General features: G+C 40.2%; 7 protein-coding genes and 1 long non-coding RNA gene across 20 annotated transcripts; 3 read left to right on the forward strand and 5 right to left on the reverse strand.

Annotated features, from left to right (window-relative positions):
• The first annotated feature begins 11,534 nt into the window (after positions 1–11,534).
• Positions 11,535–229,008, forward strand: LOC306854330 (NACHT, LRR and PYD domains-containing protein 12-like). 5 transcript variants are annotated; one of them, XM_079392250.1, is made up of 14 exons: positions 11,535–11,847; positions 11,942–11,998; positions 12,631–12,717; positions 12,825–12,926; positions 13,214–13,306; positions 13,493–15,262; positions 33,180–33,350; positions 42,234–42,404; positions 56,291–56,461; positions 74,714–74,884; positions 85,170–85,348; positions 85,657–85,759; positions 86,176–86,261; positions 228,892–229,008. In XM_079392250.1, exons 2-11 carry the CDS (start codon positions 11,949–11,951, stop codon positions 85,345–85,347), a joined length of 2,964 nt encoding a protein of 987 aa, XP_079248376.1. In that variant the 5' UTR covers positions 11,535–11,847; positions 11,942–11,948; the 3' UTR covers position 85,348; positions 85,657–85,759; positions 86,176–86,261; positions 228,892–229,008. The 5 variants fall into 5 exon arrangements, with proteins under 5 accessions (XP_079248376.1, XP_079248378.1, XP_079248379.1 ...); XM_079392252.1 differs by lacking the exons at positions 56,291–56,461; positions 74,714–74,884; positions 86,176–86,261; positions 228,892–229,008 and adding exons at positions 26,179–26,349; positions 37,455–37,625 and having other exon boundaries at positions 11,547–11,839; positions 13,493–15,087; positions 15,190–15,262; positions 85,657–85,854; XM_079392251.1 differs by lacking the exons at positions 56,291–56,461; positions 74,714–74,884; positions 86,176–86,261; positions 228,892–229,008 and adding exons at positions 26,179–26,349; positions 37,455–37,625 and having other exon boundaries at positions 11,562–11,847; positions 13,493–15,087; positions 15,190–15,262; positions 85,657–85,854.
• Positions 96,516–142,538, reverse strand: LOC306858149 (muscle M-line assembly protein unc-89-like; the record flags this gene model as incomplete). Its single annotated transcript, XM_079398548.1, has 11 exons — positions 142,414–142,538; positions 135,349–135,663; positions 123,834–124,148; positions 123,197–123,511; positions 122,560–122,874; positions 108,849–109,163; positions 108,387–108,528; positions 100,963–101,052; positions 97,416–97,559; positions 96,822–97,301; positions 96,516–96,669 (listed from the first exon to the last, which is right to left on the reverse strand). Exons 1-11 carry the CDS (start codon positions 142,478–142,480, stop codon positions 96,516–96,518), a joined length of 2,652 nt encoding a protein of 883 aa, XP_079254674.1. The 5' UTR covers positions 142,481–142,538.
• Positions 158,267–165,954, reverse strand: LOC306854949. Its single transcript, XR_013782880.1, has 6 exons — positions 165,884–165,954; positions 160,732–160,792; positions 160,300–160,661; positions 159,883–160,215; positions 159,715–159,815; positions 158,267–159,549 (listed from the first exon to the last, which is right to left on the reverse strand). It is a non-coding gene; the product is annotated as an uncharacterized lncRNA (long non-coding RNA).
• LOC306849923 (CD48 antigen-like) lies at positions 167,447–171,230 on the reverse strand (the record flags this gene model as incomplete). Its single annotated transcript, XM_079385306.1, has 5 exons — positions 171,107–171,230; positions 168,502–168,810; positions 167,817–168,083; positions 167,564–167,689; positions 167,447–167,451 (listed from the first exon to the last, which is right to left on the reverse strand). The coding sequence occupies exons 1-5, from the start codon at positions 171,159–171,161 to the stop codon at positions 167,447–167,449; spliced, it is 762 nt and encodes a 253-aa protein (XP_079241432.1). The 5' UTR covers positions 171,162–171,230.
• On the forward strand, positions 195,255–199,117 carry LOC306854598 (uncharacterized protein). 5 transcript variants are annotated; one of them, XR_013782855.1, is made up of 4 exons: positions 195,255–195,289; positions 195,810–195,955; positions 197,066–198,609; positions 198,702–199,117. XR_013782855.1 is itself a non-coding variant. In XM_079392751.1 (3 exons), the coding sequence occupies exons 2-3, from the start codon at positions 195,871–195,873 to the stop codon at positions 198,256–198,258; spliced, it is 1,278 nt and encodes a 425-aa protein (XP_079248877.1). In that variant the 5' UTR covers positions 195,255–195,289; positions 195,810–195,870; the 3' UTR covers positions 198,259–199,117. The 5 variants fall into 5 exon arrangements, 4 of the variants coding, with proteins under 4 accessions (XP_079248877.1, XP_079248880.1, XP_079248878.1 ...); XM_079392751.1 differs by having other exon boundaries at positions 197,066–199,117; XM_079392754.1 differs by having other exon boundaries at positions 195,257–195,289; positions 195,825–195,955; positions 197,066–199,117.
• Positions 229,009–244,673: 15,665 nt separating the features above from the next.
• On the forward strand, positions 244,674–253,463 carry LOC306854479 (uncharacterized protein). 4 transcript variants are annotated; one of them, XM_079392540.1, is made up of 3 exons: positions 244,674–244,717; positions 245,189–245,313; positions 247,947–249,633. In XM_079392540.1, exons 2-3 carry the CDS (start codon positions 245,229–245,231, stop codon positions 248,840–248,842), a joined length of 981 nt encoding a protein of 326 aa, XP_079248666.1. In that variant the 5' UTR covers positions 244,674–244,717; positions 245,189–245,228; the 3' UTR covers positions 248,843–249,633. The 4 variants fall into 4 exon arrangements, with proteins under 4 accessions (XP_079248666.1, XP_079248665.1, XP_079248664.1 ...); XM_079392539.1 differs by having other exon boundaries at positions 244,710–245,058; XM_079392538.1 differs by lacking the exons at positions 244,674–244,717; positions 247,947–249,633 and adding exons at positions 244,914–245,049; positions 251,282–253,463.
• Positions 253,464–263,010: 9,547 nt separating this feature from the next.
• On the reverse strand, positions 263,011–264,530 carry LOC306849933 (uncharacterized protein; the record flags this gene model as incomplete). The annotated part of the gene is made up of 4 exons (XM_079385319.1): positions 263,011–263,725; positions 263,809–264,057; positions 264,162–264,406; positions 264,501–264,530. 4 exons carry the CDS (start codon positions 264,528–264,530, stop codon positions 263,350–263,352), a joined length of 900 nt encoding a protein of 299 aa, XP_079241445.1. The 3' UTR covers positions 263,011–263,349.
• Positions 264,531–267,644: 3,114 nt separating this feature from the next.
• LOC306854839 (uncharacterized protein) lies at positions 267,645–270,344 on the reverse strand. 2 transcript variants are annotated; one of them, XM_079393087.1, is made up of 6 exons: positions 269,894–270,344; positions 269,602–269,811; positions 269,225–269,510; positions 268,807–269,139; positions 268,450–268,698; positions 267,645–268,360 (listed from the first exon to the last, which is right to left on the reverse strand). In XM_079393087.1, exons 1-3 carry the CDS (start codon positions 269,961–269,963, stop codon positions 269,251–269,253), a joined length of 540 nt encoding a protein of 179 aa, XP_079249213.1. In that variant the 5' UTR covers positions 269,964–270,344; the 3' UTR covers positions 267,645–268,360; positions 268,450–268,698; positions 268,807–269,139; positions 269,225–269,250. The 2 variants fall into 2 exon arrangements, with proteins under 2 accessions (XP_079249213.1, XP_079249212.1); XM_079393086.1 differs by lacking the exons at positions 269,602–269,811; positions 269,894–270,344 and having other exon boundaries at positions 269,225–269,488.
• Between the last annotated feature and the right edge of the window lie 18,014 nt (positions 270,345–288,358).

The following is a 288,358-nucleotide window of genomic DNA, read 5'->3' on the forward strand; positions in this document are numbered from 1 at the left end:
AGATGTTGATATGTGTGGCTTTTTATCTCTTTTTTTTCTCTCATCACAAGATCTAAATGTTATCGCATTGAGTTCCTGCAACGTCAGCACTTCTTTTATATCAGCGGTTCTTCATTCCGCTCCATGTGCCTCACAGCTCTGCAAATTTAGCTTTTTCTCATCTAACAAATCTAATCATCAGCTCTGCATGAGCTGAACTGAGTGCATCAGATAAAAGAAATATGGCAAATGTGTAGAGCCTGGACAGGAATTGTAAAAGTTATATAAATGCAAAATATTTAAATTTCCTTGAGATATTATAGCTGTAGAGGCAAGTCACCTGGTCACTTCATGCATTTTCTCTGATTGGATAGCTATCTGATCATGAAAAGACCAGGTGTAAACGCCCTCCGAAATGCTTTCGAGACTGATATAAATCCGATCGCTCAAACCACTTCAGGAGGTGGTCTGGGCCGCATTCCAGATGAAACTGGACAAGTGTTTATGTATATCTGGAAACCACATATGCAAATTTCACTCCTCCCAAAATATTAAACTAATAAACGTGTGAGAGCATTTTATAGGCTATATGGCATGTTATAGTCAGACATGACAGCGCTAATGCAACACGCATCGCCGCGGATGAGTAGCTAAGTATCTCTTCAGCAAGCCGACACACAAACCGCCACAAATTTAACTGAAAGTAAGACGCAGACGGTCAACACACAGTCATCTTCATTAAAAGTAGTGAGACTAACCTAGTGCTGATGCCGCGCTTCCTTCTGTTGCAGCACTTATCTGTTGCTTTCGTTTACGTGAACTCTGTTAAATTTGCATATAGCGCAGGAGTTGAAGACTGGATTTATATCCATTTTGCAAAGACACATTTATTTGGCAATGAAACATTATAGTGTAAATGGAAACGTTTTAACAAATCAGATAGAAAACGCATGAAGTGACCAGGTGTAAACAGGCCCATGGACAACAATCACGGTGATTGCATTCGCCACGTGATCTGCCAAAATCAAAGGGAATTGGTGTTTGCTTAACAGCCAGCAGGGGATTCTGCTTGGTCTTAAAGGCTTCCTCAAATATAGAGTGTATCCGGTTATACATTCATATTTTTAAAGTGATTTGAATTAAATGGCACCCTCAAAATTCTTCCAAATCAAGAAATGATTAAAGAACAAATGAGACCTTAAAAATGATCTACTATAAATTCAGAGCGTCTCCCACAACTCTGCGTTATTGTGGGGCAGCAGGAGGTACTATATTTGTGCTGTGAATTTTAGGTTAAATGTTGGAAATGTTGAAAATTATATCTAAGCAACCCCATGAATCTGAAACAAAAATTACAATACTGAGAAATGCCACATTTCTGCAATTTGTCGTAAAGAGTCTTTAAATATGGAAACATAACTAGGTTTTCTGGGCCCCCTGTACTGCACTGGTCCCTCAGTAGAAATTGTGGGGGCCCTGGAGGAGATCATTATGGCCCCCTGTACTAATGACACGATTGTATAGGATCTTACATGTGGGCGAGATGTAAGCTTTGTCATAGAGAATGCCCCTAGAACTGATGACCAGGTGTCATGTCAGACTGTGCTGAATATACAAATAAGAAATGTTGGGGGGGAAATACATACTTTTAAACATACTGACCCCACCAGTAGGTGGCGGTAAGTCCCTTAAAGAGTGAGTCATTGAGTTAAATTCAACCAATTTGTTCCAAACGCTTGAATCACTCGGTAACAAAACAACTGTGTGTTGCTTGGAGATTGCACAATTCTTCTGCTGTGATCTTTGTTTGGAACTATTTTAGTTGGTGAAACAGAACATGAGTGATTTGTTGAAATACCAAGGACAAGAGAATAAGGGAAAAAACTCATTAGAAACTGTGTCAGAGAAGAAAGTAAACATAGGGTCAAGTAATGTTTCACATATCATAATTTCCTAAAAATCTTAAATTAATTCCCAATATGTGCACTTACATTAACAATCTTATGCCTAATATGTTAATGTTTCTTCCATCCTCACATTGATAGAACTAATTATTACATTATACATCACAAAAATATAGGCCTACATTAAATTTAAAAATGGAAAAAGTAGAATGTGTTAAATTAGAATTTAGAATTTATTAGTTTGCAAACCTGATGTTTAACATCTGTATTGTAAATTGCTTTCAAATATTAAATATTTAGTTAAAATTTTGAACAACAAATTGTTCAGCAGTAAACTACTAACCGACCTACAGGATCTGATGGATCACTGAGTTTTTTTTAGATAGTGTTAAATATGGGCTTAAGCTAATTAATAAATGTTATTAGATAAGATAACATGCCTAACATTAGCCATGATGGGGAACAGCAGGTGAACGTTATCTGGCAGTTACTAATTATTTTTATGGGTATTAAATAATAATGTGGAAGACAAAACTAATGATAGCAAACTCTAATAAATTACAGAGTAATGTCTACAGCAATTGATCTCCTGTAACGTTAGGTGAACTTGATTTAAAATCCCAAAGGGGTCAAATTGTTACGGTTAATGGTTGTAGCAATGAGCGCACAACGAGGACTGACGAAAAGGAAAATTTATTCAGCATCAACACATAAACCATTGATAAACTTATTTACAGACAAAAACCAAGGGAAAACTCAGGACTTATAAAGGGGCTGGAACAAACGAGAAAACAAGATAATTGAATCAAACACAGGTGACGGGGATGATAGATAATTAACTAATGACAGGTGGAACCAAAAATGGGCAAAAGGAAAACTCAACAGAAACAGATATGTTACAGTATCTCCCCCTCCCGGAAGGTGCGTCCCGCACCGTAACAGTAACATCGGGGGGGGGGGGGCGTCTTGGAGGCTGGAGCAGGGCCAGGACAGGACAGGGAAGCCTCCAGGGCGGATCAGGAGACATGGGAGACCATGGCGGGACTGGAGACCCGGGACGCCATGGCGGGACTGGAGACTCGGGAGGCCTTGGCGGGACTGGAGACTCGGAAGACCATGGCGGGATTGGAGACTCGGGAGGCCTTGGCGGGACTGGAGACTCGGGAGGCCATGGTGGATCAGGAGACTCGGCATGCCATGGCGGATCAGGAGACTCGGCATGCCATGGCGGATCAGGAAACACAGGAGGCCATGGCGGATCGGGGTCCTTGGACGGCCATAGCGGGACTGGAGGTTTGGAAGGCCATGGCAGATCGGGGTCCTTGGGCGGCCATGGCGGATCAGGGTCCTTGGACGACCATGGCGGATCGGGGTCCTTGGACGACCATGGCGGATCGGGGTCCTTGGTGGCCTTGGCCTTTGGCCTGGCCACACAGACTGAGGCTATATGGCCCCCCCCCAAAATTTCTTTGGGAACGTTCCCCTCTGGCGGCCATACTGGAGGAGCAGGTTCAGTGAAGTGAAAAAGTGAAGTGACATTCAGCCAAGTATGGTGACCCATACTCGGATTTCGTGCTCTGAATTTAACCCATCCAACGTGCACACACACAGCAGTGAACACACACACCGTGAACATACACCCGGAGCAGTGGGCAGCCATTTTATGCTGCAGCGCCCGGGAGCAGTTGGGGGTTCGGTGCCTTGCTCAAGGGCACCTCAGCCGTGGTATTGAGGGTGTAGAGAGCGCTGGACATTCACTCCCCCCACCTACAATTCCTGCCGGCCGGAGACTCGAACCCGCAACCTTCGGATTACAAGTCCGACTCTCTAACCATTAGGCCACGACCTCCCCATGGGAACGCTCTGGAGGAACGGGCACATGAGGGCACTCTGGAGGAGCAGGCACTTGAGGGCGCTCTTGCAGTGCGGACACTTGAGGGTGCTCTTGCAGCGTGGACACTTGAGGATCGGGAACGGCACTTCTGGCCATGGTTTGAGAACTGGATTCTCGGGATTCGGGATCAGCACTCCTGGCCGTGGCTTGAGAACTGTATTCTCGGGATCGGCACTCCTGGCCGTGGTTTGAGAATTGGATTCTCGGGGATCGGCACTCCTGGCCGTGGCTTGAGAATTGGATTCTCGGGATTCGGGATCGGCTCTCCTGGCTGTGACTTGAGAACTGGATTCTCGGGGATCGGGATCGGCACTCCTGGCCGTGACTTGAGAACTGGATTCTCGGGGATCAGCACTCCTGGCCGTGGTCTGAGAACTGGATTCTCGGGGTTCGGGATCGGCACTCCTGGCCGTTGCTTGAGAACTGGATTCTCGGGGGCACTCTTGCAGCGCGGAGCTGGACGGAACCAGCGGAGACGAAGGAGAGCTGGGTGGAACCAGCGGGGACTCAGGAGGGTACTTGCGAGGAGCAGACACAGGAGGGCACTTGCGACGAGAAGGCACTGGAGGGCACGTGCGAGGAGCAGACATTTGAGGGAACTCAGGTGGGCTGGACGGGACCAGCGGGAACTCAGGTGGGCTGGACGGGACCATCATCGCCGTCCTGGGCGGCGGGACCATCATCGCCGTGAACGGCGCAACGTTCATCGCGGGCTGCGGCGGTTTCCTAATCACCACAGGCGGAACATTCTTCGCCGTCTTGGGCAGCGGGACCATCATCGCCGTGAACGGCATAACGTTCATCGCCTGTTGCGCCGGTATCCTCATCGCCGCCGGCGGAACATTCATCGCCATGGGTAGGGCTCCGACTCGGGGTCGGAGGCTCTCCAGACACCGGATGATGGCTTCTCTCCAGTCGAGGTCGGAGGTGTCTGGGAGCTCTCGCTGTTGGTGGTAAGTGAGCCCGAGCCGGAGCAGCATCTTGAGGGTTCCCTCATCGAGTGAGCTGGCGAGGGCGAGAGGCGCAAAAGCCACCACAAAACTTATTGGGTCCTGGATGGCGTGAGCCAAATCAAAAAACTTTGCGAGCTCACCCATCTTCTGTTGTGGTCTGTAAATTTGTTACGGTTAATGGTTGTAGCAATGAGCGCACAACGAGGACTGACGAAAAGGAGAATTTATTCAGCATCAACACAAACATTGATAAACTTATTTACAGACAAAAACCAAGGGAAAACTTAGGACTTATAAAGAGGCTGGAACAAACGAGAAAACAAGATAATTGAATCAAACACAGGTGACGGGGATGATAGATAATTAACTAATGACAGGTGGAACCAAAAATGGGCAAAAGGAAAACTCAACAGAAACAGATATGTTACACAAATGAACTCAATCATGCAAAAAATTGGCCAGTATCTCTACGCTTTATCTGGCGATGATGTACAATGCCTCCACCAATTGACAAAACAAAGGAAGCCATTGCACTGTTTAAAAGGCGCCGGGCTTTATCCATTTTTTGGGGGGTGCGCAGACCTCCACTGGCATCACACACACACACATATATATATATATATATATATATATATATATATATATATATATAAGATTAATCGCAATTAATCCCACTGTAACGGTTGTGCTTGTAGAGGTAGGCGCACGACAAGGAGTGGACGAAAAAGGAGTTTTTAATCCAAGACAAAGACTGAGGGAGAACTGAGGACTTATAAAGGGACCAAGGAAACAAGATAATGAATTACACACGGGTGATGAAAATGAACGATGATTAACTAATGACAGGAAACTAGAACAGGAAAAACCAAATAAGGGCAAAAGGGAAACTAAACAGAAACCAAACTGTGACAGATATCGCCCCCCTCCCGGAAGGCGCCCTGGGGGCTGGAACAGGGTCAGGACAGGGAGGAGACAAGGGAAGCCTCCAGGGCGGATCATGGGCCTTGGGAGGCCATGGCGAGATAGGATACTCGGGAGGCCATGGCGGATCAGGAGACACGGGAGGCCATGGCGGATCTGGGGACACGGGAGGCCCTGGAGGGACTATTTTTTGGGTTGGCCGAGATAGCACAGGGAGCTCCGTGGCCTTTGCCTTCGGCCCGGCCACGCAAGCCAGGGGTATATAGCCCCCCCAAAAAAAAATTATTGGAGAAGTTCTCTCCAGGGAACAATTGAGGAAAAGCGGGCTCTGTGGAGCGCTCAGGAGGAGCGGACACTCTTGCAGCACGGATACTTGAGGGCGCTCTTGCAGCGCGGACATTTGGGGGCGCTCTGGAAGCGCTGAGCTGGGCGGGACCAGCGGAGACGCAGGAGAGCTGGACGGGACCCGCGGAGACGCAAGAGAGCTGGACGGGACCCGCAGAGATGCAGGAGAGCTGGACGGGACCAGCGGAGGCGCAGGAGAGCTGGACGGGACCAGCGGAGACGCAGGAGGGCGCTCTTGCAGCGCGGACTCTCGGGGGCGCTCTGTCAGTGCGACTTCTCAGGGGTACTCTGTGAGCGCGGATCCGTACGGGACCAGCGGGGACGCAGGAGAGCTGGGCGGAACCAGCGGAGAAGCAGGAGAGCTGGGAGGAACCAGCGGAGACGCAGGAGGGTACTTGCGAGGAGCAAGCACTGGAGGGCACTTGCGAGGAGCAGGCACTGGAGGGCACTTGCGAGGCGTAGGCACTGGAGGGCACTGGCGAGGAGCAGGCACTCGAGAGAGTACGGGAGCCGAGAACTCCGGGGGCAGAGCCTCATCTAATAGCCCCCCGTTTTGTGTCGGCGGAATCTTCATCGCCGCAGGCGGAACCATCATCGCCGCAGGCGGAACCATCATCGCCACGGACGGCGGCACAATCATCGCCGTGGACGGCGGAAACATCATCGCCGCGGGTGGAATTCTCATCATCTTGGGCGGCGGCATCATCGTGGCCGCGAGCGGAAGAAGCTCGCGGAACATCCCCGAATCTCCCTTGTGGGGAACTAACCTCAGACGCCTCCCCATCTTCGGTTTTGGTCTTGGATTCTGTAACGGTTGTGGTTGTAGAGGTAGGCGCACGACGAGGCGTGGACGAAAATGAATTTTTAATACACATCAACACACTATAACCATTGTAAACATTAATCCAAGACAAAGACTGAGGGAGAACTGAGGACTTATAAAGGGACCAGCCAAACAAGGAAACAAGATAATTTAACACATGTGATGAAAATGAACAATGATTAACTAATGACAGGAAACTAGAACAGGAAAAACCAAATAAGGGCAAAAGGGAAACTAAACAGAAACCAAACTGTGACACCCACTTAACGTTAAAGTTTTTAAATATACTTTTATATTGCAATAATTTCACATTCAATCTTCAAATGTACAATGTACAAACAACATAAAGACAGTACATTTTTTATATTTATTTTTCTTTTTTTATTATAGAAGGCCAGCTTCACTGATATCAATACTACTGATGTCTCCATAAAACAGTTTTTTCCCCTAAATATTTAACCATGGACTGTAGCCATTCAGCATTACAGTATAATTGAGAGCTATCAATTTTAAACATTTATTAGACTTAACTTCTAGTTTAAGTGAACTTAAAACAATCATCACATGAACTCATTATAATAAATGACATATTTTGCTATGTGTGCCCTTCAGCAGAAATATACAGAGAATGAATAGTTACCAAACACTAAATTCTAAATTAAATATAGATGAACCCCTTAAAGCTATAAAAGTTATTGATTTCCTCTTTTTTCTTTTGTTCTTGGATTAATAGACATCACAGCAGCTGTTTATTAGTTTATTTGCCTGCTATTGCTATAAAAGATGCTGCTGCTGAACGTGACGCGGATCTGACATGCATCTTATTTTCTCACAAATCTCTTTACCTTTTCTGACCCACTTCAGGTCTTAAAGTCTCTACTAATGAGTGGACGAGTTGAATCGGGTATTTTAGATGTGGGAGACAGTGCTGGGGTGCCTCCCCTGATAGCACACATACATCTTGGAGACGTCTATTTGATGTCTGCATTTACATCTACAAGACATATTTTTTAGGGTGTTTGTTCACCTGCAATACGTCTATAGGACGTTTCCTTTTAGATGTCAAATAGATGTCTTTAAGATGTTTATGATTTAGCATGTATGTAAAACTGACATCTGAAAGACGTCTGACAGAGGTTTGTAGACAGCAGATGCTTTCCAGATCAAAAGATCTTTAACAGACATCTTGCAGACGTACGTGTGCTATCTGGGTTAGGACAGTTTGTAAAACCATTTCAGAGACATGCATGCACACAATTTTAAGGCAGCTTTAATCGCCTTTTTGGTAACTTCATGCCTACATACAAAGAGTTTTCCGACCTGTCCAACACATGTTCATACTCTTCACAATCTTTATAGTCTCTATCCACAAACAACTGCAATGGCTCCATGTTCTTTATAAGATGAGAGTAAAACACATAGAAAGCAGCAATAAACTCCTGAAAGCTCAGATGTATAAAGCAGTAGACCTTTCTCTGATGAATTATAGATTCCTCATTAAAGATCTCAGTGCAAATCCCAGAATACACAGAGGCGTCAGTGACGTCTATGCCGCTCTCAATCAGGTCCTCCTCATAGAACATCACATTGCCCTTCATCAGCTGTTTGAAAGCCACTTCAGCAAGTTTCACAATCACTTCTCTGTTGGACTGCAGGAGTTTCTCTGGATCTCTCTCTTCATACTTCTGGTTCCTCATGTTGATCTGAATCAACAGGAAGTGGATGTACATTTCAGTCAGAGTTTGAGGGATTTCTGCACTCAGATCTTCTTCCAGGAGCTTCTGAAGCACAGTGGATGAGATCCAGCAGAAGACGGGGATGTGGCACATGATGTGGAGGCTTCTTGCTCTTCTGATGTGTGAGATGATTCTGCTGGCTTGATGCTGGTCACTGATTCTCTTCCTGAAATATTCCTCCTTCTGAGGCTCACTGAATCCCTGAATTTCTGTCAGACGGTTGATGTATTTGGAGGGGATCTGATTGGCTGCTGCTGGTCTGGAGGTGATCCAGATGAGAGCAGAGGGAAGCAGCTCTCCTTTCATGAGCTGAGCGTCTGAAAACATCAGTGTGATTCTGCTTTCATCCAGACCATCAAAGATGAACACAACTTTACACTCCTCATAAATCTTTGAGTCCAGATCTTGAAGTTCAGGATGAAAGTCCAGCAGAAGTCTATGAAGACTGTATTGGTGATCTTTAATCAAGTTAATTTCTCGAAATGGAAGCACAAACAAGAAGTCAACATCCTGATTGGCTTTTCCCTCGGCCCAGTCCAGAATGAACTTCTGAACAGAGACCGTTTTTCCAATTCCTTTAGTAATAGCAGTCTTGATTTTGTCTTCCTCATCACATCCTGGTTCAGGTGAGGGTTTAAAAATGTCATTGCAGTTGATTGGAGTGTCTTGTGAGTGTTGTGTTCTGGGTGTTTTCTCCATCTGCAAAACCTCATGTTCTTCATTCAACCCTCCACTCTCTCCCTCTATGATGTAAAGCTGTGTATAGATCCTGTTTAGAAGGCTTTGATTCTTCTGTAGGTTGATTCCCTCAAATAAACTCTGAAACTTGATCTTGCATCCTGGAAATGATCCAGTGCCATGAATGAGACGCTCCATCACTCCACCTGACCTTACTGCCTCATCTGGACCGGATGCTGCTGTGGTCTCTTCATCCTCAGTGACCCCAGAGCTAGCGAGAGCATCTAGAGAAAGACCAAAAGACACTGAGGATGTGATTTTATTCAAGTTTGTCCTGCTGGTTTCTGTTCATACAACATCAGTCAATGGCGCACGAGTTTCAGAAGCTTCAAAAGCGTCGTCAAATAATGTCACGAAGAATCTGAAAGTTAGGCTCCATTGACTGATATTGTATGAACAGAAACCAGAGGACAAACACACACACACAAGGATTGAACAGTGTGGATGTGTGTAAATAACGACTGAATGTATATGTTTGGCTGAACTAACCCTTTAAAGCCCCAAATAGAAACTTTGGAGAATAGAAAATAGCATTTACATTTTAATTTTTTTTTTTTTTTTTTTTTTTTTTACATTTAATGTTTTGTAAATGTACAATTATGCATTTGGCAGCTAGATTTTCCCACATGCGTTTTCCTGCTCTTGCTTCAAGATTGTGTGTGGTACGGGGGTGTCATCATGGTCTTCCTGATCCTCTCTGTGCACTCAGGCAACGATAGCCTCGATGTTCCTTTCTCATCCATGATCAGATTCAGTCTGACTGCAGCAGTGAGGGACGTGATGGACAGCAGAGACAGGTGAAGGTGGACATGGTGGTCTTCATCAGAAAAAGTTGCAGAACTGGCTCAGCTGTGTTGAGATGCTGTAGGATGTGGGTTCACTGACTGTAAATACATGATTGTTAGAACAATTATGTTTGAATAAAGCTTTTTCATGTGTTGTTGACTTGTTTATTTATTGTCATGATTACTTTTATTTACATTTTACTCATTTGTTCATGTTTCCTGTTGTCAGTAAATATAATATAATTGTTTCATTAACATATGCATTAATTAATTCATGACTTGACTGAAAATTGAGATGTATTCACCTTGGCTGCGTTTGTCTAGAGTACAGTCATGCATAGCTATGGCATATGACAAAATAAATTACATTTAGCTTGTTTCACCAAAAAATATAATGAATTATTGGTCAGCATTTATCATTATTATTGTTCATAAGTGTTGGGCAACCAATGTGTTCTGAAGGAATCTTTTAAGTAGCAATACTTACATTTTTGGAGTCAAATCCTCTCCAAAGTTAAGATCTTTGAGCAGCCGATCGACGTCTCCTTTGTGCAGAAATTACAAACATGGAGGAAACATACTCGGTAGGGTTGTGGATTTATTGATGCTTTGAGATGTTTGTGCGCCTGTCGCTCCTATTTTATTATTATTATTTATTATTACTGCAGAATATACAAGCTCGGGGAAAGATGGTAGTAGCTTTAACAATGAACAATCATAATGACACAAAAAAAGAAAACATAACTATAATTGGTTTGCATACATCATAGTATGAGATTATATACACAGGGACAAAAAGATTAAATATCTTTGAATAATCATAAAATTAATATAATCATATGCATTAAAATTGCATTTGTTTTTGTTATTTATAAGCCTCAGGGATGAGATTTAAGACAGTTTTGGAGACAGTTTAAGGAGATTTAAGACAGTTTTGCATGTGGATGAACGATTTTGTTTTTTCGTAATAAAAAATAATTTCTTTAAGGATGAAACTGTAGGGTTATATTATAGTAAGTATTATATAGGGTTTTTGCGCTTGTTATAAAGTCATAGATCACATGATAACGTAAACATGGCGGATCTCATTCATACTCAACGAAATTTGGCTGTAAAGTACATTCTCTTTTAGCGCTCGTTAAGTACTTCTTGAAAATTAGTACGTACTCATTGAGTAGGCGGTTTCGGACGCAGCCAGTGTCTGCTTGCATATTTTAATCACATTTGGTAATTCTCTTGAATGTATTTGCCCTGATTTGATCCATGGGAAATTTACCTAACGTTATATTTATATTATTTCGCCGTCATTATTTAGTTTTAAGGAGTTAAAAAGGCTCTTATCAACCTTGATTGACACATTCTATCATATTATTTTGACAGTTAATGTTTTGGGTGGTTGTTTGTTGCAGTGGGCGTGTTTTTGTGAGGTTTTGGGCTGGAAATCGTCCAATCTGGCAACCCTTCAGGTGAGTCTCTGCAGGTGACTTCCTCTTTCATTTTCTCCTGAAGGACGTGTGTTCTTTGATATGCTTGTTTTTGATCAGATGTTGTTGTCTGTGGTTGATTTCATCATTTGTGTTCACATGAGACTAAGATTGTGTATTTGAGTGAACTCTCAGGATGTGTTCAGCTGAATGATTAGTTTGAGTAAGTGTTGGAGATCTCTCTCTTCCGTCTTCAGCTTCCTTAACTACACTTTCTGAGTATCTCTACTTTACTTTACTCATCCCCAGCTGTGTTCAGCTGAACAAAACAGCTTAAGTACTTTAGTAAACATCTGTGTTTCCATCTTTGGCTTGTAATGGAGTAATATTTGAGCAGCAGTCTCTGTTCTTTCACTAATGGAGTTGTGTCTGTGTTCAGCTTCATCATGAATCTCACACAAACACCCCGAGATCAAGAGCTTTCTCCAGGATCCAGGTACTTTACAGACTTACTATATTAACACTAATAAACAGACATCAGGAAATTCATTTATTGATGTCTTTGGATCTTATTAGAACACAAATAATACAAATTTGTGATTTAAAAACAAACAAACATTGTTTTATTTTTTATATGGTTTGTATCCCAATAAATTGATTGAAAATAGCTGTGTGTTACATTTTAGCTACATTTCTTAAAAACATTTGTTGTAATATTGTTAAATAATAATGTCTATTTATGAATATATTAGCCTACTGTATCATATTTAATACACAAATTTCTAGGGCCTATAAATTATGAACATGATCAGAGCTTTTCTGATAAACCTGTTGTATTTACTTCATGCTCTCTGATTGAGATTTCATGCTTTTATCAAGTAAAGTATTTTTTATTAAAATGAATGTCATCATTAAATCTGTTCAGCAGAAGAGATCAGAGCTGTGTGTCATATTTATATTGTGTTTTTGTTTTATATTCATGTTAATATGGTATTCATATTACTTATTATACCAGATAGTCTATGAAAACAAATGATGGTTTCTGTATCAACATAGTAAAAATGAAAACATATTTTTTTAAATCAAAAGTTAATATTAATAATTAATTGAAAGGGTTCTTTGTTATAGTTCAGTTGATCAGAAGAGATCAGAAGCAGAGCCCAGCTGTGTGTTTATGAAGAGTGACGAGTCTATAGATCATCCACAACATTTCAGGTACAATATTTCATTAACAGACAGAGTTTAAATATTTGTTATGGTGTTTTATCATGTGATTATTTGATCTGATGTTTTATCATTTGCTCACACACTCTCTGTTATAGTTCAGTTGATCAGAAGAAATCAGAAGCAGAGCCCAGCTGTGTGTCTATGAGGAGTCATGCTTCTATGCATCGTCCACTTGATTTTAAGAGTGATGACACAAGGTTTAACCTCAAGTATTACATTGTTTTGTAAAATATATGATTATAGTATGGCATTTTAAATTAAACTGTCATAATTATACAGCACTATAATAAATAAATAAATATGAGCAGAAGTCTGGCTAGAAAATGCAGTAAATGTATTGACAACGAACAGATATAGAGCACAGAATATAATTATTTATTTACATTTATTTAAATGGCAGGTGCATTTATAATAAAGTCACAACTGTTATTAAGGTAATGAGAAAAATGTCACCAATGTCAGAGTTTTTGATTCTTGATTCAAGGTCAATCCTGCAACGCAGATCAGAAACAAAACCCGTCTGTAAGAAATATGACCAGCCTATGAATCAACAACAAGACACGTATCCTGGTGTGAGGTAAACTGTGGGATTTATTAATGCAGTGCATCATCACACATTACTCAAATACATCATTAATAACTGACACATTTCATAAACCCTATGATATGTTCAGTGTCTCATAACACAGAAAACAAAAAGACGTTTTACTCTGTACATTTACCTCTGTAGCTCATGTAATAATGCGGTATTTTAATTTTCCAGCCATGAAGTCCTCAACACGTTCAGATCAAATCTGCTGAAGAAGTTTGGTCGTCTGTATGAGGGAACAGCGACGCAGGGAAACCCAACACTCCTGAATGAGATCTACACAGAGCTCTACATCACAGAGAGTGAGAGTGGAGAGATCAGTAATGAGCATGAGGTGAGACAGATTGAGACACAATCCAGGAGAGCAGCAACAGAGGACACAGCCATCAAATGCAATCACATCTTTACACCTTTACCTGGACAAGACAAAGCCATCAGAACTGTGCTGACAAAGGGAGTCGCTGGCATTGGAAAAACAGTCTCTGTGCAGAAGTTCATCCTGGACTGGGCTGAAGGGAAAGAGAATCAGGACGTCCAGCTCATATTTCCACTTCCTTTCAGAGAAATCAATCTGATGAAGGACAAAACACTCAGTCTTTCAGATCTTCTTCATGTCTTTTTCCCTGAAACTAAAGAAATGGAAATATCCAGTGATGAATATAAAGTGTTGTTCATCTTTGATGGTCTGGATGAGTGTCGTCTGTCTCTGGACTTTAAGACTAAAGTGAAACTGTGTAATATATCTGAGTCAGCCTTAGTGGATGTGCTGCTGATGAACCTGATTGAGGGGAATCTGCTTCCCTCTTCGCACATCTGGATCACCTCCAGACCAGCAGCAGCTGATCTCGTCCCCTCTGAGTGTGTCCATCGAGTGACCGAGGTACGAGGCTTCAATGATCCACAGAAGCAGGAATACTTCAGGAAGAGAATCAGTGATCAGAGTCTGGCCGACAGGATCATCTCACACCTGAAGTCATCAAGGAGCCTCTACATCATGTGCCACATCCCAGTGTTCTGCTGGATCTCAGCCGCTGTTCTGGAGAAGATGTTGAGTCCAGCAGAGAGTGGAGAGATTCCCAAGACTCTCACTCAAATGTACACACACTTCCTGATCCTTCAGACCAACATCAAACATGAGAAGGACTATGAGAAGAAGGTGACAGATGAAGACATGATCCTCAAACTGGGGAAAGTGGCTTTTGAGCAGCTTGTGAAAGGAAACATGATCTTCTATGAGGAAGACCTGAGAGAGTGTGGCATTGATGTGAGAGAAGCATCAGTGTACTCAGGATTGTGCACTCAGATCTTCAGAGAGGAGTTGGGCTTGTATCAGGGGAAAGTCTTCTGCTTTGTTCATCTGAGCATTCAGGAACATCTAGCAGCTCTATATGCACACCTCTCCTGGACAAACCACAACAGAGATGTGATGCGGTCTAAAGCGAAGGTCTTCTTTCAACATGTTTCATTATCTGAGCTGCATCAGAGAGCTGTGGATGAGGCTCTACGGAGTAAAAATGGACATCTGGATCTTTTCCTGCGGTTCCTTCTGGGTTTGTCAGTGGAGTCTCATCAGATTCTCCTACAACGAATAATGATGCTGAAAAAAAGCAGCTCTGGCATCAATGAGAAAACAGTTGAGTACATCAAGAAGAAGATCAGGACCGTTGACTCTCCAGAGAAATCCATCAATCTGTTCCACTGTCTGAATGAACTGGGTGATCGTTCACTAGTGGAGCAAATACAACAGTATCTGAAATCTGGAAGAATAAGTGAAGCCAAACTCTCTTCATCTCAGTGGTCAGCTGTAGTTTTTGTGTTGTTGACATCAGAAGAGGAACTGAATGAGTTTCGTCTTGATAAATTTGTTAAAGGAAAGAATAATCCTGAAAATATGAAAGTTCTTCAGAAGCTGCTGCCTGTGATTACAGAATCCAGATCAGTTCAGTAAGTATCAATGAGAACAATCACTTCACTGTTAAAACATTAAGAAAATCAGAGTCAAAAGCTCATAAATCTTCAGTGATGTGGCTGTTATTTTAGTGGTCTGCATTTTGATGTGTTTTCAATACAGAGACACTGTAAAAGATTTCTTCAGGCAAACAAAGTCAGAGAAGTTGCATATAAATAATTCAGGGTTTCCAGTAAAAAATGTTAAAATTAAAATAAAGGAGGAATTTAAATATTTCTCATCTGGCATAAAAGACCAAAGAAGTGGAGAAGCAGCTCAAAATTCCTAAAATCTGATGAATCAGCTAATGGAGCAAAACAGCAGCATACTTGAACACTTTTGAACACAACAATTGAAACATATTATTATTGTTTGTTAGTTTTATATTTTGTTAGTTTTGACATTTTACAGAAGGGCATCTGGAACGACGAGCTAGACTCAAACTTATGAACACATGAACTATCTGCCAGTTCACAGTCCAGCATGTGGATGATTTTTAAACGTTAAACCAGTTAGAAGTTGAATTATATTAAGTTACTTTTTATTCCATTACGATACAATATATAATTACAATTTTATTCTATTAATAGATAAATGTTGATTAAATCCAGTCTTAACATTCTTTTAAATTTACCCATGAAACTTGGATAATTTGACAATGCATGTGCAGTTTTTCTTTTCTTATAATATTAATTAATTAAATTAAATTGGTATTACAAGTTGTTGTTCATTGCAGCAAGTTGTTTGATTGCTTTTTTGATAGCTGTTTGATAATGTTTCACATGATTTTCATGACGTACATTAAAACCTTGAGAATCTCTATTGAGTTCAACACATTTCTATTCAGTTTTAAGCTGCCAGATGAGACCAAACATGACACAATGATCAAGTGTTTGATCACAAGAGTTAATAAATGAGATGTAATGGGGAACACGTGGCTCCTGTGAAGCAGATGTCCTCCTGTAGGTGTTTATTAGAGGAGCAAGTGACTGTTTCTCCAGACAGATCCGTCCTTATATCACTATGAAACAATATCTCACATTCAGCTCTGTGTGTCTGTTCAGTCCTGAAGCACATAACAGTTTCAAACAGCAGCATTGAGCATCAACATGCATAAATCTCATTCTATCAGCAGCAGTATGTGGCAATGCTTGTCATTATATCTCCTCTCCTGCTCTGAGACCAGAGTCAATAACAAACTACACACACTTCAACTACAATTCACATTCTGTCATTGTTCTCTACAGGTTGAGTAAGTGTGGCGTCACAGATGAAGGTTGTGCTGCTCTGGCTTCAGCTCTGAGATCAAACCCCTCACACCTGAGAGAACTGAATCTGTTTGGGAATAAACTAGGAGATTCAGTGAAGCTGCTTTCTGATGTACTACAGGATCCTCACTGTAAACTGGAGACACTGAGGTAAGATCATATATGACACACTGTAAAGTATACTTATGTGAAGTGCAGAATAAATTACAATTTTGAAAACAAAATTAAAAAGTTCATTTCAACCCTTTTTTTGCAATAGTAAAAACCTTTTAAATTATTACTTGTTTACACGTAGTGCATATAGACCATCGGACAAAATGACAAAAGAAACCAGTCTCATACTGTAAGTTTAAAGCTGCAGTCTGTAACTTTTACCTCTTTGTCGCCCTCTATGTTTGAAAACCTGGAATTGCAGTTTCTTGTGGATTATCTTCCGTGCGTGGGGTTGTGATCTGACACGGCTGAATCTAATGTTTTGAGGTGAATGTGTGGCTGTCAGTCACCGCACCGGTGTGGATATTTAGTGTACTTCACAATCACAGATTCTAGCCTATGTCTTGGAATATATGACCGAAATCAGAATTTTCACCGTATATTGCCATCTGAACAAGTAACAAGTCTGCCCCGTTTGTTCTGCCCAACTGAGGAAAAAAGCATTACAATAAATTGCGCTACCAATGATGATTAAATCTAAAGATCAGTTAGCTCATATCACATCTAACTGTGCAAAGCATTATCATTGTTATACTTTGTTCCCTATCGATACTCCACTCGTACTGCGTCTTGCTAAAGACGCTATGGGAAAAAGCCTTTTATCTCCTTTACTGAAGCCTTATTCAATCACGCAGTGAAACTACACGATCATTGGTTCGTGCAGTGTGTTAAAAACGAACCAATGTGTCGGCAGCGGAGCTGCACGAGCCTATGGCGACAGAGCCCGCCAGATCCCGCCAGAATGGGCGGGGTTATCTGGCTATATAATCGGCCGTCTGGCCATAGGATCCTCAGATTTCTTCTCCTTCAGCGACGACATCTCGCCTTCGCTGATCCCAAGAAGCCGCCTCACCGTTGACACGCCTTGCAGCTGAGCCAGAGACCTCCTGCCAGCTGAGACGCCGCTTTCACCGCACTCCAGCCCCGCAGAAGCCCCGGTCTGTTCACTGCCGCCATCCGGTGAGTGCTATAAAAATTCATATTTATCGGCGTTGTTGCAAATGCCGCAACAGCGAGTGTGGCTCGTGCAGGGAATCCTGCACGATGCAAAAGAGCAGTGAGCGCGCGCCGCCTGTCTGGGTCTCGCCCACGCACTGACTGCGCGCTTACTGAGACAGCTCGTTCGAGTATGAGTCTCGCTCTTCCCGCTCGCTGTCCGTCTCTGTGGAGGCAGCTCCGCTCTCCCGTTTCCCCTCTCTCAGCAAAGCTCGGAGAATGAAACATCAGAGCCACGGAGCTTCCTGCAGCGCTCTGATCCGCCGGTGTTCAAACGTGAGAATCAGAGCTCCTCCTTCATTGGGCGGCTCTATTCTCTTTGGCGGACCGGAGTGGAAAGCTATGTGTGTGCGTCACTGAGACTGCGCTCACACAGGCAGCCTGCTTTCACCGAAAGCCAGGCTTTGCCCTGATTTGCTCGCGGTCCTCTATGTAGCAGGCCCCGCCTCCCCCCTTCTCTTCTCCCAGTCACCTTGGAGACAGGAACAGCGAGTGAGGCTGAGCAATCAGGTTTGAGTGATTTTTCGCACCGGCATAGCCCCGTGTGTTTCACTCTGAATACAGCGCTTTGATCTGCCAGCGCGTGTGGATTAGCACGCCTCATTACATTGAGTGGCTCAATCCTTCTGTGCACATTGTAACATGCTGCACTGGGCGGCCCCACCTCTCGCGGTTCTCTTCTCCCAGTCACCTCGGAGAAGGAGACAGATATAAAAAATAAAAAAAAGGCTTGAGTGATTTTTCGCGCCGGCATAGCCCCGCGTTTTTCACTCTGCATACAGTCTTTGATCTGCCAGTGTGTTTACACTAAGGATTAGTGCCTCTTGCAGCTCTTTGATCTGCCAGCGCTACTTTCATTATGAAAGCGTCAGTCTGTCCCTGCTGCGCTCACGGTCCCTTTCTTCAATGAAGGTGGCCACACCTCCCCTGCTCTAGTGTTTCTACTCTTCTAGTTATCTCGGGGAAGAAACTGCAAGCTCCAGGGTTCGAGCGATCAAGCTTGAGTGAATTTACGCCAGCGCAGCCCCGCGTTTCACTCTTTGATCTCGGCTCGCCTTCTTCAGTGAAGATGGCCCCTCCCCTCGTCCGCTACGAGCGGATCTGAGAGAATGCGCGTGGCACTTTTGATCTGCTGGTGTGTTTACACAATGGTAATTAATACCCCTCTTCTAAGAGTGGTTGATCCTTTTAGGCAGATCGAAAGCAAGTTGTCACTATGATTATAACTGACAGCTTCAGACTCCTGACGCTTCTGGGCTGTGCCCACGGCCCAAATGGCCTCTGTCACTCCTCCAAACACCCCGTTTAGCTCTGGGTGCCGATGGCAATGAGTTTGTGGTAAATACTGTTGTGAACACTGGGCCCTTTCAAAAAGCGCCCACACAACTGATCGCTGTTATAGCAAGGAAATAAAACACAAACATTCAAAAGGGAGCACATTCCTCTCCCTCTTGTCACGAGCTTCAGGTCCCCGCTAGGCGGCCTGCCACTCGGGTTTATCCAGCCCCTTGCCACGCGGCAAGGAAGGCCTGGAGGGCCATCCCCGGAGTGTCAGAATGGGTTATACAGATAATAGAACGAGGTTACTCACTCCACTTCACTCGCAGACCCCCGCGCTTCAGCGGCGTGGTCTCCTCTTCTGTAGATGGCTAGAACGCTCACGTTCTACGTTCAGAAATGATGATGCTGTTGGAAAAAGGAGCCATAGAAATGGTTCCTCCAGCTCAGAGCGAATCAGGCTTTTACAGCCGTTACTTCCTCGTTCCCAAGAAGGATGGCGGCCTCCGGCCCATCCTCGATCTCAGACGCCTGAATCGCGCCCTCGTGAGGAGGTCGTTCAGGATGATCACACTGAAGCAGATCCTCTCGCAAATTCGCTCAGAGGACTGGTTCTGTTCCCTGGACCTGAAAGACGCATACTTTCACGTCCAGATAGCCCCCCATCACAGACGATTCTTGAGATTTGCCTTCGGGGGAGTGGCTTATCAGTGGGAGTGGCTTATCAGTACACGGTCCTTCCCTTTGGACTGTCCCTGGCCCCACGCACTTTTCCCCTCTCAGGCAGATGGGAATCCGCATTCTCAATTACCTCAACGACTGGCTCATTCTGGCCCAGTCAGAGATACAACTACTCTCACACAGAGCCCTCCTCCTCAGCCACCTAGAATGCCTGGGGCTCAGGGTCAATTTTGCCAAGAGCACGCTGTTTCCCAGCCGACGGGTGTCGTTTCTGGGAACAGTTTTGGACTCAGCTCAGATGAGAGCTGTGCTAGCGCCGGAACGCGCACTGGCCATTTAAAAGCTCGCAGCCTCTTTCCAGAGCGGCACCGCTCGCCCCGTCAAAGCGTTTCAGAGGATGCTGGGCCTCATGGCCACAGCATCGCCGGGGCTACAGTTGGGCCTGCTTCGCATGCGGCCCCTTCAGCGCTGGTTGAAACCACGGGTTCCGCCCCACGGATGGCGACATGATCGCAGCCAGGCCTGTGTAACAGCCCTGGTCCCCTGGAAGAACCCACGATGGTTCAGAAAGGGTGTGACCATACGGATGGTCTGCAGCAGGAAAGTTGTCACAACAGACGCCTCCAACATGGGTTGGGGGCGCTGTGCGAAGGCAAACCGACCTTTGGTCGAAGGCGGAGCAGAACCTCCACATCAACTGCTTAGAAATGCTAGCAGTGTGTCGAGCCTGCCAGTTTTTCCTGCCAGAGCTAAAGGGACGACATTTGCTGATCCGCTCAGACAACATGTCAGTGGTGTCCTACGTAAATCACCAGGGAGGTCTCTCCTCGAAGCGCCTCTTCCTTATGGTAGAGCGACTTCTGGAGTGGGCTCAGCTCAACTTGCGCTCGCTGAGAGCAGCAAATTTGCCGGGCAGATTGAACCGAGGAGCGGATATGCTATCACGGAGCAACGTCCCCTCAGAAGAGTGGATGCTCCATCCGCAGACGGTTCGAATGATCTGGAGAATCTTTGGCAAGGCCGAAGTAGACCTTTTCGCCTCCAAAGACAACTCTCACTGCCCAGCCTATTATTCGAAGGTCAAGGACGCGTTGGCTCACGACTGGCCCAACCTCCTCCTTTATGCATTCCCTCCGATCGCTCTGATTCCTCAGGTCATCAGGCGAATCAGGGAACAACGACACAAGGTCTTGTTGGTGGCCCCCCTGTGGGAGAACCAGCCTTGGATGTCAGGGCTGACCCAGCTGCTAACCGCAGCCCCCTGGCCCGTGCCCCTGAGACGAGATCTCCTCTCTCAGGCGAACGGTTTGTGGCACCCTCGTCCCAAACTGTGGGCGCTTCACCTCTGGCCGCTCAACGGGAGCCTACCAGCCTCCCAGAGCGAGTGCTAAAAACCATTTCTGAGGCTAGAGCACCGTCTACGAGACGCCTCTATGCCCTTAAATGGGCGGTTTTCTCCGAATGGTGTCTAAACCGCGGTGAGGACCCCCCTACATCTGAGTTGGCGGTGATTCTGTCCTTCCTGCAGGAACTGCCGGATAAAGGACGCTCTCCCTCCACACTCAGGGTGTTCGTATCGGCTATAGCGGCCTTCCACGCCCCTATTGCGGGCCAATCAGTGGGCAGGGACAATGCTATCGTCTGCTTTCTAAGGGGTGCCAAGAGGCTGAATCCGCTTCGGCCCCTTACTGTCCCTACATGGGACTTACCCACTGTGCTGAGGGCCCTGAGGTGCCCTCCTTTTGAGCCGCTTCAGTCCACGAACCTTTGGTCACTGTCGCTGAAGACTGCTCTGCTACTAGCACTAGCGTCAGTCAAGCGAGTAGGAGACCTGCAGGCGCTATCTGTGAGCCCCGCCTGCCTGGAATTTGGGCCAAACGACTCCAAGGTCGTCTTAAAACCAAGGCATGGATACGTACCTAAGGTACTTTCCACTCCGTTCAGAGCTCAGGTCATCAAACTCTCCGCGCTTCCTCCCTCCGAGGAGGACCGGGAGTTAATTTTGTGATGCCATGTTAGAGCCCTACGGATCTACTTTGAGTGTTCCGCCTCCTTCAGGCGCACGGAACAGCTCTTTGTTAGCTTCGGTAACCGCGCCAAAGGGCTTCCGGTCACGAAGCAGAGACTCTCTAAGTGGATAGTGGATGCCGTTACGCTGGCTTACTCTTCCTTGGGCCTTCAATGCCCAAGGAAGGAGTACGAGCCCATTCGGAGTACGAATGGGCTCGTATTGGAGAACGAGCCCATTCGACTAGAGGCATTGCCTCGTCACGGGCCTGGTCTAGCGGTGTGTCTATTACAGACATTTGTGCGGCGGCTGGCTGGGCCTCGCCATCCACATTTGCAAGGTTTTATAAGCTGGATGTACCGGCCTTGCAGGCCAGGGTCCTATCTGCTTAGATGAGTATGACTTACGTTGTGGGAACAACCCTAACGGAGAACTCTTGACTGCACGGGCACTCAAGCTCTCTGATGGTTTCCTTACATATCTCAGCCCTGAAAGTGCTGAGTATGCGAGGAATACATGGAATGACCCGGGCCGAGCGTGACCCCTACGAGCTCACATCCGAGTATACTATTATACTTCCCTCTGAGCATGGAATGCTTATGGAGGTATTTTACACAGTCGTTCCTCTACCATAGCACGGCGTGATTGAATTGTGTTCCCATAGCGTCTTTAGCAAGACGCAGTACGAGTGGAGTATCGATAGGGAACGTACTCGGTTACTATCGTAACCTCGGTTCCCTGAGATACGGAACGAGTACTGCGTACTTTGCCGTGCCAGGTAGCTGCACGACTCAGTCGTCGCTTCAGTCGAAGTAAACCTGAGGATCCTATGGCCAGACGGCCGATTATATAGCCAGATAACCCCGCCCATTCTGGCGGGATCTGGCGGGCTCCGTCGCCATAGGCTCGTGCAGCTCCGCTGCCGACACATTGGTTCGTTTTTAACACACTGCATGAACCAATGATCGTGCAGTTTCACTGCGTGATTGAATAAGGCTTCAGTAAAGGAGAAAAAAAGGCTTTTACCCATAGCTTCTTTAGCAAGACGCAGTACTCGTTCCGTATCTCAGGGAACCGAGGTTACGATAGTAACAGAGTAAGTTCTCAAATTATTAATGTTAACAACATCAGCATTGCGTGACTATGAGTATAGTATATGCGTGTAGATTTCAATTTTTGTACAGTCTAATATCTAATTGGGTTACACTTTATTTCGATAGTCCACTTTAGACATGCTACTAACTATAAATAACTTTTTAACTACATGTCAACTAATTCTCATTAAATTGCAACTACATATCTACTAACTCTCAGAGTAGACTGTTAGTGTAGGTTTAGGGTTAGTAGAATAAATTGACGTATACTTGCAAAGTTTCTAATAGTTAGTATATTGTATGTTGTGGACCCATAAAAATAAAGTGTTAGAAGATATTAAGCAGACAGTCTACTAATACTCTAATGACTGCTAGTTGACATGTAGTTGCAAAGTTACTGTTAGTAGAATGTCTAAAGTGGACTATCGAAATAAAGTGTTACCTCTAATTGTCATACCATTCAAATTTCATATTAAGAAATTATTTTAATCCCAAATTAATCTTCCTTCAAACTGGTTCTATTTAAAGGGGTCCTATTATGCTTTTTCACTTTTTGAATTGTAGTCAGTGTGTAGTGTGTATGTTTGGGCATAAAACGATCTACAAAGTTACAAATCTCAAAGTCCACTCCAAAGGGAGATATTTCGTTTTTTAAAAATCCCTTTTCAAGAATTACAGCGAACGGCTCGTTTGGACTACAAAGTTCTTTTCCTGTATTTATGACATCATAAATTGTAAATCCCGCCTACAGAAATTGGAATGGTCGGAGGGTGGGGTTGAGCGCTTGATTGAGCACTGCATGTTTCAAAATCGAAACCCAGTGCGGGTTTCACTGTATTTCTGATGGAAACCAAATATTGTCATTTTCATTTCATCTTGCATGTTATGTCTGATAAAGCAGTGTTTGTGAGCGGAGCTCTGTTTTGTGTATAGAGTTACTGGGGAAACCTCGCTATCTCCCGCTCCAACAGCGCCTCCTGCTGGCAGAGAATTAATGTGTTTATATGCGGCCACAAATAGTGTAAGTCTGTGGGACTATGGTATAAATAAATTCAACTGTATAACAGTTTCAGTGCAATTCATGTTATAATGTTAGAATTAAAGAACAATAAACATAATACATATTACCATTGCACTTATCTGTAGATAGTCAATGCAATTATTTTTAAGCTTTTGTTGACATCCCATATAAAACGGGATTTACAACAACAGCAACAATAACATTACCCCTTTAATATTGCAATATCCCTGCGTGCAAAGGTTTGTTTAGCTTGATCCTCTTGTTCAATATTCTCAGGGTCTGAACTGATATAGCAATATTGATGAACTTGCTGTTCTGGCAAGGGGCGGGGCAATACTGAAACACCGTCTAAGCTGTTTACCAATCACAACGCACTGAGACAGCTAACCAATCACAACACAGTTTGTTTTTCGGAAGGCCTTCATCAAACCCGGAACTAATCGAGCTGTTTGTGTCAGGCTGGGGAGAAAGGTATTGTAAAGATGTAAATTATGTGAAAAATAATGCGATTTTCGAACCACCAAGCATGAGAGCATGTTCTAGTACACCCCAAAACAAAATCAAGACTCTGTAAAAAAAGCATAATAGGACCCCTTTAAAATACAAAAACTTGTGTAATCCCACGTTGGCTATCTGTAATCAGAAATAGATTTAAAACTGGAATATAATTAAATTTCATTCACATGTGTTTCATAAACACATAATCCTTTCTGGATTACAATCCGATCAAAATGATACGTTTAATTATTCCAGCTGCTGTGAGAAAAGGCTATAAACGATCTGCAGTAGTGATGCTCGGTTCGCTAACGAATCGTTCAATTTAACCGGATCTTCTTAGTGAACCAGTTCACCAAATCGGACCGAATCGTTTGAAACGGTTCGCGTCTCCAGTAAGCACTAATCCACAAATGACTTAATTTATTCACTTTTTTAACGTGCCTGACACTCCCTCTGTCTTGAAATAAACCAATATCCCGGAGTTAATAATTTACTGAAACAGTAGACTGAGTGAACTGCTGTGAAGAGAGAACTGATGAACACGAGCAGAGCAGCATGTGTGCAGCGAGCCGGTAACGAACGAACACGCCACTGCTAGAACGGTTCTCGTTCTCGAGTCAAGAACCGGTTGCAGTGGTTTTCGGATCAACAGTACACTGAACCCAGAACCGTTTCTTTCGGACACGTCCGATTTGAGAACCGTTGAGCTGATGTTACTGCGCATGCGTGATTCAGTGAACAGTGATTGCCTCCCTGACTGACACACGTCTGAACCAAACTAGTTCTTTTGGACTGATTCTGTGCTGATGCTGTATGGCGCGGGTAAACCGAGGACCTGAATGAGAGCAAAACCTAAGTTTATTTAATAACAAATAAATGGATTATGTATAGTAAGTGAATTATGGTTTATGTGCTGATGACAACTAATTTATTCACTTTTATATCTTTAGACTTAAATCCTCATATGCACATCACTGCCTGTATCTGTATTTGGGTGCTTGCAAAACTTAACTGTAAACTTTAAAGAGCATGATTATGATGTTTTAACTGACTGAAGTTATGATTACTGACTTTATATATTTGACTTTATGTATTTTCATCCCGGGACGATAGATTATATCATTACGTCATCGCAAATGACGTCACTACGTTAGGGCGTAAAAGAACCGATGATCTGTTTTTTTGAAGCGGTTCATTGAAACGAACTGTCCGAAAGAACCGGTTCGTGGAAAAGAACCAGACTTCCCATCACTAATCTGCAGGATCCTCACATGCGATACTAAGCCTACTAGCCGGGAAAACTGCTTCATGTTTACAGACGTGATGTAATGACGCAGTGCCGTGCTCGAATTTCCCACGGAAACCTACCCGTATCTATCAAATTATAAAACATTATTATAAGCTAACCGTTGTGAATCAGGCTAAAATAAGGAGATAGTTTTGAACACTGGCTGGTTATGTACTTTCTCAAATTTTGATTTTGGATCATTTTTAACCAAAAAAATTCACGGACTGTAGAAACTACGGTTGAGAACCCTGTAAACACACACACACACACACACAATCATTGCTCCATACATATTAGTACAGATACATATAGTGAATATTGTCATTAATAAAACAGATTTAGCATAAAAACCTAGACATAGTGCAGTAAAGAAACATTTCTCTTTCTTGAAGGAGACTTTGGATGTTTTATGATCATGTTTTGTGTTCTGTGACGTTTTAGACCTCAGTACAATGATCCATCAAACACTGATTTGTGCTTTAAGTTTGTACTTTCTCTTTAATAATGGATTCACAGCTAAACTGATCTGATCTGAGAGAGTGAAGAGTGTGTCATTGTTCTCTACAGGTTGAGTAAGTGTGGCGTCACAGATGAAGGTTGTGCTGCTCTGGCTTCAGCTCTGAGATCAAACCCCTCACACCTGAGAGAACTGGATCTGTCTGAGAATAAACTAAGAGATTCAGTGAAGCTGCTTTCTGATGTACTACAGGATCCTCACTGTAAACTGGAGAAACTGAGGTAAGATCATATATGACTCTCATATGAAGCACATTTAAAGTAAATATGAAGTGTTCAGCCTCAGGTTTTTAGTATGAAATAAACAGCATAGTAAAAGTCATTGGTTCTGATGTTCACTGTAGTTTATATGTAGATGATATCTGCATTTGATACAGAAGCAAGTACATGAATACCATCAAGTGAAAAATCCAACTGAAGATAAACAAAATACAATCTTGGTCACAAAGTTCTCACAAACAGAAACTGTCTGTATGCATTAGGGATGTGCAACAGTGATCGAGTACTCGGCCGTGACAGCGATGATCGATCATGAAAACGATGATCAAATAATTCTGATTGGTTATAGCATCACTTTGGGCGGCACCCTGAGCTCTGATTGTTTAGCTTGCAACAGCATGCGGTTCAAAGTATAGACGTGAGAAGAGAGAGAAGCTTGGCTTTGAAGTCACGTAGTGATGTCTGGGTTAGCTACATACATATCTGATTAATCTAATATAGGATGCGTTGGGATATTGACATTTATTTACATGCTGAATGCGCTGCATATTACCAGTGTTTAGTTTCATGCTCAAATGCAATGCCCGAAATTGACTGAGTTATTTGAGACGGTCATATTGCTTTTAGATGTTTCTTTTTTTTTTAATACTGATCCTATAATAATGTAGCAGTGATTTTTTTTTTTCGTCATATTTGCTCAACAGTAGGCATACTTCAATTAAAATAGTTTTCGTAATGGCTTCAGAAACACGCAGACTATTTTAAGAATCACTTGATAATGTAGATCAAAATATTGCACAAATCTGCCAAAAACATTAATGACATAAGCATTATAATGAGAACTTTATGTAAAATGTGAAATCTATAGTAAATCCTGTCCTTGCCCATGTTTCAGCGCGCTGTTGAAAGCTCTCTCTCTCTCTCTCTCTCTCACTATAGCACATACCTTAAAGTTCAAGCATATGCATCCTTTTGTGCAGATACAAGTTGTAATGTTACGTTTATGTTATGTATCTAGGTTATCTGATTAATATCATAGGAAGTGTCATAGAACGGATTTCAGTTTATTGGCATAAAGTCAGCTTCACCTCAGGCAGCTATTCGTTTTTAGATGCTTCTTTTTTAATAACATTGCTGCATCATAATCATAATCTAACAGTGTTCTAATCATGTTGGCACAGAGGCAGCCGGACACAAGGGTAAGTGAAAACACAGTGACTTTTATTCAAAGGTAGTGCTGATATCGTGAGTCAGGTAGCTGTTCTGATAATATCCTTTTGCTTCACAGGTTAGAGGAGTGAGACTGATGAAGAGAACCGGAGCCCAGGAATGTCGACCACAACACAGGCGAGTCTGAGGACAGAGGAGACAGCGGGACGGAGAACAAGAGGTGAGTACAAGAGGTAGGTAATCAGAGGGTATACTCATCAACTTGATGATCACTGGCGTAGAGTCCATGTAGTAGCAACGAGATCGGACAGTTTCTGTGACTGGGGTGAGTGTTTATGTAGTGTCCATGATGAGGGTGATGACGAGGTGCAGGTGCGCGTGATTAATGACTGAGGGAGACCAGGTGAGGGCGTGCATCCGGATTGGAGAGAGGGAAGGACAGGCAGACTCGTGACATTACCTCCCCATCCCGGAAGGTGCGTCCCGCACCGTAACAGTGACATTGGGGAGGGGGGGCGGGCGCCCTGGAGGCCGGAACAGGGCCAGGACACCCAGGAGACTCGGGAAGCCTCCAGGGTGGATCAGGAGACTCAGGGAGCCATGGCGGGTCAGGAGACTCAGGGAGCCATGGCGGGACTGGAGACTTGGAAGGCCACGGCGGATCAGGGAGCTTGGACGGCCACGGCGGATCAGGAGACACGGGAGGCCATGTCGGATCGGGGTCCTCGGGAGGCCATGATGGATCGGGGTCCTCGGGCGGCCTAGGCGGATCGGGGTCCTCGGACGGCCATGGCGGATCGGGGTCCTCGGGAGGCCATGATGGATCTGGGTCCTTTGTGGCCTTGGCCTTTGGCCTGGCCACACAAACTGCGGCTATATGGCCCCCCCCCCCCCCAAAATTTATTTGGGAAAGTTCCCCTCTGGGGCCCACATTGGAGGAGTGGGTTCTTGGGGGATCTCTGGAGGAGCGGGCGCTGGAGGGCGCTCTGGAGGAGCGGGCTCTTGGGGGGCGCTCTGGAGGAGCGGGCTCTTGGGGGCGCTCTTGCAGCGCGGACACTTGGGGGGCGCTCTTGCAGCGCGGACACTTGGGGGCGCTCTTGCAGCGCGGACACTTGGGGGCGCACGGGAGGCGCGAAGCTGGATAGAACCAGCGGAGACGAAGGAGAGCTGGACGGGACCAGCGGAGACGCAGGAGGGCGCTCTTGCGGCGCGGACACTTGAGGGCGCTCTTGCGGCGCGGACATTAGAGGGCGCACGGGAGGCGCGGGGCTGGACGGGACCAGCGGGAACTCAGGTGGGCTGGACGGGACCAGCGGGAACTCAGGTGGGCTGGACGGGACCAGCGGGAACTCAGGTGGGCTGGACGGGACCAGCGGGAACTCAGGAGGGCTGGACGGGACCAGCGGGAACTCAGGAGGGTTATCGCACTTCTCTGGTGGGTTTGCCTTGGCTGCGATCGGCGGCGGGTTTGAGAGACGTGGGGCTGATTTCAGCGCTGACCGGACAGATGTTAAGCCTGGGTCTGAAACTTTAGCCCCCAGGTCAGCGCTGTTGGACACCCATTTTCGGGCATGCGGGAATGCCGCGGACCGCGGCGGCTGTACCCTCTTGGTCACGTAGATCTGATCGTAATCTTGTAAATGCTAATGAGTCATTCACACAATCATGGGGTTTTCCTTCAAAAGCCAAAGGAATTAATTCAGCTGGATTAACTGTTTGACATCGTTTAATAGTAACATCGGAATATGTGAGTAGGGATGAATAGGCCAGAATTCGAGCTTGAGTCAGAACAAATTTCCCTTGTTCTATTAACTCCACAATTTTGTGATGAGTATAAATAGTTCCTGGTTACCCCATGGTTATTGTGGATGCTTTGTAATAAGCATAATATACTTCTGCCAGACCTTGCTGGTAACATGGTGGGTAACCCTGTGCTACATTATCCAACTTTGTGCTGTAATAAGCTATTGGCTGTTTTTCCTCCCACTACAGGTCTCTTGCATCAGTATAGCTGCTGCATAACCATCAGCTCTATTTGCCACATACAAATGAAAATTTCTAGAGTAGTCAGCCATTCCCAATGTAGGGGCTTGTTGTAGTTCTTTTTTATAGTCTCAAATGCTATTAAGGCATCTGTATTCCATTGTAATGGATTACTTAAATGTTGCAATCCTGCTTGTTTCGTGATTTCTCTCAATGGCCCTATCTTCACTGCATAGTCTTCTATCCAGTTGGCACTAAAGCCAGTCATTCCTAGGAAAGTCATCATTTGTCCTATTGTTTGAGGCAATGGTGTTTTACTTATGCCTTCTAATTGAGCTGGCGCTATAGCTCGCATGCCAAATGCAATCAATCTTCCCAAGTATTCAATTTGAGGCTGGCAATATTGTATTTTGTTTTTGGACACTTTATGACCACCTTGCGCTAATTTCTTCAAGACCTTAATAGAATATTGATGACATTGTTCTAGTGATGTAGAACAAATAATCAAATCATCCATATATTGTAATAGTGTATCATAAGACCTTCCAAATCTGCTTTTAGAATTTGATTAAATAAATGTGCCGAATGTTTAAACCCTTGTGGGATTCTGGTATAAGTATACTATTTACCAGCATATGTAAATGCAAATAAATATCTACTCTCTTCTGCTAGTGGAACACTGAAGTAGGCCGAACAGAGATCAATTACTGTAAAGTACTTTGCTTCAGGAGGGACATTCGTCAGTAGCGTGTGCGGGTTTGGTACCTCAGCTGGCATATCTTCTACGATTTCATTGATTGCTCGTAAGTCATGCACAAGATGCCACCTGTTTTTGTCTGCTTTTATCACAGGTATAATTGGAGTGTTACAGTAACTAGTTGTTTCTATTAATACTCCTGCCTTCACTAACCCTTCAGTAGTGTTTTTTATACCTGCTTCAGCATCAGGACGCAAAGGGTATTGCGGTTTTCTGGGCAGACGTGCATCTGGCTTAAGTTGTACTCTCACTGGGTTTGCTGATTTTATTAATCCTATATCAGAGTCATGTTGAGACCATAGTTCAGTTGGTACCTGTCGTTCTACTTCTTTAAATAATTCAGTGTCAGGAGTGTCTATCAATTCAGATGTTGCAGACATCTGCGTCAGTTTCTTGTGACTAATAACTACTTCCTGAGGAATTCCCATCAAACTAGTTGCACACAAAATTTTGATGTGATTTTTATCAGCTGAGTGAATTATCAACAGATGTTCTATTTGCTTTGTTCTGCTTTTTTCATCATTGGTCCTAAATCTTTTGCTTCCCAATTTTTCCCTACATATACTGCAATATGTGGGACAGAATCAGTTACATTTGAACCATTTTTTCACAAATTCACAATCTGGCATATTTAAAGCTACTCCCTGTTTACCTATTATTATGTACTGTAAGACTATTTCAATTTGTTGTCCTTTTGTTTCTTCCTGCCATTTTTGTTCTACTTTTTCATCTCTTTTGGGATCAAACATCATTGTGCAATGAAATTCTGATTTTGGTATCTGTGCTTCTGGTAACTGAGCTTCAATAAACTTTCTCCATTTATTGACTGTCTGTCTCACATCTTGTTCTATTTGTCCTATCCAATAAACATTTGCTTTTGGCTCTACAACCATCATCTGAGTTTCTACTCCAATTTTGTCTATATAGACTCCTTCTGGAGAACACCAAATTTGTAGCCCCAATTTACATAATGCATCTCTCCCTAACAAATTAACAGGAGTCTGATTTGACACAAGAATCGGCATTGTTATGCTTTTATTTTTTGTTTGTAGACACACTGGAGCTGTCATCGGAAATAGCTGTATTTGTCCCGAGAATCCTATTGTCTTTGCGAATTTTCCAGACAAGGGGAGATGTGAAGCATAATTTGTATTTACACGTGTAAACAGCTCCTGTGTCCAACATAACTGGTGTGTCTTTTCCCTCTATCTTAATTTGCAGAATAGGCTCTTGATCAGCTTTAGTTGTTAAAATTGGAAGCTGACTCTCCCCTGTAGGATTTCTAATAGCCTTGATTGGGACCTCCCCAAGGGTTTACTGGGCCCTGTAATGGACCACAGGTGAGCTGCTGCCAACCACCCCCCCCCCCCCCCCCCCCCCCTTTTCCACCCCGAGGTGGCTGTTGCCATGGATTGGTAGGACAATCAATTCTGTTATGTCCGAATTGTTCACATCCCCAGCACACTCCTGGAGGACCAGTATATGGCCTGCCTCTTCCTCTCTGTCCTCTTTGTACTGGTTTTCTTTTCCATCCCATTGTCTCTGGTTGTTGAGTATAGACATTAATGATGGGTAGAGGAATGTGGTGTGCATTTGGAGGGACCGCTGCAGGTGGGCTCGGCTGAATAGCTGCTTGAGGAGTATTTTTCTTTATTGGAGCTTGAATCTTTTTCTTGTTCTTTTTTGTCAGTTCTTCAAGTTGTAACTGAGTTAATTTTCTCTGTAGCTCTTTCTCTTGGGTCTTGAGCCTTGAGCCTCTGTTAATTTTTTCTATGCTGCTCTACTGCAAGGGACACATGGTCACAGAACTCTTTGTGTGTTTTAGAGTTTAAGCCAACCACGTCCTCTAGCCTGCTCTTTACAGCTTGTGGCATGGCATCATTCACAGCATTTCTTAACAGTGTAGCCATTAATGGGTATCCTTCTGGATTCCCTTCAGTCTCTTGTTTCCATCTTTTTAGCTGTCTCTGAACATATGTGGTTGGATTTTCTGCTTCCCCCAGCTGTTCTCCCTTTAATGATTTAGGGCCTAGACTGATCGGGTACTCTGCTCGCAGTGCTTGCCACACTGCTGTACTGAATGCATCAAAAACAGTTCCATCCAAATAGTGTGAGTCCACAGCTCTGTTTAGATTGGATGCTTGAAGAATTTCTTCCATCTTTTCCCCTCCCATTATCTTTGCCAGAAGTGCTTTAAAGAAACTTCTTTAAAAAAAATTACTGATCCCAAACTTTTGAATGGCAGTGTATTGTACTGTAATAATGTTTTCTCATGTAACCTAAAATATACATCATTTAGTTACATCAAGGGTCAAATCAAATATAAATAGCACATTAAAGTGACATATTTACAGACTTGAATATGTTTGCATTATGAGAGAGTTTCTAGAATTATGAACAGGCCATTACAAATCCCATCCATTTATTCCATATTCTTGAATCAAAGTCATTTAAATAGTTTTAAAAGTTATCGAAAAAACACATTTTGCACACTTTTAAAGCCGAGTACACAACTAATTAATAAATCTAAAACCAAAGATTGGTTTCATGGAAACATAAACAGTTTCAAACCGTATTTTTGAGACTATCTTTGGTACTCTGCAGTTTTAAGGAGAAAATACTGAGCAATCGTGTTGATTGATGAATTTCTCTCATGATTTGTTCTTAAGCATATTTAAAACACCAGATAGACCTGGACACAATATTAAAAATGTTAAAAAGATTTTCACCATAAGGGTCTTAATATACTGTATGTTAAATGTTTTATGATCATGTTTTGTGTTCTGTGACGTTTTAGACCTCAGTCCAATGATCCATCAAACACTGATTTGTGCTTTAAGTTTGTACTTTATCTTTAATAATGGACTCACAGCTAAACTGATCTGATCTGAGAGAGTGAAGAGTGTGTCATTGTTCTCTACAGCTTGAGTAAGTGTGGCGTCACAGATGAAGGTTGTGCTGCTCTGGCTTCAGCTCTGAGATCAAACCCCTCACACCTGAGAGAACTGTATCTGTCTGGGAATAAACTAGGAGATTCAGTGAAGCTGCTTTCTGATGTACTACAGGATCCTCACTGTAAACTGGAGAAACTGAGGTAAGATCATATATGACACACTGTAAAGTATACTGTATGTGAAGTGCAGAATAAATTAAAATTTTGAAAACAAAATTAAAAATCCAAAAATTAAACACAATGCCAAATCTAAACCCAAAACAAGTCAGAAAACACAATGACAAGCAGAGGCGTCATGCCCATTCAAATTAAGGGGGCACGTGCCCCCTCAAATTTTTGAGCCAAGTCGATTTTGAATGCAGCTTCCAAAAGACAAAAAATAGGCGAATCATATTTTTATATTTGATACAGTCACACTGGCGTGATTAGATCGTTCAGTGCGTCAAATCACCAGCCAGCCAGAGACAGATGTGTTTTTACAGCGCTGCTTTATAACCAATCACACACGATTCTGTTGAGCTTATGAATGCAGTGACCAATCAGAGGCGTTCAGATGAGTCATCGCTGACACGCGGTGTTTCGTTCAGGTGAATTCTCTTATCAGAAACAACAAAGTGCAGAAGTGCGTACGATGTAAGTAAGAGATCCATTTGACAGTGCAAACAGCTTCAGTGATTATAATGGGAGTTTCTGAGACTGAAGTCTTGATAATGAAATGATAATGTTCTTTGATAATGTAAGTTTCCTTTGCTGTGTTCTGTACAATGAACGTGATATAATTAGTAACTTACAACATTTATTAAATTCATGTTAAATACAAAGTCATAAAATATTTTATGTGGTACTTAAGTAAAAAGTCAGATTTTATGAGAAGTTATTCATTCTACAGAAATGTCCACTTTTGGTACAGCAAGATGTCTTAAAATATATTTATTTTTCTAACATTTAAACTTAGACCACATTATTAGATTACCTTTTGACTTCATGAATATACAAATGACAGGTTTTTTTTTTATCTTTTGTGCATTTATTTACCCATAAGGAAGCTGACACCAGTGACAGTAACACAATTTTCATGAAAAATGCATTTTACAAAATGGCTTTTGCAAGATATCAAACCACATGTTGTCAATCATTGTAAACTCACTAAATTAAGTAGTTTAATCCATTTGTATTCTTGTTTTCTTACAATTCCCTAGCAATAAAGCAACTTTCAACTAAAAGCAAAGTTCAACCGAAAGCTTTATGTGAAATCAAGAGATAAATAAGAAAATGTCTGATAACTGAAAAGAGACAGTGGGTTTATCATGGGCCTTTCTTCATAGGTCTTCAGGAAATAGGACGAAGGAAGTCAAGTGATGTCATCAGTGTGATTTTTATTTCAAAATAAACTATTTTTGTTAAACGGTAACACCAGTGACAACTCCAGGGGACCACTACTTTCATTATTGTAAGGGTATTACATATAATATTAATACGTAATTTAAATAAATAGTTTAATTTAGCTCAAAGGGAATAATTTATGATTTTATAGGGATTTGAACAGAATCGGTATTGCGGCGATTCACTGAACGAGCCGTATGACAAACTCTGTACTGGATATTAAAATCCCAAATATAGTGAAAAAACTATTAAAAAGCACAGTAACGAAATCGACAGATTAAGGCATTAACTTGTGAGCAGAAAACACAAGATACTTCTCTTTTCAATATAAATCAGATTTTATTTATATAAACCTAAGACATAAACTAATCTAACACATGAACACAAGCATTCACACGTTGCAGAAAGAGAGAAAGTGAGGGAAGGATGAGTTTAAGAGAATGGAAATGTGAAATCCCAAGTTTACAGCAATATGTTCAATTGCATAGACCTGAACAACCATCAATCACTTATTTAACCCTCGCTTTGAGTTTCTCAATGAGGTTAAAATTTATATTAAATACACCAATTAGAACCTGGAGGTGTGTTGCTTGCTTTGCCTGTGTAACGGGGTTGTGTCCTCGTTGCAGACAGGGGGTTCCCCGAAGTGTCTGATTGGCTGGAAGTTCAGTAGTCTTTGAAGTGATGTCTCTTGGGTGTTGGCTGAAGATGTGGAGTTGGGTCTGCTGGAAGTTTTGAGTGCAGTCGGAGCTGGACTTTGTAGCAAACTTACATTAACACACGAAACTCCACGGAAAGAAAATAAACTAAAGTAAAAGAATAAAAATAAAAGGATGTAACGAGACTAAGTTGTTTTCCTTCTCATTATGGCACGTGGGCCAGAGAACGCTCAAAGAGCAGCACGCGGTGAGAGGGACGAGAGATAGAGAGAACAAAAGAGAGAGGGAGGAGAAAGCGGACAAGAGTTTTAAACTCAGCTTTCAGACCGTCCCATCTGGATGTCTTGACCAATTAGATAGGCTATTATCTTAGCTAGGGATGTTCTTTACATCATAAATCAACTTGTTATCAGTCACATGGTCCGAATTTTACAGGCTCTGGCAAAGTACACCTTTTTGAACATGATTTCATAATAACAAGACTGATGCATTGGACAAAGAATTGATTGGAAGAAACACTTAAAGCATGGATTTTCAAGCTCATACATACTAAATATTAAATATTTATCTTTAAGGCTCGAGCTATTCAATAATGATTAAAAAGACATACATATTATTTGATTAAAACATGATATGTGGGTACAACATAAAAATGTCCTTTTAGGATGATTTTATGTGCATATGGAGAAGAAAGTCTTTGTCTAAAGAACATGCCTTCGTTCTCCTTAGAACTGCACAAAGGAATGTTGGTTTGGACTGTCTTCTATGTGTGGAGACACTCCCCAGAGAGAGTCTGTAGTTCGTGATTTTCTATCACAGGTTTAGATGTGACCATCAGTCTTGATTACTTGCAACAAATTTGACAGTCTCCTTCTTGAATTGGAATTATCAATAAGTGTTTCTTTTTCCTCAGTGTTGCAAGTTGTTTGGTGAAAGAGGCTTGCTAGTTGGGATTGCTTGCTTCAAACTAGATTTATGACGTCCTGTTCCTTAAGGCCTCTCTGCATTCCAGCTCCTCAGGTTTCAATGTTCTGATGCATCTTAAAATTGTCTGATTCAGTCTCTGATATCCTACATTATTTTATAATATTTATTCATCATTTAGTTTGTCATTTACATCATATATTTGATAGTTATGAATACATTATTGTATTTTAAATGGTAGAGAAACCTGTTTTTGACCTCAAAATAAAGCACTTTTTCTCTGTACATGGCTGTGGGGACGAGCAGTTTTGTGGTGCTTGCAATTCTATATAATTAATTAAAAAACAAACATTGCCACATTGATGGCTCAAAGTGTAATTGTTCAAATAACACATTGTTTTATTTTAAATCGTAACCCTAAAGTGTTTTTCAAGTGTAATATTTCTGTAAAGGCTAGGGACAGAAAAATGGACATTTCTATAGAATGACCCCAATAGAACATTAGGCTAATTTGCCCGTTATAGATTAACTAACGTGATATATAAACGTGCAAAATGCATTTACTTGCAGTTTAAATACTGCGCATATTTCGAAGAGCCTAAAAATGGAAAAATTAAGTAAAACATAAGCCTACTGCTGTGTCAACCCCCATCCCCCACCCACCCACCTGTGCCCCCTCAAAAATAATAAGTGCATGGCGCCCCTGATGACAAGCCAGACAAAATGGAAAAGGTAGGTATAACACTATAAATTAACCGCAGGTGTGAATGTTTGTGTGTGTGTTTGTGACCCGAGACTCTGAGATAGACTCCAGCCCCCACAAACCTGCAGAGGATAAAGCAGATTGAAAAATGGATGAATGTTATTACATAATGTTTTGTAATGGACTGCAATATACAAATAATATCGCACAGCACAGGTGATCTCAGATTTTACTATCTTCAGTGATGGATGAGAAACATGTAAACACAGAAAAAATCATTCCTCCATACATATGAGTACAGATATATATATATATATATATATATATATATAGTGAATATTGTAATTAATAAAACAGATTTATCATAAAGACATAGTGCAGCAAAGAAGTCTTTCTTGAAGGAGACTTTGGATGTTTTATGATCATGTTTTGTGTTCTGTGATATTTTAGACCTCAGTCCAATGATCCATCAAACACTGATTTGTGCTTTAAGTTTGTACTTTATCTTTAATAATGGACTCACAGCTAAACTGATCTGATCTGAGAGAGTGAAGAGTGTGTCATTGTTCTCTACAGGTTGAGTGATTGTGGGGTCACAGATGAAGGTTGTGCTGCTCTGGCTTCAGCTCTGAGATCAAACCCCTCAAACCTGAGAGAACTGTATCTGTCGAAGAATAAACTAGGAGATTCAGTGAAGCTGCTTTCTGATGTACTACAGGATCCTCACCGTAAACTGGAGACACTGAGGTAAGATCATATATGACACACTGTAAAGTATACTGTATGTGAAGTGCACAATAAATTACAATTTTGAAAACAAAATTAAAAATCCAAAAACAAAACAACTAATTTTTAACACAATAGCAAATCTAAACACAAAGCAAGTAAGAAAACACAATGATAAGCCAGACAAAATGGAAAAGTAGGTATTGTTTGCAAATTGAATACTTATCACTGATTGGACGAGACATCTGTCAATCAAGATGTACAGAAAGTAAAAAAAAAAGTGACCAACTTTGTTTCTTGTACATGTGTGTGTTCATTTGAACCCTTTTTTTGCAATAGTAAAAACATTTTGATTACTTGTTTACGCGTAGTGCATATAGACCATCAGACAAAATGACAAAAGAAAGCAGTCTCATACTGTAAGTGGAGAGTAAAGACAGTGAACGAAGCTTTTGACACCAACCCGAGTACAAGCTCAGAGATGTTTATTTTAAACAAAAATTAAACATTCAAAATATGTAAATAAAGTGTCTGACAGGTATGTTACGAACCCCGTTATTAAAGTGCTCGTTTGGAGTACCTCCAAAAACAACAAACTAACATAAAAAAGAAAAACAATAAACAGTAAACCGTAGCCAGAACTGGCGCTAAGCACAGCCCTGTTGGCTTACTCTAACTAACCGGAAAATGCGTAGGATAAACTTGATCCACACAAAGCAAATCAAGTTAATTACTCACAGCTCAATTCTCAAAACAAAGTACTTACCATCAACGATCCCGGACGAGCCCCCATTCATGTTACGAACCCCGTTATTAAAGTGCTCGTTATAAGGTGTAAGCAACATAAAGACACGCGATGACAAGACGGCAATTTGAAATAGTTTATTATGGGATCAAAACTCACGTATCAGCAGGCTACTGATAAAGGACAGAGATAGACAGACATAGACCAACGCAACATAGAAACAAACCACATTCAAACACACCTGAACAGCGGCTGGCGGAAACATCATGACGTGCACAAGACTCCTCGTCAATCCTCTCAAGCCCTTCTCCCTCAGTGAACGTCAAACTCTTCACAGAGCTAAGACAGTGATCACAACGATCACGCCGCTGTGGAAAACAAACGTATCCCTCAAGTTCCGTGCTCTTCTCTCTTCACTCCGGTGTTATATAGTCTATCCAGCCTAGATACTAAACCGGCTGCAGGTGCGCAGGGGCGGAGCCTATTAGGAAAGAGAGAACCGGATCAATGAAAGATATACACAAATAAACATAACTCTGGCCGTAACACTTCCCCCCTGAAAACAGATTTCGTCCTCCCCTTTTTTCATACTTGAGGAAAAAAAAGGGTGAAAAACTGATTCTGAAAATCAGAGAAAAGTATATAGACCTAAACCCTCGATAACGCATCGGCCACTACATTCTCAGATCCTTTCTTGTAACGGATCTCTAAGTTATATGGTTGCACAATTAGTGCCCAAACTTCAGTTGGCCACTTTAAAGCACTCGCGATTCGTTCAAATGCTTGAAAATATGCCTCTACTTCTCTTTCACGAAAAGGTGGAACTATAGCAATATTTTTAGCCACGTCAAAATGTATAGATGACGACACAGCTACAGACTCGGATTCGGCACCAGGTGAACCAGGACGAGCAGACATAATACTCAAATTTAACAACCCAGGAGCTGTCTGAGAACCATCATCCGAACTAATTGCTGTTTGAACAATCGTTCGTGAGTCTGAAGCGGCCTGCAACTCCAACTCCCGTAGTCGTACTTTTGTATCAGCATCGATTCGATACATTTCTAAATCATGTTTTAAATCATTCTGTCTTGCCTGAGCACGATCTTGAGTCTCCAACTGTAAACGAGCAAGCCAAAATATACAACCTCAGAACTGTGCCATCATCTTCACTCTTCAGACGACTTGGGAACCCGTTTCAGTCACAGTAGAAGACCAACACCTGTCCGAGAAATGCCGGGCGATGCGCGCTTATCCCACGGCTGAGCTTCCACTGAAACTGAAAGAAACCCCATGTTTTATACCTAAAAATTAGGTGCGGGTTAAGAACAACCCTCCAAGTGAGAGAGAAAGCAAGTTGGCCAGACTCGACCCCCCTCCCAGTTGGGTGCACTTTGTGTCAATTTACAAAAGATGAACCATTACTCAGCAATATTTCTGAGGTTTCGCAATAAGTACATTGTGTCAGAATTCTGCACCTAGTGCTTATCAACGTCAAGATGGAGGTCAGTGAAACAAACTCGTTATTCTTTCCCAGGACAATAATGATGTTGTTTTGCATCAGTTGCTTCACCAGTCTGCAACCTTGAATGTATCCTCCTTAGACTTTCAGTCTCTAAATGTTCATCCGTTGAGCGTACCACAAAAAACAACCCATCTCTTACAAGCCTAGTGCGGTTGTATTTTTCTCGGGCGGCTCGCAGCGTGCGTCCCTACATCTCTCCCTCACACTGACAGAATTTCATGTGAAATATTCACGCGATATTACCGTAATTTTACATTCCGACTTGTAAAAACCATTCACGTCCTCGTCCTTTTTATGAACCGTCTTCCGAAGCTTTCTCGCTTCTCAAGACAACCACTGACAATCACTATAAGCACAGCTGTTTAATTGCGCTCTAGTCTCTGGTCAAACGAGCTCAAACAAGCCTAATGTATCTATTAACTACACACACATCATAACGTTTTAGGCAAGTAGGTTACCATATTATGACATCAAATATTTTAATAAGACAGAATTTGTATTTAACCTGATCACGTTTAACAAAAACACATTTTAAGTTTAATTAACGCCGCATGTCTACGATTATTCAAACAACAAACAAATTATACAGCGAGCAAAGAACATATTATCAAAGAATATAACTGAATTCAGTCTAGCGTGAAAGCACACTAAACAAAGCTATAATCAGTGATGTTGTCTGCAGTGTATGATGACTTAATCTCTTATTTACATCGCATGCACATCTGGACTTTGTTGTTTCCATTGAGAGAATTCGCCGAAGTGCACTGATCAGAACTTTTGAGTATCAGGGATGTTATTTAGCAAAATCCCCTTAAATAATAGAAATATTAAAGAAAAAATGATTGAACTAAAGTCACAAAAGCACAAATATACATTGGTTCTCATATAACTGTCTTCATTTGTACGTTAATAATCTATAAGAGTTTTGGGCTGTTTAATATTAGGATTTTGTCAAAAATCCCCCAACATGGCCCGCACTTTAACATCAAGCCCCGCCCCCAGCACCCCCCAGATAAAATTTCTTCCCGCGGTTATGTGAAGTAGTGATGTCCTGTTCGTGAACGAATCGTTCGATTTAACCGGATCTTCTTAGTGAACCAGTTCACCAAATCGGACCGAATCGTTTGAAACGGTTCGCGTCTCCAGTAAGCACTAATCCACAAATTACTTAATTTATTCACTTTTTTAACGTGTCTGACAATCCCTCTGTCTCAAAATAAACCAATATCCCGGAGTTAATAATTTACTGAAACAGTACACTGAGTGAACTGCTGTGAAGAGTGAACTGATGAACACGAGCAGAGCAGCATGTGTGCAGCGAGCCGGTAACAAACGAACACGCCACTGCTAGAGTGGTTCTCGTTCTCGAGTCAAGAACCGGTTGCAGTGGTTTTCGGATCACCAGTACACTGAACCCAGAACCGTTTCTTTCGGACACGTCCGATTTGAGAACCGTTGCGCTGATGTTACTGCGCATGTGTGATTCAGTGAACAGTGATTGCCTCCCTGACTGACACACGTCTGAACCAAACTAGTTCTTTTGGACTGATTCTGTGCTGATGCTGTATGGCGCGGGTAAACCGAGGACCTGAATGAGAGCGAAACGTAAGTTTATTTAATAACAAATAAATGGATTATGCATAGTAAGTGGATTATGGTTTATGTGCTGATGACAACTAATTTATTCACTTTATATCTTTAGACTTAAATCCTCATATGCACATCACTGCCTGTTCCTGTATTTGGGTGCTTGCAAAACTTAACTGTAAACTTTAAAGATCATGATTATGATGTTTTAACTGACTGAAGTTATGATTACTGACTTTATATATTTGAATGTGTATTTTCATCCTGGGATGATCGATTATATCATTACGTCATCGCGAATGACGTCACTACGTTAGGGCGTAAAAGAACCGATGGTCTGTTTTTTTTGAAGCGGTTCATTGAAACGAACTGTCCGAAAGAACCGGTTTGTGGAAAAGAACCGGACTTCCCATCACTAATCTGCAGGATCCTCACATGCGATACTAAGCCTACTAGCCGGGAAAACTGCTTCATGTTTACAGACGTGATGTAATGACGCAGTGCCATGCTCGAATTTCCCGCGGAAACCTACCCGTATCTATCAAATTATAAAACATTATTATAAGCTAACCGTTGTGAATCAGGCTAAAGTAAGGAGATCGTTTTGAACACTGGCTGGTTATATACTTTCTCAAATTTCGATTTCGGATAATTTTTAACCAAAAAAATTCACGGACTGCAGCTTTAAGTTTGTACTTTACCTTTAATAATGGATTCACAGCTAAACTGATCTGATCTGAGAGAGTGAAGAGTGTGTCATTGTTCTCTACAGGTTGTATGATTGTGGCGTCACAGATGAAGGTTGTGCTGCTCTGGCTTCAGCTCTGAGATCAAACCCCTCACACCTGAGACAACTGAGTCTGTCTGAGAATAAACTAGGAGATTCAGTGAAGCTGCTTTCTGATGTACTACAGGATCCTCACTGTAAACTGGAGAAACTGTGGTAAGATCATATATGACACACTGTAAAGTATACTGTATGTGAAGTGCACAATAAATTACAATTTTGAAAACAAAATTACAAATCCAAAAATGAAAAAAATAAATAAATTAAACACATTGCCAAATCTAAACCCAAAACAAGTCAGAAAACACAATGACAAAATGGAAAAGGTAGGTATAATCAAGGTTATTTTCATAAACTAAAACTAAGACCAAAACGATTGATGAAAAAACAATCTGGTAAACTGAAATAAAATAAAAATGACAAAACATTTGAAAAACTAAAACGAAACTAACAACAGTTATTGAAAAACTAACTGAAATAAAATAGTAATTAACAAAAATAAATAATCGTTTTCTGGCTTCAGCTCTGAGACCAAACCCCTCACACCTTTAGTTTTCGTAATTATTACGTTCTCTCCCCTTGGTGGAAAAATATACAGAGCTGTGTGGTGGTTTAGGGAAACACCTGTAAATGGCGCATCACGCACATGAGATTATCTGACGGAGAAACGCAAAGCAGTTTAAAGCACGGGTCCTGTTTGGTAAACGTGCACCAGCAGTACTTACCAGAACACCCGACCCGTTATCCCACAGCAGCACTCATTTAATGCTGTACCAGACCAGGGGTGCATTTCCCAAAAGCATCGTTAGGAAACTATGGTGGTAAGTCCCATTGAACTCTATTGGTAACGACGTAACTTGTGACCATAGTTGCTTTTGGGAAATGAACCCCAGAACCGCAACCGTATTAATATACAACATCAGGTGGGCAACATTATTTTCTCATGTAACAAGCAATCAAACCAACATTAGGCAATCTAAGATGGTGCTTTGAAGAAAAACAGACACGCAGCGCAACATGATAGTTAACAAAAAAAAAGATGAGAACGTGCATCCTTTCTGTAAATAATACAAAACTAGCATCTTGTGATCACTCTGCCAGGCTTTCGAACAAATATGCATAGCATAAATCACATCATGCACACAGTAATAATTCTTCATAAGTAAAGAAAAGAACATATTCAAATATGAGCCTTTACTGTTAAATACGATTGCCGATATTATTGAATTTCATTAGACCCAGTTATGATCTATGCGCGGCTGTTGTTGTGGCACACCGGGGTTATTCTTTGTCTGGATCTCAGTCAGTGAAGTTAGAAAGGCTCAAAACAGCAGAGTTTCAGGTGTCAAAGGAAGACTTTATTACAAAGTAACAAAGCCGAAGAGTCAGCCGCCACATCCACTGTCTCTCTGGTCTTTGTTTGTTCAGATGCTCCATTTTATACACTCTGACAATGTATTGACCTTGGTTCTTTCTATTTTTTACTTGCCATATCTTTTTTGGCTCGCCACCAATATTTTGCTGTCTCCTCCATCCTTTATCTAATGGTGGAATATTGCGGAAACTCCCTTTTTATATATAGGGCCTCCCCCTGTCTGGAGGCCAGTTTATCCTCTTTGATGTCTGGTGGCCTTCCCTGCACCTGGCATCATGTAAACTCACAATGAACTACCATGTGAACTCAAGATGACCCACAGTCTATGCTACTTTAACATATTATTCAATACATTGATATTACATTCTCTTTTCAGTAATATTAATAAGATAATAACATTTCTGTATTTTACTACTGAATTACACAATATATTCCCCCCTTTGAGACTTTACTAAGTCTCACCATCAAATCCTTCACCTGGAGTGCGGTTCCACAAGTCCACCCATCCTTCTATTCTTTCTATGAACCAATAATGGTCCTTCATTCCCTCTTACCAATTGGTTTCTTTATGATACTGCACTCCAGAGGAAGCCAGACCCAAACATCTCTCCTCACCCTTGACTAGAGAAGAGTAAAAGAATCTGTCTTCCTATCTATGCACTCTTTGGGGGTCAATAATGCAATCATCATTGTGTATGTAAGCGTGTGCACAAAATGTTCTGGCCTTGCCCATGGGTATCATGGTTATGTAGAATATATGAATGATTAATTAACACATCTAATTAAAAAGAATTAAAAACACTGGTTTGTCCCACGTAGCCAGAGGAACTCTAGGCATATCCGGTAGCCTAGAGCGCTATCTGGTGATGTTATCCTTCGTTGCCAGAGGAGCGTTCTTTAGCCCTGTCTGGTGTTGGAGTAGATGATGGGTTTTTAAACCTCCAGTTGAATCTACTCATGTTGCTAAGCACTGAGGTGCTCGTCGATCCTTCTCTTTTCTTCTTTCTTTCTGATGACATTTCCCAGTGTATCATCGTTATAGTAATAAATGAAATGTTAGTATATAATGAACTAAATATAGAGAAAAATACATAATCTTTCTTTATCATGCCCTTTTTCCGGTTGCAGTGTCTCATAACATGGACAATGACCTGCTTAAGACCCTTATCGTCCCCTTTTCTTTCATTAATCACACATTACATACTTAAGGTTAGTAAATTAATAATTTCAAGATAAATGATATAAATGATTATAAATACATAATACCCCTACCTGTCTCCCTACACTATCCAAATTCTCTAATATTTCTACGAAAGGTTAAAACAAAAAATTATAAAAAATTAAATGGCACCCCTTCCCTACCACTCCATTGTTATTCAGGAAGGGTTTACACAACGTCGTCCAGGTCAAAGTCATCCAATTCGTCCAGTCCAGGTCCCACAGTGTATCCGTGGGCATATCCAATGTCAACTCCAGTTGGTTTTATCGATATGTTAAGCATCTGTTTGGCTGCAGCACTGGCCAGCATGGATCTGATGAAAGGCACAACACAACAGAATAGTCGTGACGTATGGTGACGTATGGTGACCAATAGTCGTTCAAGTATGGTGACCCATACTCGAAATTGGTGCTCTGCGTTTAACCCATCCAAGTGCACACACACAGCAGTGAGTAGTGAACAAATGCACACACACACACACACACACTCACACCGTCAACACACACCCGGAGCAGTGGGCAGCCATGCTGCGGCGCCCGGGGAGCAGTTGGGGGTTCGGTGCCTTGCTCAAGGGCACCTCAGTCGTGGTATTGAGGGTGGAGAGAGCGTTGGAATTCCTACAATTCCTGCTGGCCGGGGGCTCGAACTCGCAACCTTTCGATTACGAGTCCGACTCTCTAACCATTAGGCCACGACTTCCCCTTACATAGTACAAAGAACACAACAATAGCAATGGCTATTATGATACCCACTCTAATCAACCACTCCCTCCAAGACCCAAAAATTGAATTGAACCAGTTTCCAATCTGCTTATCTGCTCCATTCTTGGTCACTTCCTCTCTCAGATTTTTCAGTTTCTCCATTGCTTGGGTGAAAGATCCATCCGGTGCTGTATTATTTGGGATATAGGTACAACAGTCAGAACCAAACATTACACAAACTCCTCCTTTCTCGGCTAATAGCCAATTCAAAGCTTGTCTGTTTTGCCAAGCCATTTTACTTGTGGGACCTAATTGTTCTCCTAGAGCTCTTAAAGCATCATCAGTGTAATTGATGAATCTCTGTTGATTGTAGTAAATATAATTAATCCATTCTGCGTTCTTATTTGGGGTTATCCATACAAATATAGACTCAAACCCAGACTTTATCTAATTTCTTGCTTTACATTTTTCTGGTATCCCTCTAGGTTGGCCAATTGCATCCAAATACACACAGTTCTTTTTACCCTGTCTCTTTTTGGTTGGGAGTCCTTCACCCCATCTATGTCTTCTTCTTCAATTATTGTTATTCCTTGCATCAATCTTACTCTAGTACAGATACCCTTCCATTCTTTAGGGAGTGCGGGGTACAACTTATTCCCTCCACACACCCAATAGTAATCTGCCACTGTCTCGGTTTGGTTGTACATTAAATTGCTAATGGGAAAGTGAATGGTTGTCTCTGAACAATTATCTTTCAGCCTTATGATTGTCATGCTTATCTTTATAGTGGCAGTATCATACATTATGTCATCGTTTGTGATTACATTTGGATCTCGAAACATTGCTTTGTCTAGATGCCATATAACTGCACAGTTTCCCTTGAATTTTCCCATATCCTGTTTCCCTTGTGTCTTGTTGAAACATTCAAAGTCTAATGTGTAATCAATGTCATAGGCTACTGGAGTCTCTCTCTTTCTTTCAGCAATTCTGATGTTCATTTGTTTGCATTCTTTTCCCCATCTTGTTTGTTTGTAGTAACTGTGGAACCCTCTATTTCCCAGCATAGTCAAACATTCTGCTGGGCAATACAGGGGCTCATTATCGTCACCTTTGCAATATTGGGTGTAAAATCTACCACAGTGCATGTAATCATAGGGACTTGGTACAACTGTTAGCTTTTTGAGAGGGGATGAGGAGCAAAGAACACAGCTGGACATTCCTGCTCCTTTTGCAGTATATTCTGCCCACCTAAACCATTCATTATGATGAGCTGCTTCCCACAATCCATCTTTTCGTAGATTTGATTCTATTTCATACATTAGGGTGTCATTCTCATTATGGTAAGTCCACCTTGCTAACCTTTTTCTAGCGTGTTTGTTTGCATAAATACCTGGCTTCTGATCAGTCACTTTAAGAGAATAGTTCTGCAATGGTGTCGGGACCGAGTGTGAGGAATTCATCAGGCTGATATCTGGATTGGGCACTAGTTGATGGCTGTGGTTCGAATGGTCCTGCAGATTGCCCTGAGTCTTGGGCAATCTCTGCATCAGATATATCAGCACCAAGATCAGGATCAGTTTCACCCTGACCTTCACTTCCCACTTCTGGAGGCCGCACCCCATCTTCAGTCAGTGCTGCCGCCTCAGCGTGCTCTGTTTCCCTGAAATGAGGTTCATCAATATTACTTCTTCTCCCTCCCCAGAATTATACCCTTCTGGACTCTGCTCTCTTGCAAGAGGTTCTACTTGCTCATTTCCTTCCCCTGCTTGCTCATTTCCTTCTTCTACTTGTTAATTTCCTTCTTCTTCATCACTTTCTATTTGCCCTTCTATCTGTTCTTCTCGTCTTCTAGGTCTTAGTCTTGGTACTCTGGTGCAGTGATTTAAATGATACCAAGTAGTACTACCTTCTACCTGTACTGCTGTTGGGGTTGCTCTTTCAACTGTATATGGACCTTTCCTTCTTGGTTCATTCCATTTTCGCCTAAAGACCCTCAAATATACTTGATCTCCAGGTTGAATAGCACCAGGAGTTTCGTCTTCCTCTCTTGGACCTCTATTTTGCTCTTGTGAATGAATGGCTTCATGAATTTTCGTTAGTTGTTTCATATATGCTTTTAATTCCATTTGTAACTGTTCGAGAGGCGGTCCTTCATATGGACCCCTCAAATATGGGACTGGCATTGGTCTGCCTGTTAACATTTCATGTGGTGTCAGGTTTGTTATCCTATTAGTTTGCATACGGTAGCTCGTTAATGCAAGAGGCAAGGCATCTACCCAATTCAACTTTGTATCAGCACAAATTTTGCTCAATTTTGCTTTAAGAGTCCCGTTAAGTCGTTCAACCATCCCCTGAGCCTGTGGATGGTAGATGCAACCTAGCCTTTGTTTTATCCTTAACTGTTGTATTACTGTTTTTACTGTTCTTTGAATGAACGCTGATCCATTGTCTGAACTAATTTGGGATGGTATACCAAATCTGGGAATTACTTCTCTTGTCAAAAATGTTATCACTGTTTGGGCTCCTTGGTCAGCTGATGGAACTGCTTCCACCCATCTACTGAATCTGTCAATTATTACCAGCAAGTATCTTTTTCCTCTGACAGTTCTTATCATATCTGCGTAATCCATGACTAGATGTTTAAATGGACCTTCTGGGACTGGTATATGGCCCACTGGAGCTGATGTTCCTTTTCTTACATTATTTCGGGCACAAACATCACATTCAGACAGATACTCGTCCACCATTGCCTGTAAATAAGGAGACCAAAAACCTTGGCGCTTTACCTTTCTAATCACTTCCCCCCTCGCGCAATGGTCAAAACCATGCGCGTCAGAGATCAGGATTGTAAGCAATGGTGTAGGAGCTATCATCTGTCCCTCATGTGAACGCCAAAGCCCATTCGCATCTCTTGTTGCTCCTCTTTGTTGCCATACACTAAGTTCATATGGAGTAGCTTGTTGTTGCATTCGTGCTATATCTGCTAATTGGGGTTGAGGCTGAATTAGAACAGAAGGAGCCATTATTGCTGTAGTGCACCCAGACGCTTGTCTAGCATATTTATCTGCTTCATTATTGCCCTTAATCACAAAATCATTGCCCTTTTTGTGTGCTTGACATTTAATGATGGCTAATTTCTTGGGATACATCATGGCTGATATTAAGTCAATTATTTGGTCACCATGTTGGATTGGTGTGCCATCACTTTTCTTGAATCCTCTCTGTTTCCAAACTGCTCCAAAAAGATGGCATACACCATGTGCATAAGCAGAATCTGTGTAAATATTCACAGTGAGATCTTTAGCTAATTTACAGGCTTCAGTGAGAGCTTTTAACTCTGCCAGTTGTGCTGAGCATGGTTGGCCGCAAAGCTGCACCACCACTGGAATAAATTCATTTTTGTTACGCCTGAAAATTGCAAATCCAGCATGATTACCCAGATGGTCTCTGAAACATGATCCATCTACAAAGTAATCAGCCTGTGCCTCAATGAGTGGTGTTGACTCTAAGTCTGGTCTTAGTCTAGTAAATGCTAAAGAGTCAGCTACACATTCATGAGGTATGCCCTCATCTTGTAAGGGAATGAGGTTAGCTGGATTGACTGTTGTGCATCTCTTTATTGTCACATCTGGGAAGGTCAATAATGTTGAATATGCCATACATCTGGAAGGAGTAAGAACAAATTTGGCTTGTTCCAGCAGTTCTACTATTTTATGGTGTGTATAGACTAAGACTGGATATCCCATAGTTATTGTAGAGGCTTTTTCGTACGCAAAGTATACTGCCACTAATCCTTGCTGGTAACAGGGTGGATATCCTTCAGCCACATTGTCTAATTGTGTGCTATAATAGGCAATTGGTTGTTTTTTCCTTCCACTACAAGTTTCTTGCATCAGTACTGCAGATGCATATCCATCTTTTCTGTTTGCAACATACAAATGAAATGGCTTGTCATAGGTGGGTGTTGCTAATGGAGGTGCAGTCTGTAATTCTCTTTTCAATGATTCAAATGCTATTAATGCATGCGTAGTCCATGTCAATGGTGCCCTAAGATTTTGATGACCCATCTGTTTCATTAAGGCTCTTAATGGAGCTGTTTTAATGGCATAATCTTCAATCCAATCTGCACTAAAACCTGTCATCCCCAAAAAAGTCATCATTTGCCCTACTGTTTGAGGTTGGGGCACTTTGCTAATGCCCTCTAATTGACTAGGTGATATAGCTTTCATCCCATGTGATATTGTGCGTCCTAAGTACTCAACCTGTGGCAGGCAATATTGGAGTTTTTCTTTTGAGACCGTATGCCCCCCTTCAGCTAATTTAGTAAGGACCTTAATTGAATCAGTATGGCACTGTTCCAAAGTCATAGAAGAGATCAATAAATCATCCACGTATTGTATCAATGTACTATCAAGTCTGAGGTCTTCTAAATCTGTTTTCAACACTTGATTGAATATGTGGGGCGAATGCTTAAAGCCTTGGGGCATTCTTGTGTACGTTAATTTTTTACCTTGGTAGGTGAATGCAAATAATGGTCTGCTTTCGTCTGATAAGGGAACACTGAAAAAGGCAGAACAGAGATCAATCACAGTATAATAATTGGCAGTAGTTGGAACATTGGTGAGCAGCGTATGTGGATTTGGAACTTCAACAGGCCAGTCCTCCACAATCTCATTCACTGCTCTCAGGTCATGCACCAGACGCCATTTTGATTTATCTGTTTTAGCTACTGGGAATATTGGAGTGTTGCTATGGCTATTAGTTTCAATTAGCACTCCTGCGGTCATTAATCCCTCAACTGTCTTTTTTTATTCCCTCTATTGCTTCTGGTTTCAAAGGATACTGTATTTTTCTGGGTATTTTAGCTCCAGGTCTAAGTGTTATTCTTATTGGATTAGCTGATTTTACTAGCCCTACATCTGTATCATGTTGTGACCATAATTCTAATGGCACTCGTTTCTCCATTTCTTTTATTAATTCAGTCTGTTTTGTTTGATGTTCCTCAACTTTTGGTTTATTTTTTGTATTTACGACCATTCTAGGAATTCCCATCATTGGAGTTGCACATAAAATCTTAAGATACATGTTATCTGCTGATTGAAATATTAGAGGATTTTCTGTAGCTTCCCATTCACTTTTTTCTGCTTCTTGCATCATGGGGCCTAAGTCTTTGGAAACACAGTCTTTATTTACATACAGAGTAACATGGGGAACTGAATTGGATACCCCAAACCATTCATCAATAAATTTTCCTCTATCTATCTGCAGAGCTGCGCCTTTTGGTGCTATCACTATATATTGTGTCATCATAGGGATTGTTAGTCCTTTTGTGTCTTTTAACCATCTTTTTTCAAAATCAGGGTCTTTGCTTTCATCATACTTTATAGTACAATGAAATTCAGTTTTTGGTAGACTTGGTTCACAAAGTTGTTCTCTTATATATCTTCCCCATTTGCTAAGTGTTTTTTCTACATCTTCATTCAACTCACCTAACCAATATATGTTAGCACATGGCTCTTGTGTTTGTTGTAATTCTGTAAGATTCATTTGTCTCACTGCCCTATCATTTATATAAATTCCATCTGGAGTACACCATATTTGCATTTTCAATTTACATATAGCATCCCTACCTAGCAAATTGACAGGAGTATGTTCTGAAACTAAAATTGGTAATCTTATTTCAGTGTCTTCTAAGCTTATGCTCACAGGGGCCGTCATAGGAAGTAGCTGAGTTACCCCCGAGAATCCTACTGTCTTTATATATTTTCCAGACATGGGGAGGTGCGAGGCATATCTTGGATTCAAACAGGAATACGAGGCCCCCGTGTCTAGCATGAGAGTTATTGGCTTTCCTTCGATATTAACTCGCAACATTGGTTCTTGATCGGCATCAGAAGATATCATTGGCAGCTGATTCCTCCCCTCAGGATTCTCTGGGCAGCCCTAGTAACCTTGATCAGGACCACGCCACGGGTTGACAGGGCCCTGAGCTTGGGTCTGCACTGGTTGTTGTCCATAATTGACTCCTGGTGTCATTGGCAGGTTCTGTGGCCAAGGATTGATGTGACACTCGCTTCTGAGGTGCCCAGGCTGATTGCACCCCCAAAATATTCCTGGTTTCTGTTGGTTGTTGTTGAACTTGCCTCTGCCACGTCCTCCTTGTTGTTGTTTGTTCCAGTTCCTGTTGTTTGCTTGCTCTGGTTTGAGATATATGGCCACTGGTGGTTGTCCTTGTGGTACATTGCTTGGTCCAGCAGGTGGCGCCTGTGCTGTCACAATCTGATTTGCTGGTGCAGCCACATTCATTGGTGCTGGTGGATTGACTGGCACTGAAGTATTGACAGGTGCCATAACAGCTGAGGCATCTTCCTTTTGTACTGCTTGGATCTTTTTCTTCTTGTTGAGCAGTTCTTCAAGTTGCATCTGAGTCAATTTTCTTTGTAACTCTTTTTCTTGGTTTCTCATCTTCAGTTCTTGCTTTCTGTATTGTTCCACAGCATGAACCACATGGTCTCTGAATTCTTTGTGTGACTTTGAATTCAGACCTACCACATCTTCCAGTTTCAGCTTTACTGATGCAGGCATGGCTTCCACAATGGCAGTTCTGAAGAGTGCTGTCAGTACTCTATCTTGCTCTGGATCTCTTTGCAGTTCTTCTTTCCATCGTCTCAGTTGTTTCTGGATGTAAGTGGTAGGGTTCTCAGCTTCCCCCATCGGCTCCCCCTTCAGGCAGCTTGGGTCAGTTTGCATCGGGTATTCAGCTCTCAGTACCCTCCAGATGTCATGTCGATGTTTGTCAAAAGAGATTCCATCTGCTCCAGGCTTATCCACTGCATGAAGAAGGCCTGACTGCTTGAGGATGTCATTCATCTTGGAGGCTCCTAGGCACTTTGCAAGCAAGGCTTTGATGTCACCTAGGGCCAAAAGCTTTCCTGTTGTTTCTTCTTCCACTGTTTTGATCAATTTCCAGCTCCTTCATGGATATCTGGGAGGCGGGAGACTAAAGAGTCCAAGTCTTGTCCGGCCCAAGGTATGTATTGAGCATGTCCTTGTTTGATGAGGATAGGACACTCGTACCTTGCTTCAGCATTTTCAGCTTCTCTTGCTGATCTCGTTGTTCTGTGTTCTTCTTCTTCTCTTTGTCTTTGTTCTTGAAGTCGGTTACCTGGAGGCTCCATATCTTGCATGATCAATGTCCCAGCTACTTGCTTGTACTGCTTCCGCTGGACAGGGTAATGTAGACTTGAGTGATGTTGCATTGATTGATGTTGCAGCCATTCATCCAGGTCTTGTTGTAGTGATTTCTCTACTTGATCATATTCTTCTTTTGTCATGTTGATAGCTTGCTTGATCTTTTCTCTTGTCCTGTTGCATCTTTCCTCCATCTGTGCCAGTTCTTCCTGGATTGAGTCAGCAGAGGGCGCGCCTCCTTCAGATGATTCATCACACTCTCCTTCTTCACAGCTCTCCCTGCGTCTACCCGCTGATGTCACTTGCCTGTGGCATTCTTCCAAATCTTCTAGCATTGCTGTAAGATGACGATGTGTGAGAGGCTCACCTGATTTCTTTTTTTCTTTGTAGTTCTTGATCCCCCTTCTTTCAATCCTTGGCTCCTCCCTGTAGGTTGTTTTCTCTCTTCTCGTCTGGATTGTGGCAATGGTGTGGATGTCCACACCCCCCCTCCTCCTGTGGCTCCAGCCCCTCCTTCACCGCTCTGTCAGCATATTTTTCCTCCCTATTTTCTACTGGCAATTGTTCTGTGCAGCTCTGCTCATCTACTTCTTCATTTACGTACCCCTCAAATTCTATAGGTCCCTTTATATCTATTTTTCCCTGTACTAAAGGCATCTGGTTAACAACCTGGTCACAGCAAGGTGCATATGGAGGTGGTCTTTGTTCTTTTGATTCATTCTTGTTCTTTTCCCTCTCCAATTTGATTAATTTGATCCCATGTTGTTTAAATAAAGTCAACACCCCTAATTCTTGTTCCCTTTTATCATTTCTCTTTTTAGATTTATCATTGGTTTTGTGATTTTTAATCAAAACCTCCATGTCTCTACACACAGCCATATCAAATGTTCCCTCCATCGGCCACTTAGTAGCCAATTTTTTTGTTCTCTCAGCCCATCTCTTTGAGAGCTCCCTTATTGTTTCTTTACATACTGGATTCTCAGAGGCCAATGCCTCTACTGGAGTAGACATTGTAAAATTTCTTATTTGCTTGACGAATTATCTTATTTGCTTGACGAATTGTATTAATTTAATTACTTCTCTTTTTTTTTATTATTATTATTAGGTGATTTACCTCTCTAATCCCACTGATTTAACTTTAATAGCTAGTTTTCACCAAGCTCATCAGATGAGGACCACTAAAAGTATCCGACCCCTGATTACACATGGACTTTTACTGGGCTGAGGACTTATCACCTTATTTATAGAATCTGATTGGTTTGTCTCAAATATTTCAAAATAATCACAATGTGTTTTCTGGTTAATAACTTAAAAGGTAACCCAAGGCCTTTTGGTTCTTTTATCTGAAGATTGGTTTTTGTCCAAATGATGTGTTCCCCCAAGCTGAAAGCTTCAAAACTCCACAGTCTCCTCTCATGAAATTTGCGACCTGTAGCCGTCAGTCCTCCTGCCCAAATTGAGTAAGTGAGAGATGGCATTAATTCTATGCAAAACTCTTTTATCTTGCATATACTGATACTCAATTCGTCTCTTGTACACCACATTGGGTGTAAGGGTTCCATATAATTAATCAATAAACTTTTTTCCTGCATTGTTAGAAGTTTTCTACCCCTTTTTCCCCTTTTCTTTTTCCTTTTTACTTCAACTTCTGTCATTTTACCCCCCCCCCCCTTTTTTTATCTTTCTCTAAATTAATTCTAAATTAAATCTTTTTCAACAGTTCAAACTGTGATGACTCTGTTCTTTCCCGATCCTTATGAATCTCCACCCACACATGCTGTGTATACTGTGGCTGACATTTTTGCTCAATTGTCACCAGTAAACATCTCAAGGTTCTGCCAGTCACACAGAGTGGCTGTACACTTCCTGTCTCTTGTGATGTGAACAGAACCCTGGATGTCCAGTTTACATTCCTTGTGTCGACCGACACTCGGAGATGGATATCACCCAGAATTGTTGCACCCCTTTCTAGTACTGCCCACTGGTTTGTATAGTTGGTTTTAAGATAGGGGGCCACAACTGGTCTGACTGGGATTTCAATTACACAATGTATTTTCCAGTTGGGAAAGTGTTGGATCACAGAGCCTAAACAAATTATTTGTCAATTGTCGAATTGTTATATGTTTGTACACCACATCTTCCCAACATATTCCTGGCCATTCAATTGATTTTTCTCTCAAATTTGTAATTTTGATCAATTTTCAATTTTTCAATTTTATTTTATGCTAAACATTCTTGAACTGGTCGATTGGTGAGGCCCACCCTAGAGTACCATCACAGGCGCTACCCTAGTCAACCACGCAAACATTCTTATATCCAATATATATAAGCAAAAATTGCTCACCTGAGGCTCCTTTAATTTCGGAATATTTGCGTGTTGACCCGGACCCTCGCCCGCAACGGCCCTCCAGGACACCAGGCCCCAGTCCAATCCTGTTCGTGACGCCAAGTTTATGTTGTGGCACACCGGGGTTATTCTTCGTCTGGATCTCAGTCAGTGAAGTTAGAAAGGCTCAAAACAGCAGAGTTTCAGGTGTCAAAGGAAGACTTTATTACAAAGTAACAAAGCCGAAGAGTCAGCCGCCACATCCACTGTTTCTCTGGTCTTTGTTTGTTCAGATGCTCCATTTTATACACTCTGACAATGTATTGACCTTGGTTCTTTCTATTTTTTACTTGCCATATCTTTTTTGGCTCGCCACCAATATTTTGCTGTCTCCTCCATCCTTCATCTAATGGTGGAATATTGCGGAAACTCCCTTTTTATATATAGGGCCTCCCCTTGTCTGGAGGCCAGTTTATCCTCTTTGATGTCTGGTGGCCTTCCCTGCACCTGGCATCATGTAAACTCACAATGAACTACCATGTGAACTCAAGATGACCCACAGTCTATGCTACTTTAACATATTATTCAATACTTTGATATTACATTCTCTTTTCAGTAATATTAATAAGATAATAACATTTCTGTATTTTACTACTGAATTACACAATACTGTTCACGGAAAAGTGAGCAAGACACGACAGTTACAATATCATGATTATGATTAAATAAGAAAAAATACATCTAATATAACCAAATTAGGCTACATTTATTTTCATATTAAATATTTCAACACACCATTAGATATGACATTAAGCACAGCTTGAAACTGAAACTAAAACTAAACTATATAAAAACTAAATAAAAATCTGTTCACAAAATAAAAACTAAACTAAAACTAACAAAAATATGAATAAAAACTAAACTGAATTTTATAGCAAATTTGAAAATGATATTAAAATAAAACGAATTTAAAAATTCTAAACTATAATAACCTTGGGTTTAACACTATAAATTAACCACAGGTGTGAATGTTTGTGACCCGAGACTTTACTTTACTTGACTTTGGATGTTTTATGATCATGATTGTGTTCTGTGACATTTTAGACCTCAGTCCAATGATCCATCAAACACTGATTTGTGCTTTAAGTTTGTACTTTATCTTTAATAATGGATTCACAGCTAAACTGATCTGATCTGAGAGAGTGAAGAGTGTGTCATTGTTCTCTACAGGTTGAGTAAGTGTGGTGTCACAGATGAAGGTTGTGCTGCTCTGGCTTCAGCTCTGAGATCAAACCCCTCACACCTGAGAGAACTGTATCTGTCTGAGAATAAACTAGGAGATTCAGTGAAGCTGCTTTCTGATGTACTACAGGATCCTCACTGTAAACTGGAGAAACTGAGGTAAGATCATATATGACTCTCGCATGAAGCACATTTAAAGTAAATATGAAGTGTTCAGCCTCAGGTTTTTAGTATTAAATAAACAGCATAGTAAAAGTCATTGGTTCTGATGTTCACTGTAGTTTATATGTAGATGATATCTGCATTTGATACAGAAGCAAGTACATGAATACCATCAAGTGAAAAATACAACTGAAGATAAACAAAATACAATCTTGGTCACAAAGTTCTCACAAACAGAAACTGTCTGTATGCATTAGGGATGTGCAACAGCAATCGAGTACTCGGCCGTGACAGCTATGATCGATCATGAAAACGATGATCGTGGAAAAAAAAAACTAATTCTGATTGGTTATAGCATCACTTTGGGCGGCACCCTGAGCTCTGATTGTTTAGCTTGCAACAGCATGTGGTTCAAAGTATAGACGTGAGAAGAGAGAGAAGCTTGGCTTTGAAGTCACGTAGTGATGTCTGGGTTAGCTACATACATATCTGATTAATCTAATATAGGATGCGTTGGGATATTGACATTTATTTACATACTGAATGCGCTGCATATTACCAATGTTTAGTTTCATGCTCAAATGCAATGCCCGAAATTGACTGTTATCTAAAACGGTCATATTGCTTTTAGATGTTTCTTTTTTTTTTAAATACTGATCCTATAATAATGTAGCAGTGATTTTTTCGTCATATTTGCTCAACAGTAGGCATACTTCAATTAAAATAGTTTCCGTAATGGCTTCAGAAACACGCAGGCTATTTTAAGAATCACTTGATAATGTAGATCAAAATATTGCACAAATCTGCCAAAAACATTAATGACATAAGCATTATAATGAGAAATTTATGTAAAATGTGAAATCTATAGTAAATCCTGTCCTTGCCCGTGTTTCAGCGCGCTGTTGAAAGCTCTCTCTCGCTCTCTCTTTTTCGAGGTGCATGCTGGGAGGTGGGATGAGAGTGGTGTTGGGTGAGATCTGAGCTGTGTGAATTCACCTAGTCTTAATCACGTTTTTTTTCTCTTTCTTTTTCCTTTTCTTTTTTGTATGGTTTAAGGTTGATTTAGTCTTAGGTGATTTTGTTGTAGAGATTGTACAGGGAGGGATGGCGTCTCATGAGGAGACGCCGTCTTTGTCCTTGCGCAATGGTTTCAGGTGTGTGCCGGAGGAGGGCGTCACAGTGGAGAACGTGCTCATTTCGACAGGCGGGGAAGTAGGACATGAGAATATTGTATCCGCTTCTCGTATGAATAGAGCTGTAGTCGTGTTCTTGAAAGAACAACATTTTGTTAACCAACTAATTCAGAACGGCCTTGTTATAAATGATAACTTTGTTCAAGTTACTCCGTTACAAGCTCCAACAGCGAAAATTACGGTATCGAATGTTCCACCTTTCATTCCTGATGATGCGTTGGAGCGGGAGTTAGTTCGGTTTGGCAAATTTGCCAGTGGTTTCAAAATAATTACGCTAGGCTGTAAACATCTGTCTTTCAGGCACGTTAAATCTTTTAGAAGACAGGCCTTTATGTTTCTGGACTCTGCTGAAAATACGCTAGATGTTTCATTTCGAGTACGATATGAAGAGAGAACATATATGGTCTATGCAACAACTGGTAGTTTAAGGTGTTTCAAATGCGGTGGATTGGGCCATAAAAAGTTTGCTTGTCCACATAATCGAGAGCGTGAACCAGGGAATAACATTAGTCCTTCTGTTTCGGGAGAAGGAGAAGTGGCGGAGCATACTGCTCAAGTGGAACAAGCAGGTTCATCAGAGGTAAGCGATTTTGTAGAAGCAAATGAGCATGTTGGTAATGATATAGATACTAATGTGAATGAACGTCAACAGAATGAAAATACTGCAAATACTGTAACTGTACATAATATAAAGGCAGATGAGCAGCAAGATAATATTGTGGTAGTTGCAGGGCCCAGTTCAAGTAGATGTGAGGAGCCTATTTGTTTGGGTTCAAGAAAGAGAGAGTTGTGCCTAAGCAATGATGTTAGTGCAATGGAAGATGTTGTATCAGACGAGAATGGTTCTATTGATTATGAATGTGATTCACAAGGAGGTTCTGTTTGTGAACCTGGAAGTGATTCTCAGGATGTATCCATTGAAGATTCCTCTTTGTATACATTAGAGGAAATTAATGGGTTTCTTGATGAGACATTTGGGAAACAAGTTAATATGAAGGATTTTTTTCCTGGTGTTGTTAAATTTGAGAGGTCAGTGGCATTTCTGCAAAAGACTGTGAATCTTGATCAGTTGAGTAAAAAGAAACGTTTTCGTTTAAAAAAAACATGTTACAGTCATTCAAAAAGGTAAAAGAGTGGATAAAAAGAAGAGGCTAAAGGCTTTCTTGTAAGTGGTTATCCATGCATCACGTGGTGATCTTGTCTTTTTTTCTGCTGGTTTCTTTTTCTGTTGTTTTTAATCTATCCTTCCTAAATACATATATGGATCTTTTGAGGGTGGGTTCATTAAATATTAATGGAGGGAGGGATAGACATAAATTAGCTTTAGTGTCTGAAGTTATGTTGAATAAAAAGTTACATGTCATTTTATTGCAGGAAACTCATAGTGATATTGAGAATGAAATAGAGTGGGGGATGTGGTGGAAAGGTCAGCATATACTTAGTCACGGTACAAATCTGAGCGCGGGAGTTGCTCTCCTTTTTTCTCCAGAAAGAAAAGTTAGTATTGAAAAGACAGAAGAATTTATAAAAGGTCGTCTTGTTCTTGTTAAAACTATTATTGAAGGGATGACAATTTATTTTATAATTGTTTATGCACCAAATGTGGGACATGAGCAATTACAGTTTTTTAGTATATTAACTAATGTCTTAAGACAAGATTTTAGTGATGGGACAAGATTTTAGTGATGGAGACATCATTATTGGTGGAGACTGGAATTGTACAGAGTGTTTTAATGTTGACCGTAACAATGTAGAGCCTCATATGCTTTCCTCCACCTATTTGTCAAGATTAGTGAAAGATGCTGAACTTTTAGATATGTGGAGAATTAAGCATCCATTTGACAAACAATATACATGGGTAAAAATTTTAGATAATAGAGTGAGTGCTGCTCGGTTAGATAGAATTTATGTTTCAAAAAAATTTAATAATAGGGTTGTGGATTGTTGCATTTCTCCTATAGGTTTTTCTGATCACCATTTGATTTTTATTTCAGTAAATATGGAACAGTTTCCAAGAAATTCCTCTTCTTGGCATTTTAATGCTAAATTGTTGCAGGATGCTGCATTTTCTGAATATTTTGTGGTTTTCTGGAACTATTGAAGAGAGAAAAAAAATTATTTTGAAAATTTAAAACAATGGTGGGAGGTTGGTAAAACGCAAATAAAACTTTGCTGTCAATAGTACACTGCATATTGTACTACCACTCAAAGAGAAACTATTAAAGCTTTGGAAAGAGATATTGAGTCTATAGAGACAGAAATATTAAGAAGGAATGATCCAGCTTTTATTGATAACTTACAATAGAAAAAGAAACAGTTAAGTTACCATTTGAATGAGAGGGTGAAGGCAGCTTTGGTGAGGTCACGATTTACATCAGTGACTGATATGGATGCATCAAGTGCTTATTTTTTTCAATTAGAACGCTCAGTGGCACAATATAAGCAGATGACATGTTTACGTCTTCCAGATGGGAAGATTACAAATGACATTACAGAAATGCGTTGTCATGCTGTTGATTTTTATTCTTCTCTCTATAAAGCTGATCACTGCAATTCTGTTTGTGAAGCACAGCTTTTTCATGAACTTCCTCAAATGGACTCTACATCTTGGACTGCTTTGGATATGCAAATTACTTTTCAAGAACTTACTATTGCTGTTGGACAGTTAAAGCCTGGTCGCTCTCCTGGTATTGATGGTTTGACTTCTGATTTTTACAAGCATTTTGGAAATCTATTGGAACGGACCTCTATGAAGTTTTTTGTGAAAGTTACAAAGATGGCATTTTACCTGTTACATGTCATGTCAGCGTGCTGTATTGACTTTACTACCAAAAATGGGAGACTTTAATTTGTTAAAGAACTGGAGGCCTGTTGCTTTATTAACAACAGATTATAAAATTTTATCCAAATGTCTCTCTAATAGACTTAAGAAGTTTTTACATTTGATAATCCATCAAGACCAAACCTATTGCATTCCAAGGAGATCTATAATGGATAACCTTTTTTTGGTGAGATATACTTTGGATATCTGCAAATTGTTTGATGCAGAGGTTGGATTGATTGCTTTAGACCAAGAAAAGGCGTTTGATCGTGTTGATCATAATTTGATCAAAATGATCATAACAACACAGCTTGTTGTTTTTGGGTTTGGTCAAGGTTTTATCAAATGGATACAATTGTTATATACTGGAGCTTCTTGTATGGTTAAAGTGGGAGGTGATCTAAGTCGGCCCATTGTGGTTTCAAGGGGCATTAGACAAGGATGCCCTCTATCAGGTCAATTGTACAGTATTGCCATTGAACCATTACTTTTTAATATAAGGAAAACTCTAACTGGTTTGTCAATACCCACAATGCCTCAATATTTAAGAACTGTAATCACTGCTTATGCCGATGATGTTACAGTCTTTGTTAATGACAATAATGATATAAAAGCTCTGTCTAAAGTCATTGATATATATGAAGGGGCATCGTCGGCAAAAGTAAATTGGAATAAGACTGAGGCTTTTTGGTCAGGTCAAAGGAATTTGGAAAATCTCCCACATCTACCAGGTAATCTAAAATGGAACAGAACAGGGATAAAAATACTTGGTGTGTTTTTGAGTTCTGCTGAGTTTCAAAAGAAAAACTGGGAGGGAATTTTGGAGAGACTGTGCACCCGTTTGTCTAGATGGAACTGGTTGCTACCCCAGTTATCCTACAGGGGGAGAGTTTTAGTTGTCAACAATTTGGTCGCTTCTGTTATGTGGCATAAATTTACTGTATTACAGCCTCCCGCTGGATTACTTCAAGATATTCAAAGGATGCTGGTGAATTTGTTTTGGTCAGGACAGCATTGGGTTCGATCAGCTGTCCTATTTTTGTCTGTGCAAGAAGGTGGGCAAGGTCTTGTAGATATTAGATCTAGACTTATGGCTTTTCGTCTGCAAGCTGCTCAGAGACTGCTGTATAACAGTGATATTGCATGGCTTAACACTGCGGTTGCACTCGAGGAAAGCAGGCAACATGGGACTTGATAAACATCTTTTCTTAATGGAATTGAATGAAACCGTTTTAACAGATTTGACACCTTTTTATAGATCTATGATGGAAGCCTGGAAAGTCGTTTCTGTATCGAGACCTGCTGGAATATGTGCAGGTTTTTGGCTGATGGAAGAGCCATTGTTCCAGAATCTTTTTCTACCTTCTAGACATTTAAGATCTGCCAATCTGCCATTGCGGCTAATAGCTGCTGGATGCGTAAAACTTGGTCACATTTTAAGCATCAGTTTGGAGACTCTGGGTGAGAGAACTGGGATAAAATCTATCCGGTTCCTGAAACAGGTTATTGATGAATTGCTTGGAGAGCTGGATTTTGATCAACGACTTTTCATCAATAATTCTAATAAAAGAATGGATGATTGGGTGCGATTATGATTTTCCATCCTTGATGATAAATGCTGACTCAAGGGATTGGCATGAAGAGGAAAATCTTATATTGTCTTTTAAAACACCTCGGCTGGATAATTTTGAGTCTGCTAGTAAAAAGGCTCTGTATGTGACTTGTGTGAAAGTGACCAATGCACAATTTCTATCTGGAGTAATGTCATCAAAATGGATTGATTTTTTTAGAATGGACATCTCCCCCAAAGGAAGCTGGCGGTCACTTTACAAACGTCTAATCGACAAACGGACTGGTGACTTACAGTGGAGGATTGTACATGGTGCGATAGCCACGAACAGACATGTGGTGCACCTCAATCCAAATGTAGGGGTGGGTTGTCTTTTTTGTACTGAAAATTAAAAAAAAATTCATCTTTTTGTACAATGTGTACGTTTGAGTAATTTGTTTTCTTTTTTATCACATTGGGTATCACTTTTAGGTGAAGATTTTTCTTATCAATTGTTTATTTTGGGGCCAAAATATTTAGTTGGTCAAAAACATTTTTTGGTTTTATTACATTTTCTGTTTGGAACTGCTAAACTTGCCATCTGGAAAACAAGGAAAAATAAGATGCTTGGTAAAGATACACTAGATCCCTTGTTGATGTTCTTTGGTTTAGTAGCATCAAGACTCAGGATAGAACATGGATATTATAAACTTGTTGGGTGTTTACCAATTTTTGTGAATACTTGGGCCATAAATGGAGTGTTATGCGAAGTCAAGGAAAATGATGATTTGGTGTTAGCTTTTTAAAGTTATTTTGTTATTATTTTGGTTTTGGTCATTGTTTATTGTATTTTTTTTAAATAGTTGTTGTTGGTATTATTATTATTATTCATAGGGGTTTTGTAATATAGACTGAAGATTTGTGAAATGTACATTGCAGTAGTAACACAGTATGGCATTACCTATATGTTGTAAATAAAGGTGATTTCAATCTCTCTCTCTCTCGCTCTCTCTCTCTCGCTCTCTCTCTCTCTCTCTCTCTCTCTCTCACTATAGCACATACCTTAAAGTTCAAGCATATGCATCCTTTTGTGCAGATACAAGTTGTATTGTTACGTTTATGTTATGTTTTTAGATGCTTCTTTTTTAATAACATTGCTGCATCATAATCATAATCTAACAGTGTTCTAATCATGTGTTCATGTTTTCATAGACATGTTTTTATTTTTAACATTCCTTTTCATAACAGTCTTCAGATAATTTTATCTCCATTACAGCCATGCCCCGCCCCGAGTACTCGATTAATCGTTTTTGAAACCTATCGATGATCAAAATAAGAAATTGCCAAAAATTCCCATCCCTAGTATGCATTTCTGTCAACTTCATTCCTTGCACTATAAACTAGCGACGCTCCAATCGGTCTTTTTTTGCCTCCAATACTGATTCTGACACCTGGGGTTCAGTATTGACCGATACAGATAAGCTTAGTGTGGGTCTAAGCTGCGCGCGGCCGCAGATAAATAATGTGCCGTGCACACTCAAAAATGAGTTGAGAGAGCCATTTGATTGTATTGTAGTAAAAATGAAAGAATTGCAATGCTCAGGTAAAGCGCTATAGAGCTGCTGCTGCTACAGAGTTAGAACCGGTGAATGCGGTTTACAGGTTTCTTAGAAAGAGAATGATGTGCGCCAAACCCAATACTTCAATGGTTGCGGATGAAATAAGTTAGCTCAACACGAGAGCAAACGCAGTGACATGTGAAATAAAAGCTCCTCATGTATTAAAGAAGAGTGGCTTGATGAAGTGCTGGAAATAGCGGAGGATGGGCACAGAACGGGAACAAAACTCTTGAGACATTTCCAGTCACACACAGGTGTATTGTGCAAACTGTGCTTCATAGCCACGTTTAGATAGCTATAGAAGAATTCATGTTTTTCTATTATATTTAACTTACAGATCTGAGTTTAAATGCTTCAGTTTGTTTTCTATTCTCTTCTATCAGTTTAAATGCTTCATTGTGTTGATATTATATTATATTATATTAGCTCTATATTATAAACCTAATAAATAATTGACCTTGTTTTTAATGGAGTCACTTATGCTCATCAAGGGATCAAAATACAGAAGAAAAAAAAAACAGTAATATTGTGAACTCTTAGGCTATTGCAATTTCTAATATTGGTTTTCTATTTTAATATATTTTAAAATATAGTGTATTCCTGTAAAGCAAAGCTGAATTTTCAGCATCATTACTCCAGTCTTCAGTGTCACATGATCCTTCAGAAATCATTCTAATATTCTGATTTATTATCAGTGTTGAAACTGTTGTGCTGCTTAATATTTTTGGAACCTTTTTTCTTTTTTTCTTTGATTAGGCTAATAAAAAGTTAAAAAGAACTGCATTAATTACAAATATAAATATTTTCTAACAATATAAGTCTTTACTATCACTTTTGATCCATTTAACACATCCTTGCTGAATAAAATTATTAATGTAAAAAAATAATAAATAAGAAAGAAACAATTTACTGACCCCAACCTTTTCACTAGTAGTGTACAGGTCCTTCTCAAAAAATTAGCATATTGTGATAAAGTTCATTATTTTCTGTAATGTACTGATAAACATTAGACTTTCATATATTTTAGATTCATTACACACAACTGAAGTAGTTCAAGCCTTTTATTGTTTTAATATTGATGATTTTGGCATACAGCTCATGAAAACCCAAAATTCATCTAAACAAATTTGCATATTTCATCCGACCAATAAAAGAAAAGTGTTTTTAAATACAAAAAAAGTCAACCTTCAAATAATTATGTTCAGTTATACACTCAATACTTGGTCGGGAATCCTTTTGCAGAAATGACTGCTTCAATGCGGCGTGGCATGGAGGCAATCAGCCTGTGGCACTGCTGAGGTGTTATGGAGGCCCAGGATGCTTCGATAGCGGCCTTAAGCTCATCCAGAGTGTTGGGTCTTGCGTCTCTCAACTTTCTCTTCACAATATCCCACAGATTCTCTATGGGGTTCAGGTCAGGAGAGTTGGCAGGCCAATTGAGCACAGTAATACCATGGTCAGTAAACCATTTACCAGTGGTTTTGGCACTGTGAGCAGGTGCCAGGTCGTGCTGAAAAATGAAATCTTCATCTCCATAAAGCTTTTCAGCAGATGGAAGCATGAAGTGCTCCAAAATCTCCTGATAGCTAGCTGCATTGACCCTGCCCTTGATAAAACACAGTGGACCAACACCAGCATCACTGACTGTGGGTACTTGACACTGGACTTCAGGCATTTTGGCATTTCCCTCTCCCCAGTCTTCCTCCAGACTCTGGCACCTTGATTTCCGAATGACATGCAAAATTTGCTTTCATCCGAAAAAAGTACTTTGGACCACTGAGCAACAGTCCAGTGCTGCTTCTCTGTAGCCCAGGTCAGGCGCTTCTGCCGCTGTTTCTGGTTCAAAAGTGGCTTGACCTGGGGAATGCGCACCTGTAGCCCATTTCCTGCACACGCCTGTACACGGTGCCTCTGGATGTTTCTACTCCAGACTCAGTCCACTGCTTCCGCAGGTCCCCCAAGGTCTGGAATCGGTCCTTCTCCACAATCTTCCTCAGGGTCCGGTCACCTCTTCTCGTTGTGCTGCGTTTTCTGCCACACTTTTTCCTTCCCACAGACTTCCCACTGAGGTGCCTTGATACAGCACTCTGGGAACAGCCTATTCGTTCAGAAATTTCTTTCTGTGTCTTACCCTCTTGCTTGAGGGTGTCAATGATGGCCTTCTGGACAGCAGTCAGGTCGGCAGTCTTACCCATGATTGCGGTTTTGAGTAATGAACCAGGCTGGGAGTTTTTAAAAGCCTCAGGAATCTTTTGCAGGTGTTTAGAGTTAATTAGTTGATTCAGATGATTAGGTTAATAGCTCGTTTAGAGAACCTTTTCATGATATGCTAATTTTTTGAGATAGGAATTTTGGGTTTTCATGAGCTGTATGCCAAAATCATCAATATTAAAACAATAAAAGGCTTGAACTACTTCAGTTGTGTTGTAATGAATCTAAAATATATGAAAGTCTAATGTTTATCAGTACATTACAGAAAATAATGAACTTTATCACAATATGCTAATTTTTTGAGAAGGACCTGTATATATAGCCTACTGCATGCATCCAATCAGTCATCACAACATTACTAAACACACACAGACACACTGCAAAGAGACTGGTGCTGATGTTGAAGTCGTGGCCACACTTTTAGCCAATCACTAGGGATCAGCAGACAGACATGATGATTCATGAGCGATAGGTTTTTAGCGTGATAACAGATTTGATTTTGAATGTATAACTGTAAGTGACTATATATAAGTTCAATGGTAAAGAGTGTAGAGTGTTTTAACTCTTAAAAGGTGAATTACACCTGTTGAGGGAGATGACATGAAGGCTATATCACTGTAACTCCGAGATCAGAGCACAGTTAAATTATTTAATCAATCTATTTATATCTATACGATCCTGTCTTTTATCTTTTAAACGGTCCAGATTGGTAGCCTATATCCTTTAAAGATGCTGGACTTGTTAGTTTTGACTGTGCATAATTCTATATTATGTTCAATATGAACTTCACGAAAGACTTAGTTCTGTGTGAAATTATAGAGCGACACGAAGGTAAGAGCATTATTGTTGTTATTAAATTTGATTATTGTCAGATTATCATACAGAATGACAGTTTTGACTGTCAGGATGTGTGCATGAACGAGTGTGAAATACCTATAATAATGTTGCTTATTCTGATCACTTATTGAGCATTTTTTTGCTTTTAAATTCTGACTGTTTACACTGAAAATGATGCATGTGTTTTTCGAGGGTATCAGTTAATTTCTTGATTGCTGTTTTGACAGTGTCTGCTTGCATATTTTAATTACATTTGGTAGTTCTCTTGTATTTGCCCCGATTTGATCCATGGGAAATTTACCTAGCATTATATTTATATTATTTGGTCATCGTTATTTTGTTATAAGGAGTTAAAAAGGACTCTTATCAACCTTTATTTACATCACATTATTTTGACAGTTAAAATTTTGGGTGGGTTTTTGTGAGTTTTTGGGCTGGAAATCATCCATCCAATCTGGCAACACTGATCCTGCTATCGCTGTAGCTAAGCTGAATAACAAGCAAAACACTTAACAGATGAAACGTGAAGACGATATGGTTTATGTGTGTGTTTTCAAGTCTTCTTCAGGTAATAAATATGAATGATACAGTAGTAATTTACAGCATTAATTACAGTACAGAAGCTATAAAATATATGTTCTGCCTTATTCTTTGATAAAAATGGAAAGTGTTTGTAGTGTATATATAAATATATACACTCACCTAAAGGATTATTAGGAACACCATACTAATACTGTGTTTGACCCCCTTTCGCCTTCAGAACTGCCTTAATTCTACGTGGCATTGATTCAACAAGGTGCTGAAAGCATTCTTTAGAAATGTTGGCCCATATTGATAGGATAGCATCTTGCAGTTGATGGAGATTTGTGGGATGCACATCCAGGGCACGAAGCTCCCGTTCCACCACATCCCAAAGATGCTCTATTGGGTTGAGATCTGGTGACTGTGGGGGCCATTTTAGTACAGTGAACTCATTGTAATGTTCAAGAAACCAATTTGAAATGATTCGAGCTTTGTGACATGGTGCATTATCCTGCTGGAAGTAGCCATCAGAGGATGGGTACATGGTGGTCATAAAGGGATGGACATGGCCAGAAACAATGCTCAGGTAGGCCGTGGCATTTAAACGATGCCCAATTGGCACTAAGGGGCCTAAAGTGTGCCAAGAAAACATCCCCCACACCATTACACCACCACCACCAGCCTGCACAGTGATAACAAGGCATGATGGATCCATGTTCTCATTCTGTTTACGCCAAATTCTGACTCTACCATCTGAATGTCTCAACAGAAATTGAGACTCATCAGACCAGGCAACATTTTTCCAGTCTTCAACCGTCCAATTTTGGTGAGCTCGTGCAAATCGTAGCCTCTTTTTCCTATTTGTAGTGGAGATGAGTGGTACCCGGTGGGGTCTTCTGCTGTTGTAGCCCATCTGCCTCAAGGTTGTGCGTGTTGTGGCTTCACAAATGCTTTGCTGCATACCTCGGTTGTAACGAGTGGTTATTTCAGTCAAAGTTGCTCTTCTATCAGCTTGAATCAGTCGGCCCATTCTCCTCTGACCTCGAGCATCAACAAGGCATTTTTTGCCCACAGGACTGCCGCATACTGGATGTTTTTCCCTTTTCACACCATTCTTTGTAAACCCTAGAAATGGTTGTGCATGAAAATCCCAGTAACTGAGCAGATTGTGAAATACTCAGACCGGCCCGTCTGGCACCAACAACCATGCCACGCTCAAAATTGCTTAAATCACCTTTCTTTCCCATTCTGACATTCAGTTTGGAGTTCAGGAGATTGTCTTGACCAGGACCACACCCCTAAATGCATTGAAGCAACTGCCATGTGATTGGTTGATTAGATAATTGCATTAATGAGAAATTGAACAGGTGTTCCTAATAATCCTTAAGGTGAGTGTATATATACTGATTATACGACCATAACCGTAAAATTGTCATTAGTAAAATAGTTATCAAAAATGTTATAGAAGACAAATTATTGGTTATTGTCCAGCAGTGTATTTAACTTCATAGACAATTAAAAGTAAGAGATAATTTTGGCAATTATACATAAATAAATAAATATTATAATTATTATTGTTATTACTACATTTGACATTTCCGTCCTCCTCACTTCTGAAATGATTTCTACTCCCCTGCCCTGTAACATAACTGAATATAAAACTTTAGCTATATGCCTTGTTATCTTTATTTGGGCATGAAATATTTAGTGGCTCCACGTGAATTTTATTCGGTGGGAAAGGGGCCAAAATGGCTCTTTTGATGTTGAAGGTTGCAGACCACTGTTCTAGACATATTTACTTGTCTTGAATATGTTTGCATTATGAGAGAGTTTCTAGAATTATGAACAGGCCGTTACAAATCCCATCCATTTATTCCATATTCTTGAATCAAAGTCATTTAAATTGTTTTAAAAGTTATCGAAAAAAACACATTGTAACGCGGGTTACGGGGGGGGAAAGGAAGAAGACAGGATCGGAGTGAACTGGGACTCGTGTTTTTATTTAAATGTGCTCCTGCACAAACCAAACAAAACATAAACGTGAAGCGCTCCTGGCACCTCCAATCACTTCGTAACAATTTCCAAAAATAAATCAATATCCTCTCGGCTCCAGCCACAGTCTCCTCGAGTCCCGAGCTCCCAGTCTCTCTGCCCAGCTCCCCGTTTCCTGGTGGCTTTTATCCGGTCCCTCCACGCCAATTACTGAAACGAGACACAGGTGTTTGTCGTTTGCACTTGACCTACTTACGCACCGCTCGTCTCCTTTCTCTCTCTCCCGCTGCAGACTTCGCTAAACCACGCCCCCCTCGCCACATACCCCCACCGCCCGACTCAGGCCGGGGAGCCCTCCGGCCCGCAGCCCCCCCCCCCCCCATTCCTGGAGAGGAAGTCCGCTACTGCCATCCGCGCCCCCGGCCTGTGGACCACCTTGAATTTAAAGGGTTGTAATGCTAGATACCACCGGGTGATCCACGCGTTGGTATCCTTCATGCGGTGGAGCCACTGCAGGGGCGCGTGGTCCGAACCGAGAGTGAATTCCCGCCCCAGGAGATAATATCGGAGAGTGAGGACTGCCCACCTTATCGCCAAACATTCCTTTTCTATGGTGCTGTACATTGTCTCTCTCTTCGAGAGCTTACGACTGATGTACAGCACCGGCCGTTCCTCACCCTCTATCTCCTGGGACAGGACCGCTCCAAGCCCCCTGCCCGACGCGTCGGTCTGCAACAAAAAGGGAAGAGAAAAGTCAGGAGAGTGCAGGAGCGGCCCGCCACACAGAGCAGCCTTTATCCGGGTGAAAGCCTGCTGGCACTGCTCCGTCCACTGGACCGGATCTGGGGCTTCCTTTTTAGTGAGGTCAGTCAGCGGGCTGGTGAGGTCCGAATACTTAGGTACAAACCTTCTATAATATCCCGCCAGCCCCAGGAACTGCCTCACCTCCTTTTTGGTCTTGGGCCTCGGACAGGTTGCAACTGCTGCGGTCTTATCAATTTGGGGACGCACCTGCCCGTGACCCAAGTGGAAACCCAGATACCGGACTTCCACATGCCCAACCGCACACTTTTTTGGATTGGCCGTGAGTCCGGCTCCTCTCAACGATCTCAGAACCGCCCGTAGATGCTGCATATGACGCTGCCAGTCATTACTATAGATGATAATGTCATCCAAGTAAGCAGCGGCATACGCAGCGTGCGGTCGGAGTATTCGGTCCATGAGTCGCTGAAAGGTAGCCGGAGCCCCGAACAAGCCGAAAGGAAGCGTAACAAATTGGTGTAATCCAAACGGCGTTGTGAAAGCTGTCTTTTCTTTGGATATAGGTGTTAAGGGGATCTGCCAATATCCTTTCGTTAAATCCAGTGTCGAATAAAATCGAGCAGCACCTAGCCGATCAAGCAATTCGTCAACCCGTGGCATTGGATAGGCGTCGAATTTCGACACAGCATTCACCTAGCGATAATCCACGCAGAACCGGACCGAGCCGTCCGCCTTAGGCACTAAAACTATCGGGCTCGCCCAGTCACTGTTGGATTCCTCTATTACTCCCATATCCAGCATCGCCTCTAATTCAGTCTGAACTACCTTTTTTTTGTGTTCAGGTAAACGATACGGCCGGCTGCGCACCACCACACCCGGCTCGGTCTCAATGTGGTGCTGAATGAGGTCTGTGCGACCAGGCAGGGGCGAGAACACATCCGCAAATTCCGCGTGTAACTTGGCCACGTCAGTGAGCTGGGAGGGCGAGAGGTGATCTCCTGCCGGGGCCAGAGCGAGAGATGGGTTTTTCGTGTTCACTTCCGGCCCGAGATCTTCCTCTCCACTCACCACCCTTGCCAACATCACTGACTCCGCCTCACTCCATTTTTTAAGGAGATTGAGGTGGTAAACTTGACGTGCCCCACTCCTGTCTGTTCGCACCACTTCATAATTGAGATCCCCAACTCGCCGTGTGACCTCAAAGGGTCCTTGCCACTTGGCGAGTAATTTGGAACTAGAAGTTGGGAGCAATACCAGTACTTTCTCTCCCGGTGCAAATTCGCGTAATCTGGTTCCCCTGTTATATAACCGGCTTTGCTTGTCCTGCGCCTGCAACAAATTCTCCATAGAGAGCCGCCCCAAAGTGTGGAGTTTTGTTCTCAGGTCCAGTACATGCTGAATTTCGTTCTTACTGCTCGACGGTCCGTCCTCCCAAGTTTCCCTCAGAACATCAAGCACCCCACGGGGCTGACGTCCGTAGAGAAGCTCGAAAGGGGAAAACCCCGTGGAGGCTTGGGGGACCTCTCGCACGGCAAATAAAAGGGGTTCCAGCCATTTGTCCCAATTTTTGGCGTCTTCGTGTACGAACTTTCGAATCATGGTTTTCAAGGTGCGATTAAATCGTTCGACCAGACCATCCGTTTGTGGGTGGTAGACGCTGGTGCGGACCGATTTAATGCCCAATAATTCGTAAAGTTCGCGGAGAGTCCGTGACATAAACGCCGTGCCTTGATCAGTGAGAATCTCTTTCGGGATTCCCACCCGGGAGATTAGATGAAACAGGGCGTCCGCCACACTTTTCGCGGAAATGCTGCGGAGCGCCACGGCCTCTGGGTACCGTGTTGCATAATCTACTAAGACTAATGCAAAGCGATGCCCACGTGCAGATCGTTCTAATGGCCCGATGAGGTCCATCCCAATTCGTTCGAAGGGGACCTCCATAAGAGGAAGCGGGCACAATGGTGCTTTTGGGGTGGCCGGTGGATTTACCAGTTGACATTCACGACACGACGCACACCACCTGCGCACGTTCTCGTGAATGCCCGGCCAAAAAAACCGGGTCATTAGACGATTAAGTGTTGCCGTTTGTCCCAAATGTCCTGCCATCGGATTACAATGAGCCGCCTGGAAAAGCATTTCCCGACGGCTTTTTGGTACTAACAACTGCGTTGTATCCTGTTTTGACTGAGTGTCTTGGGTCACTCGATACAACCTGTCTTTTAAAATCGCAAAATAAGGATAAGAGAGCGGTCGAGCCGGTTGGAGAGGCTGCCCGTCGATGGAACGGACCTGATCAAAGGCATTTTTGAGCGTTTCATCCTGAGACTGTTCCAGGGGAAAATCATCGCACCCTGTGAGGTTTTTCCTCACAGCAGCACTCCGTTCCCCTGTCTCAGTTCCCATTGGTCCCGGCTCAGCCTCTCCTACATGCGCGACCGCCCCCCTTCCCCGCTCTTCAGTTCTCCAAGAGACATCCGCACATAAGTGCCCCACTAATGCCCAAAACCCTGGCCAATTGGTTCCCAAAATCAGCGGATGTCTGAGGTGCGGGCTAACGGCCACCTCCACTCTATGCTTTTGTCCCTGAAATTGGATAGACACCGACACTAAGGGGTAGGTTACCACATCCCCGTGCACGCACCGTACCCTAACCACGCGGCTCTTATCCAATGCCCCGGGCTGAATCAGGCTTTGATGTATTGAGGTTTGGTTACATCCTGAATCCACCAAAGCCGGATACGTACCCCCCCTCATACTCACAGGTATTTGGTACAGGCCAGCTTGATCGGGGGCAGCCTGTGGGGCGTCCGGGACCCGGATCAGTGTCCCTACTTCCATCACTGGACACCGATTAATAAAATGCCCTGGGTCCCCGCAACGCCAACAGACCGGCCCAGGCCTCCCCGCCGCTCCAGTGGCAGGAAGCGGGTCAAGGAATTGACGGGGGGGGAACGGAGGAACGGGAGCTGTGGACGCGCTGATGCCAGTCGGCCCCGCCCCCTTGGGCGGGGCCCTCGGGGCCGCCACCGGCTCCGTCCCCAGGCCACCCCTCTCGCGGGGTGGGGCTCGTGGAGGGAGATTCCCCCTGGACCTGGGAAGGGGGACAGGTTTAGAGGGAGAAAACACAGGGGAAGGGAGACAGAGAGAGACCGACGGCAAGGGTTCGCCGACCCCAGGGCACGCCACCATCTGATCTTCCGCCAGTTGGATGGCCTGTTTCAGCGACGCCGGGCGGTGGCACTGGACCCACCGAGCAGTCTTCTTTGGCAGCCGCGCCACGAACTGCTCCAGCACCACCTTGTCGACGACTTCCTCGACGCTGCTGTCATCGGCCATCAGCCATCTGCGGCAGGCGTCCCGGAGCTGTTGCGCCATCACGAAGGGTCGGCCACTCTCCCCGAGGTCCAGTGATCTGAAGCGCTGGCGGTGCTGCTCGGGGCTCCGGCCGACCCGCTGGAGGATGGCGTGCTTAAGGTCTTCGTAGACCAGGAGGTTCAGGACTGGCAGTTGTTGTGCGGCCACCTGCGCTTCTCCAGACAGCAGGGGGATAAGCCGCACTGGCCAGTCCTCCGGAGGCCACCCACACGCCTCGGCCAATCTCTCGAACAGGTCCAGGAAAGCCTCCGTGTCGTCCTGGGGACCCATTTTGTGGAGAGGTACGTGAGGGGGCGGGGCTGGGGCAGATGGGGGCCGCGTAGCCCGAACCTCCCGGTCAATCCAGCTCCGGAACAACTCGCGGTCTTCCTGCTGGGCTTGGAGGAGGGCTCGGAAACTCCGTTCCTGATCATCCCTCATACCCAGCAGGGCCTGATGGTGTTCCTGGTGAAGTCCCGCGAGGGACTGGATTACCTCCGCAAATGGCGATCCTGGCGGGGACTGCATGGCGGCGGCGGCGGCGTTCTTCTTCCTAATCCCGGGTTTCGGCACCAGTGTAACGCGGGTTACAGGGGGGGAAAGGAAGAAGACAGGATCGGAGTGAACTGGGACTCGTGTTTTTATTTAAATGTGCTCCTGCACAAACCAAACAAAACATAAACGTGAAGCGCTCCTGGCACCTCCAATCACTTCGTAACAATTTCCAAAAATAAATCAATATCCTCTCGGCTCCAGCCACAGTCTCCTCGAGTCCCGAGCTCCCAGTCTCTCTGCCCAGCTCCCCGTTTCCTGGTGGCTTTTATCCGGTCCCTCCACGCCAATTACTGAAACGAGACACAGGTGTTTGTCGTTTGCACTTGACCTACTTACGCACCGCTCGTCTCCTTTCTCTCTCTCCCGCTGCAGACTTCGCTAAACCACGCCCCCCTCGCCACACACATTTTGCATACTTTTAAAGCCGAGTAACAACTAATTAATAAATCTAAAACCAAAGATTGGTTTCATGGAAACGGCAACAGTTTTAAACCGTATTTTTGAGACTGTCTTTGGTACTCTGCAGTTTTAAGGAGAAAATACTCAGCAATGGCGTTTAATTTCTCTCATGGTTTGTTCTTAAGCATATTTAAAACACCAGATAGACCTGTACACAATATTAAAAATGTTAAAAGATTTTCACCATAAGGGTCTTAATATACTGTATGTTAAATGTTTTATGATCATGATTGTGTTCTGTGACGTTTTAGACCTCAGTCCAATGATCCATCAAACACTGATTTGTGCTTTAAGTTTGTGCTTCATCTTTAATAATGGATTCACAGCTAAACTGATCTGATCTGAGACTGAAGAGTGTGTCATTGTTCTCTACAGGTTGAGTAAGTGTGGCGTCACAGATGAAGGTTGTGATGCTCTGGCTTCAGCTCTGAGATCAAACCCCTCACACCTGAGAGAACTGGATCTGTCGTGGAATAAACTAGGAGATTCAGTGAAGCTGCTTTCTGATGTACTACAGGATCCTCACTGTAAACTGGAGAAACTGAGGTAAGATCATATATGACTCTCATATGAAGCACATTTAAAGTAAATATGAAGTGTTCAGCCTCAGGTTTTTAGTATTAAATAAACAGCATAGTAAAAGTCATTGGTTCTGATGTTCACTGTAGTTTATATGTAGACGATATCTGCATTTGATACAGAAGCAAGTACATGAATACTGTAGTATTTTTATACCGGTATGGGGGGTTAAAACCTACTATTCATATCCATATTTCCCAAAACAATTCATAATAGTTTCAATTCAATCCGTAGTTACCTTTCAGTCGAGTGGATGTTAAATGAAGTTTCAGATCTCTCCTCCCGGTGTCCGTGCTAGTTCAGCCGAGTTCAGACCACTTGAAGCTCGAAATAAGGATTTATTCAGGTTCTGATAACTGATTTAATAATTAATTACTCAGAGACTGGATTTAAAAGTTTAACGAATCACCAATACAATGGTTTCGTTTTATTTAAAAACAATAATTCATAAGCAAATAACAAAATAACAAGCGAGAAGTCTTCACCACGGAAATGTCGGCCTCGTCCATCTCTTCTTCCAGCATTTTATAGCCTTGCATATCATCTGTGTCAATCTCATACACAACTTCTTTCCTCTCCCCCGGTCTGTGTCTGCTCCTGCCTCTCGTGTAGAAAGGAAATGTAACCTTTACAATAGAGGCTTCTCAAGGCAGAGTTAAAAGTTCAAATAAAAAATTACATCTCTAGACAGCAAGCCTGCCTATTGCTATTTTAAACTATAGGACAATTGCAACACATCACATATCATATGCGTATGATGTATGTGTCTAAACCACACACCCCATACGCCTAGCAGGTGCAGACAACACCTTATGCTTTGGTTTTTATCTAAGTTCCATTTTGCATCCGTAATGCTAAATGCATCCTCTGGTCAGTAACCGTTCTTTTACAAAGCAAGCAAAATAACCACATAGCAATAATAACTACAAAGCAATTAATATCTGTGCTCTCTAAATACAGCACATACTCATAACATAACATTGTGACATTTACACTTCTGTGATATAAGTTTGGAGTTCCATTGTTCCTAAACCATTTGTTAATCAACTGAAAAATCATACAAATTAATCATCTGTCTCATTAATTTCATTATTATTTTGTTCGTCGACTCTTGCGTTCTCATTAACTTCAGAATCTCTTTTAGTTTGAAACAGATCTTTTGATCTTCCACCATATTCTTGTGACGCTCCGTCTTCTGCTTCCTCTTGTCCGTCTTATTCTGGTAGCGTTGAAATCCCTGGTCTAAAAGATCGTGAAAATCCATTTCTATTTTGTCTGGCCGTTTTGTTTGGTTAGTAGAGGATTGATCAGGAAATTGCACATCATTAAAGTCAGAAAATCCTTCAATACCATCAAGCAACAAATCCAACTGAAGATAAACTAAATACAATCTTGGTCAAAACAGAACGGTTTAAAGTTCTCACAAACAGAAACTGTCTGTATGCATTTCTGTCAACTTCATTCCTTCAACTATGAACTAGTGATGCTCCAATCTGTCTTTTCTGCCTCCAAACTGATTCTGACACCTGGGGTTCAGTATTATCTGATACAGATCCTGATCTGATACCACTGCGGTTTTTCTTTCTTTTAAATCATTGTATAATTTCTATATCTCTGTGTGGAACTGATAATCAATCTTTCACAATCAACTAAATACAGACTAATGCATTATATATAAAAAAGTTAATTAAAAATATATATGTATATATATTCATAATCTGTGACACAAATATATAGTATAAACTAAGTTAGTGTATAATTCAGCAGCAAAAGATGTTCTAGATATATTCACAGACTTAAATATGTTTGCATTATGAGTGAGTTTCTAGAATTATGACCATTACAAATCCCATCCATGTATTCCATATTCTTAAATCAAAGTCACATAAACAGTTTAAAAAGTTATCACAAAAACACATTTTTCACACTTAAAGCACACAACATATTCACAATCTCTATTGAGTTCAACACATTTCTATTCAGTTTTAAGCTGCCAGATGAGACCAAACATGACACAATGATCAAGTGTTTGATCACAAGAGTTAATAAATGAGATGTAATGGGGAACACGTGGCTCCTGTGAAGCAGATGTCCTCCTGTAGGTGTTTATTAGAGGAGCAAGTGACTTTTTCTCCAGACAGATCCGTCCTTATATCACTATGAAACAATATCTCACATTCAGCTCTGTGTGTCTGTTCAGTCCTGAAGCACATGACAGTTTCAAACAGCAGCATTGAGCATCAACATGTGTGACCCTAGGGAACTTTGACCAGATCTAGGTTTAAAGGTTCTTGACTACGCCACCTGGTGCCTCTCACACCAGGATATACTTTGTGCCTTAACTGCTAAATACCCAATCTAAGGCAAGCAGGTTCGCAGAAATACACCAAAGATGAACTAGACAGAGACGTGCTTTCAGTAGAAAAACAATAACAAAACTTTATTGTACAATGGTATAATTAAAAGAGCCACACCGTCATACTAGAGGCACAGTACTAAAGCGAGGGACCAGACCTGGTATTGGCGGTTACAAGAGACAATACGATTAACAATTTAACTGGAAAATACTGATTCACAATCAAAGCAGTCCGGGATTACCTGTCCGGGATAAGCGTGACATTCACCGCTCGTGCTCTGGAATCCGGTGCCCACGATCACATGCAGTCACACACACACACGCAGGCACAACCACTACAAACCAACGATTCAATCAATATTGTGAAGTGCAGTTTACCAGTACAATAAGTGATACAGCGCGCGGGGACGGAACCAGGAACCTCTCTTTTGAGCAGCTACTCTAGTACTCTAGAAAAAGGACAAAAAGGACAAGAAAGCTATCACTAGCAAAGTGGATAGAGAATGTAAAACTATACACTACTAGAACAGCCAATACCACATCAGTCAGACAGAACATTAGACGGAGGCTACGGCAAAATAACCACAATAAAAAAGAAAAGATATATATAAAACTTAATTTAGGCAAGGCAAAGCAGCAGGAGCAATCTGCCTGCAGACGCAAAATCATTAAAATTAGTGCTTGATATACACACATGCACAAATAGTCATGTAGCATCGCAAACATTTCATAAAACATTATTTTCTTTTATCTCAATGTTAACATACGAACTGACACAGTGGAAAAACAGCCCTTTGCGCCAGTCTTCACAATCCTACATAACAATTGTTACATCCAGCATATTCATTAAATACATTTATATTAAGAGTTGACAAAACCCAGCCATGCATTACGTCAGGGCAACACAATCAGACTCATTTTACGTGTTCAAAGCTTTTAGTCCTAACACACTGGATCTACTCGTAACACAATAAACATTTACCTTCTTGATGCTGCTGCTTCAATGCGGTGCAGCTACCCGGCGAGTGCTTTGCCCCAGACCTGCGCGCAACTGTGCTCATTAACATGCATATGTCCCAACAATGACACCCACATTATAATTGACAGTAAAATGCACAAATAATACCTTCAGTAATACACAGCACGATTACCCGGAAGCGTCTGGCAATCAGTCAAACACCTATTTTCCAATAGCCCAATATTAGATTCACTATAAGTGCTCAGCTTGCTATCATATGAACATTTACCATACCTTCGTTGCACAGGAAAACCGCATACCCCAGCAGTAACAAGGCTGAAAATGTATCTGGACACCAGAGAATCTCTCTAAGCCCAACAGTGCAGACTGTTTTATAGAAACTGGCCTAGACGCAAATGAGTTGTTTAGCCACTCACGGCTAGCTGGGTGACGTCAGAGGGGTACCGTAGCTGCAGAGGGACAAACTTCAACCAGACAGACTACTCTGCCGGTTACACTCTACCCCCCCGATTTGTTATCGCCGTCCCGCCGATAAACTCAAGTCATAACTCCCCCTTTCTCTAATGAAAAGAATAAAAGATAAACAGAAAACAAGGGGGGTGACCTAATACCAAGGACGGAAAACCGTTGTCACTTTACTGCTAGACCCAAGTACTTGAGAGTTAGTAGCCCCGTCTGCCCTACTCACCACTGGCACTGGGAGGTGGTGTAGGTTGGCGTGTCTTCCTGAAGTAATCCGAGCTGTTCTCCGCCACTGGGCCAGCTGGTGTCTCGTCCGTGATGGAGGCGACATGCGGGGAATCGGGTAAGGCTAGCATGGGGGCATCCACTGGAAGAGTTGTGGCAAGCTGGATAGGTGGAACCTCCTTCCAAGAGCGGACAAGAACCCATTGGCCAGGGGTGTCACCATCTGCTGACTGGCTTGTTTTCCCCTGCAGTTCCACAGGCCTGTTGGGTGTTTGTGGGTCCTGGTCCAAGTGGGCAGGCTTTAGCATGGTTCGATGCACTTGTCGTACTTTGCTCAGGTCCTGTGCTGGAGCCACAGAGTATACCACCCCGCCAAGTGGGGGTGCACGGATGACCTGATGTATTGTGGCGCACCAGGCATCTTGGATCTTCGAACGGCCCCTCGTTGTATGGTCTCTGATGTAGACGTGCTGTCCTTCTGCCAGTGGCTCACTTCGGATTTTCTGGTCATGCCGTTCTTTTCTCTTGGAGGCAGCAGCTTGCATACGCTCCTTGGCATTCTGGAAGGCCACCTTAAGGCGCCGCTGGTGTTCTCGGACCCATTCACACATATGCCCGTGTCCAGGCTCTTGTACCCTGCCAAGCAGGAAGTCCACCGGTAACTGGGGGTCTTGCCCGAACATCAGGTAATACGGTGAGTCGCCAGTTGTCTGATGAACAGCAGTGTTGTAACTAAACACTAATTGGGGTAGGTGCTCCGGCCAGCGGCGCTTCAAATCCATGGGCAGAGTACGGAGCAGATTGTGCATCGTGCGGTTGAAACGCTCGCACTGGCCGTTGCCCTGAGGGTCGTATGGGGTGGTCCGAGTCTTCTGGATCCCGTACTGGGCACACAACTGGTATATGATGGCATTCTCGAAGCTGCGTCCTTGATCAGAGTGCAGGCGAGCTGGGACCCCAAAACGAAAGAACCACTCCCGGATGAGCACATTGGCCACAGTTGTTGCCTTCTGGTCCCTGGTGAGCACGGCCTGTGTGAATTTAGTAAAAACATCAGTCATGATCAACACTTGCGCTCTACCATCCATTGCAGGCTCCAGGAAGGTGAAATCTACAGCCAATATCTGGATTGGACGAGATGCCAGGAGGTGCCCCATAGGTGCATGGGGTCGAAGTTGCGAAGTCTTCGCGAGGGTACACCTCTCGCAGTTCTGACACCACTGCTTTATATCTTCCCCCATTCCTGGCCAATAGCACCGCAATCTTATCAGCTCTGTGGTACGTTCAACCCCCTGGTGGCCATGGTCGTTGTGGAGCTGCTGTAGGACTTCCTCCTTTAGGCATGCAGGCAACAAGAGCTGACGCACCTCTTCACCCCCATTTGGACGGAATATTCGGCGGTAGAGCAGTCCATCGGCTCCCACAACACGGTCCTATTGTTGCAACAGCACACGGGTAGAGCCTGGCAATTTCCTACGCACTGTTGGGAGGGGAAGGCCGAGACAGCCATCTGGATTGCCAGTGGTGGATCTTGACATCTGGTCGTTTGTTGTACAAAAACTGGAATGGCTGTCCCTAGTGTGGAGGACTCTGTGGTCTGTCCCAGTGATCCTGCAGGTTGTCGGGAGAGGGCATCTGCATTCCTGTTAGTACGACCAGGCATATAACGGATGGTATAATTGAAAGCAGCAAGCTCGGCCTCCCACCGCTGTTCAGTCGCTCCCAGCTTGGCAGTCCCCAGATGGCTCAGGGGATAATTGTCCATCCAAACAGTGCATTGTTGGCCCCACAGGTACTCCCGAAACTTGTCAGTCATGGCCCACTTCATTCCAAGGAACTCCAGCTTCATCCTACTGTAGTTCTTTTCTGCTGAACTGAGACTACGACTAGCATAGGCAATTGGCCGGATCTTTCCTTGCTGCTCCTGCGAGAGCACTGCTCTAAGACAAATGTGGCTGGCATCCACCTCCAGAATGAATGGTAAGTTAAAATCAGCGAACGCCAAAGTGGGGGCACACACCAACCTCTGCTTCAAGGCCTGGAAGCTGTTCTCACAGACATCTGTCCACACTCCATCAAGCCGTGGCCCTTGGCCCTTCCGGGTCCTAGTACCGCCAAGCTCTGCCCCCAGGCGGTTTAAAGGAGCTGCCAGCTTGGAGAAGCCCTCCACAAACCGCCTGTAATAACCCGCAAAACCAAGGAAAGACCTCAATTCGGACACGGTGGTGGGACAGGGCCACTTAGCCACTGCGGACACCTTGGCTGGGTCAGTGGATACACCTTCGCGGGAGACAAGGTGGCCCAGATACTGGACTTCCTTCTGGAAAAAACAGCATTTCTCCAGCTTTGCTTTCAGACCTTCTTTCTGCAGACGGCTCAACACCAGCTCCAGACGGTGTATATGATCTTCAACACTAGAAGAAAAGACAATTATATCGTCCAGATATAGTAAAAGGGACTGGCAATGCTGCGCTCCAAACATTCTCTCCATCAGTCGTTGAAAAGTGCTTGGAGCGTTACACAGTCCAAAGGCCATGCGGTTAAATTCAAATAACCCAAAAGGCGTGCAAAAGGCGTGCAAAAGGCAGTCTTTGGACGGTCTTGTTCGGTCACAGGTACCTGGTTATACCCGCTAGCCAGGTCCAGCTTGGAGAACCACTGAGCCCCCGATAGTGCATCCAAAGACTCCTCAATGCGGGGGAGAGGGAAGGCATCCTTTCTGGTCCTGTTGTTGAGCTGTCTGTAATCAACACACATACGTAGGCCGCCACATTTCTTCTGCACAATCACAATGGGAGAGGCATAGGGGCTACTACTTTCCCGTATGACCTGGCTGTCTAGTAATTGTCGCAAATGGGCCTTAACAGCATCATAATCAGAAGGTGGGAGACGCCTGTAACGTTGCCTAACTGGTTGGTCGTCTAGCAGAGGTATATCATGAGAGATAAGATTAGTACAGCCAAGGTCACCCTCAAACACTGAGAACACGGACTCATGTTTTAACAAGAATGCCCTTATCTGTTCTTGCTCAGCCTCCACTAGCACTGACAAATCAAGGGCCTGTATCTGCTCCCTCACTGACTTAGGCCTGACGTCCCCATTAGGAACCTGCATGCTAGCCACAACAGCCTCTATTTCTGGTTGGTCTTCAGAAATGCCCACAGGAAGGCCCTCAACAGTAGCGTGAACAAGCAACCCTAACGACTGGCGGGGGTATAATGTAGCACGTGTAAACCCCACATTGACTACAGGGATAAAAGCTGTACCTTGTTCTACGCGCACTAACGCAGGCGAAACTAGGAGACCACTAGGTAAAGAGCCGCTAACCGGTTCCAACAGGACAGCAGGAGCATCACAAAAGTGAGTGGAGCAGGTGGCTGCCACCAACTTTACGGTGCCTCCTGGTATATAAATGGGCCTTCTCCCTCTAACTTTAGCTACACCCGTTTTGGGTGGAAGAGAGCTGAGCTGGACCCGATGACAATGCTGCAAGGCGTGCCGCCTTGGGAGTGAAGCATGAACTACCAGTGGGAGATCAAACAAAGAAGAACCATGTTGGCCAAACAGTTAAGCATAGCATTCTCGAATAACATTCATCCCAAGCACAACCGGCACGAGTGGAGGGGCGAGCTGACCTGGGGGATCTTTCACCACTAGCCAACCTCTTTGGGGGATTACCTTCCCTAATACTTCAACCGTTAGCTCAACATACCCTATATAGGGTATATCTAACCCATTTGCAGCCCGAAGCTGCAACCAATTACACTGTTGAAGTTTATCCTTGAAATGTTGCACAAAGAAACTCTCTACCAAGTTAGATACCATAGACCATGTGTCTAAAAGACAACTGACAACTACTCCCCCTACTCTCACAGCTACCTTCGGGCACTGAGCGACAAGGGGGGTTACAGGGTGACTAAAAGTGTCCTGATTCTGAGAGCCACTACCATCCCCTCTCAGCGTGTGGCTCTGCACGCTGAAGGGAGCTAGTTTCCCGACTGAGCAACTGAGGCAACATTAGCCTGAGCTTGGGCCTGGGGGATATGATTAGGAGCTACTACTCTCTCATTGTTACACTCTCGAGCGTAGTGACCAGGCTTTAAGCATCGCCTACAAATGACAGTTGACGGCCGACTAACTAGAGAGGGACGACTGGAGTAGGCTGGGCGAGCTACGCCTTGTAAAGTAGTTAAGGCACTAGTTAAGTGGTGATCTGTTCTTGTTGCTTCAGCAACATAGACCGCAACTCTGCCATTTCTGAACTTGCCATACTAACGGGCGATGAAGCTCTGCCTGGCTGAGTTTTGGAGTACTGCATAGCGCAAAGAGAGGGAACTGAATGACTCCTACCCCTATTGAAGTCACTGGGCCTGCTCTCACACTCCCACCGGATGGCAGCAGCACGCACTTCCAACATAGACATCCCTGGGGTCTGACGGACAAGTCTCTTCAATTCCCTGCGGAGGTCCGAGTCAATAATGTGCTCTGCAAACTGGTCACGGAGCAGCATGTCAAACTGGGGTACTGAGTCGGGGGAGACCTGTTTAACTTTATCCATCAGAGAAAAGAGAGCATGTGAATATTCTTGTAAAGATTCACCGTCTAATTGTTTTCTAGAAAATAAACTTTCTTGTAAGGCAACATAAGACTGGGAACACCCATAAAGTTCTTTGAGAATATTTACAATCCTTTCCGGGTTTTCCCGATCTGCCCTTGGCCTATAACGAATCTCATCTTTAGCCTCCCCATCCAGATGATAAAACATAAGGTAAGCTTTGTCAAGTGCACCCAAATGTCTAGTACGTGCACAAACCTCCACCTCTTCCACCCACTCAACAATGTCAATACCCACCCTACCCCAAAATACGGGACACTTCAGTTCCCTAGGGAGATAAATCAACCGTTCATGGGAAACAGGGTTAGCAGGGTTGGCAGAATTGTCCGGCTGGGACGGCGGTGGTTGCTGCTGCTGCAGGCGGCCATTGTCTGTTCTCTCAGCTGTTCAACTTCATCCATTGCTGCAGCAGAATAATGCCCACGTTACGGGAGAGGTGGTGGGGTAGTCAGTGGCCTTCCCACTGCTCCTTTAAGTCCCATGCCGTGCCCACTGCTGCTTTGCCCTTAACGTATTACTATACCTTAAAAATCAAAGTATACATAAACAGACAAAACAAAAAAGAAAGAGAAAAGAAAAAAAAGACACGTCTCTGTGTGCATACTAGAGGCACAGTACTAAAGCGAGGGACCAGACCTGGTATTGGCTGTTACAAGAGACAATACGATTAACAATTTAACTGGAAAACACTGATTCACAATCAAGGCAGGTTACCTGTCCGGGATAAGCGTGGCATTCACCGCCCGTGCTCTGGAATCTGGTGCCCACGATCACATGCAGTCACACACGCATGCACACACACACACACACACGCAGGCACAACCACTACAAACCAACGATTCAATCAATATTGTGAAGTGCAGTTTACCACTACAATACGTGATACAGTGCGCGGGGACGGAACCAGGAACCTCTCTTGTGAGCAGCTACTCTAGTACTCTAGAAAAAGGACAAAAAGGACAAGAAAGTTATCACTAGCAAAGTGGATAGAGAATGTAAAACTATACACTACTAGAACAGCCAATACCACATCAGTCAGACAGAACATTAGACGGAGGCTACGGCAAAATAACCACAATAAAAAGAAAAGATATATATAAAACTCAATTTAGGCAAGGCAAAGCAGCAGGAGCAATCTGCCTTCTTGATGCTGCTGCTTCAATGCGGTGCAGCTACCCGGCGAGTGCTTTGCCCCAGACCTTCAGTAATACACAGCACGATTACCCGGAAGCGTCTGGCAATCAGTCAAACACCTTCGTTGCACAGGAAAACCGCATACCCCAGCAGTAACAAGGCTCAAAATGTATCTGGACACCAGAGAATCTCTCTAAGCCCAACAGTGCAGACTGTTTTATAGCAACTGGCCTAGACGCAAATTAGTTGTTTAGCCACTCACGGCTAGCTGGGTGACGTCAGAGGGGTACCGTAGCTGCAGAGGGATAAACTTCAACCAGACAGACTACTCTGCCGGTTACACATGCATAAATCTCATTCTATCAGCGGCAGTATGTGGCAATGCTTGTCATTGTATCTCCTCTCCTGCTCTGAGACCAGAGTCAATAACAAACTACACACACTTCAACTACAATTCACATTCTGTCATTGTTCTCTACAGCTTGTGGGTTTGTGGCGTCACAGATGAAGGTTGTGCTGCTCTGGCTTCAGCTCTGAGATCAAACCCCTCACACCTGAGAGAACTGAGTCTGTCCGGGAATAAACTAGGAGATTCTAGTTGGAAGTTACTCTCTGATCTGAAGAAGGATCCACATTATAAACTGGAGACATTATACTAGTGTGAGTGTTTATTTAAAGTTTCTAAATTGAGTAACAGACCTCCTGTGTGTGTGATTGGAGAATATAAGATAATAATTCAGCTCCACTTTAGTCTCTTTAAAATGTGTTTAATTCTGTGATGTGACTGATTTATGAATAGTTTAATCTCTTACAGAGTCTCTAAGTGATAGTAGTTGTTGATCAGTTGTTCATTCATATCTCTGGCTGTAATATGAATATACTGTGTGTTTTCTGAGCTGGATCTGCTGATGTGATGTGACAGCAGTAATGTCTCAGATTCATATCTGACTGTCTGTGTTTTATTGTAGGACTCTCAGTATTTATCGGTCAGTGCAGTTTCCTCAGGATCAGCTGATGGTGAATAAGGAGCCGCTACAGAGACATCACAGTCACACAATCAACAGAGACTGCGTGATGGGCCACAAAAACTTTAGAGATGTTCATTTTCCTGACCGACTCCCAACACTCGTTAACCAATCACTGACCGTTAACTGACCAATTTAAAAATTACTTTATTGCATTCCTTTACTAAATGATTTTTAAGAACCTTTTCACTGTAACGTTTATGGGAAGCTTAATGTAAAACATTGTCATGAATTCGCTGTACTCCATTAGTAAAAGACAAATTAATTGTTTTATACAGATAGCAGAAACAGGTTTAGGTTGACAGAAAGACTCGTCTGATGTAATCTAGAGATCTCAGACTGAAGATGTGTGATATGAGATCACAGCCTTTTATCACCAAACTGATTCAAAAGGGTTGCCAAATATTATAGAGACTTTTAAGAGTCATTATATCCATACAAACCTCACACAAACACTGGCAGTTTATAGTGTATTTCATTTCCCAACAGTGACTGTCCACTTCAGAAACAGACTTGATTACAGATGCATTTAACCCATATTTTCTCATGTAGAGCATGGGTTACACACACACACACACACACACACACACACACACACACACACACACACACACACACACACACACACACACACCTAATTTCAAGACGACACATTCCTGGACAGGAATCAAAGCCCCACTCCCAGCATGTGACTGGCTGGCCGATCTCCTGCCCTGAACCTTCTTATCTCAGGAGACCTCTAAAACCCAGGATATATTTGAGAAGAACATCTGGATATCTTTAAAGAACAGCACCGTCAATGTTCGTGATCGGTTTACTATAAATAAAGTCGAACAGGGCAAAGACCTTGTCATTTGGAGAAACTCCGGCACAAACCCTCCCTGATTCCCTAACCATTAACGCAGTAATTAAATGATGTTATCTGTAGGGAAGACGGTTTTACAGCCGACGTCCGAACTAAGCAAAACACCAGATCTCCACGAAAGTGACCTTCCCGCGACCTCGCGTTCTCCCCAAAAGAGGAATGCACCTTTTTGCTCTCTAACAGACAAAGAGATGCAATGTTTTCGCTCAAGTATTTTAAAAGGGACAAATTATACTAGTTTCTGCTATTGAAGCAATATACTCGAAAACAATATATGCAATATATTTACAACATATATTAAGGTTGTTTTCATGTCATTTATAAGCTTGCTGTGTCATTGGAACTTATGGTATTGTTGTAATCTTTTGATGTATAATTTTCCTGATCAATATTTGTTCAGTTTCACATGCGTGGTGTGATTATTTAGAATTAAGGATTGTTTCATCTAGGGCTTAACCGCCTAATAGATACAATTGATATATGTACTTTGGTTATGCAAAAATACTTGGTGTTTGATTTGTTATGAAAGCTGATTTCATTAGCAGTAATCTGGTGTGGATGAAAATTATCTGTTCTCATCAATGTATGATTACAATACGAATAAAATCTGCTGTCAATAAGTTCTTCATGTGATAATTGAACAAGAAATTGTATGCACGGAAAGAAGCTGTGCAGGGCGGGGCTCCGCCCCACAGGAAGAATCCAATTGGGTCAGTCGCCCGTGGGTGGATCCCAAATCGGCCCGTTAAAGATAGACACCCAGCTGTGTGTCTCAGTTGGGAAGAAAAAAGTTTTAAGCTCAAGCTTAAACTCAGCTCGCTCGTTGCTCTCTGCTTGCTCGGTGCTCTCAGTCATTTAACATCATGATTGAGCAGTGAACAGAGATCAAGACTCAAACTTCCAAAGAACTTTAACATCCAAAGCCTCAGAAACTGAAACCTGAGTATTCTCGTGACAACGACCTACCAAGCCGCCAATCCGCGCACAATCTTTCCTGGACCGGGAAGGAACTGAACTCAACTGAAAGCTAGGAAAGTAAGACAATATTTTCTAAATCTGCTGGAAACTGGTTGTATTCATCGCTAAGAGTAAAAATAGAAGAGTTCCATGTGTATGATTTCCCTCAGGTTGAAGTTAGAGCATTCTTGAAAACGAGCATTAGAACCTAAAACTCTCTTCAGATCAAAACAAATTCATTGCAACGAATGTGTGTGTGTTTGTTACGTCTTCTGTTTGTCTCATTTAGCTTAAGTATTGTGTTAGAGTAGTGAAATAAACTTTGATTCTATTAAGAAATCTAATGTCTGTTGCTGTGATTTTTCAAGTCTGAAATTATTTGCCAAAGATCGCGTTTACCTACGCTCAAAATTTACCTAATGTCAACATTAACTTACCTAATCAATTCAGTATCACTGTGGCCATGGAATTATCTGAATTGTTAAGGCATCCTGGTTTAATGCTTGCTGGACAAGTCATTAATGAGGTATATGTTGGACATTTTGATTAATATCAATTAATCATATAAATATCGAATCTTAAGAATGATTCCCTAAAAGCTCAAATTAGAACAATAGTTCTAAAGTTATTACAGTTGCTTTACCTGTCAGTCATATGGCCTCTTGGGCGGGCCTTGGCTATTCAAAGTGGACAAAGTTCCCAGACCTTCAGCTGTCAGTCTGAGGTCTGGCTACGCGAGACTAGTCAAAAAACAACAACAACATAAATTGAATAATAAAAATGATCATTCAATAATTGTAATCGAGGTAAAATGTTAAATGAATCAATTTTGATTTTAGGTCTAATGCTCTATTAATTCCCTACAGTTGCTTACACAGCACCTTTGTTAAAGCTCAAACCATCAGTTGGTCAGAAATGTAGAATACAGCCTGATTTGACCCATGTTGCATCCAGGAGTCAAAGGCTGCGTTTACGTTTGGCATTAACATGCGATCACTGGATCATCAGTCAATCAAGTCACGGCGTGTTTACACTTGGCAACATCAGCTGACTTCTCTATCTGGATAACCGATCGGATCTGTCGTTCCCGCACAATATTAAAATAAGTCTGTGATAAATAATTGTGTTTACATTACACTGAGATCTGATCACAATGCGTCCTCGACCACCTCTGGACCAGGACACGCTGATCGGATAGCATTCTGATCAGAAGCGCGTTTACACTTGTCTTTGTGTATGTGGACAACATCCGGATACAGGTCGCATGTTAATGCCAAGTGTAAACGCAGCCAAAGATGCATACCTGACTTTAGAAAAATACACAGTATGGAGCAGGACTGGGATGATCTACCGAATCGATAGCATCATGATCAATATGTTTTGTGAATTTTTTTTTTTTTAAATAAAATATTAGTATTGTGTATTGTGATTCGTAGTATTGTGTATAGTAGTATTGTGATTCGAAATTGCAGTGTATTGCTATTTTTGTTTGCTTTTAACACTAAACCATAAGGGAAAGTACAATCATACACCATGTATAAAATGAGTCATGTACAAAACCAATCACATCTTTCTGATTTTAATTTTAAGAGCAACATCGAGTACAGTATGACAAAATGCTCCTCTCTGTAATTATTTTTCAAGCAAATTATTGTGTTTATGGACATTCAGTGACTTTCCTGAGGTATGAAATTGTTTACAACGGGTCTCCAACCTTATTTCATTCGAGAGCTACTTTTTAAAAATGAAAGCGGCTGAATAATGTATCAATCCAAACTGTTATACACGGCGTTGTTAAAATGTGCTTGGAAATATAAAATAAAATACTGATACACAAACTGAAATCATTTTACCAAGTTTTATGACAAAAGCCATCAAATAAAATTAGCAGCACTATGCACTTTTTGTTTGCATAAATGAAATAAAACATTAAAAAATCATGGCCAGATTTTAAACATTCATAACATGTTATCTACTGACATGTACTACATGTTCAAATAAAGTTTTGGAAATTTTTTAAAATAAAATTATAATACATCAGCCTTTTAGTCAGAATGATCAATTACATTTTATCTGCTCTATAAATAGTTCTACATAAGCTAATGTTTATTCTAAAAATCTCAACATTTCTGATAACAAGGTAGCCTATTTTCCAACTACCGGTTAAGATTTACAACAAAAATCTGGTCTGATTTTCACATTTGTCTGAACAAAAATATGGCAGACAGACTGAATGAATTTGTAAATCCACAGTTTGACAGCAGATGGCGCTTATGAACAGCAGAACAGAGCTGTACTGCAAACAAGCTTTATTACGCATTACACGGAGGGAAAATGGAAAGCAAATGACATCGAAACTTTTCTGAAGACAGTCGGTTTCCTATAATGCATTCACACAAATAATGAAATCATATATTCTTTCGTTTAATTTCCCTCAGCAGTCTGCCTTCAATTATGTTTTCACACAAAACAAAACTAATCTGCATGTTGCGCCTGCGTGAGACTCTTAATAACTTTGATTAAAGATGTACTATATTTACTGTTAAATTGCGATAATCAAATAGGGGTTTTGCATTCATCACAGGTTTGTCAGACTTATAAAAGTATCATGACCCTTTGTAGAAGTACTAATATGAAATCTTATAAAACAATGAGCATTGATTAATGACTTTGTTAGAACACATCTGATATGAAACTACATCTGGTAACCTTTTATTCAGGCTTTAAAGCAATGCCTTAAAATCATACTTGATTTTGGAAAAGGTTTGAAAACTGAACTGCTGACCTTCCTGAATGCTGTCTGTCTCTCTCTCTCTGTGTGTGTGTGTGTGTGTGGATCTGTTTGGAGTTGGCATTCCCTATTTTTAAAAATATTTGCCAACCTAATTTCTTTTGTATAATCATGTTTTGGCCCCATATTTACTAGGAATTAATTAATTTTTTTTTAAATAAGAAAATAAATAAATGATATAGATCTATGAGACTTATGAACCCCTAAAACCTAAAAGTATTACCACTATTAATAATCAGTCTTAACAACAAAAGCATATGTTTAATACATATTGTATATAGGTTTTAACGGTGTAGGTATTTTCTACAGCCGGACGTCTTTTTCATTTAGCTTGTTCTATTTTTTCTTTTTTCTTTAAGCTCAATTAAATATTCTCAGGAGAGCCATTGAATGACAGTAGATGCTATCATTATTTTCGTAACTTGTTATTAAATAAAAAGTCTCTCACCTCAAAAAAGCGAGCTATCCTGTCCTGCCAGATGTTATACAGTGTTCGTAGCGCGAACTCAGCACGCATGATCGTGGCGCCGCACTGTATATCACTTCACTAAAGCGCAGAACTACGAGCATGCAACGCGTGAGATAAAAGTACAGTACCAATAAATCACATAACTGTACTGCGCATGTTAGTTGGGAAGGATTTGCATGAAGGTATGATATTCATTCTATTCAGTAGCAGTTCCTACGTTTTATTAACAGTTCGTGTTAGTGTTGTATATTCACCATGGTAACTGTTGTTTCCATAACCCAAAAATACCATGTTATTTTCACTTTGTGTCATTTTGTATGTTTAAATGACTATGGTGGCTCATACCAATTTAATTGTATGTAATCACAAAACTAGATTGGGACTGCTATTTAGGAAGTCGTGGCCTAATGGTTAGAGAGTCGGACTTGTAATCCGAAGGTTGCGGGTTCGAGTCTCAGGCCGGCAGGAATTGTAGGTGCGGGGAGTGAATGTCCAGCACTCTCTCCACCCTCAATACCACGACTGAGGTGCCCTTGAGCAAGGCACCGAACCCCCAACTGCTCCCCGGGCGCTGCAGCATAAAATGGCTGCCCACTGCTCCGGGTGTGTGTTCACGGTGTGTGTGTGTTCACTGCTGTGTGTGTGCACGTTGGATGGGTTAAATGCAGAGCACGAATTCCGAGTATGGGTCACCATACTTGGCTGAATGTCACTTCACTTCACTATTTAATAGCTTTACCTTATAGGCTGTTTATTCAGTATTAATCATATTCTTAACAGTCTTAACTTAATTGAACTGCTGACAGCAAAATGGATATATTTGCATGACTTTCTAACATTTACAGATGAAAAATATACCTGTGACATGTCAGTTATGCACTGAGGAAAACACAACGTCTCAAATGTTGACCAAGATGGTGGCGCGAACACATCGCGAGGCTCAACGTCTCTCCAGTTTTTGCAATTTTGCAGTATTTTTCCTGCTCATCTAAGGTAGGAGCATTTTTCCAACTCTGACCCCCGGCGCATGTGGCAGGGCATCCAGGTCATCAGTGACTACAAGCCATGCAATTCCACTCCGACGGTCACAGACGTCTCCTTCCTTAATGAGCTAAATGACTTTTATGCTCGCTTTGACAACAACAACAAGGAGACAGCCACCAAGATCACACTCTAAGGAGACCATCAGACCCTCAAACTCACCTCCACAGATGTCTGCACAGCATTGAGCCGGATCAATGCATGCAAGGCTGCTGGCCCCGACGGCATTCCTGGACGTGTGTTCAGGACATGTGCAGAGCAGCTCGCTGGGGTCTTCACAGATATTTTCAACCTGTCACTCACCCAAGCAACGGTGCCAACATGCTTTAAGTCCACATCCATTGTGCCAGTGCCGAAACACTCCTCCCCAACGTGCCTGAATGACTACCGCCCCGTAGCACTCACACCCATTGTTATGAAGTGCTTTGAGCGACTGGTCCTGGCACACCTCAAGAACTGCCTCCCACCCACACTGGACCCCCACCAATTTGCCTACCGTAGCAATAGGAGCACTGAAGATTCAGTATGCACAGTACTGCACTCGGTACTCACACACCTGGATAACAACAACACATATGTACGGATGTTGTTTGTTGATTTCAGCTCAGCATTCAACACCGTCATTCCCTCCAAGTTGATCACTAAACTTGGTGACTTGGGTGTTAACACCTCCCTCTGCAGCTGGATTATGGACTTTCTGACCAACAGACCTCAGCATGTTAGGTCAGGCCACACCTGCTCCACCACCATCACACTCAACACCGGCGTACCACAGGGCTGTGTGCTGAGCCTATTTCTCTACTTCCTCTACACCCATGACTGCAGGCCTGTGCATGGATCCAACTCCATCATCAAGTTTGCTGACGACACCACAGTGATTGGCCTCATCAGAGACAACGATGAGACTGCCTATAGGGAGGAGGTACAGCACCTGGCTTCATGGTGTGCTGACAATAGCCTGCTCCTCAACACCAGCAAGACAAAGGAGCTTATTGTGGACTTCAGGAAGAAGAAAAGTGGAACGCATGACCCCATCCACATTAACGGGATGGTTGTTGAACGTGTCTCCAGCTTCAAGTTCCTGGGAACCCACATCTCGGAGGACCTGACCTGGACCACCAACACATCCAGCCTAGTCAAGAAGTCTCACCAACGCCTCTTCTTCCTTAGGACACTGAAGAAGAACCACCTGTCTCCAGCCATCCCGGTGAACTTCTGTGCGATTGAAAGCATCCTGACCAACTGTATCACAGTCTGGTATGGGAACTGCTCAGTTGCTGACTGCAAGGCACTGCAGAGGGTGGTGAAAACTGCCCAACGCATCACAGAGAAACCACTTCCTGCCATTGAGGACGTCCAGAGAAAACGCTGTTTACGTCGAGCTCGCGGCATTCTTTAGGACTCCTCTCACCCTGACCATAGACTGTTTAACTTACTGCCCTCTGGGAGGCGCTTCAGGAGCCTCCGAACAAGCAGACTCAGGAACAGCTTTTTCCCTACAGTTGTTTCCCTACTAAACTCTGCCCAATGATACCCCCCTCACACACCACTACAAACTCTTCACCCCTCCCCATCATTAAATCGGTTAAAAAAAAAAAAACCCCATACTATGTACTGGAAATGTTTATTTCTATGCACTTTCAATGCTCATTGCACTAGTGTTTATATATCTTAATGTATAGCTTATTCATATCCATTTGTAATTATATTCATAGTTTTTGCTCATAGTGTACATATATTTACTGCAAAATCCATCTGTATAGTATGTTCATATCACCCATCTGTATATCATACTGATAGTATTTAAAAAAATTGTAAATTATGTCTAGAGGTAATTCTAAAACAATCTAGAATAAGTTGAGCTACTTAAAAGGTGATAAAAGAAAAGATAGGTCATCACTTGAATTGATGGTTAACGGGAAGATGACTAACAATCCAGCTGAAGCACTAAATTATTACTTTGTTGACTCGGTAGTCACAATTGCACAGTGTTTTTCCCCTAAGTATACAGAAATGTATCCAGTTAATACAGGTGAACAAGCCCTTACTCTAAGGGCAGTCTCTGAATTAGACGTCATAAGAACAATTACATCTCTTAAACCATCCAGAGTAAAGGATATATTTGGTATGGATGTGGTAATGCTTAAACAGCTTAGTGAGTCATTAGTTAATCCTATCACTAAAATTATAAATCTTTCAGTTTCTCAGGGGATGTTCCCATGTGCTTGGAAGTCATCTGTTATTGTGCCTATATTCCAAAGTGGTGATCCTCACTCTGCTAGTAATTACTAATTACAGACCTATTAGTATTTTACCTATAGTCTCAAAGGTTGCAGAGAAATTGATGGCTGCACAAATCACTAATTATTTGAATAATAGTTATTTTGTTTTACATCCAATGCAATTTGGCTTCAGAGCAAACTACTCAACTAAGATGGCAAATTGCTATTTCACTGAAAAAGTTAAGTCTCTATTAGATAAAGGAGGGGTCGTCGGGGCTGTGTTTCTTGACTTCAGGAAGGCCTTTGACACCATAAACCACAGAATTCTGTTGTCTAAATTATTAAGTTTTAATTTCTCTCCACATACGTTGAGATGGATTGAATCATACTTGTCAGGTCGCTCACAGTATGTTACTATACAGAATTATAAGTCAGCTCCTTTAAGTATATCCACTGGTGTTCCACAAGGATCTATTCTGGGTCCTTTACTTTTTACGTTGTACATCAATGATCTTCCACCCGTCTGTCCTAACACTAACATTCAAATGTATGCAGATGACACTGTTATTTATATACACAGAAGTAGTGTGTCACAAATTGCAAATTAACTTACAGAATCCCTGGTTCATGTTGCAGCTTGGCTAGAACATCTCTAAAACAGTGTGTATGTTTATCACCAAAACTAAGAATTTAAGTATAGTGCCAGATGTATTTGTTTCAGGGGAAAGATTACAAGTTGTATCTGAATATAAGTACCTTGGTATTCTTTTTTGTTTTTTTTATATATTTATTGAACATTTTCCAACTTTAACAAAACACACAATTATAAAGCACACATACAAAAAAATCCCACCCAAAAAAAACAGATTTAACCTAGGCCACTAAAATGGAAAATAAAAATTAGATGTTCAAATATTAAGAGGGTAACAACACTAAATACATAGTGACAGCATAATACAAATTCAAAATCCTAAGTACTCACTTGGGGTACATGACTAGGAAAACCCTTCCACAGAATAGTTGACAAATCAATCCCTAAATTACTGATATAAGGTTTCCAGACATTATAAAACTGACCTGGCTGACCATTAAGTAAACATGTTAAATATTCCAGCGGGATTAGTTCCATTAAAATCCTATGCCATCCAGAAATAGTCGGAGTCTCATCACTTATCCATTTCATTAGTATATTTTTCCTGGCAGCGAATATGAGAAGATTGTAAAGTCTCTTTTCATTTGATAAAATCAAAGCTTTATCCGGCAGACCAAGGATCAAAAATAAAGGATCCACAACCAACTCCTTATCAAAGAGATTACTCATTTCAGATACAATCTTGACCCAATATATTTGTAACTGATTACATGACCAAAGACAGTGAGTGAGAGTGCCAATTTGTGTTTTGCACTTAAGGCATAGAGGTGTTACGGTTTCCCCAGGCAGACAGATAAGACGAGGCAGGCAGGCAGGAATATCTCAAAACAATAAGCTTTTTAATAATATTGAACTCGAAAAAAGTAACATAACCAATAGCAGACAAACTCAACTGGGGAGAACTCAGGCTTATAAAGGCAGGTCATAATCATACGAAAACAGAAACAGGTGAGGGGCTAATTAACTAATCAGGGAAACTGGGTCAACAGAAGCCATGGAAAAACACAACTAAAACAGAGCAGAATGTTACAGTTTGCCCCCTCCCGGAACGGCGCGTCCTCGCGCGGAAAAATATAAACCAACAGAGGAGGGAGGGTGGGGGTTCAGGAGGCGGGCATGGAGTAGGAGGAAGCCGGGCAATGGAAAATGGGTAAAAACAAAAACAGTCCAAAAAATTAGTCCAAGGGGGAGTGGAGGGTGGGAGGAGCCAGGGAGGAGCCCGGAGCAGGAGCAGCCAGATGGCAGTCCAGAGGCCAGCCAGGATGGCAGCCCACGGCGGAGTCGATGGCGGGAGGAGCCATGGTGGTGATGGGACCACCGACACCATGGGGCCGACTGCCGGAGATGACGCCGGTGGAGAAGGAGCCCAGGATGGAGCCGAGCAGCCGCAGAGCCAGGGTGACACTGATGGGCCGGAGGGCCACAGTGGAGCCGGCAGCTCAGGCGAGTGAGGCGGAGGCGGGGATCCCGAGTGACGCGGTGGAGCCGGAGCGACAGAGGACAACGGTAGAGCCGGAGGGAGGGAGGAACCCGACGGAGCCAGAGGAATGGAAGGACGAAGCGGAGCTGGAGGTGTGGAATTCCGTGGAGTAGGCAGGGGGATGACTGACCAAGGCGGAGCCGGAGGGACGAGGGAGCCCGGCGGAGCTGGTGGAATGAGGGTCCACGGTGGAGATGAGGGAGCCACGAGCCAAGGTGGAGCCGATGGATCGGAGGGCCGAGGTGGAGTCCGGGTCTCGTAGGCTGGAGGCGAAGACTGGGGATCCTCCAACCCCGAGGTAGCTGATCCCAGGGAGACCCGAAGCTCAACCGATCCACCGGATATGGCATACTGAGGGTGAGCTGAGGGACTTTCCTGAGGTGGCTGAGGGCAGACTGCTGGACTGACTGGCAGATACAGAGGAGGAGGGAGAGGGAGGCTGGGTGGGAAACTCCTTAAAACCTTCCTTGAGGAGCTGGCTGGAGGGCACTTGCGAGGAACAGGCACTGGAGGGCACTTGCGGGGAACAGGCACTGGAGGGCGTTTAGGCAGCGCTAATTCCTGGGAACGCTCTGTTAGCTTAAGCTCGGGGGGGACTGGCCCTGGAGAATCGGGCACTGGACAGACTGACCCTGGAGAATCGGGCACTGGACGGACTGACCCTGGAGAAGCGAGCACGGGGGATTGCTTAAAGCTAACAGGTTCAGGGAAGCACTGGCTAATGGCCGGAGAACATGGAGAGGTGGGTGGGAGCAATGGGAAGGGGAGAAGCCAGAAGTACTCCTCGTCTAACTCATCCAACATATCCTTAGAAAGGTTTCCAGAAACCAGCAGTCTCTCACCCTCAGTGGTGGAAGTGTGGACCGGTGATACGTCCGTTCCCTCTATCTCTACTAACACTCCCACGACGCACGATGTTGCCGGCTCACACACCCGGTCAGTCGCGTCGAGTACGGTTCCCGAGGCAATGAGTTGCTCAGTCACTTCCCGCGGTGACGGCTCTATCCTCGCGGCTGGCTCAGGCTCTGCGACTGCGGTGGGCTCTGGCGAAACCTCCGTGCAGGGAGATGGTGAGGGTTGGCTGGGCTCTGGATTGGGAGTGGGGCTGGAGCTGTCCTCAGCAGGGCCACCGGAGATAAACAGTCCATTACACTCCAGCACCCACTCCACGCAAGCGGCGAAATTCTCCCTGGGACCGTTCGCTGGTAGGCGCGCCTTACACTACTCGCTCAGTTTGGAGATGTAGAACACACAGAGCGAGCGGTCTTTGAAGTGTGTAAGGCGCGCCAGGTTGACGAAGTCCATGGTGTGTTCCACCAGCGAACGGTCCTTCTGCTCCAGGCAAAGGAGTAAGAAGGCGGGATCCATACTAGGAGGGAGAGAGGAAAAAAAAACAAAAATGAGCGAAAAGAACAACGCCGCGGAAAAAAAAAAACTGTTTCGGTCTGCTATTCTGTTACGGTTTCCCCAGGCAGACAGATAAGACGAGGCAGGCAGGCAGGAATATCTCAAAACAATAAGCTTTTTAATAATATTGAACTCGAAAAACGTAACATAACCAATAGCAGACAAACTCAACTGGGGAGAACTCAGGCTTATAAAGGCAGGTCATAATCATACGAAAACAGAAACAGGTGAGGGGCTAATTAACTAATCAGGGAAACTGGGTCAACAGAAGCCATGGAAAAACACAACTAAAACAGAGCAGAATGTTACAAGAGGTGAAAGGGTATTGTTAAATGCATGTCTACGGTTTGGTGAAATATGCAATCTATGTACAATCTTAAATTGTATCGCTTTAGCATGGTTACACACCGAAATAGTTTTGTCATATTTCCAAATATCATCCCATTCTTCCTCACTTATAGAGATAGAAAGTTCCCTCTCCCAAGCGAGTTTAGTATTCAAAACTACTTGTCCCTCAAATGTAACAGTAAGAACCGTATATAACAAACTCACTGACTTATTTCCAGGTGTTTGAAAAAGTAATTTTTCTGTAGGAGACAAATTTCTATTAGTACATAATAAGGTATCCTTCAAAATATAGTTTCTAATCTGTAGAAAACGAAAAAAGTCCTGTTTTAATAATTTATATTTCTGTCTCAGATCCTCAAAGGACATAAGGCCTTCTTCATCAAACACAACCTGAAGCCGATTAATACCCTGATTCTCCCAAAATTTATACCTCCTATCAAATCTGCCTGGAGGGAAGTCCGGGTTATTCACAATTGGTGTAAGAGCAGAGGTTGCTTTAGTTCTTCCCTCAAAACGACAAACAGCCCTCCATGCCTTAAGTGTATTTACAGTTACAGGGTTATCACAATTCTCCAATAAGAATGTAATTTTTTTGAGAAACAACAGATCCATAAGGGGAATTTTTGACAAAGACTGTTCAAGGTCCAACCAAGTAGAAGAATAATCGGGAACAACCCAATCAGAAATGTATCTTAAATGTGCAGACCATTAATATAGCTTAATATTAGGTAAATCCAATCCTCCAACTGAGCCTGGTAGTTGCAGAGCAGAAAACTTTAACCTTGGTCTGCGCTTGCTCCAAATAAAGGAGGAAAGCCAGCCATTCACATCTTTTAAAACCTTTTAAGTGAACAGAATAGGGATCATTTGAATTGGATACAAAAGCTTGGGAAGGACAGTCATTTTTATAAGAGCCACTCTACCCAACCACGAGATAGGTAAAGTGTGCCATCGGTTTAAATCATCTCTAATTTTACTAAGCAACGAGGTAAAATTGTCTTTGAATCCATTTTTAAACACCGGGCTCACAAAAATACCCAAGTATATAAATCCTCCAGGGGACCACTTAAATGGGAGCGAGGGGCTAATATTTGTCATTGTTTTCATGGAACCAACAGGCATAACCTCTGACTTGCTGAAATTGATTTTGTATCCTGAGAAAGTACTGAACGTATTGATGGCATTAAGAAGAGATGGTACTGAAGGGTCAGGATGAAAATGAAGATAAGCACATCATCTGCATAGAGGGCTAATTTATGATGCTTTTCCTCAGTCTGTAAACCTTCAATCGAAGGGTCTGTTCTGATCGCTTCGGCTAGGGGTTCAATAGCGAGCCCAAAAAGCAAGGGTGACAATGGGCACCCCTGCCTAGTCCCTCTATGTAATGAAAAACTTGCTGACCTGGAACCATTTGTAAGAACAGAAGCTTTAGGTTCTTCATATTACACTCTAACCCATCTGATAAAAGTATCACCAAAATTAAATTTTTCCAAAACAAAAAATAAATATGACCACTCAATGCGGTCAAATGCTTTCTCTGCATCAAGAGAAAGCACTAAACCATCAATCTCACGCTGCTTAAAGACTTGTATAACATTAAGAAGACGTCTCATATTATTGCAAGATGAGCGGCCTTTTATAAAAACTACTTGGTCATCTTTGATAACATCTGTTGTAACATTTTCCAAACAAGAAGCCAGGATTTTAGCTAACAACTTCCTATCTGTATTTAATAGAGATATGGGTCTATATGAAGAGCAGGCTTCAGGAGACTTGCCTTTTTTCAGTATAAGGGAAATATTAGCTTCTCTCAGAGATTCAGGGAGCTGCCCAATAATAAATGAATGGTTAAACATATTAAGCATAGGTTCAAGTAACAAAGTGTCACGGTTCATGAATTCACTGGTTTCTTCATGTTTCATGTATTGTTGTTCTCTGTGTGTGTGTGTGAGAGTGGGCGTGACCGCTCACTCCAGTCATCAGCGCGCCAGCTGATCTCTATTCCCGCACCAGCTGCTGCCAATCTACTCACCTATAAAGTCTCACCGCACTCTCCTCTCCTTGTCAGATCGTTGTTTGATGTCCTCCGTGTCGTTCATCGTGTGCCGTCTGCTACAGTGTTCCTGGTCCTTGCCTGTCTGGAGTCTTCGTGGTTTTCGTCTCGTCTGGATGTTCACCTGCACTGCATTCACCATCACCACTCGTCACCAGCACGCTGTCCATCTAGTCCCTGCGTCACCCGGCCACCCGAGAGACTTTGTACAGTGTTGACTTCTACTCAAATAGACCAAGTTATTCACTTGCATCTTTGCTTCCTCCTTGTATTATGACAGAACGATCTGACCAAGCAATGGAAGCAGCAAGCGGTTCCTCTCCTTCTCTGGAGGAGTTCATTAGATCCAGTATCTCTCGGATGGACACTCAGGAGAGGAACATGACGGAATCGGGTCGGGCTATTCAAGCTCTTGTGACGCAGGTGTCCGAGCTCACCCAGCAATTACATCATCTGCGAGTTCCCACTGTGCCACCCACACCGCCAACTCCCCGCGTACCACCGGAGAACGTCTCCCTGTCAGAGCCCCGCCTACCCACTTCCGAGCTATACAATGGTGAGCCGAACTTCTGCAGAGCATTCCTAACTCGCTGTTCAATGCATTTCTCTCTGCAGCCCAGGACCTTTGCCAGTGAACAGAGCAAAGTGGCGTTCGTGCTCACGCTACTGACGGGGAGAGCGGCGCTATGGGGAACAGCGGTGTGGGAGAACCAGGATCCATGCTGTGCCTCGTTCCAGACACTCTCCGCCGAGATGAAGAGAGTCTTCGACCGCGCGGTCGCGGGAAGAGAGGCGGCTCGGGTCCTGGCGGATCTCAGACAGGAGGAGAGGTCTGTGGCCGACTACTCCATCGAGTTCCGGACTTTGGCGGCAGAGTGTCAGTGGAACGAGGAGGCGCAGTGGGATATGTTCCTGCATGGGCTGGCTGACCGCGTCCAGAGAGAGATTTATGCCTTGGATTTACCCACTACTCTCAATGGCCTGATCGAGCTGGCTATTCGGGTGGATTCCCGAGTCGCCCGAGTGGAACGCCGGCTGTTGCCCGCTCGGGCTCCTACAGCCACACCGGAGTTACGAGCCAGCAGCAGGGATGTGGTCAGTCCTGTTTACGATCACGAGCCCATGCAGGTCGGGCGAGCTCGGCTTTCCCGGGAGGAGAAGGAGAGGCGGAGATCCCAGGGCCTTTGCCTTTACTGTGGCGCTACGGGACATTTTGCTTACAACTGCCCGGTAAAAGGGCAAGTCCGGCAGTAAGTTTGAGGCTACTGTCGGGTGGGATCTCCGCTGAGAAGACCTCATCTACATCTACACTCCTCCCGGTAAGACTACGATGGTCAGCCAACACTCACGACTGTCAAGCACTACTGGACTCTGGGGCCGAAGGTAATTTCATGGACTACACATTTGCACTCAGGATTCAAGCTCCCCTTCTACCCCTCACTCATACCATCGCAGTTCACGGTCTCAATGGCCAAGCCCTTCCCACCATCTCATTCACCACTGGACCCGTCACTCTCACAGTATCTGGCAACCACACTGAAATTTCTTTCTACGCTCTGGACCCCCCCCCCCCCCCCCCCGCACCCATTGTTCTAGGTCACCCCTGGCTCACCGAACACAATCCGAAGATCGACTGGCAGCAGAAATCAGTGACGGAGTGGAGCAGTAAATGTTATGAGTCCTGTCTTGTGTCTGCTTGTCCGTCTGTTTCTGTTTCTAAGTTTCAGGAGGAGGCAGTGGATTGGTCAAACGTGCCCGCGGAGTATCATGACCTGAAGGAGGTGTTCAGTAAGTCTCGTGCTGCTTCTCTCCCTCCGCATCGTCCCTATGACTGCTATAGATTATCATTTGGTCCGCATTAGGAGGGGGAATGAATGGAAGACTGCTTTTAACACCCCCAGGGGGCACTTTGAATACTTCGTCATGCCTTTTGGTCTGTCCAACTCCCCGGCAGTCTTCCAGGCACTCGTCAACGACGTGCTGCGAGATATGGTCGATCAATTCATATATGTTTACCTGGATGACATATTGATTTTTTCTTCTTCTCTCCAGGAGCACGTGCAGCACGTTCGACGAGTGCTTCAGAGGCTGTTAGAGAATGGGCTTTTTGTCAAGGCGGAGAAATGCCCTTTTCACGCACAGTCTGTTCCTTTCTTAGGGTACATTGTGTCGTTTGAGGGAGTGCGTATGGATCCTGAGAAGGTAAAGGCTGTTGTGGATTGGCCAAGTCCAGATTCCCGTAAGGCCCTACAGAGGTTTCTGGGGTTCGCCAATTTCTACCGGCGGTTCATCCGCAATTTCAGCCAACTAGCCTCGCCTCTGACCGCCTTGACCTCCCCCAGAACCACGTTCAGGTGGTCAAACGCAGCTGAGGCAGCGTTTGCCAAACTGAAAGGCCGCTTTGTTTCAGCCCCCATCTTAGTTACCCCTGATCCATCACGTCAGTTCGTGGTGGAGGTCGATGCGTCAGAAGTGGGGGTAGGTGCAGTGTTATCCCAGCGTTCTCCTGCAGACGACAGAATGCATCCATGCGCGTTTTTGTCTCACCGTATGTCCCCTGCCGAGAGTAATTATGACATTGGTAACCGAGAGTTGTTGGCAGTCAAATTAGCATTGGAAGAATGGCGTCACTGGTTAGAAGGGTCGGGGGTACCTTTTATCGTATGGACCGATCATAAAATTTAGGAATACATTAGAATTGCCAAAAGATTGAACTCCAGGCAGGCTCAGTGGCACTTTTTTTTGGACGTTTTGACTTTACGCTCTCGTACCGCCCGGGTTCCAAGAACATCAAACCCAATTCCTTATCACGTATTTTTGACCGTTCCGATCGGCCGTCTACTCCCGAGTGCATTTTTCCAGAGACCCTAATTATCTCCACACTCACATGGGAGGTCGAATCGAAGGTCAAGACAAGTTGATTCCAAACTTTCATTTAAGGCGCAGGTTAAAAATGTCTGTAACCGGGTCAGATTTAGTTGATCAAATTTTAGATTTATTTGTGATTATATGTCGTCTGACGCTGCTTTGATGTATATGCATTCCATGATTATTTCTCATATTACTTACTGTTTAACTACTTAAGCTACTTTTAACTTACTTAAGCTAGTATTACTACTCTGAAACCACTAGAGTCTTTGATTAAACAATCACTAAAAACTCTTGATAAGAAATCAGTTCGGTTTCATCATTGCTCAATATTAAAAAAATACAATTTGCTAAGCTGGGATAACTTGATCAAATATGTACATATTTGTCTGCTGTTTAAGACTATACATAGCCTGTCTTCACCACTAAAACAGTTTGTGAATATTAGAACAACTGCTCACTGATCTACAAGGGGTGGGGAAAGAGGGGACTGTATTATTCCTCTCAAAAGAAGTAACTTTAGTCAATCTGTATTCTCGGTCAAAGCTGCAAGGGAATGGAACTTTGTCCCATCAACAATTAGACGATTAGATACTTTTGGCTCTTTTTAGTCTCATCTTAAAAAATGGTTACTGACAACTCAGCACTGTCAACATTAGTATTGTATTCTTGACAATAGACTTCTTTGTACTAATTGCTCTTGGCTAAGTTGCTCTCTTCTGCTGCCATCTTTCGCTTTCTCTCTCTCTTTCCTTTTTCTCATGTTTACTTTGTTTTAGATAATTCACGTATATTTTGTATTTTAGTAGTGGTTTCTCTGTTTGTGTGTGAATTTGTTTTCTGTAATTATTATTATTATTATTATTATCATTACTTTTTTTTCTCTCTCTTTTCTCTCCATATGATGTGTATATGTGTGATGCTCTGTCTCTTGTAGTGCTTGAGTCAAAACACAACATACACACACACCTAACTTCAACACATTATTGAAGTTAGAATCAAAGCTTCCACTCCCCGCTCTCCTGCCATAAATCCTCTGGTCCCAGGAGACCCCTAAAACCCGGAATATATTTGGGAAGAACATCTGGATGTCATTAAAGAAGAGCACCTTCACTGTTCGCGATCGTTTTATCATAAATAAAGTCGAACAGGACAAAGACTTGGAAAAAGTGGCGCCACATACTCCCTGACTTTCTTTCCCTCTAACGCCGTAATTCAGGAAAAGTATCGCTGAAGAAGACTGTTTACAATCAACGTCCAACTAAGGAAATCTCCAGATCTCCACGAAAGTGACCTTCCCACGACCTCGCGCTTCTCCCAAGAAAGGAATGCGCCTTTTCCTTGTTGCTCTCTAACAGACACAGAGCAAAACGCCTTGCTCAAGTATTTTAAAAAAGGACAAATACTTGTACTTTACTTGTTTCTGCTATTAAAGCAATATATTCCAGACAATATCTACAATATATTCACAATATATATTAAGGTTGTTCTCAGGTCATTTAAAAGACTTGCTGTGTTATTGAACTTATGATATTGTTGTAATCTTCTGATGCATAATATTCCTGATCACTAGTTGTTCATTTTCACATGATTGATGTGGTTATTGAGAATTAAGGATTGTTTCATCTATGGCTTTAACCGCGTAATGAATACAAAGGATATATGTATTTTTGTGCATATCAAAAACGTAGGTGTTTGGTTTCAGATAAAAGCTGATTTCATGAGTAATAATATGGTGTGAATGAAAATGATCTTTTCTCTGCAAGGTATGATCATAATATGAATAGAAATCTGCTCTCGATAAGTTCTTAATGTGATAAAATAACTGAACGGACAATGTATGCATAGAAAACAAAAGGCTGTGCGGGGCGGAGCTCCGCCCTACAGAAACACTTGCGATTGGATCAAACGCCCCACAGGAAGAATCGGGGTCAGGCGCCCGTGGGCAGATCCCAAATCGGCCCGTTAAAAACAGATGCACAACTGTAAAAGGTTGTTGTTGGAAACTGAAAGGAGAAGCTTAAGCTCAACTCGCTCGTCTCTTGTTTGCTCACGCGCTGCAAAGCGCTTCTTGCCACTAATATCACGGCTGAGTATTGCAACTGAGACCAAGACTCAGTTAAACTTTGAGAGAAACTAACATCTGAAGCCAAAGAACTGAAACGACTTCCTGAGAGCGTCACCAAGTTAGAACGAATCCACTGAAGAGTATTCTCGTGACGACGACCTCCCAAGCCGCCAATCCGCGCACGGTCCGTCTCGAACTGGGAAGGAACTGAATTAAACTGAAGGCAAAGTAAGGCAAAATCTCCTAAATCTGCTGAAACTGGTTGTATTTATCTTTTAAGAGTAAAGATATAAGAGTTCCAGGCGTATGATTTCCCTCAGGTTGAAGTAAAGCATTCGTGAGAATGAACAGTAGAACCTAAAACTCTCTTCAGATACAAGCAGCTCATTGCCTATATGTGTGTATGTTTAAGTCTTCTGTTTTGTGTTGTTTAGTTTAGTATTGTGTTAGAGTAGTAAATAAACTTTGATTCTATTAAGAAATCTCGTGTCTGTTGCTATGTGATTTGTCAAATCTTAATTACTTGCCTAAAGATCGCGTTACCTACACTCATGAGCTTGACCACTAACTATTTGGTTTGTTTTATCGTTGGCCGCGAATAAGATAAACACAATTGTTAAGAGATAACGTGCTGATTTTAATGCTTGCTGGACAAGTCGTTAATAAGGTATCGTTAACGAGGTATAAGTTGGACATTCTGATTAATCCCAATTAATCATATAAATATCGACTCTTAAGAGTGATTCCCTAACAGCTAAAGTTAGAACAATGATTCTAATGATTACTTACATGGTGATAAAATGTTGAATAAAACTATTTCATGTGAGTGTGGCTCATGGTTTTATATAATAAGTGATTTAATGGATCAACGCGCCTAAACGAAATATCAAGCGACGAAAGAGTGCAGTGCAAACAACTTTTATGGGTCAATTTATGCTCCCACTGAGTGCTGTTGATAAAAAAAAAAAATATATTCACAAACTATTGTCATTATACGGAAATACCATGATTTGCATTACAATGGATAAACTTAACCAATCTAATCACGGCCACACTTTCTATGAACTCAGTAGGCCTATCCATAATATTATATACACATTATATTCACATTTGTCAAGGGCTATAATGCATTCAGAATTCCTCATGATTGACTTAAACCTATATAATATTATAGATTTGGCATGTATCTGTTTCTGTAGGGTGAACATACGTGCCATTTTTCCCAGACACGTACTGGCCAGTATTTCTACATTGCCTAAAATATCTAGGTTTTGGCTTTGTTTGCGTGTGATGTATGACTTTGGTCTCTTGAGGTACTTTGAATCAAAGCAATATAGAAATCCTGGCCAGGACATGTCCGGGAAGAATGGCATGTATGGTCACCCTAATTTCCATAGTCATGACTGATAAAGTGTTATGATGTTATTGAACAAGTCCTTACAACTTGAAGTGTCATGATGTATTATAAAACTTAATTTAACTTTATAATAATGTAATATAGTAATTAACTTTATAATGCATGTTATTATAATGTGTGTGTGTTTAAATGGCTTTATGGATACTAATTTCATACATGTCAACTGTGTTACTTTGTCAACTGTGTTATGTGTGGTTTTTATGTTATAAATCTTTTAAATGTGAACTAAACCCTCAGACAAAAGATAGGGATATGATGGATGTCTTTGGTAAGGATGGCGAATAACGCTAAATTCAGCATACTTTGGATTTAAGTTGAAGAAAGTTTCATACTTCATGATAGCATCTCACAGAACACCAATTATGATGCCCCAAATTCATATTTTCAAATCAGTTAGACAGATAACATCAAAAACTCTGGTGTATAGACTCAAAAACCTTCAAACAAAAGTGTCATCGAACATGTGATACTTCATTCATGTTTCATTTGACACAGCATTTGGCCGTAACACAGTTGACAAAATAATGAATCAAACCAGTCCCGGCGCCATGGGCGGGCAATGGGGGGGCCTGGCCCGCCCTGTGAGTCACTAGTGCCCGCCCTGGACGAGCCTGCTGAGTAAAGAAAACGCTGTACTATTCAAACACCAGTTATTATACGAGCTTTCGCTGAGAGCTTGAGGATCCAATGGCGTTACGAAGTTTTACTGACAAGCTCTTTTTAATGACTGGCATTGGTTAAACATTTTAAAACCCTCTGATTTAAAATAATAATGACGAATTATAATAGAGATATGAAGTATGGATAATTTTTCACGGCACAACTGACTGGGGGGGCATTCGCAGGCCATGCCCCCTAAAACGAGTTACTGTGCTCCCACTTTCCATCCTCTCCCCTCCTTGCTGAATGTAATCGATTTCAAAAGCGAAAGTGAAACCAAGTGTGTCTGACTCATCTGTAAAACTGATGCTGCTGGCTCTTTGATCGACCCCTGGTGGCTGGCTGCAGTACAGGTCATAAACCGCGCCCTCTCCATGTAAACGAATAGGACTAGAGTCATAACAAAAAAATTAGTTACACTTCCAATACAATTTTCCAAAATATGATTTTGGTCATTTAAGATAGTTGTTATCACGCTGATATATGTTCAATTGTTCGTTTTTGTGGTAAGTTTGATTTTAGCTAGTAATTTGATGCTATAAAAACGGGGCGTGTCGTTATGGTTGATTGTTTCTGCGGGAGTTTGGTTCCGCGGCTCCGCCTCACGACTCTACTGCGCAGACTTGGGCTCCAAATGACGTCATTTACTCAAGATGGCAGCGGCCGTACTGAGATGTATTCGCTTCACTTTTCTATAATGGAAGGAAGCGGAGACGCGTCGTCCCTCTTTTTTACAGTCTATGAGTGAAACCAATAAAAAAGCGCACGTAAGAAAGCGATTGCAGGCTTTAGCGTCAGCGACCCGAACCAATCCCCCCCCCCCCCACACACACACACGTGATTTGTGCCCCCCCTAGAAATTCAAATGCCCCCCTTGTGGAGGTGCCCTGGCGCCGGCTCTGAATCAAATGCTAATTTTCATTAGAGCTTAAGCTTGCCAAATAATTAATTTAGCACATTAAGGGGATATATTATTCAACCACCTAGTTTATTTATCAAAAAAGAATACTAATTTTCTGACTTCTTGTATAGCATTACTTTTTTTTATTTGTATGTAAGCACTGACTTTAATATACAGCTCAGAATGTACTAAAATGAACACTACAAAATTGTGCTAATCTATGAGTTAAAGTGCTACTTAAAATACTTTCTGATTGTTGAGTAGATAGCTTTGAATTCTAAATGTGACAATAATTAATTACCAACAGTCACAATGTATTTTCCAATGATGGTAACTGATTTTCCACTTGCTTTAGCAGTGTAGAGTCCACTGTCTGTCTCCTGTATGTTCTTCAGTGTTAGAGAGTAGTTTCCAGTGTTAAAATACACTCTATCCTTATAGGAAGAATGAATCTGTACTGTACTAAAATCATACGAGACTACAATATCTGAATCATCTTTTAGCCAGTCCAAATCATCAAATTGTGGGATCTCATTTGCAGGTGTTTGTATAGTAAGATGAACAGAATGTCCTTTCTGAACAGTTATTGCTGTTGGTTGGATTGTGTCACTGGATACTGTGGGGAGAAAACAATAATTAGTTATGACATTAAAAATGATTGCTGAATTTAATTAGGAGACTCTAAAGATGCCCGTCCATTTAAGTTTACCAGAGAGTAAAGGTAGATTATTAATTTTTTTGATCAAAATAAATGTGCAAAAAGTTGTATGGCATTACACTCTTTTTTTATGTAAGCATTGACTTTAATATACGGCTCAGAATGTACTAAACTGAACACTGCAAAATTGTGCTAATGTATGAGTTACAGTGCTACTTAAAATACTTTGATTGTTGAGGAAATAGCTTTGAATTCTAAATGTGACAACAATTACTTACCAACAGTCACACTGTATAGTCCAATGATGGTAACTGAGTTTCCACTTGCTCTAGCAGCGTAGAGTCCACTGTCTGTCTCCTGTATGTTCTTCAGTGTTAGAGAGTAGTTTCCAGTGTTAAAATACACTCTATCCTTATAGGAAGAATGAATCCTTGCTCTTCTAGAATCATACGAGACTACAATATCTGAATCATCTTTTAGCCAGTCCAAATCATCAAATTGTGGGATCTCATTTGCAGGTTTTTGTATAGTAAGATGAACAGAATGTCCTTTCTGAACAGTTATTGCTGTTGGTTGGATTGTGTCACTGGATACTGTGGGGAGAAAAAAATAATTAGTTATGACATTAAAAATGATTGCTGAATTTAATTAGGAGCCTCTAAAGATGCCCGTCCATTTAAGTTTACCAGAGAGTAAAGGTAGATTATGAATTTTTTTTGATCAAAATAAATGTTCATTTGAATTCTGTGTGTGTAACTCCGTTAATACCACCAGTCAATTTTGAATGTTTATTTATTCATATTTCTTTTCATGATAACAAACAGTTATATATAGGTTGTTTTTACAGACCACCATCTGCTTTTGTTGATTCTACAAAGTGTATTTTGCCGACTATTAACTCTCTAGGTAGGCATACTGAACTTATTATTTAGGGTGACTTTAATTGTAATTGGTTGGATCGTGCTTTCTCTAATGATAAATATTTATTTAGCAGCATTAATCTTACTCAGTTAATTAATGAGCCTACCAGAGTTAGTCATAACTCATCATCTTTGTTGGACTGGATATTGGTCACTAATCCGGAAAGAATTCTTAAATCAGGTGTAATGTCTGATTGTTTAAGTGACCATTCTGCTATATTTTGTGTCTGGAAAATACAAATTCCTCGTCTTCCTCCAAAATATATTACAATTAGGCAATACAAAAATATTAATTATGATTGTTTCATTCATGACTTAGTGTCCATTAATTGGAATAGGCTTGAGTTAATTCCTTCAGTTGATGATGCTTGGAATTTTTTTTATTCTGAAGTCACTAATGTAATCAATAAGCATGCTCCTCTGAAAACAAGAGTTAAAGGCAGTCATCTTCCTTGGATTAACTCAGATCTGATTCATTTTTATAAACAAAGGGACAAGGCTTGGACCGTATATCGTAAAACCAAATTATCAGAGGACTGGGAATCTTATAGACATTTTAGGAATATTTGTAAAACTAAGACAAGGAACGCGAAATCTAATTACTATAATGATTGTTTTTCTCAAGATTTTCATAACCCCAGACATTTTTGGAACCATTTAAATAACGTTTTAAATAAGAAAAATAAAACCTCTATAAAAGAGTTAATAAATAATGAACATATCACTGATCCCTTACAGATATCGTATGCATTTAATAAGTTCTTCACATCCTGTAACGAGGGAGTCCACTGAAGGCAAGTGTAGTATGAACCCAAGTGCAGTTTATTTACAAAGTGGTTTCCAAAATCCAAACAGATGCAGACTTAACACAGACTTGACGTGGCATGAACAAACTAAACTCACCGACAGCAGGTTACAACGACAATACACGACAAAAACCAAATGCACCAACGAGCAAACTTATACGAAACTAAGCAGATCACATGACAAGAACAACCAATGAAGACATGACACAATGAACAAGAGAACCAATCAGAACATGACAATGACTAAGAGAACCAATAGCAGGACTACATGAGGGTAAGGGAAGCATGACACAATCAGGAACCATGACCAAACTTCAAAATAAAAGAGAATGAAAACATGAAGAAACAAAACCCAAAACAGACCTTACATTTTCCCCCCTCTAAGGGCAGCTCCCGACGCCCAAACAAAAACCCAAAACAACCCCAAAAAAAGTCCAGGGGGGTGGTGAAGCAGAGGCAGAATGGGGGGAGGGATGGTGGGCCAGGCCCGTGAAGGGCAACAGGACTAGGAGCATGGGGCAATGGCGGGCCTGGGAGAGCAGGGAGCCATGGCGGAGCAGGCAAGGCAGGGGGCCATGGCGGAGCAGGCAGGATCAGGGTCCACCAGGGCGGAGCAGAAAACCACCAGACCCGAGCGGAAGACCACCGCAGGGAAGCCGACTGGGCAGGAAACCATGACAGTATCTGGGATCTGAGGAGAACAAGGACAAACAACACAGAGAGCAGAGACAGACCACACAGAGAGAGTCCCCATGGTCCCAGGGGCTGTGACAGGGCAGGTCGAGAGTTCATGGACGGTCTCTATGGCCGTGGCAGGCCAGGAGGAGGATATGCAGACGGCCTCCATAGTCGTGACTGGGCAGGACGAGGATTCGCAGACGGCTTCCATAGCCGTGACAGGACGAGGATTCGCAGACGGCTTCCATAGCCGTGACAGGGCAGGACGAGGATTCAGGAGCAGTGTGCAGCCCACACGCACCCTATGGCAACCGCCATCAAAGGCAGTGCGGTATTCAATGGGAGGTCAGAGACGCCAGGTATGCGTCCATTAGCTCCAGACCCAAGCTCCGTATTAGCAGGAGCTTGGGTACTATAGGCCCCCCAAAAAAAATCTCTTGGGGAAATTTTGGTGGCAGCCATCTTGGTGGGGGACTCAGGCTTGACAGGCGTGGCGGCCATCTTGGCCGGGGACTCAGGCGTGGCGGCCATCTTGGCCGGGGACTCAGGCGTGGCGGCCATCTTGGCCGGGGACTCAGGCGTGGCGGCCATCTTGGCCGGGGACTCAGGCGTGGCGGCCATCTTGGCCGGGGACTCAGGCGTGGCGGCCATCTTGGCCGGGGACTCAGGCGTGGCGGCCATCTTGGCCGGGGACTCAGGCTTGACAGGCATGACGCGAGCAGGCCCCATAGACTCTGGCTGGGCAGGCGTGGCGGCCATCTTGGCCGGGGACTCAGGCTTGACAGGCATGACGCGAGCAGGCCCCATAGACTCTGGCTGGGCAGGCGCGGCGGCCATCTTGGCCGGGGACTCAGGCTTGACAGGCATGACGCGAGCAGGCCCCCTAGACTCTGGCTGGGCAGGCGCGGCGGCCATCTTGGCCGGGGACTCAGGCTTGACAGGCATGACGCGAGCAGGCCCCATAGACTCTGGCTGGGCAGGCGTGGCGGCCATCTTGGCCGGGGACTCAGGCTTGACAGGCATGACGCGAGCAGGCCCCCTAGACTCTGGCTGGGCAGGCGCGGCGGCCATCTTGGCCGGGGACTCAGGCTTGACAGGCATGACGCGAGCAGGCCCCATAGACTCTGGCTGGGCAGGCGTGGCGGCCATCTTGGCCGGGGACTCAGGCTTGACAGGCATGACGCGAGCAGGCCCCATAGACTCTGGCTGGGCAGGCGTGGCGGCCATCTTGGCCGGGGACTCAGGCATGACGCGAGCAGGCCCCCTAGACTCTGGCTGGGCAGGCGTGGCGGCCATCTTGGCCGGGGACTCAGGCTTGACAGGCATGACGCGAGCAGGCCCCATAGACTCTGGCTGGGCAGGCGTGGCGGCCATCTTGGCCGGGGACTCTGGCTGGGCAGGCATGACGTGAGCAGACTCTGGCTGGGCAGGCATGACGTGAGCAGACTCTGGCTGGGCAGGCATGACGTGAGCAGACTCTGGCTGGGCAGGCATGACGTGAGCAGACTCTAGAACTGCGGCCATTTGCCGAAGAGATTCTTGAGTGGCGGCCATCTTGCGACGCAGCTCTTGAATGGCAGCCATGTTATGCAGAATCTCTTGATTAGCCAGCATGACGTGATCAGGCCCTGGCAAGATTTGAGCATGTCTTGGAGCAGCAGGCATGACGTTAACATGCTTTGGCATAGCAGATGTGACGTTAGTAGGCTCCCTATCCATAATACCCACAGTCAGTGGTGACCCGGCCAACACAAGAACAAAGTCAATGTATCGTTCCAGTGACCAACAAATAGTTCCCCCTGGCAGACTGGAACGAAGTGGTTCGTCGACACCCGAACGAAAAATGTCCTTTAGGGTCACGTCATTAAAATTCACCAAGTGAGAAAGTTAACAAATACAAAAAGGGTCATGTATTCTGTAACGAGGGAGTCCACTGAAGGCGAGTGTAGTATGAACCCAAGTGCAGTTTATTTACAAAGTGGTTTCCAAAATCCAAACATGATCCAAACAGATGCAGACTTAACACAGACTTGACTTGACAACAGGCTTGACGTGGCATGAGACAGACGTAGCATGAACAAACCAAATTCACCGACAGCAGGTTACAACGACAATACACAACAAAAACCAAATGCACTAACGAGCAAACTTATACGAAACTAAGCAGGTCACATGACAAGAACAACCAATGAAGACATGACACAATGAACAAGAGAACCAATCAGAACATGACAATGACTAAGAGAACCAATAGCAGGAATACATGAGGGTAAGGGAAGCATGACACAAACAGGAACCATGACCAAACTTCAAAATAAAAGAGAATGAAAACATGAAGAAACAAAACCCAAAACAGACCTTACACATCCTTAGGTACTTATTCTACTATTAAATATTCTGACACTCACTTTTCCAGCAGCTGTTTAAATCAATCTTTTTCTTTTAGTAAAATTTCTCCTTCTGATACTTTTAACGTAATGTGTGGGTTAAAAGAATATAGTTCGCCCGGTCCGGATGGCTTGGAAGCTAAATTTGTTAAACTTGCTTCTCACATTTTAATGTATCCTTTGACTGATTTGTTTAACTTGTCTTTGTCTTCCTGTTCAATACCATGCATATGGAAATGTGCTAAGACTATTCCTCTTTTCAAAAGTGGTGACCCATCTGATTTAAACAATTACCGTCCAATTTCGATTATTTGCACTGTAGCAAAGGTTTTTGAGAAATTAATTTTTAATCAAATATCCAACTATATTAATCAGTTTAATATTTTGTCTCCATTTCAGTCAGGTTTTAGACCTAACTTCTCCACTACCACAGCTTTAATGAAATTTACCAGTGATTTGTTTATTTCTTTTGATAAATGTCAACCTACTGGTGCTATTTTTTATCAATCTTTCTAAAGCATTTGATATGGTGGACCATTATCTTCTGCTTGATAAGTTACAGTCTTTAGGCTTTGATCAAAATTCTCTTCTTTGGCTTAATTCCTATCTTCATAACAGACAACAATATGTTTCTTTTCAAGACTCTAACTCTGATTATCTGGTTATTGATAAGGGTGTTCCCCAAGGATCAACACTTGGTCCTTTTGCTTTTTTGTTTATTTATTAATGATCTTCCTAAAACTTGTTTACACTCTTCTATTCAGCTTTATGCAGATGATACTGTTATTTATTCTTCTCATTCTGATATTTCATTTATTCAGTCCTCTCTGCAGTTAGACTTTAACTCCTTAAAGGATTGGTTTTACAAAAACAAACTCTTTATTAATAAAAAGAAGTCCTGTAGTATGGTAGTATGGTGTTCTTTCAAAGATTCCATCGTCCTCAATCTTTTGATTTAGATATTCGTTTTGAAGATGGGTCACTTCTATCTAAAGTTGTCCTATTTAAATATCTTGGTCTTTGGCTTGATCCTGAATTGTCTTTTAAGCATCACATTGATTGTATTATTAAAAAATCATATGGGTGTCTAAGTTCTCTTTATCGCTCAATTAACTGTTTTTCATTTCAAGTAAGGAAAAGATTAATCTCCCAATTAATTTTTCCTATTATTGATTATGCAGATATTATTTATCAATACTTTTGATATCAATTTAAAACCTTTAAATACTCTTCATAATTCTTTATGTAGGTTTGTTTTAAGATGTCCCTATAGAACTCATCATTGTATGTTGTATGAAGCTCTCGATTGGCTTCAACCTAAATCCAGAAGGCAATATCACTGGTTTCAGTTTCTCTTTAAATGTATTTATTTTAATTATTGTGAGTGCGCATCTTATTTTCAGTTTCTGTTTTACTCGCTCCGTGTCCAATAAAGCAATCCACGTAATCCGTTTTCTGGTTCAAAATATTGCTTTAATCTTGACTCATAGACAAAATAATAAAATAAACAGAATATAATATTAAATCTCAAATATCACGGATGCGGTAAAGAAAACTGTGTGACTCCACTGTATTCCAAAGAACGCACTGCCGCTAGACTTAACTGATGCGATTCTTAAAGAGCCAGTACACAATTTTGACATAGTACTAATTTTCTATGTAAAATACAGAATATTTATCTAAATGGCACATATGAATAAAGTAAGTTCACAAATGCAAACAATCCAAACAAAAACATTCAAAATTGAAATGCACCACATAATATAACATTGATTACTGAATTTGAACAAAAATAGGCTCCTACATTACTGCCCCCTAATTGTTCTCAAACTCTTTGAAACAATTACTTAAATTTAAACATATGGAGCCATATTATTTTAATCCTTGGTGAAATCTTAAAGTCCAAAACAACACAAATTTAGGATCCTAGAGACATATTGTCTTCACTATATAGGCTACTCATTCTGCCTCCTGCAACAGGCAAAGTTTTGTTATAGGTCTTTCCAAAATGTTTGCTTTTGTCTTAATGCGGACTTGTCGGACAAGGCCCTTCTTGTCAGGAATGGTTTCAATGACTCTTGCTAACGTCCATGAATTCCTAGGGGCAGAGTCATCAACTACAAGAACAATGTCTCCAACTGAGAAGTTTCTTGTTGTGTTGTTCCACTTTTGTCTCTGTTGCAACTGTGGCAAGTATTCCCGACACCAACGCTTCCAGAACAAATCAGAAACGTACTGCACCTGTTTCCATCTGCGTCTAGAATACAGGTCATCTTGGTCAAACAGTCCTGGAGGCAATGATGGCTTTGTCTTGAGTAACAACAAGTGATTCGGAGTCAAAGCTTCCAGATCATTTATGTCACTTGATACTGATGTGATTGGACGACTGTTTATTATAGCCTCCGCCTCACAGAAAACAGTTTGAAGACATTCCTCATCAAGAACTTGTTCTCTAACTGTAGCATTAAGGATTTTTCTTATTGAGCGTATCAGTCTCTCCCATACCCCACCATGGTGAGATCCAGTGGGAGGATTGAAAACCCACTTAATTCCTTGTTGGCTGAGATGGTCCTGAATCTTCTGGTTGTTCCATTTTTCAATGGATTGTCTTAACTCACGCTCAGCAGCTACAAAATTGGTCCCATTGGCTGACCTGAGAACTTTCACTTGTCCTCTTCTGGCTACAAATCGACGTATAGCATTTAGACAGGAATCGGTGTCCAACGAAGTAGCAACCTCGATGTGCACTGCACGAATTGCCAAGCAAGTGAAGATAACTCCATATTTCTTGACAAGGCTTCTTCCACGTTTAACCATGAATGGTCCAAAATAATCTACACCTACTCTTGTAAAAGGTGGATCATTTGGCATCACCCTGTCTGATGGTAAATCTGCCATCATTTGTTTTCCTGTGGAGCTATGTAAACGACGACAAGTAACACATCTTGCAAGCATTTTTCTGATTGCAGATTTGGCACCTGGTATCCAGTATTTCTGTTGCAGTGTAGAAATCATGTGATTTCTGCCACCGTGTCCTGTTTTCTCATGAACATTCTGGAGGATCAAGTTGGTGACATGAAGATCCTTCGGAATAATCATAGGCCGCTTGACTTCTTCCGGCATAGCAGCATTGCTAAGTCTTCCACCGACATGTAAAACTACATTGTGCAACTGAGGGTTTAACCTGTAGATCGAACTGCCTCTTTTTATGGCTTGTCCATTTTGCAAAGCTGATATCTCCTCAGCAAACTTCTCTCTTTGACAGAATTTCACTATTTCAAGCTCAGCCTCCTTCAAATCATCAACTGAAATGTGACTTCCTTTCCATTTAGCTTTGATGTCCGTCATCCTTTTGTCCACTCTAGTTAAGTTAACTGGAGTCTCTGCAGTAAAGATCTTTCTCTTTTGCACAAGTTCCAACAGTATAGATTTAAACTTTAGAATCCATGCTATGGTGTGCTGAAGCTTTATCCAAGAGGAGAAATGATTCATCAGTTGTCTAACTGAATTGTTGCTGTTTTGGGTCTGTATTGAATTGACCAACACTGACCTCTTGATCTCAGGATCATCTACAGATATCATCATTTGGTCCATGTTCTTTGGCCACTTTTCTGGGCATTGGTATAGAAATTCTGGGCCTGAGATCCATTTTTCATTTTGCAGGAATGTATAGACTTTCTGTCCTCTTGAAGCACAATCTGCTGGATTTGATGCGGTATCAACATGATTCCACTGTTCGATGCTTGAGCCCTTTAGAATTGTTGTGACTCTGTTCGCCACAAATGTTTTGAATCTTTTGCTTTCATTTCTGAGGTATTTAAGCACAGCTGTGCTGTCCGTCCAGTAGACTGAAGGTTTAAGTTCCAGCTGTAGCTCTCTTCTTAACATTAGATCCATTTTTGTGGCCACTGTCGCAGCTGTCAGTTCCATTCGTGGAATTGTAGGCCTTTTTAGAGGGGCAACTCTGGCCTTCCCCATAATCAATGCACAGTGCACCTGATCCTGTTGATTACGTAGAAAAAGATAGCTTGCTGTACCATACGCATCTTCACTCGCATCTGAGAAGTGATGTAGCTGTGCCACCACAGCTTCTCCGAAATCTGCTGGTTTAATGCATCTTCTTACCTTGAACTCTTCAAGCTGATGAAGTCCATTGAGCCAGTCTATCCACTTTTGTTTTACTTGCTCTGGCAGATCATCATCCCATCCTATTTTCAGTCTACATAAATCTTGTAGGATCATCTTTGCTGGTAAAACTACAGGTGCAAGAAAACCCATGGGGTCATAGATAGAGCTGACGATCGAGAGCAGTCCTCTTCGAGTAAGTGGACGATCTTTGATGACTATCTTAAATTGAAATGTGTCTGACTCAACATCCCAATAGATGCCCAATGCTCTTTCCATTGGCAGTAGTTCCTGATCAAGATCCAAGTTTTTTACTCCATCAGCCCGTTCATTCTCAGGGATAGCTGATAGCACAGCACGACTGTTGCTAGTCCACTTGACCAAGCGAAAACCTCCTTTGGAACATATTGTTCGTAGACCATGATACAGTTCTATGGCTTGTGTCTCAGTGGCTGTGGACTTTAAACAGTCGTCTACGTAAAAATTTCGAAGAACAGCATCAGCAGCGTCAGGTTTGAATAATGTGCCGTGATCCTCAGCACACTTCCTCAAAGCATAGCTGGCGCAGCTGGGTGAAGAAGTAGCGCCAAATAAGTGGACAATCATTTTATGTTCCACCAAGTCTCCATTATAATCTCCGTGAGGCCACCACAGGAATCTAAGAAGATCTGAATCCTCCTCATGGACGCGAACTTGGTGGAACATAGCTTCCACATCCGCCATAAAGGCGATTCTTTCTTGTCTGAATCTTGTAATGACACCAACAAGACTACTTGTGAGGTTGGGGCCTTGTAAAAGATGATGGTTCAATGACATCCCTTGATAAGATGCCCCACAATCAAAAACAACTCTTAGTTTATGTTTGACGGGATGGTACACCCCATGGTGAGGTATGTACCATGTCTTGCCATCTGTTTGTCTGTGACTGTCTTCTTCCAGCTCAACAGCATAGTCATTTCGGATGAGATTGTTCATGAACGATGTATACTCAGTATGGAACTCTGGATTTCTGATGAATTTTCTTTTCAAATTCAGAGCCCGTTGTTCAGCCACCACACGGTTATTTGGCATCTGAATAGCCTTGTTCTTCAGAGGCAGGCACAAGCTGTAATGACCATCTTCTAGTTTAGCTGACTCGGACATCATTTTCATAAACTGGTGGTCTTCTTTGGACATTTCAATTTGATCATCCATTTTTTCTGCTTCTGGGAAATCCTGCTTGAATTGCTGTTGCCACAAGTTTTCTAAGCTGGCTACTGATATGCGATTCACAGACACTGGAACACACCTTCCTTTTCTTGTGACGTCATTACTGTTCCTAAGGGGTCCATTGACTGTCCAGCCCAACTTAGTTCTTACAGCAAAAGGTCCATTGTCTTTACTACTAATGACTTGCCATGGCTCCATGACTTCAGGCACATTAGCTCCTATTAGCAATCCAATTTCTGCTTCGATACTAGGGAGACAAATGTCCTTAAGATACGGCCATCTCTCCAAATCCTTTTGCTGTGGAATGTTGCCCTTGTGAACTGGAATAGTTCTCTGTGTGAAGACGTCAGGAAGTTGGACGAACTGATCACCATCTAGACTACTAATCTCCAACCCAGACACTATGTGAGTTTTGACTTGTTTTTCATCTCCCATTGTCCTCAGGAGTATACCAGTCCTTCTTCCATTCACTTTCAGCTCAGACATCAATGCTTCTGTACAGAACGTGTCAGAACTACCTGGGTCGAGAAAGGCGTACGTTTTAACCAGTTTTGTACCCTTCGTAGTCTTAACTTGAACAGGAACAATTGACAAAGTACAATCATTCTCATAGGTATTCTTGTCTTCACTCGTGTCCTTTTCTGCATAAACTAGTGCACTTGTAACAGATTGTCTGTCACAGCTATCTGTTTTGTCTTCTGGAAGACACTCAGTCTCCTTTGGCTTCATATGCAGTATGGTTGGATGAGGCAAAGAGCATTGACTGCAGCTCATTCTATCCTTGCATTGTTTGCTCATGTGACCATGCTTCAAACAGCCGAAACACAAGCCTTTGCTACGTAAAAAGTAAATTTTCTCCTGATGTGTCTTACTTTTCAACCTTTTACATGATTCCAGGTTGTGCTGCATTCCTTTACAAAAGACACATGGTTTCTTCTGGCTGTCGACATGTGTATTTTGCAATCTTTGACATGAAAGTTTGTCATCATCTTCAACCTTTTTGTCAATCGTTACCGCACTAGTCGTGAAGACCCTTTTTGTTACAGCCTTTTTATAAATGCCTGCTTCAGCATGTAACTTAGCTTGTCCTTTAGTTGTTGAAGTTTCCTTTATGTCTCCAAACACAGGATGAAGAGAAATCCTTGCTTGCTTGTTAATGAAATCAACTAAATTCTTGAACTTCACTCTAACATTTTGCTTCTCTTGAATTTCACATGCCACCGATCGCCATTTTTCTCTTAATTTGTATGGAAGTTTCACCGCAATGGCTCTTAAATTTGCTGCATTATCCATTTCTTCCATGTAACTTATATCTGACATTGCATTGCAGCATCCTGACAGAAACAATGAAAAGGAGTGAAGTGCTTCTCCGTCTTCAGGTCTGATAGAAGGCCACTGTAGAGCTTTGTTCATGTATGCAACTGCAATCTGATACTCATTTCCAAAATGCTCTCTTAGAAGCTGCTTTGCCTTAAGATAGCCTTCTGCTGGGTTCATATGCAGACAGCTACGAACCAGTTCCTTAGGCTTTCCAGTCGTATACTGTTCCATGAAGTACAAACGGTCTTTATCATTATCAGTACGATCTTCAACTCCATGTTCAAAAGCTCGAATGAACAGCTTATAATCGAGAGGATCTCCTTTGAAAATGGGAATGTCAATTGAAGGAAGCATGGACAATTTTTGATGCTTCACTAAGCATTCAGCAATATTGGCTTGTCGCTGCACAGCATTGCATAAAGTATCAACTACGTTTCCCTCTCTGCCTGAATAAGACTCATTTGGAACCGTGTTATTAGTTGACTGTGGCCTAAGAGGTTGAAACCTATCTTCATGAGGTGTTATACTACCTGATTCCAGATGTACTTCTTTGTGGCTTACTGCTGAAGACCGACAGCTCTCATACTGCTTGATAACTTTAATCTTTGCATCTGACGCTGCAAGGGCAACTTCTAGCTCAAATTCTTCTCTTTTAGCCTTTAGTTCAGCCTCTTGTCGTTCAATAGCTTGTTTCTTCTTCAAAGCAGCATGTTTAACAAGTAGTGCAGCTCTTTCTGCTTCAGCAGATATACGTGCAGAAGAAGTTGTAGATGCTGTAGACCTGCCATCTACTGACCCATGTTTCTTATGCTTCTTACTTGAAGTTACTGACACAGAAGAAATACTATCGTCAGGATTTATTTCTAGATCACACTGTACTGCTTGCTCAGCATTTTCTGCAACTTGTTTCATCCATTTGTTGACTGCAGTAATGAACTTTTCACATGAGCAAACTCTTGGCTCGAACCATGTATGTTGGTCCTTTGCATAATCTTCTTCGGACATAAACTCCTCAACAGTATGGTTGAGCTGACAGAAATCTTTATACAAGTCTTTGTATTCTGTTTCTAATTTAGTGCGAACAGCGTCAACATGCGCAGCATCATCCATAAATTGGTCAATTTCTCTAGATTTGCTTGTAAGCTGAGCTAATTTAGCTTTCCTTGATTGCACAAGCCTTTGCAATTTTTCTTCTTTGGCTTTCTCTGTCATTTTTACCTGCCTTTTAGTACTAGTGCAATCCTCAGTTGTTTTCGTACTATCATCCATTCTTTAATTTCAAGCATAAACAAGTGAATAGTTGTTTATATAAAGGAACTGCGCAAAGCCCAGGTTCAAATCTTTACCTCAGAAATCTCCACAGAAACAGCGCCGTTAGACGGCACGTAGATGATGCCGCATACTCCGAAATACTTTTCCAAAGAAACTCCACATGGCGATATCAATCGTTCCTCAAAACATCCATAAATCTTTCACATCCTTATCCATCAGGAGTAGTTTTCTTTACTAATGTGAGTGCGCATCTTATTTTCAGTTTCTGTTTTACTCGCTCCGTGTCCAATAAAGCAATCCACGTAATCCGTTTTCTGGTTCAAAATATTGCTTTAATCTTGACTCATAGATAAAATAATAAAATAAACAGAATATAATATTAAATCTCAAATATCACGGATGCGGTAAAGAAAACTGTGTGACTCCACTGTATTCCAAAGAACGCACTGCCGCCAGACTTAACTGATGCGATTCTTAAAGAGCCAGTACACAATTTTGACATAGTACTAATTTTCTATGTAAAATACAGAATATTTATCTAAATGGCACATATGAATAAAGTAAGTTCACAAATGCAAACAATCCAAACAAAAACATTCAAAATTGAAATGCACCACATAATATAACATTGATTACTGAATTTGAACAAAAATAGGCTCCTACAATTATCCTCCTTATTTAAAACAGTTTCTGGTTCCATCTTCATCTACTTACTCCCTTCGACATATGCAGTATCCGCATTTTCTTGTTCCCAGAATCTTTACTGAAGTCGGTCGTAGGTCTTTTCGATATAAAGCTCCATTTGACTGGAACAATCTCCATTCTTCTCTTAGATCAATTACATATTTCCGTCTCTTTAGGATCAATTTACTATCTCATTTGAAAATAACCTGCTTATGTTTTTAATTTTGGGTTGAGAATTGTCTTTAAGTTATATTAATTCTTGTTTATTATTTTTCTATATTTGTATATTGTTTGTATATCTGTATATTTGTTTTTTATGCTTGTACTAAAATATGTTTTCTTGTATGTACAGTATATGCTTTTGTTTATAGTTGTAGACTGTGGGTCGGTGAATAGGGTAGTGAGCTGTTGGGGTATTTTTTTTTTTGGTGCATTATTTGTGTGCTGTTTTGTATTGTTTTTTGTGTGTGCTATTGGGTCCCCCTTGAAAATGAGATGTAGCATCTCAAGGGGCTTTCCCTTAATAAATTCAAATTCAAATTGTTGAGTAGATAGCTTTGAATTCTAAATGTGACAACAATTACTTACCAACAGTCACAATGTATTGTCCAATGATGGTAACTGATTTTCCACTTGCTCTAGCAGTGTAGAGTCCACTGTCTGTCTCCTGTATGTTCTTCAGTGTTACAGAGTAGTTTCCAGTGTTAAAATCCATTCTATCCTTATAGGAAGAAGGAATCCTTGCTCTTCTAGAATCATACGAGACTACAATATCTGAATCATCTTTTAGCCAGTCCAAATCATCAAATTGTGGGATCTCATTTGCAGGTTTTTGTATAGTAAGATGAACAGAATGTCCTTTCTGAACAGTTATTGCTGTTGGTTGGATTGTGTCACTGGATACTGTGGGGAGAAAAAAATAATTAGTTATGACATTAAAGATGATTGCTGAATTTAATTAGGAGCCTCTAAAGATGCCCGTCCATTTAAGTTTACCAGAGAGTAAAGGTAGATTATTAATTTTTTTGATCAAAATAAATGTGCAAAAAGTTGTATAGCATTACACTTCTTTTTTATGTAAACATTGACTTTAATATACAGCTCAGAATGTACTAAACTGAACGCTACAAAATTGTGCTAATCTATGAGTTAAAGTGCTACTTAAAATACTTTCTGATTGTTGAGTAGATGGCTTTGAATTCTAAATGTGACAACAATTACTTACCAACAGTCACACTGTATAGTCCAATGATGGTAACTGATTTTCCACTTGCTCTAGCAGTGTAGAGTCCACTGTCTGTCTCCTGTATGTTCTTCAGTGTTAGAGAGTAGTTTTCAGTGTTAAAATACACTCTATCCTTATAGGAAGAATGAATCTGTACTGTACTAGAATCATACGAGACTACAATATCTGAATCATCTTTTAGCCAGTCCAAATCATCAAATTGTGGGATCTCATTTGCAGGTTTTTGTATAGTAAGATGAACAGAATGTCCTTTCTGAACAGTTATTGCTGTTGGTTGGATTGTGTCACTGGATACTGTGGGGAGAAAAAAATAATTAGTTATGACATTAAAGATGATTGCTGAATTTAATTAGGAGCCTCTAAAGATGCCCGTCCATTTAAGTTTACCAGAGAGTAAAGGTAGATTATTAATTTTTTTGATCAAAATAAATGTGCAAAAAGTTGTATAGCATTACACTTCTTTTTTATGTAAACATTGACTTTAATATACAGCTCAGAATGTACTAAACTGAACGCTACAAAATTGTGCTAATCTATGAGTTAAAGTGCTACTTAAAATACTTTCTGATTGTTGAGTAGATGGCTTTGAATTCTAAATGTGACAACAATTACTTACCAACAGTCACACTGTATAGTCCAATGATGGTAACTGATTTTCCACTTGCTCTAGCAGTGTAGAGTCCACTGTCTGTCTCCTGTATGTTCTTCAGTGTTAGAGAGTAGTTTTCAGTGTTAAAATACACTCTATCCTTATAGGAAGAATGAATCTGTACTGTACTAGAATCATACGAGACTACAATATCTGAATCATCTTTTAGCCAGTCCAAATCATCAAATTGTGGGATCTCATTTGCAGGTTTTTGTATAGTAAGATGAACAGAATGTCCTTTCTGAACAGTTATTGCTGTTGGTTGGATTGTGTCACTGGATACTGTGGGGAGAAAATAATAATTAGTTATGACATTAAAGATGATTGCTGAATTTAATTAGGAGCCTCTAAAGATGCCCGTCCATTTAAGTTTACCAGAGAGTAAAGGTAGTTCCCTGTCGATACTACACTCGTACTGCGTCGCTAGACGCTATGGGGAAAAACTCCTTTTTCTCCGAGGACTGAGGACTTTTTCAATCACGCAGTGTGACTGCACGGCCATTGGTTCGTGCAGTAATAAAAAACGAACCAATGGCTCGTCAGTGGTACTGCACGAGCCTATGGCGGCAAAGCCCGCCAGAGCCCGCCAGAAGGGGCGGGGTCATCTGGCTATATAAGCAGGCGCTTCGCCATAGGAAAACAGATCAATTCTCCTTCAGCGACGACGATCATCCCTTCGCTGACACTCGAGACTGGAAGACGCTCGCCGTAGAAACGCCTCGCTGCGGATAGAAGCTGCCATTTCCTCTGCACCCTCTCGCTGCTCTGCCTGCTCTTCGAGCCGCTCCAGCGACCTGTGCAGATGCCAGGCTCGTCCCCTGCGGCCATCCGGTGAGTCTAAAATCAAATTTCTCTGAAAGAGCAAATTTCAAGCGACGTTGTTGCAAATGTCGCACTGCGAGTGTGGCTCGCGCACGAAATTCTGCACGATGCAGAAGGGCAGTGAGCGCTTCGCCTCTGTGGGCAACGCCCACACAGACTGCGCGTTCATTGAGACAGAATGCTCACTCGAGTATGAGTCTCGCTCTTCTCCACTCGCTGGCCTTCTAGCAAGGCAGCTCCGCTCTTCCGTTTCTCCTCTCTCAGCAAGCTCGGAGAATGAAACGATAGGGCCACGGGGCTAAGTAACCGGTTTTGAGTGATCCCACGCCGGCTCAAGAGCCCGCGTGCTCACTCTTACCGCAGCGCTCTGATCCGCCAGTGTTTTTACACGTGAGAATCACCGCCCCTCGTTACATGAGCGGCTATATCCTCCTAGGCGAACCGGAGTAGAAAGCTATCTTTGACAGCTTTGCGTGTGCGTGTGAGTCGCTAAAGCTGCTCCCTCACAAACAGACTGCTTTCGTCGAAAGCCGTCCCTGATTCGCTCACTATAAGGCGCCACTGCCTTCCCCGCTTTCATGTTCCTCTTCTCCCAGACACCTCGGAGGAAGGAACACTTAACTCGCGGAGCGGAGCGATCAGGCTTGAGTGATTGCACGTCAGTATATCTCGTGTGCTCACTTTAATCTGCCGGAGTGTGTTAAACACGCGAGGATCAGCGCTCCTCATCGCACTGAGTGGCACAATCCATTTATACAGATCTTACAATACTGCGCTGGTTGGCCCCGCCTTCCCCGCTCTCACTCTCTGGAAACTGAGAGATCGTGGGGCTGAGCGGGCAGGCTCGAGTGATTTTTGCGCGCTGGCATAGCCCCGCGTGTTTCACTCTGCACACAGCGCTTTGATCTGCCGGTGTGTTTGCACTAAGGATTAGTGCCTCTCGCAGCTCTTTGATCTGCTCGCGCTATTTTCACTATTAAGCTGTCCTTGCTGCGCTCGCGGTTGTACTACTTCAACGAAGTTGGCCCCGCCTCCCCTGCTCTCGTATTTCTCCCCTCCCAGTTACCTCGGAGAAGAAATATCAAATCGCGGGTTTGAGCGTTCAAGCTTGAGTGAATTTACGCTGGCCAAAGCCCCGTGTTTCACTCTCCATACAGCTTTGATCTGACAGCTGACAGTCTGTGTCTTGCCCTGCCTCCCCTCGTCTGCTACGAACGGATCTGATGGGATGTGTGCATCAGTTTTTGATCTGCCAGGGTGTTAACACACAAAGATCATCAGCACCCCTCTTCTAATGAGTGGTTTGATCTTTTTAGGCAGATTGATAGAAAGGGCTGTCATTATGATTATCTCTGTCAGGTTCAGACTCTAGACCCCGCCCACGGGGGGAGTCTAGCGCCGCGAAATGGCCTCTGTCACGCCTCTGAACACCCCGTTTAGCTCGGTGTGTCGACGGCAATGTGTTTGTGTACATACTGTTGTGAACTGGGCCCATTTATATAGCGCCCACACAGCCGATCACTACTATAGTGAGGAAAAATAAAACGCAAACATTTTCAAAGGAATAATTTTCTCTTAACAGGCGTGTCGAGTCCCCACACGGCGACTCGCCACCCAAAACGGCCTCTGTCATGCCTCTGAACACCCCGTTTAGCTCGGTGTGTCGACGGCAATGTGTTTGTGTACATACTGTTGTGAACTGGGCCCATTTATATAGCGCCCACACAGCCGATCACTACTATAGTGAGGAAAAATAAAACGCAAACACTTTCAAAGGAATAATTTTCTCTTAACAGGTGTGTCGAGTCCCCACACGGCGACTCGCCACCCAAATTAATTCCAACACCCTTGCCACACGGGCCGAGGCCTGGCAGGCCATCCCCGGAGTGTCACAGTGGGTTCTGGGGATTATAGAAAGAGGTTATACACTTCAATTCGCTCGAGGACCCCCGCGGTACAGCGGCAGAGTCCCCACCTTAGTGCAAAGCAGCAACGCTCACGTTCTGCGAGCCGAGGTGGAGAAATTGCTGGTGAAAGGAGCTATAGAAATAGTTCCCCCAGTTCAGAGCGAATCAGGCTTCTATAGCCGTTATTTCCTCGTCCCCAAAAAGGATGGCGGCCTCCGGCCCATCCTCGATCTCAGACGTCTGAACCGCGCCCTCATGAGACGGCCATTCAGAATGACTACATTGAAGCAGATCCTCTCGCAAATTTGCCCAGAGGACTGGTTCTTTTTGCTGGATCTGAAAGACGCTTATTTTCACATCCAGATAGCCCCCCCATCACAGACGATTCTTGAAATTCGCCTTCGAGGGTGTGGCTTATCAATACACGGTCCTGCCCTTCGGGCTGGCGCTAGCTCCCCGCACTTTACGAAGTGCATAGACACGGCTCTCTCCCCTCTGAGACAGATGGGAATCCATGTCCTGAATTACCTCGACGACTGGCTCATTCTGGCACAGTCAGAGGCAGAGCTGGTAGCACACAGGTCCCTCCTCCTCTTGGAGAACTTGGGACTCAGGATCAATTTAGCCAAGAGCTCCCTGTCCCCCAGCCAACGAACTTCGTTCCTGGGGACAGTTTTCGACTCCGCCCGCATGAAGGCGAAAGTCGCACCAGATCGCGTTCTGGCCATACGGCAGCTCGTGGCTTCCTTCAAGATTGGAGCCTCCTACCCACTCAAATCGTTTCAAAGAATGCTGGGCCTCATGGCCTCCGCATCGCCAGTTCTTCGGTTGGGCCTTCTCAAGATGAGACCCCTTCAGTACTGGCTGAAACCTCTAATTCCACCTCATGCGTGGCGTCATGGACGCATTCGTGTCAGGGTGAACCGGGCCTGCGTGTCAGCCCTGGTCCCCTGGAGGAACCTACGATGGTTCGAACAAGGCGTGACAATGGGTTTGGTTTACAGAAGGAAGGTTGTTACAACAGATGCTTCCTACACAGGTTGTGGAGCTCTGTGCAATGGCAAACTGACCTTCGGCTCCTGGACGAACGCAGAAGGACAAATGCACATCAACTGCCTCGAAATGGAAGCAGTATGTCGAGCTCTTCAGTTCTTCCTGCCAGTCCTGAAAGGTCACCACGTGCTAGTCCGCTCGGACAGCATGACGGTGGTGTCGTACATAAATCGCCAGGGTGGGCTCACCTCGAAACGCCTTTTCGAGATGGCAGAGTGCCTCTTACTATGGGCACATCTCAACTTGCGTTCACTGAGAGCAGCTCATGTGCCCGGCATTCTGAACCAAGGAGCAGACATGCTCTCTCAGAACAATGTCCCCTCAGAGGAGTGGATGCTCCACCCACAGACGGTTCAAGAAATTTGGTGAATCTTTGGCAGGGCAGAGGTCGACCTCTTCGCCTCCAAAGACAACTCTCACTGCCAGATTTATTTTTCGAAGAGCGAGGACGCGTTGGCCCATGAATGGCCCAACCTCCTTCTTTACGCTTTTCCCCCGATCGCTCTGATTCCTCAGGTAATCAGGCGGATCAGGGAATGCAGGCACAAGGTGCTTCTATTGGCCCCACTCTGGAAGAACCAGCTTTGGATCCTGGAGTTATCGCAGCTGCTAATAGCGGCTCCGTGGCCTATTCCCCTGAGGCGAGACCTCCTCTCCCAGGCGAACAGAACGATCTGGCACCCCCAGCTCAAGCTGTGGGACCTGCATCTATGGGCACTCGATGGGACTCTGTAGATCTCCCCGAGAATGTCCTGAACACCATTGAACAGGCTAGAGCCCCGTCTACGAGACGCCTCTACGCCTCTAAATGGTCGGTTTTCTCCGCCTGGTGTCAAGCCCGCGATAAAGACCCGACAACATGTGACATATCAGTGATATTGTCATATCTACAGGAGCTGTTGGATAAGGGCCGCGCCCCTTCCACGCTCAAAGTCTACGTGGCAGCTATAGCAGCTTCTCACGCTCCTATAGCCGGACAGTCGGTGGGCCGGAACAACCTGGTTGTCCGTTTTCTGAGGGGATCTCGGAGGCTCAATCCGCCCCGACACCTCACAGTCCCTGCATGGGACCTGCCCACGGTCCTGAGAGCCCTTAAGGGCCCTCCTTTTGAGCCACTACAATCTGCAAGCTTAAAAACACTGTCGTTCAAAACCGCTCTGCTACTAGCGCTAGCATCGGTAAAGCGAGTAGGTGACTTGCAGGCTCTCTCTGTAAACCCTGCCTGTCTTGAGTTTGGGCCTAACGACTAAGGTCGTCCTAACGACTAAGGTCGTCCTAAAACCAAAACATGGCTGTGTCCCTAAGGCGCCCAGGTTATTACGCTCTCTGCGCTCCCCTCTTCTGAGGAGGACCAAGAGCTCAACCTTCTCTGCCCAGTCAGGGCATTGAGAATATACATCGAGCGTTCCACGCCATTTAGGCAGGCGGAACAACTCTTTGTCTGCTTTGGCGGCCGCACCAAGGGGTCTCCGGTCACAAAGCACAGAATATCTCGATGGTTAGTTGACGCTATCGCACTAGCATACTCCTCCCTGGGCCTCCAGAGCCCCATTGGAGTGAGCGCTCATTCCACGAGAGGCGTGGCCTCTTCTTGGGCGTGGTCTAGTGGTGTGTCTATGGCAGACATTTGTGCGGCGGCCGGCTGGGCCTCGCCGTCCACATTTGCCAGGTTCTATAGATTGGATGTCCCGGCCTTACAGGCTAGGTTTCTCTCTGCTTAGATGGCACACACCTGTCTTAAAGCGGTCCCCTCAGGCATTGCCTGATTCTCCAAGAACGCTCTTGGCCCCATTCCTGGTGCTGAGGCTGTACTTATGACCGTTGAAACGATTTCTAGGCTGGACTGACCTCTGAAGAGTTCGGTCCTCATGCCTCCTGCAGGATGCTTCCTGCTCATAATTGGTCCCTCTGAGCCTTACTGCTCAAGGCCAGTTTTATGGTTGTCGTTTCTCTTCATGGCATGGCGGGATTATATTTGTTCCCCATAGCGTCTAGCGACGCAGTACGAGTGTAGTATCGACAGGGAACGTACTCGGTTACTAACGTAACCTCGGTTCCCTTAGATACGGGAACGAGTACTGCGTACTATGCCATGCCATGCAGCTGCACGACTCAGGTCGTCGCTTCAGTCGAATTGGCCTGTTTTCCTATGGCGAAGCGCCTGCTTATATAGCCAGATGACCCCGCCCCTTCTGGCGGGCTCTGGCGGGCTTTGCCGCCATAGGCTCGTGCAGTACCACTGACGAGCCATTGGTTTGTTTTTTATTACTGCACGAACCAATGGCCGTGCAGTCACACTGCGTGATTGAAAAAGTCTTCAGTCCTCGGAGAAAAAGGAGTTTTTCCCCATAGCGTCTAGCGACGCAGTACTCGTTCCCGTATCTAAGGGAACCGAGGTTACGTTAGTAACCGAGTACGATTTTTTGTTTTTTTAAATCAAAATAAATGTGCAAAAAGTTGTATATCATTACACTTCTTTTTTTTATGTAAGCATTGACTTTAATATACAGCTCAGAATGCAGAGGACGAATTTCTTTTTGGAAAATGGGGGAATCCACCTTCTTAGGTGACTCTTATGGGGGGCTTTACTGATGAGATGCGCATGACAATCGCATGCGATTAATTGCACAGCCCTACCGCCAATCCAAGCTGTATGCTAATTATCAGTCATCTTTGATGATAGTGGTCCTGACAGAATTTCACTCAAGTTCATTTGTTATTCAAGATTTCTAGCAAACGTCAATTTAGTCTTTTCTTTACAAATTAATTAGATGCACATTACGGATGCCACTTAGATGGATTGCCACTCCCGCTTTTGCCAAGGTGCTAAACTTTAACACTTAGCTTTAAATTAGCTGATTGTATTGTGGATACCTTTGATACAAGCTATATTTTTGTTGATTTTGATTCATTTATATGAATTACGACTTTTGATGTTTGAATATTAGCATGTTTTTGTATGCATTCAAAAGGAAAAAGGAAAGTTTTTGAGCACCATTATAGCAGAGTGATGGTAGTACTGTAACTTCTTATTATAATACCAGACTGTCATAAAGCTTTGAAACTTGAAAGCTTTGAGCATAACAATTTGAAACAAAGCCAGTAGCATTCACAAATTGCTAACTGATTTCACTATTAATGATCATACATGAAATGATTTTTTAGGTAGTTTGTTTGAGTGGTAATAAAAATACATGAAAACACGGTACATCAAATCTTTCTTTCAGTATTTTAAAAAGTGTTGTAAAACCATACCACCGAACTCAAAACAGTTTGTTAATCTGTGTAAGACAACTTTACTGAAAAAGATTTAGGAATCTAAATATTGTCTTACCCTGTCTACATTAAAAAGATCATATTTTAATAATAAATGTTAACCCTGTACTTTGAGTAGTATACAGTGACTTGGTACCTGTGTTGGAGCTCAGATGACTGATAAATATCACAGAGAACACCAGAAGAAGATGAATTAACGCCATTTTAGATCACCCCGGTTCATGCTTACTTATATCTCCAAATTCAGAAGAGGAAGTGTCTGACATACAGGAAGTTACCCACCGTTAAACAGCAAAACAACAACTTATGACTGTTAACTGGTGACAAAGGCCTTTGTAAACCTCGAAGAAAATCTATTTGGAAGATACTGATTCCCATAGAAAGAAAAAAAAACTCACATAGTTTTGGCCTTGTTGGGCATATTTAATTTAATTGTCTCGAGTGTTGTAAAAAAAAAAAAAGACAATTTCAAAAGCATTTAGACTAGAGTAATGATTTTGCAGAAGTAAGCATGTGATTTTGTGACTAATGTTTTTGTGTGTGAGAGGATATGATATGAGGAAGCGGATAAAACTTTTACTGGAAGGACTGCTCTGGGAGGAGAGGACACGGGCAGTCCCATTGTTATATGTGGTTTCTTAATGTACTGCATGTCTCACATTCCAAGATGGCGCCAGTGTCCATGGCATGCCGTCTGTCTCCATGTTGTCTGCTTAGTCTGTTGTTTGCTATTGCTTTATTTTTTTTGTATATGTAGTCGAGATGTCTCTGCCTTGCTCGTCTATCATCGCCAAACACTTTATAATATTAGAGCTTCTGAAGATACACTGTCTGGAAGATATGTGTTGGGAAACAATCAGACTATGGGCCTTCCTCCCTTCCTGGCAGATATACCGGCGTTTCTACGCCAACCACCATGAGTTATTCCTCGTAAGAAGTGTTGGAGACGACGGGGGAAGCACGGTAGTGTCCTGGTTAGATTCAAGGCTTACCTGGCGTCCACATGTGTGATGTCAAGTCAAGTCAAGTCAGTATTATTTGTATAGTGCTTTTAACAATGCAAGTCGAAATAGTGTCATTCTCCTCTGGCCAAACAAAATCAGCAGTTTAAATCTAGGCTGCAGCAGAGTCAGATTGTGCAAAGGACTCATCTGGTTCCTGTGGTCTTATCTCGATGGCCGTCTAGGAGACAGGGTCTTCACTGGGGATCAGTCTATGGGGCTCATCTAGTTGTCCTGGTCTCCGCTGACGTTCAGGGCTGTAGAGGTCATCTCTAGGTGCTGATCCACCATCTGATCTGAATACGGACTTGATCCGGGTGGCTACGTTGACCTCGGAATAAGAAAGAAACAAACTAATATTAGCGTAGATGCCATTCTTCTAACAATGTAACAAGTACAATGGGTGTTTTGGGAAGTGTTTCCGGTTCCGGTTGACCCAATTAATGCAGCCTGCTGTCCAGCGTTCGCTGGAAATGAGAGGCCGGTGGCTCCGTCCTGTCTTCCCCAGACAGAGACCGATCTGTCGACTGTGCCTTCTCCTATGCGGGTTTGGGTCCGACTCCGCAGAGGTGCTGTGGATTCTTCGAACCTTCACCCGCTAAACCGTGCGGCGCTGCCATCCAGTGAGTATCACACTCTTCGTTTGGCTCTGATTAATGCTAGATCGCTAGCGAACAAGACTTTTTTGCTTAATGATTTTCTCACCTTATGCTGGATTTTATGTTTTTGACAGAGACCTGGCTTCAAGCTGCTCAGTTAACTTCTTTCTCTGATCTTCTTCCTCCCAGCTGTGACTTTCTAAGCTCCCCTCGGACCACAGGCAAAGGTGGTGGTCTGGCTTCTGTGTTTAAATCTGTTTTTCACTGTCGGGAGATCGCAGTGGACGCCTGCAACAGTTTTGAATTGCAGCATTTTGAGACAAATTTTCCCGCGACTGTGTTATGTGCGGTGGTATATCGACCTCCAAAGTATAATAAGAACTTTATTCAGGACTTTTCAGACTTTGTGGCAGGGATTGCATTGAAATATGATCATTTTTAAATTATTGGTGATTTTAACATACATGTGTGCTGTGAATCCAGACCTCTGGTTAAAGAGTTTCTCAGTCTAATTGATTTGTTTAATCTCATGCATGATTTAAAAATATGGCTGGATCAGAACTTTCTTTCTCTTAATGAAAATAAGACTGAGACTGTTGTGTTTGGTCGTCCTGGGGATCTAAATGCTTGTGTAGATGCACTTGGTAATTTAGGATTGTATGTTTGTCCATTTACCAAGAATCTCGGTGTGAATTTTCGACAGTGCTTTTAAATGTGAAAAACAGATTAGTTCTGTTGTAAAATCCAACTGAGACTATTGGCTAAAGTCAAGCCCTACCTGCCACGTAAGAAGTTTGAAAGTGTAATTCATGCTTTTATAAGTCTAGACTAGACTAACTGTAGGCGTTGAAGAGATGACTGATCCAAACCAACATATAAAGAGTTACATAGTCCAGAATGGACTATTACGTTTGGACTATTGCTCTCGTTTCTGGATTATCTCTCTGCTTTGCCCCTTTGGATACTGTTTGCTGATCGTCGACCCACGCTTGTTCCACGGATTGCTGTGTCTTGCCCTTGCCATACCTGTTTGCCCCTGTCTGACCCTGCCTGTTTACTGACTATGTTTTATAATAAAGCTTTGCATATGGATCCGCACATCTCGCGTCTCGTCAGCCCCGTTACACAAACGATCAACTTTTAACCATTCAAATAATTAAATAATGGTTTCTTGTAGTGTGTTTTGGGACATATTACATTAGGATTTGAGCTTTTTTTTTTAGTTTTTTTTTTTTTTTAAGGACCAATTACCAGTAGAGACCAACAGGCACCATTGCAGTTTCCATTAAAACCAATACAATTCTCATTATAAATCAGTAAAACCATTACAAATTATGTGCTGGTTTTTATTTTATTGTTTTCAGCATGGGATTGAAATAAATATACATTATTGTATGAACTATAAAAAGAGCAGAATGCAAAATGTATATGACAATGATAAACATAAACCTAGAATCTAGAAACCTGAAACAACAGAATTCTTCAAATTGAGTATATGCCTCTTTGTGTGTGTGTGATGTTAATCAGACTAATCAGCTTATAGGCGACTTCATTTACTGTATTTTCTAACTCAATATCTCTCAAATGTAACCCGTTGTAGAATCACTTGGACTTCTCCAGAACGTCCAGATGGCCAGTCCGCCCCTGCCTGTACACATAAGAACTGCTCAGACTGTTGGAATTTTTCATTCCAACGGTCATTGCTTAAGACACACCTGCATTCCTTGGCTTGTATTATGAGTTGAGTTGGGACATTGTGATGTTTTGTTTATGTGTGAGCTTTTCCGGACATTGTGAAGCACTTTGGTCAACCATGGTTGATTTAAACCATCTCAGCATGGTTCCCATTATAAAGTAACATATAGTATTACTATAGTTGCACAAGTTGATCTTCCTTGTCTGTACTTCACTTTCATGACATATTTGTAGCTGTCATGTTTTAGCTTTAAAAGTATGCAACATGCGGTTAGTGATGCTTGCATGCTCTAATTTTTTGCACAAACTGTCGGTTGCAACAGGCCTCGAATCGGGCCAAGCCAAGTCAGACCCAAAAGCGGTGTGTGGCCAGCCTTAGAAAGCCAAAAATAGTTCTTCTATTGCATCGCTACAAACCTCCCTTTTTGAAAACATTATTTTTAATAATGTAGTTAAGTTGCTCTTTGAGGTGTATATTTGTACCACAAAAAAAGTCTCTCTCTTTGCTCTTGAATTGATCTTTGAAAATATGATGTTTTATTTGCTTATAATAACTGTTAAGCGAATAATAATACAGTTGTTGTTTTTCTTCTGTAGCTCCGGTACAGTAGTTGGCTCAAATTATTGCATTGAAAAGGACAAGGAATATGATCCAAGTGAGATAAACAGATCTGGTGGTTCCGTGACTTCTTGTATCTGAAATGTAAGCACTTTCTTTAATATATACATTCTGTTCACATAGATGAACAGAATGTCCTTTCTGAACAGTTATTGCTGTTGGTTGGGTTGTGTCACTGGAGACTGTGGGGAGAAAAAAATAATTAGTTATGACAGTAAAAATTATTGCTGAATTTAATTAGGAGCCTCTAAAGATGCCCGTCCATTTAAGTTTACCAGAGAGTAAAGGTAGATTATTATTATTTTTTTTTTTATCAAATAAATGTGCAAAAAGTTGTACAGCATTACACTCTTTTTTTTATGTAAGCATTGACTTTAATATACAGCTCAGAATGTACTAAACTGAACGCTACAAAATTGTGCTAATCTATGAGTTAAAGTGCTATTTAAAATACTTTCTGATTGTTGAGGAAATAGCTTTGAATTCTAAATGTGACAATTAATTACTTACCAACAGTCACATTGTATTGTCCAATGATGGTAACTGATTTTCCACTTGCTCTAGCAGCGTAGAGTCCACTGTCTGTCTCCTGTATGTTCTTCAGTGTTAGAGAGTAGTTTCCAGTGTTAAAATACACTCTATCCTTATAGGAAGAATGAATCTTTACTCTATTAAAATCATACGAGACTACAAAATCTGAACCATCTTTTAGCCAGTCCAAATCATCAAATTGTGGGATCTCATTTGCAGGTGTTTGTATAGTAAGATTAACAGAATCTCCTTTCTGAACAGTTATTGCTGTTGGTTGGATTGTGTCACTGGATACTGTGGGGAGAAAAAAATAATTAGTTATGACAGTAAAAATTATTGCTGAATTTAATTAGGAGCCTCTAAAGATGCCCGTCCATTTAAGTTTACCAGAGAGTAAAGGTAGATTATTATTATTATTTATAAAATAAATGTGCAAAAAGTTGTATATCATTACACTTCTTTTTTTATGTAAGTATTGACTTTAATATACGGCTCAGAATGCAGGGGCCGAATTTCTTTATCTTAAAATGTAGATAAAGTGCTATGGGCTGATTTTGTTGCGCAATAGCTTACAGAGCTAGGAACATAGATTTCAAACTCTGAATTGAATTTAACAAAAAAAAGTCAAGTAAACTGTCAGTAATAAAATGAGAACAAATAAATAAATGAAAAGCAATAGCACAAACAAAAACAAAAACAAGACACAAATGAAATTAACAGTGCATTATGTTTTTCAGGTCTTACAGTAAGATTCAGGTACAGAAATATTACAGCTATTGAATAATCTGTTCATCTGTAAAATAACACTGGATAGTCTTCACTGTATAAAAAACATTGTAAGATATCAGAGAGTGAATCAGACAAAGTGAAGAGGCGATCAGAACATTGAATTCCAGCTCCTTAGGTTTCAGAGAGACTCCAAGAAACAGGATGTAATAAATCTGTCCAGATTCGAACACCAGCTAGTTTGAAGCAAAATAACCAGCAAACCTCTTTCACAAAACAGCTTGCAACATTGAGACAAAAGAACACTTATTGATAATTCCAATTCAGGAAAAGACTGTCAAATTTGTTGCAAGTAACCAAGACTGATGTTCACATGTAAACCTGTGATAGAAAATCACGAGCTACAGACTCTCTCTTGGGCGTGTCTCCACACATAGAAGACAGACCAAACCAAAATTCCTTTGTCTAAAGAACATGTCTTCGTTCTCCTTAGAATTACACAAAGACTTTCTTTTTCATATGCCCATAAAATCATCCTAAAAGGACATTTTTATGCAGAACCCCATATTATGTTTGTAACCCACATATCATGTTTTAATCAAATAATATGTATGTCTTTTAATCATTATTGAATAGCTGCAGGATTCAAATGCATGTTTGATATGTATGAGTTTGAAAATTCATGCTTTAAATGTTTCTTCCAATCCTTTGTCAAATGTATCATTAGTCCCTTTCACACAGTAAACCAGTAAATTGCCATAAAATTACCGGAACGACTTTACCGGTAAATTCAAAAATGCGCTGTTCACGCAGGCAACAACATTCCGTCTTTTTTCCCGGAAAAGCACCATTCACACATCCATTCCAAAATACTGGTAAATTCCGTGACATCATTAACCTCCAATGACTGCACTTGTATTTGTAAACATGGAGGGGTATATGCGATCAGTCTTTTTGTTGATGGTTTCATTTTTGTTTCAAATTTTGCATTCATGCAGCTGCTTTTGTCCCAGAGACATCTTAATAGATGACTACAAACCAGTGCTTAATTTGTAAATTTCGAGGTCCCGGAACAAAGCGGGGTGATGGATCCCTGGATTAGAGGGAGAGGTAACGGAGCATTCAGCCGATCACATTGGTGGCCAGTTTAAGTGATTAACATTTACATTTATTCATTTAGCTGACGCTTTTATCCAAAGCGACTTACAATTGCTATATATGTCAGAGGTCGCACGCCTCTGGAGCAACTAGGGGTTAAGCAGCTGAGAAGATCGTTGGTGTCTCTCTCCCCTCCCTCCAGGACATCTACAGCACCCGTCTCACCCGCAAAGCCCTCCGCATTGCAGGCGATCCCACCCACCCGACACACAGCTTCTTCAGTCTGCTGCCATCAGGGAGGAGACTGCGGAGTCTCCAGGCGAGGACCAGCAGACTGAAGGACAGCTTCATACATCAGGCTGTCAGGAAGCTGAACTCCCTCCCGTCCTTGCCCCCCCTCCCCTCTTTCACCCCCATTTAACACAGCAACACACTAGGAACTCTGACTCTGTGACAACCCCCCCACCGACCAACAAACTGTGACCGGCACCTGTCACTTGTGCAGCATTGGCTGATCACTACCCATCCAACATTGACTGCAAATTACCTCTTCGGATAGTCTGACAAAAACTATCCGAACAGTCACTTCGACTTGTCACTTTAACAGACTGATAAGCTCTTCTTGCACTACACTCATAACAAAACAAAACATCTGCACAGTTTTGTTTTTGTTTTTGTACATTCAACTGGTTTGCACTCCATCTATTCTGCCATGTGCCTTATGCACTTTATCTATCTCTCTTGTTTTTATTTTCTACAATGTCCTCAGACTGATAAGCTCTTTTGCACTACAAATATATCTACACAGTGTTGTTTATTTAACTGGTTTTGCACTCTATCTGCCATGCGCCTTATGCCACTTTATCGATCTAATTCTTATTTTTTTCTACAATATCCTCATTTGTATAATTATATAGTTGTATGTACATATGTTTAAGCTGTATTTATCTGTATCTGAACGTGTTTAATGTTAACTGTATGCACCAAGGGTCTGAGAGTAATGCAATTTCAATTCTCTGTATTTATGTACTGTACATGTGGAAGAATTGACAATAAAGCTGACTTGAACTTGAACTTAAGTGTCTTGCTCAGGGACACATTGGTGTCTCACAGTGGATTTGAACCCGGGTCTCTCACACCAAAGGCATGTGTCTTATCCACTGCGCCATCACCACCCTAACAGCGTGCATCACTTGCTTTTATTACATTTTGAAAACACCAATTTCCAGGCCTGGGGGGGGGGGGAAATACAAAAAAATAATGGAATTTTATTTCACAAATCTCTGTAATAGAGTTATAATTAATCATGTCCAGAATTTCATGGGGGATTGTGTGTTTATTTCATAGTTTTACTCATTCCCACAGCTTTCAAGTTTATAATGAGGGGAATTCCTGCAAACATTTATTCAAGATAGCAAGTAGGTTATATGAGTAAATAAATCCACACAAACTAGCAGATTAAATCAGTCATTTGAAAACAGTGTGAGTGATTCAGCTGGAACACGTCTTCTCTCTTTCACTCCATCAAAGCGGCTTCACATCAGCGCATCTCGTCTGCAACGAGCAGCTGCACAACGATCCAAGACTTTCGCTCGCATTTCGGGACAGTTGACAAAATTGTAACTTGCTTAATCGGGTCATTGTTGCATAGTCACAAAAATGTATAATTTGCACGTCTTTTAAAGCCAATAGGTACTTGTGCTCTCCAGAGGCTGTTTCAAGGCTGAGCGCTCACAGTTACATCCATAGCCGCCTATAGCGAGTATCATATTGAGTTATTTCACGTAGTTTGTTGTTGAACTTAAGTGGCCAAACACACACAAAATTATGCAAAAATGGCCGTCCTGGCGAGTATCCAGGTTTTTTCTTAAGTAAATGTGAACAGTTGAAAAAAAAACTGTTATGTTTACACAAATGCAGCTGTCTGTGCGACGGACATGGGCGGATACATGGGGAAGTGTGGAGTGAATGCGTCATCTGTGTCAGTGTTTTATGATTGGCCCGGAGTAGAGTCTTACGTCAGCGCGTTCTGAACTCGTACGTGCTCATACCGGCAATTTTCCTTCTGCGTTCACACACAGCAGAATTCCGGCAATTTACTGGTAATGTTACAACTTCTCATACCGGTAAATTGCCAGAACGAAATTACCGGTATTTTTGAAAAGGTCCTGTTCACACATGATCTCTTTACGGCAATTTACCGGTAATTTTCCGGAAAAGTCTGTATGTGTGAAAGGGCTTATAGTCTTGTTATAGAAATCGATGTTAAAAGTATACTTTGCAAGAGCCTGTACAGTTCGGACCTCTGACTGAACAGATAACAAGTTGATTTATTAGTGGGGTGGAGAAACAAAGCAATACCCCGAGCAAGGACAGTATCTAATTGGTCAAGACGTCCAGATGGGACGGTCTGAAAGCCGAGTTTAAAAGCTCAGGACACCATCTTTTTACCTCTTTTCAAAACTCACTCTCTTCTTCACTTTTGCCACTGCGTGCTGCTCTTTGAGCGTGCTCTGGCCCACGTGCCATAATGAGAAGGAAAACAACTAAAGCCCTATTCGCACGGGATTAGTATTATCTGGGGACCATGTGTGATTTTGAAATTACCCCACATCTGAATTTCGTGTGGTGCATTCGCACGGGATAAGCCAAGCCTGTGATTTTACTCGAAATTACTGACTTATCTCCGAATACCCGGATGTCAAGACTTTGAGAGTCCCGTTCTATGGTCCAGATGGATAAGAAAAGAAAGAAACTAATATAGTTTTGTGCCCCGTGTCATTTACATGTCACCAGGTTAAAATAATATCTCAAGTTTTATGCTTGATTTATTTGTAACGCATTAAACCTTTTCAGCTTTCTCTTTCTGCAAATTGTATGGTGTAGCGATATGACAGCACCCAAAATATCATCAAACACTCAATCGCAGCTACATTCTTTGCGAAAGATGGATAAAAAGGCGCACAGGAAACAAAAACCTTGAAAAATTATATACGACCCGCCAAATGCTGGCCAAATCACAGAGATGTCGATTCGCACGGGACTAAAATTATCACAGGACCTCGGTGTTCGGCGAAATATGGTAGGTCATTTGCGGGGGAATTTTTACTTTACAAATTACAGACATGGCCAATTCGCACGGGATTAAGATCACAGACAACCTCCACAATTATTACAAATGACTGGAGGTCACCAGGTAATACTAATCCCGTGCGAATAGGGCTTTAGTCTCGTTACATCCTTTTATTCTTTTACTTTAGTTTCTTTTCTTTCCGTGGAGTTTCGTGTTCTAATGTAAGTTTGCTACAAAGTCCAGCTCTGACTGCACTCGCTTCAAACTTCGAGCAGACCAACTCCGCATCCTCAGCCAACGCCCAAGACCTCACTTCAAAGACTATTGAACTTCCAGCCAATCAGACACTGCGGGGAACCCCTGTCTGCAAGAAGGACACAAAGGAAACCCGTAACACAGGCAATGCAAGCAAGTAACGCCTCCAAGTTCTGAATTGGTGACTTTAATATAAATTTTAGCCTCATTGAGAAACTCAAAGCGAGGGTTAAATAAGTGATTGATGGTTGTTCAGGTCTATGCAATTGAACATATTGCTGTAAACTTGGGATTTCACATTTCCATTCTCTTAAACTCATCCTTTCCTCACTTTCTCTCTTTCTGCAACGTGTGAATGTGTGAATGCTTGTGTTCATTTGTTAGATTAGTTTATGTCTTAGGTTTATATAAATAAAATCTGATTTATATTGAAAAGAGAAGTATCTTGTGTTTTCTGCTCATAAGTTAATGTCTTAATCTGCCGATCTTGTTACAATGCTGTTTAATAGTGTTTTCACTATATTTTGGATGTTAATATCCAGTACAGAGTTTGTCATACGGCTCGTTCAGTGAATCGCCGTAACAGTGATTCTGTTCAAATCCCTATAAAATCATAAATTATTCCCTTTGAGCTAAATTAAACTATTTCTTTAAATTACATATTAATATTATATGTGTATTACGTTATAACATTAATGACAGGTTTATTAAGACAGCTGTCTCTAAGACCTCATGCATGGATCTAATACACTGTTATATATGTGTTTTTTTTCTCAACTGTTTACTTTCACTTATATCAACTATGTTTAATATAAACCAGGCAGTGTTTACTTGAATACTCATCAAGACGGGCATTTTGACATAATTTTGTTTGTATTTGGCCATTTGCGATTTCACTTTTTTTTTTTACGTTAGTGTGCAATGTTGCTTTTTGAGCATAAACAATATCTACAAAGTTACGAAGCTGAAAGTTCAATGCAAACGGAGATATCTGTCTTATAAAATTCTGGCAGTTTAATGCCTTCAAGTGATTCATCTGCGATAATGAACACAATATTGACTAGCTTGTCAATGAACTACGGCCTCTGAAAGCGGCATCTGAAAGCAGATGTTGGAGATTTAATTCTAATCACAGAACTGGCTTTACTGACGAGATGCGCATGACAATCGCATGCGATTAATTGCACAGCCCTACCGCCAATCCAAGCTGTATGCTAATTATCAGTCATCTTTGACGATAGTGGTCCTGACAGAATTTCACTGAAGTTAATTTCAAATTAGCTGATTGTATTGTGGATACCTTTGATTCAAGCTATATTTTTGTTGATTTTGATTCATTTTTATGAATTATGACTTTTGATGTTTGAATATTAGCATGTTTATATTTAAGTTTTTGTATGCGTTCAAAAGGGAAAGTTTTTGAGCACCATTATAGCAGAGTGATGGTAGTACTGTAACTGCTTATTATAATACCAGACTGTCATAAAGCTCAAATAAAGAAGCTAAATTAGTTTTGAGAAAATGAAATCCAGCCAATTTCAGAAAGCATAACGATATGAAACAAAGCCATAGCTAAATGTTGTAGCATTCACAAATTGCTAACTGATTTCACTATTAATGATCATACATGAAATTATTTTTTAGGTAGTTTGTTCGAGTGGTAATAAAAATACATGAAAACATGGTACATCAAATCTTTCTTTCAGTATTTTAAAAAGTGTTGTAAAAACCATACCACAGAACTCAAAACAGTTTGTTAATCTGTGTAAGACAACTTTACTGAAAACGATTTAGGAATCTAAATATTGTCTTACCCTGTCTACATTAAAAAGATCGTATTTTAATGATAAATGTTAACCCTGTACTTTGAGTAGTATACAGTGACTTGGTACCTGTGTTGGAGCTCAGATGACTGATAAATATCACAGAGAACATCAGAAGAAGATGAATTAATGCCATTTTAGATCACCCCGGTTCATGCTTACTTATATCTCCAAATTCAGAAGAGGAAGTGTCTGACATACAGGAAGTTACCCACCGTTAAAGAGCAAAACAACAACTTATGGCTGTTAACTGGTGACAAAGGCCCTTGTAAACCTTGAAGAAAATCTATTTGGAAGATCCTGATTCCCATAGAAAGAAAAAAAAAAACCTCACATAGTTTTGGCCTTGTTGGGCATATTTAATTTAATTGTCTCAAGTGTTGTAAAAGAAAAAAAAAGACATTTTCAAAAGCATTTAGACTACAGTAATGATTTTGCAGAAGTAAGCATGTGATTTTGTGACTAATGTTTTTGTGTGTGAGAGGATATGATATGAGGAAGGGGGTAAAACTTAGACGTTTACTGGAAGGACTGCTCTGGGAGGAGAGGACACGGGCAGTCCCATTGTTATATATGGTTTCTTAATGTACTGCATGTCTCACATTCCAAGATGGCGCCAGTGTCCATGGCATGCTGTCTGTCTCCATGTTGTCTGCTTAGTCTGTTGTTTGCTACCGCTTTATTTATTTGTGATACAGAACACATTTATTTGCAATATCTGAAGATACACTGTCTGGAAGATATGTGTTGGGAAACCATCAGACAATGGCAATCCTGGCAGATATACCGGTGTTTCTATACGCCATAAGCACGAACGGTCCCGTCACTTTCGAAATTAGGTCTCTCTTGATGAAATCCGATAGTCCAAAGCACGCAATGTAAGCAGTTTTATCTTTCCCGCACCTGAATGATTTAGCGATGTCTGGAAATAATCATCTGAAACAATTCCCCCATTTCCTCATTCACAATAGGACTGGTGTCTAGTCACGGTGTGGAAGACCCAGAGCACCTCCGCTCTTAGTGTTGACTCTGATCCAAAAGCGACACAGAGGTCCCCATAAGAGGTCCGCTAAACTTGCACTTCCCCATAGCTGAAAAGTAAAATCGGTTTGAAGTCTGTGGTACAATCCGAGTGAAACTCACGCCAATAACAGAAAGCTGATTGGCTGTTGCATGTTGGTCTCATTTGTAGTCGTAATACAGCGAATTATATTTGGACTAGCGAAAGAAAGAACTACAACACCACGGAAACAAACAACAACAACAAAAAACAACATTCTAAAGTGCGCTGCATGGACATCGGAAAATTAAGACCTGTTTAAAATTATTTAAGACCTAGAACAGTGAATTTAAGATTTAAACTGCTGATTTTGTCTGGCCAGAGGAGAATGACACTATTTCGACACTATTTCCCCGTCTAAATACTGTAAAGCTGATATAAAGCCACCCAGCTTTATATCACATATTGGCGTCACGAACAGGATGGAAAGGAGCAGAGGGTGAAAAACCACGTTGGGCTTACTTGACGAGCAACACAAATTAAGTGGCCACTAAAATTCCACACAGTTCAAACTGGACTACCAGTACACTACTGCACAAATACAACAATCTTTTTGCCAGCACCGGATACCATCCAATGCACATCCATGACATTTGCACATCCGGTTTATATATAATCTGCTGCATCCTCGCATAATACTGTGTGTATATAACGTAGAATGTGTACTACATACTGTGTATAATGTGTATCGGTAACTGTATGTCTGTCTAATAGTACACTGTGTGTACTGAGTATATGTATGTGTATATTACACATTGTCATCTGTATAAGTCTGTACGTATGTATGGTAATGTCTATATGTAAATTGTATCTGCAGTGTCTGGAGCACGCTCTCAAGAATTTCACTCACGAAGGCACACGTGCTGTGGTGATGTGACAATAAAAGTGATTTGATTTGATTTGATTTGAAAAAGGTAGGCAGTTTATGCTTATATAATTAGTTTGTGTTGTTTGCCAGTTAGCCCTTGGTGGTAAGAACTCTTAAAAATTGCTCTTCCAAATTTAAAGAACAAAAAGAAAAGAAAGGGTTTTGATTCCAGAAGAAATAATTGCATGCACAGATCTGTTTTACTGTCAAGAGGGCCTTTGATGGATGACGTAAACGTTAAGCAGATATACATTGCATGCAATGGTCTGTGTTTATTGTTAAGTGGGCCTTTGATGGATAACATTAAACGTTAAGCAGATAAAGTATAGGAAAGCGCGCAAAGTCCTACGGTTACCGCTCTGTTGGCGAAAGGAAGGTTACGGAGGTCTGTACGGGTAGGCAAAAATCCTGCAGAGTGCTGCTTTTTTACTGTGTCGAGGAAGGTTATCAGTGAAAGAGCGAGTAGAACTAACAGGTCTCTCAGGAAGAGGGTAATATAATCTATTTTAATGTATGTGTCTGTATGAGTGCTTGTGGCTGTATGAGGAAATAAGCTCTGTATCTGTTGCACCAGAGGTGTGCACCCCTCCTAGCCCATCACGTGAGTGTGGTCAGGAAGCGGAGATGGGCGCGGCTGGTGTTACGCTAGGGAAGAGTGAATGAATATATGAGCCCTAAATAAAAACAAATAGGGACAAAGGATGATTTTATGAGCCTTAAATGATAAAGGGACTTGTATAAATGTTGCATATAAAAGGTGTTCCAAGATGTGGACTTTGCAGATTATTGAAATAATAGAGTAATTAAAATAAGATATACATTTATTAGATGACATGTCTTAATAGATGAATAAAAATATTGCATGTGCTTAAAACTTTATATATTATATCTGAAGACGTCTAAAATTTGTATCTTGTTATCCCTGGGAGGCAGTGTGAAAGTGAATCTATTACAGAGTTTCAAATATTTGGTTTTGAGTTAACTAAAGATAACTTGTGCAGTGAAATGTTGAATGAGAGCAAGATTGGGTGACCAAGTTCACAGAAATTTTATTTTATTAACATTTATTTTATTTATTTATTCTTATTTAACCTTTTTGTTAAGGAACCATTGAAAGAGATGGTTGCAAAGTGACAATTAGATAAAGAGCTGATTGCTCAGAAACAATTTAGTCAAGAGTTTATAAAGGTTCAATTTGATTAATGCAGTCTCTGAGTGTTAAACATTTCAGATGGCTTCTGGAACAGAGCCTTGACAAAAGGAAGCAAATAACTGGAGTCTGTCTAACAACGAGTCTCGACGAAGCAAAGACTCAGCTGCAGAGAGAAGAAGAGTGAGGGGCGGATGGATTGTCAACTCCCTCCTGAAAGAGGAGGGCACACGTCAACATGGAGAAAGGCTGACTTAAAGCAGAAAAAGGTGAATCTTTCACTTGAGACTTTTCCTAAGGGTAATGAGAACATCCTGAAATGCAAAACTGGCAGGATCAGAAAAGCCAGAATGAGGAAGAGGCAGAGAAACAACGGAGAACATACACCACAACATCAGTCCTTTGAGTGCCATCACTGACTGACGACTCAGTGCAACAGCTAAACAGCTTCAACAGACTGGTGATCTAACCAGAAGCACTTCCATCCCTTCCCTTTGTGTACACAGGTGCTGCATATTTAATGATCACTCACTATAGAGACTGCTTCAAATTTTGTTATTTTATTAGTTGTATTAAGCTTGATTATTCATGGGTCTCTCAGCAGTTCTCTGAATTCTGTATTTTAACTAACATTCTCAATCTGCTTTTCAGTAGGTACCAGTCCAGCCATATGTCTGAAAGAAAAAGGAATTATGACAGACAGAAGTGGGTGCTTGACTCACCAATCAGATAAAAATTAAGATGGTTTTGGCATAGTGAGGGCTATCTCATTAACCAACTAAATGTACAACTTAATCATTGAAAACAGTGCTAAGCTTTACAAATGAATAAAAATTTAAAAATAGCATCAAAAAGGGTAGACAAACTGTCTAATAAAATAAAAAAAATAAAACAAAAACAATATTGCTTCTAAAATAAAAAATACTGGTCACTCCATTTTGTTTAAAGGTAATTTAATAGGGCTAGATTGAATAAGATAACAATATTTTTTTTTACTCCAGAGATCCAAAATCATGAAATCATAAATGCTATCATCACTGGGGGTAACAAGATAGAAATGTTGATGGCCACGGATCCTAGATTATACAGAGATCTCCAATCCTCTTCTCAAAGTATCTCATGAGCAATAAGAAAAAGTATCTGACTAAACTTTAAATTACACAAACAAGTGACATTTGAGAAATTAAAATTGACTCTCTCAATTGCACAGATACTGCGCTGTTAAATTAAACTATATGGTGACTGATGTTGTCCAGATGCAATGTGACATTCAGAAACTATGTGGAATGCTACCAGGTCTACGCTCAGTAGACTGTAACGAAAAGAGTTTGTTTTATCCTATTCAGAATAGTATAGTATATAGTATATATATATTCAGTAGATATAGTGGAACTCAGTTTATAAAACAAAAAGATACATGAATTAGTAAATTGAGAATAAATTTGAAATCATTTGAAAAATAATAAGGATGCAGATAACGGAGTAAAACCAAATTCTTTATTATATTATAGAAAATGGTTATTAGCCCTATACTCATTATATTGACAGCAATGTATTTGTGAGGGCTCAAAAAAGGGGCCAGGACAGCCCTCAACCCACATGAAATTTCCACAGGTCACACCAAAAAAAGATAACTGGCCAGATGAGCAAATGAGCATGCTTGATATCACTAACAAACACTGTGAAGGTTTCCATTTACAGGTTACAGCAATTCTATCAAGGCCAGGAGGGTTTGCTACACCAATAAGAACCACTTCAACAACCCCCACATAGCATGAAGTGAGGGGTGAAGGGCGTGCTAGTAACGACTGTCACGGTTCATGGACCCGTGTGTTCTTTTTGGTGTCTGTCTAGTCTGTGTGGGAGCGTCTGTTGCCTAGTACCGCAGCTGGCAGCGTAATCAGAGTGTTCGGCTGCAGCTCATTTGCGCTGCCTTTATCTAGCTGGCGTTGCATGCGTGTGTTGTCGGTTCGTTAATCTCGTCTTGTTTTCTGTCAGCTCTCCTGTGTCCCCGTTCAGCCAGTTTGGAATATTCTCGCTCATCACTGGATTACCTGACGGTGTGGATTATCTTCACGGCGGTTGTGAGAGTTCTGATTTCGGCTGAAGTCCCAACTACTGTCGTCTCTCTCTGTTACTAATAAACCTTTTGCTCTCGCACTTGGATCTGGTGACTATTCTTCCTGACAACGACCCTCCCTTGCCAACGAGGGAAAGACCATTGCAATGACTCGCAAAGAGTCACCCTGGTGAAGATGGAATGATTGATGGGAGATGCTAATAAGGTAAAATACTTTGGAGCAGATGTGGTCCAACAAATGGAAAAGAGGAAGTGGAAAGAAAAGGAAACAACAAGCAGACAACTCAGGAAACGGTGAAAAGAAGAGACCAGTGACACAAGATGAAGTGCAAACTGATGAAAGAGATAAGCAAGGATCTCACATTCTTTTGTCAGAGAAGCAGAAAATAGAAAATATATCTGATGATCATCACATGCCTAATGCATCTAATTCTACCAGCTCAAGCCGTAGACAACAGCACCCAGACTTGCCTAGACTTTTCAACCCTCATCTGTATCTGGCAGTGGCTTTTACTTAATACAAAATGAATAAGAATTGGACGAGAAGCAAAAAATATTTAGATAATATAGACATATTGTAAATAATAATCAAAATATCAGACATAAAATATTAACATTTCAAATGTTTTATGGGAAAAGGTAAAAGAAAATAATTGGTATAACTAGGTAAATTACACACAAAAAAAGGGGTGGGGGGCTGCTTAGTTTGCTTTGAAGCAAGACTAGTCTTATATATTGGACCAATACTCATACAGTTCACGGTGTAGAATAGAATGCTTTAAGAGACAGAGGTTCTCAAACTTGTCCATTCCACGACCCACCTAAACAAGTATAGGCTAATCTATTTCAAGACCCACCAAAATATTTGAGATCAAAAAACAACAAAATTACGTTAAGCTTAATCTTAATTAAAAGTTTATTGTGGCAGAAATTAAGTATTTAAGAAAAATATCCATTTTACCTTATAGTACAACTGTAAATTTTCACTAAATACTATTTAGGTTTTAATTTTTCATTTAAAGATGAGTATATGAAATGTAATCCGTGCTGAGAGTGTTGCTCATCACGGTGTTAAGCGCAGAAAATGCTCATATGATCCATCCGTGTATGAAGGGGAGAGTGGAGCACAGCCCAACACTTTTTATTTTAGCAAAGCAGAACTATCTAAAACAGTTTGGAGATTAAAATATTTGTGAAATAATTGTAAATATTTTTAAATAGGCCTAAACAAACCAAGATAACACATTTATTTCAGCCAGAAATTTACTTTTGCAATGATTAAATAAATGTTCAGCGATATCTTCAAAAGATTTTTTAACTTTGGAACATTTTTCTCTAGCCTAGTAATGATACAGCAAGGAAATAATAGGAAATGTTTCTAAATTTTGTTATGATAGCCAAGTCAAGTCACCTTTATTTATATAGCGCTTTTTACAATGCAAATTGTGTCAAAGCACTGCACAATATCAAAAAAAGGAAAATAATGTGTCAATAAGTTTAAATAGTGTCTTTGCAATCAGGTCGACGATATCGCTGGAAATGAAGCATATTTTCTTGATCTGGTAAGAACTCTAGCCGCTGCATTTTGGACTATCTGTAGCTTGTTTATTGAAGATGCAGGACAACCACCTAGCAGTGCATTACAATAGTCCAGTCTAGAGGTCATGAATGCATGAACTAGCTTTTCTGCATCAGAAACAGGTAGCATGCTTCGAAGCTTAGCAATGTTTCTAAGATGGAAGAATGCTGTTTTTGTAACATGGGAAATATGATTTTCAAAGGACAAGTTGCTGTCTAAAATAACACCCAGATTTTTGACTTTAGAGGACGTAACAGTGCAGCCGTCTAGTTGCAAATTATAATCCATGAGATTCTGTGTACTGTTTTTTGGTCCAATAAGTAATATCTCGGTCTTATCTGAATTTAGTAGGAGGAAATTATTGGTCATCCAATCTTTTACACTTTTTACACAATCTATTAGCTTAGATAGTTGAGAAGTTTCATCTAGTCTTGTTGAGATATATAATTGAGTATCATCAGCATAGCAATGAAAACTTATCCCGTGTTTTCTAATAATATTTCCAAGGGGCAACATGTAAATTGAAAATAGCAGAGGACCTAGGACAGATCCTTGTGGTACTCAATACTTTACTGGTGATAATTGAGATGACCAGTAAAGTATGGAGCTATAGCGAAATATTTTAAATCTTGTAGTGTTACAATTAACCCCACATTTGTGCCCCGCTCACCCCGTACAAGTAAAATGCTTTTTACATACCATTTCTCTATTGGGAGGCAGACAAATGCATACGAAGGAACGAAAATAACTTACTCTTTATATGGTGTGAGTGAGTTTCTTCTCATTAATATCCTAATGCAGACTGGGCCTCTTAATAGTGAACCATCGCTCTGAGACTCTCGCTGTTGTTACAACTAGTGAATGCCCGCACTTCAAGACATTCAAAGTATGTTTTAAATCGCGGCCTTTGCGATTCGAAAATCGCACTAAGCAATATCGCAATTCATAATTAATGTTGGTATATCGTGCAGCCCTAGACTAAACTGAGTATGTGTGTGCGTATAATAGAAATGCAAATTTAGCTGCAGTCGAGTAACTTTGAACACCACCTTGTCCCACTCTGCAACCCATAGTTTGAAAACCACTGGCTTAAGAAATATCCAGGACTATCTAGTGAAATGGGAATAAATGTAATAAAACTGGGAGGTAAATGCTTAATAGAAAGAGGCGATAATTAAATACTTTTAGAAACTGTACCCAAAAAATGGCATTATGCCCATACTGGTGCTAGTTTCTCCAATCTACAACAAACTACAGAGAAGCGATTGAATTACAATGCATACGCACCCGTAAATGGCCAATAGTAAGGAAAAAGAAAATACAAAAGCCACAAGGAAACCTACAATTAATGGCAAATCAGGAATTTGAATGTTATGAGAAAAAGGGACATATTGATGTAGGAAAAGTTGAAGGAAAATGCCGCAAAATATGGAAAACACCACGATGTAAAGATGACTATTTAATGATAAAACAAGGCCCACCACCTATATTTGATGACACCGATATTGCAGTGACAGACATGTGTGGATTAGAATAAGGCCTCTTAACAACGTTACCTGAAAAACGGTCAGGATTATGTACTAGGGTTATGGTGACACATAAAATGAGTCACATCTCTCTAGAAGAGGAAGCAACAAATGAAGAAAAATCCACATCTAAAAGGGCCTATGAAAAAGACCCTGCAGTTTGTTGGTCAACCTAAAGGCATTCCTAACACATTTAATGCAAGAGATGATGTTAAATCAGGGTTTGAATCAATATAAATTGGAATTAAGAAAAAATAAATTACAGAATGGATCAATTACATATATTACAATCAGCAAAGATTTATTCAATTACACTGATGAGGCCTTATAACTTCTAGAAGAGCAATTGGATGCAACAAGCAGACTGACAGAGCAAAATAGAATAGCTTTATATTATGTGTTAACTGAAAAAAGAAAAGTATGTGTTGTTTGAGGAACAATGCAGTACTTGTATCCCAAATAATACTGCTCCAAAAGGAGCTTTTAGTGAAGTAATAATCAAATGAACAAACCTAAGGATTAAACTTAAAGCAAATGCAGGGACAGATAATAAAATGTGGGATTGGTTTGATCTAAAGTTAGGAGCATTAGCAATGTTTTTAGGAGTTGCCGTATTAATAGGAAGATTACTGTTTTGCTGTGTACTTCCTATACTGAGGTCACTAGTTGTCAAAGCCACAGCTAGGCAAATGGAAATGCTAAGATGTTAAGATGATGAGAAATTGAAGTTGAAGAGGAACCAAAATGCACAACACCAGGACTGGCCTTATACACCCAATTGTAAGTCACAAACAGTGACAAATGATGGAGATTCTAGTACCTCAACAGAGGACGAAGAAGTATAAAGATGAACCATACCCTGGGTGTAAGTGCTAGCCTAACCTCTGCCCAAGGATGGCCCTCTACGATGCGCGAAGTGTCTGGGCTGAAGATCAACTATGCTATGTTTGTGTGATGTTATATATTTTATGTTTTGAATTTTATTTCTGTTGTATACATAACTGTGACAACCACAGGCAAGCGCTGAACCAAATGCACGCTCATGCTTATAACATTGTTTTATCTTAAATGAGGAATTAGGGAGACAGGATCTTTTACTCCTTCCTAGTCAATTGTGGGGGAGAGGTTTGGTCCTGCTGCTCCACCAGAGTGCTGTTGCATAATCTAGTTATTGGTGATAAAACTGTGTGACTTAATTTGGTCACTAGGTAGTAATAACTGATGAGACTGAATTATGAAACTGCACTCTTGGAAAGACAAATAAAGGTGAGACTTAGTAAGTCTCAAAGGGGGGCATGTTGAAGAGTTTTATTAATCAAAATACAAATTAATCATATGTAACCAATGTGAATATAGCCATTTATGTATCAAGTTATTCTACTATTATAAAATTGTATCTGCATGTATGTGTAGAGGCCTGCAGAAGAATGGAATGTGCAGACGTATGGTTTAAGGTAAAGCTGCACATCCTGTTTTGACATGATAGGGTCTCTTCCTTTAACGTAACATAAAGTGGGGCCTATTGTCTGCTCTAGGAAACAGATGGAGACTGTTAAGCAATAACGGCATAGGAAATGTATAGAACACGCCTTAGGGGAAAAAACTGTATTTAAAACGGAACAAACATAGATTCGGGAGATTCACTGCAGGGTCTCTCGGTTTTATTGTCTCTGATAATAAAATCTAAATTCTGGCATCAAAACCCCAAGACTCTGAAAATGATTCCTCATAGCACTGGTAGAAGCCACCACAATGGCGAATAAAAAACAAAAAGAGGAAAACGACTGCGGAATGATAAGGCAGGAAGTAGGACCCGTGCAAATATCGAGATCAGCTTTACAGCGCTGGAGAGAACTCAAGGCGCGGAAGGCCTGCAATTGGAAGCCGAGGTTGCTTTGTTTCTTCCCGATAGGTGAGTAACACAGTGTCTACACCGGATGCGCTGCAATGCAACAGCTAAAGTCTACCAACACTGGACACGTGTATTTCAGGCGAGAATGTAGTTGTTTAAAACTCAAATCTGTGGTTTATTTATAAAAACAGCGCCTATTTGAAAATGTTCTTTGCCGATTTCGGAGACGTGAGCTCCACGCGAAGAGAGGAGCATAACCTCGGCTAGTCCTTCTGACATTTGCTGCTGGCTCTGATGTCTCTGTAGTGGATAAACATAAGATATAATTTGTTTTACGTAAATCTAACAGGTAATCTTTGATCTTTATTCTATTGTTCTATTAATATGTCTAAATGAAAACGAAAAGAGGCAGTGGTGTTTGATATATTTTGCCTGTAAATGCAGTGAGGAAGATTGCAGCAGCCAAGGCGAGCTGACTGATGTTATCAAGTACGCTGCTCTTTGCAGAATTACCGGACTTGCATCGTTCTGTCCGTGGGAGTTCACTCCCGAGTCTAACTCGTGAAGTCCGAACTACCGAGGATTCAAGTCCGAAATTTGCGTACTTGCTATTAAGAAATGCGTGCAGACCTAACGTTACGTCACCAGACCATTTGCCTAATCTTCTCGGTAGTTTAGACCGCGATGGAAATGCAGACAGCAACAGGTCTGGGGGAAAAAAGTTCCTGGGACATATTGTTCCAGGTAATTTCGGTGAAAAAGCGGCTTTCACGGAACTAATCGTTGCCTGGGTTGCGTAGGCTACATATATGTGGGGAGGATCAATCAAAATAGGGGCGAGACCTTTTTGGGGTAGGGGCGTGTTTGTTTTGGTGATTTCAAATATCAACATTGGCTTCTAGAAATTATTTACCCTGCCTTTAAAGATGTTTTTGACACTGTTGCCAAGCGTTGTATCTTTGGTTAAAACATCTCTCAGCTCAGGGTGTGTACCAGCTGTTTTTAAACATGACATTGTACAACCGCTTCTAAACAGAATAATTTGGATCCTTCAATTTTGTCTAATTTTAGGCCTATATCTAAACTCCTGTTTTTATCAAAAATCTTGGAGAGAGTTGTTTTTAGTCAACTTCAGTCATTTCTAGATGAATTTAGTATTCTGAAAAAATTTCAGTCTGGTTTTAAGCCCCGTCACAGTACAGAAACTGCTGTTTTAAGGGTGTCTAATGATCTTCTTTTAGCTGTGGACTCAGCCAGTCGATTCACTTATCTAGACTTGAACAGTGTGTCGGCATTAAGGGCATAGCCCTTAAATGGTTTCAATCGTAATTGACAGATAGAAGAAAAGTTTTTCTGTTCACCTTGGTGAATTTTCTTCATCTGCTGCCCCTCTTTCCTGTGGCGTCCCCCAAGGGTCCATATTGGGCCCTATGTTGTTTTCTGTGTATATGCTGCCTTTGCGGTATATTTTTAGAAATCACAATATCTCCTTCCATTGTTATGCGGATGATGTACAAATTTATTTGCCTGTCAAAATAAATGACAAAACTTAATTTCTGTCATTATTACTTGCCTGAGAGATTTAAAATTATGGCTGGATCAGAACTTTCTTTCTCTTAATGAAAATAAGACTGAGATTGTTGTGTTTGGTCATCCTGGGGATCTAAATGCTTGTGTAGATGCACTTGGTAATTTAGGATTGTATGTTCGTCCATTTATCAAGAATCTCGGTGTGAATTTCGGCAGTGCTTTTAAATTTGAAAAACAGATTAGTTTTTCAAGACTTAGTTTATTAATTAGTTTTTTAGAGACTTTTGACTACCTAAGAAGTTTGAAAGTGTAATTCATGCTTTTATAAGGTCTAGACTAGACTAACTGTAGGCGTTGAAGAGAAGACTGATCCAAACCAACATATAAAGAGTTACAGTAGTCCAGAATGCAGCAGCTCAGCTCCTAACTGGGACTAAAAAGTATGAGCACATTACCCCAATCTTAACTTCATCCAATCTTAACTCCAATCGCCTTTGGGGAAAGGCGATTAGTCACCAGAAGAGACGCACGGCAGCTCGCATAAGTGTTGAAATATACTTGGTTGCAGTTCTGTTGTTTAAATTTTTTACTTGCTGCTAGGAAGGAATCGTTCGTTGCCTACCTATTTCTACTCTGCGTTTTCGTTGAGGTTTATAGGTTTTGATTGCGCTTACTGGTAATTAGAATAATTAGCGCGTCAGTTAAGAACAAGCCGGTGTGATTTTGCCAAGTGCTTAGTTTCGTTTTGGGCTATTAGCAGTCCTTTAACCTTATTGGCTGGGCTGATCAGAAGCAGGCCACAGCGACTGTTCAAGTATTTAAACTGCTCGGTCACTGTTATTGCTTATTTCAAACAATTGGAAATACTCAACCCACTCCCCCCTAGGCAGCCACAACTCATTTGAATCTCATGCCATTACTGTAACAGCTCCTATAAAACTCCCAATTGTGATGATCTACCGTCTCCCTGGTCAAATTCTAGCCACCTTCCTAGAGGAGCTGGACGGGCTGCTGTCCTCTTTTATGGAGGATGGCACTCCACTCTTAGTCTTTGGCGATTTCAACCTTCACCTAGACAGGCCTTATGCTACAGACTTCCATTCACTCCAAGCTTCATTTGATCTCAAACGCCTTACCACTACTAGCACGCACAAATCTGGCAACCAACTTGATTTAATTTACACTCGCAATTGTACTACAGACAACATCCTGGTACAACCACTGCATATCTCTGACCATTTCTTAATTACATTTACTTTACATTTTGCTACCCGGGTGACACCATCCCCCGATTACCTTCAGACGTAACCTACGCTCCCTTTCCCCTTCCCTTCTTTCCTCTGTAGTATCCTCCTCTCTTCCCTCGTCTACCCATTTCTCATCTCTGGATGTGAATGCAGCTACTGACACCTTATTATGACAACAGGCTCAGCACCATCCTACGTCCACTCACTATTACGAATCTACATCCCCTCCAGAAGTCTGAGATCTGCTAGTGAGCGACGCCTTGTGGTACCATCACAGAGAGGCTCAAAATCACTCTCCAGAACATTCTCGTTCACCATTCTTGGCTGGTGGAATAATCTTCCCACCCCTATCAGGAACGCCGGATCCCTGTCAATCTTCAAGCAACAACTGAAAACTAATCTCTTTCGGCAATACTTGACTTCATCCTAAAAAAAACCTTAATCTTTTCCTCTATCTCTCTCTCCTTCCCTTGCTAGCTTGTACTTATTTGAACAATGACTGAGACTTGGTGTTACGAGCACTTCCTCTGTCTGATTGCCTCTTCAAGATGAATCGCTTTTTGTATTCCCTAATTGTAAGTCGCTTTGCATAAAAACGTCTGCCAAATGACTAAATTTAAATGTAAATGTAACTTCACTACACTGGCTTCCTGTCCGCTGCAGGATTGATTTCAAGATTTTATTCTTTGATTTTCAAAATTTTGAACGGGTTTGCGCCTGCCTATTTATCAGAGCTTTTACATGTCCATACTCCTGTTAAAGCACTAAGGTTGTCCAATCAGATGCTCCTCGATGTTCCGAGAGCTAGATTAAAAAATAAAGGTGACCGAGCTTTTTCAGTGGTGGCACCTAATTTGTGGAAGTTTACCTGTTAACAGGGACGGACTGGGAGTAAAAAATGGCACAAATATTACAAACTATCAACTTTTAACCATTAAAATAATTAAATAATGGTTTCATGTAGTGTGTTTTGGGACATATTACATTAGGATTTAGAGTTTTTTTTTTTTTTAAAGACCAATTACCAGTAGAGACCAACAGGCACCATTACAGTTTCCATTAAAACCAATACAATTCTCATTATAAATCAGTAAAACCATTTCAAATTATGTGCTGGTTTTTATTTTATTGTTTTCAGCATGGGATTAAAATAAATATACATTATTATATGAACTAAAATACTTGAAAACTATATAAAAAGTGCAGAATGCAAAATGTATATGACAATGATAAACATAAACCTAGAATCTAGAAACCTGAAACAACAGAATTCTTCAAATTGAGTATATGCCTCTTTGTGTGTGTGATGTTAATCAGACTAATCACCTTATAGGCGACTTCATTTACTGTATTTTCTAACTCAATATCTCTCAAATGTAACCCGTTGTAGAATCACTTAAAGCAGCGGCTAGCACTAAGTGAAGATAACATTTTCTTAGCGATAGATGCTATTTACACTGTGTTAAAATAGCAGGATTTCCAGCTATTATACTACTTATTGCAAATAGTGGCAATTATCTACACCTCAGTATTGCAATACATTATAAAACAGTATGCAATAATAACTTGAGTGAGTGTAATTTTTTTTTTATTTTAATACAAATTATTAAATGGATGCCACCTTATTGGGATAATAAAGCCCTCCCTACACCTACCCTAACTCTACCCGATACTTTATTTTCAACTTTTTGATTATTTCCTTTATTTTTATTAAAAATAAACGCTTTTCTCATGAGTAATCTTCAAACACTTCAACACTGTCAGTCTTTTCATAGAACGCATAAGTTGCAAAATGACTATGGTAATATCAATGTGGTGTTAGTTTTTACAGAGCCTAATTGTGCACAAACTGTTGTGCTACAAACTGCAGACCAGAGATAGAAATTTAAACCGCGGTAATTTCCTCTCTAGTGGTTAAACATATCTAGAGCAACGTAAATCATGCAATATATTTCCTGGCTTGGGTAGAGATGATATCCCCACCTAGTGTTCACATGAAACTATTTAGCCATTTCAGTGTCTCAGAAGACGTCTCTTACAGTATCTTCACATCCTTTTAGCCATACAACACCAGTAGCTTCAAAACGTACTCTGTTCCCTGAGATACGGGAATGAGTACTGCTCCTAAGACGCTTTGTGATGTCATGACTGAAACATTTTTTCAATAACGCAGTGTAACTGCACGGCCTTTGGTTTGTAAAATGTCAATGGCTTGATTTTCTAGCCAGATCTGGCAACAATGTAGTAGGTTAATATTAGTAGTCGGTATGGATTTGAAGGAAGGGAGTAATTCCAGATGTGTAATGACACACAATCAATATATAGATTATATAATGGAACAGCCTGGTATTATTATTCATACATAGGTGTTAGTATTTAACAAAACGTACATTTGAATGCTGAAACATACAATTTAGTATTAATAGTATTTACAGCTCTTTTTAAATCTTTTATATCATTAAGATATGAGTATCAATGCATTTTTATAATTTTATAGCTAAAAAACAAGATAGTTAGACCCCTTAACCTACCCCCAAACCTAAACATACTCATTTCATCGCGAATATAAAAAGACACAAATATAACAGACCTTAATATGCAAGGAAATTAATTTTTTGGTAACAATATTAAAAAATATTTTGATAATTTAAAGTGTAGTCTTGTTTAACACGAAGTGCTTCGAGGTGAGTTTGCAGCAGAAATCACACAGAACATAACAAAATGTTTTATATTTCATATTAATTAAATGAGTAAACTTGAAACAATCTCATTGATATGATAACTGAATACAATATAATAAAAATGTGAATGCTGCAATTGCAATAAGGATTCATTTGTAAGTCGGTAAAGTTCATAAATAATTAGGTTTGTATCGTGATTGATATGTTTAGATGTTGTAAATAACGTCAGTATTGTGTGTTTCAGTGTCTATGCAAATGTAAGTAAATGTGCATTTTGTAGAACCACATTTAAATTGAAATACACAAATTCTCATGATTTGGATTTTGAGATTTACATATACATATTTTTAAAGAGTTTGAGTTCTTTTATTTTTTAAAACTGGATTTTTTAAGTAATTGTAAAAAAAAAATATATATATCTTTAAAATGAGCCTTTTGTGACCAGTAATGTGATACAACACAGAAAAACATCATGGCAATGAGCAGTATTTGAATATGAAAATAACTCATCTCGTCACCACAAAAATCAGCATGTGATCTGACCTGAGGGCAAAAATGTTCACTGCAACTGGGAAACATTTTAGACATTTGCTTTTAGATAATATATCATGTTTTGGTGCAGACTGAACCTCCTCATATCATTCTGATGCTCATGATCAAATTTAAATGTTACCATGTGTTTGATTGATTTTAGGGAATGCATGAAAAGTACATGTATAATTAAATGTATATTGTACTTTGAATACAATGTAAGTTACTTTGGATAAAAGTATCTGGAAAATGAAGAAATATAATGTGAATGTAAAATACAGGAATAGGTATTCCCACCTTAACCTGTACTTTCTAACATAACTATGTTCCAGAAGACTGAATCTTACTAGACAGAGAAAGTAGCAGTTTTGTTAGCAATATGACCGTGAGGATGTGGTGCTGTTTGAGACTGTGAGAGCGTGTAGAATACTGTATAGGAAGCTTATTTATTATCAACTACAAAATATGTGAAGTCACAGTGTATTTGGAGTGCACCTTGTGTATTCAATCTAGTTTCTGACAGAAAAATGATATTTGTTCATCTCTCAATAGAATACAGCAAAGAAGATCAGCAGTCTTTGTTTGTGCTGCTTCTGCTTCCAGAGTTGGCTATAAAGCTACATTGCATCTGCAGTCCTTGGGCAGGATGTTGTGAATTCATAAAGATCCAATTTACTAACTTCAGTTTTTCATAGCAAATTTTATTTTTTATCTTATAGCATATTAAAGTTCATTAAATCATTCATTAATTTCAAAAGAAAAACACAAAAAAAAATTTCAATTTTGACACATCTAGGCCTCACATAATAATAGGAATAATATGCAGGATGATTTTTGCCCATAAATATTGCATACCATCACCTTTTACGATGTTTAAATACTACTACGGCTACTTCACACTCAATCTAAAAAAATCTACTTTTACATTCTTTGAATCTGTTTTAAAGTTTACTTGAATAAAAAGGTAAATGCACTTTTACATGCATTATTTGAACTCGCTCTAGGTTTTCTCTCCTGATGAAACACCTCTCCACCATGCCCCTTTCTCCAGCTTAATTTTCTGTCACTTTCAAGCCCCATGCTTTTCAGCTTTTTACTTATCTGGAAGACCAGAAAGAAAGAATCAAATCAAACTTAATAACAGCTATACTGTGTAATGAGAGAAAACACAAAGCTGTCGGGTGTTGGGGATGGTTGCCAGGGCGCAGTTATTTATTCTGAATTTGACAGTGAATCTGAACTCAAGTGTTTAAGGTGGATACAAACCTCGTTCAGAATGGCCGTCTGTAGTGAAGGATCATTCAATGTGCATTTGCCAGTACAGGACAATTTTAGTTTTACAATCTGTTGTTTAATCAACTTGTCATCTAGAGAAATACAGAGTTAAAGTCATCCTCAACAGAGAAGACAGATAAATTAATTGGGGAAACTCACCTCCTTGGCAGATAAAAGGTTGCTGTAGATCACAACTGTATTGAGCCCATTTCCCAGAGTCTAACCTTGACATGCCAACACAGTTACCAGATGCTGAACTGTTAGATGGTTGACCTGCTGCCCAGTGTCTGAAGAAGAGGACCCATTTATCAGACCATTCCCAAGAGTCCTGGAACAGACCGATCCAGATGTAATAACCAGATAAAAGAATTTGATTTATCTGGTTATTTTCTGCAGAGTTGTGGATGGTGGGCAGGTCTGTGTAATGCTGTCTACAGTGGCTCTGAGCATCACTCCAGGTTTTAGCTGATTTTATCAGGTATGTAGTATTTCCTATTAAGATTTGTAAAAAAAAAAATGTTTGAAACTTTTCTTTCTCAGCTTAAACTGCACATTCATCATTTTACAAGAACTCACCTATGTAGCACGTAAAATATCGTGAATATCTGCATGCCGTACTATGCCAAGACCCAGAGTAAGTAGCTACACAATCTCCATCCTCATTGGCTGTCCTGAAGCCCAGTTATAGTACTGGGAAGTTGTATTTTCTCCATTAGACCACCTCCAGCGTTTCTGTGTCCCCCTCTTCAGACCAATCCACACTGATCCACTGTATCCAGCATCCACTATGTTTACCAGCCTGTTCACATCGTCCATGTTGTCTACGGTTGCCAGATCAGTGAATCTCTCTCTGCAGTAACTCTGAGCCTCTGGCCACGACATGCTCACATTTATATAGTGGTACTGTCGAGAAAGAGCAGAACTGCTCCAGAAGAGTCCTGTTAAAATCAATAAGTTAAACCATTCATCTGTGAGCACATCATCATAAATACAAATGACCAAACCAACCTGACAGCAGAAGCAGCACTAACAGACTCCCATCCATGCCGGTCCGTAAGGTTGTGGGGCCCTAGGCAAGATAATGAAAATAGGCCCCACTAGTGTGAAAATTGTCACAGCAAATTGACGAGTAAAGAGGAAGCACATACTACTGATGAACACATTCATTTTAATTTGAATTATCACTCAGTAGGTTATTTAACCATATAGTATTATGTATTATTGAAAGGCTTTTGTCTCATTATTTCTTATTTACAGACATTCTCACACTTTTTGTCATCTGAACCTCTTTCACCAAATATATTTACTTTAAAGGAGTGGTCAATCAGCAATTCTGTAAAAGACAACATCTCCTTTGCATTGAACTTTAGATGTTGTTTACGCTCAAACAGCAACATTACACACTTACTAAAGTTAAAAAGTGCAATCATAGTCAATGACCCCTTTAAATTACCCTTGAGATTGTAAAATAAATATTTTAATAATAAAGTACCACATTTGCATGTTCACAGTTCTCTGACATTGGTTGATGGTCGTATGGCGTGCAGGTAAACATCAAATATTTTTTCTTTTTAGTAAGTGAATTAATTTGATAGTAATTTTACATTATTATTATTATTATTTTTTGCCTTTCATTAAACTCACAAACTCCCTGCATTTCCTTTACGAACCCCAGTTTGGGAAACCTTGATGAAATATAATGTTTAATGCACTTCATGTTGTTAATTACAATGAAAGGAATTTTCTTACTCTTTGTATTTTTACATCATTATGGTACAAGATTTACCTGTTTAAATGTAAAAATGTGATAAACGAATTAGGTCATAAGTAATCCAAAAGTAATCTAAAAGTAATCTGATTATATTACTTAAAATGTGTAATGTAATGGATTACGTTACTGATTAAAATTTGTGTCATGTAATTTGGAATCAGTAATGGATTACAATTTGTAAGTAACCTACCCAGCTCTGAATATATGTATATGAATAAGACTATATATATATATATATATATATATATATATATATATATATATATATATATATATATACAGGTGCATCTCAATAAATTAGAATATCGTGAAAAAGTAAAAAAAAATTCTTGCAAGTTATTTCAAAAAGTGAAACTTTCATATATTTTAGATTCATTGCATATAAAGTAAAACATTTCAAAAGTTTTTTTGTTTTAATTTTGATGATCAGAGCTTACAGCTCATGAAAGTCAAAAATCAGTATCTCAAAATATTACAATATTTACATTTGAGCTTCATTAAATGACCATCCGTACAGTATAAATTCCGAGTATCTCTTGTTCTTTGAAACCACAATAATGGGGAAGACTACTGACTTGACAATGATCCAGAAGATGAACACTGACGCCCTCCACAAAGAGGGTAAGTCACAGAGGGGTCATTACTGAAAGCTGTGGCTGTTTACAGAGTGCTGTATCAAAGCAAATTAAATGCAAAGTTGACTGGAAGGAAGAATTTGGGTAGGAAAAGGTGCACAAGCAACAGTGATGACCACAAGCTTGAGAATACAGTCAAGCAAAGCTGATTCAAACACTTGGGAGAGCTTCACAAGGAGTGGACTGAAGCTGGAGTCAGTGCATCAAGAGTCTCCACGCTCAGACGTCTTCAGGAAAAGGGCTACCAAGCCACTTCTGAAACAGAGACAACGTCAGAAGCATCTTACCTGGGCTGTGGAGAAAAAGAACTGGACTGTTGCTCAGTGGTCCAAAGTCCTCTTTTCAGATGAAAGTAAATTTTGCATTTCATTTGGAAATCAAGGTCCCAGAGTCTGGAGGAAGAGTGGAGAGGCACAGAATCCATGTTGCTTGAAGTCCAGTGTGAAGTTTCCACAGTCAGTGATGATTTGGGCTGCCATGTCATCTGCTGGTGTTGGTCCACTGTGTTTTCTGAAGTCCACAGTCAACGCAGCCATCTACCAGAAAGTTTTAGCGCACTTCATGCTTCCTTCTGCTGACAAGATTTATGGAGATGCTGATTTCATTTTCCAGTAGGACTTGGCACCTGCCCACACTGCCAAAGGTACCAAAAGCTGGTTCAATGACCATAGTGTTACTGTGCTTGATTGCCCAGCAAACTCGACTGACCTGAACCCCATAGAGAATGTTGTCAAGAGGAAGATGACAGACACCAGACCCAACAATGCAGATGACCTGAAGGCCACTATCAAAGCAACCTGGGCTTCCATACCACCTCAGCAGTGCCACAGGCTGATTGCCTCCATGTCACGCCGAATTGAGGCAGTAATTAAAGCAAAAGGAGCCCCTACCAAGTATTGAGTACAAATACAGTAAATGAACATACTTTCCAGAAGGCCAACAATTCACTAAACATGTTTTTTTAATTGGTCTTATGAAGTATTCTAATTTGTTGAGATTGTGAATTGGTGGGTTTTTGTTAAATGTGAGCCTAAATCATCACAATTAAAAGAACCAAAGACTTAAACTACTTCAGTCTGTGTGCATTGAATTTATTTAACACACGAGTTTAACAATTTGAGTTGAATTACTGCAGCATGACCTGTTAACATGCCTATGGAGGCCTATAACTATAATTGCTTAGAAAGGTCAATGATTTATTATAAATCATTATGATTAAAAACTAAGAGAGAAGTATTATTTTCCATATTTTTACCCAAAATAAGGTGTAGTGACTAGCTGTAGCTGTTTCATTCATACTGGTAGCTGGAGGGCGCCCTTGTGCAGTAAAACCATAAGTGAAAAAAAAAAAAAAATCACCTTGGAGGAAACCCCTAATATGGATAAAAGCACATGCTATTGCTGCAGTAGCTGAATAAAATGCAGACTAGTCTCCCCCCCCCCCCCCCCCACCCCCCTGCCTTTTTTATGTGCCGAACGCAATGCTCATTGACAGTCTTTATCACTGTATAGAATATTATAAAATGATTTTGTCTCATTCTGTGATTCCAGATCACAAAATTAAGTTATTTCAAACACTCGACTGATGTTATGAAATTAATTTGGAGCAAAAATGTCATTAAGGCCCGGTTTCACAGACAATGCTTAAACTAAGCCAGGATTAGGCCATAGTTCAATTAGGACATTTAAGTAATTTTTATAAATGTACTTAGAAAAAAAACACCACTGGTGTGCATCTTGTGACAAAACAAATGCACTGATATATTTTAAGATCAGTCAGAGCAAGTTTCTTTCAGTTGAAACAGCTCAGACTTACATTTTAGTCTAGGACTAGTCTTGAAACCGAGGGTAAATGTTTTTAAACGCACTGTACAGCCCTGGTGCGTCATCGTGTGTTGACTGAAAGGGGTGCTGTGCTGATCTGTGTTTGGCATTAATAGGATAGGAAAGCATGCAGAGCTGTCCATTAGTAGCCTATTTAGCTCTCTGCTGGATTCTAATAAGGGATGAATAAAATATGTTTTCTGTGTCATAGTTCTGCAAGTGAATACATTAGGTACACGTCCTCAGACAGCATGACACACTCACAATCTAGAAGTTTCTCGGTCTAGTGAGATCTAATTTGCTGGAACACAGGATTAAAGGCAGAAGTTCAAAGTTACATATGTTAATTATCTGAGCTACAGTATAAAGTGCATTTGACGAGTTCTTGTTCCCTAGGAATCAAACCCATGACTTTGGTGTTAGTGGCATGATCTGCTTAGTTACAGGAATAAAGAGTTGCTGTAATATTAATATTGTTAGTTTTTAAGATAATTATGACAAATTGCTTGATGTTCTTCATTAGTAACTCACTTTGAGTGTCTGCTTAATGAGGTTAGTGATGGCAAATCTTTGAAAAAGTGCACAGATTCGGTCTAAAACAAACTGGGGGAAAAATAAAAGAAGGATTTTCAAACTCTTTAAATAAAACAAAGATGACTGGAGTACATTTTTACTAGAAAATACTGTTTCATTCTTTCTATTCCTATTCAAAAATGTCATGTTTATGTCAATGTAGTTACTGTTTCTTTGTGATTAATTGCGAAGTTGCTACAGATTTCTTCATTTTAGCCTGGAATTAAAAGTGAACCGCTATAGAAACTCTGAATCAGAGTCTGACCCACAGGAACAGCCAAATGTACACTTCGATTAACATTTAAACGTCACAATGAGCATCAGAATGAGAAGCGGAGGTTCAGTCTGCATCCTAATTTGGCTTTTGGCTTCACGCAAGTGTAACACAAACACACGCTGACTTTTGTAAATAAAATGTGAATAATTTTCATATTCAAATTGATCATTTGCATGTCTCATCTCATCACTTGACAAAACAATTTAGGCAAAAAAGATAATCTTGACGTTCAGCAAGTCCACAGTTGAACACAAAATACTAAAATATTAAAAATAATAGTTCTAACAATAATTTCAGGCTATTCCTTGGCAAAATCAAGAGCATGCCATTATTATTATTGTTCAAAATATCACAAACACACCTCAAAAGCAAACATTTGCCATAATATTAATTCCTGTTAGATTTTGTGTTAGAATTGTGTGCAAAAAGTGTTTTATGAAATTGAAATCTGAGTCAGTTTGTGAATTAGTGTATGTTTTGCAGATTTGGTGTGTGCTTCTGCTGTTCGAGTGCCAGCTTTCAGAAATTGTGTGACAAGTCAAGATTTTGTGTGTAAAAAAACCTATTATTTTTATTTACATTGTTGTTTAGAGGAGACCAATAAGTGTTGCAACACAAGTTTGTTTCAAATGTCTGTAACATAATGAGAAAACATGAACATTTTTGATCTTGTGTTTGAATGTAGTCTGGATTTTAAAAGGACTTCTCACTTCTATTTCATTTGAAACATTAAAATTGTAAACATTACAGCATATTAGAATGATTTTTGAAGGATTATGTAACGCTGAAGACTGTAATGACTGCTTGATTTAGCTTTGCATCTCAGGAAAAAAACTCAAATACATTAAATGTATTAAAATAGAAAATAGTTGTATTAATATTTCACAATATTATTGTTTGTATTGTAATTTGTACTGAATAAATGCGTGAGCATCGGAGACTTGTTTCAAAAAAACATTGAAAATCTGAATTACTCCGAACTTTTGAATCAATTAAAGAAGACATTGTGCTGATTCAAATGCTACCAGATCTGTCATTTAAAATCCATTCACTTTATCTTGAATTAAATTAGTGTCTTACCTCAGTTCTGTTTTTCTTTGTAAATCCTTTCAATTGCTCACCTCCGCAGTGTCACAGTCATCTACAAAAGTGACGTTACAACCCTCTCCGGTTATATAACCCTGCCCCTAAATGACAAGTAAAACAAGCCAAACTATCTATGGCCACTTTACATGTTCATCTAACCCATGTGGACCAGAACTTTAGACGTTTAGTCTAACAAACTCCTTTCCTCTCACCAATGTTTACTAGATGCTTCCAGGTTTCATACATTAAAACAAGACATATTTATTTCACAGATTCCTTCATATCAGCCTGAAAAAGAAAGTGACCCATTACAGAAATATATAATCCTGACACAACAACACACTTCTGTTAACATTTAAACGGTTTATCATTTTGTGCTCTTTTCTGGGGTGGCAGAGCATGTGTTGTCTGGCATCAGATCATATAAACAGTCTTTAAGTCCGTTACAAAAAATTCCCTTAAAGGCAACATCAATAATATTCAAGGCCATTGCCACTCCCTCACATTTAGGCTTTTAATCACAAAACGTCTTTAAAAAATTAAAAATTGTTTTCTGTGAATGAGTAATAAGGGTGATTTTCACATATTTTTTTAGTAAATATTGTAGCCTACAAGTCTGATTACTCAAAAGTCTTATTTAGGACTATTTAGTGTGGGTTTCATGGCCTTATTTCAGCTACATCCACACATAGTGTGCGGCTAGCCTAAATGAAACACCATAATGGTGAAACAATATATTTTCAATAAAACATCAACATAAACTACAGCTAAACTTCTGTTAATTCTCAATAAGAACTTTTGTAGACGTATGACAGAAATAAAGTCAAGCTGTTTTGTAAGAAGTTATTAATCCTGTTTCTGGTGAGATCTTGAGAGATGTAATGTGATCTGTTATTTGCCGTTGATGTTCTTCTAAAGCCATGTGCCTGTAAGTTAGTTGTTATTCTTGTGTTTCTGCTGGTCTCTTTTTTTCTGTCCTTGTTCACCACTCCTTAACAGCAGGTGTCATCATTAATGGTCAATCCTCACTTAAATAATCAATTCATTATCTACTTACATTTATAATGCATTCACGTCATGTCAAGTTCGAGATGACAACATGTGATGGATCAGAATGCCCGGAGAATCTGTCAGAATTTGGAATGCGATGAGGTTCTTTATGCAACTCTCTATTCTACAACTGAAAGAATTCCACTGTACAGTGCTTACAAATTTCACTTCTTTCAAAAGTCAGAATACAGTTAATTAAACAAACAAACAGTTTAATGGTAATAAAGAAACTTCAACAAAACAATTATTACTCATATTATGACTCATTACTAATGAATGACTTCAATTTGCATGCTTGGCTTAGTATACTGAAAATTATGTAAAAAAAATATTTTAATATACAGTATCTATTGACAAAAACACATTTTTACATAGATTTAACCTTTGCTATGTATGCGCAGGTCGTCTTCCACGACTGTTGAATAATACACTGTTGAATAAATTGTATGGTCTGTTTCAGAGGCAGATGATCTGTCCATTACATGAACTTCTCCATAACCTGTCTGATCATTCTGTTGAGAAGCACCTAAGAGATTTAATAGATTAGATTTAGAAAGTGACTTGCATACTAAAAAATCATACTGAGGCTATACAGTCATTTCTATTTCATTAAGGCAGACGTACCCCTTTTACGCTTCTTGTAAGAGCAGCATATTACAGAAACTGCTGTGAAAACCAGCACTGATACACCAGCGATGACCAAGAGCCAAAGGAGAGGAAAAGAACGGTTGTTTTCTTTGGGATTTTCTTCTAAAATGAAAGATGTCACATTAACAATCAACAATCATATGCTAAAATGAAATATATGTTTTAGTATTTTAATTTGAGAATAAACTGCTAAGAATTCAAATATGGACGATGTAAGAGTAGTATTTACCTTCATGAGGTGGGCAAAGTTGGTTAATCTCTTTTGTGTCATTCTTCCAGCTGACTGTGTTGCTGTAGTTACAAACAACTACGTTCTCGATACAATACAGGGCTACAGTCTGGATTCCAAACGATGTCACTTCCTCCTGAGTGCAGTTGTTGCTGTGGTAGCTGTCTCTGATCGTATGATCACGCCCACTGCATGAGACGTTCACAATACAGGCGTGAACACTTATTCTGGTGACGTCCCATTTCAGAACAGGAGAATCCACTGGATCTGAAACATGTTTGTGTGGAGAGGTTATAGGTCAAGACTTTTCAAAGAGCATGTTGCAGCAAAGGTGAAGCCTGACTTGGACATGCAATGCAATGAAATAAAATATATTTAAAAATGTTCTTTCAGTAAATTATTCTGGTGCCTTGATGAGTGACTTTCTATATGACACTTTTTAGATGCTCTTAATAGATCAAGAGTTAAAAATTAGTTATAAATAATAGTCTTTGCCGTTGCAGATATGCCTGAGATTGAAAAAAATACATTGTACACTCTTTTTCTCTGTAAGTAGATGCACAGCTAACAATATCCTTCATATTCTCCTGTTTCTGTTACATTATAATGTAGATTCTATTGCTATTCTCATCTGAAAATGTCATAATGCCATAGTAAAAAAGAAAATTGTCCAATATGCAATCACCTATAACTGATACGTTGTGTTCAGCAACATATATTTCTTTTTCTCCTTTTGTTTGTGCCATGTAGAGTCCACTGTCTGTCTTCTTCATGTTCCTCAGTGTTAGAGAGAAGGTTTCAGTATTGAACTCCACTCTGTTCATATATGAACTGTGATATTTTATTTCTCCATACAGCCTTGTGAATCTGACAATATTTTCAGATTTATCATTCATCCAGACCAATCTATCAAACTCTGGCAGTGTTTTATGTTTTATATCCAGTTCAACAGAGCCCCCTGTCTGTACGAACACATGGTCTCCAGGTCCGGATGCTGAGGAGAACAACAAGAAGAAGAGGTGTTCATTTTAAATGCCTTTGTTTATCAGATTCATATTTTTGCTACATACAACGTTTTACCCGTTCAACCATTTATTGTGCATAATTTTTCCAACAGATGGAGGTGTTATCTTAGTCAGAATCTAATTTTTTTGTTTATTTATTTATTTATTTTTGAAGGCATTTCTGGTCTGTGAAATTGTAGTTTTGTAAATATGCATTACAACGTATATCTTATCAGTCCATCAAAGCTTTACACCAAACAGTGACAATCAACAAAAATAGATTTTTCATATTCAGTAGCTAACTAGACAGAGATCTTTAATGTTTTGGTGATGATTCATATTATTTACAATACAAATATGTCAAAATATGAATAGCCTACTCCTTTTGCAATGGACATCGCATATTCCCAACAAAGGTTATTATAGTTTAGAATTTTTAAATTTGTTTTTTAACATCGTTTTCAAATTTGCTGTAAACATCAGTTTAGTTTTTATTAGTTTCATTAATATTTTTGTTAGTTTTAGTTTAGTTTCTATTTTGTGAATACGTTTTTATTTAGTTTTGATATAGTTTGGTTTCAGTTTTAATTCAAGTTTAGCAGAATTAACAGATCACTTCCAGAGCGAAGGCCAAAGAAAGACTTTAGACTCATAATTGAACTTTAGTGAGGCAAACGTTTGCTGAGATTGATTAGATGGTAAAAGATTAGATGGTATACAAACTAGAAATGCATGACTAACTAGTTTAAGGAAACAGAACCTTTCACACCTCCGCCACGTGTCACATTTTTGTTCCCCTCACAAAAAAAAAAGAAGAAAAAAAGGCACGAGACGGCTGTTTCTAATTTAAAATTGGGAGAGCCTACCTTTTAACGTAAGAAAAGTAGACTGTAGGCAGTTTACATGTTTTTTCACTTGCTTGAGCATTTTAATCTATAAACTTTTTTTATAAATCAGTACAGAAGTAAAATGCAATTAGTAATATTGCGCTTAAACGTGAATATGTCTATGAAAGATAGTATTACTGTGTGAAAAGATAATCACTATGCTGAGAGAGAGAGAGAGAGAGAGAGAAAAAAAGTGTTAACATCCGCGGATCATAGGTGAGCCCTAAATAAAGCACACTGAGCCCGTGCTGCTTCTGCACCTTAATATTGTTCACTCCTTGCTGATATACAGCACTCAACTGCCATGCACTGGACTTGAGAATCTGTGCAGACATCAGCGATTTCAGAGTCGATACCGAGAGTCGAGGGCTATTCAGAGTCGACTCCCCATCCCTACGTATCACACAACGATAGATTACCTTCCGCTCTGCAATGACGGGAAGACGTTGGGGTCAAACGTTTAATTTGCGTAAAAAAATATTAACGCGTGACATTTTTTTAGATGAATCGCATGCGTTAATTTTGACAGCTCTAATACAAACATACACCTAAGGAAGCAGTCAAGCCTTTTACTAAATAAATCTACAGAGTTGCGTTTAATGTCATATCTAATGGTGTGTTGAGAGATTTAATAGGAAAATAAATGTAACCTAATTTGTTTATATGTCTTTTTTCTTATTTAACCATAATCATGTCGTGTCTTGCTCAATTTTCCGTGAAAAGCTGTGCACATAAATCATAACTAGGACCAATGATTATCCAATTATCCAAAGCGACTTACATTGCATTCAAGTTACAGTTTCTACATTTTATCAGCTCTTGCTTTCACTGGGAATCGAACCCATGATCTTGGCGTTGCTAGCGCCATGCTCTACTATTTGCGCTACAGGAAAGCCTAATGTTGGTTTGATGTCTTGTGTTACATGAGAAAAATTATTTTGCCTACCTGATGTAGATTTAATGCGGTCTTTATGTCAAACGGTTCTGGTCTGGACCAGAAATAAATGAGTGCTGCTGTGGGATAACGGGTCGGGTGTTCAGTTAAGTACTGCTGGGGCACGTTTACCAAACAGGACTCTCTCCGTCAGATAACCCCATGTGCACTATTTACAGGTATTTCCCTAAACCGTCACACAGCTATATTTTTCCACCAAGGGGTGAGAACGTAATGAGGGGGGCACAAGCCCCTGCTCCTTTAATATTCAATGCTAAAGTGCTCTTTTGGTCTTATCGATGTGCCCCAAGGAATGCGATTTCTCCCATGCCCCTCCAGAGGTCTGTGCACACCACTCATCTAGCCAGTTATAGAAATAAATCATCACTTTAAATAGGAATATTTTCACAACCATGTAAATAACCATTAACTAATACCCAGAGTAAAGTAAATGGGTTTTGGTACCTGTGCTGGAGATCAGAACCGTCATGAAGAACACGAGAAAGTGACCAATTTCCATTGCAGCAGACGGATGGAGTCTGTCTTGCTGTGATGATGTTATCTACTAGAAGAGGAAGTAGAGCGTTTTGTGTAAAACACTCTGTGAACCTTATTTAAATCACCTAGACAGGAAATTTCTAAATGCATCGCATATTAAAACAAAAACACAATTAAAATGCAGTGTTCTCTCTCTCCCAAGATGGCGCCAGTGTACCCGGCTTGCCGTCTCTCTGTCTCTCGTCTGTCTCAGTTTGGTGTACCTGTGGTACCTGTTCGTCTGTCATCTGTGCTGTTCGTTTATTGCATTATTGTGCACTGGTTCTATGCAGTTTCAGTGCTCACCTACGATCGCCAAGCTTTACTGAATATCAAAAGTGGTATGGGACTTTATTGTGGATGGTGCCCGTTTCTGCACTCTCATTCTCAATCCTCGTTCAACCAACCCGCGCTGGAATGCGTTCGCAGGTTACCGTGCTGTGTTCCTAGGAAACGACGCAGGAAGAGAGGAAATCGTGGTGGTGTTCGTGTGAGAATCAGAAGGGCAATTGCTTCCTCTTCCATACAGCCTTCGATTGAATTTCCTCTGGATAGTAAGTGCTTGGAGGGTCTGCAATTATCGCGACGTTCATGGGATTACAGATATGTTTTTCATCTCCCGGTTTTTCCGGATTGTCACTCATCTATTTTTTCTGCTCCTCCGCGTTTACGGATTCGTCAAAGAGGAGTGAACTGTTCAAATCTTCACCAACTGGACTTTGATCAACATCTGGATTTGGACTTGTCATCACAGCCTCCTTTGAATATGGCCTTAGTGAACGCTAGGTCTGTATGCAACAAAACTTTCATTCTACATGACTTTTGCACCCGTTTGGATCTGGACATTTTGTTTTTGACTGAGACTTGGGCCGGTGCTGGTGAGTTGTCAGTTTTTGAAGAACTTTGTCCATCGAACTGTCGTTTTATAAGTACCCCAAGATCTGCTGGTAGGGGTGGTGGGGTTGCAATGGTTTTTAAGCAATCACTTAAAATTCAATCAGTTTCTGCTCGGACTTTTTCATCTTTTGAAGCACAGTGTGTGGCATTGCAGTCTACTTCATCCGCGCTGTTTTGTGCTCTCATCTATAGGCCTCCTAATTTTGATAGAAGTTTTATAAGTGAGTTTTCAGAATTTTTAACTTCTGTTGCTCCGTTGTATGATCGTATGTTGCTACTGGGTGATTTTAACATACATCTTTGCTGCCCGGGGCGTCCTTTGGTTGCTGAGTTTAGTAATATATTGGACTCGTTTGGTTTTTCTCAGCATATAAATCAAGCAACTCATATCCTTGGTCACACACTTGACCTTATTATGTCATATGGTTCCTCTGTAGTTGATGTTTTTATTGATGATGCTTCCTTCTCCGATCATAAACCCATTGTTTTTAAGGTTCCTGTTGTGAGCTCTGCTACTGTGAATAAGCCTGTTGGTTCTTATTCTCGTTTTATAAACTCACTGACTGTTTCTCAGTTCAGTGAACATTATCTAGCCAATGCTGTTGAAGAATCTATCTTGCATTCTGCAATGACATCCTATGGGCCTAACGATTTGATTTCTCTCTTTTACACAGATTGTACTAATATTTTAGATTCGATTGCTCCTTTTAAATTGAAACAACCTAAGATAAAATCGTATTACTGGTTGGATGACAACGCTCGCTCTCTTAGACAGGCGTGCCGTAAAGCAGAGAGGAGATGGAAGCATGATCGGCTGACTGTGTCTCTTGAGATTTTTAAAGAGTGTCTGGTTAAGTTTCAGAGCGCTGCTAAATCAGCCAGATCAAAATATTTTTCGGAGCTGATTTCGGCACACTGTCATAGACCTAAGATTTTATTCTCCACGATAAATTCAGTTATTAATCCAAATTCCCAGTATTCTAGGGAACTGTCAGCAGGGCTCTGTGAGAAATTTCTGACATTTTTTGTTGATAAAGTGAGTAACATTCGCTTATCTTTTATTTCACAGCTCTCAGACCTGTCTTTAAATTTGCCTGCTAGTCCATTTTTATTTTGTAATTTTCAACATGTCTCTTTAACTGAACTCTCTGATCTCGTTAACAAAATGAAGACTACTAACTCTTCACTAGATGTTGTTCCTCCTGAGATCATAAAAGCAGCCTTTCCAGTAATTGGACCCAGTATCCAAGCGTTGGTTAACTCATCTTTGGATACTGGTGTGGTTCCTAATTGTTTTAAGCATGCGGTTGTTCAGCCGTTGCTTAAGAGGCAAGGTTTGGATGAAGGTTGTTTTAATAATTTTCGGCCTGTTTCGAAATTATCCTTTTTGTCAAAACTTTTAGAAAAAGTTGTCCAATCACAGTTGATCACATTCTTAAATACTGCTAATTTATTTGAACCTTTTCAATCTGGTTTCACTGCTTATCACAGTACAGAGTCTGCTTTGCTTAAAGTGTTCAATGATATTTTGGTTGCAGTTGATGCTGGTAAAAATGCAGTACTGATTCTACTCGATCTTACAGCTGCCTTTGATACCGTGGATCATAATGTTCTTATTGGGCGGTTAGAACATCTGATCGGTATCAGGGGTACAGCTTTACAATGGTTCAACTCTTATCTTAAAGACAGGTCTTTTTCTGTAGAGCTAGGCAAATTCTCCTCATCATCTGCCCCAATTATTACTGGAGTACCCCAGGGCTCTATTTTGGGACCACTTCTTTTTAACCTATATATGCGCCCTCTGGGGGATATTATCAGAAAGCACAATGTTTCTTTTCATCTGTATGCTGATGATACACAGTTGTACCTCCCACTAAAAGTTGGTGAGTCCATTCAACCACTGCTGGAATGTATCTCAGATATTAAATTATGGTTGTCAAATAACTTTCTCCAACTAAATGAGAATAAAACAGAAATTATTGTTTTTGGTCCCCAAAAAACGAGAATGAGTATCATTGAGGAGCTGGGCAACCATTTCCCCTCCATTTCCTCACAAGTTAGAAACCTGGGTGTTATTATAGACTCAGAATTATGTTTATCCAAACAAATTAATTCGGTCGTTAGGAGCAGTTTTTATCAATTACGGGTCATTTCCAAACTTAAATCATTTTTGTCTTTTCAAGATTTGGAGAAGGTTATTCATGCTTTTATTACCTCACGTCTAGATTACTGTAATTCTCTGTACTCAGGTCTTCCTCAGTCATCGCTTTCACGCCTCCAGTTGGTACAAAATGCAGCTGCAAGGCTGCTGACTGGGGCAAAGAAATATGACCACATCACTCCAATTTTGGCTTCACTACACTGGCTTCCTGTCCATTTTAGAGTTCAGTTTAAGATTCTGCTGTTTGTTTTTAAAGCTCTTAACAATCAAGCTCCGTCTTATCTTAAAGTTCTTCTTATCCCTTTGTCAACTACCAGACGTTTAAGATCCACTGACAGGGCTCTTTTATCTGTCCCTCGCTCCCGTTTGAAAACCAAGGGTGACAGAGCCTTTTCAGTTAATGCCCCTCGTCTATGGAACCAGTTACCTCTAGAATGCCGCCTTGCACCTTCCATTACCAGTTTTAAATCAAGATTGAAAACATATCTTTTTTCCTTAGCATTTTAATTTCAATTTTATTGATGTTTTATTGGTTGTCTTGTTTGCTCCTTTTTTGTTTTCTTTTTTCATTTTAATTTCTGTTACATTGTTAAGCACTTTGGATAGCTTTGCTATGTTTAAATGTGCTATATAAATAAAATTTACTTACTTACTTTACTTACAGTACTGTATGTCTGTTCTGATCCGTCTGTTCTTGCAGTCAGCTAAAAAACTAAACGGTCAGATATAGAGCAAAGGAAGACTGATCTGACTGTTTACTTACCACTTGACAAACCACTAGCCCTTAGCAGTAAGTGTGTGCGGACCAACTGTTTTGCACTTGTCAACCTATCAGCTTGTCTTCAGAGAGCGTCTCATCTCATCTCTTATATTTGATGTTCATTTCATTACGATGGCTTGGACATTTTAAGGCCATCTTTAATGAACAAATGTTAAAATCGCTAAAACAGAATTTTTAGTAGAAAGACAAAAGGAAGGTACAAGTATTTTTCACACAACACCAACAAAAACAAAAAATCTGGAGGATATTTGGTATAACCAAAGTGAGCAGCATAGGAGCAGCATATCCTTCCTACATCAATGAGGACATCGAAGCACTTACCAGAAGCTGCTGCTGTAGAGAGGGGCATGTAAAAGCTGCTGTATGTCATAAACCAATGAGGCTGTTCTCAGAAATGGTTAGTGCACAACAGCGGCTGGTTATTTTTTTTTATTTTTTATTTTTTGTCCTCCCTCATGTGTTTCCAAACCTGTATGACTTACTTTCTTCTGTGGAATACAAAAGACATTTTGTAGAATGTTACCAAACCATTTTGCTTACACTACTGTATGTACCAAATATCTTCAATTTCTCAAATGATCTTCTTTTTTATGTTCCACAGTAGAAAGAAATTCATACAGGTTTGGAAATGACATGATGTCGAGTAAATGATCATTTTTATTTTTGGTGAACTATCTCTTTAAGAACTTTAATATTTGTAAATAATACACACCTAATTCATATAAGACACTGATATTAATCTTTAGTCGTGCTCTTACTTCTATTAAAATGATTTAGAACTAAACATCTAAAGAGAGAAGTTCTTGCTTATAAGTTGTATTAGTAAGATGGTGGTCACAAGAAGTAAAACCATGGTAAATTACTATGGTACTGAATGAGTGGCGTAGCAAGTCAGCCCCAGGCCCATATGCAAAAAAATTTGTACGGGCCCCTCAAAATTATTCGCATAACTTGTTGATTTTTTCTGATGCAAATAACGCTACATGACTATTCACAAGCTGTATTAATTATTAGATTAGATTAGATTAAACTTTATTGTTATTGCACATGTAAAGTACAGGGCAATGAAATGCAGTATAATTATAATATTTAACGTTTTCAAGTCCATTCATTGCATGCAAGCCACCCAATAATCACAATAAGCTTTGTGTTTTTTTTATTATAACACTAAGTCTCATCTTTCTGTAAATTTTAAGATCAAATACAAACAATAAATGTGTTTTGCGCTCTTTTATTTGTAGTGAGGTAACTACATTCGCCTCAGTTCAAGCGGCATGTGAATCAATTATATTTTCCACTTTAATATTTGCATTACGAAATAAACATGAATAAATATTTGAATGCATATTAAAAAAAATCTGTACAATTTATACAAATTAATGCCTCATGAAATCGATCAATTAGAGTTTCAAAAATATCTATGAGCCTACGTGTTATTGCTGTTTTTCGTGTTAAGAACAACAGGTTGGATGCCACACAGTAATTTGCACATTAATTTAACGCATAATGTGATTTTATTATCGTAATTTTGACTTTATTAAATTAGTATAACGTTAATCTTATTTAGTTATTTTTCAGTGTGACACTAAAATGTCGCTGTAGGGTATTTGTACTGCATGCAAACACAATCTTGGCACAGCGGCCCAAAAAACAAATAAATAAATAAAATAAAATAGGATTATGTTTGATGATACTGACTCCCCATATCTCCTCATTGAACTTTAGAGATTTCTTTAGAGATAAATGCATCTTTATGGATTACATAAACTAATGAAAGAGTTTTTAAGGGTGAATACTATTGAAGATGTTATACAGTGCTGCCAACTCTCACGCTTTTGCCATGTGACACACGGTTTTGCCTGTTTTCACACGCACTCACGCCACACATCCAATTACTCACGCAAAAAAAAAAAAAAGATCTTAGGCCGAGACTCGTTCGTTCCTTTTCAAACTACCGATGGTAGCTGGCGCTGATGGCGTCTATGGCTGGCTGCACCCCGAAGTAAGAGATACCCTGAAAGACAACGGCTGTGTCCAAATTCAGGGTCTGCATCCTTCGGAGTACTCATTTGAAGGATGTTACGTCACAGCGCCGCGACGAAGTCTGTCCAAATTCGTAGGATCCTTCAAATGCGGCCCACAAATACGTCCTCCTTTTCCCCGAATTGGAAGGATGGGTGTGGTGGATCCTTTCCCGTCCTACCTATCCCATAATTCTTTTCGGCAGAGCGTAATGGCGGACGAAGCGAGCGGTAGCGGAGTGGGAGAGGAGTTTCTCTGACAAAACAAGCTAAAGTTTATGCTTCGGCTCAATGAATTTGTAGGAGAAATTAGTAGAATACTTAAAAACAAATAAAAATAGGCTATAATGGCTTACCTGGATGTGACTGTCTTGTAGTCTGATATAAAAAACTCTCCGACAACGAGCAAAGAAAGTATTTAATTTATTTAATTGCTTTATTTCTTCCAAAAGAATTAAAATGAGGAGAATAACTCTTTGTTTGTCCATTTTCCCGCTTCTTGCTTGGCGCTGTCACGGTTGCTAGGCAACAGGATATGAGCAACGGGTAAGGGAGGGAACTGAAAGAAGGGTAGGCTGTCCAAATTCAAACATCGACTTCCGGGTTTCGCGGACGTCGGAGGATCCCTCCTCCTTCAACCGGGTAGGAAGGATCCTAAGGAGGATGCAGACCCTGAATTTGGACACAGCCAACGAGAGAAACTACCACCTCGAGAAGTCTGATGATGAATCTGAGCTAAGACTAGGTATGTGACAATGAAATGTCGTTCAATTGAGTACTCACTCTCTTAAACTTTAAATCTTGAAAGAAATTATTTGTTTGTGTCTGTGAACATGATTTAGTGTGGTGAATGTAAACTCAGCTGTCATAACAAGCAGCAGGAGAGCACCTTTTTAACTTTGTGGTATACTGAAAAAAGCCCCGTATACCCTTGTTACGGATGGGTCGAATGACATTGGTATTTCCCAAACTATTTGAGATTTTTCTCCTCTGCAAAGCATTTGGTTTGTGTATTTTTTAAACATCTAACAACATGAACATCTGTATGATCCTAACTTGTCATTATTATAGGAGTGCAAAAGATGAACCTGCTTACTGTCCGGGTCTTCATGGGCAGCAAAGTTGTCCACCAGTTTTTAAGTATGTGCACAACAAGTGGGACGAGATGTGGGACAGCAAGTGAGATCTTCACCAAAATTAATTCCACCTTAGAGGAGCATGGCATCCCTTGGGAAAACTGCATTGGTCTCTCTGTCGACAATGCAGCTGTGAACATTGGATCACATAATTCAACTGCCTCTAGGGTCCTCCAGAAGCATCCCAACACCTATATTCATGGTTGTCCTTGTCATGTGGCACATAACACTGCCAAAGCTGCAGGAATGGGATTTTTTTAAGTGAGTTAAGGCCCAATTTATCTTTACATTTAACTTTTTATTTGTATCCTAATTACGTGCATTGACTGAATGTGTTATGATTTGATTAATGCATTGCAGGTGTCCGGATTTGATTTGGAGGATATGGTAGTGGACATCGGTTACTGGTTCAAGGGTAGCACAAATCGGAAAGGATACCTGACCGGTATGCATGTTTGATACTATTAAGTGCAATATTGAAATACTGAGCTGTAGAAAATATATGATATAGAATTAAATGTCTGAAACAGCTCCATGAAGCGGAGTACATGGAGGTCCTCCTGCATATCTCGGTTCGTTGGCTAAGCCTTGAACGTTGTGTGACCAGGATCCTGAGGCTGTATGAACCTCTGGCCAGCTACTACAAATCTGCTAGTATGGTCATCAATTTTCAATTTCATTATGCAGCAACTACATGGATTGTTAGTCACATACTTGTATTAATGACAACCTCTTGTTTTGTGTTATTTATTGATTGATTCAAGATGAAAATCAGGCCAGGTTCAAGAGGCTTGTGCAGACATTCACTGACCCTGTGACAGAAGGGAATCCTGCCGTAATTAGAAAGAAAGGTAAAAAGCAAAAATAAAAATAAATACAGAAATATACAAAGAAAAGTAAAAAAGCAAAAATAAATAATTGTTTACAATTTTATTTCCTTATTTATGTATTTTTTCATATATTTTTTTCCACAACGTTATAATTATGGGTGTTTTCTGCCTTTATTGGGGCAGGACTGTAGAGAGCTGACAGGAAAGCATTGGTTGGTGAAAGAGGGGGGCGGGATCGGAAATCAAACTCGTGTCGACGTGAGCGCAGTTGCGCTGTATATCGATGCTCTAACCACAAGGCTATTGGAGCTGACAGTGTCTAATTTTTTCAAGGTGGATGCACTGCAATACCTCTCGTATCCAATCCTCATGTGATGGGGAGAGGCATGTTTCAGTTTAAGGAGGATGGCACTCCTAGCTAACAAAGTGGTAAACGCAACTGAAGTAATGCAAATTGATGCTGCATATCAGCCGTATTTGACCAGGGTCAAGGGTGAGAATTAAACCAAGTTCTGATTAAAGGGGCCGATTGGGAAAATAACTTTTAAATAAAGAACCTCACTTGAAGAAAAGGAAAAATATGGCTGCGAGGAAGATTGAATTTGACTGTTAAAGAAGAGAAAGAGGAGATGATTTATTTTTCATACATTAATTTATGATTTGCTGTCTGTCTGAACCAAAGAAATAAATGTGATAATATTTTTTCCATTGTATCGTATTGCATCGAATCGAATTGTGTTGAATCCAATCGAATTCGAATCGTACTGCATCGTAATAGGGATGAATCGTATCGCATCGCATCAGTATCTGCTTCATAGGTGTATCGTATCACATCGGCCTCAGTTATGCTTATGCTGGACCCACTATCCTGAAGAGTTTAGCTACAACCCTAATCAAACACACCTGAAGCGGCCAATCAAGCTCCTCAAGACTGCTTGAAAATGGCAGGCAGGAGTGCTGAAGCCGGTTGGAAATAAACTTTCCAGGACAGTGGGTCCCCAGGAGCAGGGTTGAAGACCTCTGCACTATATGATTCAAGACACCTGCAGATTGTAGTATAATTTTCAAACTCGTGAGATAAAACTTGACTTGCAAAGAAAAACAAATGGAGGATGATCAACGTCATCAGCTGGTTCTTCTGGCACGAGTTTTGTTTTACAGTAAGAAAAATGAAGGAGAAAAAAGAACATGGGAGATCTTCTTTCTCGAAACTCATTACATGTTTGTGGCTGCCAAGTTTCAGCTACAGAATCACGCAACATCCAGAAGGTGATGCTAGCTCACAATCTCATTGGCTATTGCGAGTATCATGTCAGAGGCAGCCTGATCAAGGGCAGATTTACTAACAGCTTGTGCAAACCGTCTTTTGGCGTTAATATAGTACTAAGTACGATACTTTTTCATGTAATCTTTAAGTACAGTTTTTTAACATTTAAGTACAGTACTCCAATTTGAAAACAGTCCCATCCATTCATTTCCTTCTATGCAAAGCCCTGTCCACTCCCAATTTGGTGAAGACAGTCCTGCCTGTTCACCTCTTCTTGAGTAAAGTCCCCTCCACTCCCAACTCAAAGACAGGCCTGTTTATTCACTTCCTCCAATACAAATCCCTGTCCACTCCCAACTCAGACAGCCCTGTCCATTCACCTCTTCCTGAACGAAGCAAAATATTTGAAGGGCCTGAAAAATCACGGTCATTAGCCCTTCGTGATGATGGTCAATTAATTTCACAATTGTTTTTAATTATTTCAAAAGTATCCTGTAGTAGTTCAGAACTGGTTCTTCAAAGTCATACAGAAGCGAAAGCAAATTTATTGATTTGACTGATATTCTCAAACATGGTATTATTTGCAATGTTCATAACTTAGAGCAGTTGTGCTCTTTTGTTAAAAATACAAAATCGCTCAATCAGGTATTAAAGCAAAAAAAAAAAAACTTTTGATTGAAAATTTGTCCTCGGCCAAACCCCATACCTGTCACACACCCAGTTTAAAAGCCACGTTTTTCTTCTAGTAATTAGGAGCACTTGTCCTCCTGATTTAAAAAATTTAGTCATAAAATTAAAAAGTCATAAAATAGCATTTTATTGTTACTACCACTAGAGGGGCCTATAGAATCCTATGGAGATTCTTAACTGAGCCCTACATGTGAAACCTTTAAATTTTGGGCATATTAAGGCTTCAGATTGAGTGATAATATTCAATATATTTGAGACATAAAAAAAAATCAACATTTTGTAAAAAATAAATTTTAAAGTTACACTGAATTATAACCTAAACATACAATTTCATAAATATGTAAAATATATATTTAAAAATCTAAAAATGATATAAACAGAATTTCATAAGTTTTATGAAAATCTCAAAATGCAAAAAGTCTCCTCTGAGGGCTAAGTTTAGGTGTAAGGTTGGTGAAGGGCAATAGAATATACGGTCTGTACAGTACAAAAACCATTACGCCTATGGAAGTTGCCACAAGGATAGTGCAACAACTGTGAGTGTGTGTGTGTGTGTGTGTGTGTGTCTGTGAGTGTTTTCTGCACCGGGGTACTGTAGTCTCAGCCCTTCATTTTGGTATAAATCTTTACTGGAAACTAACCCACCCACCCACGGTGCAAACAAAGGGCTAGAAAAAAAGCAGTACTGGCTGCAACCATGGTCTGTGCCCCCCTTTACATCCAAAAAGATACATAAATAAGTAATAAAATAATAGCGTCTCTGATGTCATTATGAAAAGTAATAATGCTGAGAAAAACTAAAATCTGATATTGCTGGGGTTTTTTTTGCATTGTAATTTTTTGTTATGGATTTGAAACCACTTTGCTTTAAACTATTATAGGAATGATGTAACCCCATGTGTGTTTGTTTTGTAGAAGGATGTCTTCAAAGTGTCCACTGTGCTACAACACCTACAGAAATCTCAGCCAACAAAAATACCACAAGCTGCATAAAAACATATACAGAAAACCTATTTGCTTTCATATTTCATGTGTTTTATATACGGAAGGGCAAGAGACATGATTACATGATTGACAGGTCTAGATGAATGAGGTTTGACCTATAAACACTCGCACTCGTGGAAGATAATGGACGGTGCTCTTCAGATCACATTTCTGTGTTAAACATCTCTAACACAGAAATGTTATAAAGAACATGTGAAAATAGTCTGTTCTTAAATTCCAACAATAACAAGGACTCAGCATACACTCTTCTCTCTTGCGGGAAAAATCCTCTACTTCGGTGTTTTTACGCTCGTGCTCAATACGGTCTTTTAGCGCCACCGCGTCAACCTTTTGGGTAACGGCAGTTGCTCTGGTCATGTGATGTAATGCTCAAATCTTATTGGATGGCCTGTGCTTTGCGAAAGTCAAAAGATTCGTCGGACTGGACGACAAAAAAAAAAACATTCACATTTTCGTTGTGCGAATGTTCGCAGTCTATGTGGAAGCATCCATAGCAAGCTATTGTTTTATTCCAGCATGTCATCGCGTGCGAAATTCGTTTAGCTTTTTCGCGATCAGTGTGGAAAGGCCTGAAGGCACCCCATTAACCATAGTTTTATTACTTTGGTTATATCCAGCACACATAAGGAAAACGCAGAAAGAAAAGCATAAAACAAGAGAATGCGAACGAAAACAGCCTTGCAAAACACAAGGCAGAAACAAGACATATTCATGAGCTGATAAGCTCGGTGCTATGCGTGTGCTCTGTGAATCTGCGTCTAACTTAATTTGTTCTCACAAATCTCTACCTCATCCTCTTCTCAGTCCAGCAATAGCTTTTTCACGTTGTCATGTCAATGCAGGATTTAACTGCGCTAATGTCAGTCACATTTCTGCATAAATCAATGATTTGAGCATGAAAGATTTCTGAAGACTGCTCAACACAGTTTCCTTGTCTGCTGTTCTTTGTTGAAAAGGGAAGACCTGTCTCTCATTTGCTGGGAACATGAAGCATGAGAGGGACATATAATCCGCTGCTGCCATTGCCTCAATCACGCTATTTCGCGCATAGTTGGACGCTTGAACATTTTGAGTTTACTCACTTCATTCACACGTGAAATTCACTTCACAACAGACATGGATTCACGTCATGGGAGGGGTTTTTGCCGGCTTTAGCTAGCTTGTAGTCTCTATATGATGTTTTATTAACAAAGTTCGGGAGGAGCACATTCAGATAATTAACCTAATTAACACAAGAGGAGTACAATCAGTAATCAACGCAGTTAACAAGATAAGAGGTGTGTATACAGGGAGCAACGTTAAGGATTTTTTCTACTGGCCCGGTTGGGCCAGTGGTTCAGATTTCTACTCGCCCTGCCAACATTTTCACTGGCCCTGCCATAAAAAATAAAATAGTTGCTGTTATCATTGTTTTTGACCTATGTTATCTTGTATTCCAATAAATAAGCTTATGACACCAATATTTTAGATACAGATTTAGATTGCAGAATTGTACCATCTCTACGTTACCTTGCAATCAGCCAACCCAGGGTTCCCACTCTTTCATGAACACCAGATTCAACGACTTTCAAGGGCTTTTTAAGCACCATTTATTTTATATCAAGCACCTATCAAATTCACACGCCAGCGAATGTAGTGTCATGAAAGACCTTACAGTACTAAACATTTTACTTACACTTAACATTTACATTAAAAATGTCAGAGTAATAATGTTTTCAATGTGTAGGTTTCATAAATGTAGACCGTTTTGAGTAGTCGTGTTCGAAGAATTTAATGAAATCCATTGAAGTTAATACTGGTAATATTCAAATACAATTTCTAAAATATTTTTAGAAAAACAGCAAACTACAAAAAACTAAACTGTTTTTTGCTGTAGTTCTTGTACAAGATTTAAATTTGAAAGAATTTCACCATTTTTAAATTAATAAAAAGTGGTTAAATGTTGTAATAACACTGTAAACCTGTTAACATTAAAAATGAGCATGTTCTCTCAATAGAGACGTTACTCATTAATAAACAACTCAAGTCAAAATTATTTTGTAAATCCCATTTTTTTCATCTTTGACCTAGAGGAATGCAGGTGCTCAATTTCAATATTTTTTTTTTAATATGTCATGAACATTTTAAACATTGTACATGTGCAAATTTGCAAATAAATATAAAGAAAAGAAATAAAAAATAGGACTTTCTATTTGCTTTTAAACTGTAAACGCGTTCCACTAAGCTGTTTTTCTTATTTTTCAAGTTCTACATTTTCTCCTTAGCTCCATGTCGCAGTAAGTTTTGGGAGTTCATTTTTAGTCCATCTCCTATCCTGAAAAGTCTGTCTTGCAGAGATTGACTAAAAATGAGCTCCTAAAACTTACTGCTATTCTGGAAGATAAATTCTTCAAACAGTGGTACAAGAGGATGTGGTGCTGGTCCTTCAAGAGTCACTCTCAACCATTTCGTTGACGAATACTTTATCATAATTTTCATCAACAACATTTTTTTCACTGACGATAACGAGACGATAATGAACGAAAACTCTTTTTGAATGACAAAAATTATGACATATCTATCTAATCTAAAATGTTAGGGAGGGACAATTTGGGAAGAGATTCATTCAGAACGAATCTGCTGCATAGAAGGTTAGATGCAAACATGAACCGGCGGGACATAAGCTAAAATACACTTGCTGCACGGCACATAAACATTAAAAAATGTCAATATGTGGGAGTAAGAGGAGAGCAGACATGTGCATAAATCTGACGACGCAAGAGAGAACTCAATTCGGTCATGTTTTCTGAGCGCAGACACTGAAGCATACACACAGAAACCGCGTCTCACAGCACACGAGTACTCTTTCACGTCGCATGAACGGAGAAATACATACAAAATGATGTCGAAATATCCGTATTCACGTGAACACAGCTGTGAATGTAAACAGTAGGGAGAACGTGTATCAGTACATTGCATCCGTCACCGTGCATTCGGTTTTAAAGGGATAGCAGCCTAATTTAGTTGCTATTGTCCGAGTCATTGATGTTAATCAAGCAACAAAAGAAAGACATACAATCACTCCCTGCTCTTGACTGAAAAACTTTAGTATCCCTAAAGATTCATCTAAATTTATTTATAGAAATAAACATGTCTGCTTGAAAGAATGATAAACAAGTTGCTATAAAGAATGCATAATTAGCCTATATAACCATTGATATTTCATTAAAAAGAAGACCATATTCTTGTTCTTTATGAGAAGTGGTTTTATTTAATTTGATCAACCCTCCCGGCCACGGAGGCCATACCTGTTTGCCACTGTCTGACCCGGCCTGTTTTCTGACCATGTTTTATAATAAAGCTTTGCATATGGATCCGCATGTCTCACGTCTCGTCAGCCCCGTAACAGAATACTCGGCCCTGCTGCTGAGGAAGTCCATGGCTTAAATAGTGTGTGTGATAGGGTGATCAGTGAAATCAGCTGTGTGTCAGTGCAATGGGTTGTGGGAAGTGCAGTCCAGTGTGCTGTGTGGTGTAAGAGTCCATGTGGTGAGTGAGTGACATCTGGTGGCGAGTTAACGGAAGAGCATGGCCAGGATTCGTGACAGTAGGAACCATAGTTTTTTGGTGAATTGAATACCATTTGTATAACTACTACTTTACTAGTAGAGCTCAAATCTATGCTGTACGCAATGCAACAAGAGAATACAGATTTGCGGCGACAAACCAGTCAGCTCCCAGAGATCATCTCAACCTTAAAGGAGATGCGCTGGCAGAATGCCATGTTACACCATGAGTTACAAAGCCTTAAAGCAGAATGGGGAGCTCCATCTAAGCCAGCGACTTCACCAGTGCCGTCCTCAGAGCCCTTTATTCCCGGGGTGAGTCCAGCAGTTTCACAACCATACCGCCCGAAGCCAGCCCCCCGGATTAGGGCGCCACCGCCTGCTTCCACGAGAGAACTGCAGCCAGCTGTGATCGATGATAGCCCCGAGTTAACTGAGAACTTCAGGAGTATGGACATTACGTCCTTAATTGATGAGAGAGTATCGTCACAAGCACATCACAGCAAAGAGTTCCACGCTAGAGATCCTCCATTCTCTCAGTGCCTTCCGTCTTATCAGTTTGAGACTTCAGCACGAGCACATGAGCGGATGCCACCTGCTCGCCCTGATCGCAGACAAGAGTATGACCAGCCTTCACTCTTTCAGGAGAAAACATACAGAGGACCTGCTCCAACCATTCCCTTTTTGACATCTCCTGATCCTAGAGAATTCTCAAGATTGAGGATAGCTTTGGAGAATATTCTGCCTGAGGATGCAACAGAGCACTTTAAATATCAGATACTGACAGACCACCTGAAGCTGGAGGAAGCACTTCTTGTGTCAGACTCATATAGTAATTCAAGGCTTCCATTTACTTACACCATGAGAGCACTTACCAAGATGTATGGCCAACCCCACCAGTTAGCCTTACAACGCATAGCAGATTTGATGGATGGACCAAACATTCGTAGTGGAGATGCGAAAGCTTTTCGTCTGTTTGGGCTCCATGTACGCTCTCTGGTCAGTATGTTGGAACAGCTAGGTCAGAAAGGAACAATCGAGCTGGAGTGTGGGTCACATGTTTCCAGACTTATGAGCAAATTGCCACATGATATCAGATCCAGTTTTAAGAGGTACACATACCCTCTTGGCATAACCATTCCTACCTTACTAGACTTTGCAGAATGGCTTGAATTTGAGCTCCAGGTTCAGGGAGATCATGCAGATTACACCCCTCAATCCAGACAAGTGTCATCAGTGCAGAGAAAGGAAATAAGGAGAGACTTCAAGCAAACCCGCAGGCCCACTGCCATTCTCCTTGGAACAGAGAAATCAAAGGCCACTTCAGTACTACCAGCTGATCAACAGAAACCAGTTGCCGCTAAGGGAGAAAGGGTGAATGCTTACTGTCCATATTGTGATAGCAACAGGCATTTCCTGAACAATTGTGAGAACTTTAAGCTACTCACCAAAGAACAGAAGGTGACTTGGATTAAAAGTCAAAATAGATGCTGGCGCTGTGGACGTGGTCATCAGGCAGCCCACTGCACTCTGAAAGCCCTCTGTCAAACCTGTAACAGGAAGCACCTGGTGGCACTACATGAGGTGAATGATCAAAGCAGAACAACGGAAGAATCCGTTCCAGCCAGTGCGGTACTATACGTTGATCGTCCCACTTGTGACAGTAAGATCCTGTTAAAAGTGACCAAAGTTCTACTCAGAAATGGCAGCAAAGCTATGGAGGCATATGCTGTGCTTGATGATGGGTCAGAGCGGACCATTATTCTTCATGATGCCGTTCAGAAGCTGAAACTAAAGGGTCAGCCAGAGGAATTAGCACTTCGCAGTCAGGCAAGAGACACAGACCATCCATGGGGCGGCCGTGACCTTCATGGTGTCTTCAATAGATAACCCTCGAAAGGTGTTCAAGATACGGAGTGCATTCACAGCTAATAGCCTGGGTTTAGCAGAGCACACATACCCAGTCCAAGTACTCCAGAAAAGGTACAAGCACCTTGCTGGCCTGCCACTACAGAATCTTCAGAAGGTGAAACCCGTCATTCTTATCGGCTCTGACTGCCCTCACCTCATAACACCCATCGAACCGGTCCGATTAGGCCCACCTGGGGGCCCTGCTGCTGTGAGAACCCGCCTCGGATGGACATTACAGGGTCCAGCACAAGAAATAATCACCAGACTTTCCCCTCAGCAGTGTCTCTTCACCAGTCTGCGACCCATTGACAACCTGTATGCTGATGTGGAGAAACTATGGAAAACGGATATTCTCCCGTATCAGAATGAGAAAGTGCTGACAAGGTCACGACAAGACCAGGAGTCCATCCAGCTTCTTCAAGCGAAAACAGTGAGAATGGAAGTTAATGGAGTCCAGCGCTATGCAACTCCTCTACTGCGGGCTAAGGATATGCCTTGCCTTCATGCACCCAAAGTAGCTGTGCTGCCACAGTTAAGAGGAATTGAAAATCGTCTGGAAAGGAAACCTGATCAAGCAGCAGCATACCAGGAAGAGATGAACAGGTTACAGCAAGCTGGATACATCACTAAACTTACCCCTGAACAAGTGGAAGAATCCAGCGAAATCTGGTACATACCACACCATATGGTAGAGCATAACGGGAAGAACAGGGTCGTATTTAACTGCTCATTCACATACAAAGGCCACAATTTGAATGAGTTCTTGCTACCTGGTCCAACGCTCAGTCCTTCTCTCCTGGCAGTTCTACTACGTTTCAGAGAACATTCTATTGCAGTTAGCAGCGACATTCGCGGTATGTTTCATCAGGTATGCCTTCTACCTGAAGACAAACCACTGCTGCGATTCTTATGGAGAGATTTACAGAAAGATAAGCCTCCAGAAGTATATGAATGGCAGGTGCTTCCCTTCGGAACCACATGTAGTCCCTGCTGTGCTACCTTCGCTTTGCAGAAGCATGTTCAGGATCACAGTGAGACAGTGGACACACGGGTGTCAGTGGAGAAATCGTTCTATGTTGACAACTGCCTTCAAAGTTTCTCCTCAAGTGAAATGGCCAAAGACCTTGTCAACAGACTCCGCAGCCTCTTAAGTTCTGGAGGTTTTGACCTAAGACAGTGGGCGAGCAACGATCCATCAGTCATCAGTCACCTGCCAGTCGAGGCTCAGTCTCAAAGCAGCATCCAATGGATTAGTGAAGGTCATCAGAACGCACAGGAGTCAACTCTTGGTCTACACTGGCATTGCTTATCAGACACCCTCTCCTATAAACCCCGCTACACAGACCACCCCCTTCCAACTATGCGGAGCATATATCATGTCCTAGCTAGCCAGTATGACCCCATCGGCTACATTGTGCCATTCACGACACGAGCTAAAGTGATTGTGCAGAGGTTATGGGACAAGAAAAGAGAGTGGGACGACCCTCGATTGCCTGAGGAACTGCTAAGCTCATGGAAAGCCTGGGAGAATGAGCTAGACAATCTACAGTGCATCAGCTGGCCAAGGTGTTACTGTAGTGAAGATCTTGATCATCCCACCAGTCTAAGGCAGATACATGTTTTCTGCGATGCTTCTGAACAAGCCTATGGTTCAGTTGCATACTTGCGAACTGAAAACCCAGAGAGAGGAGTGGAAGTAGCCTTCATTACCGCCAGATCCCGCGTAGCTCCTAAAAAACAGCAAACCATCCCTCGCTTGGAATTATGTGCTGCACTGACTGGCGCACAGCTAGCTAAGGTTTTGAGAACAGAGCTAACCTTGCCCATCCATAGTATCACTCTGTGGTCTGACTCCACAACTGTGCTTAACTGGCTACTGTCACAATCCTGTCGATTCAAAGTGTTCGTGGGCACCAGAGTGGCAGAGATTCGTGGGCACCAGAGTGGCAGAGATACAGGAACTCACAGAGTCTGATACCTGGAGATATGTACCATCACAGGATAACCCTGCAGATGATATCACAAAGGGCAGATCTATTCGTGACATAGGACGAGAAAGTAGATGGTACAACGGGCCAAAATTTCTCAGCCAAACTCCTGATAGATGGCCAGAAATGCAGCCACTAACAACCACTAACCATGACAACGAACTGAGAAAGTCAGCCTTTTGTGGTTTAACAGCCACCTCTCCGCCAACCATAGACCCACAGCAGTACTCAACCCTCGCAGATCTGCTAAAAACCTATATTCAGCATGACAATACACCAACAGCAGATGACTACAAAGAGGCAGAGTTGGCAGCCCTGCGCCAAGTTCAAACCAACTGCTTTGCAGAGGAACTACTGTGTTTAAGATCAAATAAACCCCTGCCGAAAACCAGCAGACTGCTCTGTTTAGCACCTGAATTCGACAATCTCTCAGAACTCATACGGGTTGGCGGCCGCCTTCGTCGGTACAGTGAGTCAGAAGAAGACGCCATACATCCTATTGTTCTTGACCCACATCACCCCATTACCAGACTGATAATCAAAGATTATGATCACCGGCTGCATCACCCAGGGCCCGAAAGGGTGTTTGCTGAGCTTCGGAGAAAGTACTGGGTGCTACGAGGACGAGCAGCAGTCAAAAGTCACCAACGGCAATGCACAGCGTGTCAACAGTGGCGAGGCCAACCACATCCTCCCAGAATGGCAGACCTCCCTCCCGCCAGGCTTAGAATCCATCAACCAGCCTTCTACTCAACAGGTGTAGACTGTTTTGGACCATACACTATAAAGGTGGGACGCAGGCACGAAAAGAGGTGGGGAATCATTTTTAAATGCATGACCTCACGTGCAGTCCACATTGATATACTTACCAGTATGGACACTGATTCCTTCTTAATGGCTCTACGGAGATTCATCGCCAGACGTGGCAAACCCTATGAACTCCTAGCAGACCAGGGTACCAATTTCAAAGGAGGAGAAAGGGAATTAAGGGAATCTTTCATGGCCCTTCATCCTGAACTACAAACCCACCTCGCCAGCCAACAGATAAGATTTCTCTTCAATCCACCCAGTGCACCCCATTTCGGTGGATGTTGGGAAAGGGAGATACGTTCTTTAAAGAATGCACTTCAAGTTACACTCGGCGCCCAGACAGTCAGCGAAGAAGTACTGAGGACAGTCCTTATAGAAATAGAAGGTATTCTCAATTCCAAACCCATTGCATACACCTCCTCAGACATTGCTGATCCAGACCCAATAACTCCAAACATCTTGTTGATGGGGCGGCGGGATGCCTCATTACCTCAAGTTGTATACCACGATTCTGATCTCTTAAGCCGTAGGAGATGGAAGCATAGTCAGCTCCTAGCTGACCACTTCTGGAGGCACTTTATCCGTTACTACCTACCAAACCTTCAGATTAGGCAGAAGTGGAAAACGGAGGGAACCGATCTGCAGACTGGTGATTCTGTTATGATCGTGGACCAACAACTGCCACGTGCTTTGTGGCCAGTGGGGAAGATTGTTCAGGTCTTTCCTGGAACTGATAAGAGAATCAGATCTGCAGAAATACAGGTGAAAGACAAAACCTACATTCGACCTGTTGCCAAAATTATACGTCTACCCCCTCTTAATGACTAGCTAGATCAAATTCACACTGTGAATTTGGGGGCGGCTGTAGAAAATATCCCCCCGAAACATGGACTTTCCCGAACACCCCCATCATTCAGACTGAAATGGACTGTGCAAAAAGTTCGCGCTCGGGTTCGCTAGGTGATGGAGCGGGAAAGTGAGTGGTAGAACACAGAGAGTTCGGCTGTGCATTATATAGTTTAGAGAGGAAACGAGTGAATTATATCTTCAAAGTGTACATCGATTGTGTGTATGTGTGCGTGCATCACGATGTAAGTACCCGAGTGTGTATACAAGTAACTGTTTGACATGTATAACACTGAATACGACAGTTACATGCAGATGTTTACACTTGATGATGTTATGTGACTGCGTTATCGTCAGTCAGCTGTTATTTGAGTCATTTAACATTCATGTTACATGCATATGTGTATTTATCTAAAAGCAAAATGACTCGGTTATAGTATAACAGCATGTAGGCGTTCTGAGTTGTTTACTACATCAGCAACACCACATGAGCAGCAGTAGCCGCGTGCACGTGAACGACGCATGCACATCAGCGCACTTTCTATATGCTTTGTGTTTGAGTTAATTTACATAGTAATTTAGGCAGTTTGAAGTTAAGCTGCAGTACAGTGTTACAGCGTAATAGTTTCCATTAGTTATTCATTTGTTTACTAGTTGATACATGTCAATTGTTATATATATTTATTCACTCATGTTTGTATTTGTTTAATTTGTTACAGAACCACACAATATTCATGCACGATCAATAAACAAGATTTGAAGCAGTTACTGGACTGAGACATTGTTGTCCTGACCCGCAACTCGTAGCCGTCAGCATATATAAACCAGTCAGACAAAAAAGAGAAATTACAACTTCCATAGAATTTTTTTTCCTTTTATGGAAGTCAAAGGCTACAGTCAACTGCCTGGTTACCAGTATTATTCAAAATATTTTATTTTGTGTCCAACAGAAGAAAGAAACTCATGCAGGTTTGGAACAACTTCAAGGTGAGTAAATGATTTGGGGGAAAGAGACATGTTTGGGTAAACTAACCCTTTAAGTTAGTTTCTTGACCATTTTTATATTTCATATTTTTTAAATACTTTTTTGTGTTCAAATTACTACATTTCATTTTTAAATTAATTTTTTTTCAAAAGTAACAAGAATTGTGCAGTATATAATACAATGAACAAAGAGAAAATTATTTTAATGACAAAATAAACATTTCAAATAAAAATTCTCACTGTACGTTTTCTATTTTCATTCACTCTAAGGGTGCTTTCACATCTGTTCACAATTATACATTGTAGCTATTTTTAGCCGTTTTGGTTCCTTTTCACACCACACTGTTTGCTCTGGTCCGAACCAGCTGAAATGAACCAAAATGCAGTCACGTGACAACATCCGCTTCACTTGTTGGCTAGATGTGTCTTTGAATGCATTCCCTAAACTGCTTTTCGATTGGTCAGAAAGAACGTGCGGGAAAATTCCAACGGTGCTCCCGGAAGTAAACAAAGACAGGAGTAAAATGCAGCAGACAGCACTATAAGCTATTTTGAGGCTCCGCACCTCCTCACAACCAGTGTTGCCAACTTAGCGACTTTGTCGCTAGATTTAGCGACTTTTCAGACCCTCCTAGCGACTTCTTTTTGATGAAAACATTTCTCCATATAATGGACTTCAATGGGACCCAAACGGTTCAAGGTTCAAATGACAGTTTCAGTGCAGCTTCAAAGGGCTTTAAACGATACCTGACGATGAATAAGGGTGTTATCTAGCGAAGCGATCGGTCATTTCAAAAATAAATAAAAAAGTTTGTTTTATAAGCACAAATGCTCGCCTTGCGCTGTTCTGTGATGCGCGTTCGTGACGTCACGTAATACGCAATGACGTGGAAAAGGTCACGGTTGAGGTAGGCGGAAGTACCGAGTCAGTAGGCTTTTTAATATTAAAACACCCAGGATACGCATTTGAATATGTGTATATGGTCCTCCTTCCGCACATTTGTAAACACTGACTCGGTACTTCCGCGTAAGTCAACCGTGACCTTTTCAACGTCATTGAGTATTACGTGACGGCAAATATTTCACAAATTTTCTAATATACATCGAGAGAAAAAAAAAAAGTTAGTCCAGACATCGTCTATGACAACAAAAAATGTTGATGCAGGAACACGTCTTACTTGGAAAAATCACGGCGACCGCTATTTCACACCGACAAAATTTTGAACAACAAAGAGTTGTTCAGCAGTAAACTACTAACCGACCTACAGGATCTGATGGATCACTGAGTTTTTTTAGGTAGCGTTAAATATGGGCTTTATAAGCTAATTAATAAATGTTATTAGATAAGATAACATGCCTAACATTAGCCATGATGGGGAACAGCAGATAAACAACATTTATTTCCATGTATTTTTTATGCTATACTTACTTTTGGCCATTGTGGTGGCTGTGACATTTGTTAATGTCATTTCTACTCCTAAAATGAAGATAACAGAAATTTAAACCAACAGTCCATTCGAATATATTTATTTTATACGCATGTGCTCGCCATAAACTGTATGATGCTAACTTAAAACTGCCCCAGACACTGTGGTAGACTAGTTGTTCATTTGAAATGATTAAAAAAATAGCCTACGTCACTACTGTTTTTCAGTATATAGTATATTATTGTGTGTTTTTACATTTAAGTCGTTAGTTGTTGTATTTACCCTATTTCAGCAAGCCTTCGGTATAGGGCAGTCAATGAGAAGTTGGGCATGGTTGTTTGGGTCTGTGGGAGTTTGGGCAGGAGTTTGATACCACGGCTCCACCTCACGACACTACTGCGCAGACTCTGGCTCCAAATGACGTCATTGACTCAAGATGGCAGCGGCCATACTGAGATGCTTTGGCATCAGAGGAAGGAAGTGGAGACACGTCATCCATCTTTTATTTTACAGTCTACGGTTCAAACAACAAACAAGGTGAGGAGCTAAGTGACCCACCATTGCCATTTCCTCTGACAGGCACACTGACGGAAACTATAAATTGGCTAATGCAGTATGGTGTTCCATGGATATGTAGTCGGTTATAGCTGTACCATCATATACTCACCCTGACCATCACTTCTTATGCCTTTCATCATCGTGGGCTAACAGAGTATGTGAGCGGAGTGGAGCATCAACAATTTCCCCTCTGCGCTCCAAGCATTTAATAATCACTCTGCTCCAGCTCCATTCACCATTTCCCGCTCCTCGCTCACTGATATCAGAAACACCGCTCTGCCTTCGCTCCGCCTCTAAAGTATTCCAGTATGTTTGAAATATCACAGTTCTGTTCATAACGTATATTAAAAAATACAATAAATTGGTCATCAAGACCTGCAGTGTAAATGCAGCCTAGATGTTATACTGTGTTCTGCTTTGGTTTCTCCTAGGCTTTTTTTTTTTTTTAAGTAAAAGCAAACAAAGGATACAAGTTTGAGCAATTACTGTGATGAATTGATTCATGGCCAGGAGAAAACAAGATAAAATCAACTGTGCAGCAAAAATACAATTTAAGAGAAAATATTAATAAATAGTTTGTAAGCACACGTGTAGTGATGATGAAGTATCAAAAACACTCATATAATTAAAACACTGTAATGAATATCTATTATAGGAAATATAGGTACTGTATTCAATAACATCTGAAGTTAAGTTATAAGTGGACAAAACAACTTTTATAACAGTAAATAACTGCATTTCCACAGGAATGTAATGCTTTGCACTTTAAAGGTTTGGTGCGGCACAAATGACAATAAGTCAGACTAACTCAAATAAACCTGGGGCCTGTTTCATAAAACAAGTTTACCAAATAAGCCAGGCTTATTTCAGTTAGTCTGACTTATTGTCATTTGATTTGGTTCAAAATAAGTCTAACTCAAATAAACCTGGCTTATTTGGTAAACTTGTTTTATGAAACAGCCTCCAGGAAAAACACGGTAGAATCAGCACAAAACCAAACGAATGCAACAATAACACATTTCTTATTATTTGTTGTTTTTGTTTTTGAATAATCTGTGGCCCTAATATTTTTTTTATTATTGGTTGCTATAAATGGTTTCTGGATATAAACATGCCTGTTTCGCCTTTTAGAAAGACCCTTAAATACTAAATGAGCTACACAATTCATTAAATCAACTTTTGACAGGACTTTTATTTTGGTGTGTGGTGCTGTGACGTCATGAGGCTGCGCCGCGCTCCTGCGTCTGAAGACAGGTTTGTTTTATTATCTGTCAAAGTGTTCAACTCAACGCTATCCGTGCGGGATATTTTCAGCGGTTTATTATTTCACGTAAGACTGTAATGCTTCATCGGACGTTAATGCGCGTTATTTGAAGAAAAGCCGCTCGTGAATAATTTTATTGCAAGCTGTCAAAGAGTGATGGAGAAAGAAACATTAGATAGTTTTCCTCTGAAGATGCTCTTTCTGTGAAAACAGGTTTATTCATTGTTTTCCGCTGTTCTTCTCTTTTCTGGCATGAGATGCCACCGTTTCTGACATTAAAATGAAATTATTAGCCCTGAACCAATCTACAGTGTTGAGTAATGATGGATAAATGGTGCTTTTTGAACCTGCTTACTCTAATAAATGTAATGTACAGGTCATTCAGTACCTAAACAAATGCATATGAAGTCTATGATTAGTGTTCTTTTATTCATTTGTAGTGGTATTATTGTTATTTTTAACTGCACTGACTACTGAACTTGGATATATTTTTCATTTTAATCATGACAGATTGTCCAAACACAGAAAAACTCCTGGGGAAGAAACTGAAATATGACACACTGTTATAAAGATGGAGTTTATTAAAGAGGAGAGTGAAGATATCAAGATTGAAGAAGCATTCAGTCTGAAACAAGAAGATGCTGAGGAACACATAGGTTGGTTTTCATTCGATATTTATTAAAATCTAAAGATATGAGTGATATTTTTTGAAGAATGTATTATGAGTCTTCTGGATTAAGTGGTTTTATTTGGACATGTTGAGGTCAGACCAGAAAAATACTAATGCTACCTTAAAGTGCAGCTGAGATGTTACTTCCATTTGTGTCATGCATTAAATAAAAATTCATAATTTAAATAATACATATGGATAGTCGACAAATAGGCAGTAAAAAATGCTATTTTGTAAAATATCTTTTTTGAAAAGAAATGCATATATGAAGTCTGATCTGTGAGAAAATGTAAAGGGTCACTAACTTCGTCAATTCTTTCACTGTTTTTTAAACATTATTACTGAACTGTACCATAAATTTGTCCTATGGTGTGACAAAAAAAAAAATCTCATAATAATCAGTCTGTAAAAAAAAAAAAACATGGATCTGTGACGTCACATTTTTTAAGTCTAAAGTGGGCGGAGCCGACCGCCGCCGTCTTAGCAACGCGGCACTCCTGGATAATCGAAAATGGGCAAAAAGCGAAACGTCTATTTATAATATATAAATACAAACGCATGCATATATTTAAGAAAAATATAGGTTGTTTATATATTAAATATATTTATAATATAAGAATATAAATGTATACACATGTAAATATTTTCAAAATATATGCTGTATGTGTGGCTTTATATTTACATAATAAATATACACAGTACACTGTAAACAAAAACTTTTATTTTGGATGCGATTAATCGTTTGACAGCACTAATATATATATACACATATAAGAAAGAAGGATGGAAAGACAACTGCGCTACAAACCGGTCTCGACTCCCACCGTAGAGCTCCGGAAGGATGCTCTGTTCCAAAATCAAATCACTGTCGGTGCTTCTGAAATCTATTCTGACATATATTTTGTCCAATCCATGAAAAACGAAACTTTTATTCAAATTCTGAATGGGGTGTGTCCACCATAGAATGGACACACAGAATGGTCACAATGGCATTGTAATGCTTCACCCTGTTATCTGTACTTACAACAAGATTGATGGTTTTGAAAAAAGTTTAACCTGGGGTTAACATGTATTTGTCTCTCTTTTTTTGCTTTAGACTTGATTGCGCTGAAAGAGCAGAGTGAAGATCTGAATGAAAACGAAGAGAAAGTTCTGATTGAGAAACATCATGATTTCATAACTGAAGGAAAATCTTTTAGTTGTTCACAGACTGTGAAGACTTCCTCACAAAAAAGTGCTCAGAAGGCTGGTACGAAAACTCATTTAGTTTGCCAACAGTGTGGAAAGAGTTTCAATAAAAAAAGAAACCTTAAAGACCACGTGAGAATTCACACCGGAGAGAAGCCTTTCACCTGCCAACAGTGTGGAAAGTGCTTTACACGAAAAAGCAGTCTCAGGAATCACTTGAGAACTCACACTGGAGAGAAGCCGTTTGCATGTAGTCAGTGTGGAAAGAGTTTTGCACATAAAGAAAGCTTTTATACTCACATGAGTCTTCACACTGGAGGAAGACCTTACACCTGCAAACTCTGTGGAATATCCTTGAGACGAAAAGGAAATCTTAAGACTCACATGAGAATTCACACTGGAGAGAAGCCTTTCACATGTGATCAGTGTAAAAAACGTTTCACACGTAAAGGAAGCCTTAATAAGCACATGAGGATTCATTTAAGAGAGAGCTGTTTTATATGTCATCTGTGTAAAATGGGTTTCAAAGACATGAAACGCCTTAAAAGGCATATAATAACTCACATTGGACAGAAGCCTTTTTTGTGTCATCAGTGTGGAAAGACTTTCACACATGAAGGAAACCTCAAGAGTCACATTAGAATTCACACCGGAGAGAAGCCTTTCACCTGCCAACAGTGTGGAGTAAGTTTCACTGAAAAAAGAAGTCTTACAGACCACGTGAGAATTCACACCGGAGAGAAGCCTTTCACCTGCCAAGAGTGTGGAAATAGTTTCACTCGGAAAGGAAGCCTTAAAGTCCACATGAGGATTCACAACAGAGAGAAGCCTTTCTCCTGCCCCCTGTGTGAAAAGAGTTTCAGACATAAAAGAACCCTTGATATCCACACGAGAGTTCACACTAAAGAAAGGCCTTTCCCATGTCTTCAGTGTGAAAAGAGATACACAAAAGAAATAGATCTGAAAAGACATATGCAGTCTCATTCTGGCGAGAAACTGCCAGAATGCTCTGAGTGTGGTAAGATGTTTAAAAAAAGGAGCAACTTCAAAAATCACGTGTGCCTTCACTCTGCAGAAAGTAGGATACCCTTGGGTCCTTGAAGCATGTAAAAGCAATAAATTCAATTTCAACAGCTGTAAGTCTACAAAAAGACTTAAATATCACAGAGGCGTTCAAAAAATAAATACAATTTTGTTCCTCAGTTCAAGTGGCGCGTGAACCGATTTCACATGTACTTAAGGCACAAAATAAACATGAATGAACATCAGAACGCATTTCATTTCCACCGTGGAAAGACATCAGTACAGTTTTTCAAGTTTAAGCCTATCAAAGTTAATCTACACTCCTGTCAGAATTGTTTGTTGGGCAAGATGGCGAATTCTGTGTTATGATTGGTCAGATAGCCTGTCAATCTAGCTCTTTGCAAATGGCCACTTGCTAGAGAGATTCAGGTAAGCATGAGACGATAACCGGTTTCAGTTTGGAAAAGTCACGGTTTTAAAACCACTAAAATGTTCTGTTATACCGTTCCTGCGGTATGCAGTTTTTTAAAGACGGAAAGTGCAGGACTCCCTCAGTTGTGTGCAGAAGAGCGTAACAAGTCACATGGCCCCTCTCCCTCCGGTTGGTGCGAGCAGTCAGTGAGCGTCACCTGTGTGATGATGGCCGAAGGAGGTGAATCACTGGAATTTCCCCCCCGTCAAAAAAGACAAAGTCTGCAGTATGGGAATTTTTGAGGTACCGAAAACACGGCCATGGCTTGGAGGAGGAAGGACATCCAACTTGTAAGACATGTTTAAAAAGAGTGGCTGCTAGAGGAGGCAATACGTCAAATATGATATCCCATCTATGGGAGCACCACCCATCACTCTTCGCCAAATTCAAGGTAAGTTAACGCCATCTTGAAATGAACCTTTGCAAACATCTAAAAGAGTTGGCGTGTTTCACACTGTTTAAATACTATTTGGCTTCCTACCGAGGCAGATAGCATTGGCTAATTAACTAGCTAACGTCAACTAGTTTCCTCCCTCACGTTATTTGACAGAGTGGGGAATAGCAGACTAAAGTACTACGTTTCTGCGATTTAGTACAATAATTATATTTAGATGGTATCACGCCTTTACTTTTAAGCCTCCTGCCATTGTTAACATCTGTTCAAAATCACGACATTTAAAAAACATACAAACTGTGTGTGTGTAACGCTCGTGCTCTCTCTCTCCTAATGTGTATGTGCATCAAGACTGAAATAACATTTTAGAGCATTATTTTGATGATATTCTTAACAGTAGTATGTTTTTACATAAAATAAATTAATGAAATCATGTAATTCATTGTCCTACTTTTGTTAAATCCAGTGTATAACCAAAACAACACACATTTTGTAAGAGTACAGTAATTAAAAGATTAAGTAAATAACTGTAATTACAGATTTAGGTTCAAATTAACATGCCAGTCTTTATTTTTCTTCTTTTTAGGGCAGCAGTATCTCCAGCAGCAAAGAACCATCCACATCAAAAGCTGCAGGTCAAACCCACAATTCAGCAAACGTTTGAGAAACAAATCGCTTATGCACCCACATCTAAACATGCTAAGGACCTCACTTTATTGCCAAAGACATGATGCCTTTTCAAGTTATGGAGAAACATTGGTTTTTGAAATTAATGAAGATAGCAGAATGTTCTTAACTAAATGTTCTTCTGCCTCAAAGCTGTTTTTTTTTCCAGAGGACCACACAGCTGACAACATCTTGGAATTCTCTGAAAACATTCTGCAGGGGTGGAGCATCACAAGGGACCATTTGTCTAGCATCACAACAGATAATGCAGCCTACATGAAAAAAGGATTTCAAGGGTTACCCTTTGTTTGGCTTGGCTGTTTTGGACATAACCTAAATCTAGCTATAGCCAAAGGGCTCAAAATTCAAAGAGTGGACTCAGCTATACGAGCATGCAGGCATCTTGTAAAGGGATTCTCTTGCAGCTGGAGAAGAAAGGAAAGAAGAATCAAGCACCCCTGAACATTCCTGAAAAATCACTCATTCATGATGTAGTGACGAGATGGGGGTCTACTTTCAAAATGATTGAGAGATTTCTGGAACAGCAGCAGGCTTGGAATTCTCTGAAAACATTCTGCAGGGGTGGAGCATCACAAGGGACCATTTGTCTAGCGTCACAACAGATAATGCAGCCTACATGAAAAAAGCATTTCAAGGGTTAGGTTACCCTTTGTTTGGCTTGGCTGTTTTGGCCATAGCCTAAATCTAGCTATAGCCAAAGGGCTCAAAATTCAAAGAGTGGACTCAGCTATACGAGCATGCAGGCATCTTGTAAAGGGATTCTCTTGCAGCTGGAGAAGAAAGGAAAGAAGAATCAAGCACCCCTGAACATTCCTGAAAAATCACTCATTCATGATGTAGTGACGAGATGGGGGTCTACTTTCAAAATGATTGAGAGATTTCTGGAACAGCAGCAGGCTTGTTGTGCAGTGCTCGCAGCAGACAGAAAGTCATTGCATCTAATGGCAAAAGTGCTTGACGTGCCGTGCACACTTTGGAGACGGTCTGCCAACTTCTGTGACCTCTAAATGACTTCACAGATCTACTGGGTTCTGAAACAAAGTTCTTCTGAGTGTGAAAGAGACTCTGCCCACAATGCCACTGCCACAGATGCCTTCAAGCCAGCAGCCTTTCTGTTGTACTTTTCATTGACCTTAATGGCCCCCCTCTCCACGTTTGACCCTTACCTCTATATTCAGTCCTGGCTTACGGAGAAACATTGTCTGTCAACTGCCAGTAAAACGGGGAGAGACAAATCTGAGAAAATCAGGCCACTGTGGGCCATTCTAAACAGTAGCGAATGAAGTGTTTTAGAAAATGTCCACATCATTGGTTTTGTTTTGTTTACATTGGCAGAAAGACAGAAAGAGTAGATAGCATGTTTCTTTCTGAATGCAAAGTGTTAAAGGATTGTTTTTTTTGTACATTAATTTCGTTACAACAAAGGAGGAGGGAAAGTTTACGATACCTAAAACCTGATCGAACATCTTGATTGCATTCAAACGCTACAACACATTTTTAATAATATTTTTAAAACGTTCCACTAACAAGGCAATGATAATGATTTTATGCTAATGATTTTAGTAAGTTTAACAAGGGCAGATAACATTAACAAAACGTTCTACTAACGTTACTGCAAGAACGGTTTTGATAACTTTGAGAGAACCTTTAGAGAACGTTAGCCAAAGTTACGAGAACATTCCCTGTTAGCTGTAACTACAGTAGCAATGAATGGCTAATGTGCTGAAATAATGACAGATGTTGTGCGGGGTAAGGTCTATTTGTCAGAGAACCATATTTGAGCAACATAAGATGAATCACGCTCTGATGGAGAAAACATTAGCAATTGATAACGTAGGAAACCGCAGACAATTGTACATAATCAATTGCATAAATATACTGTAACATCTGTTTCTGTTGAGTTTTCCTTTTGCCCATTTTTGGTTCCACCTGTCATTAGTTAATTATCTATCATCCCCGTCACCTGTGTTTGATTCAATTATCTTGTTTTCTCACTTGTTCCAGCCCCTTTAAAAGTCCTCAGTTTTCCCTCTGTGTTTGTCTGTTCTTGAGTTAGCTCTATGTATTCACGTGTTGATGCTATTTAATAAAGAAGACGACTTTTTGTTAAACTCCTGGATCTTGCACTTGACTCTACAACACCATACCGTAACAGAAGAACAGACCAGAACAGAAGATGGGCGAATTGGCTCAGTTTTTTTATCTGGCTTACGCCATCATTCACCCAGTTTGCTTTGTGGTTGCGTTTGCGCCGCTCACCCTCGCCAGCTCGCTAAATGGGGAAACCCTGAAGATGCTGCTCCGGCTCAGGCTCAATCTCCACCAACAGCGAGAGCTCCCAGACACCTCCGACCTCGATTGGGAAGAGGCAATGATCCGGTGTCTGGAGAGCCTCCGACCCCGAGCTGGAGCCTTACCCACGGCGAAGAATATTCCGCCCGCGGCGATGAGCAAACCGCCGCAACCGGCGATGAACGTTGGCGGCGATGATGGTCCCGCCGCCCAGGACGGCGATGATGATCCGCTCCAGCCCACCTGAGTTCCCGCTAATGTCTGCTCCTCGCATGTGCCCTCCCGTGCCTGCTCCTCGCAAGTAACCTCCTTCGTCTTTGCTGGTTCCGCCCAGCTCACCTTCGTCTCCGCTGGTTCCGTCCAGCTCCGCGCTGCAAGAGCGCCCCCGACAATCCAGTTCTCAAGTCACGGCCAGGAGTGTCGATCCCGAATCCCGAGAATCCAGTTCTCACGTCACGGCCAGGAGTGCCGATCCCGAATCCCGAGAATCCAGTTCTCAAGTCACGGCCAGGAGTGCCGATCCCAAATCCAGTTCTCAAGCCACGGCCAGGAGGGCCAATCCCGAGAATCCAGTTCTCAAGCCACGGCCAGGAGGGCCGATCCCGAGAATCCAGTTCTCAAGCCACGGCCAGGAGTGCCGATCCCGAATCCAGTTCTCAAGCCACGGCCAGGAGGGCCAATCCCGAGAATCCAGTTCTCAAGCCACGGCCAGGAGGGCCGATCCCGAATCCCGAGAATCCAGTTCTCAAGCCACGGCCAGGAGTGCCGATCCCGAATCCCGAGAATCCATTTCTCAAGCCACGGCCAGGAGTGCCGTTCCCGACCCTCAAGTGTCCGCGCTGCCAGAGCGCCCCCTAGAGCCCGCTCCTCCAGAGCGCCCCCAAGAGCCCTCTCCTCCTGAGCGTTCCCATGAACCTGCTCCTCCAGTATGGCCGCCAGAGGGGAACGTTCCCAAATAAATTTTTTTGGGGGGGCATATAGTCTCAGTCTGTGTGGCCAAGGGCCAAGGCCACAAAGCTCTCCGATCCGCCATGGCCGTCCAGGCTCCCTGATCCGCCATGACGTCCCGAGTCCCGCCATGGCGTCCTGAATCTCCAGTCCCGCCATGGCCTCCCATGTCTCCTGATCCGCCCTGGAGGCTTCCCTGTCCTGTCCTGGCCCTGCTCCAGCCTTCCGTTTTTGGTTCCACCTGTCATTAGTTAATTATCTATCATCCCCGTCACCTGTGTTTGATTCAATTATCTTGTTTTCTCGCTTGTTCCAGCCCCTTTAAAACTCCTCAGTTTTCCCTCTGTGTTTGTCTGTTCTTCAGTTAGCTCTATGTGTTCACGTGTTGATGCTATTTAATAAAGAAGAAGACTTTTTGTTAAACTCCTGGATCGTGCACTTGTCTCTACAACACCATACCTTAACATATACCAAGCGTAGCAAATGATGCTAGTTCTAAGAATGTTCCTTGTTCAGTTTACACTGAAATACCAAAAATGTTAACTGATAATGAGGTATTATTTCAGTTACTGTTTTACATTATACCCACTCTTAAATTTTCTTAAGTTTCTTCAGACATCCCGCAGAAGCTGTTTTTATGCTAACGTTTTTAGAACGTTCCACTAACAATCCAATTATAACATTTTTATCCTAATGTTTTTAGAACATTTATTAATTGCAGATAACGTTAAGGAAACGGTCTACTAACATTATTGCAAAACGTTTTTGATAACCTTTAGAGAACATTAGCCAAAGTTCCGAGAACATTCCCTGTTAACTGGGTATGTTCTGAAGTACTTGACACAGAGACCATCACTGTATCAACAACTCCACAGTTACTGTCTTTAAATAAAGCAGCAGAACATCAGCATTTGTGGCTCATCACTGACTGAAGCACACGCTCTAGTCTCCAGCACAATGGTTACTAAAACTAAATTAACAGATCTCCCTTGTGCATAAACATAATACAGTTCAGTTAAATATTTACTCTCCTTATCAGTTCATGACTCCGCATAACTTTTTTTTCTATAGACCTTCACTAATATTTCAGTCAAATTAACTTGTTTGATTTGGTAAATCTGACTGTTACGTTTTAACGGCATTGTTTTTTTACATGCGATATTCTCACTAGTGAAACAAACCCTCATTTCAGAATGAACATTGTGTAGTACATGGTTGCTTTCTGAATCTGGACCCCATGGACATCTGATAGTTTTGGGTGGTGGCTGTTGTTTTTCTGCTAGAGAAGTGAAACAGAATGTACCATTGTGTGTTGACATCATTTAACATCTGTCTGTGGGTGGGGGCTGTTTGTTTAAATGGAACAGCAGGAAATGTGTTGTAAAGCAGTAAGTCAGTGACCTGCACTCTGTCATGATTGAGTGATATTTCACCTTTTTCGACTTTGCACCTATTTTTTTGTGTGGAGGTTTGAAGTCTCTATTATATGCCACCATCGTCAGATTGACAGTACTCTAGCCCAATGATGTTAGGGGATCCAGTGGGAGCAGCAATCGTATTTCAGGGTGACCACGCCACTCTTTATCACAACCCTGCTAAAATGTAGTGCCAGTACGTGTGTTCATCGCCTATGCCTAGAAACGGTACTGACTGCATTAATATATCACAGCAGACACCTCCTAAAATCAGACTGGATCTAAGGCATCAGACTTTATGTAGCGTTCTTTATTCTTTGGTATAAAAGGCACATTCAGGATGAAAGAAACAGAAAGGATTGATTTAAAAAAAAAAAAAAAACTCATTTCACTAAATATTATAACATCCTTTACATGAATTAGCACATTAAGCATCTTGTAAACATTAGTTTTCCACACAAGCATTTTTTTGCTAGCTTTGAAATGGATTTGTTTTAATCGGCTTCTATTCTCCCATACAAATCTCTAACTGAAGAAATATAGAAAATGAAAACAAAATGCAAAACACTTCTGAGCAGTTCACATCACGGGTAACAGATCCGTCTTCTCTGACATCGAGGACTACGGACAAGCTGAACAAGCAATAAATTAGTCATCTGCTAGCAAACTATCAGATCTGATTCTGACCTTAACAAACAGCCTTACGTACAAAATAAAAGTCATCGCTCAAAGTGAAATAATAAAGGAATGAAATGCTAAAAATCGCATTGATTTAACTAATGCGCAAAGGGTCGGCATTCGGAGCCAATGGACAATAAACTGATTTAGGTTTAAAATAAGTACCTGTTACTGTGGTGACGTTCTTACTCTCACTTGAATTAAAACTTAGACTAGGATTCAGTTTATACCACACTTTTAAATGTAGAGTTCTATAGAATCGAAACAGGTCTATTTTTGTATCAAACTCACTTGATGTAGACTTAGGAGCAAAGCACAATCCTTTTGACAAGACGTTTATCTCATTTACTGTAAGATGTTCACCTGAAATGTTCATCAGAGTTCCAGTCTGTTCCTGCTCCTTTTTTGTGTGTGGATATTTTATGTGATATCTTTGAGTATTAAAATCTGATGTACTTTTTGAGTGTGAAAATATGCTCTTTTGTGAATGTTGGTCACATGACTGATCAGATGACCTAATGAATAATACTGCTTTCACCTGTGCTAAGTTTGGTGTTTGCTCTCCCGTAAGAAGGCATGTGCCGAAACGCGTTGGAGAGTTTTTAGACTTGTAGATGTAACCATTTGATAATAAAGGCTTTTTAATTCACAAGAGTGCCATGGTCATTCTGAAGTATTCTTTGATGGACTGTACAAAATTGTGCCTTTTAAATAACTGTAATTTACTCGTGATGTACTGTGAACTTATTCACTTTGCGTCCACTGAGAAGGAATTGTTTTTTAGGATAAAACTGCAAACACTTAATGTGTAATATTAAAATGACTAAAAACATGACCTTAACTCAAATCATTGTTCATTGTTAGCTACAGCACACATATATGTACTGAAGTACTTAACACAGAGAGCATCACTGTATCAGCAACTCCACAGATACTGTCTTTAAATAAAGCAGCAGAACATCAGCATCACTGACTACGTTTACATGGACATCAATACTCCGATTTTAATGCGATTAAGACAATACTCTGATTAAGAGTCTACCATGTAAACAGATTTTTGATTACCTTAATCCAGCTAAAGTCATAATCGAAGTAAACACAAATCGAATTAAGACGTGGAGTATTCCTATTTTAGTCGCATTATTGAAGTGCAGTACAGACATGTAAACACCTTAATCACACTATGACCGTCGTGTAGGTCTTTTCGCCACATTTCGCGACAGGATACACACATGGCATTGGTCAACCATTTGACGGCAAATAAAAGAGCTTCAACACCGCCGTCGTCTATTAATTAATTACACTTGAAGCTTTCAGAAAATAAAAAATTAAACACCCAAAACTGTACATGGCATCATCACAAAGACTAACTATATGTTTACACGTGAAATTCTGGGTTGGATGTCGGATTGCGTCGCGTGGTTACGTAATGACGAATGCCATTAATCGATCTATGTACTATAACATGTAAAACAGGAACATGAAAGGATTATTCTAAAAGCAACTCATGTAAACACCTTAATCATAATATTGTCTTGTTCAGAATAAAGTAAATAGTTAGATTACTGATGTCCATGTAAATGTAGTCACTGACTGAAGCACACGCTCTAGTCTCCAGCACAATGGTTACCCACAAAACTAAATTAACAGATCTCCCTTGTGCATAAACATATTCATATAGATAAGCTAAATATTTACTCTCCTTATCAGATCATGACTCAGCGTAACAATTTGGACCCCATGGACATCTGATAGTTTTGGGTGGTGGACATCTGATAGTTTTGGGTGGTGCCTGTTGTTTTTCTGCTAGAGAAGTGAAACAGAATGTACCATTGTGTGTTGACGTCATTTAACATCTGTCTGTGGGTGGGGGCTGTTTGTTTAAATGGAGCAGCAGCAAATGTGTTGTAAAGCAGTAAGTCAGTGACCTGCACTCTGAGTGATATTTCTCCTTAATCGTCTTTGCACCTATTTTTTTGTGTGGAATCACTGTTATTTTTGAGGCTGGATTGTCCTGGTTGGAGCATCTTTTTTTTTATTCATTTACAGTTAAAGATAAGTGCGAAGAAAACACAGAAGCCGGACATAATGCACATAAAGTGTGTGGTCATCGGGGACGTCGATATGAAAACTCTTCTGAACTTATACATCACTGGGCTTCCGACAGACAAGCAAATCCCCAATGTGTTTGATTATTTTGTAAAAGATGTAGAGGTTGATGGGAAGAACGTGAAACTGGACCTCTGGAGTTTAGCAAAAATGGAAGAAAAAAAACTTAAAATACAGTACCCTGACACAGATGTGTTCGTCATCTTTTTTTCTGTTGTGGCGCCAAAAGAGTTTTACAAGATCGAGGAAAAGGACTGGTTTCGAGAGATCAAGCAGCTTTACCCTAACATTCCAAAAGTTCTAGTTGGGATTGATGTTGAACTCAGAGACAACAAGAACACCATTAAAGAGCTGAAAAGGGAAAAACTCAAACCCATCACCAAGACTGAGGGAGAAAAAAAGGCTAAAAAAATTAAAGCGGTGAAGTACTTGGAATGCTCAGTCTCGGAGCTGGAAAGCCTTACACAAGTGTTTCATGAAGTTGCCCGTGTGGCCCTGAAAGCACCTGCAGTAAAGAAATGCTGTGTGATCCTCTGAACGGACTGCACTCACTGCCTCAGCTGCAATATGAGCTCACCTGCAGACTCAACAAGCAAAATCAACCTTTAATTACTGACAATTTGAATGAAATTATTCATATACATATTAATTTGTTTCTTACACTTAATTGTCCTCACAAGATTAACGTCATTAATTTCTGGAAAGCTGCTTTGAAACAATGTGCATTGTGAACAGCAATAAAACTGACTGGAGGCAGGCACGATGGGAAATCTTGTTGTTTTGGGAAGAAGAAACTACAAGAGGCCGTTCAGGAAATGCTTTGTGTGAATATGGATTGGTTTCCTGGCTGAATATCCAGTTTAATATTTAGTGAGAGATTTCTGATCAATGCAGAGACAGTGTTTACTCATTTAGCCCAGCTTCCAGAGAACAAATATGTACTTGTTTTTATAATCAATTAATTTAAGCATTATATAATCAAATTACTAATGAGTTATATTTTTGTTCATTTATTCATTTTACTCTGTTGTTCCTATGATAACTGTATGACACATGACCAACTGTGGTGTTGGAAGGCAATAACCATGTATCCTCTAACTCATATGCATGTTCTGCATTTAGAACTCTTTTACAGTTTACCATTAGTTGCTATATGTTAAAATGAAACATTAAAATGTTTTTTGTCAGAGGTCCTTGTTGATGTGTTCTTCACTTTCTGTTCCAATGCTGACAGAACTCAAATGGAAAATATATTGCATATATAGGATATAATATATAATATTAAAAAAGTTGGAAATGTGAAAGGAAAAGTGAAAATGTGAAAGGAAAAGTGGTTGGATGTCCCATCCATGAGAATAATTCACAAATCAACCACTAGAGGCCCTACGAGTGATGTTTAACCAGCGAAAAACAGCATTAAATGGTTTGAAGGTCAGTCAGGTTTATTATTATTATTAACTATGTAGCATCTGCGTATGCTCATTGATGGTTGATTACACTTAGTTTTAAGAGACCCTTTTAAAATCATGTCAAAATCAGCTTTAACAAGCCATTAGTTGATGTTAGTTCATGGGTAGTTAATAATGAGTGAGTTATGTTGGGCCCTCTCAAGTAAAGTCATGTCAAAATCAGCTTTAACAAGCCATTAGTTGATGTTAGTTCACTTAGTTAACTACCCACTAACTAACATCAATGGCTTGTTAGAGTTGATTTTGACATGATTTTACTTGAGAGGGCCCAACATAACTAACTCATTATTAACTACCCATGAACTAACATCAACTAATTAATATTGCAGAAAAACTATTTCCAACTAAAAGACATCTTTCTCATTTATACAAAAGGCTAATAACTAATATTATACAAAACACAGGAGACATTAAAGGAAAATGAGGACTTGAACTAAATACTATAATCGAAGATGATGTATGGGATGATTTGTGTGAGGGATGTCATAAAGGAATTCATAGTCACCTATGGAAAGAATTTGATATTTTTATACACCTTATGTGATTTCTACGTATGTAAAAGAACCATCTGTAGCATTGTGTTGGAGAAAATGTGGTAAAATAGGAGACCATACTCACTTTTTTTGGGATTACCCAAAGATTCTAGAATTTTTGAAAAATATATAAAAAAAACTCTAGATCCAGTGGTGTGTTTATTGAGAGCATTGCCTAAAGAAATTTACAATGAAGAAAAAAGATATGTACTATAGATAGATTAAAAAAGAAGAAGATAACTGTACATTGGAAGGAAGGAAGAAAGTTCTCCAAGTTTGGTTCAGTGGACTCAGACTGAAACAGGTTTATATGATCGAAAAAATGACTGCATGTCTACAAATGAAGATGCATTTTTTTTTTTTTGCAAAGGTGGAAAAGTATTACAAACTATTTAGTTATGTGATTTAAGATTGGTCAACTAGTGTATAATATTAATGTAACATTGATGTAACGCTCTTGTGATTTGATGTACAAATGTTTCCTTCCTTTTTTTTCCTCATTTGTAAGGGGTCTGAATGTTGGGGATGGGGATGTTCTGTAGAAATATAAAAATCATAAATAAAAAGTTTTAATAAAAACATTAAAGTAATGGAGATCACTACAAATCTTTTTTTGAAGTGTTGTAAACTTTTAAGTGTTGCTATGTTTGTTCCATATAAATTTACATTTAGAGAACATATTGATGAGTTGTATTCCCTTCAAAGTATTCATTAAACTTCGTAGAGAAACCCTGAAAATACTGCTTTTTCATCACAAGGGCTGTCAGTGGCAGTGAGCAGTAAACAGGAGGGATGTACACAGATGCAATGCACATTTAACTACTGCTACTGCACTTTTCACATCGTGGGCTCCCCGTGGGCTGTGCCCACCCAACTATTAACCTATTAACCAGCTAACATAGACAAGCTTAAACAATGTCAATCTGAGAACTTAACCAAATTGTCTTACAGGTAATCATGCTCTTGAAGAGCAGGCACACCGTTGTCTAGTGCTGACACAGCTGCAGCCAGATTGTATTACCATGGAAATGGTACATAAAAATCATGTTACAAAATGTTTTCGTTAATGAATGAAAAAAATGTAAGTTTGGATAGTGCTCTTTAATGTCTATGTTCAAAACTGTTAAGGGATTTAACCAAAATCCCATTACAAAAACCCATCGACTCTGGGACGATGGAACTGGAAGTGCTAAAATGCTAACTCACTTCCAGATTTTTGCCAACAAAGTGACATCTGGTCTATAAAACCGAGGCCAGACTCCCAGTTGTCACTTGATAACCAAGTCCAACGTGAGCGTGCAACAGTATTGCTGTGAGCAACCCCCATCATTTTTCCATTTAGAGACGATTAATAACTCTGGCAGGTAAGCGAGTTACAGTAATCCAATCTAGAGGTTATAAAAGCATGAATAATAGGTTCAGCATCTCCACAATTAAGTGAGGCACGTATCCAAACAATATTTCGCAACAATATGTGAATCAAAGCATAGCGCAGAGTTAAACAACACTCCCAAATTTCGCACAGTTGTTGAGGGCCTAATTTGGACACCATAGATGTCTATGAAAATATCATGCTGGGAGGAGCTCTGTGATTTCGGGCCAACCAGCAGGATTTCAGTTGTGTCTGCATTTAGTTGTAAAAAGTTATCTGACATCCAGGTTTTAAGTTCTTTAAGACAGGAAACAATAGAAGGGGGTGGGCAAACTGAGCTTGGTTGAACTGTAAAACAGATCTGAATATTCGGGTGATGTTTGAGCTCATCTGCGCATCTCTAATCTGTATCTTCCATTCCAATCCACTCCACCACCATGGGCAACACCAAAGAGCTGTCAAAGGACATCAGGGACAAAACTATAGACCTGCACAAGGCTGGAATGGGCTATAAGACCATCAGCAAGAAGGTTGGTCAGGAGGAGACCACTGTTAGTGTGATTATTCAGAAATGGAAGAAATACAAAATAACCATCAATCAGCTCCATGCAAGATGTCACCTCATGGAGTAAGGATGATCATGAGAAAGGTGAAGGATCAGCCCAGAACAACACAGAAGGAGTTTGTTAATAATCTAAAGGCATTTGGGACTACATTCACCCCGCAAACCATTGGTAACACACTACACTGCAAAGGACTGAAATCCTGCAGCGCTTGCAAGGTCCCCCTACTTAAGAAGGCACGTGTACAGGCCCGTCTGAAGTTTGGCAATGAACATATGAATGATTTAAAGAAGGCTTAAGAGAAAGGGCTGTGGTCAGATGAGACCAAAATTGAGCTCTTAGGCATCAACTCTGAAATGCTGACTATGACTCCAAGAACACTATCCCTACAGTCAAGCATGGAGGTGGAAACATGCTTTGGGGCTGGTTTTCTGCTAAGGGTGTACTCTTCATCATGTTCTACAACAGGCTACAATGACTGTTAACTTTGTGAAAGCCTGGATAGAAATGAAAGAACACATGTATGCTACGTGCTAAGCATGCTAATTTAAACGTTGTGGTGAAAATGGCAGATTTCTGGTTGAATCAAACCTGGATGGGAAATTTATCGCCGGCGATACGAACTCGTTTTTTTTTACGATAATTGCAAAAGACACTAAAAATCCTCTGTTGATTTTGGTCACACAAATAAGTGTTATACATCAATCGAAACTGTTAAGTGTCTACTTTTTTTTTCAGTACACTCACGATTACAACAAAACTTTGTGGTTTTGGGGAAAAAAGAAAACAAACAGGATGCGCTCTCTGTCTTCTACTTCTCCGCGATATGTTTATAGTAATGTGTCACTAAAATGAAGTGTAACTCAGCAAATACTCAACACAGAAACATGAGAGTTATATCTATAGAAAGCCTGGAGTGTCTGCTTTCAACTGAAGTAAGTGTTGCCGAAAACAAATGTTCTGTGATAAAGTAATCAGTATGAAACCGACACGATGTTCAGTCTGTCCAGTCTAACTCATTATTTCTAATGAGATCCCGCCCCCTCGTGTTCACATGCAAATAACCACGTGACGCGCGCGCGCTTGGAGACGCCCAACAACAAACACACAGTCACGAGACTCCGTTCATCTCTGCTGGTGTTAGTTTCTGGAAGAAGACGTGCTGAGTAAAGGCTGGATTTACCTCAGAATGAGAGGAGAGTTACAGAGTCCAGAATACATCGATCGATCTGATAAGTAAGTAAATGCTTATTTTTTGCATTAGTTGGCGTGTTATTGTGCCAAACCTGAACGCGTTTAGTTGGGTTTTCCCCAAACGACAACATGATGAATGCTACGCATCTAAGAATGTTAATGTTCACAAATAGATTTAATATCGTCCTAAACAATAACAATTAGTTTCTCAGATATAAAATATCCTTTTTTTTAATGGTACAAAGTACATCCTTTTGTAGTTCACAGCATACGTGAGTATACATGACTGCAAAATCATAACGTTAACGTACACTAACCATGTTCCGTACAGATGAACTTTTACCGCCGATCGCTGAATAAATACTTCCGGTTCATACATAATATATATATACACGTGTCATCTTCATTTCTCCCTCTTTCACCCCGGAACACGACAGAGACCCTCCCACCATTTGTTCTCGTGAGATTTCAGTAAGTTTGCTAGGTGCGCCCCCTGCGCTTGAAAATGGATGGTGGGCAAGCTAAACGTGAGACTGCCGCTTGGGTGGGGAGACAACTAGAGCAGCGAAAATGTGCATTTCTATTTAATTGATGCTTCTCACAGCACTATAATCTTTATGAAATAAATGTTATGTTATCACAAATTGTTAAATAAATGACCTTTTGTTGAATAAATGCTTTGAAATGGGAATATTTAAACGTCAATTGTGGGCGATGACCACTTGGCGCCACCCTCCGCCTGAGACGTGCAGCAGGCGCTGTTTGCCCATCATCCTGCGTGCAGTGATGTTTATAATCATAAAAGATCAATTAAGTTAGCGTTAACTTACATTAATTTTTTTTTTTTTTACATTTTTAATTGTCATGCTTTAATAAATTAAACGAACTTAGTTAAAACTCAATTGATTGTGTCATTTCATTGCCAAAAGTTATTTAACGTTAACAAAGTTACACACAAGGATATGATATTCAGACATTCAAGTTATTAAATAAGATTTCACACATCAAGTTAACTAATATAATTAAAATACTTTGTGAACATAATTTTATAAACAATCACTTGAAGTTAAGGTTAAATTAACATTACATGATTAACATAATATCATATTTCAAAGGAAAGTCTACAGTTACAACAAAAGAAAGAAAAAACAATACTCAAAGGAGAAGTTACAGGAGGCAGTTGAGGAAGTAAAGGCAGGAGCAAGTTTAAGGGCAACAGCAAAACAATTTGGCATTCCCCACACCACTCTACAGGACTATAAAAAAAACAAATATGTCCACAACCCTCATCCTAATTCGGCCCTGACACCTGGAGAGGAAGAGGCTCTTCTTTCTTTTATATTCTGGATGGCGGACCATGGCTTCCCAGTCACAAGATCCCTTGTCAAGGTGCTGGCTACTGGGATCATTAAGGAGGGTGGTAGAACAGAGACCACCACTGTAAACCTGGAGAAGGGGGCAAGTGATGTGTGGTGGTCCAGGTTTAAGGCCCGCCATCCAGAATTGGCCTCAAGGACGGCAGATTCCCTGGACAGAGCCAGAGTCCATGGTGCTACACCAGAGGCCATTGAAGGGTTCTTCAAACTATACGAGGCCCTTTATGAGAAGCACAGTTTGGAGGACAAGCCACATCTCCTCTACAACTGTGATGAAACTGGCTTTGGAGACAAGCCTCGGTCCAGGGAGAAGGTCCTGTGCCAGACTGGGAGGAAACACATTTACCAGCAGCAGCAGACAACAAGGGAGCACATCACGGTCCACTGCTGTGTGAATGTGAATGCCTCCCAAGTAACGCCTATAGGCTGGATGGGCCCCCCAACGCCCTCTATGGCATCCAGGAGAAGGGTTACATGGACTCGGAGCTCTTCCTGAAATGGCTCCACCATTTTATCAGGTATGCTCCTGAGGAGAGACCACTTATTTTAATCATGGACCAACATGAGACACATGTTTCCAGAGATGTAATCATGTTCTGCAGAGAAAACAATGTAGAAATTCTCTGCCTACCTGCCCACACCACACACATACTACAGCCCCTGGATATTGCGGTTTTCAACCCAATGAAGACTGCTTTCTCCACCATGGCTTCCAGGATGGGTCTGGTGCGAGGGGACATCGTTGTGGGGAAGAAGCAGTTTTCAGCTGTCCTCAAACATGTGTACCCCACTGCTGTCACAGCCCAAAATGTCAAGGCTGGATTCCGCAAGGCTGGCATCTTTCCTCTGTCCAGGGCTGCTGTGGACACAGCCCAGGTAATTTTGACATTAATACAATGATAACTCACCCTCTAGCTACTTGCATTCCTTTTCAAGTGTATTAATGAGTTTTACATACGTTTTATTTTCTTAGGTGGTGAGAGTGCTCCCATCTGCAGATGGAAGTGACGCCACACCATCCAGCCCTGCTACCACTCCGTCAGCCACACCATCTAGCCCTGCTGCCACTCCATCCGTCGCTCCCACCACACCATCCATCACTCAAACACCTTGCCCCACCTGTAACAGAATAGTTCACAAAAATGACCTGGTGGCAGCAGGTGTAATCCCGGAGAGTCTGGCTAACGTCCTCATCAGTCCAGCCCTGGAGAGGAAGGAGAAGGTGAGGCGTCGCATTCCCTTGCCAGCCCGTGTCATCACCAGCGATGAGTATTTCGACCTGCTGGTCGAAAAAGAAACTGAGGAGAAAGAGAAGGAAGAAAAGAAGAGAAAGCGCAAGGAAGAGATGGCAAAGAAGAAGGAGGAAAAGAGACAAGCCCAGGAGGCCAAAAGGCAAAAGAAGCAGACACCTCCTCCGACTGATGATGGAGAACACTGCGCTCTCTGCCGTCGAGTGGTCCCACCTGGCTCAGGAGTGGAGGCCATTGACGAATGGGTCCAGTGTGATCTGTGCCATTTGTGGTTCCACTTGGAGTGTGCAGAAGTGGAGGAAGTGTCAGACACTGACTGGCCTTGTCATAAATGTTGTCTGTCCACATAAAAACACCTCACACACACACACACACACACACACACGTGTAAATAGTGCACACATAAAATTAACGTTAATTTCTAGTTATGGTATTTTTTAATCAGTTTAGTGTTAAATGTAAATAGTTGTAAACACACACACAACAAAATCATTTATGTTTTGAAGTCACATTGGTTAATCATTAAATATTTTGTATCAGTTCAAATTGTTTGCCCTTCTTTGTCTTCAGAAAGATATGGTAAAGTTATTCACTAACGTTTCACATGCTTAACTCACATGACATAATGGTAACACTTTAGAATACTGATCCGTCATTAATCAATAACTACACAAGAACAAATGAGTAACACAATATTAACAATCTAGTAGCTACTGTTAACTAACAAGAAACTCTGATTAACGAATTAGTAAGTAATAGCACACAGATGACACTAGTAGTTTACTATTAACTAATCAATAACTACTATTTTTTTCGTTCTTCCCAGAGAACTAATGAGAAAGTTTCATAATTCATGCAAAACTAAACAATAAGTAATGCAGGACAAATGACTAGCAGTACATTAACATTTTAACTCCTACTATAAACAAATTCGCAAGACTGTTTACATTATCCGTAGCCTAATAGCAGACTTGTACCCGATGTGCTATTACTATTGACGTGCTATATATTTTACATGCATATGAAACGCATTGTGCACATATCATATGCATGACAAAATGCGTATAATATGCAAACACGTGTATCATGTGAAGACAGTGTGATTCATCAGTCATCCAAATTCCATATACAATGATTTTATTATTTAATGTATACTGCAAATATGCATAAATATATATATATATACACATACATAATATGTGTGTACCAGTTGGTGGGCCAGTGTCCTGCTCAAGGGTCTCACCTCAGTCGTGGTATTGAGGGTGGAACAGAGCGTTGGTCATTCACTCCCTCCCACCAACAATCCCTGCTGGTACCAAGACTCGAACATGGAGCCTTTGGGTTACAAGACCGAATCGAACCATTAGGCCATGACGTGTGTATGTGTGTGTATCTTGAGAATGGTTATAAGATTCTAGAATTACCTTTTCATTAATAACTACTATAAGAATCATGGTAACCCACTATTAATTACTCAAGTGTTACTACATCCTTCTGAAGGAATGACTAATTACTTGGATCAGTATTCTAAAGTGAAGATCATGGTAACCCACTATTAATTACTCAAGTGTTACTACATCCTTCTGAAGGAATTACTAATTACTTGGATCAGTATTCTAAAGTGAAGATCATGGTAACCCACTATTAATTACTCAAGTGTTACTACATCCTTCTGAAGGAATTATTTAAAAGTACACTATTTAAAATTTCACCAAAAACCTCAAAAGCATGAAATTACTTTAGTGTTTGGTTGCACATGATATTTATTCATCATGACTATAAAACAAGAACAATGCTTAACCAGAAGCATGGAACAAGCAACAGCTAAAGTAACAGTGTGTATAGACACATGACCATATTTATGATGGCTGAATTTAAACAAGAGGTATGGAACAAGAAAAAGTTAAAGTGGCTGTGTGTGTGTAGTCACTGAGCTAGAACATGCATGGAATGGTAAATATCATACAAAGAAACACACATACACACGCATAAACACAGGTTCTACAGATTATTTTTGTCTCTCACAAAAGTCAATAAGCATGCCAGCTTTCTTTTTTTCTTCAATGGTGCTTTGCAGTGGCTCCTGTCTGCATAATTCTCTGCACCGCTCTGTAAAATCAGACAGTTTCTGTCCTCTTTGGAAGGTGCCACGCAAATTTTTGTAGGCCTCGATGTCACATGCTTCGAGCTCTGCAATTGCAGCAGTATCCACAACTGTCTTTCTATCCACGCCACATTTGAAGTACGCCTGTGTTTTTGTTGTTCCACCTTTCAAATAGCCCAAGACCTTCTTGTATCTCTTAATGGCTTGCTCTGGAAGAAAGACTGACAAAGAACAGAGAATAAACCATTAGTGTGTTATGCTAATGGGATGCCTGTTTTATAAATGAATGGAAGTCGGAAATCTGCTACAAGGAATTACAGCCAAAAGGTCTTTGCCGAATTTGGTGGTTGTAGGTCGAAAGCTAGGAGTTTATCTTGGAAAATTAGGGTCTAAGGGCCATAATAATAACAATAATAATAATCATTTTAAAGTGCCTCTATTATGCTATTTAAATAGCGATTAAGTTGTTTTGAAGGTAAGGTTTACATGCATTCAAGGTCAAAAAACTATTTTCATAAAATTTTCATTGCAGTATCATCTCTCTTCTCTTAGAAGATTCTGACCCTCTAAACTCCTCCTTTTCGAGAGCCTACCCAGCTCTGATTTCTCAGATTACCCAATTTGTAGTGATAGGTTGACAGCATATAACAGAAATTAAATCAGAAATGTATTTGAAAAAAATAAATACAATTGAATTGCACTAATAATTATAAATAAATTATAAATAATAATCCATTGCATTAACAGTGCTTGCATTTTATAGTGTTAAAGTCATTACACTATAAACTGTATAAAGTTGTTACTATACAAAGCACAGTAAACTATTTCTATAAAATATTGCACTACTGCTATTTTGCATAGAATACATTGTTCTATCAATATTTTGCACACTCATCCAGCTGTATTTATTTATTACCACTGTTCTCACGTTTCTGCTGTTCATAATGTGTATATATAATCTGTAATCTATATAATCTACATTGCTCTGTTCATAATGTACATACAATCCCTACATTGCATTCCTATTTATATTCTGTATATACTCTGCTCAATACTGTATATAGCAATTCCACTGTACATTCTGTAAATCATATCTTCACTTACTCTGCACTTATATGTATATAAAACACTATATTCTTGCATTTCTGGTTAGATGCTAACTGCATTTCATTAGCTCTGTACTTGTACTCTGCATAAATGACAATAAAGTTGAATCTAATCTAATCTAATTTTAATGCATTGTATTTTCAGTGCTTGCATTTTTAGGGTCTAAAATTCAATGTGATTGTATATTTAAACTAGGGTTGGGCACAAGATCACAAGATTTACAAGATTAGATATTTGTCAGTGGTGCTCAGGATCTGCAAATCAGTCATCAGTCATCTCTCCTTACTCTGTTTATGTGGTAACTGAACTTTTATGTACTGTAATGTAAAAGGCAACCGTTAGCAATTGTAATTTGTTTTCTGTGCCTTTCTGAATACGGATTTGCACTTCGGGCACACCCCCTAATCCCCCCAATCCCAGACCCACCCACTCCTGTCTTCCTTTCCCGTGCAGGAGTATGTGAATTCCTTGAATTGTCACGTAAACAAGCAATTCACAAAGAATGAATAATAAAATCATATAATGATAATTAGATAGTTTTAATATGATTTAATTTAGATATGTCTAAGACCTCTCATAATCAAAGATAAGACTTTTCTGACTTTTTATGGCCTTAAATTTTTAAAATCAAAATGAATAATTTTTTTGACTTTTTAAGAATCTGCGGGAACCCTGTTAGTTCATTTGTCTGGTATTGTCTAAGTAAAGTGGTTGTTACAGTATCCTCCTGTGATCTCCTTAGTTTTCTTTTGGTGAATTTAATTAAGCCTCCTTTGTTCATTCGTCGTGTACTTCATCACTAAAGCCACCGATTTGTGACAAGTGGCTTTCTTAAACTAAAAAATGTTTGTTTAGTCAAACATCAAATGTTTCCACATTTTTCTTTCTTTATTTTTTCTTTTCCTGTTTATTTTAAGTTTAATCCAGAAAAGTATCAGCCTGTCCCATTCCATTGTAACGTGTTGCTAAATAAACAAATAAATAAAATGAAACATAGATGTATGGGCAACTGTACAGAAAGATTACTGTAAGGACTTTTAAAATACATACCTCTTGTGCATTTCTGCTTTTTGTTCATATTCCTTTTCTTGGCTTTATCCTTATTTTTGCTGGATTTTCGGGGTGCAGGGGATGAAGAGGATTGAGATGAGAATGAGGTTGATTCAGAGGAGGACGATGAGTCAACTTTGCAATGTTTTTTTTTCCTCTCAACTTTTCCTCTACTCTTTGTCTTCTTTTTCTTTTCTTTAAGAAGGTCATCTTCTGTACTGGAAGACTGTGACACAGCATCATCATATTTGGGTTTGCAAGAAGCTCCCATGTCTTCCTTTGCTGACAAGGCTGATAAGGAATACAAACCAAATCATATTTAGATCACATTTAATTTCTTCCATATTTGGAACACAACAACAACAGATAGGCCTCAGACTACAGTACGCTGCTCCATTTTATGCCAAGATATGTTATAATTTTCCACAGTAAAAACTTAACTATTTTTTTTAGTACACATTACTAAGTATAACGTATAACTGGTTGTAAAATATAGTTGATTATAGAGATAAAACTATTTACCATTGGTCAGACTGCTACGCAGGAAATCTCTCTCACTTTCGATGTCCTTACATTTGTCCTCTAAGAATTTAATTTTAGCTTTTAAAAAAGCATTTTCGTCCTTCATTTTTTGAAGGGACACCTGCTGAGTTGGTGCTGTTGCTGATGCTCCTGATGGAATATAAAAAATAAAAAAAAACACTTTAAACACTGTTGCACTGTAACTATCCATCCATCTAAATATCTATACTGAAACTACAATATAGGCCTATGCTTAATAGCTTAAGTCGTGGGGCAGTCGTGGCCTAATGATAGAGAGTTGGACTTATAACCTGAAGGTTGTGGGTTCGAGTCTCAGGTCCAGCAGGGATTGTAGGTGGTTGGAGTGAATAACCAACACTCTCTCCACCCTCAATACCACGACTGAGGTGAGACCCTTGAGCAAGGCACCGAACCCCCAACTGCTCCCCGGGCGCTGCAGCATTGGCTGCCCACTGCTCCGGGTGTATGTTCACTACTGAGTGTACACTTGGATGGGTCAAATGCAGAGCACAAATTCTGAGTATGGGTCACCATACTTGGCCACACACCACTTCCCTTTCCCTTAAACTTGGTCACAGATCAAGCATATTTCAATATGTCTATGTTCATTTCATTCATTAGAGTAAGTGACCCAAGCTCACAGAATAACTACAGAGGAACAAGTGAAGCAATATGAATATTCTAGTATTACTGTTAACTAACAATAAACTTTGATTAATGAATTAGTAAGTAATAACTGCACGCAGTTGAAAGTAGTAGTTCACTATTAGCTAATCATTAGCTTGTCAAAAGTTGTAAAGTATTATTATTATTATTTTTTTTTTTAGGGACATTTGGTCCTTACAGTGTAGGTTAAACCAAAGCACGCGAGCACACGCGCGCACACACACACACACATGCGCACAATCTGTGTCTGTATGCCAAAAGATAATGTCAGCTATCCTGACCTGAATCAGTACAGGGTGATCATTTCTGAATGAAGGCGACCCTCATCTCTCTCTCTCTCTCTCTCTCAGTATCGTCCCTCGTCCAACATTCACACAAAAGTACTACACGATAACTATGTCAGGGGAAGTCTTTAAACTCAAATCAAAGAAATATCATACCTTATTAAGTTAATTAGAAGTTGCACTTGAAACATTTTTGCGAAAAATAACGAACACGGACGTGCTCTAGCACAGCTGGTTAATAATGCGCTCTGATTGGCCAGTTGTCGTTATTTAGTTTTAAAATTATTATACGTTGAGAAAATTTATATTTAATTTACATGATAGGTTTTATGCCATAAACAACGTTATTACAGAGGGGATGTTTTATTTTTTTCAGCAAGGGGGATCTCCGCATCCCCCCTCAACTCCGCCCTGACAATTAATTACCTTAATTGCTTAAATTATGTATTTGTAATTAAACTATTTAACCAGCTTTGTTAATAAACATCATTGCCTCGCCGATTACTAATTGACTGATACAGCTTTACAGTGATGCTAGGCCTAACATACAACACACCTATAGTGCTAATCGCATTATATGCCTAGAATTTAAAATAGATAACTTACCGGCATCATTAGCATCATTTTCCTCAACAAGGCGATTGGGTGGTACCCTTTTACGTGGAATCCTTCGATCAGCCATGCTTTCTCCTGAACTTTCTGCAGATTCAGAATCAGGTCGCCGTTGATCCAACGTCTTGTGAAAGCAACTTCCGTCCACACAGATGAACTCTACCGCCGTGAATGATTCCTCCCCTTCAGTTACGTTGTCCCAATATGTTATAAAATTAATCACTGGCCTTACACCAGTCATTCTCAAATCATTTAACATTTTAATTATGTTTTTAGATTTTCCTTTGTTTTTATTACCAGTTATGAAATCCATCTTTTAAGATGAGAGAACTCTTGTTTGTGGTCGCGTTCTAAATCACGTGGGGGAAAAGGGCGCCTTCTGAGCGCTTTGGCCTCTCTTCCGGTTCGTATGTCTTTATAGGAGAAGCAACAGTCCAACAATGGGACTTGCGAGAAAGATTTTAACGCTCTGTCAGCACAAGGGTGTAAAAGGAAACAGAAAATTAACTAAATGGCTTCAAAAAAACAGGCTAATGGCTTCAACGAAGAAATGCAGAATATGTAAAAAAAAAATGAAATTGAGGAAGACGCAAACCAAAGATGGATACCAATGGTAAATACACACACACTTTTTTATGTCTGATTGCCTGGTTCAAATCAAAATTAAATGTGTTACTGTACTTTTTATTTATTTAAATTAATTAATTTATTTATTTTTGGTATTAGGGTATGTCAACAAAGAGCACACAATGAAAAAGTGACAAAATCATGCAGGTCAGGATCAATATTCGACAAGACCAAGACAAGTTTACAAAATTGGATGACTTTTATATACAGGTAGGTGTAATAACATATTAAATAACCTATTCTTGCCTTTTAACATTAAGAAACATCACTTGTCTTTTTTTTTTCTTCACATAAATATTTCAATGTTGCAGATTCAGTCAAGGATTGCGTTTACGCCAAGTCGACATGGTCCAGGATGGCATTGCTGGAAGCTCCGCCACCCTTACTAAAATGACCCGTAAACTGAGATTAGTCTGCAGGAAAGCCTTGAAGATGTTCAAAAGGAAGACAGGACAACGCATGGGTGGAAGAAGGGAATTTATTGTGATAGATGAAAGCAACATCCGCCATAAAAGGAAGGTGGGATATCCTTTTTGTAACTATTTTTTTTAAGTGAAAACATGTAAGGTGGAACAACTGAAATACAGTATCTATATCAAATGTAAATAGTGATATTTGATGCGCCAATAAATCATCCCTTTTACATTGGTTATTTTTATTGAACTGGATGAACCTGTTCTGAACTAAACTGTATCGTCTAAAACAGTTTACATCTCATGAAAGCACTGATCCAAAAATGATTCAATCAAAACTCACTTTTTGCGACATGTCTGACAGTCACTCCAACTCGAAATGATCAAATGTCTCATAGTTTGTGATTCCATGTCATTTAATGTAACACTGCTATTGGATCTCTTCTAGTAGGACTCCAGTCCAACAGTTCATACTTAATATCAGAATATATTTAGGCTGTGTTTTATTTTTAATTAACATTTAAAAGTAATATGAAATGCATTATATAGATACATTAGTGAATTGATAAATTAATTTATAAATAATTAATGTAGCCCACAATAAATTGACTATGGGATGATTGTTGTAGACAACTGTATTAAATTAGCTGTTATCACAGGAGCAGTCGTATAGTTGCCCAGCTGATACATTTCAAAGGGAAACAATATGATTATTTTTTACCCTGTTGGCATAAAAACAATAATAAAATATATAATAAATTATGTGTATTCTAAAGTTAAGCATACAGTACTTGTAATAAATTTACGATAACTTAGTACACAACTACATTTTTACACAAATACAATTTTATACAATTAAATCTAGATATGGAACATAAAATGTACTACGTTATCTTGTTTATTTTGCTCAAGAACATTATTAATTTGAGTCTAGTATTCATCATATTAACAATAGTAACTCTTTCTATGAAGCCTGTATTTGTAATACATTATAAGGTTATTCTTAAGGCATTTTATTTAATGCATTATGCATTATAAAAAACCATATAATATGTTGTATCATCTCATAAATAATCATAACAACAATTATAATACATTATAATATTTACGCATTTGTGGTTATAACTTTTAAGAATATGATCATTTATAACACATAATGAATACCATATTAAATCCACTTAATTTATAATTGATTATTTCATATTGTGGCATTATTTATTTAAGATCTGCACAGTGTCTTACTACAGTGGTTAGGAGTGTTTAAGTGTTTTTTTGTTTGTTTTTCCTGTGAGGTTAATGTTATTTTTTTCTGAGAGTTTAAGATCAGTTGTAATACTTGAATCAAAAAATGCAATGTGTGTTTTATTTTTATTAGATATTAGATTACATTTTATATTGATGGTCCCCTTAGTCTATTGGCAACTTTGCAACTACATATCAACTAACTCTCATTAGAGTATTAGTAGACTAAGGTTAAGGTTAAGGGTTGGTAGAATAAGTTGACACATTCGCAAAGTTACTTAAAGTCAGTAGAATGTCTGTTGGGGAACCATTAAAATAAAGTGTTAGCAGATATTTAGCAAACATACAACTTATACTCCAATGACTGTTAGTTGACGTTGAGTTGATATGTAGTTTCAAAGTTACTTATCAACAGTTGTCTAAAGGATACCATCAAAATAACCATACTGATATTACAATAAAATAGTTAAAAGCAAATGTGTCTTTACATATTCATCTGATCTGATATCTCATATACTTCTTTTAGTAAGTGTACATTGGAAGGCAAGTTATTGAAATTGTTTTTGTAATTGTAGTATGGACAAGGAAGAGCTGGACAGACATGGAAGAGAAAGAAGTGGGTCTTTGGCATGCTGGCCATAAAGGGACAAAGAAGACGGCCAGTTTTGCGGCTTGTAGAGCGGCGCTCCAGAAATCACCTGCTTCCCATAATTAGACGACATGTTCGCCAAGGGTCAACCATTTTAAGTGATGAGTGGAGATCCTACAGAGCTTTATCGAATCTTGGTTACAGTCACTACTCAGTAAACCACAGCAGATGCTTTGTTGATCCAACCCATGGAGGACACACACAAAATATTGAGAGAGCCTGGTTAACCTACAAAAGCCAAATTTGGCGACTTAGAGGAAATAGGACAGAGAAGCTTCTTAAAGAACATTTGTGTTTTATTGAGTGGACTTACTGGCTGGGATACAAGAACAAAGATGGCCCTCTAGGTCGTCTTCTGAAAGACATTAAAAGGCATTACAGAGATTAAATATGCTAGAATCCAAAAAAATGCATTTTCTTTTCCCCCCCAGTTCAGGCATAACATGGTTTGATGTTTATGTGAAGCTGTTACAATAAAGAAAAATGGGACCTGACACTAAATAAATAATTGTAAAGTGAATAAATGCTTATAAAAGTTGTTTGTTCCATGCCAAACACTAAAGTAATTTCATGCTTTTGAGGTTTTTGGTGAAATTTTAAATAGTGTACTTTTAAATAATTCCTTCAGAAGGATGTAGTAACACTTGAGTAATTAATAGTGGGTTACCATGATCTTCACTTTAGAATACTGATCCAAGTAATTAGTAATTCCTTCAGAAGGATGTAGTAACACTTGAGTAATTAATAGTGGGTTACCATGATCTTCACTTTAGAATACTGATCCAAGTAATTAGTAATTCCTTCAGAAGGATGTAGTAACACTTGAGTAATTAATAGTGGGTTACCATGATCTTCACTTTAGAATACTGATCCAAGTAATTAGTCATTCCTTCAGAAGGATGTAGTAACACTTGAGTAATTAATAGTGGGTTACCATGATCTTCACTTTAGAATACTGATCCAAGTAATTAGTCATTCCTTCAGAAGGATGTAGTAACACTTGAGTAATTAATAGTGGGTTACCATGATCTTCACTTTAGAATACTGATCCAAGTAATTAGTCATTCCTTCAGAAGGATGTAGTAACACTTGAGTAATTAATAGTGGATTACCATGATCTTCACTTTAGAATACTGATCCAAGTAATTAGTAATTCCTTCAGAAGGATGTAGTAACACTTGAGTAATTAATAGTGGATTACCATGATCTTCACTTTAGAATACTGATCCAAGTAATTAGTCATTCCTTCAGAAGGATGTAGTAACACTTGAGTAATTAATAGTGGGTTACCATGATCTTCACTTTAGAATACTGATCCAAGTAATTAGTAATTCCTTCAGAAGGATGTAGTAACACTTGAGTAATTAATAGTGGATTACCATGATCTTCACTTTAGAATACTGATCCAAGTAATTAGTCATTCCTTCAGAAGGATGTAGTAACACTTGAGTAATTAATAGTGGGTTACCATGATCTTCACTTTAGAATACTGATCCAAGTAATTAGTAATTCCTTCAGAAGGATGTAGTAACACTTGAGTAATTAATAGTGGATTACCATGATCTTCACTTTAGAATACTGATCCAAGTAATTAGTAATTCCTTCAGAAGGATGTAGTAACACTTGAGTAATTAATAGTGGATTACCATGATCTTCACTTTAGAATACTGATCCAAGTAATTAGTCATTCCTTCAGAAGGATGTAGTAACACTTGAGTAATTAATAGTGGGTTACCATGATCTTCACTTTAGAATACTGATCCAAGTAATTAGTAATTCCTTCAGAAGGATGTAGTAACACTTGAGTAATTAATAGTGGGTTACCATGATCTTCACTTTAGAATACTGATCCAAGTAATTAGTCATTCCTTCAGAAGGATGTAGTAACACTTGAGTAATTAATAGTGGGTTACCATGATCTTCACTTTAGAATACTGATCCAAGTAATTAGTAATTCCTTCAGAAGGATGTAGTAACACTTGAGTAATTAATAGTGGATTACCATGATCTTCACTTTAGAATACTGATCCAAGTAATTAGTAATTCCTTCAGAAGGATGTAGTAACACTTGAGTAATTAATAGTGGATTACCATGATCTTCACTTTAGAATACTGATCCAAGTAATTAGTCATTCCTTCAGAAGGATGTAGTAACACTTGAGTAATTAATAGTGGGTTACCATGATCTTCACTTTAGAATACTGATCCAAGTAATTAGTCATTCCTTCAGAAGGATGTAGTAACACTTGAGTAATTAATAGTGGGTTACCATGATCTTCACTTTAGAATACTGATCCAAGTAATTAGTAATTCCTTCAGAAGGATGTAGTAACACTTGAGTAATTAATAGTGGATTACCATGATCTTCACTTTAGAATACTGATCCAAGTAATTAGTAATTCCTTCAGAAGGATGTAGTAACACTTGAGTAATTAATAGTGGATTACCATGATCTTCACTTTAGAATACTGATCCAAGTAATTAGTCATTCCTTCAGAAGGATGTAGTAACACTTGAGTAATTAATAGTGGGTTACCATGATTCTTATAGTAGTTATTAATGAAAAGGTAATTCTAGAATCTTATAACCATTCTCAAGATACACACACATACACACGTCATGGCCTAATGGTTCGATTCGGTCTTGTAACCCAAAGGCTCCATGTTCGAGTCTTGGTACCAGCAGGGATTGTTGGTGGGAGGGAGTGAATGACCAACGCTCTGTTCCACCCTCAATACCACGACTGAGGTGAGACCCTTGAGCAGGACACTGGCCCACCAACTGGTACACACATATTATGTATGTGTATATATATATATATTTATGCATATTTGCAGTATACATTAAATAATAAAATCATTGTATATGGAATTTGGATGACTGATGAATCACACTGTCTTCACATGATACACGTGTTTGCATATTATACGCATTTTGTCATGCATATGATATGTGCACAATGCGTTTCATATGCATGTAAAATATATAGCACGTCAATAGTAATAGCACATCGGGTACAAGTCTGCTATTAGGCTACGGATAATGTAAACAGTCTTGCGAATTTGTTTATAGTAGGAGTTAAAATGTTAATGTACTGCTAGTCATTTGTCCTGCATTACTTATTGTTTAGTTTTGCATGAATTATGAAACTTTCTCATTAGTTCTCTGGGAAGAACGAAAAAAATAGTAGTTATTGATTAGTTAATAGTAAACTACTAGTGTCATCTGTGTGCTATTACTTACTAATTCGTTAATCAGAGTTTCTTGTTAGTTAACAGTAGCTACTAGATTGTTAATATTGTGTTACTCATTTGTTCTTGTGTAGTTATTGATTAATGACGGATCAGTATTCTAAAGTGTTACCGACATAATTAATATCACAACACAATGGCCTAGCTCGCATGGTCCTCTAGCTTATTAAAGCAGCAAATAACTTAAATTTTAAACAAATAAAAAGGCACTCACCTTTCTTATTCATTGAAATGTTGTTTTATTCAGTTAAAATAACTAAATACCTCACAGTTGATCCGTTAAATGTCCATTTTCATCGTTGAAATGTGCTATGTACGGAACGTCATTGTTGCCTGTACGGAACACCGTTAACGCTTATCATCTTCCGTACACGGGCGGGGGAGGTACTTTTCCCCACTTTTCTCAAAAACTATTGGTCCAAAAGACATCAATCAAAGTGTGGACTGTCCAATGGGTATTCCCCCAGAGAATGATCACACAAACATGCTTGTCTGGCTTTCAACAACGGAGGAGTGGTCGTTGGCGTGCGTTGAAGTGCGTAAAGTGTACGGAACATGGTTAGTGTACGTTAGTTGTTTTTCTCCCAAACTGTAATATGATGGACAATTCATTGTATTTAAATTTCTTACGGCACAATGATGTTTTCATGCCCTATGTAAAACAATAATATGAGAGTATATTGTAACATGATGAATGCTACGAGTCTAAGTATGTTTACAACATGTTCATTATGAATAGTCTTCTCTGTTCAAAAATAGATTTAAATAAAGTGCTAAACAATAATAAATAGTTTCTCAGATATAAAATATTTTTTATAGTACAAAGTACATCCTTTTGTGGTTCACAGCATACGTGAGTCTATGCTGCAGAATCATAACAGCTGCTATAAAATCATGCATACTAGACTATATGACTACAAAATCATAGTTGTTTTTTTTTCCCCAAACTGTTGTTTTCATGCTCTATATAAAACAATAAAAGTAATATGAGAGTACATTGTAATGATGAATGCTACGAGTCTAAGTATGTTTACAACGTTTATTATTAATAGCCTACTCTGTTCAAAAATAGATTTTAATAACGTACTAAACAATAATAAATCGTTTCTCAGATATAAAATGTCTTTTTTTGTGTACGATAGTACAAAGCATGCATGAGTCTATGCTCACAAATGTTTTTGGTTGTTTGTATTTTATTGAATCAGGTACCTGAACCACAGATGAATCCTGATGACTTTCTTCAAGATGTTTTCCTCTGAGAGCGCTGTACCAACATCAGATGGTCAACTACACTGATATTCTATGGTAAAACAAGATCCTTGGCTACTGATTGTGTTTTTTTCTTCTTGAATCCATGGAAATAAGTAAATGTCAGGTATTTGTTTCACTTGTTGAACATAATCTGTTGCAGGAATGACTCAAAGTCTGTTCACATCTCTGTGGTTAGATCAGTGCACAATAATGTGTCTTTGACCTTCATTATGTATGTTTTGATTATACTGTGTTGTAAATAAAATACAAATCATTTAAAAACCCCATTTTTTCAGTCTCCTCACACTCTCTGTCTTACCTGCCTCAGTCACAGTCACACTGATGGGCCATTAGCAGCTTTAGGGGAGGGCCCTTTGTCTCTCAGGTGAGAACCACTTAATATTCAAGCCCACTACCACTCCCTCGCATATTGGCTTTAGATCACAAAACATGTCTTTAAACATTTAAATCAATATATTGTTTTCTGTGAATGAGTAAGCTGAATGATTTTCACATAATTGTGAAGTAAATATTCTAGCCTAGAAGACTGATTACACAAAAGTCTTATTCAGGACGATTTAGTGTGGCTTTTATGCCTTATTTCAGCTACTTTTTTTCCCCAAAACTTACTAACCACGCATAATATTTTTTTTCTAACAAATGCAAACATGTACATCCACCTTGGTCACATATTATTGTAGCATAGTTTGTGCTGAATACAAAAAAAATACATGTTAGTCAATAGTATATTATAAGTAGCTGAAATAAGCACAAATATCAGGGCATGTCAACACATCTCAAGGGCCCCAAAATTACCTCAGACCCCAGAGGGTTAAATTTTACAATGAGTTACTGAAATTGTGGGAGAATTATTTGGAGAGCAGAAGTCCAAACAAGTAGCTAAAATACCAAATTACACAGTCAAACGCTGCATGTCACATAATATTTATTCTCAAAAATAGGCAACCACTGATTTGAATTTTAAGAATCACCAATGGACCATAGTTTCAGCTAAAATCTTCTGTTCTATTCAAGAAAAATGTCACCTACATCTCGGATGGTCTGAGAGTAAATAAATTAACAACAAATGTTTGGAATTGAATTTTTAATTTAACAAGAAGTATCCAATTTCTGACCTTAAGTATCAGATTCTGGAATTGGAATCGATTTTCGATTCCCAACACTAGTGAAGAGTTGGAACATGTCTCATGCATTAAGAAATAGAAATAATATCATGTAATGTACAAATGGGGCACATAAGCTATGTTTAATTTGCTTGGCATCCTAAAGGCAATGAATTGTGCTTTTAAAAATGCTCAGTTGTTTGCTGTATTTCTCTCTGCCATGATCACATTCACACACAGTTTGGATTTTGTTTTCAGTTTGCAACATTGTTGAATTAGTTGTCATGGTTACTGATTGATTTGTCATTCTGTTCAGGTGTGTCCAATCATTATCATTAGTATTTAAGTTCATGTGTTTGCGCGTTCAGGCCTGGTTTCACAGACAGGGCTTAGACTAAGCCAGGATTAGGGCAGGAAAGCGCTGTGTTGCAAAATGTTTCCCAACCGACCAACGCATTAATCCTAGAGGCAAAACTGAATGGATACATACATTCATTAATGAATATGTTAAATAAATGACAACAGTCTGTTTAGTTGCATACTCCTAGTAACTGAAAACAAAGATACAATTTTGTATTGTGGCTGTGGATTTTTTTTTAAATAAGTAAAAATCATGGTAAATACACACGCGCACACACACACACACACACAACATTGACCAACAGACCAACATTGTACTGTTGCCTAGATGGGCAAGGCTAATTATGGAGGCTTCGTGCTTAATGAACAACGTAAGAAGTGTTCATGAGAATTACTGGTGCTTTGGGAGAGGGTATATAGTGCTTAAAGTGATTTGAACTGGGACCAGTGTAGTGCTTTTGAAACCGTAGGATTATGTATGTAAATGACAGTGACACTGCTTCTTCAGAAATGCAGACACAGAAGCTTCGAATGTTATCGGTCACTTGATTTTGATACAACGAATCAAGCATCGATACAAAGCTTCGCTGAAAATCGTTTCATTTTTTTGACACATGCCTCGAAGCTTTAGTGTCACGGCTAACATCACTAAAAAAAACATTACTGGTATGCATCTTGAGACAAAACAAAGGCACTGATATATTTTAAGATCAGTCAGTGCAAGTTTCTTTCAGTTGAAACAGCTAAGACTTACATTTTAGTCTAGGACTAGGCCTAAGCCTTGTCCGTGAAACCAGGGGTCAGTTTAAGTATTGTTTATGTCTATCCGTTGGTTGTCTTTATCTCTCAGTTTGTATTGACTTGGATTTATTAAAGACTGTTTTGGATTAACATCATCTTTCAACTTCAAAAACTACACAAAGTGAATATGACAGTAACTCATGCAACCCCTGTTAATGAATCAGTGTCTTCTTAAGTGGAACGATGGGCATATGTAAGAAAGATACAGATATTAATATTTTAAACTTGACCGTCATGTTCAGTTTGTGTGGTTTCTGAAGTGGTTCTGTCCCCTTGCATCATATGGACTAAAAATCTTTGGTAACACTTTATTTCGATAGTCCGCTTTAGACATCTTTGCACCTGTTAACTAGCAGTCGTTAGAGTATTAGTGGACTCTCTAAAAGTACTGTTTTTTTCTTCAGAAATCTAATCAAGCACAAGTAGTCCGTTTAAATTGTACTTGAATAAAGTACAAATCCCCCAAAATAATACTTAAGTACAGTAATCATGTAAAAGAACTCAAGTATTTTACATCTCTGTAAATATGTATCTTGAATTCAATTCCTATTGTGTCCTATTTTTTGTTGTTGTTGTTGTTGTTGTTTGTTAATCTCTCACTCACACACACACACGACAAATGTGGTATATTAGTTAAAATGTGTGAATTCATAAAATGTGATACTACTGAAACACATGAATCATAATTTTAGCTTGTGAGCAAGACTTTTATTTTGGTGTGATGGTGTGAGGTCATAAGAAGGCGCCAGCGCTCCTGTAGCTGTTGGGAATCAACTGAAAGGTTTGTTTTTAAGCATTTAAAGTGTTTAAATCAATGCAACACGTATGGACTAGTTTTTACAAGCCATGTAAAATGACTCAATCACTATTGCATGTAACACGCTTTATCTAACGTTAATGAACGTCATTGTGAATAATTTAATATTTTCTTGTCTGTATCACACATTCGGTCACTGGTAAATATTGATGTGAGAAACGGAGCTTTTTGAAACGACTCAATTGAGCCAGTTTCGCAAAATGATTCACTGATTTGAAACATGCCACAGACCAACTGCAAACCAGTTCATTAAATGATTACAATCAAACATAAACCAAAAATACCTCAATTATTAACTGTAAGAATAATATGTGATCTTTCATTAATTTGGGTTGTGTTAGGTTAACGATCATCCTCCTTTACCAGTGCATTTACTACTGAACTTCCTTTCTGGTAATTGTTCAAAGACAGAGAAGAACTCCTGGTGAAGCAGCTCACTGTTATAAAGATGGCGTTTATTAAAGAGGAGAGTGAAGATATAAAGATTGAAGAAGTATTCAGTCTGAAACAAGAAGATGCTGAGGAACACACAGGTTGGTTTTCATTCTCAAAACTGAACTCAGTACACAAATGTTCAAAAGCTTTAGGATAAACGTACCTATTTAGCTCACCAAAATGGTAATTAATTAATGGTAAAGTGGGGCAATTCCAACGTCGCACGGACAGTCTGGTGCTTCTGACTCACAGCCTGTTAGTACGTTTTGATATTTATTAAAGATTATGCTACTGACTATTAAAACGCTAGTTTTGAGCAGTGTACAGGGCTTAAAGTTCTCCGGCACCATGCAGGACCTCCGGCATGCAGCGTTTGGCTGTGAAAAATAAAACAAAATCCTATATTAAAAAAAAAAAAAACTTGTTTATCACTTTCGAGTCCATGAGTTCGCCTACCAATGGTATGAGAGGAGCACAGCTTTCACCTCAACCAAACTAACATTACTAGCCAATCAGATTTGGGAAGAGATTCATTCAGAACATAGTTCTGTAGTGCGTAGTTAGGAGGTTAGATGCATACATATGAACCGGTAGGACATAAGCTATAATACACTTGCTGCACGTCTCATAAAACATTCAAAAATGTGAATATGTGGGAGTAAGAGAAGAGCAGACATATGGTTAAATCTGACGATGCAAAAGAGAACCCGATTCGGTCCGGTTTTCTGAGCGCAGACACTGAAGCATACACACCGAAAGCGCATCTCAAGCACGCGAGTACTCTCTTGCGTCACATGAACAGAGAATTACACACAAAATTATGTCGAATTGTCTGTTTTGACGAGCATTCACATAAACACAGTCAATTAAGTGAACGTAAACCGTAGGGAGAACGTGTATCAGCACATTGCATCCATTTCAGCTGTGCATTCGGTTTTAAAGGGATAGTAGTCTAATTAAGTTGCTATTGCCTGTGCCATTGATGTTAATCAAGCGATAAAAGAAAGACAGAAAATCACTCACTGGTCTTGACTGAAAAACTTGAGTAGCCCTAAAGATTCATTTAAATTTATTTATAGAGATAAATATGTCTGCTTGAAAGAATGAAGAATATTTGAAACAAGTTTCTATAAAGAATGCATAATTATCCTATATAACCATTGGTATTTCATTAAAAAGAAGACCATGTTGAGAAGTGGTTTTATTTAATTTTAACAAAGGCATGTTGTGTGTCACCGCCGTTAAATCGGTGTCTATCATGATAAAACCTATATAATGAGTTTGGAAATTTTAGAGAAATGCTTAATAAATGCACTGTAACTAAACCCATTAAATTTACTAAATTTTAAATTTACTGTAGAATAGATTTAGTCGGCTAAAACTAGACTAAAACTAAAAACAATTCAAACTAAAATATGACTAAAACTAAATGGTATTTTAGTCAAAAGACTATGACTAAAACTAAATCAAAATTTGCTGTCAAAATGAACACCGCTTGCCAGTAATCTACCAGTAAAGACTGTTAAGTATGGGCTAAACTCGTCCTCTGTAGATGCTGTGAGAATTACTTAACGTTCGTTTGGGAAAACATTATCTCACTTGATTTGTAACGTAAATCACTTATAAACCTTTGCCAACACAGGAGAATACATCAACATATTTCTAAATATGCCATTTATTGTACATCTCGATTTCAAAATAAAAGTTTCTGAGTTTGCGTGTGGCCAAATATTAAAATATGAAAAAAACGCATCGTTTAAACATCGTTTAATCATGCTGTAAAGTGAAATATCACCAGCCCGGTAGCATCCACAGCTTTTTTTGTAGCTCGTCTTTAAATGTTTGATTTTTCTTTGGCATTGGAGCCAGGGGCCTGTTTCATAAAACAAGTTTACCAAATAAGCCAGGTTTAGTTCAGTTAGTCTGACTTATTTTAAATTGATTTGGGGGCTGTTCCATAAACCAAGATTAGAGTATAAGCCAGGCTTATTTCGGTTAGTCAGGCTTATTTTTGGTAGATTCGGTTTCATAAATCAAACTTAAAAAAGTTCAAACTCAGTTACCCCGGCAACTTATGCTGGCAAACTAACCTGGTCCGGAGCAGGCTAACTGTCCGGCTAAGCTGAGCTCCTCTAACACTGACCAATAGGAACGCATCCATATTACCACTGACTCTCTCACATACAGTCAGTTTAATTTATTATCGGTCCAAAAATAAAAGTATACAGAAAATACACCTTAAATAATCAAATAAATACAAAATAGGCTACAACCAACTGTATTTAATGTATTGTGCCCAAAATGTAGGCGAATGACATTTTAACATAGTTGCTACTCGTGCATGCAGTTGATCAGCAGTTTCTAGCCATGCAGCCTTTCTCTCTGAATTTATGACAGCTGTACCTTTTATGGTTATTAGAACATTAAAACATTACAATCTAAAATGGCTCTTTAAAGCATAAAAACACAATCAAAAGTTAAAATCACTGAATTAAAAATGTAAACTTATAATATAAATCAGAGTAGGCTACATTTTAACTGATAAGAGGAACACACATTTAACTCATTTGAGCTAGTGATTAACAGTTATCATAAAAATACACTTATATGTAGTAAAATTCTATGTGTCACATTTAATGTCCAACAACAAATATTTTAGCAGAATGTATATTTTATTCAGAATTCTTGCGCTAGTATTCTATTCTGCTCCGTCTGTGTAGCGCGCATGCGCGCCGCAGCGCTCGTTCTCTCGCATAAGCCCCGCCCACTCCTGACAGCTAAATGGATATAATTGCATGGCTTTCTGACATTTACAGATGTAAAAAATATACTTGTGACGTATCAGTTATGCACTGAGGAAAACACAATGTTTCAAATGCGTTAAACAGCACAAATATTCGCTGTTTGCTATGGTGGATCGATTTGATCCATGATCGACATTAAGGGCTGCTTCAGAATAAGCGTGTACGTCACATTATCCTGACTCACTGAACCTGGATAGCATTAGTCAGATTGCGTGAACTTGAATTGTCGTTTATGGAACCACTTTAGTCCTGATTGATTTGTTAGGTTATTTCAAGTTTTCAAGTATTTCAAGGTTTTGGACTTTAATCCCCGCTTTTCTTAGCGTCTTTTATGGAACAGCCCCTTGGTTAGTCAGAATAACTGAAATAAGCCTGGCTTGTTTGTTAAACTTGTTTTATGAAACAGGCCCCAGGATCTCTCAAAACCAGTGTTAATTTCGTTGACGAAGATGAACCTTTTTTCTGTGACTAAAACTACGAGCTAAAACTAATATCTGATGATAAAAACTATGACGAAAATTTATGCGCGTCTTCGTTAACAAGACGAGACGGGACTAAAATGTTATTTGAGGACTACCGGACATTCAAAATACATCCTACAGGCTAAGTTAACTGTCTTGTCTTTCAAAATGTGCGTCTCTGTCATTGGATAAGGTGCGTTTGCATGGCAGCCGCAGTGGACGGATAGGCTACCAAAACGCAAACTAGCGATCTGAAACAATGGCCTCAGCACCCGAAGTGTTAGGGAGTGGGTGACTAGACGTCCCGTTTTTCCCGGGAGTCACAATTAATTGTCGATTAACTTAAAGTCAGTGAAGGTGCGATAGGCGGAAACGCGCTGATAGAAGTGCTCTCTCTCGCAGGCTCCACTTCTTCAGTTCTCATGCAGCGCGCGATCAGTTCTCAGTGCTCAAATACACACACAGCAGTCCACATGTCTCTCATGTAGAGCATCTCACGGAAATACAGTCCGTTATGGTTTAAGTGAGCTTAAACAGGTGGGTGAAAACTGAATGTATGTCAGTAGGCTATTACATGCATACCTTCCGTCTTAAATGGACAGCATTCCTAATTATCTGTCCTACATGTTAACCAACAAAAGATGTTAAATAAATGTATACTTGTTAAGTAAACCTACTGTATCTGAAAAATGAGTTTAATTTATATTTCTACCAAAAAATTAAAATTTATTCCAGTTTTTCCAAATTCAATCCTTGATTCAAATTTCTCATAACTAAGCTTAATTGATTTGGTCTAAAGAGAGAAGTATTGATGACTATTTTTGTTAGAATAGTTACTACATATAAAATAGCTACCAAAATAAATGTTGGTAACTGCAGTTTGACTAAAAGTTGACAAAAATGCAATGACTTTTCGTCGACTTAAACTAGACTAAAACTATGATAGACTCAAATGACTAAAATGTGGCTAAGACTATTAAGCATTTTCGTCTCAAGATAAAGACTAAGACTAAATCAAAAATGCCTGCCAAAATTAACACTGCTCAAAACCACGTTTACATATCCGGATACAGGTCACATGTTAATGCCAAGTGTAAACGCATCCAAAGATTATACAGGAGTTTTACGGTTTTGTCACCAAACTAAGAATAGGCTCAACTTAAATGATAAAACCCTGAAATTGAACCTTGGATGTCATTATGTGCAAACAGCCCTCTGGAAAAATTAGTAATCAGTATGTGTGTGGGCCTGACTACACCGCTGATCTAATAGCACTTGAAGAGAGATGTAGCCAAAATCATGCGCCCAAAGCAGATTGTCTATTTTTGTCTTTTTTTTTGCTTTAGATCTGATGGCACTGGAAGAGAGTGAAGTACCAAATGAAGTAGAACAGAAATATCAGTACAAGAAACATGATTTCAAAACTGAGGAAAACAATTCTAGTTGCTCAGAGACAGAAACATCTTCAATAAAAAGAACTCAGAAAACTAGTCATTTCTCCTGCTTTTGGTGTGAAAGGAGTTTTAATCAAAGTGGAAACCTTAAAATCCACATGAGAATCCACACCGGAGAGAAGCCTTTTACCTGCCAACAGTGTGGGAAGAGTTTCAACCGAAAAGAAACCCTTATCAGACACACAAGAACTCACACCGGAGAGAAGCCTTTCTCCTGCAAACGGTGTGGACTAAGTTTCACTCAAAAAGGAACCCTAAGAAGGCACATGAGATCTCACACTGGAGAGAGTCCTTTCCCCTGTAAAAGGTGTGGAAAATGTTTGACCCAAAAGGCACATCTTAAAGTCCACATGAGAATTCACACCGGAGAAAACCCTTTTATCTGCAAACAGTGTGGGAAAAGTTTTAACCGAAAAGAAACCCTTGATAGGCACATGAGAGTTCACACTAAAGAAAACCCATTCATCTGTCAACAGTGTGGAAAAGGTTTCAATCAAAGAGGACACCTTAACAGACACGTGAAAACTCACACCGGAGACAGAGTTTTTTCATCAACCTTATAGTCCACATGAGGAGAGAAACCTTACACATGTCCTTAAAGTGAGAACTTTAAATCAAGTTCAAATGAAAGTTTATACTGGAAAGAAGATATGTGTGGAAAGTTTCCGATATAATGTACCTTAAATACCACTTGTGGATTAACTCGAGAGAAAACGGTTTCAAGTGTCCTCAGTGTTTTTGTTTCCATAGTTGTTGTTTGGGAACTCCCTCTGCTACTCAGATCATATTTTTGATGGAAAAATTATAGAAATTAACTTTTTTTTCTAAATGTGTATACTGTGACGACAAATAAACAGAAACAAATATGACTGAATAAGTGCGTGTCCTCTTTCTTTTGTGAAATAAAGGTAAATGCCACTTTATTTCTGTTTTCAATCCTGATGTATTAATTCATTATGATTAATGAATCACTTATTATTGTAAAGCTTTTGGATTTAAATAACAACAACAAAAAATGCAAACAAATGGCCAAACTTTTATTGTTTTCTTTTTTGATCTTGCTAGTTCCAGTGATTTATTTCTGATTCATTTTCTGATAACTTCAATTTGTTGGTGAAATAAAGGGGTCCCAATAATTTCCAATCAGCTTCAAAGGGCTCTACACGATCTCAGCTTAAGGCCCGGGTATACTTCACTTTCGTTGTTCCATTCCGTCTCGTGCAAAGCCACGGATAAGCTCGACAGATGCGCAGTACCACCTACTTGACTCGCTCTGACCCGCGAGCCCTCCTGATGAAGAAAATGACGTAATGCGGACGGTGCACGGACACGGACGGCCGAAGTATACTTTGGCCTTTAGGAATAATGGTCTTATCTAGTCAAGTCACCTTTATTTATATGGCGCTTTTAACAATACAGATTGTGTCCAAGCACTTTACAGTATCAAATAGGAAAATAGTGTCAATAATGTAAAATTACGAGATTAAACACTCAATTTTCAGTTTAAAGGCCTTTCCACTCTGAGCGCGAAAAAGCGAAACAAATTTTGCACGTGATGACACGTGGCCGATGGCCATCTAGACGAGGTATTCACTGGGGATCTGTCTCTGGGGCTCATCTAGGTGTCCTTATATCCGCTGACATTCAGGGCTGTAGAGGTCAACTCTAGGTACTGATCCACCATCTGATCTGGATACGGACTGGATCCAGTGAATTAGAAAGCCAGTGCCAGTGCAGTGTTGACAGAACCGGGCTAATGTGGTCATACTTCCTGGTTCTAGTAAGGACTCTAGCTGCTGCATTTTGGACCATCTGGAGTTTGTTTATTAAGCGTGCAGAACAACCACCCAATTAAACATTACAATAATCTAACCTTGAGGTCATAAACGCATGAATTAACATTTCTGCATTTGACATTGAGAGCATAGGTCGCAATTTAGATATATTTTTGAGGTGGAAAAACGCAGTTTTACAAATGCTAGAAACGTGGCTTTCGAATGAAAGATTTCTATCAAACAGCACACCTAGGTTTCTAACTGATGACGAAGAGTTGACAGAGCAGCCATCAAGTGTTAGATAGTGTTCTAGGTTATTACATGTGGGGGTTTTAGGTCCAATAATTAACACCTCTGTTTTTTCAGAATTTAGCGGTAAGAAATTAGTCGTCATCCAGTTTTTTATATTGACTATGCATTCCATTAGTTTCTCAATGTGGTGTGTTTCACCAGGCCGCGAAGAAATATAGTGCTGAGTATCATCAGCATAACAGTGAAAGCTAACACTGTGTTTTCTGATAATATCTCCCAAGGGTAACATGTAAAGCGTGAAAAGTAACGGCCTTAGTACTGAGCCTTGAGGTACTCCAAACTGCACTTGTGATCGATATGATACCTCTTCATTCACTGCTACGAACTGATGGCGGTCAGATAAGTACGATTTGAACCATGCTAATGCACTTCCTCTAATGTCAACAAAGTTTACTAGTCTATTCAAAAGAATGTTGTGGTCGATAGTGTTGAACGCAGCACTAAGATCCAGTAGCACTAATAGAGAGATACAGCCACGATCAGATGAAAAGAGCAGGTCATTTGTAACTCTAATGACAGCAGTCTCAGGACTATGGGATGGTCTAAATCCTGACTGGAAATCCTCACAGATACCATTTTCAGAGTTTGGATATTAAAATCACCAATAATTAAGACTTTATCTGCAGCCAGCACTAATTCTGATAGAAAATCAGTAAATTCTTTAATAAAGTCTGCATGGTGGCCTGTATACAGTAGCCAGTACAAACATCACAGGGGATTTATCATTCACTTGTTTCTCTTGATAATGTTATATGAAGCACCATTACTTTGAACGAGTTATACTTAAAGCCTGTCCTCTGACAGTGCGTTCACACCAGACCCGACTTGCGTGAATAAATCGCGCTATTTGCGTAGTTGGACGCTTGAACATTTTGAGTTTACTTCATTCGTGTGTGAAATTCACTTCACAACAGACGCAAATTCGCGTCATGGGAGGGGCTTCTGCCAGGCGGCTCCAGTTCATTGCAAAATGGCTGACATGGATTTTGTTGAGAGGGTAGCTGCACTTTATGTGCTATGAAAGGCTGAAAAACGGCGTAGACTCGTTCGGCGCCATGTCTGGGTCCATCAGATCCTTCAGAGGTGCACCCAGCTTGGTGAGTTTCACCAACTCCTCCAGGAGCTGACCTGGATGACGGCCGCTTTCAGCAGTACTTCTGACTGAGCCGGTCCCAGTTTGATGACCTGTTGTCCCGTGTCGGTGGGAGGATTTCCCTCCAGGAAACCAACTACAGGCACTGCAGAGCACCTGTCCATCTGTCTCCGGTCAGTAAATCATTTAATATTTTGTGTGATTACAAGTAATTAATGACTGAGAACCTCCACAGACATATAGTCTTCTCACTCTTCTGAACACAGTTATCAATTTAATGAAAAGGCAATTAACTTTCGTCTACAACAGTCAAAGTGGGTTTTGAATTGTGCAAGTAACTGCTATATTATAATATTGAATAATAGTCTGTTTTTGCAATGTAGCAAGCAAATCAGAGCAAATGCTAAATAAAGTATTAAGGGCATTTTATCAAGCTTGTTGTTGTTTAACTGTAAAAACTAAAGAGAAATGAAGATGTCACAAACACCAGTATTATAAATTTATATTTGGTAATATGGAATTGCAATCTGCATTTATAACAATGTTTATTAAATTTTTTTATTTTCTCTCTCTTTCTGTCTCCACAGTCTGCAAGGTTGTCCCAAACGTGGTGACTGCAATATGGGACTGCTTAGTGGAGGAGTTCATGGCTGTGCCCTCCACAGATGAATGGAGGTCCATTGCAGAGGGTTTCGAGGAGAGGTGGAACTTCCTGCTCTGCTGTGGAGAACTGGACGGCAAGCACGTCCTGATAAAGGCGCCCCCCAACACCGGATCCCAGTTCCACAAATACAAGGAGAACTAAGGAAAAAGTTCCCTTGCTGTTGTGGATGCAAGGTATTGCTTCCGGGTGATTGATGTCGGGGGATATGGGCGGACGAGCAATGGTGGGACTCTGGTCAACTCAACCTTTGGCCAGGCACTCCGTGGTGGCACCCTCCATCTGCCACCTGACCGTCCTCTCCCAGGAGCTGACCACAGACGACCCCAGCCTCATATCTTGCGTGGTGGACAAGACAGTGTTGAAAATGTGCAAAGAGCAACTCAACTGTGTAACAGAATGAAGGGCTGCAACTAAATTTGTCCCTCTGTCTATCACATATACCAATTTTGCGAAAAATTCAGGCTGAATTTATTTAATGCATTGATAATGGCTGCCTTAATATTGTCTGCTGTTTTGAGACCCACTTGCTGTTGATATAGTGCAGAGTAACGCAGAGAGAGGCAGTTTTTCTATAATCAACTGTCCACATATCGAGAGTGGCTTCTCCATTGCTTTAACTAACCTGCATTCGCAATTCTTGGATTATTTCTTGACGATCATCCTCTGAGTATTTGCCGACTCTGCGAGAAACAGTTGTTGGGTCAGGCAAGAGTTGTGTAGCATCCACATGGCCCGCCCAAGCACCAATGTCAATAGCAGCTAATAAGTGATATATTGATCATGATTAATTAATTTGTCAGGATTGAAAATTAGTCGCACAGAAATAAAGCAGTATTTACCGTTATTTCTTGAAAGAAAGAGGATACACATACTTATGCAGTCGAGTCTGTTTCTGTTTTTTGTGTAGTCACAGTATACATCGCATTTAGAAAGAATGATCATTTCTATAATTTTTCCATCAAAAAGTTTTCCTTCCAACTTCCTGTGTGCTTCAACCAACTCTTTCAGCGTCAAACCCAGGCAAATTTCCTAATTTCTGTCAGCTCCTGATGCACTCCTTGTCTGTTGACACCACCATCCAAAACAGAAATGTTAAGTAAATGTTGTTGTGCTATTTTGTGTAGTATTCGAAGTACATGCCCTTGTACCAAATGCATACTAATTACCTTTAGTTAGTAAAATGGGTCTCTCATTTGAAAAAATTCTTCACCTTCCACATGTGGAATTTCTAAAAGCCATTCTTCCTGAAACAATGTAAGACATATAATTGAATTACAAGCATCTCACTATAATATCACCACATCAACAAATTCTTTACGTACATGACGCACATCACTGATGAATCTAGTTACCCCTCCCACTTCTGGTAGTTTTACAGAGTCATCATATCTACACTGAATGTTATGCTATGTTTGATAAATGACTAAAACATAGTTTTTTCCTCTCGTGATAAGTCATGATGATCGATGTTTGTATAGAAAAGTGAAGCCAAAGCATCTCAGTATGGCCGCTGCCATCTTGAATAAATAATGAAATTTGGAGCCAGAGTCTGCGCAGTAGTGTTGTGAGGTGGAGCCGTGGAATCAAACTCCCGCAGACCCAATCAACCATAACGACACGCCACGTTTTTATAGCATCAAGTTACTAGCTAAAATAAAACTTGTCACAAAAATGAACAATTGAACATATATCAGAATTAGCTTTATTGCCAGGTATGTTTGCACATGCGAGGAATTTGTTTTAGTGACAGTAGCTCCACAGTGTGACAGAATGACAACGACAGGACACAGATAATAAAAAAAAAAATCATGTACAAATATACAAAATAGACAATTCAGTATGTACAGGTATGTTAGGTGCAAATTTGAAATGTAATAAGTATATGTGTTAAATAAAAAATAAAAAGTATGATAGTGTTGTGTGTTTCATGTTTATTGTTTCATGTGGATTGCCTGAGGGAAGAAACTGTTCCTGTGTCTGGTCGTTCTGGTGCTCAGAGCTCTGTATCGTCGACCAGACGGTAGCAGTTCAAAGAGGTTGTGTGCTGGATGTGAGGGGTCCAGAGTGATTTTACCAGCCCTTTTGCTCACTCTGGATGAGTACAGTTCTTGGAGAGTGGGGAGGGTTGTACCAATGATTCGCTCAGCAGTCCGGACTACCCTCCGTAGTCTTCTGAGGTCAGATTTGGTAGCTGAGCTGAACCAGACAGTTATTGAAGTGCAGAGGATGGATTCAATGATGGCGGAGTAGAACTGTTTCAGTAAGTCCTGTGGCAGATTGAACTTCCTCGTGATATCGGCGTGATAATAACTACCTTAAAGCTGCAGTCCGTAACTTTTGCCTCTTTGTCGCCTTCTCTGTTTGAAAACCTGGAATTGCAGCGTTTTGTGGAATTATCTCGCTTGCGTGGGTTGTGAGTTATCACGGCTTCAGCGCGGATAAATCTAATGTTTTGAGATGAATGTGTGGCAGACAGTCACCGGTGTGCATATTTACTGTACTTCGCATGCACAGATTCTAGATGTCCTGGAATATATGGCACAAATAAGAATTTTCACCATATATTGTCATCTGAACAAGCAAGTAACAAGTCTGCCACATTTGTTCTGCCCCACTGAGGAAAAAAAGCATTACAATAAATCACGCTACCAATGGTGATTTAATCTAACGATTAGTTAGCTCATATCACATCAAACCTTGCAAATTATTATTATTGCTATACTTTATTCTCAAATTATTGTCAACAACATCAGAATTGCGTGATTATGAGCTAATAGGCATCCTCACATGCGATGACCTACTAGCTGGAACAACTTCTTTGTTTACAGACGTGACGTAATGACGCAGTGCCGTGATCGATTCTCCCGCGAAAACCTACCCGTACCATTCAAATTAGAAAACATTGTTATAAACTAAACGTTGTGAATCGGGCTAAAGTAAGGCGATAGTTTTGAACACTGGCTGGTTATGTACTTGCTCAAATATTAATTTTGGGTTATTTTTAACCAAAAAAGTTATGTACTGCAGCCTTAAATGACCAAAAAATTGTATTGGAAGTGTAATTATTTTTTTTTATTTTGACTGAAGTCCCATTCGTTTACATGGAGAGGGCAGGGTTTATGACCTGCAGCTTCACTTTTAGGTCGTGTGAGGCACACCTGGGGTTATGCAAGCTTTAATGCCACAGAAAGCCCCTTATATGTGAAAGCAGCCATGTATGAGGTGCTTCTTGGAGGTTATAGTATATTATAGAATGAGCATGTGACTTTTACGTATGCCAGGTGACATGTAAATGCAAAAAAAAAAAGTTTCAATTGCAGCAATATACTTTTTCAAATTTAAAAAATAACACCTTGGCTGAGTGTAAAAACTACTTTTTTTCTTTGCGAAATATGGGAGCTTTTCGCTAAATTGACATGTTTCCATTTGGCGTATTTTCAATTTTAATTTGAAGGCTAATGGAAACGCAGCATATCATCTGTGTTCTTTCAGTTTCAGATCTAAGATGTTTTTGTATTAAGCACTGATCAATAATCGAGTTGTAGCCAATAACAGATGTTTTATTACTTCACAAGATGTATTATATAATGCTACATTATACAGCACACAAGATGCATACCAAATGCTTTATTTTTGCAAAGGATAACATGATATTAAATCAATCTGAAATAATTAAATGGCTTCTGGTGTCTTAACATGGTTTCTGCACTCAAATATATTTATTACCAACACTTCGCTGGACAAAATGTATTTTTAAATATATCTGACCACAAATGAACCCTAAATGAAATATGTTTGTTATTTATGTGTTTTCTGCATACTGGAGACTTTTATTTTGGCTTGTTGCTCTGACGTCATGAGACTGCGCTGCTGTGTCTGAAGAAAGGTTGGTGTTTTTAAGCGTTTAAAGTGTTTAAATCGATACAGGAGTGCTGTAGTTTTACAAGCGATGTGAAATGAATTATTCATTGTAGCGTTGCAGTGTTTCATGATGTTTTTTTGTTTGTGAGTAAAGCGCGTATCTGCACGTGGTTAACAAACACGGGGCTTTTCTCTTCTCTCTCTGTTTATATCGAGGATCAGTCTGTAGTAAACACCACTTCAGTCACTGTGACGAGAGAAAAGAGCATTTTAAAACTACACGGGAATGATACAGTGATTCGATTCGAGAGACAAACACAAACAGCTCTTACTAACTTCAAAAGTTTCCAGAAAGTGGTATTAAATGTAATCTACAAATCATTAATCACCAAATATACAACATGCCCTTCTGTATTGTTGGTTTAGTTTTGAGTCCGTGCACAGACTTCTGAATTAGGAGCTGACTGAGACACATTTCTTTCTGTTCATTATTCAGATTGAGCAAACACATCCTGCTGAGACTCACTGATATAGAGATGGCGTTTATTAAAGAGGAGAGTGAAGATATCAAGATTGAAGAAGTATTCAGTCTGAAACAGGAAGATGCTGAGGAACACACAGGTTGGTTTTCATTCTCAAAGCTCAACTCGCTTATTTGATGTTTATTAAAATGTCTAAACCTCTACAGAAATTGAAGAATGACTCCTGATTAAAGCAGTTTTATTTGACAATTGAATATAAATTATATTGTGTAGCATTAAACCATCTCCTGTTGAATTACAATGATGTAAAGCATTCATTTATAGTATTCAATTTATTTTTATAATCTATAATCTGATCTAAAAAATGGAAGTGTGCTTAATGGGTACGTGATCTTAATTATGCCTAATTAATTACCCTAATTATGCTTTTTTATGTAAACAAGATGAGTCATCAATTTTTGCCAATGGCAACGTAATGCACTAAAAACAATACTGAGTATGAAAAGCAAAATCATGAGATTTATTCAGTTCGCTTTTTTTGTGTAACTTTCCATAACATCTATTGTTTCAAAGTAGCCTTACAGAAAATGCACGTGTCTACATTATAATTAAGTGATCTGTTATCTATGGAAACCCATTTCCGCCACCGAATAAAAAAATTAAAAATGTTATTGTGACTTTATCTCACAATTCTGACTTTTTTTCTCAGCATTGTGTGATATAAACTCGCAATTGAAAGTCAGAACTGCGAGATGTAAACTCGTAATTCTGAGAAAAGTCAAAAATTATAATTCTGACTTTATAACCCTCAATTGTGAGTTCATATCACACAATTCTGTGGAAGAAAAAAAAAGTCAGAATTGTGAGCTAAAAAGTCGCAATAACCTTTTTTTATTTCTTAATCAGTGGCGGAAACGGGCTTCCATAGTTAGTTTAGTAATAATGGTATTTAAACAGAGACGACGAACATTATTAAAACAGGGACTGCATTTTAAGAAGAATTTTAAATTTTTGTTTGTTGGTTCAGGGTTGGCTTTATATAAAGGCCTTGCAGGGGTTGGTGTCATCTCCGCTCAGGTGTTTGGTCATCTCAGATCTTTGTAAGGGCTGGATCCAGACTGGAGCTGGCGTCATCTCTAGAAGCCCATCCTGAGCTGGAAACAGAAAAGCAGATACTGAATAATTAGTGCTGCTGTTCATAATATTTCAAGCAAAAGATAGAAAAAGTTATACCTGGAGTACGAGACTATGAGATTTGGATATTGGCTAAAGAGATGTGACTCTAGATTTAGAGTGTGTCTGAACCCTGAACGTTATCAGGAAGGCGATTCCAGAGTTTGGGAGCTAAATGTGAAAAAGCTCTACCTCCTTTAGTGGACTTTGCTATCCTACCAAGAGTCCAGAGTTTAGCGACCTGTGATGGATTGTAGCGTGATAGTAGACCAGTTAGGTACGCAGGCGCTAAACCATTTAGGGCCTTATAAGTAACAGGGTTGCCAACTTCAGAAAAGGAAAAGAAGGGAATATCCTGGATCTTTATAGAAAATAAGGGACAAATCGACAAAACTTATATTTACGTCAATTTTATTTTTTCATAAATCATTACTACTGGTTACCTTTTTATGTCTCTCTGTGGGTTTTGTGAATGTTTAACAATGAAAGCATTAAAATGACCTTTTGAACAAATGTCAAAACTCCATTGGATCCTTAAGCTGTCGGTAAAAGCTTGTAACGCCACCCGGCCATCTTGAATTGAAGTGCCGCCAGCTAAAGGTAAGCAGCGATCTTTCTTTTCAGGTTTAACAAGTTTGTTTTTAAAGAGTTAGCAACCACCTAGGGATGATTTTATAACTCTGTTCAAATTATGCAGTCTGCCTGTTTAACACAATTTAGCTCTGATGTCAGCATTGTACTCTAGTCAACATTTGAAGTGGATCAAGACCTTGTCGTAAAACCAAAATGCATTCTTGTCTTAGTCTTGACTTTTGATGAACCTTTTTGATGCGTTTTCAAATGTTGACTACTGTGTAGGCGTGCGATGTGACAAATTATCATGTAATGATATGGTTTATTTTCTTATATTTTTCCTAGTTTTCTATTTTGTAATATCAATGTTGTATAGTACCGATTACAGGACGGTTTGTCTAAATAAACAATTTCTTTCTTCAACATGACGTTTCGTTATCCGGTTTTGGTCAAAGCAAGTTTATATAACTGCTGTTTTTTAATACATTAGCAGTGTCTGGAGGATGGTCAGTGTGTCACATGGTAGTTTAGATAGTGACAGCACAAGAATGAGGAAATGACACTGGAGAGTGTAGTGAGAGGAATTTGAAATGGAAGCAGGTACAGTGATGAACAATGTGTTAATGATTCAGGAGATGTAAAGGAATGGATATCTATGGAGTGAAAACGGTATCAAATCCTCCCACAAATGCACGTGAGAAATCCACACTCGCGCACAAAATCTACAAATGCATGGTTTAACTCCTATCTATCTGACTGTTGCCACTTTGTCTGTGCAAATGAAGCGATGTCTCAACAAAGTACGGAGTACCACAGGGCTCAATATTAGGTCCTTTACTTGTCTCCTTCTATATGATTCTGAGATTCCCAGGGAAAGATTGAGTGTGGATCTCTTGTGGGAGGATTTGATTCTGTTTTCACTCCATAGATATGTTTGTGTAATTAGTGATGAATGGATAAATGGGCACAGTTCACTGCAGTGGTACACACATTTACATACTGTTTTTTTGTTGTATTTTTTTTAAGATTCCTGTGATGACACTGAGGATGATACAGTTGGAGGAAGAAAGAGAAAAAATGGACGCAGTTGGAAGAAGCGTGTTAATAAGACGAGGAGAATGATGGGACAAACATATGTTGGGATGAGAGGGAACGAAGAAGTTAACATGGAGCCCCGGGTGATGGGACCAAGATGTCAGTCTGCTGGATGCGTAAAGTCCTCCAAGCATCACTGCAGTACAGTTGGAGAAGCAGACAGGGAGAACATTTTTAAATGTTTTTGGGAGAACATGAACTGGGAGGAGAAAAAAATGTATGTGCGTGGTTTGGTGGATGTCGTCCCAGTAAAGAGGAAAAGGGGGCATGACAATTCAAGAAGGTTATCTACTCTTATTTACTTTTTAAAAGTTGATGGACAGAGAAGAAGGGTGTGTAAAAGTTTATTTTTGTCAACGCTTGGATTAGGGGAATGGTCTGCTCATCGCTGGGTGCAAGACACAGGAAATACACAGCAGAATGCAGCACGGCACCTCAGATGTGAGGATCGTGAGTTCATGAAGAGTTTTCTGCAGGAGCTCCCTAAGGTGACTTCCTGCTACTGTAGGTCATCAGCATCAAAACAGTACCTGGAGCCTGGCTTTCAGTCCATGACTAGTCTGTATAAAGTCTACCATCGTGCTGCTGAGGAAAAGATGGTGAAACCCTTCTCAAGACAGGTGTTCTCAGAAGAATTTAAGCAGCAGAACCTGGGTCTTTACCATCCAAAGAAGGACCAGTGTAATACATGCTGTTCCTTCAAGACTGGTAACTTGCCAGAAAATCAGCAGCAGGTCCACTTTCTTAAAGAGGAAGAGGCCTGTGTGGTAAACGTGCAGGGCAAAAATGACACAAGTGTCAAGACTGAAGTTAAAAGTGAATGGTGAAAAAGGATTCTGCTTGGTCTTAAAGACCACATTCTCAAATCAAAAGAGTTCCAAAAAGAATGATTAATTTCTCAATTTAGATACCATCTGTGTGGTCTAGGTGGTCATGCAGCATATGCCTGTGTATACGAGACAAATTACTTTCCTTTTGGCTTTCATATGGAATGCTTTTTGATGTATACGGACGATTTTGTATTGTACGGAGCAGTTGGCAACCCTAGTAAGTTCTAACATTTTGTTATCGATATGTAACTTAATAGGTTGCCAGTGTAAAGATGATAAATTTAAGGTGAACTGATCATTCTCAACCTGACAAGAACTCTAGAAGCTGTATTTTGGACTTACTGTAGCTTGTGTACTGAAGATGCAGGACAACCACCTAGCAGTGCATTACAATAGTCCAGTCTACAGGGCATGAACACAAGAATGAGCTTAAAACAGCAACATTTCCAAGATGCAGAACATGTTGTCTAAGGTGGAAGGTCAGTTTGGTGTCCTTCTAGATGCTAATTGTTTTCTAAAGGCTTGTGTATAAGGTTTTGGCCCAATAAGTAATGTGTTTTTTTTTTATTATCCCAATTTAATGTAAGAATTATGTAATTTTTAATATCTGTAACACATTCTGTTAACAGTATTATCAGCATAAAAATGGAACCTAAAAACTAACATAAAACAAGCAACATCAAAGCCTTCCAATTGTATTTGTTATAGAATACTATCTGAAGTTTTTCTCTTTTTTTCACTTTTATTAGTTTTTCTGTTGTAAAAACAAATAAAAATGTAATAACTGCATCTCAGGGATGTGATTTTTCCTCATTTGTACAATTTTCTGTTATTATTATTTGTACAATTGTCTGACCCTAAGAACTATAACCCTTGAATATTAGTATTATGGAGTCTTGTAATTGCACCTTCAGTTTAGGGCCACAGCCATGCAGAGTTTAGCTTCAACCCAAATAAATCAAGTCCTTCAGGCTTATTTGAAAACATGGTGTGTGTTTGAATGGGACTAAACTTTGCAGGGCAGAGACCCACCCTGAGTTTTGCACCCCTGATCTACCCAAATTTATAATGAGTGTCATGTATATGTTGCCGTGTGCGTCAACAAAAGAAAAGCTTTAAAGTCTCCCTGTGGATTTTCACTTGAAATGATTTATTGTGTGGTTTGATGTTTGGAAGCCAAGAAATACGGCAGTCACATATTAGAATTGCAATTCTACATTTAGATATGATCATATTTCTTCTAGTATATAGTCAAGGGTCAATTTTCTGTTGTAGTTTTTGAGATTCTGATTCTGAGGTGACTGAATAATCTTTCCATTGGTGTATGGTTTGTTAGGATAGGACAGTATTTGGCCAAGATACAACTATTTGAAAATCTGGAACTGGAAAAACAAAATCTAAATATTGAAAAAAATCGCCTTTAAAGTTATGCAAATGAAGCTCTTAGCAATGGATATTACTAATAAAAAATGTTTTTATATATTTACGGTAGGAACTATACATGGAACATGATCTTTACTTAATATTCTAATGTTTTTTTTTGGCATAAAAGAAAAATCGATCATTTTGACCCATACGATACATTTTTGGCTATTGCTACAAATACACCCGTGCTACTTATGACTGGTTTTGTGCTCCAGGGTCACATTTAGTAAGCACTTAAGCTGTAGTGGGTTCAAAATCTAGTGACTTATTTATTGACTCTGCAGCATTTCTAAGGTGGAATAAGGATTTTGTACAAAGGTTGGAATTGTGATTATCAAAGGACGAACAAAACACAACACCCAACTTCTTAACTGTAAAAGAGCTGCATAATTAGCATGTTATGTTAAGATAATTTTGGTTCAGTAAATAATGCTTCTGTTGTTGTAGAATTTATATCATTAATACACACTGCTAATTTAGAACCGAGTATCATTGGCATAAGAGTGAATTCTAATGTTTCCCTGGGAATCTCAGAATCATTTAAAAGAAGACAAGTAAAGGACCTAATATTGAGCCCTGTGGTACTCCATACTTTGAGACATCGCTTCATTTGCACAGACAAAGTGGCAACAGTCAGATAAATAGGAGTTAAACCATGCTAATGCTTGTCCACAAAAGCCAATATACATAATTCACAGGCTATCTGAGAGAATATTGTGGTCTGTGTTGTTTAAGATCTGAAAGCTCTAAAAGAGAGGGATAGCTTTAAAAAGTTATGCATGTTACAGTGGAGTTTAAATGCTGAGTGATATTGTTCACAAATACAACAAAATTGAACATTATTTAAAAGGACAATTAAAGTAATCTTTAAGATCTTGATTCAGGTGTGTTGTGCTAAACTCTGAAGGACTGTGACTATCCAGGATAAATATCAGATTTGGGCCATTGTTGCTTTCTGTCCCACTGTTGCACAGGGATCTTTCAACTTGTGTTTGTCTCTTTTCGCCCTAGACCTGATGGTGCTGAAAGAGGAGAGTGAAGTACTAGACGAAATGCAAGATAAAGATCAGTATAAGAAACATCATGATTTCATAACTGGACAAAAATCATTTAGTTGCTCACAGACTGAAAAGACTTCAAGAAAAAGATCTCAAAAGACAGGGACTAAAAGTCATTTCACCTGCCAGCATTGTGGTAAGAGTTTCAATCAACATGGAAACTTTAAAGTCCACATGAGAGTTCACACTGGAGAGAAGCCTTATACATGTCAACAGTGTGGAAAGAGTTTCACTCAAAAAGCAACCCTTAAAAGCCACATGAGTGTTCACACCAGAGAGAAGCCGTACACATGCGAACAATGTGGAAGCAGTTTCACTCAGCAAGGAAGCTTTAACAGGCACATGATACTTCACACCGGAGAGAAGCCTTATACCTGCAAACTGTGTGGAAAGAGCTTCACTCAAAAAGCACACCTTAAAGTCCACATGATGTATCACACTGAAGGAAACTCTTTCACCTGCCATCTGTGTGGAAAAGGATTCAACAGAAAAGAAGACCTTAAAGTCCACATGACAGTTCACACTGAAGGGAGCCCTTTTACCTGCCAACAGTGTGGAAAAAGTTTTTACAGGAAAAAAAACCTTGATTCACACATGAAAATTCACTCTGGAGAAAAGCCTTACTTATGCACTCAGTGTGGAATAAGCTTCAACCAAAGAGGAAACCTTAACAGGCATATGAAAACTCATACTGGAGAAAACCGTTTTACCTGCAAACAGTGTGGAAAATGTTTTATTCGAAAAGGAAACCTTAATTACCACATGAGAATTCATACGGGAGAGAAGCCTTACACATGCCCTCAATGTGGAAAGAGTTTTACACACAAACAGACTTTTAAAGTCCACATTAGAATTCACACCGGAGAAAAACCTTACGCCTGCAAACTGTGTGGAAAGGGCTTCACTCAAAAAGGGCACCTTAAAGTCCACATGATGTATCACACTGAAGTTAGCTCTTTCAACTGCCAACAGTGTGGAAAAAGTTTTAACAGAAAAACAAACCTTAATTCCCACATGAGAATTCACACTAGAGAAAAGTCTTACACATGCCTTCAATGTGGAAGGAGTTTTATGCGTAAACAAACTCTTAAAATCCACATGAGAAATCACACTGGAGAGAAGCCTTTCACACGCCTTCAGCTTGAGAGGAGTTTCACATATCGAGAACTGAAATGTAATTTGCAAGCTCATTCTGGAAAGAAATCGCAGAGATCTGAATGTGCTAATAGGTTTAGAAAAAGGAGATGTTTTAAAAATCCCCTGCATATTCACTCTGGAGAAAGGACATTTAACTGTGGTCAGTGCAAAAGAAAATTTCTTTTGCCATCGCATTTACAGATACACCTGAAAAGTCATGCAGATGTGAAACCCTATTTTTGTTCTGTGTGTGGAAAGAGTTTCAAATGGCCCAGCAATTTAAAATGGCACCAGCAAATACGTATCTGTAGAATTAAGGCTGCATTCACACTGTAGCTGAATGCAGGCCAAATCATTTGATTCAGATTGGGGAATACAGCGTGTTCTCATTGTTAAATTTGTTTTTCAAAGAGTCCAGTGTGTCTTCATTGGTTAATTGCTGTATTGATTTTATGTATTTAAAGACTTTGTAGTTGCAATGTTTTTGACTACTTGATGAAGACAGAATGGGTTGATTTTTTTTAATTTTCTAGTATTAAAATAGAGTTTGAGAGGGTCATGACATGAGAAACCACATTTCCTTTGGTCTTTTAACTCAGAAGAGGTCTTTGTATGCTTAAAAAAAAAGTTACATTCTGCAAGTTATGAAACTTGCAGAATGTATTGTTCAAAATTTACTAAAAACTACTTTTGGCTTGTTCTGAATCACTACGGTACACCTATAATAAGTGTTTATATTCAGACTATTTTAGACTGGTTCGGGTAGGTACCGCTGCGGAGTAGCCCAGTACCTGCGTGATTCGTCATAGACATAAACACAGAGAAGTAGGTCCGTCTACAATGTTCTTCCGCAACACTTAAGCAGTTCTGTTTATTATCCGCTAGAGCTCCAAAAGTTCACTGTCCAACTTTTTTTCTTTCTTTATTTTGCAAAAAACTTAATTATAATAACGTATAAAACACTGTTCTTAACATTGATGATAATAAATAGTTTCTTGAGCATCAAATCAGCATATTAGAATGATTTCTGAAGGATCATGTGACACTGAAACTTCTTTGTAAACTATAAGACTTGTAAACGATTATAATGACACATGTTGCATTCCCAAATGCAAATTAAAGCGACTCTAACGCTGCTAGCATTTACAATAAATCGAAGCTGAAAACACAGTACTGTTATTGTTATAGTAGACATCTAGCGCGTCGGACTATAGTCTATATTTATATAGTTACATCACAAGCGTTGTGAATTTTATAATAGTACTAAGCAAACTCAAATTCTCACCACCATTCGTAAAACATTAGCAGGCAAGTAACACTTAAGCGCTATTCTACTTGCATTTGGTTCTTTGAACCATCTAAACCATGGTTCCTCAAATCTTACCCTGGAGGTCCAATCTGCTGCAGAGTTTAGCTCCAATCCTGATAAAACTCACCTCCCTCTGATTTTCTAATGATCTTGAAGACTCTGATTAGCATGCTCAGGTGTGTTTGATTAGGGTTAGAGCTAAACTCTGCAGGAATGGTCCATTCAGTCCATGATGTTTTAGAAAACGTAAGCCACCCTGCACCCCAAACAGACCTCCAGCACAGCACCGGGAACAGGCACATGCACTTGAGACCACTGCCCATCATTGTCCTTCACCGTCCTTTACTCTGTCATCCCCATATGGTATGGGAAAAGTGAAGCACATCGGTAACAACAACCAATCCTCTCTGAGCCCATTCCATGGACTATCGTGGAGCATTCCGCGGCAGTCTGTTGGTGGTTGTCTTTGACGAATGGTGCCACATGCCCACATCCTCTTAAAGAGGAGATCTCTTAAAACCATGGGACTGGTGTAAAAGTTGTCAACCTACAGCTTGTAACCAGTGCCCAACATCTTTTCATCTATGAGTGGCACGACAGTCTCGAGTCCAATCTCAGATGGCATAAACTTACCCTCATACACGAAGAACTCACAGGTGTAACCACTCAGTGAGTCTTGTAGCTTGTAGCCCCATTTAGTTGGTTTGTTCTTCATGTATTGTTTGAGCCCAGACCTCGCCTTGGATGTCACCATCCTCTCATCTATGGAGATATTCTGATTTGGATGAAAAATGTTCTGCAGGCATCCCTGATGTTGTCATAGAGAGACTTGATCTTCCCCAAGTGGTCGTAAGCTGCTGTTCCCTTCTTCTTTTCATTTGCTTCATCATTCTGAGGATCGCTAGAGTGTTTGTGATGTTCAGAAACTTCCTACAGGACATGATCTTAGCAGGAAGTGGAACACTATGGATTTGAGATCTCCTCCAATGGTCAGTGACAGCAGAGACCTTCACAAGACCCATGTACACAACAAGCGCAAGGTAAGACTTAAGTCTTCTGTTATGCCATGGCTTGTCTCTTCCAAAACCTTTAACCATCGAAAACCTTTAATCTATTCTCCGAACAGCAAGTGGTATCAATGAGTTTGAAGTTCGGTGTTTTAAAAAAAACAGAGCAAACAGAATGAGAAAGTGTGATCTATTGCAGTCTATATGAAGCATGGACTTCACTAGAGCCACAGAAAGACAAATGTTTTGCTAAAAGATGCCGCCTAGGATGACGTCAGTATGTACATTAGCAATAATTTGGGACAAATATAATGAAATTTAGTGGAAAACTATGTGAGTGGGGTGGCAAGATTTTGAACAGTGCCAGAGTCGCCGCTGGGATCCACAGATAGTCGCCGGTGGCATAGAAAACAATGGCTATGTTTACATACACAAGGACTGGTGGGAGGTTGTCCTGCTCCACTTCACAGTTGTCGAGTGAAAGGAGAGTTTTATCATGACAGGACACACACTTATACAACACTTTATTCAAAATGAAGAACCGCTCGTTCTGCGCGCAATACTCTATCACTGTGTCATTGCACATGCGCAGTCCTTGCAGTTTCGGTTTTCAATCCGATCGAGTGTTTACATGCACTCTCAATCATATTAGAAAAGGAATAAACCACCCCCTTCAATCCGATCGAAAATTCATTCCGATCGAGCTCAATCGGATTACAAATGGATAATTTGGTTGCATGTAAACGTAGCCAATGTGTTTGAATTTTAAAGACATGGTGCGGCGCAGCACTGCGCGTCTCGTCTAGTCACCCTATACAAAGCCCACAACAATAAGACAACCAGTAGTCTTTGTTGGTTTTTTGTAGTGCTGTCATGCAAAATGTCAACAAATATTTTAACCATACTTAAACCTGACAAAGCAGGACATGCATACAAAATTATCCAGAAATAATATTTCTGGAGTATTTTGTATGCATGTCCTGCTTTGTCATATTTTCTAATGTTAAGATTTTACCATTGTCTAAATATTTTTTTATATATGTTTCCTTTTTCTCTTCTTTTAGGACAATTCTGGAGAAAATGGGCCTGCTGGGGAATGTCACTCTTGTAGGCCAAAAAAAGTGAGAATCAAGCGTTTAATCCACTGTCTCTCTGCTCTTAGCCAGTCCCCTGACTCTGAGAGTGCCAGAGAGTGTTGTACTAAATACCTGCTTTTCTCAATTTTGTGTTATATGTGTGTTGGTATACTCTCTTTGGTAATTAATTTTTTGTCTGGCCTACATACTGCTTTCGGCACTTTGTACAATAGATGAGATAAACACAGTTGATTGTTTGGGGGGTACAGAGTCTCAAGTTCATATATTTGTTTTGATTGTTTGGGGGGTACAGAGTCTCAAGTTCATATATTTGTTTTGTGTATCTGTTTTTCACCCAATGTAATGTGACATAGTATTTGCAGGAGCCCAGCTTAGTCTTGGGTTGAGGAGGGCCTGTTTTACTTTGGACTAGTGTATCTAACGGATTTTTGTTTCTGCAAATACTGTCGAATCCAAACATTTGTTTTGTTTTGTTTTATGGCACCATTGAGTTGAGTACAGAATAGTATGCCACCAAGGGAATGATTTTATTTCTGGACTGTGTCACTGTAACTGGATTACTAATTGAGTTTCTGAATCGTTTTAAAACTTTCCTCAAGAAGGATCTTGAGTACCTCTCTGGGTCTATGTGCTCTGAATAGTTTTCACAGCTGTTAAAAATTCTGATTCTTGTGAACAATTTCTGTGACATCCTAGCAACTGGGACTTAAAGATGCCTCCGAAATTATGTTTGGGATGGAACTACTCTTATGAAGTAAAAAAATGCATATCAGTTACCTTAAAATCCAGTTGGCCAGTTTCCCAAAATTTTGGGCCTTTGTATGTTACCACATCCAGAAAGTTCACCTGAGTGGAGTCTATTTCAAACTATTTTGATTGAACTTTGGTGCTGGTTTAAGTGGGTCATAAAGTCCTCTTTGGAATGAGTCCAAAGGAATCGAAAGTAAGCAAAGGGTTCCAGTGGAAAAGAAGAGAGTGCTGACTCTTCCCAGCAGGCCATGAAGATATTCGCATATGAGGGTGTGAATTTTTTTACCTTTTTTTTAAAAACAATTCTTCATGCATTCACGAACTGCTTGTATACCTATTTTTAGGTCTTTATCTTTTCTACAAAATCGTACGTGTCTTTCAAGTAACTACTGTGTTTCTGCGATATGGGGTTCAAAAAGTATTCAGCTGTGTCGTACGTTTCACTGTTACAGTCTGAAACAATTGGTCTACCTGGGGGAATCTTATGTGACGTACTTCAATTATTTGGGTCTTTGTGAATTTTAGGTAAGAGGTAAAATCTTCTGGGTCTAGGAGTACCAGAGCCTAATAAGTATTCTTTCTGATTTCCATTGATGAGCCTCTTTTCACACATTTCTTCTAAAATTTATTTTACTTCCATCATTGTCTGTGGGTATATGGGTTCATTCAGAGACCTATAGTACTGGGTCACGTTCAACTGTCTCCATCTCTCCCAAATGTAACTCTCGTTGTCAATCAAGACTACGACATTACCTTTATTCGCTGGTTCTCTTTACAGTTCCTTTTAAGGCCTTCCTTTCACCCCTGGATAAGTTCGGCTTCTCCAAGCATCCCCCAATTTAGGTGTTTGTATGCGTAAAGATCCGCTCTGATGATTGAAGTTATCTGTTTCAGGAGGCTGGAAAGTGCTGGAGACCATTCCGATCCACACGGAAGCTTTTTCTTGTGTCTTTTTTTGCCCTCAAAAAATGTCTTTAATTTGATTCTTCGGTGATATGTTCGCAAACTTTTTAGCAGCTTTATTCTTTGAGTCTTTAAACCATGTGGTGTCTGGACAAAAGAGAGGCCTTTCAAAAGCACTGCCCTCTGCTTGGGAGTCAAAGTGAAAGAAGAACAGTCAGTTTGTCACTCCCATCTATTGGGTTGATGGGCCCTGGAAGTTTAAATTCTGAACCCAATGTTCCAGCATGGCTCTAGCCGTAGCTGAGGTCCATAGAGTCACTGTCAACTTTAAATCAAGCAGCGGCCAGTGGAACAATAAAGTTAAAGTTACCACGGATGTACTGGTTCATCTGCTCCAAGTGTGGCTGTTCTTCAGCTGCCTTCAGCTACTTCAGTAGTTTCAGAAAAGTTGGCGATTGGAATATACAGTTCTGTGTGTGGAAGCCGACTGCGTGCCATCCTGTAAGCTCTCTGTATTTCTCTCGTTGTTGTTAGTCTACATCTCTGTGTTCGGTTGTTGATACCAAAGGATAGAATCAGTATTTCAGGTTCCAGTGCAATGGTAGGTCTTTCCATCAAGTTCCTTGCGTGCTGGAACTTGGCTCCAGGGAAACTGTCAAGTTCATGTTTAGCTCATTAAATAACATAAAGCATATTTTATATACAAAAAATGGTTAATTTAGAAGTAAATAAATGTTAAACAACAAAACAATTTGCAAAACTAAATATTATTTTATCAAAGACAGTGATATGACATTTATTATAAAAAAAATTGGGATCACACCTGAGACCTTTCTGCCCAAATTTGCCCACAAAGGACCAACTAAGGGCCGCTACATGAAGGATGTTTGACGGTTAAACTGACACTATCATCTTTTTCATACATTTGATTAGTCATGTCTACAACTAATAATTACCTGAGAGTGTCTTGAATGGTCCAACATCCTAGACATAATACGAGAATGTTCCTCCAATAACCTATGACAATGCTCCATGCTATTAAAATTTCTTGATAGAACGAAACATTTATAACGAAATATTCCAAAAAATGCTGTCATCGTGATATTTTTGGACTGTCCTGCAAAGTTTAGCTCCAACTCTAATCAAACACATCGGCTAAATCGGCTGTTTAAAAATAGAAAATACGTGCCAGTTGTATATAATTATACGCAATCCGTTTATAAAACACATTTTAAATTTGTAATGCTTACCTGCTGCTACCATAATAAAGACCCGTTTCGAATGTTTACGTGCTTTTCTTCTCTTTCTGCTCTCCCTTGCTGTGGTTGAGCAGTTATGAAGTATTGTTCGTTTATACTTTCCAGCATTTCAGAAACATGTATGCAAATTACTCCGAAGTACAACAGTTACCGTACGGTGTTCGGGAGTGTTCAAAAAGGGTTTAAACGCTGAATTTTGAATCGATTTCTTCTCCTAAACTCAGGGATGTGGATTCGGATGGCAATTAAATTACCACACAACCTTGGTGTTTGGGGATTTTTACAGGGGTGGTGAGAGAAAAACACAGACGTCCTGAATTCGGACGGCAATTAAATCACCAGTTGTAAATGGTGAGAATCACTTGCGTCCCCCTGAGAAACAATTACCGTCCGAATCGGGCTTAAAAGGGGCAATTTGTTTTCTTTTAAAGAAAAGAATTACAATAGAGAGAGTTAGAGGGTCAAATAAAGATGGAAGAGATGTGTTTTTAGCCGTTTCTTGAAGATGGCTAAGGACTCAGCTGCTGGGATTGAGTTGGGCAGGTCATTCCACCAGGAGGGAACAGTTAATGTAAAAGTCTGTGAAAGTGATTTTGTGCCTCTTTGGGATGGCACAATAAAGCGGCGCTCACTTGCAGAACGCAAGCTTCTAGAGGCACATAAGTCTGAAGTAATGAATTTAGGTAAAGGGGTGCAGAGCCAATGGTGCCTTGAATTTTATGCGAAATACATTGAATTAAATAAATTGTAATATGCGTTACAAAAATGTATTCTAAAATTGGACATTCATTACTAAAATAACACAGACAGCTTTAGGATAATGGGATTTACTGTACATACCTCTGACTGTCAATCGTATTTCGATTGTGTCGATGTCACATACGGTGCTTGTCTTTAGCGCCAGAAAGTGTACAGAGGTAAATATTTCTTACGAGACCAGGTTGGACAAATCAGCAGCAGGTTTTTATTTAGAAATTCTGCATTTAGAATCTAAATGGTAAAAAAGAAAATACCATATAGCTTTCATTTATTCATTCGTGGCTTTTCGGACCTAGCAACAGTAACTAAGTGGGGTTGAGTCTTTGCGAAGGGTCAATTGGATACATCAGTAAATCACCACTGCCATTAAAACAAAAGCATATGTTATTCCATTCACCATAAAGGATAAGGAACATCTTAACATTTGTTTCAAAGGAGAAGTTCACTTCCAGAATGAAAATTAGGAACCCGATGGATCTTCTCTGTACCCCAGGCAGCACAAAAAAGGCCCTGAGATCCATGCTGGTGCCTTCCAAACAGCACTGGGGTCGCTTGTGAGGTCTTGGCATGCTTGTACTGCTAAAATGAGAGCAATTGAATAAATTGGCATAATCTGGGGGGCAGAACTGCCAGGTTGCATGTTAAGTAGGCATGTGCCTCCTGAGGCATGACATGCATATTAAGTAGCCATGTGCCACTGTCACAAAAATCATTAGAAATTCTCATAAAATCACTACAATATATTAAAATACCAAATGTATATACAAATATATTGAATTATATTCTAAAATATATGTATAACAAAATAAATATGTAAATATTGTAATATTGAAACTGTATTTAACAAGAAATATGTTAAAAAATATATTTTGTCTTAATTATGCAAGGCCATAGTATTGGTGCATAAGAGTGTTGCACACAAATGTTGACCCGTTTTATTTCAGTTTTACAGGCATTCACACTGAACGTTTGTGAGAGTTGTTCCAGAGAATGGGGAAAAGAAAACAGCACTTCAGTCGTGATATATAATGCATTTTTTGCACACTGCAAATGTCCTTTTGCTCTCCACTGTGTTAACTTTGTTCTGATTTTGTTTCTAAGAAAAGTAAAATGACAAAAAAAGGCTAAAAACATATTTAATTTCTGTGTGCAATAAATTGATTTTGGCTTAATGGACATGCAAAAGAAGTTTCTGAATGTCTTTATTCGTATCACAACAATTTTGAGTTTGTGGCAGGGACACATTGGCACGAACACATTATTAAAATAAACTTTAAGTTAATGATTTGTCTGCTTTGCAGAGGTGTAAGGTATTTAAAGATATTTAAACATACATTTGTTGGATGCTGTATTTATTACATCAAATATTTTTATTTAAACAACCAATATTTTATAATATTTAAACACTGATTTTTATATAGGCAATATTTAAATTTATATTCTTAAATATATGTATTGAAATGTCTAATAAATCAGAAATATACATGTGGCAAGTGTAATGTTGTTACACTAGATTATTGAAATCACTTAATTAATGGTACTAATGTACGGGGCTTTTATTTTGAAATGTGAATTAGGAGAGATTACATGAGTGATGTATGGTCTTGTGGCTACAAGCACAATATGTAAGTGTTATTTTCATTTTTTTATACAGGTATATTTTTATTTCTTACATATTGTTTTTGGTTTTCACCTTTTTATGAATTTGTTAATCTATTCAAAATGTTTAGGAAGTTCTGCCACGCAAGTAGTGAGTAAGCGCGAGGATAGAGCTGATGTAATTTCCGGTAGCTTGCTACTAATCAATTCTCTTTCCGGCTCAGGCTGCATTGGTTAAGCGTATGGGGCTGTCACGTGATGAACGAACGACTCAAACCCGAGACTCAATATAGAAGACCTAATCAATTCTCTTTCCGGCTCAGGCTGCATTGGTTAAGCGTATGGGGCTGTCACGTGATGAACGAACGACTCAAACCCGAGACTCGATATAGACGAACTAATCAATTCTCTTTCCGGCTCAGGCTGCATTGGTTAAGTGTATGGGGCTGTCACGTGATGAACGAATGACTCAAACCCGAGACTCGATATAGAAGAACTAATCAATTCTCTTTCCGGCTCAGGCTGCATTGGTTAAGCGTATGGGGCTGTCACGTGATGAACGAACGACTCAAACCCGAGACTCGATATAGACGAACTAATCAATTCTCTTTCCGGCTCAGGCTGCATTGGTTAAGTGTATGGGGCTGTCACGTGATGAACGAATGACTCAAACCCGAGACTCGATATAGACGAACTAATCAATTCTCTTTCCGGCTCAGGCTGCATTGGTTAAGTGTATGGGGCTGTCACGTGATGAACGAATGACTCAAACCCGAGACTCGATATAGAAGAACTAATCAATTCTCTTTCCGGCTCAGGCTGCATTGGTTAAGTGTATGGGGCTGTCACGTGATGAACGAATGACTCAAACCCGAGACTCGATATAGACGAACTAATCAATTCTCTTTCCGGCTCAGGCTGCATTGGTTAAGCGTATGGGGCTGTCACGTGATGAACGAACGACTCAAACCCGAGACTCGATATAGACGAACTAATCAATTCTCTTTCCGGCTCAGGCTGCATTGGTTAAGCGTATGGGGCTGTCACGTGATGAACGAACGACTCAAACCCGAGACTCGATCAAGAACTAATCAATTCTCTTTCCGGCTCAGGCTGCATTGGTTAAGCGTATGGGGCTGTCACGTGATGAACGAATGACTCAAACCCGAGACTCGATATAGACGAACTAATCAATTCTCTTTCCGGCTCAGGCTGCGTTGGTTAAGCGTATGGGGCTGTCACGTGATGAACGAACGACTCAAACCCGAGAATGCTGTGCAATGCGCATGCGCGACTGAACGAATCACTCCCCGAGACGACTCGTTCTTCCCGAGTCACATGAAAGATTCGTTCAAAATGAACGAATCGTTCAAGAACGACCCATCACTATGGCGATGAGAGGTGTGTTTTTATCGCCTCTTCAGAAAAAGTGCTTAAATATTGTTAATTAATTGTCATTTATGTGTGAAATGTGTTTGTTTGTCACCCTTTCTTTATTGAAAGACTAGTAATTCAAGTTATGAACGTTGTAAGAGTATGTTTATTCAGAGTATGAATTCGTGTAACGGCCGCCATTACACGTGCGTTATGCTACTGAGTTTTGTTATTTAATGATGCATTCTTTGGTAAAACAGAGTATAAAAGTTGAATCTATGTTATGAGTTATACATTTATGATTGACTGAAGTTATATCTGTTTACTTTTAATTATCCATGATAAGTTTGAATGCATTTCCAGTTAAATGAATAGATTGACAGGGACGGCTAGACCAGAGATTCTCCCTTTTCTGTCTGATGGTGTCTGTTATGTTTCAACGCAGAAACTGAGAAGCCAAAAGTAAAAGACGTTACAACTGCATCCTCATGTGAAGTCTCTTTTATTAACAACACTCACAACGCAGAAACAAACCCACTACACACAGACATGAGGGGGAAAAAACTATTTATTTGTAGACATTAACTAAAAAACTATTTATTTGTAGACATATTAACTTAAAAAAAAAACTGAACTATGTACAACATACTGCTGAAACTATAACTGTCCTTTTTTGACCTCTTCCAGCCACTGTGCCACAGTCTTCCCAGAGTCCTTCTCACAGAAATGGACACCCCGGAATTGGTTGTGGCCAAACTCTTTAATCTTTGGCTGGCCACATTTTTAACAACAAATGTTCCGGGGTTCGCGGTTTTTTTTTTTTGGTGTCAGACCTTGTGCTCTGGCTGCTGCGGCTGCCTCTTCTGACTTTCTTCGCCGCCAAGCTGTGGTCCTGGGCACCCTTTGATCGTGTGTTGCGGGTATGGGTGCAGCAGGTACAGGTGCAACAGCAGGTGGTGGAAGAAGTTCGGGTGCGGCAGTGGATGTAGGTTCAAGAGAGGGTGCTGCAGCTCGAACTGTCTTGCTTGTCCAGAACCATCCTCACTGATGGCAAACTGAAAGGCTGAGTGTCCGTGTTTAAGTGGTTCAGGAATGTTTGACAGCACTGGTGGGAGGTGTTCAGAGGCCACCAATGGAGCTGTAAAGGGCTCAATGTTCTGCTGCAGTACTTCCCTCTCCTGCCTCTTCTTTCGGTAATTGTGCCTATGTACAAACAAAGACAATAATTAACATATTTAGAGCGAAGAGAGCAATGTGGAAAAAAAAAAAAACATTTGTCAACTTACCACTGGGAGATCGTCAGCTGGTTAAGCTCAAAGAGCTTTAATTTAGTCCTTGCCATGATTCCAGGGCTATCCAGGACTACATCCCTGACGGTACGGTAGTCCCGGAGGAAGGCAGCCCACCGGTTCACCTTCACTCCAGCGATGGTCTGACCAGCAGGGGAAACGTGACAGAGAGCCAGGCAGATGGCCTCAACTAGGCGGCTTGCGTTGGGCCACTGAGCTGGTCCGCTTCCCTCATCAAGGAAGCAGCTGTGAAGTAAGAAAGGAAGCAAAATTATTAATCAGATTATCTCTGAACATGAACAACACTGAACAGAATGCTCCAAAAATGAAGGGTTAATTTGGAAACTTACCGCTTTAGACTCTCTGTGCCGGCAGAGTGACTAACTTTAAACCTCCCCTTCAGGACTCTGTCACGGTGGCGAGGGGGATAGATGAGTGGGCCCTTGTCGTCTTCTGACAAGTTATCCCACAGAGTGACTATCTCATCCACCTTTTGCTGAGTGACAAATCCCTGATGGCGCAGGTCAACCAGACAGTTGGCCAACCTAACTACATGGTCATAGCCAGGTTGGCCATCTGGTCCCAGACTCTCCACCTGTACATAGAAAGACATAAATACACTTATGTGATAAATTATTTACTATGTAAATTAAATGGAATCAAAATGATCTCCCCACACCCCATAAAACCTCAGTGTTGTTTGCTATATGAGCCCTCATGTACCTGGCTCTGAGTGGCTGTCCCAGGCAAGGAAGACTCTAGATCCGACTGCGAGGATGGCAGACCAGGAGGTAGCAGGGTTGTAGTTTACTGGTGAATGGGCTGCAGGGGATCGCAGGTGAGTTCCATAAAGTCAAGGGGCTCATCAAAGTCACCGAACCCTTCATCCCCATCCAGATCCAGAGCACTGTCCAGGTCTTCCTCCTGAAGCCCATCTGGAGCGTCAGGATCCGCCGCAAAGTCTTCCTGAAATTCCCTCTTGGTTTGCGAGTACAAGTACTCCACACCAATGAGCTCACCTGTAGATATACACAGGGTACTCACCATGTATAATGCAGATGTTTTAACAACGCATTGGTGAAAAACAGCTTCTACTTGTATGTGACAAATGTGCATGAACACAATACCTGTGTATTCACCCGGGCTGGTGAAATCCTCCAGCATTTTATGGCCCAGAAGCTGCTCACTTAGGACATTGAGGTACTGTTGCATCTGTCCGCCGTAGCAGATGTCTTCCCTTCTGCCTCATTCCACTGCACCAGCCCTTCCAGCAGGTACACTTGAAAGTGCAAGGCATTTGCACTTGTACCTGAAAACAAAGTCAGAAGTTACTACCAAGGAAAACACCAAGTGTGCACACACAAGCCTTTTATTGTTGTGCAATGCAAACCTGGCACGAAGTGATTCAGGTGCAGGTGGAATGACTCCAGGGACGTGCACAGCGGTAGACTGGCAGAATGACACCTCCCTTGGTCACCTGTCCAGTCTTCCTGTACCGCTGTACTCCTGGAGGGTCCTGGATACATTCGATGTGGCGCTGCTGGATACGCCAGATCTCCTGCATCCTCTGCTGGTCCAAAAGCCGGACGCCCAGGGAGCAGCAGCTGTGTGAGGAAGACAGAGAAAGTGAAATGATTTGGGTCTATTTCTTCCACTGCTGATTTTGACTAACCATTTGAGCATTTTACTTACTACTTCTGTGGGTAGAGGCTGCTTTTCTGGTGCCACGGCTCTCTGGGGTTCTGGCAGACCAGACGGTTGAGTCATATCAGCTGCATGGCAGAAAAGCAAATGAGATGCATAGAAGTAGCACCACCTATGGTAGTGATACACATACCAGTGTTATTTTCGACCTCCTACCTTACTGTTTCCAACACTATCCATGAAGGCTGATAATACATAATAACAAAACAGGTTATGTAATGTACAAAGTCACAGTAGCTACTCTTAAATTAAACCACAAATTTAAACCCACTAAAAAGAAGGTAATGCTCACCTGGAACATCTACGTGTGCCGCTGCAGCAAGCAGATCTTCATCCGATGGTTGCTCTGCTTAAGCTGAACTGGAGGCAGCTACTGTTAATATCAGGATGAACGGTGTTAATTAAGTCAAGTCACCTTTAAATATATATATATATGTATATATAGTGCATAACAATACAGATTGTTTCATATGAGCTTTACAGTATGCTAAAATGAAGTACAGTTAAATGTGTGAAGTTCGTACAAAAATGGCAATACGATAAAAAGCAAAACAAAGATAAGTTAGATTTCTACCTGGAGGTGCAGATTCTGGCAGCATCTCCGAATCCCTTCTCTTGATGTACTTTTGCAGAAGTTCCATCTTTGTTCCTGGACGGGCATTCTGCTTTTTCACCCATTTTATGAAGCTGAAATGGAGAAACAAAGAATTAGCTAAAATCCCAACGCTAAGAACCTGATGGATCTTCTGTGTAGCCCCCCTGTGACCCCTGGCTGCTGACAGGCTGCTGTCAGAATGTGATTTCAATAAGAAAATATTATGAAATATTATTTGATTTCAATAAGAAAATATTATATGTACATTTTAATAATGATATTTAAATGGTCTCAAATATTCAGATATTGTATTTACATTTAACATTATAGAATTTTTATTTATGATATAATTTTTACAATTATTTTTTATTTAATTGAATTCTATATTGTTTATACCATATACATCAATGGCTTTAAGGACACTTATATTTAAAAAGAAGAAAAAAAAAATAATATATATATATATATACTCAAATATTCAAAAATACAATAAAACTGAATATATTGAAGTGTAAGTGAACTTTGCTGACTGTGAATACAAGAACACTGTAAAAATAAGATATCAATAGAAAAGCCACAAAAACTAATGACAACTTCATGAACTAGTTTCAGACCATGGCAATGTGATGACACTTAGGAGCATTTAAATAGAGAAATGTAACAGTCTTTCTTTTACTGTTTCTTAGGTAGTACAGAATATAGAGCCGGCGGTTCATGTGAGAGGCCAGGAGCCCCTTACTGCCTCCATGCTGGCGGCTGCACCCTTAAAAGAACAGAAACAACACCTGGGTATGGGATGCACACACACGGTCACTTAAAAGTTAAAGTTGTGAGCAGTTAGAATCATGTTATACCACCTGCTTCTTAAACAAGTGATGGTAACCTAATTTAAAAATTCTCTTCAGTAGAGGGTGTAGTGCCGACACTAGTGTCTATTTAGTGTAACGCAGCAGATAGGTATCATATGGCTTCAGAAGGCTTGGAATATAGCACACAATCTATGTACTGCATCATAACACGAGTAAAATGACCAAACTGTTCCCATACAGGTGAGCGGCTGTATCCACTTATCCAGGCCTTGCATCCTGCTCTTGCGGGAAAGATCACAGGCATGCTGCTGGAGATTGGAAGTAATATGACAAAAAAAGGCTACAAAATATTTTTGTGACATTTCTCTGTGCAATAAAATTGATCCTGGCTTAATGGACACGCAAAAAGAGTTTTTAAGTGTCTTATTCTTATTACAGTGATTTTGAGTTTGTGGCAGGGACACATTTGCAAGGACTTTACAGAGCTTTTATTAAACTAAGCTTTAAGTTAATAAACATGTTTAATAGATTTTTCTGTTTTGTAGAGCTAAACATAAACACAACCTGAAATGTACAATCCATCATAGGAAACTTTTAATTGTATAATGTGACATATATATATATATATATATATATATATATAAACTATATATTTAATAGTATTTTTAAGTCATCTGACAACTTACTACAGGTATACTGTAGGGATTCTTAAATGCACAGTAAATATGAATGTCTAATAAATCTTTATTAACATTAAATGTATACAGAAACAGCACAACATAAACACTCAAACTATATAAAACTCTTCAACTACGTAACTGTATATACATATTATGTAATGTATAACTTATTTTTGTCCCCTTCTCATCTCCTCCATCCACTGCTCCACAGTTTTTCCAGATGCCTTGGAACAAAAGTGGACACCTCGGAACCGACTGTGGCCAAACTCCTTCGTCTTTGGTTGGCCACACTTCTGACAAATGTATTGTTCAGTCTGTCTCTTTTTGGGAGTTGCACCTTGTGCTGCAGCTGCCTCCGATACCTTCCTCCGCCGCCAAGCTGTGGTCCTTGGCACCTTTGGACCGGGAGGTGTAGCAGCAGGTACAGCAATAGCTGCAGTGTCTGTAGCTTGAAGCAAGCAGGCAGGGTCAGGGACCTCAAAGCCTACCTGGACTGGAGGAGGCTGTCCTTGGGCATGCTGTGCTGCAGCAGGCATGGCAACAGCTGCTGATGCTGAGCCCACTGGAGGAGGTTGGCCTCGAACACGCTGTACTGCCTGTCCTGATGCATCCGCCGGAATGTTGAACTCATAGGCTTGGTGCCCATGCCGGACTGGTTCCGGATGCTTAAACAGCACAGGTGGGAGGGGTTCAGAGGCCACCAAGGGAGTGGTAAAGGTCTGAATACTCTGCTCCGAGACCTCCTTTTCCGTGCATTGTGCCTATGTCAAGACAATATAACAATTAGTACATGTGCAGAGAAGGGTGGTATGACAAGAATTGTGCATAAACAATTAATTACTGAACCTACCATTGTGAAAGTGTGTACTGATTTAACTCAAACAGCTGCAACCTTGTTTCCGCCATGAGTCTGGGGCTGTCCAGGACTACATCTGTTATCATCCTGTAGTCACGCAGAATGACAACCCACCTGTTTACCCTGACTCCAGCCACTGTCTGACCAGCGGGGTAAATTCTGCATAAAGCCAGGCTGATCGCCTCCACAAGACGGCTGACATTGGGCCACTGAGCAGGTCCACTGCCTTTACCAAGGAAGCAGCTGTGAAATAAAAAAAGACATAAATGTTAAATGGATTATGTAATGAATATATGAAAAGCAAATTTAAGTACAAATTATACAAACTGATTGGCAAACATGGACACATACCGCTTCACACTTTCAGCTCCAGAGGTCACATTCGTCACAGAATGACTGACTTTGAAGCGCCCCTTCACCAGCCTGTCGCGGTGGCGAGCTGGGTAGATGAGAGCGCCCTTGTCAAACTCTGGCAGTTTATCCCAAAGAGTCACAATCTCATCCACCTTCTGCTGTGTAATGAACCCCTCATGTCTGAGGTCCACCAGACTATTGGCTAACCTGACGACATGGTCATAGCCAGGTCTGCCATCTGGTCCCAGGCTCTCCATCTGTGCATTAAAGTAAATTATTACACTCTCTTAAGTGTTTTCATGCTTATTCTGCCATATCACTTTGAAACATCTAAAAGTAAGGTAATGAAGTAACTCCTACTTCAAAATAAAAGATCATTATCACCGTGTTAATGCCTATAGGGTAATTTAGTCACCTGGCTCTGAGTGGCTGGTTCATCTCTCATGGGCTCTGGCAAGGAAGACCAGGAGGTTGTATGGCCTCTCTCTGCTGCTGAATAGGTTCTGGGGAATCGAAGCTGAGCTCCATGATTTCAGGGGGCTCACCATCTAAGTCCACATCCTCAAACCCCTTGTCACACTCCAGATCACTCTTCAGGTCTTCATCCTGAATCCCATCTGGAGTATCAGGATCCGCACCGAAGTCCTCCGCAAAAGCTTGATTTGTTTGGGAATATAAGTATTCCACACCGATGAGTTTACCTGTAGACATTCAAAGTGTGATGAGCACATGGGTGAAATACAGGTGTCACAGCTACTACACAAAAGTGTCATGTGTGCACAAACATGTTACCTGTGTATTCGCCAGGGCTGGTGTAGTCCTCCGCCAAATTAAGGCCCATAAATTGTTGGCTCAGAATGTTGGCGTACTGCTGCAGTTGGCCACCATAGCAGATATCCTTTCTGCTGCCACCTTCAACGGCAGCAACCGCACGAGCCTCATTCCATTGTACAAGCCCTTCCATCAGGTACATCTGAAAGTGAAGGTCACTTGCACTTGTTCCTTAAAAAAGCAGACAGAAAGAAGTTAGCACCATGGAAAACACATGAACAAACAACTCGCATTGTTCAGGAAAAATGCATACCTGGGACAAAGCGGTTTAGGTGCAGGTGGAAGGACTCCAAGGATGTTGAGCCACGTGCACAGCGATACATGGGCAGAATGACCCCCCCCTTTGGTCACCTGCCCTATTTTCCTGTTGAGCTGCACACCTGGTGGGTCCTGGATACAGGCAGTATGGCACTGCTGTGTCCACCAGATCTCTGTCATCCTATCCTTGTCTAAGAGCCTGACTCCCATTGTGTCTGTGGCCACCATGAAGTCCTTTAGGAGCTGTTCGATCAGCTCCTTAGTCTCCTGGGCCCCACGAGTGCGGCGACGACAGTGCCTTGCCAGCTCTTTAGCGGTGGGCTTGCAGCCGCAGGCCTCCTTCAGCCTCTCAACATCACCAGCATCCCACTCGAAGATGCAGGCTGAGAGGCGTCCCATGAAGGGGGCGTACAGTGGGTGGCTTTCCGTGGTGACCCCGACTGCGACTCGTGAATGGGGGACCACCGCCTGGGAGGCTGAGGTAGACTTCACCACCCGTTTTGATACATTCAAGGAGGAGATGATGAGGGTGTTTGACCGTTCTGCTCATGGGGAGGAGGCTTCTCGTATTCTCTCCTCTCTTCGCCAGGGAAGACGGACGGTTGTGGATTATTCCATTGAGTTCCGCACCCTGTCGACCACCTGTGGATGGAATGAGCCTGCTCTATTCGCACGTTTCTTAGAGGGGCTTAGTGCTAACATCAAGGATGAAGTAATTGCCCGCGAACTACCCACCCGTCTTGATCCTCTTATCGAGCTGGCCATTCGTGTCGAGAGGCGGTTTGATCTCCACCGTCGCGCCAGAGGAATGGATTCTGCTTCTCAACTAGCTATTCCAACCGTCTCTCCTTTTTCCAACAACTCTGAGCCAGAGCCTATGCAACTTGGTGGTCTTCGCCTTTCTGCCAAGGAGAGGGAACGCCGCGTTATCAATTGTCTATGCATGTACTGCGGGGCGGCCAACCAGTATGTATCTGCATGTCCAGTAAAAGCCAGCGCTCGCCAGTAGAGGAGGGACTATGGGCGAGTGCTACCTCTCTGTTCTCTCCATCTAAGTCATGCACCGTCATTCCTGTTACCCTGCACTGCTCTGGTTCCTCCGTTTCTTGTTACGCTCTGATTGACTCTGGTGCTGAAGGGAATTTCCTAGACGAGACGTGGGCATTTAAACAAGGTATTCCCCTGAACAGACGTGAGGAGACCACTCCCCTTTTTGCGCTAGATGGTAGTTCCCTTCCTAGGGTTCATCTGCGATCTATCCCCTTATCTCTCACTGTGTCAGGCAATCACCACGAGACCCTTTCTTTTTTAGTTTTTCACTCCCCTTATTCCCCAGTAGTGCTAGGACACCCTTGGCTAGTTAAGCATAACCCCCACATTAACTGGTATAATAATAGTATCCTCTCATGGAATCTGTCTTGTCATGTCGAATGTCTATTGTCTGCTAATCCTCCTGTTTCTCCCGTCTCTGTGTTTCAGGAGAAGCCAGGTGATTTGACTAGGGTCCCGGAGGAGTATCATGATTTGCGGGCAGTTTTCAGCCGTTCTCGGGCCACTTCTCTCCCCCCTCACCGTCCCTACGATTGCAGTATTGATCTCCTCCCCGGTACCATGCCACCCCGTGGTAGGCTTTTCTCGTTGTCTGCCCCCGAGCGTCAGGCTTTAGAGAAATATCTATCTGAGTCGGCGCAGGGTTTTTTTTTTTGTTAAGAAGAAGGATGGCTCTTTGCGTCCTTGTATAGACTATAGGGGGCTCAATGACATAACCGTTAAGAATCGCTATCCTTTGCCGCTTATGTCATCTGCCTTTGAGTTGTTACAAGGGGCAAGAGTCTTCACGAAGTTGGATCTGCGCAACGCTTACCATCTTATTCGTATCAGGGAGGGGGACGAGTGGAAGACTGCGTTCAATACTCCGTTAGGTCACTTCGAATATCGGGTACTACCGTTCGGGCTGGTAAACGCTCGCGCTGTTTTTCAAGCTTTAATCAATGACGTTCTAAGAGATATGCTCAATATTTTCATCTTTGTTTATCTTTTTTTTTTTTCAACTAAATACATAAATGAATACATTCATACATAAAGCAACACCATTTTTTCCACCAATGATAATAATAAGAAATATTTCTAGAGCATCAAAACAGCATATTAGAATGATTCCCAAAAATAAATTACATTTGAAAATATATTAAAATAGAAAACAGTTATTTTAAATTGCTATAATATTTCACAGTATTACAGGTTTTACTGTGTTTGTAACCAAAATAAATGTGTCTTAGTGAGTGAAACTATTAAAAGTTAAGTTTAACAGTAGTACATTTTTATATTCATCTAAAAAAAATTGTTTTCCATTACACACGTTTAATTGTTAATCTGATTAATTTAATTATTGTTTATATTTTTAAGCAATAACTTTTACAACCATATCATTACAACTCCATTAAAACCTATAAATTCATAAACACACTTGAAAATTATGGCATACCATGATTTGTTCAAAATATTTACCCCATTCTTACTGATTTTTACAAATCACTCACAATTTTGACAAAGCTTTATTTATTTATTTTTTAAGAATTAAAGTTCTTTATTTAAAATATGCAGTTTCAGCGCTTATTATTTGATCTCGTTCTATTAAAAAAATATCTTTATAGACTTTTTTTTTTTTTTTTAAACAACAGAAGAAAAAAAACAACAGAAGACACAACATCAGAGAAACTGCAGCAACAACCAACATCTGTATGAATCACAATAAATTCTAAAAGTTTGAGCAGCACACATAACTAATATTACAAAATAAGTTTTGAAGCAACAGCAGATCAAGACAATGTGAGTCTGTGAGCACCTGTTTTTACACCAATGTAAATGCTTGAGTGTACACCTGTGTGTGTGAGCGCACTTGTGTTCATAAGGTTCCTCCATGTAAATGTTTAATAGTGTGTGTGGGGAACAACAGCCCCATCCCGCAAGGCATGAAGCAGGCATGGAAAAGACCCGGGCCCCAAACATCCGGAGGCCCCCCCGGGCACGGGACCCCCAGGTCTTTGTTTATCTTGACAACATATTGATCTTCTCTCCCTCTCTCCAGGTTCACATACAACACGTACGCCGAGTCCTTCAGCGCCTGCTGGAGAATCGTCTTTTCGTTAACTTTTTGGATGTAGTCACGTATAAAGGCACCAAATTTGAGGAAAACAACAAACTGGACTACCGTGTTTACTTTAAAGAGACGGACACTCATTGCCTAGTACATAAAAGCAGTTTTCATCCCAGGCATACTTTTAGAGGGATACTTAAATCCCTCTAAAAGTATGCCTTAAATCCCTCTAAAAGTATTCCCTTCCGAGCAGATTCCACCGAATCTGCTCGGAAGAGAACGAGTTTATAAAAGCCACAAAGGTACTCTTTAGAGCACTGAAAGACAGAGGATACGGTAGAGGATTTTTAAGATCAGTCCTCAGAAACTTCCTTAAATCCATAAATGACCCCAAACTGCCAACTCAAACTGGTGAAACAACAAAAAAAGTCCCCTTAGTGGCTTTTTATTCATTCCAGAGCAAGCAACTCAATTCAACCATCAAACAAAATTGCAGAGATTCTACAAAGACATAAACCAATTGCTTTGTATTCTAGTACAAAGTAAAGTTAAGAGTAAAAGAACAATTGGGAAACAAAGACCGTGCAAGTACTATCTTGCTCTGAAATGGATAAAAAATGTAAACACGAAGCAAGTCGACAGAACTCTCTCCAGACACCCCGAATTGTGTCTACTTAATTTTCTGCACAAAGTGCAAAAAAACAGTATGTTGGACAGACTAAGAATGAGGTGAGAACGAGAATATACCAGCACACTCATAACATCATCCATAAAATCCACAAACGCAGGTTTTTGATCCAACATTTTCTATTACATGGCCTCTCCTCTCTTAGAGCAACTATACTACAAACCAACCCCTTGTGGAGTCTACGGGACAGATTGAGAGCAGAAAGACTTTGGATAAACAGACTCAACACTCTGTATCCCAAAGGACTGAACGAGGCTTAGGAGATGTGTGAGAACCATTGCGGAGAATTGTATTCCTGTCCTTCCAAGACAGTGAGATTTTTCATATATAATAATTTATATGCCTACATTATAGATTATATATATATATATACCCCTACCATTCCTAAAACCTACCCATTTTACCCCTTATGGACACAACCCCTCCACCCCTAATAAATTACATTGAGAAGTATCATCCATAAGTATATATATATATTTGTGTTGTGCTATGCTACTGCACAATGGCAAGCTACTGTGTGTGTAAAATACATGCTATATTATTTATTAAAACATTACAATATAAAAAATAAAATACAAACTAATTAAGGCAACTGAAGAGGCCCAATTCTTAAGCAACCATTTTTCTGAGCCTGTCCATTTCTCTTTTCTGGAAAAGTTGCCTCTGCACGTCTGTAACATGGCAGATTTTTTTTTTTTTTTCAGGTACTTCGTGAAACTTGTTTTGATTGCGTTAGGAGCCCAGTCCTCATCCCACATGCCCCTGGAAACTCCTTCACTGTCTTCAATCCATGCAAGCCACACAAACAAAAGTCTCCAGGGTGGATGGCTGGACACATGATTTGTGGTACCGGCACAGGCATAAAGAACAGCTAATCTGAAAATTGGATCAATAAAGACAATTCAATGATAACTTAGATCATTTGGGGTGTCTGGGAGCATTCGAGAGAAGAGTTTCTTAAATTTATTGAGCATCTAAACGCACATCAGACATCAATTACGGTGAAGTATGTGTTGAACAGCAGGGAAGTTAAAAAGCCAAAAATAAATAAAATAATACAAATAAAAAGGCAAGAGATGTACAGAAAAGCCAGGGTATGCTTAGGGAATGCAAAAAAGCCGCATAGGGACGGTTTGGTTGCAACTTCTAAGCGTCTCTTCTCTTAATGTACTTTTGCAGAGAGTCCATCTTTGTGCCAGGATTGATGCCCTTCTTCTGCCTCATCCACCTGATGAAGCTGAATCGAGAACAAAAATGTACTACTAACTCAAGCCCATAAACTACACAATTCCTACAGCCAGCAGCTTCTATTAGATTAACATCTTACCCCTTTCTCTCCTTATCCTTGGCATCATAGAGATCCTTAAACGTCAGGGTGGCATAATTTCCAAACCCGACAAGGAGCTTGTCCTCCTGGCCCGTTGTCCCAGACCCCTCTCGAACCTGCCGCTCTTGGACGGCTGCCATGACATCTGGAAACAGGCCCGCATACTTCAGCAACGCATCTTTGTTGCCCATTACTGGAGCCGTGGACGTGTCCTGCCGATGAGAGGCCAGCACCATGGCTGCATATCCAACATCATTAGATAGCAACCATTTGAAGGTTTTCCCACGGTACTGGCCAAACTGCAGGGCGCTCTCGCTTAGCACTAGCTGCCAAATTCTGGTGTCCCCACCAGCAGCAGCTACACGAGCCATGGCCTCCTCCTTGACCCTGGCAGCAGGCCATGACCGTCCAGTATGTATAAGGGGTTTGGATTGTATATGTACCTCTATATGTATCGGTATGGTTATAATATATGAGTATGTGTATGTTATATGTATGTGTGTATGGGCATATACATACATCTACGTGTCATATGTAGTCAGTTAATTAGTTGGGTGATACAATATTTTCAAACGATGGCTGTGTAAACCCTGTTGTCTACACTTACAACTGCAGTATGTACAGGCTATTAATGTCCCCGGTTTGTTTAAAGCAAAACAACCCAAAAAACATTATCTTTTGAATCCAGATGTGCAAGCGAAAAAGGGTGAAAGTCATTGTGCTGTAAAACAGCTGACAGGACAGGAAAGTGTGTTTTTCAGCATTTCACTGACATATAGCCTAACAACATCTCATAATACCGCATTTTATTCTAGTTCTACTGAAGCTCCCTGGTCTTCTCTAGAAAAGACTCCCTTTTGTTGTGGTCATAAAGAGATACAGCAATGATATGTCAGGAAAAAAAAGAGACAAAACAGCAGTTGTGAGTGGGGTGGCCCATGTAAAAGCAGCTAGTGCTGTCGATTTGTTTGGATTTGGAACTCTTTTCGTTGGTGAAAGAGAGAGCAAATGGCATAAAACTGGCAATATGGTGTCTAAAATGTAAGTCGCTTAATATTAACTTTTTTATTGAACTGTTAATAGCTTGTTTGCAATCATGTGATTCTGATGACGTGCAAAATGAAGGGCAGGCAGTGTAAAGCAGAATGGATGAGATGGAGGAAAGTCCGTTAGCGCTAAGAAAATATGCTATTTGCAAATAGCCGCTGCCTTATTATTATTCTTTTATCACAATCACTTACATGAGTGCTTATGAAGCTCATAAATAATGATTTCTCTCTTTTTTTTCAAGAACCTACAAGAAAATGTCTTGGATTGATCTCTTCTATCCCGATATTCCTAAAAAAAGGGAGGATCTTGTCCGCAAAAATCAAGAGATTCTTGATCTGATGGACAGCAACTTCTTCGCCACCAACCAACTCATTGGTGTTCTTAACAGACACTATAATTACTCCTTCAAACAGATCGAACTGAACAGGAATGACACTGTGAAAAACAACTGTGATGTTCTGATCGATTGCATGCATGAGATCCAGGCCAAAGTGGATGAGATTGACCAGGAGCTGAAGGAGAAGCTGGAACCAGAACTGTATGAGAAACTGAAGAACATGTCTATCACTGTTGATGATTTTGAGAAAATCACTCATATTGCTGAGGATGTTTTGGGTTTTGCAGACATGGCTTCTACTGTTGCATTCGGTATTCTAATAAACAAGGCAATGGTTCTGAGTGATCTAATATCCAAAATAGGAAAAATTGCAACAGGGCTTATAGGCAGTGTTGCACTGGCGTTGGTAGGCCTGGGCATTGATATAATTTTAGAGGCAGTTTTAGGGAAATATGAGCTCCATGAACTTGAGAAGGCCCTGAAGGAGTATGATGAGGTTTTGGCTGAATTCAAGCCAAAGTCTAGAGAATATGAGCGGGTCATAACTGAAGTCAAGGTAACCCTTGATCAAAATCTGAAATAAATATCTCCCACGTTCTTTCCTGAGGTGCCACAGACAAGTGATATTCCTTAATATCTCACATTTTTTGTGTTCTTTTCCAGTCACATTAAGGATTAATGAGCAATTAACTTTGATGTGGAAAACAGAGGAAATTAATGTGTTTAACAATTGTCTTGTGTGTTCAAAGGCATTTATACGATAAGTATACCATAAACATGAAAGTAAAATAAAAGCAATGGAATGGAAGATTGTGTGTGTGTATTTAATATAGTCATAACACAAACATTTGGCCCAGATTTGGTATGCAGCTGACATTCAATCAACTGAACACGGCTCGGGTACAACACAGGACACCACTTTGAAATGCATGGTCAATCTAGCCGCTGCGTTGTTTTGCTGTGTACGCATATACTGTGGATTATGGTGATCTTCTGCCAGTGTTTTCAGTTTGTACATTATTTACATTTCTTTTGCACCTGTTAACTTTATTTATCCCTTTATTTATTAGGGGAAGCTGTTATTAATGATGGAAATAAACTGAAATATTATTGTAATCAACTGTCATCCATACGTATTCATTAATCTTTATAATAATTCACATGATTTTACATGTGGCGTGAGAAAATCATATCTATTATTTTGGTTTGTGAGATCAGAGATCACGCTGTGCATGTATATAAACATTCAGGAGGACACAAACTTCTTGAGAATGCTGCCCCGTGACTTTTATTAAAGCATGCCACCTCTCCTAACCATTCAGAGAGTGCACTCCCTGAATGATCTTAGAACTGAACTTGCTACATCTTTGTGTTTGGGAGTTCAAACGTCAGTGAGGTTTGCCTGTGGATAGCTCAGAATCTGAACCCAAAGCCTGACACCAAATATAAAGTTCAGGACCTCCACAATATTCTGACTCGAACAGAGTGGTCCTGACTGAAATAATATCAATGGTCAAACTTCCAAAGTTCATGTTGTCTATATAGTTGTCTATGTTTAAATGCACCTTTATAATGGAAGCATGAGATTTAAGAAATTGCGACCAAGCTTTACCTCAGGTAAATGTAATATTTAATTATTTATATATAGATTCACACAGAGCTCAAAAGGAAAACATAAGTTTAGTTATTTTAAAAGTTGGATATATTAAAGGTCATATATATATATATTAGGGCTGGTAATTTAACGCTTTAATTAGATTAATTACGGTGAAAAATAATGTGTTAAAATTATTAATGCATTTAACATGCTTTCCCTGCCCCAGATCTATCTGACATTTCATACAGTTGATTGATGACAAATATGACGCAGGGCAACAACTCGCTGCATGATGGAGCCAAGAAAACGTTAGAATATCCCTAAAATTCAAGATATGGCGCCCCTGTTTGAGTTTTTGTCTCACATTTACACAGTGGTGTATAAAGTACATGAAAGCCATATTTAAGTAAAAGTATAGATATCTTACCAGAAAATGACTTTGGTAGAAGTTGAAGTCACCAGTTAGAATATTACTTGTGTAAAATTCTTAAAGTATGTGATATTTATTGTACTTAAGTACATTTAAGATAAAAAAAATACTTTTTGTACTTAATTAATGAAAGTAAAAGTAAATGCAAAATGGAAAAGAAGCTAATATATATCTATATATATGTATGTATATATATATATATATATATATATATATATATATACACAGCTTGAGTAACAAGATTGTGTTCAGTTTTAACTTTTTTTTCATTTACTTTCATTTAAAGAGGGGACATGGATGCATTTAAACTGCAGTTACAGATGCATAAATAGGCCTAATGTTTTGTTTTTAACATAAAACGTTGAAAACTGATATTTGAAATAATTTAAGACATGAAAAAAATAGTCGAAATGTGAAATTAAAACCGCCAGTAGGTGGCAGCAAGTGACTGTTAAAGAGTGAGTCATTGAAATCCATCCCATTCTTCAAACGGCTGATTCATTCAGGAACAGAGCATTTGACTCTGTTAATGAGTGAATCACTGAATCATTTATTCAACCGATTCGTTCAAATAGCTGATTCATTCAATAAGTAAACACCGTCCATTGCTCAGAGATGCAAAACAGTGCTGTGATCTTTGTTTGGAATTATTTTCGTTGGCGAAATTGAGCAAAAACAAGCAATAAGTCTAAATTGTAAGTCACTTATTGCTTTACTGATCTTGTATGAAATGATTATTAAATGTGTTATCATGATGATATCTGCAGAAAAACAGTACTCTTTGTGGGATATAGATTAAGTTAACTATATTAAATTATATAAATATAAAAAGCATACAGAAGCATTTTTGCTGTCTACAATTTTGAATGCCTGGAATTTTAATAAATCAATGTGCGTGCACTCTGTGTGTGATTTATAGCCAACTTAATAATGTCAGATCGCACATCATTACAACAACACCTACAGTTACCATATTATCGCAGAAGATATACTGTATATCGCACACCCCAGACTCGACTTGAGTGGAAAATTAAGCATCAGCGGATCTTTCTTTGTTTGCAGCCAATCAAAGCCAATTTTTGTTTTAACGTTCCAATCACTTTCTAACTGCAGATGGCGCTAAACAGCAGAAATGCAGCCAATAACCCTGAAAACAAAGCAGCTGTGCTACTTTCTGTTTCTGAAACATTTAAATGATTTAAACAGCCATTCAGATTTGTGTATTTGCTATGGTGTTCATCACAGCGCCAAATACTTAAATATTCAGACTTAATAAGCTATTTCTTTTCAGATTTGATACTTTTAATCTGGACTACAACATGCCCTAGATGTTGTTTTAAAGTGTTTTAATTCTTTATTGTTCGGTCACACTTTACATTATGGCTTCATTAGTTGACATTAGTTAACAAAATCTTTGTGTGACTGTATGAATGAGGTAAGTGGCGGTGATTGATACTTGTGATCACCAGTCAGCGAAGAGTGCTTACTATTTTAGAGCTGGTTAGTTCACGTCCGGATCCATCCCTTTCTGTTCGCTTTGACGGTGGCTTTAGATATGTGCTGGGATTGCTGCTGCTGTCTGATTTCTAGTTCACTTTCTTCGAGGTGGAGGATTGTTCACTTGACGATCGGAGCCGGCGTACAGACTACGCGGTTGCTCCATGCGAGTTCTGTCTTTTTCTTGTGTTGCTTTTCTCCATTCATCTTGATCTCCTTGAATTCACTGTTAATAAGTTTTGTATTTTTATACAATACCTACGTTTCTTGCCTACTCTTGTACAAGAGAAACAAACCTGTGTGACCTAATAACAAACTTTGGGGTTTATTTCTATTTCCTGGTTGAAAACCCCCCCAGGTGGCGTAGTCAAATTTTCTATAAGTAGATGAACTTGGGCTTGTGTGTTAAAAAAACCTGTAATGCTCCGCCCACATTTGGTAATTCCAATACTTAATAACACGTTGTTAAAATCAAAAATTGCAACTCTTGTTATATTTAATATTTCTCTTACTTAAGTAAAAAAAAAATCATTTCAGTAAGTTAAGACTGTTCTGTGAATATGTTCCCTATTTTTGTGTACTAAAAAAAAATAAAAAATGAAGTATAAAAAAAATATATATTAAAAAATATCAATAGCCACTTAATAGCTGTATGAAATAGCAATGGCTGCATGTAGGCTGAAATCTAAAAAGCATTGTTGTAACGAACTTAACCTTTTAAGTTTTAGATTTTATCGCAAGTTAAAATTGTAGAATAAGAGGTTTTTATAGGCCTCTAAAGGGCAATAATGACACATTTGTCCAAAATTCTGCAGTGGAATGTTTTCATATGAGGCAAACATAGTATGGGACGTCCCATATAAGAACTGACCACTATGTTTTTATTTTTATTAGAAATTAGTTTTTAAGCCCTCAAAAATATAATACCACATATCTCGAACACTGTTTTAAAAAAAAAAAATGTATGAGAACTGACCTTTTTTTTTTAACTTAGAAGGTCTTTATAGGCCTCTGAAGTAAAATAATGGCACATTTCTCACATATACAATAAAACAAATGAAAAATCAATTCAGGTATTTAGAGTATATACTTTATTGTGTCTGATTTTTTACGAATCCTGCTGTAACTCATACATAAAACAACGATTCGAAAGGTGTTTTTAAAAAGAAAATGGTAACAGAACTGTGAGATAAAGGATATTAAAGCAGAAGTATAAAACAAATCTTGAGACGACATGTTATCTTGTTATACGATCTCTCAATTCTGGGTGTCTAAATGAAAAGTGTGTTTTCTTTTTAGTTAAATTACGGTAATAACAGTACGGAAGCGTATTGCATTCACTTGAGGAAAAAAAATCTACTCTGTTTTTCTGAATTAACGAGTTAATTATCTCAGAATTACGAGATAATTTTTCATGAAAAAAAAAGTTTTTGCTCTGTTTTTCTGAATTAACGAGTTAATTATCTCAGAATTACGAGATAATTTTTCATGAAGAAAAAAGTTTTTGCTCTGTTTTTCTGAATTAACGAGTTAATTATCTCAGAATTACGAGATAATTTTTCATGAAAAAAAGTTTTTGCTCTGTTTTTCTGAATTAACGAGTTAATTATCTCAGAATTACGAGATAATTTTTCATGAAAAAAAGTTTTTGCTCTGTTTTTCTGAATTAACGAGTTAATTATCTCAGAATTACGAGATAATTTTTCATGAAAAAAAAGTTTTTGCTCTGTTTTTCTGAATTAACGAGTTAATTATCTCAGAATTACGAGATAATTTTTCATGAAAAAAAAGTTTTTGCTCTGTTTTTCTGAATTAACGAGTTAATTATCTCAGAATTACGAGATAATTTTTCATGAAAAAAAAGTTTTTGCTCTGTTTTTCTGAATTAACAAGTTAATTATCTCAGAATTACGAGATAATTTTTCATGAAAAAAAAGTTTTTGCTCTGTTTTTCTGAATTAACAAGTTAATTATCTCAGAATTACGAGATAATTTTTCATGAAAAAAAAGTTTTTGCTCTGTTTTTCTGAATTAACGAGTTAATTATCTCAGAATTACGAGATAATTTTTCATGAAAAAAAGTTTTTGCTCTGTTTTTCTGAATTAACGAGTTAATTATCTCAGAATTACGAGATAATTTTTCATGAAAAAAAGTTTTTGCTCTGTTTTTCTGAATTAACGAGTTAATTATCTCAGAATTACGAGATAATTTTTCATGAAAAAAAGTTTTTGCTCTGTTTTTCTGAATTAACGAGTTAATTATCTCAGAATTACGAGATAATTTTTCATGAAAAAAAGTTTTTGCTCTGTTTTTCTGAATTAACGAGTTAATTATCTCAGAATTACGAGATAATTTTTCATGAAAAAAAAGTTTTTGCTCTGTTTTTCTGAATTAACGAGTTAATTATCTCAGAATTACGAGATAATTTTTCATGAAAAAAAAGTTTTTGCTCTGTTTTTCTGAATTAACGAGTTAATTATCTCAGAATTACGAGATAATTTTTCATGAAGAAAAAAGTTTTTGCTCTGTTTTTCTGAATTAACGAGTTAATTATCTCAGAATTACGAGATAATTTTTCATGAAAAAAAGTTTTTGCTCTGTTTTTCTGAATTAACGAGTTAATTATCTCAGAATTACGAGAATTTTTCATGAAAAAAAGTTTTTGCTCTGTTTTTCTGAATTAACGAGTTAATTATCTCAGAATTACGAGATAATTTTTCATGAAAAAAAAGTTTTTGCTCTGTTTTTCTGAATTAACGAGTTAATTATCTCAGAATTACGAGATAATTTTTCATGAAAAAAAAGTTTTTGCTCTGTTTTTCTGAATTAACGAGTTAATTATCTCAGAATTACGAGAATTTTTCATGAAAAAAAAGTTTTTGCTCTGTTTTTCTGAATTAACGAGTTAATTATCTCAGAATTACGAGAAAATTTTTCATGAAAAAAAGTTTTTGCTCTGTTTTTCTGAATTAACGAGTTAATTATCTCAGAATTACGAGATAATTTTTCATGAAAAAAAAAGTTTTTGCTCTGTTTTTCTGAATTAACGAGTTAATTATCTCAGAATTACGAGAATTTTTCATGAAAAAAAAAGTTTTTGCTCTGTTTTTCTGAATTAACGAGTTAATTATCTCAGAATTACGAGATAATTTTTCATGAAAAAAAAGTTTTTGCTCTGTTTTTCTGAATTAACGAGTTAATTATCTCAGAATTACGAGATAATTTTTCATGAAAAAAAAGTTTGATTGACATACGTTGATTGCCTTTTTGGTGTGATCTCTAACAAATGAAATAATTGATTTGAACATGGCTGTTCATAAAATAAAGAAATGTCTGAAATGCCTTTATGATGCACAATGAATTTAAACACAAAATAAGGGTTTTAATAGATCAGATATCAGGGTTAAAAGATCTAGCATCTGTCAAATCATCTCAGATGTTTTAAGCAAAGTGTGACGAATGGAGCCCCTGGTCAAATTTCAGCGGGATGTCATTAAACAATGGTGACGAGTACCATAGTATCAGCCGTCTTACTGGCATCATTCTGCTGGGCTGCCTGTTTTTACAAGGAAACACTGTTTAGAGAATATATAGAAACAAAGCACTGAAATCACTTTCAGAAGATCAGCCTAATGGTTTTCATGAATGTCTTAGATACCTGTATGAAAACAGAAATCTGAGTTTCCTCTCTGTCTAGTCCCGTCGTCACAGAGATGACGCCACTCTTTAGATCAATTTCAAAGTTTTTCCGGTATTTATTTGGAATGACTGGAACAAAAAAAAAATGCTTTTTTTATTATCAGGACTTGTGTCATGTAAGTGTGTTGTCATGTAAGGGTACCTGTCGTTATGCTGTAAACTACAGGTGTGTTGATGCCCGTGTCGCCATCTTGAGCTTTTATGGCCGCAGGAGTGATGTCTGAGAAGTGTCCTACCTGTGCATGGACAGAAAAGAGGGTTTTATTGGTGTGCTCACACATGCATTTAAAGCATCGATCTTGTCCTCTGATCTCATTCACCTGATTTTCCTTAATGGATGCCTTGTAGAGACAGTGGTCAAAATAAGGGTTTAGGTTGTCATAGTCTTCAACTACTATTGAAACTAGTGTTGTGTCAGTGAGTGAACCTATATCCTGCAAGAAAAAAACAAAAAACCTTACTTAAAGTCAAAATAACCCCAATAGTAACCAAACTACTGGATTAGCAAAGCACCTTCCCAACTGTGATTTATTTTATCCCAATAGTTGAATTAAGCTTTACCCAGTCACAAAATGTACTAATCTCATTATATAAGTATTGACTTACTATCACCCTTAAAATTATTTTTCCATCCAAAAATCTAAATCCTCTCATCATGAAAGCTGTTCCTGGTCCTTAAACATTTGTATGGTAAAAAACAGCTTGGAGTGAAATGGATGTAGGAGTTTGTCTTTACCCTAGCTAATACGAGGAAGCCGTAATATTGAAATTTGTTGTAGTTCAGAGGTTTAGTCAAGATGATTTTACATTCATTGTCATCAAAACTGACTTCAAATTCGTCCGGTACTGGAGGCTGTCAACAGAGTAGAAGACATGAATTAAAATGAGGACATTCATGAATGTACACAATATTATTTCATTTCTTAAAACATTATTTGCATTCATCATTTCTGCACAACAGAACAAACACAGTTACAGCAATCAAAGCAATCTGAATGTTTTAAGGTCAAGAGCAATTGATTTAATCTCAAGGCAGTGGCTGAAGTCAGTGGTAGTTCTGCTCGGCTCATCTCTTTTTTTCTGTTTTTATTTCTCTTTCTTTCAGTGATTCAGTTGCATTAATTCTTCATTAATGCTCAATCATCACCCAATTAATCAACTAATTATCTCAATAACTTTGCTTCAGTGTGGACTCGTATAAACACTGAGCAGTGTGAATTTAACACTGAGGATTTTGCTGTGTGTTACTTGAAAACATGAGATGAAATATATTCAGTGGCAGTGTTGGTATTAAATCTGATCTGATTGTTTAAAGTCATACGGGAGAGTGATCAGAATATGAGATCCCATTAACAGGATAAGGATTGGGCATAAAATTGCAATGGTGTGTGTGTGTGTGTGTGTGTGTGTGTGTGTGTGAAATAAACTTTTTTTTTTTTATTTTGGGTTTTTAGGATCAAATGTAGGATGCTGTTTTTCACTCATTCAGTGCATGTAAGGCTTTCACATACACCATTTATGCAGGTTTGTGGAAGCCTATTGCATATATCAAATGTGTAAGAATCATTCATGACTTACCAGAATAGAATATATAATTATTTTGTTTTGTGCACCTATATCGTTATCAGTAGCTTTCACACTGAGCAGACTGTAACCCACACGGCTGTTCTGGAAGGAAAGAATGAAAGACAGGGTTTACTAAGAGGTGCGAGGGCCCTCAGTGACCAAACACACTATAAAGGTGTGAGCTTACACACACCTCTGACACTGTGACGCCATATGATTTGCTCTGGAAGATCGGAGGGTTGTCATTTAGATCCATAATAATAAGTGATCGGATGTTTCTTGCCTGAAAAAATGGAAAATTAAGACTTTATCAGTTTATTTGCTAAATCTTTTTTTTCGTCTATAGTACATTGTCTTATTTAATGATTCTATGATGTTATTGTTTAAATAAACATACCCCTCCTATGCAGGTGACCGAATAATACAAAGCATCTGCAGACTAGAAGACAAAGCATACAAACAGACATATATGTTAGAATGAAATACAATCAGGTATCTATCTATCTATCTATCTATCTATCTATCGGCATTGGGTCAGTGAGGGTGGAACAAACCAACATAATTTCATCAGAATCCAGCGGTTTGGTGATCCGTACAGTAGCGGTTGAGTCTCCATCAGAGTGAACCAGCTCCAGATATTTCATAGCAACGCCACTGACATGTGGCTGCAGAACCAGACGAACATCCGGGCCGATATTAGTGATAGTCTCTAGATACTCTCCTGTAAGGCAGATCAAATGCACATTCTAAGACACAATCTTAAAACATACACACCAGATAATGCCAGTGTTGTTTTTCCAAGTTTTTCCTCTTGTGATATATTAAATATTACAATAAAACATTATATTATATTATACTATATTATTTTATGTGGGCACATCTCACCTCCAGTTCCCTCATCAATCCTCCCTAGATGTCTATTGGTTCCATTTACACAGTTTATCTCTGCAGAACCTTAAACAACAAGTAATTGGTTTCAGGACTCAATTCAGTAGTACACACTCCATTAATATATTGAAAATGAAGACAAATGAAACATTTATTTAAAAAAATTGGTCTGAAATTTTGCTGAAATGCTATTGGCATGACTCTGCTGCCAATCTCAGATCTTTACTTCAATTGTTTGTTGCCTCAGCAGCAAATCATAGTTACTGAAACTTGACATAATCTCAAGTAAAACTAAACCACATGAGCATTTTAAGACTTTTGTCCTGTAAAGAATTATTTGAAACACAGATAGATTTGACTTTAAATAAATAGGACTTACCAACAGCACCCTTTAAACTGTCAACATGCAGACAAGCTAAAATAATTAACACAGCAGATAAGGCCATCTTTTCCACAATTCACTGTCAGTGCTGCTTGTATTGTGAAGTCTGGCAGTGAAGAAAATGTCTATACCTTATATACTGTACGTATATCTCTCTGAGCTGTTATTTATTGTATGTCATAGACCGTTATGGCCTCTGCTGTAAGCAGGTATCAAAGGTGCACCATCCTGTCAGGGTTTATTTCGAAATAATGAATGGTTCATTATTCCTTCCTCAATAATTAACCCTTGTGCATCAATAAAAAAAGTTACACTTAGGTCCATAGTAGACAAAAATGTCCATGTCAAAAAAACAGTCATAAAAATTGGAAGCTTGGGAGCACAGACTTAAGTTTGGTCTCATTACTAAGACCCATGGCAGATTATTGTTGAAGTAAAAAAAAAGTAAAAAAAGTTAAAACAAAAAAAAAGTTATACATGTTTAAGTTTATGAAAATTATTTATGGACAATATTTTATTTTATGCTATTTTATATATGAAACTTGTTGAACTCTAAACCTGCTAGAAAATCAAAGCCATAAATCTAAACAAGTTGTGTTTCAAATTTGAGGTTGATATCTCAAAAAATGAGCTTTCAGTCAAATTTGGTTTGGGTGCAGTACCAAATCTTCCCCATTAGATGCCAGCAAAACTCTGCCGGTGCACACAGTGATTGGATTTGTGATTTGCAGTAGAGTTTCTCTCTCTCAATTATTTTATGACACACATACAAACTACACTCTGACATCTATACCAACACACCCACACAATTATAGCTATATTATTTATCCACTTGGCTCTATAATATGCAGAAACAGAAAACAGGAATAAAGCAAGTATTTGCTTTATAGACCAAACCTGAAAAAATGGCACCATCTGGTAAAAAATTGTGAAAACGCCTGCTGTTTATTGCATTATTTTACAGTTAAACGACATTTTGATTAAAAATAGCAGATTTAATGGGTTTCAATGGGGACATTTTTGTCCAAACGGTGCTGAGTATTTGGTTTGTTTCCTGTCCTTGTTTAGTGTGATTATTAGTTAATTCTGTCCAGCTGTGTTTGTCTCATTATCTATGATTATCCCTTGTATTTATAGTCCCGTCTGTTTTGTTAGATTTCGTCTGGTCTACTCGTTCCTCCCCGGTGTTCCTTTCTGTGTCTACCTTGCTTTGTCTGGATTCATTAAAGACTGTTAATTTGAGTTTACCTCTATAATAGCAGGATTTTGTGCTATGTATACTACTTGTTGCAAAAAGTGGCAATTATCTGCACCTCAGTATGCAATAATAACGTACTGAGTGTAAATTATAATTTCAATTAAAATGATTAAATGGATTCCACCTTATATTGGTACAAGCCCTCCTTGCTGCTACCCTAACTCTACCGATAGTTTATTTTCAACTTTTTGATTATTTCCTTAATTTTTATTGAAAATAAATGCCTTTCCCATGCGATACGAGATTTGAAAAGGGAGAAAAAAACGTTTGGCAAAAGGTGGGATCGAACCCTAGTCGATCGCATCAAAAAACACGATGACACTATCCCATCTGCGCCACTGGAGCTGATGCTTTAGTTGACTCTGCTGTTCTTCCTGTACACCTTGATTGACAGATGTCTCGTCCAGTCAGCGGTGAGTAATCTATTCCCAAACCAATGGCGCTGTCTCAAACTATACCTACCTCTTCCGGTTTGTCTGATTTGTCGTTGTGTTTTCTGATTTGTTGTTTTGTTTTCGGATTTGTCGTTATGTTTTCCGAATTGTTATTTTGTCTTTTAGATTTGCATTTGTGTTTGTAATTTGTTATTTTGTTTTCAGAATCATGATTTATTTTGCACTTATCGGCCACCGTACTTAAGGGA

Source organism: Barbus barbus (genome assembly GCF_936440315.1).
Source record: "Barbus barbus genome assembly, chromosome: 3".
In the NCBI taxonomy this organism is placed as follows: domain Eukaryota; kingdom Metazoa; phylum Chordata; class Actinopteri; order Cypriniformes; family Cyprinidae; genus Barbus; species Barbus barbus.

Bases quoted from the DNA above. Each gene is read 5' to 3' on its own strand.
- LOC306854479 (XM_079392538.1), top strand. From the start codon at position 245,229: ATGGCGTTTATTAAAGAGGAGAGTGAAGATATCAAGATTGAAGAAGTA. The intron at 245,314-251,281 runs GTTGGTTTTCAT...TTTTCGCCCTAG, and splicing joins AGATGCTGAGGAACACACAG to ACCTGATGGTGCTGAAAGAG.
- LOC306854598 (XM_079392751.1), top strand. From the start codon at position 195,871: ATGGAGTTTATTAAAGAGGAGAGTGAAGATATCAAGATTGAAGAAGCA. The intron at 195,956-197,065 runs GTTGGTTTTCAT...TTTTTGCTTTAG, and splicing joins AGATGCTGAGGAACACATAG to ACTTGATTGCGCTGAAAGAG.
- LOC306854330 (XM_079392249.1), top strand. From the start codon at position 13,272: ATGAATCAACAACAAGACACGTATCCTGGTGTGAG. The intron at 26,350-33,179 runs GTAAGATCATAT...TGTTCTCTACAG, and splicing joins TGTAAACTGGAGAAACTGAG to CTTGAGTAAGTGTGGCGTCA. The intron at 33,351-37,454 runs GTAAGATCATAT...TGTTCTCTACAG, and splicing joins TGTAAACTGGAGAAACTGAG to GTTGAGTGATTGTGGGGTCA.
- LOC306854839 (XM_079393086.1), bottom strand. From the start codon at position 269,066: ATGGAGAGCCTGGGACCAGATGGCAGACCTGGCTATGACCATGTCGTC. The intron at 268,699-268,806 runs GTATGTGTCCAT...TTTATTTCACAG, and splicing joins GGAGCTGAAAGTGTGAAGCG to CTGCTTCCTTGGTAAAGGCA. The intron at 268,361-268,449 runs GTAGGTTCAGTA...GTCTTGACATAG, and splicing joins CAGTACACACTTTCACAATG to GCACAATGCACGGAAAAGGA.